The sequence below is a fragment of the Camelus ferus genome, chromosome 19 (assembly GCF_009834535.1).
Source record: "Camelus ferus isolate YT-003-E chromosome 19, BCGSAC_Cfer_1.0, whole genome shotgun sequence".
In the NCBI taxonomy this organism is placed as follows: domain Eukaryota; kingdom Metazoa; phylum Chordata; class Mammalia; order Artiodactyla; family Camelidae; genus Camelus; species Camelus ferus.
Window position 1 is genome coordinate 20,440,048 of NC_045714.1, and position 269,799 is coordinate 20,709,846.

The window sequence follows — 269,799 nt, forward strand, 5'->3', positions numbered from 1 at the left end:
TGTCCTTTTGTCTGAGTTACTTAGAATTTCTCTTTCAGAGACTGCAATCCTGGGTCAGGTTTCAGAACACAAAATTGAATGTCACTGCATAATTCATCGTTTAGCAGTTCTTCAATTAACTAGTCCAACAAGCATTTACTGAACATAAACTTTGGGGTCCAGTCGGGGTGCCAGACAGTGCGCTATGCTGATAAGGGGAGAGTTTTCAAGTTTATTAATGATCTCAATCACCGTAATGTACCATAATGTACGTGTGTGCATGTTCTCCTGTGCACACACACTCACACATGGGCACATGTGCACTCAGATACGGTGACTCATCCTAGGAAATGGCACTTGTGTGAAACTGGAATCTTTACAAAAATGTTTGTTGTCTCTAAGGCATCTTTTTTTCTACTAACAGTGCAAAAATAATTTTTCTACTTATCCAATTAAGAAATTACTCCTTCCTCATGTAGATGCTCCAAAATTCATTACGGGCAGTGAATAAATGTGCTTAAATGGATTATTGCATCTGCCTATACAAAAGTATCTGGCAAGACAGCTACACGTTATTAGAGAAGGTAGATGGGGTCATAAATTACAGCCTATTCTTTCTTCGTTAGGAATAATACAAAGACTACTAAATGGAGTCACCTTTCCTTTCTGTTTAGAGCTTTAAAAAAACCTTGCTCTGAATTCATTTGAGGTTTTGATTTCAAGAGAGAAATATGCTTTTGTTGTTCTTTCTAAAAGATGAGTGGAGAGTCCACTCCATTGCACAATTTTGGAATACATGTAATTTAAAAGCTTAAGAGAGAATGATGGAAATTATTAGCTGGGGCCCAGAATGTGCCAGGAATTTGGACCAGCCTGTACATTATATCCAACCTAACAGCCACTGCAAATCTTTCCTTATCCCCATTAAGTCTTTTTATTTTTTGGACCGTGTGTTCAGTTAATATTGTCATTTAAAAAGGCAGTAGGAGGGTACTGTTTGGGAAAGAAAGATTGTTTTTATATTACATCCACTCAGTTATCAAAAATGGATTGGGGGCCTGTTCTGTGCCGCTCATGGCTCTGGGTGCTGGGGAGATAGTGGAGAACGCTGGGCATGTTTCTACGCTCACAGGCGTGCTGTTCTGGTGGGAGTGGAAGAAATTGCACAAGCAGGCAGGTAACTAAGAGAAATAAGAGAAAACCCCATGGAGACAATACTATAAAGGAAATCAGACAGAGTGATGTGCTAGAGTGACGGGGGTCTCCTTTGGATTGGATTGTCAAGCAAAGACCCCACGGTGACGTGACGTGTGGTCTGAATGACAAGCTGGGCCAGTCACAGGCAAATCTGATGGAAGAGCATTCCAGGCAGAGGGAGCTGCCAGTGCAAAGGCCCTGGGGCAGGAATGGCCTGTTCAAAGAGGAGAAATAAAGGGGACCATAGGAGGACAATGGAAGGAAGGACAGTCAAGGCGGGAGGCAGGGGCCAGGTGAACACCATTTCCTGGCAGCTTCACCTCAACTTGAAAGCTGGGCTCACTGTGTGAAGTGTGGGGCTGCCATGGTGGACACTTTGGGGTCCAGTTGGGCTCTTTGTCCGCCTGCCGCCTTCCCTGCCCCAGAGCCCCAGTTGCTCATTTTCTTGGCTGCTCCTCTCCAATTTTCCTGCTTGGTGCTGTCTCCCCCAGGAGAGCTGCAGGATGAGTTCATTTCCTGGCTTTTCCTCTCTGTGAGGTCTCTGAAAACAAGCACTTAAGTTTTATAAAAAGTAAACATGGGCTTAGAGCAGGCCTCCCAGTAACATCGATGACAAGAGAACATTGGAGCTTTGACCAGCCCCGAGATACCCAAAGTGCCAGTGCTGTGAGTGGCTGGTCTTAACTGTTATCCCAAGGGGCCCCAGCCTCCTCTACCCCGACTCAGCCTCAAGTCCAGGACCAAGACTCTCCGGTGCTGCCTCCCCCATACAGAGGCCGTATCCCGGATCCTCATCCCTCCCATTCTCCAACCATTTGAGTCAGTGACCAGCCCTGATCCCCCAGATCCTCGATTCTTGATCCCTGGTTCATGCCTACACTCCCAGGCAAGCTTGGCTGGCATGTGCGACTCTGCCATCAGGGCTCCTACGTCCACGAGAGTATGTTTGGTCCACATGCTGGGAAGGCTGGGAGTGCTGGGGCGTTCATGACCCCAGGAGCAGCCCCCAGCCAGGGTGGAGAGGCCAGGTGCACAAACACCCCAGCTCTCTCACCACCACCCCCCCAATGGGGTAACTCCGAGGCACGTTCTACACATTCCCTGCTGGGCCTCAGCCCCAGATGCTCACGGAGAAACCCCCCTCACCCACGTGCCCTGAGTGGGACTCCTCTCCCTGTCCCACGTTCCTGCTCCCCTACATGAACATGCCTCCTTTCAAATAAATGACTTGACCTTGACTCCTTGTCTCAGAGTCGGCTTCTGGGAGGACCCAACCTCAGGCCCAGCCTCAGGGTCTGCCTAGCAGCCCCTCCCATTCCTCAGGTGGCAGCCCTGATCCTGTATCAAGGAGCTGCTTCTCCCACACAGGTTACAGCCCTGATCTGACCTTCACGACATCCTGCCTTCCTCTGCCCGTGGGTGCGCAAGTGCCCCAAACTATAGCCCTTGTTGGAATAGGAGGTGTGAGTCCAGCGAGACCAAGACTGAAAGTGCCTGGCCTGACCCAGTGACGGGGAGGGCGGTTCCGCCACCACTGGTTCCCACTGTGCATCCCCATCCCCAAGTTTGCTTCAATCTCTGTCCCTTTTCTAGGCTGATTTAGGCTGGCTCTTCAGGCTTTTCTTCAGCTCTGAGAGCTACCCTGCATGCTTTGGACATGCTGCTTACTTGTTTTCATTAGTTAGAGCTGGTTTCTGTTGCTTGCCACCCCAGGGATCCCAAAGAAAACTGCTAATGAATGAGGTTCAATATCAACAGGCAACTTACGGAGGTTTGAATTAAGTTGGGTATCTCCCAAGACAGACCCCTGATAAGATCTTGGGTGCAGGTGGTTTATCAGAGTGGTGACCACAGGAACTCAGGGTGCCATTTGTAAGTGCCAGTCTCTTAGCTCTAAGCCTGCCTTTCTGCCCTCTGGTGCCAGAGCTGGAACCTGGGACCTCCTTTCTGCATTGCCAGCATCTCCTCAGTAGGGGAAGGACACGCTGGAGGAGGGAGAAGGGCCTTGCTCCTCCTTTGTCCTCATCGCCCAGCAGGGCTACTTCACCCAGGCAGTGGCAGTTCCTTCCTGGAGCAGCGGCTGAATCCCGTTCTCAGTAACCCTGTAAGAATGATCAGTTTTTTAACTTCATCTTTGGGAAGTAAGCCTTTGAAATTAAGTGATGAAAAGCAGTGTTTCCATCTGTCACAAAATCATACTGGACCTTACACCCTTCAGTATCTGTTTCCAACCATAGGCTGTCTTGAGATTTTACTAACTGGGTTTGAGGAGTATTACATCCTAGGACAAAACCGAAAATTGTTTTGACAATGAACTATTATTAATATATTAATATTTTTTAATAATGAAATTGGCTAGAATAGCACATGGTCACATGGGCTATAGCTAGTTTGTAATATTGTTCATGGTATCATCCATGTAATCAGTACCTAAGCATATGCTTTATAGAAACATCACGCTTTCTGTGGTAGAGACCCTGGTCCTCTCCAGCTATGCCATGTGCTGTCCTACGCCTCTCAGTTGCTTCCCATTTAGGTGGGGTCACTGACCAGGACTGGCCAAAACACAGCAGGTCAAATGACATGTGTGCCTCCTTCATGCTGAGCACAGAACAGTGGAGGAGGCTCCACGGGCTCTCTTTTCCTGCCTGCTGACTGTAGCAGCCTCGCGTTGTGATTACAAACCCGAAGACTGACGGCTGAAGCAGCCTGAATCCCTGAGTCACTGCATGGAGGTCTGTGTCCTTGAGGAGTCATCCAGTTCCTCAGCGAAATTTGTGTAAAGGATAACTGAACCTCTGTGTGTTAAACTACTGAGATTTAGGGACTGTTCGTTACTACAGTATAACTTAGTCTAGCCCAGAGACTATAGCCCAGAATAGTGTTTCTAAAAGACCTTTGAGCACGACTTACAATAAGAAATTCATTTTACACGGTGAGCCAATACACACACTCAGACACACACACACATTCCTGAAAAAAGATATCTCAGGAAGCAATATTTATCATTAATATTCATGATCTACTCTATTCTATTCCAAAATGCTGGTTTTGACTCCCTAAATTTATGTTACAACAGCTAATGGTTGTAACTTGAGTTTGAAAAATGCTGCTACAGGTCATAATTTGTGTATGATTTATTTGCTAATCATAAATCTTTCATACATATTTATGAAAGCAAGCTTTCTGGATCTCTCTTCGGCGACTTTTTATTATCTGCTCCCAGAATGGATGGAAGTGTTTTTCTGTAATACATACCACATCCCACGTAATTTCTGGAAGGTAATGTTTTATTGTTGAATCTCCTAATTTACATCATGTATTTTTAAATTTGCTTATAAAATTTTGTCACAGAGAATAACAACGTTAACTTGATTAATCATTATTCACTTATTTTCATTTTTAAAATAAATGACTATAAATAGCTGTCTCTTGCATTAGGAGCATAAAAACCTCACTAGCAAGACATATTTTAGTGTTAATACTGGTGCAAAAAATGAAATAGAGACCAAATATTTTTAAATAGCACTATATATATTTTTATGTACTGTATACTCATATCAAAACTTGCCATTTCTATTAAGAAGCTGATAAGTTACTCTCTAATTTCATAAATTATACCATAACTGTGAAAATATGGACAACTATTTCTTATCTGTGCTGCTATATAAGACACAATGTTTATACAGGGAGGCGCAAAATTACAGAGAGGTGGATGAATGGGAATCGAGGAACATTTCACCTGAATTTCCTCTGGCTTTTTTGTTCAGCCAGAGTCATCTTGATACCCTCTGAATATTCTTTTAGAGATGAATATGGTGTCTGTTTCTTCAATAAATACGCATACACACATTTTAGGTATATGTGTGCATATACAGTTATACAAGCGTATACAAAGATATATACACATATATACACACGTGTATATAGTCTGCATTGGTATACATATTTCTGTGTGTACTTATACACACACAATGTCCTTTGGTTTATTTTCAGACTGTTAATGTAAAATGAAATTTTGATGGCATCCATTTATTTTTTTTTCTTTAAATCTAAACTGGTTTAAAAAGACCTTCATGACATGTAATAAATTTCTTCTAAAAATCATAAATATTACATTGTAAAGCATTTTATAGAGAAGGTCACATGGTGCTAGAGAAGACAGAAATTCATGCCAATGTGGGGGGTAGAATGAAAGAAAAGGAGTTTTCCAGGCTTCTCTCTCAGAGGTGCCGCCTTCAGAGAACGGACCCTCAGGCTCCTGTGCTGCTGGCTTTGAGTAAAGAGACACCAGGCTCCCCATGGGAGGGGAGAAGTGGAGATGGAAGAGGTTGATTGGTTCTTGGGAATCAAATCAAACAAACAAAGTTGTTTCCTGGGAACGGGTGGGCATTTGGGATTGGGGAGGAGGGGCCAATCCTTGGGTAGGAAACTTCTATTTGGAGTTGACAGTGGGGGCGAGGGAAAGTGCCACCTGTGGGTTGCATGGTAAACCCCCTCCTGGACTGCTCAGCTGCCGAGATGGTGACTCAGTGCTCCCCCTACAGAGGTCTCCTCTTGCTTCCGTCAAGCCTCAAGTCACTGGGGGCTGAGCTGGCTTGTCCCTCCTTCAGCAGAAGAGGCTCTGTACAAACAGGGGCCTAGGTGGAGACGGCCCCAGCCCTCTTCAAACACACCCCCTCGCCCTCCACACACCTCTTATGGAACATTGGCCACTTCTTGGACTCATCAAAGAAACCACAGCATGAGGAAGTATGGCATTTCCCACCAGTCACGTATTTTGGAGATCAAAGCCTGAGCAGGTGTGTGGGAAGCTGTCAAAAATACTCACCTTGCCCGTTGCTTCCATCAGTTTAAGAAGCCCCAGAGTGACTTAGGAAGAGGAATATTCTTGTGTTAAAAACGACCAAGCTATACTTTCCCAGCCAGGTTGCCAGTCCAGCCTTGCCTTTTTTCCCTTTTGGGGAGCTATGGGAGGAACCCCAGAAAATTGGGGCTAGGATGAAATCTACACGTACTGAGAGTACACTGGGCACCTCTGGCAGTTTTTACCGTAACTCAGAGCAGTAGCTGGACAAAGGACAGCCAAGCTACTTAGACTTTACATTTGTCACGCTGGTGAGTAGGATGAGCTACGATGTCGGCATTGGTGGTAAGGTTTCCAACGCCCCTGCTTTCTGACTCTCTCTTCCCCGTCTGGTAATTAGGGCTCTCAGAGATGGCATCTTTTGAATCATGCCACCTTCATCTACATCACTGAAAAATCTTGCTAAGTCAAAACGTCTTTCCCCAAAGGATGTACAGCCTCTGTGCTTTACATCAGAGACCCAGATCTCACCCTCTGTCATAATCTTGGATTCTCTCTGTAAGTAACGGATCCTCAGTTGAGACCATGAATAAATGTCCTCGGAGTCACCGTGTGTGCAATTTTAGATGCATTCTCTTCTCTTCTATGAAAGAAAATGGAGGGGAAAGCTGTCCCAGGGCTGTTTGCAGGATGTCACCTACCTGAATGACACAAATAAACAACTTCGAGTCACAAATAGGAAATAGGTGTTGGTAGGAACACTGTATTTGGGGCATAGAATAGAAAAGATTGCTTCCATCGTAATGAAAATCATTGACAGTGAGCAAAGCTTCAGATCAAGAAGTTGGAATCGCTTGTGTTGGGGGGACAGTCATCGCGGGGTGCCTGGCAGGGTGTGGAGCGAGGACCGAGAGGCGGAAACGCGGGCAGGAGGTGCGGCGGCGGTGGCGGCCAGGCGGCGGCGCTAGTTCTTACCCAGGATGCTCTTCAGGCTTCTCTCCACAGCTTCGTCCAGCTCCTCCTCCAGCTCCTCCTTCTTGGACATGGCCAGCTTGGACTGGTAATCCCTCACCACCTGGTCAATGTAAGGCGCGCTCTGCGTGCCGTGTAGCATCAGTGTCCACTCCTTCAGCACCCCCTTCTGGGGCGCGCTCCCCACAAAGCCCAGCTCCAGGGTCCAGGTTCCTCGGGCGTCCTCCCCCCAGGTGTGGGTGGTCATGAAGGGCCACTTGTCGAAGCCCACCTTGGAGTCGTCATCCCTCGGGCGCCGGCTCAGCAGGATGGACTTGGTGCCCATGGGCGACGTCATGTTGATGTTCAGGTCTCCTCTCCTGGTCGCGTTGACCGTGATGACAGCTTGGACGTGCTCCAGGTAGCGGACGAAGTTTTCCTTCCCTTCACATGCGTCGGTTGTGAGTGTCAGCACCAGTTTGCCAGTGGATGGTATTTTCCTGAGGGCAAAGTGATGGGGAGATGTGGTCAGGGGAGGGGCACACCATCCCGGGGCTTCTGAAGACAGCTTAGGGGGCGGGAAAGAGCAGAGGCTTTGGGGTCATTCTTACAGCAGCTGTGTGACCTGAGCCCATCACCTACACTCTCTGAAGCTTCTGGGTCCAAGGGGGATGTAGCAATGCTGTTGACACCATTCCCAGTTCTCCTAAGTCACTTCTGGGTTCACCTGCAGCCGCGGCTCCTGTGGCCGCTGACTGCATCCCACCTCAGGTATCAGCATCTCCCACCTTCTGTCCTGGAGCTCTTCCCTGCACTGTGGGAGCTTCCTCCGCCTGTGTGCAGGCTGGCCCCAAAGCCTCAGCGATATAATCTTGTAGGGAAAACCCTCTACCGATGACTGACAGAAGGTGGTGAGTAAAATATACCCTGGCTTCCCGGTTCCCAGTAGGGACAACTCAACGTCCCCAGTGGGATTGAGCCTAGTTGCCCTTGGTGGCAACGTGCCTGTCAATGCATCATCAATACATTCTTCATTGGATTGCTTCCTCCTCCCTGTTGACATCTCTACCACACTTGTTTTCCATGAGATCATCTCTCAAAAAACGGTCAGCACCCAAGTACCTTCAGGGTCTATTTTTGGGGCAACCCAGACCGAGACAAGAGCGTGTATGCTTTTCTTTTAAAGTACTAAGTACCTTGATAAAGAGAGATTATTGCTAATGTGATTGTTATTACTATCATTAAAACAAAAGCTGAAGTTGGATTGATTAATCCTGATGAAGAACAGACCGCCGAGTGATCAGGGGAATTTGGGAGTCTCGTTAATCGTAGAGCTGGAGCCCCATGGAGGGTCAGCTGTCTTTCCATACACCTGATCTCCTTTCTGGAGATGGCCTCCTTTGAAGGTGAGATGTGTGAAGGTTCTTGCACCAGAAATGTAGTAAAGGAAGCTACATTTGAGGATTACATGGTGTAGAGGAAATACTACAGACTTCAGAAATAAATCTATTTGGGTTAGAATTCTGCTTCTATGCTTACTGGTCAGGAGAGCTTGGGCAAATTATTTAAATCCTTGAAGTCTCATGTCACTGTGGGTGGGTCTGGTGAGAATGAAAAAGGCCACATGGGAAAGCACCGAGCCCAGTGCCTGGAGCACGGTCCCACTTCCCTCCCCTGGCCCTTTGCCCATGTTAGTATCCCCCCCGAACATGGCTTTTATTTTGGAGAATAAATCGGTGCATATTTTTAAACACATATCTTGTAAAGCACATCTACAAAAAGATGCTAGCCATACACCCAGCTCAGAGCCAAGCCTTGGTTCTCTGCTGCCCTTGGAACCAAGGTGACAAACCTGGGAGGCTGGCTGGAGATGCCCAGCAGCTCACTGATGAAGGTGAGGAACTTAAAAATATATACATAAACAGCTTCACGGAATCCTGCTGTGTGTGCTCTGCAGGACTCTGACGCTGAAGGATGCATCCACTGGCCATGGCGATCCAGGGATGGTGGTGGAGGTGGGGTCCCAAGCACGAGGTTCTGGGGAAATCATCCAGTTTGGTGGAGAGCAGGCATTAGGCCAGCTTTGGAGATGTGAGGATGGCGAGCCACTAGCTGGACCTCTCAAAGAAGATGCTACTTACTCAGAACAGGATCAGAACCTTAACAGGTGAGCTGATGAATGCTTAAGGATCGTGCGGGCTTCAGCCTGCATGCAGGCAGAAAGCCATGTGGGGGAGACTAAAGGTCCAGTTGTGGGCAAGGCGTCTGAACTGTCTGAGTTCATTTTCCTTACCTGTACACCGGGAATATGACTTCCTACCTTGAAGAGTGGCTGTGAAGATAAAATATGTACACACATTCATATGCATTGTACATTTACAAATGTCTAGACCGGCGCTCACCAACAGAACTTTCTGCAATGCTGGAAATGTTCTGCATCTGTGCTAATACGGTAGCCACTGGCCAATTGTGGCTCTCGGGCACTTGGAATTGACAAGTATGTGTGAGGAGCTGAACTTTTAATGAATTTAAATTTATTTAATTTTATTAACTAGCCGCATGTGGTTGGTAGCTTCCGTACTGGATAGCAGAGAGCTAATCGTTTGAGTTTGTTCAATCTGAACCTGATCAAGACGCCACCACCACCCAGAACCTCTCTCAGGCTTCTGTTTCGAGCACAGTCTGTTTGTGCCCTGGCTCACAGGCTCTAGGAAAAGCACTTGGGAAAACTGGATCCTGTTATGCAGGTTTTCCAACTACCTTGCAGGAGGCTTCTGGAATGTCCTGAACCTTAGCTGTGAGTGAAATGCCACATTTTATGACTGGGTTTCTACAAAAACAAGCAGGCAGTTCCAGAAAGGAGGCTTTCCTTCTAGAGTTGAGCTTCAGGGGCTTTGGAAGTCCCTGAGACGTACACCTGGAGACAACAGAAGCTGACAGTGATGCCCAGAGCAGGGAGAGAGGCCTTGGCTGAGTCCTGTGTTGCATCTGAGTCCCTTTCGTGTCTTGCAGGACAGCCCGCCTTGAAAAATTCAAGAAGGAAATTCACAAGCCAACGGCCAGAGGCTGTTACCCTGCAGAACAGCCATCCTGGGTAATTTAAAGCATTACCAATCATTTGTCACGTGCTGTAGTCACTGTTGTCATCAGGATTCAAAACACAAGCTAGATTCTAAAAAAGTTTATTTCTGTCCCCATTTGCACCCAGGTCACTGACGGACTAGAGTTCACACAGTGACAGCCTCTTTATAAGTCAATTTGTATTAACTCTGGCAGAGAAGTGACATTGCTTTCCTGGGGAAAATCTGAAAAGATTTCTTTGACTGGCTAAGAATCAGAGATGGGAATGGCCACTGTAGCTGGAAATTGGAAGCTGGCAGTTTCTGTAAATGAACAAGGTCCCTCACTCAAGAAAGAAGTTATCCCAGGGCTGGGATGACCTCTTACAATAGGAGATCTGGATTGGGCTAAACCTGAGAGCCTTCAAGCACACCCTGGCGCAGGGGACTTCCCTGGCTGATGGCCGGGTTCCCTCTACAGCTGTGTGAGCTTTGGCTGCTAAAGGCTCTCAGCTGCCCCTTTCTCTGCAGAATCGCCCTCAGGCCCTGGGAGCTGCCTTATCTGGGAGGTCATATGTTCTGCCCATGCTGGTGCCTGGCTGATACGGGGATGTATAAGGCCAGCGCCCTTGCCTCCAAGTGGGGCAATTTTGTGGTCCTATTGATGCTCCAGAGCCCCGGTAGATCAGGCCACACCCACATGTTACCTGATGCCACATCTGGCTCAGCTGCCTTCTGCCCATCCTGAGCCTCCCACTCCCTTATGGTTCTTCCTGGAAAGCCCCCCCTCAATACATCGCATACACATGAACTCATCCTCAAAAATCTGCTTCCAGGCCACCCCACCCAAGACCGGTGTTATCTGTTCCTAGAGAGCAGATTGGGAAGGAAATAACCATATCCCTCTGCTCTGCCGTGGAGGCCTGTTGGCTGTTCATGGCACATTAACCCTACAAATGTGTCTCTCTTCCACCATGTGGGGTCAGCCACTCCCACTTACTTCTTTTGCTTTCTTTAGAAAGCCGAGTTAAATAAAAAAGCCCCTTGAGAAGCTGCTGTAGGGACAGACCTGGGCTGGGGACAGCCCTGTCACATAGCACATCACAGGGGTGCCCGGGATTCTAGGCCTTGAAGCAGCCCTGACAGCAGAAGGAGGGAGGCGGGCATGTCCCAGGCTGGCTGTGCTTCTCCCAGGAGCCCCGGGGGTCACGGGGCAGGCATTAGCGACAGGGACAAGGAGAGAGAGGATGGCAAGGGTGACATGGGGGAAGTGGAACAAAGGCTGCCCATTGCCAGATCTCAGGGTCTTGCTTGAGAGCTGGGAAGGTGAGGGGAGGCTGAGAGAATGATTGGAATTTCACCATGCACCTGGAGAGGCAGAAGGACAGGCTGGAGCGGGAACGGCTGGTTAGGACTCACAAATTATCCCAGAAGCCTTAGGGGCCAGAAGTCCTTCCAAGGACACCTGGGCCCCTGGGGAGACTGGCTTCTTTTAGCACCTGGAGGAACTGCCTGCTCCCCAAACGCCCCATCTTGACCGGCCAGGTGAGCTGCTCACTGCCCGCATGGGGCCCCTGGGAGGTGGCATCCCACTGGACTCTCCTTGGAATGTTAAGTCACTTTGAAATTGACTTGAAATGGAAAGTCTGGTGTGAAGCCAAGCGGCAGCAAGGTTGGTAGGAAAGAAACACCACCCCTCTCACAGGTGCGCTGGCATCAGGGGCCTGGGAGCAGTCCTCGTGGGTGTTTCTCACCCTCTTCTTGCTGCCTTGTGTGTTCTGACTTTCCTTCCACGACCGTGTGTAGCTTTTATAGGAAGAAAAGGAGTACGATTCATTCTTATTTTAAGGGAACAGGGGACAGGTGCTCAGGAAAAGTCAGTTTATAAGAAGATTGAAATAGGAGATGGTGGTTTGTGAAACCGAAGGCAACTCTGCAGAGACCCTCAGCTAGCCCCAGAGGCCACGTCCTGGAACACATTCACTGCAGAAAATGAGGCACCCACTGGAAGGGATGAGCCACCCTCTGAACTTTCAGAGAATATGTACCAAAGCCTGGTGCCCAAGTCCTATAAGGGCAAACTGGGGGGCCCAGGTGTATCTTACCATCTTCATTTTATTGCATAGTGCGGCAAACGAGGGCTCAGTGGCTTTGTGCCTAGAAATGGGCATTGCTTTCCGGGGGCCTGCGGACTGCTCTGTGGGCTCTCAATCCTCAGCTGTGTGATAAAAGCAAGTCGTTACGAAGCTGTAGTTGTGTTGCTAGAATAGTGACTGGAATAATGAGAGCTGTGCTTCCCCAAGTGCCTGGGACATCTGCTACGTGGCGGTCACTTAAGAACAACAGCGGTCACTGTGATGTTCTCTCTTTCCCACGTCACGTTGTCGGGGGGGGGGGCGTTAACTCACACAGGAGACACTGCGGCTCAGAACTGACCTGTGCACATCCACGCAGCCGAGAACGCCCTCTTCTCTCTCTCCCAGGCTGCTTCTGGCAGTCACACCAGGTTTGAAAACTGATTTCCACATTCATTTAAAATCCAGAGTTTGCCACACCCTTCAAGGAGCTGAGTGAACCAGGGAGGGTGGGGGCGGCCGGCACAGGATAGTGTGCTCTGGGGACATGTGGCCTCTGCCGGCGGGGCCTGAGTTTGCTGCACTCACTGCACTTGGCTGGTCCAGTGCAGATGCTCCCAGCCAGTTCTATTTTCCCTTTTATTTCAGTCAAGCACCCTTCACTGACTCTCCTGATAAAGCCTCTTTAGAAAATTGCTTTTCAAATTGACTGCCTCTCTGGGAAGATTAACACCAAGGAAACTCATAAACCTGACAGTTGCCGCTCAGCGGCTCAGCGGCTGTTTCTGGGCAGCCCCACACATCAGAGAAAGTGCCAGCTGCCAGGGCTGTGGACCCCTCCATCCTCGTCCCTGAGAAGTTCTATTCCAGGTGATAAAAAGCTTCTTCTGCCAGAGGCACAGCCAGCCTGGGCGTTGCACTCAGGACCTCCTGGTCCAGTGCCTGAGTTCCCTGACAAGCATGCCCGCCCCAGACCGCACTCAGCTGCATCTGAGAACAAATCCAGGTGAGGGGTGGATGGAGGAGCAGGGGGCACAGAGGGGCTGCAGAGCCCTTCCTGCAAAGCGGGGCCACCCCCTGGAATTTCTCTGCCTCTTCTGGAGGTCCTACGGCCACTGTTTAGACATCTTGCTTGTGCCCAGGTGATGCCAGCTGAATATTCAGTCATTCCAACAATACCAGTCAAGTGACTGCTAAGTGCAAAGTGTTGTTCTAGGCACTGGGGACACACCAGTGAACAAGACGCATGAGGCCCCTTCCTCGTGGAGCCCGAGGTGAGTTAGTGTTGGAGCAGCTGTCGAGGTTCCTTTCATTAAAATCAGTGCTGCTGATTCTGGATGAGTTCCCGGCCAGTTGTGAGCTGTTGGGAAGGTCTCATCTCAGGGCCTCAGATTCCTTAACTGTAAAATGATGGAGTCAGACAGCCTATTTCCAGTGTTGCCTCTGGCTCCAAATTCAACACGTATATGGATGATGACAGAGTGTTCAGTGTTCTTGGAGCTAGAAAGAAGTGGTCGCTCATCGCGGCCCGTATCCGAGCAGGACCTTGTGGGGCCTTCCCGGGACAGACTCCTCCCCCACATCCTCTGCTGTAGCTCCTCTCCAAAGTACCCAGATAACAGCATCTCATGCATATTTCCTGAGTTTCGGGGTGGGATATAGCTCAGTGGCAGAGCATGTGCTTGGCATGCTTGAAGTCCTGGGTTCAATCTGCAGTGCCTCCACTAAAAAAAAATTCCTGAGTTTTTCAGACACCAAAAACCATGACCAAATGGAAGAAAGGTACTCCTTGATGATCATGAGCATGTGGCCCCAGGCCTTCTGGCACCTGAGGATTCATCACCATCAACCAGTCAGAATTGTGCACAGCTGATCACATACCCCGGGACTCCCCGCCCTCAGCTCACCTTTAAAAAGGCTCAGCTGAAACCCTTTAGGGAGTTTGGCGCTTTTTTTGGGGGGGTCATGAGCCCCTCGTTCTTGTTGGTTGATCCTGCAATAAACCTGTTCCTGCTCCGAACTCTGACATTTCCTCTTGTTTGGCCTCACTGTGCCTTGGGCACTCGCGTTTGGTAACAGGCTCACGTTTCCACGTCGCCCTCCCAGATGCACAGAGTGTGAGGATCTGTGCGGACCTGTTTGTCCAGGGCAGTCTTGGAGAATAAGGTCTGATATCAACATGTGCCTTGACCGACAGGGCCCCAGGGCTCTTCCCCCTAAACACCGCAGCCATGGCAGCTTTTGTTAACTGTGGACGTAGCCGATGCGCAACCAGCTGTCGATCCTGCTCTGGTCACACTGCGCACTGCCCGCGAGAACGTTCTGGCCCCCGCCTGCTGCTGGCCCAGTGTCTGCAAAGGCACGAACGCCGGCTTTCCCTTGGCGAGTCCCTCTTTGCAAGTCTCTCCCTCTTCGCAGTGAGAGAAAGAAGTTCCAGCGCCCAGGGCTTTGCAGACGGAGTTGCCGGCTCTGTGAACCAGGGCCTTTTGCTTTATCTTTCTGAGCCTGTTCTCTCACCCAGTCTCCTGTGATTAAGTCAGACAGTAGAAGAAGGTGCCGGCCCAGGGACTGTCCCGGAGCCGTTGTGAGCAGGTGGCAGCTCTGTGCCCGCCTTCTCCTAGGGCCGCCCGTAGGCAGACAGCTGTCCGGGCTGCCGGCATGTCCTGTGGTCTGGGCGTGGGGCTGAGCAGGGGGTGGAACAAGCCAGGCCCTGGCCAGGCTTCCTCGCCGGCTCCACAGCGACCCGCCCCTTCCCGGGGCTGATGTATGAAACCCGCACTCTCCGTTCTGCCCGCACCGGGTCCAGCCCTCCTGCCACGGTGTCTCTGTCGGCTGCGCCTTAGAGCTGAGCTGTCCAAGACGGGAGCCCACGAGCCGCACGGGGCTCTTTCAACTTAAAGGAGCTGAGCTTAAGTCAAGCAGAAGCTTTGGTTCCCTGGTCACCCTCATTCACACTTTGAGCGCTCCACAGCCACAGGCTATTGTATCGAACTCTCAGATACAGAGCATTCCACCGCTGCAGAAAGTCTCCTGATGCTTCTGAATCACTCTGAGAATTATTGTGAACTCTAGCAAGGGGAACGCAGCTGTCAACCGCCATTGCATGTTGACTGCGGGTAACGTAGGATTCATCACTCAGCTCCCCGTTTGGACGGTGGTTCCCTAGCTTGGCTCTGTCTGCAGACCCTGGCCTGGACGGGGTCACTGGAAGAGCAGGTAGGGAGTGTGGGGAGGGGGACCGCCCCCAGGTGGGTGTTTCAGAGTCCCCAGGGGGAATTGTTATTGAAAGAAGCCCTCCAGACCCGATGTGCGCTGACCCTCACCTCCTCCAGCAGAGAATCACTGAGGCGCACTGAGAGGCCCCTCGCAGGGGGAGTTCTGGGGTCAGAGGGCCTGGATTCAAATCCTAGTTTGGGCGCCGAGTAGCCGGGTGACCTCAGGCTGCCCTTCTCCCCCCTGAGCCTTTTCGCACCTGCAGGGACACCTCCCAGCTCACAGCGGGGCTGCTCTAATGCAGAGCCTGACACACAGCGGGGACCACCGAGCTCAATGTCATGTAATGAAAAGCCCAGGGTTTGGATTCAGATGGGCCTTGTCTCAGGTCCTGACCTGCCCTTTGTGACCTTGAGCACATTTCTTTCTGCGGCTCAGCGTCCTCCCCTGTAAAAAGTCACGATCGCACGTACCTCCTGCGCTGATGAGGATTCAGTACAGAAGGTGTATGTAAAAGGCCTCAGGCCAGGCACATAGTAGGCGCTTCTCCCTGAGACATAACATGGGTAATTTGTCGTTAAAACTGCAAAGTATTGACATCCTGACTGTTGAGGTGAGGCACACCCTCGACACCAAGGGTGGCTGTGACACTGATGTGTATGTAAAGTGTACAACATAGAGCAGGCTCCCCACAAAAGTCAGTCCCTTCCTTCGCTTACACTTACAGCCTCAGGGACCTGGATCAGGTCAGCCAACCTGTTTGGGTCCCTGGGAAGCCTGTCTTCCCAAGCAGAGGGTACCAGGACGAACAGAAATGATGTGTGTGCACGGCAGCTTCCGGAAAACCGGTAGGAACTCTGCAGAGCAGCTATTGTTCTGTATTTTAAAATATTTTATATTTTGTGCAGCTCTGTTTTAAAAGAAGTGATTACATTGGGCTAAAGCTTTGTTTTCCCACATTGTGCCGCTGGGAGCTGCCTTTATGAGATCATGGACTGGTCCGTGGGAAGATACACACGGCTCTGCCGTAGCCACTCGGTACCACTTCCTGGGAGCTCAGCGAGAGGACAGTGAGGACACTGGCCCGTGGGAGGATGCTGTAGGTTGCAAGGATACACAATTTTGAATTCATGCAAGGGTCAGGCAATTACTGTATCCAAAATTCTAGGAGATTATTATTATGTAATTCTAGGGGATTATTATCCACAGGTGTGACACTGGAGTGTTTAAAGGCATGGAGGAGGGGAAAGGCAGGGTTACATGTGCGGTAGCCAGCTTTGTGAGAGCTTGTTGTCCCAGTAAAGCCTCCCAGCAGCCTGGGGAGGAAAGAGATACCAGCTCCACTTCACTGGGGAGGAGAGAATGAAAAGGCTATTGTTTCAGGGTGGTAAAAATTTAGGTGGAAAAAACGGTACGTATTAATTTTCACTAACTTCTCAGAGGAATGTAGCTTCTTTTTTGATTATGAACACAGGCCACATGCCCGAGGAGTATGTGGCACTTCCTCAGAGTTTGTCATCAAATGGCCCAGAGGTTTTCATATCCCATCACAATCACTGAAGGCGTCTTAAAGCAGCATTTCAGTCCTTATCACTGCTCTGAAATTATCGTGGCCATTAGACTTGCCACCATGAGCTTTTTACTTAATGTGTTGCTAAAAGAAGGACACAAATTACTTCATTCTCAAATTTTTAAAACAAATTTTTGTAACTGATTTTCAGCATTCATTGACTTCCTTTGTAGTCCTATATGTTTTATCTTAATGTAGTTAAAAGCATTATCCTGAGATGCAGTCCACAGACTTCACTATCCTGCCCAAAGGGCTCAGGGCACGAACACTGAGAATGACTAAAGCAGAGGTTCAGGGAGGTCGGAAGTATCGTCCAGCCTGGTGAAATCAGGACCTGACTACAGCTCAGGGTGACTGACTGCAAAAGCTGCAGAGAATCCGGGACCAAAGGGAGCGGTAGGGAGGAGGTACCGCGACAGGGTCTGGTTCTGGCCAAGCTCAGGTGATCAATAGAAATAAGGCTGGGTCGGGGTAGTTAAAGAGACAGATTTCATGACTATTTACATGACATACATCACGGTGCAGTCTCTCAGTGGAATACTACCCTGCAGTGAGAATGAACGAGCTGTTACTCCGCCCAACAATGGGACAGATCTCATGAAAATAATGTTGGATAAGAGAAACTGGACATAGAAACACCCACTGCACGTGACTCTAGTTAAAGTCCAAGAAGTGGCAAAGTTAACTTACAGGAACAGGAATGAAGACAATGGTTGTCCACGGCATGTGGGGGTTAACTGGAAGAGGGCACGAGGGGTCTTTTGAGGGTGATGGCATGTTCTGTCAGTCAATCAGGGGTGGTTACTCAGTTGTATACATTTATCAAAATTCAAATAATACGCTTAAGCTCTGTGCATGTCACTGTATGTAATTAAAAATAATAATGATGAGAACTGTTATTTCATCTTACTGATGGACCAGTGAGGAGAGAAATAAAGAGGGTTCCTTATTGTCCAATTTTCTTGCCATGATGGAAGTTGGAAGGGAAGTAGGTACACATGACGGGCCCAGTGGCTCCTGTGTGGGGAACCCTGCACTCAGCTCCCTCCAAAGGGCTCTCCACCTCACCCAGAATCAAACCAGGTCCTTATACCGCCCCACAAGTAGAATGAATACATAGTGTTACAGTCCCAGGACAGAACACTGTTCAGTAATGAGAGTAAATGCACTACAAATACACACTAAACACGGTCAAGTCATCCTGAGTAAAATAACCTAGCTACAAGGGACAATATGACGTACGATTCCATTTATATGAAGCATAAAATAAGCAAAATAATCTATGGACTTAGAGGGATGGGTTTGACTCCTGGGGATATGATGATGGAAAGGGACACGGGGACCTTCTGGGACACTGGTCATGGTGTTTACTGATCTGGGAGCTGGTTACGCTGGTTGATCTGTGCACTTAAAAATGACAGCATAAACCACCGAAACAGAAAAGCGTCACACCTAGAGCAGGGGTTCTGAGGCACCCAGTTGGTCCTATGTAAACGGCGTCCCTGGAGGTGTGTGACACTACAGCTCTGCCTGGAAGCTGGCTGTCCCTGAACCAGTCTAGTGCATCTCGGGATGACACAGAGGGGGAATCTGCTATTGTCCCCAGTGGAGGGGCGCCACCTCTGGGGTACTTTCCACCCGCAGCAGCAGGACTGCTGCCCCCACTTACTCAGGGTCCTGCACGGAGCCTCCCATGCAGTGGAATCTCTCAGGCACGGTTTTCCAGTCTTTAGCCATTTTCACCATGGCGCCTGCATCAAGGACCCCGTAGCCAAAGAGGTGGTTAAACTCCAGGCCGACGCCGTTTCTCCGCCACTGATGCACCTCGTCGTGAAGCTGGTTCCGTTTGGAGGTGAGCACAGTCAGATGCTGAACGTCTCTCCAGGTCAGATCCAGGCTGGGTCCCGGAGGCAGAGAGAGTTTGAGAACAAGGGCAAGTGGGGTGGGAGAGAGGGGGAGAGACCCGATGACTAAGATAGCGCCTAGACCCCTGAAACATCCATGAACCCCCAAGTCAAGGGAAGATTTCCATGCACGATTTAGAATATTGATATACATATGTGTCAATTAAAAAATCTTCCCTTTCTTACTAAGCATATTGCAAATGTGAGCTCTAACACAGACTGAAATGGCTAAAATGAATCAGACTGACAATACGAAGTGCTGGAAAAGATGTGGGGCAGGTGGGCACTTTGCTGATGGGAGTGTGAATTACTGCAAACACATTGGGAAACAGTTTGGCTCTGACTCCTAATGTTGTCCATGTGCTTAAGCTATGGCCCGAAAGTTCCATGTCTAAGCAGGTCTCCAACAAAAAAGGGCATCTATATTCACCAGGCATATGTACTGGGATGTTCAAAGGTGCAAACTGTGAAGCCCCCAAACGCCCATCCACAGTAAAACGACCAACCGAGGGGTATTTATAGGCTGTGGAACATTGTACTTCAATGATCATGGGAAAACTCTAGCTACTTGGAATAATGGGGGTGACTCTCACAATTAGAATGCTGACCTAAAGACACCACAGAGGACAACATACCGGATGACTCCATTTGTGTAAAGTATAAAAACTGGCAAAACGAATCTATGCTGTTAGAAGTCAGGTTAATGGTTAGTCGTGGGGTGGGTGTGCCTGGAAGGGACACAGGGGGCTTCTGGGTGCTGGCAGAGCTCTGTTTCTTGATCTGGGTGTTGGCTACACTGGAGTGTTCCATTTGGGAAATGAGCAGTCAGTTCTTCAAGGGCAGAGACAATAGCTGCAGCTTATTTGCATCCCCAGCGCCCAGGACAGCCCTTGGCACGCTGCTCGTTGAGCGAATAAAGAAGTTTGCTTGCAGATTTGTCTTTGAAAATTGCTGTCTAATGTTATTCAATGCTTGTGTTTTTCAGACTGCAAGTTGTGACCCATTTATGGGCTAGGAAACCAACTGATGTACAGGTTATGTACCTGGGCTGCACAATTAAATCTTCCAGTGCGGACATTTAAAATCCTACTGCCCAGGTCACACCTCAGAATTTAAAATTAAATCAGAATCTCTGGGACTAGGACCCAGGCTTTGGAAATTGTTAACACTTCTCAGGTCATTCCAGTAGACAGCTAAGGTTGCGAACCAGTGGTTTAATGGATGGGATGATCCATGAATGAAATAGAACAGAAAGGGTAATAGCCAGCATGTAACATGAGAAACTGTGTGTGTGTGTCTGTGGTGCGTGTGTGGTGTGTGTGGTGTGTATGTATGTGTGTGGTGTGGGGTGTGTGTGTGTCAGTTGTGTGTGTGTGGGGTGTGGTATGTGTGTGAGTGTGTGTGTGTGCTGAGGTGTGTGTTGGGTTGCATTGCAAAATTTCTCACCGAGACTCATGGTCAAAAAAGTTGGAAAACCCCTGCACTATGTTTCTCCTTAGAGTCCAATGATTCAAAGGACGAGGAACACCATCACTCCTTGATAAAACTGCAACACACTCCACAGTCATTGGTTCAGAGCTTTGAATCAGAGCCAGAAGGTGCTGGTGCTTCATATGCTCTTGATGTGCAGACCTTCAGCTTTGAAAGAGACAGTTTCAAGGGAGGTCACTGCTTATTTGAGAAGTTTAAGAATGTATCATGGACGTGAGTTTGCCTGGACATATGGGCCAGGTGAATGGTGTGAAATTTCCTGAAGTCAATTATGATTAAAAGCTCAGTGTTTTCCTGGAACAGGATTCTGAGTTTATTTAACTTAGAAGTGTCGATGAATGAGGACCTGGTGACCTCCAGGGGATCTGAGGGCTGGCTGGCTCTCATCTTTGCTGGGAGTTCTGTCACAAACATGCTATGCTTCCCAACGCTTGGAGAAGGACCCTGCTAGACATTTCTCCATGGATTTATCCCCATGGGGCAAGAATGTGTCAGAACAAGGATGCTCTCACTTCTGAGAGAAACCAGAGCACAGTCCATATTCCAATGTGACTGAGCTGCTGGCACTGTTTGGACAGCCATTTGCTTATGTCTGAAAAGTAAAATTGGGTCTCTCCTGTTTCCTCCCTTCTGAGCAGTTTCTGAATTGACAGAACGCCATGTAGAACAGGTATCTCACCAGCCTGCTTTGAGCTTCAGTGCTCCCATAGCAGTTTGAGAACTGCAGGTGACACCCAGTACATCATAGAAAATAAATTGACAGAATATCTACACTATAAAAGTCACTGTGTTATAGGACAAGGAACATGACATGTTCTCAAATATTTTATGTAATAGTTGGGAAAATAAGACACCGATATACAGAAAGGTATTGCACAATGAAGAGACTCCATGAGCATCTGTTGAGTGAGTACCACGTCCTGGCTCTACACTAATTCTGGGCTTGTCATAGGAAGGTCTCTGCCCTCTTGGAGCCTACAGCCCAGGGGACAGACAGAAACTCACTATTTAAACAGGGAGGGCTGTCATTCTGGGGGAGTCAGCAGTGGAGCCCCGAGTTATCCCAGCCAGGGGGTCTCACAGACCGTGGTGATCAGAATCGCGTGGGGACTAGTGGTAAATGCAGATTCCTGGCCTCAACACCAGCTGTCCTGAGTCAGCATCCTGGAGGCTGGGGGCCTGAGGATTTGCACTTAAAACAGCCCCTCAGATGATTTTTCTGCACATGGGATGTTTGAGAACATTGGTCTGAGATGGCAGTTCACAACCCTGGCTGCATATGTGAACCAAACACGAAAAAAATGATGATATCAGACAGGATCCAGCGACAGTAATTCCACGGGCTTGTCCAAGCACCTGCGAAAGGCTTGAGCAAACCTGGTCTTGGGGTGGGGGTGCTTCTAATTTCCTGACGGCACCAAGGATGCTCGTTCAAACTGCAGCTCCTGGAGATTCTGAGTCTGTGGACCTGGTGTGGCCCAGGGCATCTATTCTTTACAAGTACTCTAAGGATTCTGATCGTCAGTGAATTTGAGAAACTCTGGTCCAGGGGGTCAGCAAGGATCTCTCAGAAAGTGGTGTTTTAAGCCAAAGTCAAAGGGGTGAGTAGGAATGACTGAATAGAAACACAAGGAAGGGGGAGGGGATTCCTAGGGGAGAGAAGGTCCTGGAAGGAAGGATGTAGAGGCGGGAGAAGGCAAGTGTCATGCGGGTGACAAGCCTACGAGAGCGCAGGAGGGCAGGAGCCCCGTGCGTGTCAGGGATGTGGAGCCGGCAGCTGCGAGGCAGGAGAGGAGGACACATTAGGACACCAGGACTTTGTCTCAGTGACAGACCGTAAGGGCAGAGAGACACATGATCTGATCTCTAAGACCATCACCTGGGAAAATGGAATCGAGGCATTTGGGACTGGAAGGCAGGACCACACTGGTCAGAGGCTGCTGCAGGTGCGACCATGAGGAGCAAAGCTGGGAGCTGCCACAAGGTCATGTGTGAGTAAGCCCCAGGTGAATGATCAGTAGTGGTGACACTTGTGCAGCTGGCAAGGAACTCACTGGTTGGATCCAAGTGCTCATAGGACCCTGTGATGTTCTCGGGTAAACGTTCAGTTGTCAGCACACTGGGCCTAAGCTACTCAGGGTGGACCAGCTGGCTCTCCACTCAGAGAGCCCATCCCCTGAGGTCAAAGCCAAATCCAGGGCAAGACGTGGGGACACACCAAGGCTCCAAAGAGAGAGGTCATGCAGGACAGTGTGGAGAAAACCCTGGGTGGGGGGAGGGTGGGGACCTTGGAACAACAGGTGGGAAGCCCAGGGAGAGACTGGCCTCACGTAGCTGGAAGAGGAATCTTGCATCAGGGAGACCTCGGGAAGGGCTGTTCCCTAAGCCACTTAAAGCTGGTCCTGGCAAGTGAATTTTTTGCCCATGAAGAACTGGTGGCACTGTATCGCCTACAGAACCCTGCACTCGCCAGAACCTGCAGTTGGCTTACTCACTTCCCACTGGTACAAAATACTGACTTTTTTTTTTTTTTTTAAATTTCCCTAATTTGTGAGGATTACCCCTGAAAGACCATTGTCTTTCAGAGTTCTTCTATTTAGGTATCAAATTCTCTGAAGCCCAATTCACATGTTCCTCCTAATAATCAAGACAGCAAAGGGGATTTAAGGAGAGAACAGTTACAAAACTACATTTCCCAGCCTCCCTTGCAGGTGGGGGTGGTCATGTGACAGTTCTGGCTAATGAGAAATAAGTCACTCGGTGACTTTTTGGAAAAACTTTTAAAAAGTGCCAATTCAGCTGATGGATTTCTTTTTTCCCTTTGCTCTTCCCCTTTCCTGGCCTGCAATGTGCACATGATGGCTGGCATTCCAGCAGCACCCAGATCACATGAAGGTCGAGGAGCAGAAATCTAGAAAGAGACAAATTCCCTAATTCGCAGTGGCAACGCCAGTACCCTCACCCCGGGCTCCTTACTTCTGTATTATCTTTCACATAACAGAAAAATAAACCCCTGTCTTGGTTTATCTACTGTTTTTAGATTTCTTGTTTTCAATCTTGATCTAATACGGGCACCCAGTCAGAGGCAAAGAGTCTGATGTTCACACTCTGCACAACAGAACCCTGGTTCAGAGGCTCACAGAGCCATTGCCTTATTCCTGGAGGCCACGCACCCCTGACTGCAGCCCAGCAACGGGCTGGCTGCTCTAGCAGTCCCTGAACAAGGCATTGAAGAGACAGATTCCTGGGCTGTTCATCCCTATGGATTTGTCTTCACTGACTCTTGGCGGAGCCATGGGAATCTATCATTCTCAAACCTCTCCCGGCGCTCAGCTTCACTTGCGACCAGGGAAATGTAAAGGAAAACTTGGGTGCAGTTCGCATGAATACCCACAGGAGCACTGAAGTGCAGAAGGCTTACCAGATGCTGGCAAGGATGTGGAACACCTGTAGCTCTCATACTGCTGGAGGGGGTGTCAGGGACGACACCAGCTCTGGAAAACTACTAGCCCTGTGCATACGTGCACCCCATGACTCAGCTCTTTGAGCCCTCATCACACCAAACAGCAGTGCGTCCACATCTTCACCGAGAGACAGCAGCAGAACGCTCACAGCAGTGTTACTCATAGCAGCCCCAACGTGGAAACAGCCCAAATACCCATTTACACAACGGAGTGGTACTCTGTGAGTGTGAACAACAGCACGGAGGAGTCTCTAAACATAATGTTGGACAAAACAGGGCCTACTGGTAGCAGTCTCGGTGATGGTCTGTTTCTCGATTTGTGTGCTGTTGACCTGGATCTGTTCGCGTTGTAAGAAGCCTTTGAGCTGCACCTAATATTTGTGCATTTTTCTGTGTGTCTGTTACACTTTGATAGCACCCACATGGGAAAATCCAACCCCTGCAAGGGCGGTTTTGGAAACGGTGCTCTAGTCCAATACGTGGGTTGCTTTATTATGGATGGTTCTCCTCGGCTACAAATTTGCCTCCTTATGACATTTACCCTGCAAACCTAGCTCAGCCCTCTAGAACCACCCAGAAACTCAGGGTCATGGAGGGAACTCGAAATATTTGAAGGTGGCAATAATCCCCACCCCCACTAAAGAAATTCTTTGAAATTTCTCGAATATTGGTCACACTGGGAAATGTGAGCAATATTTCCTGTGACTCAAGAAGGCATTTTCAAGCATTTGGCAGAAAAACATTTTATGAAATGAAACAGGAAGGTGGTGACTGGTCAGGACAGAGGAATGGCTTCCCTTTGTCCCCTGGAGCCATGAAAGTGTCATTCTCTCTCTGCCATGGTCCCAATGGGCATACATTTAGGCAGGATAATTTGTTTATTGCATTCACATTGGTTTGGAAAAGCTTTCTCATTGGGCCTCCGGGGGGGAACCAGCTTTCAACTGCTGACACATGTGTCACCAAGGAAGCCCAGTTGCCTTGTCTGAAGACAAAGAGAGATGAGCTGTAGGAATTGTTCTTGGAGCACAATTCCCTTCTGCTCCCTCTGGGCTTTCTCCTGGGGCTATTTCATGCCAACCAGCAGTTCTAACTCATGGCTCCTAGAGCCCCTTTGCCCACAGGTGCAGAAAGACAGAGAAGCCTTGGAGTTTACTTCTCCAGGTGGGGCTCTTAGCAAACGATGGACCAACTAAAGAATCTGGCAGCCCAGCCCCCTTGCCTGGGTATGGAACAAACTCTGAGGCACAATTTACACTCCAGAGCCCCCCACGGGTCAGGACTTCTGAAACAGCATCCCTGCTTGGACTCTCCCCAGCCCTAGCCTGCTTCCTGGGAGCCCTCTCAGTAAATCACTTGCTCCAAACTCTCATCTCAGGGTGTGCTTCCAACTCGGGCAGCTGGTGTTCTGAGGAATTTTAGCGCTGGCTCCCATGATGGGCTTGAACCGCCTGCTGTCACAGATCACCTTTCCCCTCCTTATGGCAAGAGAGAGCATTCAATTCATGACCATCGCTCCAAAGCAAAGGGTGCCTTAGTGGTGACTGCGTTCTCTTCTGTAAGGATATCTGCAAGGGTGCTAAAGAGTGGTGAATACTTGGTACAGAGCCCGTGAATCTGTTTAAAGTCCCAGCAGCCTTGCTCCATTACGTCGATTTATGTAGGTTATCCCTTTGTGTGCATAGAGGCCTAAGCAAGTGACTTTTTGCTTGTCAGAATTCAAGGAGACTTTTCTGCCCTTTTAGATTGAAAGGGGGACCAGAAATCCCTTCTCGTTTTTGGAGCACTCCTGCTCCTGGGTCTCTTTAAGGCGCAGCAGCAAGCAGCAGGCTCCCTCTGTCTGTCTGTTTCCGGCTGGAGTGAGCAAGGCCAGTTCAGACTCCAGGACCCAACAGGCCCTGAGATGAACAGTTTCACCTTCAGAAAATGCACGTCATGTGTAAGTTTTGGCCCCTGTGCTTAATAGGAAGGCTTTGACCAGTGTCCATCTCTCACTTTCCTAAATTTTCCACCTGACTTTTGTTAGAAGAATCGAAGTCTGGGCTCATTCAAAGAAAGGAGTCAATCCCAATTTGAGGCCTTATCCATAAAAGGAGGATAATTATGCCTTTTGTGCTCGAAGGCAGACGGTTGGACTGGATAATCTTTTGAAGTCCTTTCCTATTCTAGGAATCAGCTCTTACCTTCTTTGTGAGTCAGAAAATGCACTGCATATATGGAGAGCCAAGCAGAGTTGCCTGGAGATTGATACTAGAAGTTCTGGTTGCCTAGCAACGGCTGACAGGGATGGGAACTTCCCTTCCCCAGGAGCCTGAATCCAACTTTTTACAAGTTGCTGGTTTTCTATTCTTGGATAACTCCCTACATAGTGGGCATCTGCACTTACACCACATGGGTGGTGCCTGCCGCCACATGCTCACCGCTCAAACACAAGGCCAGCCTCTGGTTTGCACTAAGAGAAGACAGAGGGCCAGGTGGGCAGGGACCTCCACTGATTCTCAAACCCAGGTGTGCCCAGCAGCAGCCACGCTGTGTGGCCTCTCTGCGGGGAGTAGGATCAGAGGGGATGGGGCTCCTCTCACTGGTGGCTGGAAGGCTTCTCAGCAAAGCCCATTTCTTGGTCTACACTGTGTAACTTCACCCACCTTGTCTCAGTGAGTTCACTTTATAAATGAACAAACCTGGGGTGAGAGTGTCCTGTTTGCCACGTGTTCTGAATACTTTGCTGGGTACCCAGCTGAGCAGTGGTTTTCCCTCATTTGGGAATATTATTAGAGTGAAGTAGCCCAGGGACCCACAGAAGATGAAGGGAAGTTTTCATAAAGAAAGCATCTACATGCCCCTGTGTGTGGTTGGGTGCTGGGCTCCTGGGCTCTCCCAGGGATGTAGTTTTGTGGTGTGTGTGTGTGTACCATTTAGAAATGCCCACCAGAGCTCCTCGCCCTGGCCATTCACAGACTCTCACACCCACTTTAGCCGCCATAGACACCTGGTGTTGGGTAAAGAGACACAAGTTAGTCCTCCCTGCAGAGCCGGCCCTTGGTCCCGAGCTGGAAACATACTTAGCCTCTAAAGCCAGCGCGAACACTCCTGCTGCCTCAGGAGCAGCTGCAGATGTCCCGGAATGCCTCAGAGTGCAGTTGCCGTACAGATCTGTGGTTGCCTGGAAGGGAAGAGGTTGAGTAATGAGTGAATAATTCACACTATTTTGAACCCCAAACAACATGAGTAGAGGATTTTCTATCTCTTACTTAAACTCTACTTTGTTCTGAAGAAGATTAAGATGAAGGCAAGGATAAGCTCAGTACTCATGTATCTACTTTGCCATACATTTTATCTGAGCGTCCTAGTAGCCCATGCAAAAAAACCACTCAGTTATATTTACAGTGTCCTCAAGATAAAAGCTAGTCAATTGTTCAGAGAAGCATATCTGCAGCTGTTCTAGAAACAAGAGAGACATTTATTTTCTGGATCCTAAAAGGAAACATAGTTGGAGAGAGACAAGTCAACATCACCACCATAGTCAATGCAATGGTGAGTTTTCTTGCATTAGGATTGGCTCCAAAAACTCAAGGGCCATTTCATCAGCATTTATTTTCCCTCAGGAAAAAGGGTGGCATTCCAAAAGAGGAAAGACTAAACATGCTCAGCTAAAGTTTGCTAGAGGGACAGGCCATGAAGGAGAAAATGTTGTGTTCTCTGCATCTAAAAGTCACAGAGAGATTCTGATACGTGTTCAGCAAGATGACCCTACACGAGTGATCACCTCCACAACTGTTCTTAAGGGGGAAGACTGACCAGCTGAGTTTTAAAAGACTTTCACAAAGAGAAAACTCTCATTTGTGATGTTTGTGAGAACCAGGGTATTCATTAAGCTCATATATAAATCACAGGAGTATTCCTTCCTCCTGTTTGTCTGTAGGCTCCTCCAGGGGACCTGTTATCTGGAGGAACAAAGCATCAGGGAGGTTTCAAGGCATCTCCTGAGGGAGAATGACAACATTCAAGGAGAACTTAAGGCCCTTCCCCAGCTGTAGTAGACCGAGTCCTAGACAGGAGTTGAGGACAAAGTGACACCATTGGGAGACCCTTGGGGCAGGGAGTGGGGCTTTGGGGGGAAGCACTACAAACAGAACATGGTGGGGGGCCCTCACTTGTTCTTTCCTGCTCTGCTCTTCTCCCTTCCTGCCCACAGAGCTCGTGGGATGAGAGAGGGGGCAGGTCCTTCTGCTTGGGAGGAACTGGTAGAGTCTCCGTCCTTCCCAAGGCTGGGGGAGCCAGGGGACTCACGGAGGGAGCCGGGCTAAGGTATGTGTCTCTTGTCGGGGAAGGGCTTCTCCTGCTCACCTGAGGGCCTGGCCAGCTCGTCAGGCCCTGGGACCAAAGTGCTAGCTGATAATGACTGTGTCCTGGTTCCTGCCTCCTCCCAGCTAGGGTGGAGGCAAGGGCTGTCAGGATGGAACTCAGCATGACTGTTGAACCGCCCACTAAATTTCTGGCGTGGAGGTCCGAGGAAAGGCTGCTATGCCAGTGAAATGCCCAGAGAGGAAGAGATTCAAAAACACGCCTTATGTTCTCCAGGTGTGTATTTCTGAGGGGCTTGGAAAATTCACCATTAGACCTAGTTGCCCAGGAAGGAAGAGCTGCTCAGAAAACTGTAATAAATAATCTAAGCCTGTGATTCTGAACCTTTTTGCTTTCTCACTCACGGACCTGTTTTAAAATGTGATGAGCTACACTGCTCTTCCTTTGAGAAAATACACGTAAGCCCAATGTGGGGAGACTCATGGACCCAGGACAGTCCATCCACGGATGCTATTCTTAAATTACTGCAATAAATGGATGGGTTCTTGGCTCAGAATGGTGCTGGTGTGATGCCCCGGTTCTTAACAGCAGTTCTCCTTCTAAGCTCTGTGCTGGGGCTTTTCGGTAAACCGGAGTGCATCACTGTGCGGCAAAACAATGAGCAAGAAAACGTATGGAAAACGAGCGGGCAGAGGTCATCACGTTCTTCCTTATCGTACGTCTCTACCTTGATGACAAAGCATCATCAGCCCGGGAGGGGACAGATCGCCCCTCAGAACCGGCGCCGACCCTCTGAGGGAAGGCGGGCGAGCGCCTCCTCCCGTGACGTCACAGCCTGCGCCTGACGTCACACAGCGTCGGCGTGCATCCCCAGCCTCGCGCGGGGCGGGCGCCGCACTCACCACGCCGGCCTCGGGGTTCTTCTTCCTCCCGTTGCTGAAGGTGGAGGCCAAGGTGGAGGAGCAGCTCTCGTCGTACAGGGCGGTCCGGCCGTCGTTGATGGCCGAGTTGATGGAGATGGTCCACATGCTGGAGGCGTAGCCGTCGCAGTTGCAGTCGTCGTAGCTGCCGCCGTCCCCGGAGGCCCACACGTAGATGCTGCCTTTGCCCCCTCGGCCCTGGGGGTAGGGAGGGGGGAAAGGAGAGACGCCACGGGCTGCAGGGGTCCAGGCCTGGGAGTCGGGACTTGGGCTTCTGCAGCAGCTGAACCACAGGACCAGATTCGTTCTATCTGCCTTTGAAAACCACTGTCCTTCTGGTTAGGCGCTGCAAGAATTTTCCTTTTCCGGGAGGATGCAACATAAAAAGTCACCTGAATTTACAATTTAAGCTGGGGATAGCAAGGCGAGAAAAGCTGGAAGAATCTCCTTATAATTTCCAAATGAACTGCTTTTAAAGGCAGTACATCCTCATGAAAAAAGTCAAAGTATAGGGGGAAAAATGAAAAAACAAAACCCCTAGATGTAATCATTATTATCCTATTATGTATTCTTTTAAGCAAAAGTGCAAGTGTACCTATAAATTTATACTTAGCGATATAAGATACAAAAGTATTTATATGTAGCTTCGATTTTATATATAGTTATATATATTTTACATAAATTTACATATATGTAGATACAGTAAGTATAAAATAACACGTTTACTTACAGATTATGTAAGTATATATGTTGGTGTATATATATATAATATACAATTGGATCATATTAGAATTCTTTTAAACACAATATTATGCATTTTACCTGTGTAAGGGAACACCAAATATAAGAAGAAAGTCTAATACGATCAGGTAAAACACACAACAGAAATAACTGTAAACATAATGATATGTACAATGATTACCACCATATGCTAATTGGCTACAACCCACAAGTTTAGTTATACAGATGCCTACAGTTTGCATGGCTCTTCTGTTCAAACCACGTTTTTAGTGCCTAGGTTTTTCTCCCCCTGTTCTCTGTCTTCTAAAAGTATTCTCTCATCTCCACAATCCAGGAGCGGCTATTGCTTCTGGTTTCCTACCTTCTGACCGCAGGGGAGTAGGCCTGGGGTTACTCTGCTTTCCCCTGGGGCTGGGCTGAGGGGAGGAGGGCAGCCAGTGTGGGAGGTCCAGTCCTGCCCAGGGTGCTGGGTCACCCACCCTCTAGGGCGAGGAGACACAGAAGCCACGCAGAGATAGTGTGTCCCTGTCCACGGTCCTGACTCAGTGCTGTAAGAGCGGTGGTGCCAGAGGGAAGGGGAAGACTGGGTTACCTCCAAGCTGTCTGCCTCCTAACAATGAGAAGTGACACTTTGATTGCTTCTAAACAGAGTCGGAGTTAATTAGCCTGTGACTGAGTCGATACATCAGCAAAGACTGGCTCAGCCACCAGCTGCGAACTGTCCTCAGCCTCTTGGAAAATCTATGCTGGAAAACCACCCAAACAGGCAACTGCTCTCAGACGCCAGGACAGAGAGGGAAACCAGTCATCCTGACAGCCGGTGCAGGGGATCTCACTCTCAAACAGACTCAGATTTGGGCTCAACGTTAAGAAATGGCACCCTAGGAAAGTGAAATGGATGTCAGTCAGGGTAAATGGGGGGCCACCTGTGGAACTTTCCCCTGAACATCCCTCAGGTGGGCTGCCAGTGAGACAAAGCAGCCTTTGCTAAAAGGAAATCAGTGCTCAAAGCGTTCTCGCCTTGGCATAGGGAGATTGACTGTGACTCTAAGTTGTCAGACTTCTCTGTATTCGTGACCCCTTCGCAGTACGGTTTGCAGCCCTGCCCATCAAGGGGAGGGTTCTGTTTCCCTCCACTTGAATCTGGGCTGGCCCCCTCTCTTGCTTTGACCAACAGGATGGGGTGGGAAGCAGTGCTGAGTCAGTTCCAAGCACTGGTCTCAAGAAGCCCTTACACTTCTGCTCTTCCTCAGAACTCTGTTGCATTACTGAAACAAACCCAAGTTAGCCTGCTGGTTGATGACAGGCATAGCCCCTCCAGATTCACTGCCACAGCCAACAGCCATCAGACATGGGAGGCCATCCCAGACTGTTGCTCACCCTCCAACTGACCACAGCTGCATGAGCGAGGCCACCTGAGATTAGCCAAGGATGGCCCAGATTGGCAGAACAACCCAACTGACCTGTATACCAATGAGTGGACTTAAATGGTTGTTATTTTAATTTACTGAGTTTTGGGGAAGTTTGTTACTTGGCTTTGCTTACTGATACACAGGGAGGAACTGTCAGTGTGTTTCTGAAAAGTAAAAAGTAAACATTCGTTTTGTTTTGAACTGAAAGACTTGCCCATGAGAATACTTTGATTGCTAGGAATGTTAAACTTTGTTTTCCTAAGCAAGATGTGTGTGTGTGTGTGTGTGTGTGTGTTTGTGTGTGTGTGTGTTTCTGTGTGTGTGCGTGTGTACATGAGGCAACAATAATTACATCCTAGCTTCCAGTGATTGCATATCAGCACCAAATAGTCCCTGGCTTCTGGAGAAGATGGACCCTTATGGAGTAAACCCTAGTTCTGGGGGCAGATGGGTGGGAAAGGGGCATCTGTAAGAGGACTGAGAGCTGATTTTGGGATGGGTCTGTTATCAGCACATTGCACTTTCCTGTTAAAATGACACCCCAGGATCCAATTCTGTCCCCCAGTTTCACCTGAACAGGAGCTGGGCTGAACCCAAGACAGAACAGCTGTGACCCACATGCAAACAATAACCAGCTGGGGGATACAGTGGAAGAAAGTAGGATGATAATCACAGCAAGCTCTTCTGTGTGCCAGGGACTGCTCTGAGCACTTTATGTATTAACTCCCTGAACCCCCACAGCAGTCCTGTGCAGCAGCACCATTTAGACTAGTCACACAAAAGATAAAATACTTGGGAAGAAACTCAACAAGCAAAAAAAAAAAAAAAAAAAAAAAAAAAAAAAGAGCTAAATACTAAAGACTTTGAAATTCTATGGAGGGACACAGATGAAGATACGAGCCAACAGAAAGACACACCAACAGATCATGTTCTTGGATAGAAAGACAGCATCACAAAGATGTCAATTTCCCCCAAGTTGACTTACAAATTTAACGTGATCCCAATAAATAGATTCAGGCAGACAGGCACTGCCACACTGGGCAGTTCAACAGAGCGAATTTAATCCAGGGAACAAGTAAAGAAGAACCCAAAACTCACATGGGGTGTGGGGGGTCACCCAGAGAGTAGGGGGGAGATGGCCCAGGAGCCTGCGCTGCGGGAGGGTGGGCTGCCTGCTGGGGGTCTCCACCCCTCCCCGGGCCCTGACCCAGTGCTGGTGTCTGCTTGCAGGTGCTGGTGAGGCCAGCCAGATACAGCTTGCCTTTTCCTAAACACTCGTTTATATTACTTTTTTATTTTCCAGTCATCTTGACATCTTAATACAATACTGACATACTTTAAAAAAGTTACTGTATTTTTTATTATGAAAATTATATTCATTGTAGAACAATTAAAATCTAGACTGAAGAAAATACAATATCTATATAATCGTCCATGAATAGAAAAACCACTGGTGCTATTTTGTGGATTCCTGCCAGTTATATAAACATAAATGCAAAGTGTAAGAACAGGTTTAAGAGTGAAATTGGCATCATAAAATATGTCCACTTTTATAACCCTGCTTAAAATGTGTTTCTCATTGACCATTATATTATTAACATTTTCTCACATGATTATTATTCTACACCGTAAGTTTTTATTAGTTCTGTTAAATAGCCATTCCATAATTTATTTACTCTTTTTCTTAGACATATATGGAAGGCTATTTTTAGATTTTAAAGGGCTGAAATGAACATTTTATGTTTATCTTTTATCTCTTTTTATTTCCTCAAGCAGAGTTTTTAAAATAGGAAATTTTGAGTGAAAAGAAATGAATGTTTAAAGATTCTCAGTCCAGAGTGCCATGCTATTGCTCTTTTTAAGGCCTGTTAAATAATTTATATATGTGCCAGTAGTGCACAAGGACTCCACATTCAGCCCATCTGGGTCAAGATTTAGAGTCAAAAAAAAGTTTTGCCAACTTAGTGGGCAAAAATGGTACCTCCTTGTTTTGAGTTCTATGTTTTTTTCACTATCAGTTGACTTTATCTTTTTATACCTTTACTGCTCATTTGTATTCTTGCTTTAAAAATACCTTAGCAAAGCACCAAGCCCCTGACGGTAATGTTCTGTGCCTATTTTTTCTTTCATGATATCCCCTTTTTTTAAAAAAAAAAATTGATTTGTTAGAGCTCTTCCTATATTAAAACCTTAACCAAATTTTTGTCATCTATATGGCATATGTATGTTTACCCACAATGTTTTCTTTTGTATTTTGCATTTGACTTGCAGAAAAATTTTCACTATATTACTTAAATCTATTATTTTTCACATATAGATATTTAAATACTGTATAAAACAATGTATTGATGTACAAATATTGCTTTTCTGCACTCACAGTTCATAGAACAAGTTTATTCAAACTATTCACAAACATCTTTGACATTTGTGTGTTTGTCCTCAGAAGATCACTGTTTATCTCTTGGGTCACAATAATTTTTCTGGTCTCACTGTAGAAGGTGCTGGTGCCAACTGCCAAATATTTCCAGCTGTCCACTGTCTGGGCTCATGATAATGCCCCCTTGTGGCTGGGTGGGGTCTGGTAAGCCATTCTAATCAGAGTTGTGAGTGGGAGTGATGGATACTGGTGCCACTTCTTGGCTCAGCCATTTACTGGTCAGTACCAGATATGTAGAGTTGTTTCTTTCCTTCTACACAGTGACTAAGAATGCTCCAGATGTCAGCCCTAATCCCCTAAGAGATTGTGACAAGCAGACCCCCCTACTGACAATGATGGATGAGCAGCTGATTGAGAAATAAACCTTTGTGCTTTGAAGCCTCTGAGCTTTTGGGGCTGTTTGTTACCACAGCATAATGTAGACTCTCCTGACCAATACAGTTCATTGTGTCCAGTTCCACTTAGTTTATGTCAGACACAATATTAAAAAAAAAAACAAAACTGTTGGGGGAGGGTGTAGCTCAGTGGTTAGAGCGCATGCTTAGCCTTCACAAGGTCCTGGGTTCAATTCCCAGTACCTCCATTTAAATACACAAATACATAAACAAATAAACCTAATTACCTCCCCCCCCCAAATAAATTAAATAAATAAAATATCAAAACAAAACAAGACAAAATAAAAACACTCTGGGTAATCCCTGACAATTTTATTCTAAGCCGTAAGCAGCCATTTGTGCAATATTACAAGAGTTGCTGTTTTCTTTTCCCCCTAGATGTATATTACTTCTGACAACTTAACCACGTACTAAACTTTATTTTTTTAGTGTGAATGAAAACCTTTTAATTTGAAAAAAATGTTAAGCATCACAAAGAGTGAATAGTATAATGAATCCCCACGTATCCCAGCTTTAACAATGACCAGACTGGCAGAAATTTTGAAAGGTTTTATGAGTAACATTTATTACACATTTTTTTTGGGGGGGGTAAATGTTTCCCCTTGGCTTTTATATTTAGAAAATCCCTCTCTGGCACAATATCAGTGATTGAATTATATTTCCGTGTAGCTGTTTTATATTTTCCTTCTTTGCTCACTTCTTTTCTGTACTTGGAGGTTTGGAGGTGGCAATAAAGTCACACGGTGCCTTGAACAAAGGCGATGGGTGAGTGGACCTCTCCTGCCAGCAGGGCTCACTTCCAGGGAGGGGGGGTTGGTCCCAACTTACGTCCCCTTCTAAAAACAGATGCTGGGACCAGGACTTGGGAGCAGATAGTTAACTTGGGGAGAGGCATCTCAGGAAGCACAAGTGAGCGACCAGGGCGGGGGTGTGGGAAAGGGGAGGGAGAAGTACCAACCATACGTGAGCTGGTGAGCAGGTACCCCCTCCCCCAGCCGTCCCTGCCAGCCTCTTGAGACCCCCGTGGAGCTGCCCCCAGGACAGCGCTGGAGGCGCCGAGAGAGGCTGCCCGGTGGTGCGCAGGAGGCCGCAGCTGGGCCAGGGCAGCGTCTGCCTCGCGCCCCCTTCGCGGAGTTCAGCAGGAGACGGGGGTGGGGGCGTCAGATCCCCGGGAAAACCAAAGAGAAGATGGTCCTGTAGCCTCTGATTAAATCCTTCACTCGAGCCTGTGTTTCAGGATACCTGCAATTGCCTCTAATTATGACTTGTCTCGCGTTTATCCACCTTGGAGTTAAGACCCGCGAGCAATCCTGCCTCTTTCTAGCAGGATCCAAACACCATGATTAACCTTTCTGGTGTCATGGGGGTTGTTGAAGGCTTACATCCGCATCAATCCCTTAACCCGGCGGTTGTGTTTCTCACTGGGCATGATGGGTCACCACCGTCAAGAAGGCTTAAAGGTGAGTGACAGTCACCTCAGTTTGCCCGGGGTTGAGGAGTTCCTGGGAAGCAGGCTTTCAGTGCTAAAACCAGGAAAGTCCTGCACAACCAGGGTGGTTGGCCACCCCAACCTAAGGCTGACCAGCACTTATGAAGGATCACCAGAAACCCACCAGCTTTTCCTCACATTTCTCTTTATCAGAAATGGAACAAGGGACTACAGCCGCAACCACCGTCTCAGAGGCTGACCTGAGCCGCAGACCCTGCTCAGTTGGGAACCTTCTTTTGGTTTCAGAGCATCAATCAGGGCTCATGGAGGCATCCCGAGAGCTGCCACTGTGTCAGACCTACTGCTGTGATTAAATTTCAGCAGGGGTCACCAGGGCTCTCCTTCCCCATTGTGATTAATCACTGTCTCCCTGGGCAGCCGTCCACTCCCCTCCTCTCCTTCCTGGATGGTGGCTTTCAAGCCACAGTCTTGCAAGTGACCCCTAGAACATCCCAGCTCAAGGATCTGGGATCTGTGCTCGTGCCCTTTGCACACCACTCCCCTTCCCCGGAAATAAACAATCAATGCTCTGTTTCATCTGTGCCTCAGGATTTTCTGTCACCTTGTCTTTATTTCTAAGATGTTCCCTCCAGTAACAACCCCGAGGTGTGATTAATAAGAGGCTGGGGTGTAGTCATCAGAGCCAGCCAAGGACATGCCAGGGTTCCCCGGGGTGCATTTCCTTAAGATGTAGAAGGAAGTTCATGAATCAACTGTCACTTTCAAGACCCTTTAGTGTTCCCTGAATTCGTCTTCTGGTTGTCAGACAAAGTCAGACGCCACTCCCACCCCGGCTGGGCTTCCTTCTGCATCAGTCTCTTTTGCAAGGGCTACATTCTTTTCTAATCAGCAAACACATCACGGTACTGGTCCTTTATTACCCAGAGTGGGATGACTCCAGGTTCAGATTAGGTCTTGCTCAAACTGCACTCTGGAGATTGTAATAAATGGTAGCCCCATAGTTGTTAGACCTTATGGCTACTTGTGCACTGGGGGTTTCCCAATGTCAGTGCAGGCATCTCTTCATGTACAGGACTTCCCCCAGGAGGCTGCAGGCTGCCCTGCACACTCCCTGCAGGGCTGGAAGTGCTGGGATAATTTATGCCCAGGGGAACGACCTCAACCGATGACTTTTATCCCTTGCTGCTGGGTGGGATAACCTCAGGGTGTGTTCTGCACGGTTTCCCAGTTTCCTGATAGGATTAAGTCCCAGGGGCTCCTGGTGGTAGCTGCCTTGATCACACCTCCTTTATTGGCCCCTTTCTTCACTGTCACACCTCCCCACTCACCCCGGGTGTTCCCTTTACTTCATAAATCAACTACTTGAACTCAACCCTTGTTCAGGGTTTGCTTCTGGGGAGTCCTGAACTAAGAAGTCAGTTATTGGATAGATCATATTTTGGGGTTCTCTGACTGTCACCTATGCCCACATATAATGCTTTAACAGTAAATTCAACATGTAGACTATAAAATTCAAGACCAAAAAATTGAGATAAACAGAGGGGGAAGCAGTTTCCTTCTTCTCTTCCTTCACGCCAGCTCCTGGCTGCCTCCTTTAAATATTTATTGAGCAAACTTAGGAGATGCAAACTCAACTCCCTAAAGAGCCAGGTAGGTGATGTTTATGTCAGAAGCAGATGTCAGACAATTGGGAATGATGGGGTCTGTGGCAAACAGTATGTCCCCCCAAAGTTCTTTCCCTCTTCCTTTTTATCTTTACGATATTGGTCAAACAAAATCTATCTGCAAGATGCTAAAATTCAATGACAAGCATAAGAACTGCCTTAGTGTAATAGGCAATTATCTGACTCCTTTGTTTAGGTGGAGATCACCTTTCAGGGGTTGATTTTCCTTTAGACTAGACCAGACAGTAACTGAAATAACTGGGAGGAAATCTTTGCTTATGTATAATACCCCATCATTCACACAATTCTGTAATACTGTCCTAAAATGTCACCTTGAAACAAGGAAAGAATCATTCCCACAGCTTGGGGAAAAGTCAGATGAAAAGTTGTGTATTTTTCATCATACTCATTTCGCTTTCTAAAATATTTACATGCTGTCATCTGAGGATAAGTCATAACAATTTTTGGCAGACTTGGCGTGCTTTGCAGAGCAATCACACTTCGAAGAGCCTTTTAGTTGTGGCAGGGACACTGCAGAGGGAGGGGGAGAACCGCTCTGACTTGAGAGATGGCGCGGCAGTTCAGGAGTTTGTGGAAAGTGACAGGAGCCCCGTGGGGCTGTGCCGCGTTGAGCCTGTCTGCATTGTAAATGCCGACTGAAGCCAGATGCCATCTACTCTCTGACTCTCTTTCGGCTTTGTGTGTCAAAAACTGCTTCTCAGTGTAAATCCGTGTCTGATGGGGAAGGGGGACATCTGGCAAGTGTTCCCCTGGGTACCTGCTGTCACCTGGTCCTAGGCTTGGTTGTGCAACCTTCTTTCTCCAGCCAAGAAAAGGGGAAGAAAGAGAGGGATGGGGAAGCCAATGAGGGCCAGGATGGAGGTCAGGACTCAGGACCCCAACTCCCAAGTTCAGTTCTCCACTTGTTGATGCTAATCCTTAAAAGCAAATCCTTGCGACAGAAGAAGCAGATCTCCTTCCATGTAACACGGGCTCTCTGGTGCAGGTGGAGATTTGGACAGTCTAGCAGGAAAGCCGGGGACTCTGAGTAAGGACCATTCACTTAGTGCCCTACGTGCTTCCTTCCACGCGGAGCCTGTGACAGCTGCAGGCGGAAAAGAAACCGTGGCTGGGAAGATACAAAGGCCTTGATGGGCCTGGCTGGGTTCCAGCAGAACGCTATTTGCAAAGACAGCTGAGGGCCAGGTTTGGCCTGTGGGCCAAGGTTGATTGGCCCTCGCTCTGAGGCCTTGTACTTTGTTTGACTTTACCGTTTACTATAGTTTTGGGCCCAGATGCTGTAGATTTCTGGTCCAGTGAGATGCTTTAGTCCATTAAGACTAGGAATGTGTGTAAGCAACCAACAATGTGAGGCTCTGAAGTTAGATTTTTCACACCTGAATTTAATCTAATCCAATTAAGCTCATTTCATCAATATTTTTTCATGAATTTTACACTGCTTAGTTCAGAGGCTTAGACTGAATAGGAATACAAAAGAAGATACAGGAACAAAAGCTAAGGAATGATTCTGGAGGCCATGGTTGAAGAGAAGGGAGAAATGGGGGTAGCGGAAAACCTAGTCTGAAAAAATCCCTACACTGTGAAGCACAAACTTAGTTCTGAGCCTCCTGAGCTTCCTGGCAGCCAAAGGGAAGAGCCCTAATGGGTTAATATTTAGGATCAGTTCCCTAAAAGCAGGGACTCAGGTGCACCAGATGAATAGAGGGAGAGTTCTCAGGAGAAACTTGTGAATGAGGGAGTGAAAAAGGACAGACAGGAGAAGAAAACCCGAACAGTGTGGTCTCAGGTAAGGTCTAGCCTTGGCCTGATTCCCTGGGGCCCTGGAGGATAAATTACACTGTTGAGTGGTCCTGCTGGGGGCACGCAGGCTGGTCTTTCCTGCCCGGAATCTGTCAGTCATTGGCTGTGGGCTGCCCCCTGGGGGTGTGTGTGGGTATAACCTCTGGATGAGAAGACTCCCAGCAGCCAGGGCAGTTCTCCAGGGAGGGGGCAACTGTGAGTCATTAGCAGCAAACACTCACAGCAGCTTGAGGGGGGGCACCAGTGGCATCCATTACAGTTACAGGTTTCTATATGACTTGTAATCTGTCAGCCATTAAATTTCATATGTCAATGCCCTGTCTATTTATTGAACAGCTGGTCTGCCATGCATTCAAGTCCTAGGCTATTCCTGAGGATACATGGAGCGGAAAAACAAGTGTTCTCTGTCCTCAGGAAACATACAGAAAAGTAGCCCTTGCTATTATCAAAAAGACCAGAGATAACAAGGGTTGGCGAGGATGTGGAGAAAAGGGAACACTTGTGCACTGTTGGTGGGAATGTAAACTGGTGCAGCCACTATGGAAAACGCTATGGTGTTTCCTCAAAAAGTTAACAGTAAAGCTAGAGAATGATCCAGCAATCCTACTTCTGGGCATTAAAAGGAAGAAAACGGAACACTAACTCGAAATGACATCTGCACCCCCACCCCCAACCCCATCCCATGTTCATTGCTGCTTTGCTCACAATAGCCAAGATATGGAGATGATTTGTGTCCATTGACACATGAATGGATAAAGAAGTGTGGTGCATATACATATACACACGCACACACATGTATATCATGGAATACTGTTCGGCCATAGAAGGAAGGAAATCCTTCCATCTGCGACAACATGGACGGAACTTGAGAGTATTGTGCTAAGTAAAATAAGCCAGACAGAAAAACAAATACCACATGGTATCACTTACACGTGGGAGCTACAAAACCAACCTCACAGAAACAGAGAGTAGAACGGTGGTGACCAGGGCCGACATGGAAAGGAACGGGGCGATGTTGGACAGAGGGTGAAAAGTTGCAGTTAGAGGAGAAGTAAGTTCTGGGGGCCTCATAGGCAGCCTGGTGACTATAATTAAAAAATAAAAAAACAAAACGTCTCAATGCTTGGCAGATTGTAACTCTTCCAAAAAATAAAGTAGCTTTCAGTTGTTCACTCTTAGTTTTTCAATATTTTTCCTTTCTAGGCTGCTGTTAAATATACAGTGTTTCATACATATACCTATTTTAGGGTTATAAATGTCCAGGTAATGGATTTATGCATTTTCCATGCACAGACTGTAAATAGCTTAAACATATATGTTGACAGATGTATTTTACAGTATATCAGTAATAGTGCTAGTTTATATATCCAAATATGGCTACAGCTTGTTCATCTATTTGAAATTTGTCGAAATCCAGGAAGCAAAGTTAAAAAAAAATTTTTTTAATGGATTTCCCCAAATCCATGTTCTAAACCTTATACACTGGTCTCCCCCTCCCTTAGGACCTGAGTTTACTGAGCACACCATTGCTGAAATCTCTGGGTTGTGACTCCCAAGCAAACTGAGAGCAGGAGAGAGCGTCTCGTTAACCTGACGGCAAGTCCAAACCTGACAAAAGACTTAGACAAAACGACTAAGTGCCCCGGATAGGGGGCGCGGTGGCACCAACGGCGAGTAATTCAGAACCTTGCAAGGACACGCAAACACACGACAGTCTGGTGACTCACGTCCCCAGTCTTGCAGCTGAGGCCCAGGAATGGAGCAGGGATGAACTGTCCCACCGTTCCCGTCTGAATTCTTGACTCACAGAATCCACAAGTCTACTGAAACACTATGCCTTATGCCTCAAAGTTTTAGGGCAGTTGGTTAAGGGTCCACAATGACCCAGATGAACACCGATCATTTGCGGGCACCTCCCAGGTGCTTATCCATCTCACTTACACCTCACAATGACCCAGGGAGAAACGCACGGTTATCACCATTTTACAGACAAGAACACTGAGGCGCAGCGAGGTCAGGTCACTAGGGATAGTCTCAGACACTGAGCAGAGGGTTTGGGACTTGAACCCAGGGAGACTCTGACCCTGGAGCCTGGCTGTGTCTTGTCTGGAGTGGACCCTGCCCTGAGATCACAGAGGCCACCTCCTTCCGCTCGCCACCGGCCGCTGACCCGTGCAGTGACCCGGCGGCTCCCTTTGAGGCGCGGCCTTGGTTCCTTCTCCTTGGCGCTGTCCATTCCTGGCTAATCTCAGGGATGGGCGGCCACGAGCACACACGGCTTAGACTCCTGCCCTGGGAGCACCTGGGCTTACAGCCTCCACTGCTGCGCCCTGAATCCACCCGGTTTGTGTGGAGATCCCACTGCTGGGGCCGCTCCCAGCCACGCCTGCGCAGGGTCGGGGTGCTCGCACAGACCCCCTGTGCGACCCTCCTTCCTCCCCTCCTTCTCAGGACCACATTGCCTTCTGAAGGGCCCCTGCCTCACCACACCCCTCAAAGACCCCTCCCCTATATCCTTCACAGGTGGCCCCCTCAGTAAGTCTGCATTGGGAACCCTGTTTTGGGGGTCCATTTTTCGCAGGACCTGAGCTAATGCATAGGGTAACAGCCCCACCTCTGTCCCTGCCCTGCCCCTCGCTCCACTGGTCACCTCCTCTCTGGACACCTCCCACCCCCGGCGCTGCCCCCGGGGCCTGGTGGCGGCAGGAATGACCTTACCTTATTCACGCCGTCGGCCATCGCCTGAAGCGTGAGCTCCCGGGGCCCATCCACCGTCTTCCCGTTGTCGGTGGGGCCCCAGCTGGCGCTGTAGATGTCTATCAGCTGAGGCATGTGGCTGATGGAGGATGCCTCGATGATGTCCGTCATAAAAGGCTGGTCCAACATCCTGATACCTGTGGGCACGCCAGGGCAGGGAAAGCACTGGGTGTGGGTCCCAAGTTCACAGGAGACAAGGTGGGGAAGGGGGCTCTGGTCCTGGTTGTGGTTGGAGGGTCTGCCATCTCGGAGCCCGGGATTTGCAGGGCGATCCTGAGTCCAGCCTCATGCTGTGCAGGTTACACCTTCAGAGGATCAGGAAGGATGCACAGACCACCCACACCTTTCCTTGTGTGATTATTGGAAGAAAATTTTATTCCCCTAGCAAAGGTTACTAGAATTCCTAATAGGGAGATGTTCCTTGATAAGCTTTCTAAGTGGAAGCTTGGCCTCCAGGTACGGGGAGGTTGACTGGGGCCAAGTATCAGAGGAGAAATGAAGCTTCAGTGCTTGACAGCTCAGGGAGGTGATTGATACTAGATATTTAAGGTGAAATTCCAGAGTGCAGAGAGCAGACAGCAGGGACAGAGGGAGGGGCAGGAAAGAGGAACTCTCGCATCGTAGCTGAGAAGGAGCTTTGTGGGGAGGACAGAAATGTTGATGGGGTAATTCTAAAATATATTAGTAATGGGGTGCAGGATACCCCCCTCTTCGTTCTCTCCTATGTTACCTTTGTAAAGTTTGTGCTGCTCTCTGGTGCCTCGTAGGAGTGACTTCTTGCTGGGAACTTGAGAAGGAGCAGAGCCCTTTTCTCTGTGTGATGGTGTGTACAGGGACCCAGGAAGAGGGGGCACTCTGCCCCTTCCTGTGGACACCCACAGTTCACATCACCCTCTGGCTGTTGATAAAGAGCCTTTCCAGGGTTAATTCAGCAGCAGCCAATGGGAAGGGCATTGTCCCTCCATCACTACCCTCGAAACATCACTGTTTGGGGACAGTATTATTCTCTGCTTGACACACTGTTTCGTGGCAAGGAGCTCTTAGTGTCTGTGAAGCTGACCTGTCTTTCCTTCCGTGGGAATTTTGAAACAAAAGACTAGGCTGTATGTAATAAAAGCCTGGCTTCTGACACTTTTTACTTGGTTCCAGTGGTCAAAGGACACTCTTACATAAGCACCACCCTCTAATGTAGTAGGCACGTCACTTTAAAGAAGGAAGATGAGCTTCTTGCAGGGCTTGTGAAACTGACATGAAATTGTCTTTTCTCTTAAGGTTCTCTTTCCTCCTCAGTGTCTCATAGCCCATCCCCTGCGCTTGCATTGCAATTTCCCCCAGGGCCTCCCCTCCTCCTGACCAACCTATGTGTTGGGTAGGTATTTCCCTGGAAGTCTTTGCAGGTCCAGCTCTCTGGGTCCTCGGTTAGCACTGACTGTCAGCCTTCCATTACAATTGTTCATTCGTATGTTTCATTCAGCACCAGGCAGCAAGGTCTTTGCGTACTGAGCACGTGCCTATTTTGTGTATTTCTGTGTCCTTGGGCATCCGCATAGCACTTGGAATTTATCTTAAGCATGATAAATAGTTGATAAATAAGTGCATGGTATTATTAACTTATTTAGCTGATTTTCTTTGTAACAGAAGTTAGATCCAGGCTTTCCATCCTCTGCCCATAAGCCAGGTCACTGTTTTTGCCAACAAGCATCTAATTGTTAGTCAGGATCCTTTCTCCTGGAACACCTTGCAGAATAAGCATAGTCTTTGGGTCGAACTTTCTGGAAGCTAAATTGTATGGTTCATTTTATAAAGGATAGGAAATCTAAAACTCTATGTTTTGCTTTTGGCCCATCTGTATTTTTCGTATTGAAAAGAATCTATTCAACAAAGGTGGCCAACAGCTTACAGATAAACTAGATAACACAGCTTCTTCTTGTTCTTGCAAACTGTGTCCACTTTGTGGGCGGAGAAACATCACAGAGAGGCTGGTACTCACTTGTCTGCAAGGAGAAAACTCGGGTGGTCTTGAATGCATCCAGTGCCCGGACGACCAGCACCGAACAGCCTGCCTCAGCCAGAAAGTGAGAGAAGTTCAACTCCGGCCAAAGCGAGCCTGGACAGTCCCAGGTGCCAAACAATGGCGACGCTGGATTTTGTTCTGCAGCTGGCGCGTGGTGCTTCCAGCTGCGCCCTTTGCTCTCTCCCCTGCAGCCCTTGTCCCTCTGCCTGCTTCCCTCTTCATCCCCTCCCTGGCTCCCTCTGTGCTGCCCAGAGCATCGGAGCTGGTGTGAATTAATCTTCTGACTGTTTTAGCATCAAGGGAGGCAGGGGTGGCTATAGACTGGGAGCAAGACTCTGATTGATATTCAGGGGCCAGGCGCCCGACTCTTTTAATCTCGTTAAGCTCGGGAGGAATGAGGCATGCATTAATTGAATGTGATACAGTATTAATTTTTGCAAGCAATTGTACCATGTGCAGCCAAGACCGAGACTCAGGGTGACCCAAGGGTTTTTAGCGAGAGACTCTTCTCTGTCCCTGGATGCTCTAAGAGCTACAGGGAAGAGAGAGAGAGGAAGAGACAGAGAGAGACAGAGACAGAGAGAGAGAGAGAGAGAAAGAGAGAGAGAAAGAGAACAGATGCAGGCAAGAGAGTGTGAGTGAGAGGCAGAGGGAGAGAGGGAAGCCCAGGGAGCCAGAACTCAGTGACTTCACTTTTGCAAAACGCTCCATTGGCTAATGCGATTTGATGGCGAGGAAAGAGCGCACATCAAGCATTTCTATTGCCTGCCCTCCCCGGCCTGAGCACTGAATTCGTGACCCTTTTAGAGTTGGAGGTTCCCTGGGCTCTGGGGGCTGCCCGGCCCAGGGATTTAAGCTAAGTCCTCTGCCTTTCCTGCTGTTACAAAAGGTGAGCTTGTACGAGACACCAGGAAACGCTCCGTCTGCCCCCACACCCCAGTGTCCCAGTGGCCACCTTTTGTGCTCACGAATATTCCTTGACAGGCTAAGGAGCAAATTCACTGCTGGTCTAGGTCTTAAGGATCTGAAAACATGTTAATCATTGTGCTAACAGGAGATTTTTTTTTTTACTGCTTTATTTAAAAGTCAGATAAAATCTACTTAAATTCATTGAAATATTGTGAGTTTTATTGGCAACTATGTGGAAGCAATTCATTGCTGGTCAAGAAATGTCAGGGTGCTTTGATAACAGTCAATAGTGTGGTTCTCGTTAGCCTGGAGCAGCCTCGGGTGTTCATGCAAAGGGATCCCCTCCCTGTCTTCATGGCTGGGCCCTGGGGCAGCTCCTGCTGGTGGACATTCCCACGGTGCCTTGCTGGGGAGGGAAGGGGGTGATGAGAATGCCCAGGTCTTCTTGGAATGAATTTGATTGGGATAAAGTACAAAGGGGAGATGGTGCTGGTGGAAGAGGCGATACTTCTGCGTCCTGGTGGAAATTCCATCAGCTTTGGGTCCTTATGCCCTGAATCCCTCAACTCCATTCAACCACCAATTCTTTTCTGCAATGGCTAATGTCTACTGCTCATCATGGGTTTATCCACTGACCCTTCCTCTTTATTCCTTCCTTGCTTCCTGTCACTCAGCAGACGAGGTCTGGGCATCCACTGTGTGCCAGACCCTGTCGTAGGTGCAGGGCTGAGAGCAAACAGACTTGGCTCCTGTCTTTGTCTGCCAGGGGAGTGAGATATTGATCAGATAACCATGCACAAGAACATACAATAGCTGACGGTAGTCGGTGCAGGGCAGGAAAGACTCAGCATGCTTTATCAAGTGCAAATGAGGGACTGGCCTGGGTGGTGATGCTGGAGGACGCCACAGGGGACCTGACTGCTGAAGGATGAAGAGGAGGTGGCCAAGTTGAGCGTAGGGGGAGGCATTCTGGCAGAGGGCAGAGCACATTCAAAGGCCCAGTGGTAAAAGGAGAAGGGCTACCCTTCCTGACTTACGCTGGCAAGGAAGTTTCGTCTAGATTAGATTTACACAGAGACTCACCACTTATGTATGGGACCTTAATACACAGTGAGGGTGGCACCAAGTCAGAGGGACAGGACAGACTCTTGAATAGATAGTACTGGGAACACTGGCTTACTATGTGGAGAAAAATAAAACTGGATTTCCAGCTAGCACAACATGTGAAGATGGAATGCAGGTGGACTGAGGGCCTCGTGTGAAAGTGTTGGAGAAGGTACTTGTGCTGACTAACACTGATCAGGGGCTAGTATCTGAGAATACATGCAAATTAACAAGAAAAGACAGGAATCTCCATGGAAAAACGAGCCAAGTTGTGAGCGGAAGAGAAGCCAACAGGCTGATGGGCAGACGCAGCGACGCTCAGTGATTTTCTCCTTGTTTCCATTCAGAGGACTTGTTTTCGAATCTCATCTCCACTTTCTTTTCTTTTTATGGACTGAGATCTGACAGCACCTCAACTTTAGCCCTTTTTTGAAGACAGTGAAGAGAGACCTGGGACTCTGGAGGGACTTGGGACATTGCCCCCGGCGACTCCTAACCTGTGACTGAACACCTCGGCACTGACGGCCGGGGAACGCAATGATCTCATTTTGCCACCAGGTGGCGCTCTAGTCCTCCCTCGCTCAGAAGGCCAGATTCTTTGGCGGGTATGGCTTATTCAGAAGAATGAAAACCAGCCAACTTTGGGAATTGCCAGCCAAAATGAACAAAATGTTCCCCTGAAGTCTGTAAGATCAAATTCTGCTGTTGTTGCGATCCTTGAGTAACTCTCCAGGGCTTCCTCGTGAAGAATTCTTACGCTTCCAGTGGGCACAGTTTGGGGCTGGAGCTCCCCCGCCCTTGAGCACTTAGGACCGTGTGTGTGGTTACAGGGCAGCAAAGCTGGGGTTAAGGGACGGGAATCTTGGTGTGGCTGGGCATGCCTCCCACCGGCTCTGGGCTCAGTTTCTGGATCCTCAGAGCACTGTGTGAGACCTGGGAGCTCTCGGGGTTCACAAACACGGGTCAAGACATGTCTCTGAGGGCAGGCTGCGTCACTCACCTTTGGGATCAGGGGTGAGTCAGAGGCTGTCACACTCTGCCTGGACCCACTGGTCCCATCTGAAGGTCTTTGCCTGGGGTGCGTTCTCTGTCTTGGGGGTTGTGCTCAACCCTTGTGAACGTCAAGCTGGACAGGCCAGTTGCTCGTGGCCCAGGAGACCCCCCACCTCAATGAGGGAATGGGAGTTGGTAGGTAAACTCCCCAGCCTCCTCACCTTGGGGGACAATTCTGAAGGGTGTCCCCATAGTCCCTCAGAGCCCCAGCTGTCCGTGGGAGCCACCAGCTCATCTCCACACCCTTTGCTGGTCCCTCACTTCACCATATTCCTTTCTCTTTCCCTCACTCTGGCTTCCAGGAGTCACTTCCCAAAGAAATGCCTTGTACCCAAATCCCTGCCTCAGCTTTGCTTTTAGGGAATTCAAACCAAGAGAGCAGGAGAATTCGGTACACTTGATGAGCAACTCAGATGTTTTCAAGGTGCATGTGATAAGAGAGAAAAAGATAGAAGAAGCAGAGGGAGAAGAGGACCCCAGTGGACCCCCGAATGCCGTGCGCTAATCCCAAGTCTTCATTTTTGCAGGCAGTAGTTCTAAGACTCCCTTCTTCAAAAAGTTACTCTGGGCATGTAACAACTTCAAAACTCTTTTGAAGACCATCATTGTGAACGAGAAATCCAGGCTTGAAGTTTTCAGTTGCCTCCAGTCTGTGCTGTGAATAGGGAACCCACCTCCTCACACCCGAAGTGTGAGCCTGGCTTGTAAAATATTAACTAGGTGATGTCCTTTCCCCTGAGTTCATGGTGCTTTCTGACATTTGAGTGCCAGTGTTTTGGAGGCACGCAGAGTACAGTGAGCTGAAAGCCGAGGGGCAAATCCTCCCTGGCTGCATTTCAGAACGCCCCAGAGGTAGAGGTGCTGTTCTGTGAAATCCAGCACCCAGCTCAGGGGAGCCTCTTAGCAAACAGTGTCGAAAGAGGTTAATGGTGGGGTGGCACAGGTTGCTCTCGCTTGGTTTAGGTCCTTGAAAATGCAAGTGTCAGCACAGAGTATGTTTATGGTTCCATTAAATCACCAGGAAAAAAAATACCAAGACCGTTGTTAAAAAAAAGAATAACAAGGTTGGGTGACTCAGCCTGAATAAATTAAGAACCAAATTTGATGCAAAACTTGGAATGAGCCAGGAGCCACTCCATCCTCCTGCATCTTGTTGAAAGTTTATGAACCTCTCTCCCTCATTCTTTCTCATTCTCTCCCTCTTTTTTTGGAGGGTGGTTGGTGATGTTGTTTTCCAAATTTCTGGTGACCTGTCACCCTCACTTCTAAAGGCCCCATAAAGAGGAACTTGTTAAATTCCCTCCCATGGAATTTAATACAAACATTCTAGGTAGGATAGACTTCTTTAAAGATGAGATGCATTATGCAGAAACAAAACCAAACAAAACCCCAAAGCCAAAACCCAAAAACATTTTGAAGAGATCTCAGTACATTTACAATAATTTGTGTTTACCTCCTTAGATTCTACTGTCTTTATTTGAAAATGTTGTGGATACAGATACAAAAAGAGTCCAGACAGCACAATTTCAGCTATATAAAGTTTAGAACCTGCGGGTAACCAATATTTGCTGCCAGAAATCGGGGGCAGTGTATAGGGGCAGTGTGTATGGGCAGTGACTGGGGTGGAAGGCTTCGGGGTGTGGTTTCTTGATGGTTACATGGGTGAAACCACTGGTAAGACTTCATTGTTCTCTGTGCTCATGATCTGTGGACCTTAAACAATTTTAAATTTTATTGATATTGCCATATAGGTTAAATTAAAAAAATTTTTCTTTTCATTCGTGCTAAATCTACCAGTCTTGGCTAGCCTGCTCTGCTGGGAATTTTTCCCTGGCTCCGGCCAGGCTGGGGACCAGAGTGTGATGCCTTCTCGGGCCCTTTGGCAGGGACAGCTTACCTGCCACCTTGGAGCTGTAAGCCACTCCAACCCCACAGATGTTGTTGTTGGCGGCGGCAGACACTTCCCCGGCGCATCGGGTCCCGTGGCTGCAGAGAAAAATAAAGCCAAATTAGACACAGGGTCAAACGACTCTGGAGAAGGTGCCTTAAATTCTGTCTGTTGAAGCAATTTCTTTCCAATGGTTGCATTAGCCCAGAGCCAGCCCAGGCCTCTGGATTTTCCATCTGTTTATTGTCTTCCCTCCCCTCACACCTCCCAGCTGCCCTTCCTGCCATTGGCTTCTTTCTACTGGAAAGAAGCTTCTCAGAACATTTTCAGTCTTGAAAGGTGATCTTTAAAATTTGAAGTGTCTTCCTGCAGAAGACAGTTATAGGCTTTCTGTGAAAAGGAAACAATCTAGGGTTGATGCTCGATGAATAGCTGCAATTTTTTTTTTTTTTGAACTGTGGGCTGGTGGTTATTTTCAAGGCTGCTTCTGTCCACCGTCGGGTGATGCTGCCTGTCAGTTACAGGGTAATGGTTATTTACCTTTTTTTGGATTATAGCTTCCTTTGGGGTTGGATTGAAGGTTACAGTTCCCCCACCTCCCTCCAGGGACATAAAAGCCCACACAGGCAACACTTGGCACTCAGTTTCAGGGCGTCTACAGAAGCTTGAGGCTGACCAGATTAAGAACCCTGGGCATCCGTTAGAGAATCTTTCTGAAGGTTGTTGGCCTTAACAGTTCTGAGCAACGCCTTCTCAAGTCTCACGTTCTAGAACGTTCTCTGCAATAGACACATCATTTCATTAACTTTCTCCCTTTTGCTCTCTTCTCTGTTATACCAAAGGAATCCAAACAGTTCTCCCCACCGTGTGTGCTGCCCCTCCCCTTGAGTTGGGCTGGCCTGGTGGAGTGCCTGGACCATGAGATGCAGTGCAAAGATGCCTTCTGCCTGCTGGCGCAGGTGCCCACGGGTGGAGCTGTGTGGAGAGAGCAGCCCAGCCACCCCTATTGCTCCAACACCCCAGGTGAGGCCCCTGGAGGTCTTCCTCCTGCAGACCCGGGCAGATCATCCCGTCAGCAGCACTTGGAGAGAAACATGTGTCCCCGCTTACATGACAGGATTCTGAGCAAGTAAATGTTTGTTTTTTAAGCCAAAGTTTTGGGACCGTTTGTTAAACAGCAATGGGGAACTGAACCAAGCATAAACACTAAGTCAATCAGAGTGCCGTGTTTTGACCCAAACAGCCTTCAAGATGTGGAGGAGGCCAAGGCACACATCACTGGACACTACCAGCTGCAACCCTGAAAGTCCATCTTAATGGTCCGAGAAGTAGCTGAAGGGTTACCGGGGAGGCTGGCCTCATGCCTTCATGGCCTGTGGTGAGGACGGCGGGGGTCAGGGCTGGCTTCCCGCTCACTCTACACCACGGCCGGTACAGCAAGGGGCTGTGGGGAAGAGGCTGATTGGCTGGGGAGCCCGGGAAGTCCTGACTTCAGCAGTGCAGACCAGAGAGTGCTGTTGGTGACATTCTTCGGGGGCAAACACCCACCCTTAAAAAAAAATCACATCCGAGGATTGAACAAAATATTCACATGTATTTTCTTCTCCGTATGAGCAAAAGTAAATCCTGCCTCTTCAGAGGCTGCATATCTCAAGGGCTCCAAATTCCCTTTGGAACAAGGAAGAAACCTGTATGTTGCATACAAGGAAACCTCATAGTTACTGCAGAGGTCGGCCCTGCGGTGGAAGCTCTGTGGAAACCCCACGTGCTGACTGGGTCCACCCCTGTCTGCTTGTCTGTAAGACTTCAGTAAACCTCAGCTGGGACTTTTGTAGAAGGTGCTTAGTTAGGGCTTAACTTGTTGGGAGAAACTATCATGGGCGTGGCTTTCATAGCCCCTGTCTTATTCCTAGTGCTGAAGAAAATGATAAATATAGTTCTGAAAAACACCATGGAAGTCCACACATATGTATATGTATAAAGTGAAATATATATATATATATACACACACACATATACACACACACACACACTTTATAATGATTCCTGTGTACATGTTAAATGTACATATTTAAGTATATAGTTGTACTTATATCTACTTGTATATATAAAACAAGTTGTACTTGTATATTTTATATGCAAAATATATAAAATAAATTATATATATTTATAATGATTTATTTATGTATTTATAGGTATGAACACTTATACATTATATATAATCTACGTTACATATTTAAATATGTAAAATAAAACCATAGTAAAAGTACCGGTATATACTTCATATTATATGCACTTATATATTTTAAAAACAGAACTTGAATGGATCCTGATTAAATTTGGCTGGTCTGCTTGCTGTTTGGGTCGTGCTGAACAAATAAATATTTGAATAAAAGTTTTAAAAATCAATGCCAAGGCTAATTTGACTGAGCACTAATTTCCTTATTATTTAATCATTGGCCCTGTCAAGCTCTCCTTTCCAAGGCCTGAAATGTGCAGTCAGGCCTTGCCTGGAGCAGTCACTGCTCTGACCGACATCTGGGGCCACAGACGTGCTGGGGCAGCGGGAGCCCTGCTCCGCCACCTGCCGTTTATGGGGCAGCTGCTCCTCCCCAGGTGCGGCCCCAGAGCGTCTCCTGCCTCACCCCTTTCCTCCCCTCAGGAGGGGGTGCGTCGGTGCTGCTCCATTTCACAGATATCAAGGTTGAGTCTCAGAGACGCTGGGCCCGAGACCAACGCTCGGTTATAGACCAGCCCACTACCCTCCTGCCCCAAACTGCTCACTGAAATCTGGGGGCCTGAGGTGTGTGAACTGGCTTGAGCAAATTAGAGACACTGAGGGCTTTCATAGCCTTAATTTTGGCCTTGAAGAAGGGTGATGAATGTCATGGGCTCTCCTGAGGAACGTGTGGGAAGAAACACTTCATCATGAAATTCAGCATCACGAGTTATCTGTAAGCGAGTGGAGGCTCCCTGTAGCTGTCCGTGACACCAGGCCCTCTCACACCCCTGGGCCCCTGTCAGCTCCGTTCCCACGGCCTCGCATGCCTCCCCTTCCGTCCTGTTTTCCTGATCATCTCGGGTGAACGTGCTCGCTCCCCTGAATGTCAGGAAAGTCTTTCCAAGTCCATTTTCATCTGGTCCCTTGGCTTCCTCAAGAACATTCGGGAGCTCCCTCTTGTCTCTGGAATAAAACATGGGCCACTTCCGTCAGAAGCAGAAAGAGCTGTGGGGGATGAGGGACAAATGTCGGCGGCTTGTTTGGCCTCCTTCTAACAAAGGTCATTGGAGGCAAGTGACAGGAGTTGGGGTGTCATGTGGCCAGAACAGCCCTAATCCAGAAGTACAGACCGATTCAGTGAGTAACACAACAGGCCTCCGACGGCCACCACCCACGTCTGTCAGAGTTGAATGTTTTCCATACGTCAGACTGTTTTTATTGGGTGGGATCTACTATAGGTTACTCAGTCAGATCTCTATTAATAGAAGACATTTGGTCATTTTTATTCTTTAGTTAATCAAATGAATAGCCTTATGGATACACGGACAATCAATATTTTGCCATATTTGTTCATCTTTTTTTTTGGTGACTGAGTTTAAAGAAAAATATAAATGTTATTTTTTCCTGAAATTGTTTTAGTATATATCTTTAAAAATGATAATATCCTAAATAACAATAATACCATTATCACACTTAATTAACAAGATGGTGGTTGGTTTACAGGGAGAGCAAGAAGAGAAAGCCATGCACAATATCACTAATTATCAGAGAAGTGCAAATCAAAACTACAACAAGGTATCACCTCACACCAGTCAGAATGGCCATCATTCAAAAGTCCACAAACAATAAATGCTGGAGAGGGTGTGGAGGAAAGGGAACCCTCCTACACTGCTGGTGGGAATGCAGTTCGCTGCAGCCACTATGGAGGACAGTATGGAGGTTCCTTAAAAAACTAAAAGTAGAGTTATCACATGATCCAGCAATCCCATTCCTGGACATATATCCAGAGGGAACTCTAATTCATAAAGACACATGCTCCCCAATGTTTATAGCAGCACTATTTACAATATCCAAGACATGGAGACAACCTAAATGCCCATCAACAGATGACTGGATAAAGAAACTGTGGTATATTTATACAATGGAATACTACTCAGCCATAAAAAGAATAAATTAATGCCATTTGAGCTACATGGATGGAACTGGAGATCATCATTCTAAGCGAAGTAAGCCAGAAAGAGAAAGAAAATGCCACATGATATCACTCATGTGGATCTAAAAAAAAAGAAAAAAGAGGCCACTAATAACCTCATCTACAAAACAGAAGCAGGTTTCCAAACATGGTAAACAATTTCATGGTTATCTTGGAAAGGGGGTGGGAAGGGATGAATTTGGGAGTTGGAGATTTGCAAATGCTAGCCACTATATATAAAAATAGATAAAAAAACAAATTTCTTCTGTATAGCACAAAGAACTATATTCAATATCTTGCTATAGCATTTAATGAAAAAGAATGTGAAAACAAATTTATGTGTGTATATGTATGACTGGGACATTGTGCTGTACACTAGAAATTGACACATTGTAACTGACTATACTTTAATTAAAAAAAGAAATAGAGAAAAGAAGAGAAAGCCATTGCTGTGGTGAGAAGGATGAAAACTAAGGCAGTGACAGTGTGTAGAGAAAATGGGAAGTTGATTCAAAGGACAGTTAGGGAAGGGAGTGTACTATTCAGCAAGACCTGGTGTATGCTGAGCATTTCTATTGTGTTTTTTTTAAGACAACTCCCATTTACCTGGGAAGGTAAACGAAATCTCTTTTGATCACGTACCTCCTTTCATCCTATTATACTCCTTATGGTTTTCAATTCTAAAGCATATGCCTTGAGGAAAATGAACCCTTGAGGGAACAGGACAGGGAGAATAAAGAACATTTACTTATTTGTCACGGAGACTTTGGTCACAGGAGCACATTAAAAAGCAGAGCAAGTATGCAGTAACGTTATGGTCTCCAGGCCAATCCCCGCCTTCCTGAGCAAAGCCAAGCATGTAGTTCTGTGCATGACCAGTCAGGGTATGTAGGATATCCTCGTGACCAAAGGTGTCTGCAACTACAAGGGCACACCCGTGTGTTTTACACTGGCATAGGTCTTTTTTAAAGAAATAAATCTTTATAGATACAATCGAGGCCCTCCCTGAGCGCATTCCCCTCTTTGGTTCCTCAGAGGTGACCAATATACTAAGTCTGATGATTGAAATGCCTGTGCATGCTTTTATGTGAATGCCTTACAGTCAGATATGCATACTCATGGAGACCACTGTTTGCATGTTTTCAAACTCTGTACAAGTGTTTCGTAGCATATGAGCTATTTAAATTTGCCTTTTAAACTCACATTTCTGAGACTTTTTCACAAATTCTGGTGCATTCATTTTCCGTGCTCTGCTGTATTTCGTTTACAAACATGCCGCAATTTACTTATTCATACGCCTAGTGATAGGCGCTTAGGTTGCTTGTAATTTGCTTGCTATTACAAATAATTTGAAAAGAAATGTTTTTGTGCATTATTTCCTTGCACACGTGCAGCAGTTTCTCTGGGTTATGTCTGTCTGGGTGAAAACAGGCTGCATGGAATATGCATACTACCTCCAGCAGAGTGGGAGAGCTCCTGTTGCTTGACATCCTTGCCAACATCTAGGATCGTCAAACGTTACCATTTTTGCTAACCCAGCTGCTGTGAAATGGTATCTCGTTGTTTTATTTTGCATCTTCCTCATTACTAGGAAGATTGAATATATTTTCATATGTGGATTATCTCACGTTTTCTCTTAATCATCTGTGCATACACTTTTATTTTCTTGTGAGTTATCTGTTTTTCACTGGTTTGTGGCTGTTCTTTCTATATTGTGGATACTAATTCATTTTTTTTCCATAATACTTATTGCACATATCTGCTCCTGGCCAGTGGCTTGTTTTCTGCTTGGTTTGTTGTGACTTTTTGGACGAAAGTAACTTTAGGGTGGCCAGGTGTATCAATCTTTTCCTCTTCTTTGCCATTTAGTATCTTGTTTTTTAAAAAAATCCACCTCTATTCCAGGATCATAAATATGTTCTCTTACACTTTGATTCTCAAAGGTTTCTATCCATTTGGGTTTTAATTCCCCTGGAATTTATTTATGCTCAGTATGCAAGGTGGATGCCTATTTCCCCCTACAAACAGCTAACATCATTTATTGACTGTCATCACACCATCCTTTCCTTACTGTTTTTATTGCCATCTTGGTCATATATTAAGCCTCTCTCTATCTAAGGGTGTGTTTCTGGGATCTCTATTCTGTTTCTCTGATCTTTTTTCTCTCTCTATGCTAACCTTGCTCTCAAAATTACTACAGTTTTATTGTGTTTCGATGGCTCCACCTTGCTGTTGTTAATGCTCCTTCTCTTCTTTTTATTTATTTTTTTCATATTCATTATCCTCTTCCTTTTCCTTCCTTGTTTTCCTATTGTATACTTGGCCCTTTGCTTTTCCATATCAACTTTAGGGCCATTTTGTATAGTTTCATAGAAAACTTCCATTGAGACTTTCATTGAAATTTCATTGAATCAGTAGGTTAACTTGACATCTTTATATTATTCCATTTTCCTATCCATGAACTTAGTATATCACTCCATTCATTCAGGACATCTTCTATGTCTTTTCTAAGTTTTATAATTTTCTCATTAATGTTCTCATTTATCTTTTCTTAGATTTATACTTATTTCATTGACTATGAGGCATGGCATAGTGTCAAATAAGAGATGACAGGCAGCATCTTTATTCTGTCCCAGCATTAAAGAGAATGCTATCAAAGTTTCAGCATTAAAAATAATGTTTGCTGATCAGATAGGCCAAGATGGCAGAGTAGAAGGATACTCTTAGCTCACCCTCTCCCACAAATACACCAAAATTCACATCCATGGACCCACCCAGCCAACCAGAGCACCTGCTGAACTCTGACAGGAAATCGCCCTCTTCAAAAGGCAGACACCACAAATCTGGTAGGAGAAAAGAAAAAAAGAAAGAAGAAAAAGCAAAACAGTGTGGGACTGTTCCCACGGGGAGGGAGCAGCAAAGGAGGAATAGCATTTGTTCACTGGGTCTCCCCCTTTCCAGTGGAGAAGTCAGTGGGACGGAGGGGGAACTTCCGAGGCTCAGATCTGTATGGAGCAGCCCTTGACTGACAGAACTAAATTAAATGGGCACGGAGGGTCTCCACAACCCCCAGCCCTAGAGGCAAAGAGGCAGGTGGGGGATGGGACAGGCTGCCTGAGCTGGGTGAAGGACTGGGACAGCTGCACTGAGGCATCCCTGGGGGACTGCAGGGTACTGCACACCATGGATGAGTGGGTACACAGGGCAAAACAACCTGGGCCCTCCATAAAACAACACAGCTGATGTGCCCTGGGGGGAAGGGTGCCATATCTCCTATCTCTGAAAACCCGTGGAAGGTTTTCAGGAGAAGAGAGGCAGGGCTCAGCCACAGCCACCATATCCCCTGGCGCTTAGGACCCAGGCAGGGTGTGGGGTCAAAACCTGAATCCATACTTAAGGGCTTAGCAGCCTCAAAGGCCAGATGGAGACTTGTTTACACCCTGAGGCAGATAGGATCATACTGCCCTGGTACCTCTGAGAACTTGTGCCATCAAGACAAACAAGGAGCTGAGTTTTGGCACAGAGCAGGGCAGGGCTATTCTGCTGTCTCCCCCAGACTGGCTACCAAGTGCTGACCCGAGGCAGAATGGGCAGCTGCACCGAGCAGGGCAGTGACTGGTGCTGGGAGAGGGCAGGTGGGCACCTGCCTTCCTAGCAGGACCATGACACCTGACCACAGTGCTAAGAAGGGTTGCAACCTGCCTGCCTACCTTGCACGAACACAGCATCTGACCACAGCATTGGGAGGGGGTGTGACCTGCCGTTGGCCTTGCTGTTGGGAGGGGGTGTGACCTGCCTGCCCACCTGACTGTAGTGTTGGGAGGGGGCATCAGGAGCAGCACAGATCAAGGGCGCCAATGGAGGGCCTCTGGAAGCATGAGCTGAGTTAGTGAAGCAAGGTGAAGACAGAAAGACCTCTCGATAAAATCATTAAGAGTGCACAGTCTCCACGAGAACACACCCCCCTTTTTCTTTTATCTTTTTTTAATCTGTTCTATTTTCTATTACCTTTTTAATTTTTACTGTTTAAACAATTGTATATATCTCCAGTTTTAATCCTTTTTGAATTTTTCTTTTAAAATATTTTTATTATTATTTTTTAAAATCCACCTCATTTCATTTTTATTTCTCTTGGTTTTGATCTCCTGTTACTGATTATATACACAGGTTTCAATTTTTTTTTATTCTTTTCTCCTTTTTTTAAGGTTTTTAAAAGACATCTCAACTCGATTGTTATTCTGCTTCAACTTGTTCTGTTATTGATTATACACTGTTTTTAAGCCTTTTTCCCCCTCCCTTTCTTAAAAATTCTCTTTTCTTTGAAGTTTTATTCCTGCAAAGGCTTTAGATAGATAAATAAATAAACTCTTTAAGAACCACAATAGGTAACTGACACTCCATAAGCCACAGTGCCAGAGAGATATGAGCAAGATGAAGAAGAAGAGGAACCACTCCCAATTAAAAGAACAAGAGAAATCCCCTGAAAGAATGATCAATGAAACAGACATTGATGGCCTACTAGATCAAGATTTCAAAAAAGGACTGATCAAAGTACTGAAGGAACTAAAAGAAACAGTGTTTAGAGATGTAAAATATGTCAAAAATGAAATTGAAGCTGTAAATAAAAGCCAAGTAAAATTGGAAAACTCATTTGCTGAGATGAAAGCTGATCTAAAGGCTGTACAAAGCAGGCTAGATAATGCAGAAGAACAAATAAGTGACCTAGAAGACAGGACAACAGAAAGAACCCAATCAGAACAGCTGAGAGAAGAACAAATAAAAACTAATGAAAACAATATAAGGGACCTATGGGATAATATAAGACATACCAATCTACATATAATAGGGGTTCCAGAAGGGGAAGAAAGAACAAAGTGGATTGAAAAGGTATTTGAAGAAATCATGACTGAAAACTTCCCAAACCTAAAGAAGGAATCAGATATCCAAGTACAGGAAGTTCAGAGGGTCCCAAACAAGAAGAATCCAAACAGACTCACACCAAGACATATTATAGTCAAGATGGCCAGAGTCGAGGATAAAAAAATGATCCTAAAGGCAGCAAGAGAAAAACAAAGAGTGAGTTACAAGGGAACCCCCATAAGGCTCTCAGCTGATTTCTCTACACAAACGCTACATGCCAGAAGGGAGTGGCAAGATATATTCAAAGTCCTGAATGAAAAAAAGATGCAGCCTAGGATACTTTATCCAGCAAAGTTATCCTTTAGAATAGAAGGAGAGATAAAGAACGTCACAAACAAGCAAAAACTAGAAGAGTTTAGCAACACTAAACCCATGCTAAAAGAAATATTGAAAGTTCTACTCTAAATAGAAAAGAAGCTGGATGCTACAAAAATGAGAAACTCATAACTAGAAAGGTGATAAATACAAATAGAGTAAACATGAATTACAAATAGAGTAAACATGAAATTGTAAAAGAAGACATCTAAATCATTAAGAGTGGGAGAGGGAAGCAAGAAAATACAGAGTTTTTTTTTTCCTTTTGAAAATTTTTTGTTCTCAGTAGGATGGGTTTGAGCTTATATTACTATCTGTTTAATACAAATAGTTATAGTAATGGGTTAATAGACTTACAAAAAAGGGTAACCACAACCAAAAACTTACAAGTGAGTCACAAAAACTAAATAAATTCCAAGATAATACAAAGAAAAATATCAAACCACTAAAGGAAGAAGAAAGGAACAAAGAGGAAATACCAAATCAACTGCAAAAATAAGTTCAAAATGGCAATAAACACACACCTATCATTAATTACTGTAAATGTTAGTGGACCAAATGCTCCAATAAAAAGACATAGAGTGGCAGACTGGATAATAAAACAAGAACCTTCAATATGCTGCATACAAGAGACCCACTTTAGGGAGAAGGACACATATAGATTGAGAATGAAAAGGTGGAAAAGGATATTCCATGCAAATGGAAAGCCAAAAAAGCAGGTGTAACAATACTGATTTCAGACAAAATAGACTTTAAAACAAAGGCCATAAAGAAAGATAAAGAATGACATTTTATAATGATTAAAGGAGTAATACAAGATGAGGATATTACATTCATTAATATATATGCACCCAATATAGGAGCACCTAAGTACATAAAACAATTACGAACAGAGATAAAGGGGGAAATTGATGGGAATACAATCATTTTAGGAGATTTTAACACCATGTTAACATCACCAGACAGATCTTCCAGACAGAATAAGACAACAGAGAAACTAAATGATACAATAGTAAAATTAGATTTTGTAGATATTTTCAGAGCATTACACACCCCAAAAATAGGATATACATTCTTTTCAAGTGCTCATGGAACATTTTCTAGGATTGATCATGTACGTGGGCACAAAAGAAGCCTCAACAATTTTAAGAAGATAGAAATTATCTCAAGCATCTTTACTTACCACATTGTCATGAAACTAGAAGTCAACTACAGAAAATCAAAGGAGAAAAAAAAAGAGAAAGCATCAAAAAACCAATGGGTCAATGATGAAATCAAAGTTGAAATAAAAAAACACCTTGAGACAAATGAAAATGAAAACATGACCACACATAATTTATGGTAGGCAGCAAAGGCAGTGCTAAGAGGGAAGTTGATAGTGATACAGGCCTTCCTCAAAAAAGAACAATAATCTCAAATAAACAATCTAACCTACCAGCTAAAAGAATTAGAAAAAGAAGAGCAAAATAACCCAAAGTCAGCAGAAGGAAGGAAATAATAAACATCAGGGAGGAAATAAATAAAATAGAGATTAAAAAAACAATAGAAGAAATCAGTCAAACCAAAAAATGATTTTTTAAAAAAGTAAATAAAATCGACAAACCTCTGGCCAAACTCACAAAGAAGAAAAAAGAGAGAGCACAAATAAGCAAAATAAGAAAGGAAAATGCAGAAATTACAACAAATAACATAGAAATACAGAATATCACATGAGAATATTATGAACAACTATATGGAAGCAAAACAGATAACCTAGAGGAGATGGACAAGTTTCTGGAAACATACAATCTACCAAGACTGAATCAAGAAGAAACTGACCACTTGAACAAACCGATCACTAGAAATGAAATTGAATTACTAGTAAAAAACCTCCCTACAAATGAAAGTCCAGGACCAGATGGCTTCACTGGGGAATTCTACCAAACATACAAAGAAGAACTCATACCAGTCCTTCTCAAACTCTTCCAGAAGACTGAAAAGGAGGGGGTACTCCCAAACTCATTCTATGAAGCCACCGTCACCTTGATACTAAAATTAGGCAAAGACACCACCAAAAAAGAGAATTACAGACCAATATCACTGATGAACATAGATACAAATATCCTTACCAAAATATTAGCAAATAGAATCCAACAGCACATAAAAAAGATTATACATCATGATAAAGTGGGGTTCATCCCAGGAACACAAGGGTGGTTCAACATATGCAAATCAACAAGAGAAAGGACAAAAACCACATGATCACCTCAATAGATGCAGAAAAAGCTTTTGATAAAATTCAACACCCATTTATGATAAAAACTGTCACCAAAGTGGGTATAGAGGGATCATATCTCAACATAATAAAAGCTATAGATGACAAACCTACAGCCAGCATAGTACTCAATGGTGAAAAACTCAAAAGCTTCCAACTAAAATCTGGGACAAGACAAGATGACCTGCTATCACCACTCCTATTCAACATAGTCTCGGAAGTCCTAGCTACAGCAATCAGGCAAGAGATAGAAATAAAAGGGATCCAAATTGGAAAAGAAGAAGTAAAATTGTCACTATATGCACATGACATGATACTATATATAGAAAACCCTAAAAGCTCCACACAAAAACCACTAGAAATAATCGAAGAATTCAGCAAGGTAGCAGGTTACAAAGTTAACATTCAAAAATCAGTTGCATTTCTTTATGCTAATGATAAATCAACAGAAAAAGAAAGTAAAGAAACAATCCCCTTAAAAATAGCACCCAAAGGAATAAAATACCTAGGAATAAATCTAACCAAAGGAGGTGAAAGACTTATACATGGAAAACTATAAAACACTGATTAAGGAAATTAAAGAAAACTTAAAAAAATGGAAAGATATCCTATGCTCCTGGATCAGAAGAATCAATATTGTTAAAATGATCATACTTTCCAAAGCAATCTACAGATTCAATGCAATCCTTATCAAATTACCCAGGACATATTTCACAGAACTAGAACAAATCATAATAAAATTTATATGGAACCACAAAAGACCTAGAATTGCCAAAGCATTACTGAAGAAAAAGAAATAGGCTGGAGGAAAACTCTCCCAGACTTCAGACATTACTACAGAGCTACAGTCATCAAGACAGCATGGTATTGGTACAAAAACAGACATATGGACCAATGGAACAGAATAGAGAGCCCAGAAATGAACCCACAAACTTTTGGTCAACTAATCTTTGACAAAGGAGGCAAGAATATACACTGGAATAAAGACAGTCTCTTCAGCAAATGGTGTTGGGAAAACTGGACAGCAGCATGTCAATCAGTGAAGCTAGAACACTTCCTTACACCATACACAAAAACAAACTCAAAATTGATCGAAGACTTAAACATAAGACAAGATACAATAAACCTCCTAGAAGAAAATACAGGCAAAACATTATCTCACATATCTCAAAACTGTTCTCCTAGGCCAGTCTACCCAAGCAATAGAAATAAAAGCGAAGAATAAACAAATGGGACCAAATTAATCTTAGAAGCTTCTGCACAGCAAAGGAAAACATAAGCAAAACAAAATGACAACCTACGGAATGGGAGAAAATTTTTGCAAAAGATGAAACCAACAAAGGCTTAATGTCCAGAATATATAAACAGTTCATACGACTTAGTAAGAAAGAAACAAACAACCCAATCCAAAAATGGGCAGAAGACCTAAACAAGCAACTCTCCAAGGAAGAAATACAAATGATCAATAGGCACATGAAAAAATGCTCCATATCACTAATTATCAGAGAAATGCAAATCAAAACTACAATGAGATATTACATCACACCTGTCAATGGCCATCATTCAAAAGTCCACAAATGACAAATGCTGGAGAAGCTGTGGAGAAAAGGAAACCCTCCTACACTGTTGGTGGAAATGCAGTTTGGTGCAGCCACTATGGAAAACAGTATGGAGATTCCTCGAAAGACTAGGAATAGATTTACCACATGACCCAGGAATCCCACTCCTGGGCGTATATCCAGAAGGAACCCTACTTCAAAAAGACACCTTCACCCCACTGTTCATAGCAGCACTATTTACAATAGCCAAGACATGGAAACAACCTAAATGTCCATCGACAGATGGCTAGATAGAGACTCGGTGGTATATTTATACAATGGGATACTATAAAGCCATAAAAATGACAACATAATGCCATTTGCAGCAATGTGGATGTCCCTGGAGAATGTCATTCTAAGTGAAGTAAGCCAGAAAGAGAAAGAAAAATACCATATGAGGTAACTCATATGTGGAATCTAAAAAAAAAAAAAGAGAACATAAATACAAAACAGAAACAGACTCATAGACATAGATACAAACTTGTGGTTGCCAAGGGGGAGGGGGTGGGAAGGGACAGTCTGGGAGTTCGAAATTTGTAGATACTGACAGGCATATGTAGAATAGATAAATAATGTTATACTGTATCGCACAGGGAAATACATACAAGATCTTGTGGTAGCTCACAATGAAAAAGAATGTGACAATGAGTATATGTATGTTAATGTATAACTGAAAAATTGTGCTCTACACTGTAAATTGACACAACATTTCAAAATAACTATAACTCAATACAAAAAATGTAAAAAAATTAATGTTTGCTGACAGTATTCTCTTCAATTCAGTAGTTACCTCTTCAGCGGCATCCAGGTTAGATTTTATCCCATGTATTGAGATTTCAATCTAGAGGCTACATTTTAAAAAACTTGTAACTGGTTCCCTTTCATATTTGTGTTGATTTTTGCTTGTGTTCCTCACATCATTAATTTTTCTTTTTAAATGGATGTCATCCATGAATTATTGCTCTGGGCAAACTGAACATAACCTATTTTAAAGTCTTTTTCAAGACTCTCCATGAAGTTAATTTCACCTGGTATAAATTTATACCCTGAGTTTTTCATTTTATGGGGTGTATTTTTACTTTCCAGATAATTTGAAATTTTGGATTGTAGGCTATTTTTGACCTGGAGATTCCCCCCCCACCTTCTTTCTCTCTCTCTTCCTTTTAGGCTCCTTTCCTGGCCATTGGTTCTATGGTTGTTTCAATCGACATCTTCGTTCTATATCCCACATCCAGGCCTTATATTGGTGTTTTAGGGCTCTGGATTCACAGAGATATTGGGGATAAGGCGGATTCACTCAGCAAGCCGGTGGACAACTTGGCCAGGTTCATGGGCATGAGGTTGTCTTTGTCCTCTAGTCTCTAAACTACCTAGGTGTACAGATTCTTAGATAACCACATTTCCATAGCGACCAGCTACAGTCTTTTCAGCCATGTCTTTGGAGAGAGATGCTTCAATGTTAGATATATTGGAGCTGAAATGTAGAGATTAGCTAGCTAATCTGGCATCAATCATGTTTGCTGGCTAATGTCTAGTGTGCTCCACAGGGTAAGGCTTTGGGCGTCTCAAGAGCCCAAAGGTTTAGACAGGTGAGAATGTGTAGCTGCTTCTGGGGAAAACCCCACCAGGGTCTGCTGGCAAGCATTCAGTGCTTTCTGGAGAAGTGAAGAGGCTCTCCATCTTCCTGAAGCTAGATGCAGGCTATTCAATTTTCCTGATAGATCAAACTTGTCTCATGCATACAAGCTATCTTTGGATATAACTCCTCTTTCAATCAGCAATGCAGAAACACAGGCACCAGAAAGTTCAAGCTTGAGCTATTATCTAGTTTCTGTCAAAATCTCAGATGAGAGAATGGATGTCTGAGAATGAATAGTGGGACCATCCATTTACTCTTTTGGCATAAATTTTCTGTCTAGTTGGAGGACCTTCAATTTAGATGCTGTAGAAACTGCTTCACTGAATTTCACAATTACATTTGCTGCCATTTAGAAAGTGCCTACCATGTGCTGTGCTCAGTACCAAGGGCTCTGTGTACATATCTCTAATCCCTCATGCAAGCCTTCAACGTGGACTTTTAGTCCCATCTTACAGATGGGGAAAACTGATTCAGGGAGCATTTATTCCATACCAAGCAGTTAACATACAACTGCATTTGTCCATTATAATCTACTGAATTTTTCTGTCTTAAGGAAAAAAATCATTGCCACCTGTGGACCATAAAATCCCCTATATGGTATGCACAACATTAGTTTCCAAAGTAGAAATGATTATACCAACATACGGAAGTTTCTTTTGCAATCTATAGAATTCTCCCCAAAACCTCCAAATCTGTGTTAAGTCTACTTATTTTAGCTGAAGGGGAAAATTTAAATGATGAAAACTTGTATAGTCCAGGCAGAAGACTAGAAATTTAAAAAAAACCCACTTTGTGATATTTCTCCAATGGCTCAGAAGAGCTTACAGAATTAAACTTTGTTGGAGCTCACCACGCTCTGTCTGGACAGAGAGAGGGTTAATTGCAAACAGCAACCTTTGAGCTAATATCGGCTTATGAGGCAGTCTCAAAGCTCACAGGAAAGAAAAACTTAGATTAGGTCTTTGAAGGCAGTTTGAATTTTATTATCCAGGACATGATTTCAGAATTATTCCATAAAGACAGAGGGAAAGATGTTCGTCTATTTCTAAACCATTAAGTGTCACCAGGGTGAAGTATCGGCTTCCATCACTGTGCTAATAGCCAACCAGAGAGGACATTTTTCTCCCATGTTCTGCATTGGCTTGTCGCATTGGGTTCTTCAAAATGAAATATGACTTAATTAAAGAAAAGTTCATCACTGAAAATCTTACTTGAAAGTTTAACTAATGCGATCAATCAGACGAGCTCACAGAGAGATAGATATTTCTTGGTATCCATCTATCCTTCCTTCCCTTCATCTTGGTTGCTTGAATAATAAATGTCTTCTCTCTTCCTGAATTTATGGTAAAATTTTTGTGGCCAGGACTTACATTGAATCCAGAATCTCTTACTGTTTAGGGTGTAATAGACAAGAGTGTGCTGGCCCCAGTGATGCTCCATGAATATTGCTGATGGCGGCGATGACATTTCAGTGGTGCATGCCTGTCACAGAAATGCTATGCAAGAGAGATTTTTATGGACAGCAGCACCGGAACGGAATAAGGCTCTGCAATGCATCACCAAACATTGATCTAAAACCGAGACAGGCTGGAAGATTATTGACAGCATGGGCTGCAAACCTTGGGAGAAGCAGGCAGCTCTAAAATGGACCAATGTCAAGACCACTCAACATCTTGGTGTGGCTGAGATGTATGCCACACACCCATCAGCCAGCCAATCAATACTTATTGAATGTCAGCAAGAAAAAAAATGTGACGTTCGATCCTGATGCCTCACAGCAAGTCAGTTATATCTGTTCTGCAATATATATAATTGATGCTCATTAAATGTGTTTTATTTTTTACCTTTTTGCAATTCGGGTTATTGTTACTGTTGCGACTGCTGCTGCTGCTGTTGTTATTATTATTATTTCACTTGGCCATCTGTATTTCTCTGATTGCAAGCTAGGAGGAAATGATACTCCTATTGCAAATTTCTCTACTGTGTTTCAAATACATCCCCGGAGCACAGATAATGCATGTAATTATGAAATGGCTCACAGTAGGATAAACACACTTGCTCTGCTTCAAAAGGAATCATCCTACAGAATCAAATTAAGCACAGAGCAAGGAATTCTAATATACACATCCCCTAAAATCAGCCCTACATTTGTATGAAGTTTGCCTTCATAAAGAGTCCTTGGCTAAGACTTTTGAGTGTGATCTTAAAGAAATGCACAGTTGACGGAAAACAATTTTTGCAATAAGCACAGAGGGGAGATACGGTGGTTTAAAGCCTGAGGACAGCCCAGGAGACACATGCTGCTATTAAACTCAGTTTACCATCCAAGGGGAATGTTTTCCTTGCTCCTTCGTGTGAGTGCCCCGGGTGGTGCATCTGATTTTCTACTCCCCACAGCCGTGCAAAGGCCGTGATGGAGAGCCGCTGCCTTTGCTGTGCAGCAGCTCCTTCTGAGTTCTCACACCATGTGGCAGGCAGGGTGGCTGGCCCAGCAGCAGCTGCTCAGCCTCTGCCAGCCCTTCATTGGAGTTTTGATACTGAAACAAGCTTATCCAAGAGCCCCAAGACTTCTGAGCAAAGATGGGGTGTTGGATTTGGTGCCCATGTCCGGAAGAGAATAAGGGAAGAAAGTGCATCATGCCTCGAGCTGCACAGCTGGTCAGAGGCTTGTGCTGTGTAGGCAGTAAACCCTGCTCCAGCCAAAGGCAAGTGCGTGCTCAAGGCTTCTGGAGCCTCTGGGTAGCAGCATTCCTTGAGTGCCGGGGAGAATGGCCCTCATCTATGCCCCATGCCCAGTTTCCAACCCAACCGCAAGATCTCTCCTCTTTCCCCCTAGCAATCTGTCCAAACCCCTCATGCTCACCTCCTCCGTGCAGCCTTCTTGGATTGCAACCCTCCTGCATAAGCCTCTAACTTCCAGCTCAGTTATCCACGCTACCTCTTGAGCATGTCTGTATCTCCTGCCTTCCCTTCTTTGCCTAAATTGTACCTTCACCCCAGAATACATTCACCCTCCCTCCCTCCCAACTCTGTATTTGCCTTCATTTCAAATCCTGGACCAAAAGCCACCTCTTCAAGGAAGCCGTGCCGAGGATAATTTTGCATTTCTCCATGTTCCAAAGCATCTTTACTAGGAGGCCATGCTTGTGGCTCCCCCTCACTGGTGTCAAATCCTGTCTCTGACACTTAGGAGCTGTGTGACCTTGAGCACGTTACTTAACCTTTCTGTGCCTTAGGTTCCAAAATGGGATAATAATGTTTATACCTATTTCAGAGAGTTATGATGAGAATTAATACGTGCAAAGCATTTAGAACAGTGCCTTAAACATAGTAACTGCTTAATAGGTGTTAGCGTTCCTTGTTGTGTTATTTTGGTCCTGGCTCCGTTCAGCACTTAGGTGATTTGAGGTCACCTCCTCATGGGATATTGCAAACTCCTCAGAAGCTTACCTATCAAAACTGTTAGTCCCATTTTACAAAACTGTAAAGTCCCATTTCTTTATCACCTCTTTTTATGCCCTGTGCTTTTACAAATTACTTCTTGTTCTAGAAAATATCAGACATAAACAAAGGTAGACTGAAATCTCATGTAACCAACACCCAGCTTTAACAACGACTAACTCATGATCAATTTTATTTCCTCTAAACCCTCCACTGCTCTCCTCCCTCCTTCCACAAGCCCTTAGTTATACTGAAGGAAATACTAGTATAATATTTCATCCAAGAGGGAACTTTTAATAAACATATCCTGCACTCATGTGAAGGATGCTACATTCAAATGCTCCTCGTGCCAAATGGGAATCATCTCCAGGACAGACCCCACTTTTCAGACCACAGATCCTCCTGGTGCTGAGGACCTGAACTTTGACCCCGCTTCCTCCCATAATCATTTACAATAGTAGTTAAGTTTTGAGAGGCCATGGTTTAAACTGTGGTACCATCCAGTCTGTGTAATAACAAGCTGTGGTGGGTAAGGATCTCTGAAAATGACTTGCTAATTGGGAAAATCCCCACTTCATTATCGGTCAGAGTGGACACTGTGTCTTGAGTCACTGGTTCCCGAAGAGGCAAAAATCATACTTGCCTGACTCACTGTGACTGTGTCTCAGCCAATTGGACACTTGGGAATTCTGCCAGTGGCAATGAAGAATTTTATTGCACTAAGCATTAATTAGTCCTAGAGGATTTTAGCCTGTTTAAAATTCAACTTTCAAGAACAAGTTTGCCAATGAAAATATTTAAGATAGAGGACATCCCAGTTTTTGCTCTTGTTTTACTTTATAGAATATTCCTATAGCCCATCATGTAGGAAGACCTACTAGGGGAGGTTGTGTTTGGGTTCAGAAAATGGGGTAGCAGGGGAATCATTCTGTTGGTTATATTGTTGTGCTGGATCAATCCATCAAAGATGAATTTAGTACCCAGTAGCTGCAGAGAGAAGGCAGGAGCTGGCACACTTGTTGCTACTGCCCTTCCTGATATTATGTGGACAGCCAGTCACCAACCGTGTTGATGCCAGGCACGAGGTCCTTCTCAACACAGGGTTCCAGGCGGCTGTTAACAAAGTCCCACCCTGGCTCAGTGACTTCTAATTGGTGACTTCACATCCCTGTGTCTGAAAATGGTTTATTAGCTAAGGGGATGCTAGGACCTAGGGTTGTAAGTCACAGTGGGGAAGAGACATGTCAAGTCAAAATTTCTCACACCTAAACAAGGCGAATGTGTAAAAAATATATCTTTACCCCCGGAACACACACTTCCAAACCCTGCATGATGATTTGAAAGCTGCAGATGAAGCTGATGGAGACTGAACTGAGCTATTGGATATTAGCCATGCACTTTTAATAATGTTACAGGTTTGAATTGTGTTTTCATCTTTCTTCTTTCCTGCATTTTCTGTAACTGCCACGCCCTGTGTGCTCAGTCTGTGTCCCAGACATTCTCTGGTCTATTTGCTAATTGTAGGAACAGAGTCTAAGCTATTTGGTTCACTGGTCACTTGTCCCTGGCCACTTATTATCATGCCTTCTGTCCTTTATAATAAAAATGATACTTATAAAAGAATGGTGCAATTTTGTGGGGAGGGTATAGCTCAGTGGTAGAGTGTGTGCTTAGCATGAAAGAGGTCCTGGGTTCAATCCTTAGTACCTCCATTAAAAAAGGAAGTAAATGAATAAATAAACTTAAGTACCTCCCCCCTTCAAAAATAAAAAAATAAAAGAATGGTGCAATTTGGATTTAGAAACATTTATGGAGCTTGGTTTTAAGTGCTGGCTTTGATATTTTCTGATTGTTTGACCAGGGGAGTCAGGGAACATTTCTGAACCTGTTCCTTTATCACTAGACAGAGAATGACAGCATTTTTCTAATCTACCACCAGTCTGTCAGGAGAAGTAGAAGAAATGAGTAAAGTGCTGTACACATAATGTATTTTTATGCCGGTAACTGAAATTCATACATTCTCATCGACTTCACCCAAGACCATCAATAATTGGGAAGTACCAGGTTTAAAATTTAGTCGATTTTGATTGAGCAAGCCACACATGTTAATTTCTTGACATTTCTTGCATGCAATCAACCATTTAGGCAAGAATTTTACTTGGAGAAAAAAGAGACTGGATTTACATGTTTAGTAGAAAAACGGGCTGAAGAAAAGTCACATTTTTGGCTGAACCATTGGGTAGTTTTGCATGGTAAGATGCCAAGTAATACTTGAAAACATATAGTCAATAATACTGTATTGTGTAATCGAAAGTTGCTGGGAGAGCGGATCTCAAAAGTTCTCATCACAAGCAAAAAAATTTCTTTAATGTGACTGTGTGGTGTTGGATGTTAACCAGACTAAATAGTGGTGATCGTTTTGCAATGTATACAAATAGTGAATCATTGTGCTACATACGAGATGCAGCTAATCATACGTCAATTAAATAAAACACTTCAAACCTCAGCCAGTTACACTTACTGTTTTGTTGAAAGGGACTACATGAGCTGGCAACAGGGTACAGCAAAAACACTTTTCCAAAACAGACAGACACAGACTCATGGGGCAAAAAAGTTCTCTGCAACAGCTTCAGTGGATCAAATCAGATCCGCCTGTTTAAAAGCACCTTGCGGCAGGTTGAGAAATACTTTCTTATTATTCCTCTTTTCTTGTAGCTTTAATAAGTTGGCAAATAATCCCTAGTTCAACACAACAAAACAGTGAAAGATAATTCCAGAGGAGCATCGCCATATTAAAAAAATTTCAAGAATTTAGGGAATGCAGCCATGGAAAAGAAAAAAAAATCACAATATAATTTAGTGTAGCATTGAGATTACTTTACTGGTGAGAGTCAAGTCTTCAAAAGAAAACAGGGCAGAAATAAAACCCCAAACCTGAAGTCAAAGACACCCCAGGAGGCCCAGTTTACCTGTTAAACCAGTCATCTGTGTAGCGAGGGTAAGGGTAGGGGTCGTTGCTGCTGAAATCGTAGCTTGCTTCTGCGTTCTGAAAAACACAAGGCATGAGGTTAGGTCCAGAAAGCCAGAGGCACAGGCTGAGAGGATGCCCCGACACACGACTGTCTCAGGCGGACGATCACCCTGTGCAGGGCTGCGCTCGTATCCTCTCCGGACCAGCCCGTGCAAATGGTGACAGAGCAGAAGTGGGTCCCTGGAGTGCTCTCTCCTCCTGTTACCTCCTTCCCAGACTTCCTCATCCCATCCTGTTCCAGGCCCCCAGAGGACTGGCAAATTTGAGTCCTGCGCTCCCTAGGACTGTTTCCATTTTAAGTTGAGTTACTCCAAGTGGGGAAGTGGGGTTCACCCAGAACCCAGGACTCATGTTAAGCTTTCTTGGACTGATGGCTGGAACGTTCTAGCTCTCATGTCACAAATGAGGCAGACTCTTTTCTTGCTTTATGCAGAAGGCTCACTCCCAGATCCCTGCTCCCGGCTGACAGAGACTTGTCACTTTTACATTTATGTCTGTTAAACCCTTCCCCAAGCCCCTAACACTGGCCATAACACCAACCTCAGTTATTCACTCAACAAACATCATTAAGTCTAATATATGCCAGAGACTTTTCTAAGCATGGGAATACAATGGTGACATTTCTGTTCTTATGTAACTTACAGCCTAGTTGGGGGCACAGATGTCAATCAAACAAATAAATGTACAATTGCAAACTAGGAGTCCTCTTAATATAGGGTACAATGAGACGTTTAAATTCTATGCAGTCCAACACCTCCTTTTTCCCCACAGTCCTTCCCCACAGAAATCAATTACATATTCACTTAAATTGTCTTTAAGTGATTTCATGTTTTAATTTTTTTTCCATTAAGGTCTTCAGTTGGTCTGCCTTTTATTTTGCCCCATGAAGGGTGATGACCCCCCTACTATTTGGTGGCTAATCTCTTCATTCCCCACCTCCTCTGTTTGCCCAGGGACGTTGAGCTCTGTGAAGCTCCACTCTCCTCATCCCATCTCCTCTCCTTCGCTTTTGAGGTCTGCAACCAAGATCCCAGATGGTTTCCTGGTCCACAGCATACACTTGGCTGGGAGACATCAGGTGAGACGCAGATTCCAGTTCAAGCATTTCTCAATTCCACGGGTCCTGAGATATTTTCAGGAATTGTGCTCTTTTATGAGGTAAACCACTTTAGTTTGTAAACCTTATGTATCAGTGACATACTATCTTAAGGGCAAACTGACTAATTCTGTGAGTTTGTGTTTCCCTTTGTTGGATGGCAAAGAACCACTAGCTATCAGCAGTTGTGATGATCAGAATTGTAATATTAATTGATTTAAATAAACGTGCTTGGGGCAGAAGTTACCTTGAAATTCATTTACATTTTTAAAAATTTAAAGCTTTCTAGCTATATTGATACACAAAAAAACTCCACACTTTTACTGTCTACACCTTGATGAGTTTGGGCCTATGCACACACTCACGATGCCATCACCACGACCAAGGTACTACACATATCCATCACCTCCAAAAATTCCCTTGTGTTCTTTTGTGTCCATGTTCTTTTTTTTTTTTTTTTTTTGGTAAGAATTTTTAACATGAAGGTTTAATATGAGCTCTGTCATTTTAACATATTTTACACTGTGTAATAGCACAGTTGTTGACTGTTGCACAGCAGAGCTCTAGAACAAATTATCTGTGTAATGGAAACTTCAAATCCACTGAAAAACAGTTCCTCATTTCCCCCTTCCTCTATTCAAAATTCGGACCAGTCATTGTGCCTTGGGCACTGATCATAGTCCTCTTGTGTTCTAGAATCATCTAGGTCTTCCTTCAGCACCTGGTCTGTAGAGAGGATGTCTTCCTGTCTCCACTGGGCCAAAATTATTGGCAAGTACCCAGTCCTGCTCCTCCTTCATTTAGATCCCAAACTACTTTCATTCATCTGGAAAAGTTTAATTCTTTATCCGGTTTTACAATCCCTGTCTCTGGGGGAACTTCGCTAACTTGATATATTTTTTTCTTGACTTTCTTGAGCTATTTAGATAGCAGTTCTTTAGAGGGATAGTATTTTTAAAATAATTTTTGTTGAAGTACATATGATTTACAGTGTTGTGTAGATTTCTGGTATACAGCATAGTGAATCAGTTATACATATATATGCATATTCTTTTTCATTATAGGTTATTAGAAGCTATTGGAATTAGTTCCCTGTGCTGTACAGTAAGACCTTATTGTTTATCTATTTTATGTATAGTAGTTTGCACCTGCTAATCCCAAACTTATAATTTATCCCTCCTCCTGAACCTTTCCTCTTTGGTAACCATAAAGTTGTTTTCTATGTCTGTGAGTCTGTTTCTGATTTGTAAATAAGTTCATTTGTATCATTTTTTAGATTCCACATGTAAGCAATATCATATGATATTTGTCTTTGTCTGACTTATTTCATTTAGTATGATCTCTAGGTCCATCCATGTTGCTGCAAATGATATTATTCCATTTTTTTAAAGTGGCTGAATAGTATTCTATTGTATAAATATACCACAGCTTCTTTATCTAGTCATTTGCTGAGGGACACTTAGGTTGTTTCCATGTCTTGGCTATTGTAAATAGTGCTGCTATGAACACTGGGGTGCACATATCTTTTTGAATTAGAGTTTTCTCCAGATATATACTCGGGAGTGGGATTTCTGGGTCATGTGGTAAGTCTATTTTTAGTTTTTTAAGGAATCTCCATACTGTTTTCCATAGTGGCTGCACCAAATTACATTCCCCCCAACTCTGTAGGAGGCTGATTCCCTCTTAATTCTGTGCTAGCCCTTTGAAGCTTGAGGGCAGTTCTGGAGACAGGAGGATGGGGGCAAAGCCTGAACTGGCCAAGGCTGTATTTCTCCCATCAGCGCAGGCTGGCAAATAGAAATCAAATTCCACTAGAGAAGAATAAAATCAGAATTTTCTGCACCTTTGTGTTTGCTGCTTGAGCAACTGACCCATTTCACGAGCTTTCCACCATGGCTCACCTTTCTTCGCTCACAATTATCACCTGTGGTCTGGGTTGAGTTCTTTTATCTCTAATTCCTGGTTCTGGAGAAAATGACTTGCCGTGAACTGGGTGGGGGCGAGAGGGAGGAGCTGAAGAGTTCTGACAGCAGAACTTGTAGCTGAGAATCCACGGAGCTCTGAGACCACTTTTCTAACAAGAAGATAGGTCATGTGTTGTCTGTGGTCAGATTCAACTCTGAAAGTTGAAATGGATGAGGACTGAGGAGCTCTATTGTGTTGTTTTTACAATTAATTTGATGGCTAATGCTTAATTCCTTGTGTAACAGTCTACATGGAGTGTTAAGGAAGGCAAACAGTTATTCTTGTTTGGCTGTATGTTTTCTGCCTAAAAAATCAAATAGTTAAAACAAGAAAGAAGAGTGTGCAATTTGTTTGCGAGGGTTCTGTTTATACTTTTATAGCACAAACGAAATCACTTATTGATTTAGATTACAATATTGTCATCCATAAAAGAAATTGTGTACAGGAATAAATTAAACTGGACTTGGATTATTCTGGAATCTTCTAAAATATCCATTAACATGGACATTTGGGAGTAAGTGGAATCTCTGTAAATTTAATGCTCTGGTCATTCTAGGCTACGCCAGAGGCTTGTTTTGGTTTGAATTCTATAACCTCTTCCTAAAATGCATTGGTTCGTTTTCTTCTTTTAGAAAATACTAGCTGTTTAGTGAACATAATTTAATCATCGATGATTCAGGATCAGGATGATTCAGAGTTATTATTAAGAACTTGAATTATCATTGTACTGTCGTGGAGAAAGTAAGATCGGATTGCATCTAAACTGACCTCAGGGCGTCCCTGGAAGTTATTTCTGGAAGAAACTTCTGATCATGGCTCATCTTCTCTTCAAAAGTTGAGTGCAGGGGAAAAATTCCTCTAGTAGTTAATATTTCTAAGGCTTAATTTCTGAATACTTGAATGCATAGCCAGAAAGCAAAGCCAGATGAGCTCTTAGCAAAGAATTTTCATAATTACAGGTTTGGCCCTTGTTTGCACTGTTCACCTTCCCATCAGATGGGCTGCCTGCACGCGAAGCTAAGTAAGGACAACGGACTTGCTTATTTTCACCAAATCTTCTGACTCTGTTATATCTGAGGCGTTGCCTTTGTGCAGCCACGAATGGTACACGTCAGATGCAGGGGTGGTCTCACCGTGAAAGCTGGTGGTGGACCCAGCGGTGACCATGCCCGTCGCTTTAACCTTCTCAGGGAAGCTTCTGATACCCTTGAGACTGAACCCAGCTCTGGTCCTGCCACTCTTACCCCCAAATCTGGAGCGTCCTGCCTCTGGGACCAGTGGACTTTCCTTGCTGGGTTGCGCAAGACAGATGTGTCTGCAGGCGACAGCTTGGAGCAGGGGAAGGAAGAGAAGCATTCAAGTCAGATTGACCTGGTTTGGAACCCAGGCTGTTTGGTCTTGGCAATTTCTGTGTTTTCTAGAAACTGAGGTTTTCCTCATCTTTAAAATGCAGATGATAAAAGGGTAACTGCTTGGCTGCTCCGAGGGTAAAATGAGGGAAATACTGTAAGCTGGCAAACCCACCACAGACGTTCTCTCTCCTCTTACTTCTCCTTTTGGGTCCTTCCATTTCTTTGATCATCTATGGCAAGGGTCACAGAGTATGGCCCATGGGCCAAATCCGGCCCACCACCTGTTTTTGTAAATAAAGTTTTATTGGAACACAGTCATGTCTGTATGGTTACAGATTGCCTACGGCTGCTTTCACACACCAACAGCAGACAAGTAGTTGTGGCAGAAGCCCACAGATCTTAAAATATTTGTTACCTTTTCTAGAAAGAGTTTGTCAACCCTTGACTGGCATCCAGGGCATCCCCGGCTGCCCTCCGACAGCCTGAGGCTTAAGCTCCAGCATCTCTCCCAGTCCTGTCTTTCCCAGGAGCCCCCTTGCCCTGAGACACTCTGTCCATGGCTCATTCCCTCTAGATGAGATGTAGTTGCTGAAAAGGAATCTGATATAAAGTAGCTTCCCTCACTACGTTGTTGAGAGTTTGAAGTTACCTATTCTGGGTCTCCCATCAATCAAAAGCGGGTTATCAGGTTTTACTTTGGCAGAAACTGGGGCTGGGCAGTTGACAGCATCCTCCTGGGATGGCAAGGCAGCCCCAGCATTTTCCCCACCACCCCGTGCCCATCATGGGTTGAAGGCTGCTTCCATGGGCACCAACCCTCAGGTTCTTCTGACTTTCCATCCACAGGTGTCCCATCCACCCACGGTCAGAGCATCACCTTGGCAGAGAGTGGCGGGTGTTTGTAGTCAACAGCCCTCCAGCACGTGAAGCTAATTGCCCAGGTGAGATGGGTACATAGAGTGTCTGCTACACAAGGGCTCACCTATCTTTCATTTTTAAATGTGGTGCTGCTTGGGCATTCTGACAATACCAAGCTCTCATAATAGGCCAGTATAATATAATAATATATAATATAAGGTCTGTGGCGTGATTGAGTTTTTTAGAGCACCGAGGAGCAAACTCTGTGGTCTGACTACAAAATTAGGCAAGTGGTATCTTCAGTAAGGGCTGCCGCGTACAGTTGTGCTGGTCACGCCTTCATACCGGTGCACACCCCAGGGAGCAATTAGAGGCTGTTCTGGACTCGCCAAGCCGTGTGCCATGGGGTGGGGCTTTAAAAAATAATTGGTCAGCCCAGAGGAGCCACCCTTTTCTCATTTGTCTGCCCAGAGGGGGAACATGTTCTAATTTGTTTGCCTGGAGGGAGGTGCTGTTTTGCAACTCACCCACCAGTAGGGGGCACTTTTTTCAATTTCACACAAACGCATGTATGTAAGTACTAGCTTGTCTATGAGCCATGGCAAGAAATAATCTCTCTAGTTATAGTCATGTATAAGCTCAGACCACAGAGACATTGTACCAGAGAGACGAGATGTCCCCTGTGAGACGTCAAGTAATACCAGACTTAAATAATATCTCAAACTATGTGGGTTTGTGACTATGAGTACAGCATGATTTATGATTAGTTGCCAATGTAATTCCACAGCTATAGGAACTCAGAACAAGAAAGTACATCACATTCATTCCTTTACTGTAGCTTGCTACTTTCCCTAAAGGCATTGAACCAAATAACCCAGCTAGGAGCTGTGTCGCAGCATTAGCTGAAGTCGCCCTGTGCTCGTGAGCTAATGAAGAGAACTAAGCTTCCCCAGGCAGACCCTCAGACTGCAGCCACGTTGCCCCAGAACAAAGCTCACCCGCACGGAAAACGGGCAGCAGAACGGCCCTGTCCACGAGAGCCTAAAGAGCTTTGCTTTGGGCCCACTTGCTTCTAATATGGTCGTGCCTGAGTTTTCCCAACTAGTCCTGCTCTGATTTTCCTCAAATAATTCTCCCACATGCCCTGGTTTAACGACAATGTTCAGCTCACTTTTGACTGAAACCAACATTAAAGGGATTTATGTCTATATTAAGTCCGGCTGTAAAACTTAATGAAATCTAACATTTCAAGAGCACTCAAAAAAAAAAAAAAAAAAAGATACATAGTCAGAAAATTGCTTGAAACCTTTCTTCTGTACTCCTAAGATTTCCAGAGTCGTGTATTGTTTTTTCCCCAGTGACAGGGTGTTCTCTGGGTGTGGATTTGACACTTCCTACCATTATTTCTTTCTTGCTCCTGGAAATTCCAGCAACTTCTCTAGTCACAGGAGCCCTCTCGGGATAAGAGGAATGTCATAGCCAGGCCAGGCAAGTATCACCACGCCCAAGCTCCGTGCTGGACTCCTGTGCTTTTCCGTTTCCAAGGCGCGGCTCCTCCCTATGGCCCTCATGTCACTCTTAGCAGCAGACCTGAGGGAGGTTCTAAGCACTAAACATAAGAGGAATTAATAACATTAACTCCTAATGGCTAACACAGTGCCCTAAATTAATAGAGTGCCTTTCAGGTTTTCAAAGGAGTTTAAGTTCTCTTATTTAATGTTCTCGCAAACCATGTTGGGTTAGGAGAGCAGATGTATTGTAGGCAGAAGTGGGGCTGCTCTTGTTGCTAAGACACGGTCAAGGCAGCCCCTCTGGGTGGCTTCCTCACAGTTCTCTCTGCCTGCTCACGTCTTCTTGGCGTGTCTTACTATTCAGAAGGCCACAGCAGCCCGTATTAGGCTAGATTGAAGCCAGTGCCCATGTGGGAGTTTTAATAGCTGCCCTGAAAGCGTGAATTCCTGGGGTTACTCACTGTAATCAATCTCCAAGAGCTGGCCCTAAGACAGGGTCCGTAACACGTCTGGAAAAAAATGTGCATCTTTTTTTTCCCCCACTAACTGCCAACTCAAATTTAGCATTTCCTTCAATTATGAATGTAGACAAGTCACAATATTAGTAGCAGTTCCTGTGAGCTTGTCCCCAGTATGCACTTTCCTACAACGTTGTAATTGTCACAGATACGCTGAAATATCTTTTCTACTCACTCCTACCTGCCACTAGATTTTGTTATTTTGGTATCGCACATATAAAGCAGGCTAAATAGTACATATTCACAAATGTGTATTTTCAATCTTTTGATAACTGTTTCAATGTAATTGCTTTTCCTTGGTTATCCTCTGTGTTTTGTTTTATGCATTGAAAATAGTACTCTGAAAATAAGGAGACAGAGGCACTTGTGTACCCAGGTGGCTGGCGTGCAAACTGGTGCAATCTCTTTGAGGAGAAATTTGGCGATGTCTATCCAGAATGAAAGAGGCTCCGACTTTTTGATCATGTGATCCCACTGTAAGAATCTATCTTAAATATATACTCGTATGTATATGAAAGATTTGTGTTTAAATGTATTCATGGCAGCATGATTGTAAAAGTGAAAGGCTGGAAATGGCTCGTGTCCCATACAGGGGATGATTTAAATACATGGTGGTGTAGCTGGATGATGCAAAGCTGTGGTCCCTGACAAAGAACGAGGTACGCCGCTTGCAGTGAGTATTTCTTCCCAAGACATATTTAGTGAAAAAGGCAATGTGTAGAGCACAGTGCACGGTGAGCTCCCACCTGCATAGAATAGAAGGCTAGACTCGATGGTAAATGCATAGAGTATTTCCGGAAAGCCACACAGAGCCTTTTTATAGTGCTTTGTGTCTAGGGAGGGGTATAGGGTCTGGGGTGGAAAGAAGACAGATCTCATTGCATTACCTTCTGTTTTGTGTGTTTTTGCCGTAATAATAAGTAACACATACTGAGTGCTTATTTTGTGCAAGGGACCCTTTTAGATGCTTTCTCGGCATGAGCTCCTCCTTGGCTGCCTTATGTGGCAGTCCTCTTATTCTCATTCTCATTCTATGAGCAAGGAGACCGAGGCACAGAGAGATTGACTAATTCACCCAAAGTCAACAGCTGAAAAGGGGGCAGAGCGGGGGCTTAGACCCGGCAGTCTAATTCCAGTCTTGTCTCTCTGCCTTCCTTAGAATCATAGCCATCACATGTTGCATGCATTGTTTAAAAGAAAAACACCTGGCAAATAAAAAAGAATAATTTAGTGAATTTATTCCCTAAAATGTCACTGGGTCATTCTGTCCAAGTCCAAGTACATAAACTGAGATAAAAATTTACCCCGTACCCTGGGACACACCTCATTAAAGAACTGGGAAGCACTTGTCTTCCTTTGTATGATGCATTCATTTCAGAACGGCATGGTTTTACTTGGCGAATTTTCTTATCCAAGCCTTAAATCAGCAAACGCGCCCCCAAAGAGACAGCGAATCCCCCTGCTGCCAGCAGCAAGCTTCAACCTGCCCTATTTTTCTCGGTTGATTGTGTTGTCCGTCTTAGAAGTAGACGCGAGGCAAATAACATTGATGACGGGATTCCCCAGAAATGGAAAGCTGGAAATACTTCCTTTTTTCCTTTTTTTTCTTTTTTCCCCCAGAGCCTTGTCAACACCTTTTGGTGGCCCTAGGGTTTGTGGGTACAACTGGATCATTGCTGGCTGGGAGTGGTGTCCCCTGAGGTGCCTTCAGTCACATGGCTTTGCAGAACCTGACTGTGACTCCTTTCAAAGCACCCCTCCGATCCTTCTTATTATGCCTGACGACACGTCTCCATTAAGTGCGTCCGTGTCTTCAATACCTCCTATTTCTCGCTAATCCGTCTTCTTATCTGACAGGGGCAAGCACTGGCAGGCAGCAACATCCAGCTTGAGCTGCTGGCATTGTATTTATTTTGACAGGCACTTCTATTTCTGTCGAGGGATAGTAGTTGCTTTTCTATTTGAAACAGCGATGTATAGTTTCCCTTTAAAATGCATCTATTTATGTTAAAAAAGGGAGTCAATTTAAGGAAACATGCTAGGTAAATTACAGCACCGATAGCAAAAATCGTGAAACTGTATTAGGACTGGTGGATGTTTGGGAAACACTAGAATAAAGCAATGGTCACATTTATGGTTTTGAATTCTCCTGTTATCAGCAGAGTCACCCTTAACAGTGGCCTGAGAATTGAGTGTCTTATTCTAGGGATTTGAAGGCATAATGGAAAAAAACCTTTCTGTCCTCAAATCTCAGTCCTGTCACATGTCATTTCAACATTATGAATTCAATCCTTTACATTCCGTAGACTAGTGGCCTTCAAAGGTCTTCAGTCATTCATGCCTTCAGCTGATCATTTATTTTTTCATGGAACACATCTTCATTGAGTACCAGCTATTTGCCAGGCAGGTTCCCCTTCGAGAGGAAGTTGGGGTACCTTGCCTTTAGCCCTCATGGGCTAGTACGTTAGCTATGCACTGACACCCCAGGTTCCAATGACATTATCAGCTAACAGTGGTCCTCACCTCAGGCTGCACAATAGAATAGCTGGGGGGCTTTTAGAACTATGAATAATTGAGCAACACCTAGATTCTGATTTGCTGATCTGGGGCAGGGCTTGGACATCAGCAGTTTTTTTTTTTTTTCAGGGGGTAGGTAATGAGGTTTATTTATTTATTTGGTTTTATGATGAAGGTACTGGGGATTGAACCCAGGACCTTGTGCATGCTAGACATGCACTCTACCACTGAGCTATACCCTCCCCATCATTTTTTTTTCAGTTTTTTTTTTTTTAAGTAAGAAAACTCTTCAGGTGATTCTGAGTAGTCAGTCAAGAACCACTGAGCTGACACCTTTGTTCATCGCTCAAGTTCCGGCCCCTTTGCTTCGTAAAGTGCGGCCCAGTAGTACTGACGTCAATGGAGAGCTTGTTAGCATTGCAGGATTTCTGGCTGCACCCCAGACTGGCAGAATCTGAACCTGCATTTCAGCGGGATATGGGGAATTCATTTGTGCACATTGATTCTTTTACTTGTAAAATGAGTGCCTAGGGCCATATTTGCCTTTGGTCCATTCACTCCCCCTGACACACCCATGGTCTCTTTGCTATCATCTTCTACCTTCCCTCCTCCCTCTTCTCCCTAAACTACAATAGAAAGAAATTGAATTTGGTAATCCATCACGTTTTAGCATGGGTAAGTTCAGTATGTTGCCCTTCCCAATTTTATTTGCTTTAACAGAAGAGAATGGACATTGGAAAAAGCTAAAGTACTCAATCTCTAATAGGAGAGATTGAAAGGTAGCATTTTGGAAGCATCAAGAACTCCTGGGCATCTCCCAGACTGAAGGTCTTTCTACAGAGAAAGTCAGTCCTGAGAACAGAATTGTCACAACGGATTCCTTTGTGTCTGACGGGGAGGTCTGATGAACCGAAGAAAACAAAAGAAAGCAAGATAAAATGAGTGGCTATTATGCACAATATTGGATTCTTTGTGCTTCTGGCAGGTGAGGGCTCTTGGTGGGGGGGGGGTTGATTCTGCAAGAAAGAAAAGTTCAGAGTGAAGGGTCTCCTGCCGTTAAATGAATTTTGATGAGTATTAGAGTTTGAATTATTTTTGCCTCCTGCTGCTTAAAAAATTTTCCGTTAAAACTTTAAAAATACATCCAGTTACAGACAAACTAAATGCCAAGCTGCTTTAACAAACAGTAGGAGTTAAAGAATTAAAAAAGTGTTTATATTTCCATGCATGCCTGTTTTTATATCCCGCCTCTACTCCTGAAAGGAAATGATACGTTTCCTGATTTCTAACAAATGTTACAGACAAACTAAAGTGAACAGTACAGCAAGATCTAATTTGGATGTCGTGAAAATGAGAGTGTACAGAGGTAGCCACAAGGGTGCTGAGATGCTGTGCTCAGTCACTGCTTGGCCTCACAGTCTGAATCTGAGCACAGATGCAGCTGGAAGGCAGTCCAAGCTGCTGACCGACTTCACTCAGGCGGGCGCCCTGGAACACTCCAGTCCTCCCAGCTTTGGGCCGGCCCTGTTTGGCTCCTCCACAGCCTTTCCCGCGAGGTCGCTCTGTGTCCCCACAACGACAAAGCTGATCTTGAGCGCGTTATGCAAAGGCAGCTCTCAGCAGTGCTGGGAGACTTCGTCGGTTCAGGGAGAGGGGGACACAGAAGCAACGGCTAATTTCAGGTGGAAGGAAAAGAAAAGATGCGGGATTAAGAAGGGCAGCCGAATTTAGCCTTGATGATGTCATGAGTTCCCTAACCCTAACCCTAACAAGAGGGTAAGGAGCGCGATCACACAGGGTGACCGCAGGGGAACACTCCAGGCCCTGGGACAGAAGTAGACCAGCCAACAGATGGGCAGATGGTAGCTGCTCTTACGGACCTTCCCTGGGTGGGAGATGGAAGGGGTCAGGAGCGACTGGCTCAAAGTCAGTTCAAGCCTGATTCTCAGAGTTCCAGGCAGACTGAATGTGCTGTCAAGGACTGGCGACAGCAATCTCGTAAATCAGCACGACAAGCGCGAACACGGTTCTGGAAAAGGAATCAGAAGACAGTGCAGCAGCCGGGGTCTAAATTCGCGCTGTCAAGGGGACGAGGCACAAGTCAGTTTGCGTTTCCCTCTCCTTTGACTGGGGCTTTACATTGCTGCAGGGATGATCAAGTCTCCTCTGCCTCCTCTGTGAGTGTCCCGCTTGCCTTTGAAGGGCCGCTGAGGTCAAGGCCATGACCTTTGAGTACCCCCCCGTGCGACTGATTACACATCTTCAGCACCACCTGCCTCTCCTTTTCCAGCCCTAAAAATAGCAAAGATGAGTTCACTGACAGCTGAGTCACCTCTTCGAAGGAGGTGTTCTGTCCAAATATCATTTACTGGAGACTTTGTCTTAAACACATTTACACAATATTGTTCCTTCTGTCAAAAGCACAGCGATGTGAATAGTAACTATGTCACACAGAAGTCTAGTGCTATTTCACACACACATACAGACGTTTTATGTATAAATGACGTGTGTGAATAATTCGCCACCAGTTGAATGCAGCTGAGCCTCACAACAGCTTTGAGAATTGAGTTGTAACCTCCGTTTTACAGAGAAGGAAACCCAGGCTCAGCGAGCTTGTGTCCTATAAAGGCTCACGGCTTTCTGCTAGAAGGGGTTGGGTTAATATCAGAAATGAGACCTTCCGACTCGGGTTCATTCACCTCCCTCTGCAGTGTGTGGCATCTACAGCCCTTTCCCATGATAAAAAGTGAAAAAGTAAAAAATTTCGAGACTGAGCACCCTTAGAACCAAAGAGGAGCATTAAGACCTAAGATCTATTAAATGGCAGAGAGATGGGGGCGGGGAACTCAAGGCTTTGCATTGTTACCCACTTCCGAATCCGTAATTATCAAACTCAAAAGCTTGTCAGCAATCTTCTCACTTGTATCTTTTTGCTTTGAACAGTGAATCTCTGCTTTGGTGATTCCTTTTAGGACAACCTTGTTAAAAGGAGGAGGTGGAAACAGAGTGTTATGACCTTGAGAGATAAGCAAAACGGGAGGCTGGTCACACTGGAAATATCTTGGTGTTTATAGCCGAAAAAAAAAAAAAAAAAACAAACCCCGAAGTGGATCAGTTCCCTTCCATGAAGAAGGTTTTAAATCCCACCTTTGAATGAGACTGACTTTATGCTCCCAGCTCATGTGGAAGGTGACACAGAAAGGGCTGCCCCCCAGCTGTTCTGGAGGAAGAGTCAATGTACTTCTGGTCCCTTGCACAGCTATTCATCATTTCAATTGGTTTTGAAGCCAAAAAACTTTGACAGCATTTGCGGTGAGAATCCAACTTCATAATTCATCAACTATGGAAAAGTAATCACAGCCTTCATTCGGAGGCCGTGCACAGACCTTATTAAGTTGCTACAAGGAGATGGAGCAGCAGAGTCCACATTAATCACACAATCACTTTGTGCGCGGGGGTTGCAGCCGTTGAATTATGGGCACTGGTCCCTCAGGAAGGAAAATACTCTGTTCTAGACCTTTTGGGGGTGACATGCCCTTGACTCCTGGCGTTCCTGGCCACCCCTGCCACTGTGGTCATTCCAGGCATTTCTAAGAACCACGAGAACGCGCATCTGGCCCCCTCGCCTTCCCATTCCACGGCCTTCTCCCCCCAACTCCAATTACTCTCCTTTCGATTCCATCTGGCATCTTCCTTCACCATAACCCAGGACAGAGATTCTTGAAATCACAAAAGCCCCATTTCCTTCTCCACCCCCCACACCTGTTTGCCCCTATCTTTCCTGGAATCTCCAGGACAGCTCATCGGGGCCCATAAACCCCTCACCCCTTCTGCTTTCTCCTTGCTACTTCTCCACCCCATTTTGCACACTTCCTATCAACACCGGATTGCATCCCCCAGTTTTCCGGGTTTAGTTCTCTCTCCTCTTCAGCCCCGGGGCATGGTCAGCCTACTACCAGTTTCTCTCTAGTTCAGGGGTCACCAACCTTTTTCTGGAAGGGCCAGATGTAAATGTTTTGCACCTGGTGGGGCATAAGGTCTCTGTCCCAAGGACTCACCTCTGCCATTGAAATGGAAGAGCAACCCTCTGTGACATGTAATAAGGTGGACATGACTGTGTCCCCCCAAAACATTTACAAACAACAGAAGCAAAAATGTGGTGAGTGGACTGTGGTTTGCGGAACTCAGCTTGTTGTGAGCTGTAGCGTGTCTCCCCAAAAGGTATGTTGAAATCATACCTCAGGTGTGGAAGACCTCACCTTCCCACCCACCACGTAAATGTGACTTTATTTGGAAATAGGGTCTTTGCAGATGTAAACATGTTAAATGAGGTCTTGCTAGATTAGGGTGGTCCCTAAATCCAGCGACTGGTGTCCTGATGAGAAGGTCATGTGAAGAGACTGAGAGACACAGAGACACGCGTGGAGGAGAATGCCAGGCAGAGACAGACGCAGAGATTGGAGTGACGGGTCTAGAAGCCAAGGGTTGTGGGAGAAGTTAGGAGAGAGGCCTGGAACAGATTCAATCAGAGTCTCCAGAAGGACCAGCCCTGCTGCTACCTTGATTTTGGACTTCGAGCCTCCAGAACTGCGAGAGAACAAGTTTCTGTCGTTTTTAAGCCTCCCAGTTTGTGGTGATTCGTTACAGGAGCCCCAGGAGTGAACACATCGCTCAGCGTTCTCTTTTCCACTCTCCGCCTTGCCACTCCATCGGTGCCTGTCCTCCAGGCCACTTCATCTGTCTGGCATCCTCTCCTCCCTAAACCTGGCCCCCTCGAGTCAGCCCAGACACAACCTCATTTAGGGAGACCCCTCCCCACGTGCCGCTCTGCTGTTGGGAGATGTCCCTCCATGATGCCTGCCTCACTCTTCCATCCCCTCCAGTTCACTGCAGGTGGTTCAAGGATGGGGATTGTGTCTTTCGATGCCACTGTGCACGTAGCAGACTCTCAGTGCACGTTGAGGGAACGAATGAACGAATACAAGAACTGTCTAAATTATTTTGTTGACTCCAGTACCATTTGACGTTAAGGGACTAATCAGGTGGCCTGTGCTCATTTTCCGTGCATTAACACAATTATTAAAATAAGATTGTTTATTTCTGGAATTGGGCAGAACAGCACAAGTATGCTCCCAAGGGTTTCTGAACCTTTAAATAGTCACCTTTTCATTACTTGCACTTTTGTACATTAAATATTGATATCCCCAGACCTCTTTTTATATGCACCAGCATCACACTACTTTATTTATACAACATTTAGCTGTTGTGATGTTGTCAGCAGCATTATTTGCATATTTTAATTGCATTTTGCCCATATTATTTTAGAAAAACAAGTGGAAAATGGAAAAATAAAATAAGCTGGCACTAGAGATAAAAAGAGGCCTCATAAAGTTAATTCAACTGAAGCAAGATAGAAATCATTAGGTTTGCTGCAAATAGCAAGCCTTTAGCCTCAGTTGAATAGTTATAGGCTTTCGCTCAGCTGTGTTCAATTGCTGTGGGAAAACATTTTAAAATATTTATCTTTTTAAAGACAAATCATCAAAAATATATGTTTAAGAGTTGAGATATAATAGGGATTGTATACTTATGATGATTTAGTTTTTTTTTTTTTGGCTGTCTGGGAATGTAATCACATAAATTCACATTTAACGTTCAACTTTGGGGACTGCATGTATTTAAAAAATTTCAAGTGGAAAAATGATCAGATGTCCACTTAAATTTATTTAATTCAGTTAAAAATCCCAATACCCATTTGCGTGAAAATCTTAACAAAACTTTTCAGATACAAAAGTTGATGGGAAAAAGAAAGGAGATGAAGTGTCTTGGTTTAGCTTGACTGAGGATCTAAAACAATAATGGGCGAGTGATTTTCTGAACTCATTGGATTGAAGGCATCAGAGTTCACACCCCGAGTTCCTTATCCCAGCCAAATGCAGCCGGAATGGACTTTCACCCCAGACCCATGCTGTGTGAAAACAGTACTCCCGTAGAAGGGCTTTCTCACCTCAGGGGCAACGGAACTATTTCCAGGCTCCTTGCACTCTGAGGACAGTTATATTTTCTAGAGATTAAAGACGAATTGCATTAGCATGTAACACAGCAATCCCAAGATAAAGGACATCTCAATTTCACACAAAAACCTGTGTGTGAATGAATATGGCGATAATTTATAATTGCCCAAACTGGAATCATCCAAATGCCCCCAAAGTGGAAAATGGATAAACAAATGGTGGTACATCCACACGAAGGAATACTACGCAGCGGTAAAAAGGAATGACCGTTGGTATACACAACTACATGGATAGATCACAAATGCATGAAAAAAGCCAGACCCAAAAACTTTTACTTTTTTTTTTTTTTAAATGGTAAGATTCCATGTATATGACATTCTCTAGAGAAGGCAAAACTATAGGGACAGAAAATAGGGACAGTTGTCAGGGACTGAGGATGGGGGCTGTGGTGGGATTGACCATAAAGGGGAAGAATAAGGGGATTTTTTTGGGGGTGATGAGGGTGTTCTCTCTCTTGATTGTGGTGATGGTTGCATGATTTTATGCACTTGTCAAAATTCACAGAATGGTGCACCAAAAAGAACAATTTTTACTTTCTGTAAATAAAAAAGAATTAAAAAAAAAATTGGCTTCTTGACTAGAGTGATTTTATGTGCTAACAAGTGATGTGTTCTTATCCTGGTGGAGTAAATGATTTCTAGCCATAGCTTTGGAATGTGCCACTTTTACTCTCAAATCTTTTTTTTTTTTTTTCCTATCCTAAAGAAATTTTTCTAACACAGCTGAGTACCGGGTGGGTCATGAATTCTCTCTGACCTGGTCAGTAAGATGCTGAAGCACCACCCTTGGTGTTTCTCTGTTTATGCATTTCATCACAGGACAGGCTCAGGATCCTTCGCGGTCAGATACTTTCAGGTTCAGAAAGAGTTTAACTCCATTTAAGGAGGAAAAATACTTTGGGATACAGCTAAAATGTGCCTGTTGGCAAGTGTCCTGTTTCCTGAAGTGCAAGTGGAGGAGACGGGGGTTCTTTGGGATGCTGAGGCAGGCGGGTGCTCCCTGTTTCTGAGAACACAGCACACACTTTGGAGAATGAGCGGCATCCTTTTCTCAGTCTAGCCCGGCTCTCACTGCTCCGTCCCCACCAGCAGCTCGTTACTCAGCGTTTAGGTTGAGGCTTGGCTGGCGAGGGAGGGTCCCTTCAATTCATCTTCATCTCTGGTTAATTACTGTAATTGACGTAACAGTGTTTCTATCCTTAAATCTATTAACCAGCAAATGTTCAAGTTATAGCTCTCAACTCTCATTAATCTCATAGTTTAAGAGTTTTTTTTTTTTTTAAATTGTGTGTTTTATCTCCTCATTATGGAAATTTCAAGTCAACAGTGAAAACAGGGATAGGCTGGCCTCTGCGTCATCTCTGTTTTCCAAGGGCACTGGAGGGTCCTGGAGTATTGCGATATTCTCTCCACTTTATTTTCCCTCTTTTTGAGATCAAAACAAGAAGTGATACTCACGGGAGGACTGTAAATTAATTCAATCTTTTCAGAGAATAATTTGATAAGCTTTATTAAAATCAAAATTGCATGTACTCCTTGACCCAGAAATTTCACTTCTAGGAATTTATTCTACAGTGATATTCACACAAGAGTGCAGAGATCTATGCTCGAGGAAATACATTCATTCCATAGTTTATAGTAGCAAAGCATTGGAAGAGAGTCAAAAAGTCAGTTCTTAGGGGCGTGATTAAATAAAGTATGGTGTATCCATTCTACGGGAGAAAAGCTGGTACCTAAAAGCGGATTGCACAATAGGATCTACTGAATGATTCCAGTTTTGGGGAAAAAAATCTGGAAGGATCCACAAAACAGCTGCATCACCAAAACTGAGAAGTGAGTGGACTTCGTAGAGAAGGGGCAGGAGGAAGGAGAAAAGAGAAGCTGTAGTTTTTATTTTATCAACATTTCTGTCATGTCTGAATTTTTTTTTTATGATGAACAAGTCTTTTTCTATATTAAAATGCAAATATGGAAAAAAAGCAAGAGTGATTCGGTTCTTTTTTAAAATTAAAACAATTGTATGCATTTTTAAAGGTTACTTTCCATTTCCAGTTGTTATAAAATATTGGCTGTGTTCCCCGTGTTGTACAACACATCCCTGAGCCTGTCTCACACCCAGGAATTTGTACTTCCTGCTCTTCTGACCTTTATATGGCCCCTCCCCCTTTCCCTCTTTCAACTGGTAATGGCTAGTTTGTCCTCTATATCTGTGAGTCTGCCTCTTTCTTGTTTTATTCACTACTTTGTTGTATTTTTTTAGATCCCACATGTAAGTGAGATCATACAGCATTTGTTTTTCTGTCTGACGTATTTCACTTAACACAATCCCCTCCAAGTCCATCCATACTGCAGAAAATGGCAAAATTTCATTTTTTTTAAAAAAAGCTGAGAAGTATTCTATTGTATATAGAGTGATGAAGTTCTAAGAATTTAGTAATCATTAAACAATATCCCTTTCAGCCCATACAGTGATCAGAGTGTTTCCAGGTGTCTTGCCACCTATTATCTTCTTCTCTCCTTGAGATGACCCAGAGAGGAGGGTGGGCATCGATCATCTCCTGGGAGGGCAGTGAGCAAGCTTGTCTCCCAGGAAACGGGCAGCTTCCCACTCTCGTCCACAGGGGATTTTTGGTAGGAACTGTTTTCTACATTGGCTGTTTTGCTGATAGATTATTTTTTAAAATTGTATTTTTCTTTAAAAAAATTGAGGTATATTTTATCAATAGCAAAATATGTGATGCTAAGTGTGTAGCCCTATGAGCTTTGGCAACATAAACCCCCGCGTAACCATCATGGGAGTCAGGCTATGGAGCAGGTTTATCTCCTTAGGAAGTTCTCTCATGCCTCCTAGATTCATCTCCACCCACCTCGGTCAGTCCCTCTTGAGATTTCTACCACTGAAACTTAATTCTCCTGTTTTAGAGCTTGAGGTAAATGGAACCAGAAAGTACGTAATTTTTGTATTTGCCTTCTTTAGCTAACATGATATTTTTGAGATTTACCTCCTTTGCTGTTTGCATAGTAGCTCGTTCCTTTGCTTGTGGAACAGCATTCCCTTATATGAACATGACACAATTTTCTCCCTTCACGTGTTAATGGGCATTGACATTATTTCCAGTTTTGGCAAATATGAATAAAGCTGCTATGAACGTTCTTGTATGTCTTTTAATGAACATATGTTTTCATTTTCTCTTGGGTAAATCCTTAGGGGTGGGATTGCTAAGTGTGTATTTAATTTTGTAAGACACCTTCAAGCCTTCTTCCAAAGGGAGTGACCCATTTGATGTTCCCTCTAGCAATGTGTGAGGTTGTAGGTAGAGTTTGCCCTGAAAACACCTACCTTTAGGTGCATCTGTGAATATTTTTTAAAATAGAGTAAAAGCTAAAGGAACCTTTCAGCCACCATAAACACTGTACTGAGCTCTCACCCTTTTTGGTCCCTGCCCCTCCCCAGATTACAGACCCACAGATAACTGAGTCCTGGTCCCTGGCCCAGGAGGTGACTCTAGAAGATGAGTCTCTCTCTGGTTTTTAGCTGGTGGTCCCTGGAGCCGCAACACCTAAGAAGTCTCCAGAACTGAGCGTACTTCTGCATCCTCTCCATGTACCAAAGTCTTTGCTTCTCTGGGTTCGTGCAGTAGATACTCACTGCTGCTCACCCAAAAGACCGACCTCTTTCCTCCTCCATCCTTTCCCTACATCACCTGTGTGTGCTGCAGCCTCACAGCTGTGGGAACCCATGACCCCGGCTATTCGTTCCGACACCCTTTGCCACAAGCACATCCCAGTCTAGCATTTCTTGGGCGCGATGCACTCACCATGGGCCATGCACAGGGGATTGGGGTGGACTGTATCCACTTTTAATAATTGTCCTATTTGCACAGCAAGTGAGGTTTTCCATTATGGTGGTAACATATAGTTACCCTTAAAAACAATCTATTAAGTTAAAATAGTGAGCCAATTAAGTAAAGGTGGTTAAATAAATAAGAACACAGAGGGTCATGTTTAGAAAACCTCAGCTCTGGTCCAATTCCTCACTAGCTATTAAAGACACTGAGTAATGTGGTTAATCATCATAATCAAAAGGGATTTGCTAAGCACCCACTGTCATTCAGGATATAATGAGCCCCGAAGTGGATATGGGTCTCTGCTTGCGACAGAACATCAGTGATGCTGTTACTAAATATATTCCTGTCAAAATCTTTGTAATTTCTAACTCTCCACGGTGTGTGAAAAACCCGAGCATCCAATTAATTTCCAGATCAACGCTGCATGCTTGCTGATTAAGGATCATAAATGCTATTCAGAGCTCTCTGTGGGCTGGTCCAGGTTCCTGCTGATGGCAGAGCAAGGCGTTAAGATTGCTATTGAATCCTCTTCCGTGTTTCCAAGACAAGGCTCCTTCAAGCCTGAGTTTACAAGGTACCTAGAGAGGCCTGCACTATTTGATAGCATTTTTGTTTACTATTTAGAGATATCTGTTTATGGCTATCACCTTATTTTAAATGTTCCAGAGCTTTTTTTTTTTTTTTTAAGAGGAAGAGGGAAGTAATATTGAGGGAAGTAATATTTAGTGAGTGTCTCCTAAATTCAGGGTATGTTACATCTTCTTCTGCTCTCTCTCTCTTTCTTTTTAAAAACACAACATCTTTTTTGCAAATAATTTCTCCTACAAAAGTCCCCCTATAGGGTCTCCCTGCTTCCATTCCTTCTCACCCCCAATCCATCTCCACAGCAGACAGATCTTTGAAATATACCAAATCCACGCGTATCATTTTATGTTATACTCTCCCCCACCCTCAAAACTCAAAAGAAAAAGTTTCATTTTCCTTTCAGATGAAGTCGAAAATCCTCATGTCTCACAAAGTTCACATTTCCAGGTCTTTTTCTGCTTCTCCAGTGTTACTCAGCCTGTTTTCTCCCTGGATTGATTCCTGCCTTCCCCTCTTCCCCCCTCAACACACACACCATCTTTCTTCAGATCCTTGAAAGGGCTGAGCATATTTCTGCCTCAGGACCTTTGCACAAACTGTTCCCTCTGCTGCCAGATACTGGGCTAACTCCTCCATATCCTTAAAGATCAGCCAAGTGTCTCTTCTCCAAGGAAATCTTCACTCCCACCCAGCAAACCAGATCAAGTTCCAGAACTCTTCCATTATAACAAACCACCACAGTTGTCAACAAACAATTATTTCTGTAGTTATTTGTTTGGAATCTATTTGGAGAGCTCTCTAGACAATAAAGTCTTTGAGGGTAGTGACCATGTCCACTCTATTCATCAATGTGTCCAACCTGGCCCCAGTGATTCTTGCCTCCTGGAATTCAGGACCTTGCATAGAGTCTCCCACAGTGAACAAGACTGACCCATATAACCAAGAGGATATTGCAAGATGGCAGTGGGTGACACTTGAGGCTAGATCATGAGAGGCATTGTGGCTTCCATCTTGGATTGCCTGCTCTGGAGGAAGTCAGCTGCTCTGTCATGAGGATACTCAAACAATTCACAATGACCCACATGGGTCAGGGGAGCTAAGGCCTCCTGCAACAGCTACCCACCATGTTATCCATCTTGGAAGCAGAACCTCCAGCTTCAGTCAAATCTTCAGATGACTGCAGCCCTAGCTAGCATCTGACTGCAACCTCAAGAGAGACCCCAGGAATACTATTCAGCCATAAAAACTGACAACATAACGCCATTTGCAGCAACATAGATGCTCCTGGAGAATGTCATTCTAAGTGAAGTAAGCCAGAAAGAGAAAGAAAAATACCATATGAGATCGCTCATATGTGGAATCTAATAATAATTAAAAGAAACATAAATACAAAACAGAAAAAGACTCATAGACATAGAATACAAACTTGTGGTTTCCAAGGGGGTGGAGAGTGGGAAGGGACAGACTGGGATTTCAAAATGTAGAATAGATAAACAAGATTGTACTGTGTAGCACAGGGAAATAAATACAAGATCTTATGGTAGCTCACAGAGAAAAAAATGTGACAATGAATATATGTATGTTCACGTATAACTGAAAAATTGTGCTCTACACTGGAATTTGACACAACATTGTAAAATGATTATAACTTAATTAAAAAAAAAAAGAGAGAGACCCTGAAGCAGAACAATCCAGGCAAAACTGTTCCAGAATTCCTGACTCGCAGACACTGTATATCCAAGTTTTGGGGGTAATTTTTTATGCAGCAAATATTATATTAGGTAACTAACATACCATAGATCTTGTGATAGTACAGCACTCAATAAACAGTTGTTGAATGAATAAATGAAAACGTATTTCTACCTTTCTTTTACACTTGAGGAGTGCACAAACCCAGAGAATTTGATTAAACTTGCCTCAGATCACAGTAACTAAATAGTAAGGGCAGAACTGGGCCCAGACCAACCTGCTGTGGAGACCTCCTTAGTGACATTCTGTTGTACTGACTTGTCTTCCTTGAAGAGAGAAATAGTCACATCTGGCTGACCAAAGGGGTTTTTATTCAACCTTGTACTGATTGCACGGTGGACAGGGTTGCACACAGTGGACAGGTCTTCAAAGTGGGATGCCCGCGCCCAGGGACGTGCAAGATGATGCAATGGGGCGTGGGGAGAAAATATTATAACTTCTTTTTTTCCGCTTTTGACTAAAAAATTAGATATTTATTTTTAGCTGTGGTTAAAAAGGCATAACATAAAATGAATCGTCTTCACCCTTACCAAATGTACGGTTTAATAGGTTAAGCACATTCACATTGCTGTGCAGCCAATCTCCAGAACTTTTTCATCTTCCGAGGTGGAGATGCTCTGCCTAGCAAACGGTAACGCCCCGCCCCCCAAACCCCTCCGCTGCTGGCAACCCCCATTATACTTTCTGTCTTTACGAATGTGACTCTTCTAGGTGCCTCATGTAGGTGGAATCATCTTATTTCACTTTGCGTAATGTTGTTGCAAGCAGTAGGCTGAATGATACTCCGCTGCATGTGCGCTCCACATCTTGTCTCTCCATTCCTTTTTTGATGGGCAGTTGTGTTGCTTCCACCTTTCGGCTCTTGCAACTAATGCTGCTATGAACGTGAGTGCACATTACAACTTTTAAAATATTTATTTTTTATTTTATCCTTTAAAATTGTCCTTCTTGAATATGTTTTAAAATGTACATAGTCCATCATTATGGTGTAGTACATACATACAGTGTGTGAATAAATAACTATGCATCTATCTGGAGAGCCTGCTGTACATTTTTATAGATGGAGATGTGTGATTAAAATGTTTGGAGACACGTGATTTTCTAATCAGCAGATGCCGCTGGGTAACTGGTTCATGACCTCTTGTTTTAGCATTTTAGTGCATATTGACTCAACTTTCCTCAGTCAGATTTCCATCTCTTTACCACTGGAGCCCAATCTGCCATGACTGCGGCAGCCCAGAGGAAGAGGGGATCACTCTCCCTTCATCCTGGTAGCAGCCTTCGATCAGTGACTGATGGGAGCTGGTGTATTAACCTCCCTAACCTAATTCTAAAGCGTAACCCAGGGTTTCCCAGGAGACCTGAGCTCCGTGCTAGTAACTAACTTGATACATGCCCTGTCCTGACTCCATTCCCTGCCCTTGCTTCCTGGGACCATCTCTCAAATAAACTATCCAAGCCTCAGGGTTGGCTTCTGGAGGAATCCAAACTAAGACAATGAATGAATGCAAAACCCTATGAAATCACTCAGCCACAGTGGTTAATGTCGAGAGCATTATGCATGGAAAAGGAGCTTAACTTTTACTTTATGGCTGTCATTCTCAGAAGCTCAAGTAGATTCAAACTACTTGACAATTTCATTTCCCCAGAAAACCAATTCAGCTTTTGTTTCTTAATCGGTGATTTTATTGGAAGGGAGGAGTGTTTCACAAGATTTTAGAGTTGCAGCAGACAAGAGTCCAATTTTCTCAGCTAACAAATGAGGATGCTATGCCCCCAACTCTGAAAGCATCTTACCAGATGCCCACAGCTAGAAAGCGGTACAGCCGTGATTGGACCTGCGTTGCAACTCTCTGGACTCTTGCTTCTAAAGAAGCCATTTTACTACATCTTGATTCATAGCTGGTTACATCAGGGGATTTCAGCAGACTCTTTCTTTTACAGAGTCAAACAGTGAAAGTTTTAGGCTTTGCGGGTCTGATGGTCTCTGTCACACCACTCCACTTGGCCATTGTACCGTGAAAGCAGTCACAGACAACTAGTCAACAAATGGACATGGCTGGGTTCCGACAAAAGTTTACTTACAAAAAGAGGCGGCTGGCCTGTGGATCATAATTTGTCAACCCCTAGATGAGACTATAGAGGAGACAGAGGTTCTTTTTGTTTCAATGTTTAAGAGAAAGGTTTTAATTTTTCAGGCTCTCCTTACAGCTCTTTAGTATTTGTGGAATAATTTATTCTTAAAAATCTTGTAAGTGTGCCTTCCTTAGACCCAAAGACTAGCTGACTTGGTCCTAAGATGTACTGTTGCCTTGTGTCTCCAGCCCCTTATTTCTGTCTTGTTAATCCTGCAAATTAGGCCTGCCAGGAACTGGGCCACTGTGTTCTAGTTACTACTTAGAGCACACATACACAGCCCCCACACAGACAAGACCTCCCTCCCCAGAATATCGAAATAAGAGTGTATTTTTTTCACAGTGTCAATATTAATTACTCATAATTTAGTGCTCAAAATTATTTTCTATATTAATTTCAACACAATGGAATGAGCATAATTTGGAATGATAAGATTCATTTGCATTTAAATTGACATTTAAAGCATTCCCTGCGAAGAACAAATAGCTTCTGTGATTATAATTATAAGCTTTGTTTCCAGGGCAGGTTTGTTTTCCTTTGGAAGGATTTGTATGTATGGTGCATTGGATTTAATATTAATAATGAGGACATGTAATGCCGCATGTTTCTTGAGAGTCCTGTAAGTAGAGTGCTGGTATTTTGGGAATTCCCTTCTTCTGGTAGAACAGTGGATGAGCAGAGATTATTAGCTAAGAACATGTCCATGTACAACTTTTTTAGTTTTCAATTTAAAAACCTTTTAGATACCTAACAGAGTATTAAAAAAAAAAACCCGATTAATTTTTTAGCTTGAAAACGCATGCTTGGAGAAATCGAGTGGCTAGTGTTAATTGTGTGCAACCAGTGAGTGAATTAAAAGCATCAAGGCAACCATGGCTGTTGACTTCTCTAGCTCCTCTTTGGAGGAGCACAAGTCAGCCTGGATAGAAGGGTTTCCTGTTCCTTGGGTTGTGGCTATGAAGAAGTAGACCAGTTCTCCCCAGAAGCCAGCAAGTGTTGACAAGTGTGTTCATTTCCTGCAGAGAAGATTCTCACGGCAGCACTGACCAGAAACTCTTTCACAGTGTTTATGGAGGTTTTCATACATAAATTTCTACTAGTAGCAGAACAAAAGGGGGAACATAACAAAGCCAGGGTGAGGGGTTTATAAGAGGAGAAAGCATGACCAGAAGAAATTAGGGGGGTGGAGACTAAAGAAAAAGAAAAAGAAAGCCTTGCTTCGTCAGCGCGATCTCCAACCCACATTGGTCAAGACCACTGCGCTTTGCTGAGGATGAAGGGGTGAGCGACGTGGATAAGACCTCCATCCTCCGGAGATGACACTCCAAAGAGAAGGCACCAAAACCCAAACCCAAATATTTAATTGCAGATTGTTTTAAGAGCTAGAAAAAGACTAAACCAGGAGTGGCCCGAGGTTGAAACAGACTCAACTGTGGGGAGAGCCAGCGTTTTAAGTCTTGAATTGGGACAAATCCTGTGGAGCTTGCTACATAGTGAGAGAGCAGGAGATCGGTTGAAAGGGGGCCTGAGCCAGGACACGTGGAGCCCCACAGGGAAGAAGGGGTGTGACTCCAGGTAGACCCTGGATGGGTTTAATTGGGGAAGTGAGACGGTCTCCTGTCCTTTTCACCTCTGCAGTGACTCTCTGGTTATTCTGGGGACAAGCATTTCAGGGGACTAAAGTGGCAGCAGGAAGCTGGGGCTTTCATGGGTCCAGGAAGGAGGTGATTTTGGTTTGTTTCAGGATGCCAGTGGTGGAAACAGAGAAGCGGATTGTTGCCGAGTGGACCTAGGACTAGGAGATCCGGAGGCAGAGAGGAGAGGGGGAGGCAGGAGTCAGGGACACTCTCAGGTACAGGACGTTAGTCACTGCATCCATGGTGGTGCCATTTGTACAGTTGCGGGTGTCTGGAGGGGGGCCAGGCTGAACAAAGCTGCGTGACACATGGTGGACTTCATGTTTCACTCCTCGCTGGCTGTGTGAACTAGAGCATATCACTACCCTCTCTGACTTCTGGCTTCCTATCTCTGAGAAGTGGATAAGAAAGTGCCCATTTCATTGGTTTAACATGCAGACTGAATGCAATAATCCATACAAAACACGAGGCCAGGCACACAGTACATTGTAGCAAATACTGGGTAGAGTATTTGAACCACTGTGGTTCAGAAGAAGCTGCTGGAAACCAAAGGGACCAAACAACAGGGACCAAAATATCAGGACCAAGGCAGGGAGAAGAGGTGGGAGGGCAAAGATCTTACACTCTGATAACCCACAATCAACTCTCCGTGTGAAGGAAGATGGGTTTGTGAGCTAAGATCAAACAAGCAACAGTGAAAACTCCCAAACCAAAGGATCAGGTGGGACAGGGTAACTTCAGTTGCTTGGGAGTGATAGGTTTTGAAGTGTTAATGAGCTTTGGCTATGGTCTCATTCACAGAGAACACATTTGCTGTTTGAGAGGTGCCTGGTAAGACTCCCAGCAAGGCACTGACTGTGTCAAATGACCCAGTGCTGATCTGGCCACCACACTGGCACCCACACAGGGGCTGGCTCCTTCCTGCTGAGTCTTCTGGAACATTCCTTACAAACCCAAGAGAGGACATTGTGTGTACTTTTGTGGGGGGTGTGGTGGAGAAGAGAGGAGAGGGAACCCCGGATCAGTACCAGAAGGGACTCTATCTATGCCTTTAGCATTCTGAGGAGTTCAACTTGCACTTTTTGATAGATCAACAAAGACCCACTGTTCACATCCGTCATATGGAGGATCGTCATATTCCCTTGACTCTGAAGCAGGGGGGACGAGCATCCCTGTTTTACAGATGGGGAAACTGAGGACCATAAAGATCAGACAATGCATTTTTGCTCACAGTAACTCAGTGGGAGTCCTCAAGCTGGGGCTCCCTGAATAGCTTAGATGTACACTAAACCTCTTATTTAAAAAATTGGCAACGTTTGAGCTATAAAACATAAGCCTTCTATTTCCATAGCTTAATGAAAACATCTCCCACACACAGTAATACATCTTATTCTTCTGCCTAGCAGAGCGCTGGCTGTGGAGAGGCTGTGTGCGCGACATTCAAAGTGCAGACCTCCCCATCAGCCCGGGGACGTCGGTAAGCATTGCTGCTCAGAGCCAAGCCCCGGCTTCCTGCACTTGGCTTCAGGTTTTAATTATCGGTTAGTAATTAAGGGTTCGTTCTTCGTGAGAAATAATTTCCCGTAGGTTGGGAGCCAGCAGGGTTACCATGGTTGAGAAGCTAATCTTACTTCTCTCTGCCTTGGCCACGCAGGATGGAAAATTCTGCTTTGCCCGAAGCTCCCGACGGCTCCGATGGAAGAAGGTCAGGATTCCCGGAGCAGACTCTGGGAGAAGACTTGTGGGCCAGTGATTGAGGAAAGATGTGCTCCCAGGGGAAAACAGCGGCGCGAGGGACGCGGGACCGAACGCGGGAGGAAGCCAAGCCAGGGTGTGATTTCCGGCGAGTCCTGCAGGGGGCACTGGAGGGTTAGTGACGCCAGAGTTTCCCAGCCTGAGCGAGACGAGGCTTTCGTGCTCCCGCAAAAAATTCATGGGAGCCTAGAGGGGACGGAGGCTCCTAGACTCATCAGGTCTCCAGGCATGTGGGGCAGAGCAGGATCTAGTCCTCCAGAAAGGGCAACGCGTGCTGGGAGTTGGAGGAAAAACCCGACTGACGCCAGGGTAGGGGCCATAAGGAAGTCGGTTCAAAGGGGTCAGAGGGGCCCACGCTGCTCCCGAGGGCTCCCTTTGGTGGCTGAATGCAGGGGTTGTAGTGGCAGAGGGTGGGTTGGGAGGACTTGGCCGGGAGGCTCGCGCTCAGAGGGGCCAAGGGGCTTGAAGCTCCTGCAGAAGGACCCACAGGTGCTTCTCCCCGGGGCAGGCTTAACCTGATGCCTGCCTCCACCCTGGCGTGTGAACGCATTGTGAGGTGGGCGGGTGCAGCCAGCCTCTGAACCGGGGGACGCTGGGGACCCGAGCGCAGGACCAGCTCTGCTCGAACCTGCTGTGTGGCCTCTGGTTCTTTACATTCCCTCAGGCCTTGATTTCCTCCTGTGCGGCGAGAAGGGGCCGGACACAAGCACCTCTCGAATCCCTTTAGTTGTTACAGCAAAGCCCATCCCTCCATGGACCCTGGGTGGGTAATCCTCCCCCAAGTGGTATAAAGGATGTTAACTTGGAGGAATTAAAAAGAAACGGAAACACTGGTGAGTGCCCTCACATCCCCCTAGATGAAGGCCATGGCAGCTTTGAGGGAGCACATGACGGAGAAGTGGACCACCGGTGAGGGCACTGGGTGTCCCAGGGGATGGATTTTGGCCACCTGAATGCACCTTAAAGGCCACATACATTGCTCACCATACTCTGATTTCCTGGGCTTCCGCATGGACTGTTGGTGGCCTGGAAGCTGGTTTACCCGGGTCCCCACTGAGCCTGCAGTGCTGGGCTAGTGGCCCCAGAGTAATGCCCCACCCTAACCGCTTGGGAGATTTGTGGGTGCTGTTCTCCTCCAGGTGGAGGGAAAACATCATTTTCAAAGAGGATGTCTTTGTGTCTTCTTGTGTCTTCTTGCTGCTGTTAACAAGTTACTACAAATGTAGACCTGGTTAAACAACGCCAGTGTATTCTAGCTTATTACAGTTCTGTGGCTGGAAGTTTGACACCTGTATCACTGGGCTAGAATCAGCGTGTTAGCAGGGTGCAGTTTCTTCTGGGGGCTTTACAAAAGAATCCTTTTCTTTGCTAATCCAGGTTACTGTCAGAATTCAGTTCCCTGTTTCCTTGCTGGCTGTGAGTGGAGGGCCATGCCCAGCTTCCAGGCCGCCGTATGCCTTGGCTTGAGTCCCCCTTCCTCTGTTTTTAAATCTAGCCATGATGGGCTGAGTCCTTCTCGTCTCTTTCTCTCAGGAGAGGGTTCTTCTCTTCTGTCCCTTCTTCCAATTTCCCATCTCTTTCTGACCAACTCTCCTGCTTTCCTCTTGTCTTTTTTAGGACATTTGGCCCAGCTGGAGAATCTCTCAATTTTAAGTAAGCCTTAAGTCCATCTTGCCATGGAACCTAACATATTCACAGATTTCAGGATATTTTGGGAGCCATTATTCTGCTGACCACATGGCCATTCCATCATCACACCTTCCACTCTAGCCTTGGTGTAGATGGAACCCTTCTCTTTAATCACATCTTTCTCAACTTCATTTGTTCAATTATTCATTCAACCAACAAATAGTCATTGGTCACTTGTTTTATTGCAAGTCATGTGCTAAGCGTTGAGGATGTGGAAAGCAACAAGGCACGGGCCCTCTCCTCACTCAGGAGACCGCAATGATGCAGTGCCCGGGGACTTGCGGTGTTGGTACCCACCCAGGTTCCCTTCTCTGGGCCAGCACATCCAGACCCCAACTCTGGGAGTGTTGGCTGCTAAAAGGCCAAAGCTGTCTTCTTCTCTGGATAATTGCCCTTGGGTACATGGGAGTCACCACAGAGGTTTCACAGGCTCCAGGGACTTCTGGAAGTCAGTGACAGAACTGACACGGGGCACACACCACCGGTTCTCTTCCTCCGGGAGGGTCTTACCCTGTGATGTGACTCATGTGCTAGATCATGGGGATCAGGCTGAAGCCAGACCACTTCTTCTGCTGTACTGCTTCCCTCCCTCCCCTTCTGAGAACGTTCGTCCAGTGAAATCACTTTCCTAGGCATCCTCATCCCAGTCGCTTTCAGGGGATCTAACGTCAGGTCATTAGTAATAAGAACAATAATCCCCCGCACCAGATTTCTCCATCTCTCTCTGACACTCTGTGTATATGTGTATGTTTATATACATACACATATATACATACTTTCTTTTTGTAACAGTGAGGAAACACAAATGGCATGCTTTCCATAGGTCTAAGCACCAACGGCTAACCAGAATGTAGTTATAAGGTGACCTTCAGGGCTAATGTGACTCTCAAACAGGCAGTAGGGTAGATGGGTTGCCTTTCACAATATCTGGGACCTGGCTTAGAGCTGAGTTAAAAAGCAAAGCAAAGGAGACTGTTCCTCATCAACTCTTGGTTATGCTTTGCAGTAACAGGAAAGTGGAGGGAAAACATGAACGATTAGACCAACACACGAGTTGCCCTTCTAAGTTCATTTTCAGAATGCTCTCTGTGAGTCCATTGTGTGTCCTGGAGGCAGGAAGGGAGGAAGAGGTTAAGAGCATGGACTTTGGGGTCTGACTATGGTGTTGGTACCTGGTTTGGGGTTTGCTCTTTCCCTCTGCTGAGTTCTAGCCTCCTGGCCTGCAGAAAGTTGCTTAACTTGCAACATGTGCCCTTGGACGAAGGGTGTCCTCTGTGCCAGGGGCAGTTCTAAGGCCCTGTGTACACTACTTATCACAACCACCAATAAGATCAGTATTATTGTTAACCCATTGTACAGATGGGGCACAGAGAGATGAACTTGCTCAGGGTCACAGTTAGCTGTAGTTGGGGTGGGAGATGAACTCAGGGAGTCTAGTCCACAGTAAAAGGCCCACACTAAATTTCCTGCTCCTCAGTTGTAGCAGAATCAAGAGTTCTGTATTAGTTTTCAAATGCTGTTGAGCAAATTTCCATAAACTTAGTGACTTAAAATGATACAGATTTATTATCTCAGAGTTTCTGGTCATCGGTTACCTGAATCCTTTGTTCAGAGTATTATCTAGTTAAAATCAAGCTGTTAGTGGGGGCTGTAATCTCATCTAGGGCTGGGGGTCCTCTTTTGAGTTCATTGGTTGTTGGCAGAATTCAGTTCCTTGTGGTTGTAAGACTGAGGCCCACCATTCCCTAACACGTGCATTCTCTACAACATCGCAAATCCAACAAGTGAAAGTCTCTCTTCCTTCTTCCTTTTCTGACCTGTAGATCATCTTTTTAAAGGGGCTAATCTGATTGGGTCAGGCCCATCCAGGATCCTCTCCTCTTCAATTAACTAAAGTCAACTGAATAAGAACCTTAATTACATAAAGTCAACTGATTAGGAACCTTAATTACAGGTGACTGTCCCTTTAATTTGCCAGATAGTGCAGTCTAATCATGGGAGTGAGATCCTATCATATTCACAGGTCCTGCCCACACTTGAGGGAAGGGGATTGGGCAGGATGCTTACACTGAGGGTTGGGACTCTCGGGGGCATTTTAGAATTCTACCTTCCACAAAGGCTTTAGCTTCAAGGAAAAATGACTGTGATATCTTAAAGGGAAGAATGGGGTCTCACTGAAATGAAAGATGTGGTCCTCATGATTCTTTGACACAACTTCAAAAGTGTATCATACATTACAGAAATCCATGGCTCAGGGTCCAATCTTCTTTAATTGAGGCCTGGGCATTGTTTCTTGGTTTGCTGCTTTGAAAAACTGGGACTGGAGGATAGGCCAGACCTCTGGTCTCATCTGACCCACAGTTGCCCTGGCAATGACCACATGTAGGCCAGGGTCTGCTGGAAATATCATGTGGGCTCCATGCCTTGTTTACAAGACTTGGGCAGTTGTGGCAGACCACCCACTCTGCTGTGGCCTAACCTCATTCTTTCCTTCTGGATGGGGCATATGGGTTCAGGAATCCTGGCAGGCCCACCTCAGGCAGCCAGGACTGTGGCTTTATGGAAGTACAGTTGGGAAACAGGCACATGAAGAAAGGGAGAGAGTGAGTAAAAATGGATGTCACCCCATAACTGCAGTAAAAAGTTATTGACACATTAATTATTTGTAAGGTCTGCTCTAAGCAAGGCTTGGTCTCCTAAGAGTGTTTGGTTTTCTGACGTGAAAACTCAAAGTAGGAAACCCAGGCAACCGTTCATATCCTGGGAATTCAGTGAACATATACTGATAGTGAGGAAGAGAGAAAGAAGGAAACAAAGGCAGTGGGGAAAGTTTTTTTAACATTTGCATAAATGACTTTCTTGTGGCTTATCATATTGCTATACTTTTCCTGAATAGGTATGTTTTTAAATAGCAGAATAAAATCCTAATAGTTTCATTAACATCCTTCCATCCATGCACCCATCCAAGCATCCCTCCATCTGCAATCCAGTCATCTATTTATAGAAGAATTTCTATTAATGATCTCCTTGGGGAATGAAGCCTTCAGCTGAGTCTCTTAGGAACGAAGGAATTGGAAGACATTATCTTGGTCTTTAAGTCACTTACATTTAGTTGGAGAGATGAGACTCTGTCACAGGCCTTTTGGGAATTTAAGGATAAGAAAGTGATTTTAATGGGTTACTTTTAGTGTAGGCTTCTTGGTAGAAGCAAATCTCCAGATGAAAAACCAATGACAATCCAACGATCCTTTGTTCAGTATCATACAGATCAAGCTTCTAGATGAGTTCCTATGCTGTATCGTCCAAGAAAACATTCTTTAAATGCATTTAAGCATCTCCCCGTCCCTGGCTTTTAGGCCAGCTTGCTTGTTCATGCTGCTGTGTTCCACAGTGGGTGGTGTTTACTTCCCGGGCAGCACTGAGCCTGTTATGAAGTAATTACATGTTTATCTGTGGGCCTCCCCCATTAAACTCTGAACTCCCCAAGAGCAGAGATTTTTCACATCTGATAATCCAGGCCCCTAGCCCAGCATCTTGCACACAGTAGAAACTCAGTACGGTTTTCTTAACTACTGACTAGTTTCAGTGGAACAAAAACTAGTCAATCGAGCAATGTGGAAAAGTCAATTAACTAGAGTGTTTCGCCTTTACTTTCCCCTGTAGTTCTAAGTCTAGGTCCAAACGAGTAGCTTCATCTCAGTTAATCAAGATTCTGTTTTCTCCCATTTCTGTGTCAAAGTACATCCCTGTAGAAATGGACAGATCCCTCTAGTACGTGGATTGAGTCAGATCACAGTCATTTGACTGACAGTCTGTCCAAATGATTGAAAAAAAGGTCTTATCCCCAGTACTCAGTCAGCCTCACGGTGATCAAGTGCTCACTGTGACCTGGCCAGCATTAATGAGTACATCAGAAAAAGCCAGCTCCTCCTTTCAACAAGACACAAAGGCTGTTTAAACCTCAATTTCATATGCAATATTAATGTGCTTATTTAAATATTAATCAGCCTAAAAGCCTGGAGCGATGCATGCAATCAATACTTCATAGCATTGCTGAGTCACTCAGGGCTGAGGCCTGGCCCGTCTCCAGCAGGCACCCTTTCATCATGGCGGCCACCTGCCACGTGGGCCGCTGGGTGCACACGGCTGCTGAGCTCAAAGGCACTGGCTTCAGGCTCTGCACTGACAGCCCTCAGAGCACTCCAAAGGCCCCTCTTCAAAGCCAGCCACCAGTCAGGAACCCATCAAGAGAATGGAAAAGTGCGGGCCCTTGGGGGTAGGCTTTTTCTTTTGCAAGAACTTCTGTTGGTGAAAGAACAACCCTGGAGCACAAATAATGTTCCAAATTTTGAACTGAACCAAAGAGCATAATTCATCTTCTCCCATCTGGGAGCTTAATTTCATCCCCACCAACCTGAGGAGTTCTAGACATTACAGGAAAGAAACAGCTCTTGGTTACCTGTAGGTGGACTTTCCACACTAAGAGTCATATTCCCTTCAGGCCTTCAGCCATGGGGACCGCATTTAGTTCCACGGCCCTTGCGTTCTTTCTTCTCCTCACCAGTGACATTCATTGCGGGGAACGGAGTCGGGGCATACACCTGTGCAGTAGCTGAGAACTAAGACTCACAGGATTCTGAAAGCTAGAGTTTCCCATCATCACTGAGAGAAGCTCATCATAGGATTTCACTCCTGATTTCATTTGCAAAAGTATAAATGATTAATTAATATTCAATGCAATTTAACAAATGCTTCTGAAATGCCTGCTCAGCACTGTGCTAAATGTTACGGAGGACACAAAGGTTTTAAAGGACGCCTTCCCTACAAAGAGCTTGTCATCTCTTTGTGATCAAGTTCTACATTTTAGAGGAATAAATTAACGAAGGCTTGAACGAATGATTGAGAAAGGGCCAGAATGAATGACAAGGTCAATCATCCACACCTGGGAACGTTTTCAGAGCGCTACATCTTATGAGGCTGATTCCTACAGATTTTGTTTCAGCAGGTCTGGGGTGGGGCCAGAGAAATCTATATTCTCCGTTGATGGGGTTGGGCACCAATTACTCTGAGAGGACCCAGAAGAGGGTCCAGGGTGGATATTGTAACAGTTGCTGTATAAAAACAGTCATACTATCTCAGCGGCACGTAACAATAAGCGTTTACATCACTTACGAGTCTGCAGTTCTGCTGGGAGTTAGATGACCCAGACCGCGTGCAGGTGGGCAGCTCTGCGGATCTTGGCTGGGCTTCCTTGCTTCTGGGCGTTGGCTGGGGTTCAGCCGATCTTGGCGGGGCTCGGCTGGGCATCTCTGCTTCTTGCTGAAATTCCGTAGGTCAGCTTGGGTGGCTGTGCTTCAGGCTTTGGCAGCTGGGGTAGCACTTCTCCCCAAGTCTCTCATCCTCCTCCTGGGTCCAGCGCCCTCGCCCAGGCATGCTCTTCTAACAGTGATGGTAGGAGCGTTGGAGGGCATGCGGGATCCCGCAAGGCCTCTTAAGGCTTCCAAGCTGGCACGCTGACACTTCTGTTCTATTGCTTTAAAAAAGTCACAAGGCCAGACCCAAAGTCAAAGGGTGGGAAACACACTTCACCCTTTAGAAGGGCTTCTGCAAAGCCTCGTCCGCAGCAGAAGCTCGAGTCTCGAGAAGGATGAGGAGTTGGAGTCCATGCAATCTTCTGCACTTGCTGCATTCCAGAATTTGTGGAAAAACTTCAGGAGGAGCACATGAATCTGCACAGACTCTCAGCACAGGCTCTTGGAGCTGCTCAGAGGGTGGCCCACAGTTTCAAAGCTGAATGGTGGAGGCCCGCTTGTGGGGAGTGACCAGCACTCCCTGCATCAGGGCAGAAGCCTGGACCCCCCTTAAGCCTCAGAAGAGGTCATCTCTCTACCCACGAGTATCCTCTGAGTTCAGAGATCTATGGCAGAGGAGAGCAGACCGGACATTTTCTGGGCCCCCTTCGTCCCTCCATCCCTGGCCATGAGCCACGGGTCCTCTCTCTCTCTGTTTCTTCTGTTTCCTTGGAGGCTCTTTTTCAAATCAATCTTTTATTTTTCACATAAATCTTTGAGTTTACTTTGATTACCTCCACCTTTCACCCTCTGCTTTCCTAACCTCTTACACTTAAACTAGAGGTGCCCTTTTTCCTCTTTTAATAATGCCAAGCTCATGGGGAGTGCATGGAGAAATTGCACCACTTTCTGGAGGGACATCCCTGCTTCTCCACTGGGACAGGTTGCTTCCCTGCCCAGCTTTAATCTCAACTCCTTTGACAAGGAGCATCTGTTCTCTGCCAGGTGCTATATACACGCTATCTCAGTGATACCTCCCCACACACCCAATGTTCTTTTTGCCCATTTCATGAACAAGGAGATTAAGTTCAAGGAGGTTTCATAGGTTAAAGGTCGTGCAGCTATGAGCTAGGGAGACGGAGCCACACTCAGGTGTCACTCAGTTTCTGCACCGTCAGGGCCCCGTGAGCGTGCCGGCCGCTTTCGAACTGTCAGCACTGCTCTTCTGCCTGGGCCCCCCTGTCTGCTGACCCTGTCCTGTGTGTGTGACGGCCAGGCCAGAAGAGCCGCCTGGCGCTTGCTGTGATTTCCTCCCAAGTCAACAGCTTGCACTCTGAGGGCCTCCACCTGACTCACACTTGCATGTTTTTGGAGAAGTCTCCTCCTATTCTGCTGGCCTGGAAGGACCCCTGGGCTTGGACCAGTACTGTGAACACGGGCCCACTGGGTGGGGGGCACATAGCACAATGACAACAGCCTCCCTGCCTGCTCACCCCGCACCTGTCAGTCATGTCCCACACCTGTGTCCTGACTGACCTCAGGCTCCTCTGGAGAACGCCTATGTCTAGTTCCTCCCTCTCCTCTGGGGCTGACCCACAGCCGTCCCAGTGCATGGCCATCTGATTGAACTGGAGCAAATGTCTAGACCCTTTACCTGGAGGGGATGGGGTTAAGGAACTCTGATCTGACTTGGTGTATAATAGTGTCTTGGCCAAGACTCATTTCATGTTACTACCACTGGGACGAAGAAAGGAGAATTTATTTATTTGGAATAGTGAGCATCTTACAGTGAGATTGGATCCCTCAGATTAAATTCAATCATAGAACAATCGATGGCCAGAGAACAATCAAAGTGGCCATTGTTATCTTTGCTCTGAACACTCAACAGATTCAGTGTAGATTTGTTGCATTAAATGAACACTAATGAGTTACATTTATATATTGATTTGCCATTTTCAGAGGATTTAAATTCTCAGTTTCAATAGAAAGAACCTGGATGACCAGCCTGCTTTGAGTCTTCTCTTTCAATATACAGAATAAACAAGCTTTGAAGATAATTCTGCTTTGGGAAACATTTTGCTTGGTTTGATCATAAAGAAATTTTTGTCACATTTGTCTAAGAACTTCCGATAGGGTTTTCACTTCTCAGTGAGCACAGTTCTGTTCACTTTAACTTTTAAAAAATTTCCAAGTCATCCTCTCTGTGGCAGGTGTTGCCAAGATCTGGTCCTTACGCCCCTGCTTGTCTTCCCCATGTCCCTGGTGAGCTCCAGCTGCCTCTACCTGAGGCTCCTCTTTGCTGAGGGCTTTCCCCCAGACTGTGGGAAAGTGGGAGGTGCTGGGGTGTTAACATCCCCTGGGACCAGCCCTCCACCAGCTGTACAAGTACCCCAGCTTCCCTGTATCTCATCCTGGGGTAACTCTGATGCACATCTTCTATACCATCGCCCAGACGCCTCAGTGGAATTAAGTTCCAGCCACTCACCATGGCGACTTTCTTGAAATCTACCACTAACTGGCTGCCCTCCCTTCCCTGTCTCCTTCTCCCTTCCTCTAACTTCATTTCCTAACATCACCTCCCCAGTAAACTGCTATCCCTCAAACCCTCGTCTTGGGGTCTGCTTCTGGGGGAACCCATACACGGACCTCCCCAAAGGACATTTCAGTAGAAGGGCACCAGGCTAGCTCATCACATCCAAGCTATTAAGTCACCTAACAAGGTGGGAAGCTGCCTGTCAATCCTTTCCTCAAACAATTTTCGAGTTTATCACCATCCACTGATTTCATTGCCCTTCTGGGCAGGTCTACTCCACTTGCCACCCTCATTCTATTAATTATAGTGTAAAATATTTTAACTAAAAATAAAGAAGACACATTTGGTTAGAAGCTTCAGAGTTGTCACCCTCAACTCTACATGGAATGAGGGAGACACTGTGACTGGTGAAAACTAGCTGGTTTAGGTCCTCTGCTGAGGAATTAAGGTCGAGATATTTGGATGTTCAGATTTGTCACCTATACAGAAACACAGGACATTTCCACAACTATATATAATTAGATAGGATCTCTTTATAAGGTTCCAAGGGTTTTGATAAATGCTGAAGCCTGGGACCTTCCTCTGCATGGAAGTTTATGAAAAAGTGCAGTTTTGTACAGAACACACATTTTCTGTTCAGTTCTTTAATGTCACCTAGTTTAAGTCATCTCCTCAACATTCCCACCAAATGGCCACCAACTCCTCATAAATATTTTCAGAGAAGGAGAGCTTATTATTTCCTGAGAAAGCTAATTCTTTTTACTTATTCCTCAATAATTAGACAGTTCTTCCTTTAACTGAACTAAAATCTTTCTCCTGCAGTTGTCACCCATTGGTGGGAATCTTCCTGGTTGAAATTTTTATTGAACAAGTTGAATCCCTCATCCATCATAGAGAACATGAAATATTTGAAAACAGATTTAATGTGCTTCTTAAGTTATGTTTCCCCCAGTTCTTTCTGCTCTCCTTAGCAGGTTGTGGTTGGAGTCCTTCCACCACCCTGGTCACTGTGTCACTCTCCCTCTGAGAGTGAGACACTCATTGGAAGCAACCAAGTTGCCCGACAATTGGGGATTGGAAAGTTTAAATAAATTACAGCATAAGGCAATGCTATATAGCCCTTATAATCATTATTTGAAGGTTATTTAATATCATAAAAATGTTTATGACATATTATGTGGAAGAGGGGATACTGTGTATGCAATGAGAGCCCAATTTTATTAAAAATACACACATAGAAATAAAGTTCAATATATGTCAAAATACAAAGAATGGTGATATGGCTAGTTTTTAATCTGTTTTATGCTTTTCCACATTTTCTATAGAGAACATGTATTTATTTTTTAATTAGAAAAAATGTTTTTTTGGAAGGAAACAACGGGGAAAAAAGGGAAAAAAGAACACGACACTCAAAGAACTCATAGAGTCTTCAGGTATGTTCTGATACATGCAGATTTGAAGGGAGCTGCTAATCTACAGACCCATCCAGTAAATAGAAACTGAGCACATCTCTGCTTTGTCTCCTGCGTCCCAGTCCACCAAACACATGGAAAATCTCCACTCTCTTTTTGCAGTGTGAACACTCATCGTTTCTGGGAAGAATGGCCCAGAATGTTGATCCCCAAACACTTCTGCTTGTTAACCTCTATTTAAGTCCATATTCTCTGAAACAGGAGTCTTTTCAGCAAAATTAAAATAACATTAAAAATACTTACATCTGGAAGTTACAGGAGAAATACAGCTTAGTAAGAATTTGGGTAATTTTAAGTGACTGCACCCATGTTTGAAGAGTATACTCCCTGGGGTTAAAATTAAGCAATCACTTATGTCTACAGGGTTTGCAGATTTTATCAGGAAGTCAGCAAGTGACTTGCTGGGTCGAAAGTCAGAACACGTGGTTCTTGCCCAGCAGCTTTGACTGTGATTCCTTGTTAATATTTCTCATTTGTCAGGGGATACTAAGCACTGCACTCAGGGTCGTGGTCGGGGGGCGTCGGTGCTCATATGCACAAAGTAAAGCTCGTGTGCATATGCAGTGCTCATACGCACAGACATGAAGCTACAGATGCAGGGTGAGTTGCTGCCCTTTTTGGCTTCTGGCCATTGGTTTTGTCCAGCAAGAACCCAAAAGGCTCATTTCCCCGCTCCATTCAATATCCTTAGCTGGAGTTGATTTTAAAACTTGCTAAAGCTCTCTCTCCCTGACCCCTGCATCTTTTTTCTCGGCACTTTGTTCTTTCAGGCCTCAAGTTTCCTTCTTTTCTCCTTGTGAAGCCGTTTACCATTGGCTGCCACCAGGCCCCACCCCTTGTCCGTCTGTCTGTCTGTCTGTCTTTGGCCTGAGCTGTGACTCTGATAAGACGGGCAGTCTGGGGTGTGTGCGTGTGCAGGCACGCCCGTGTGCATGGCCTATGTGCATCCAAGCACATGTGTGCATGTGTGTTCCCACTAAGGGGCACAAGAACACTTAAGACACATGTGTGTGCCCCCACAGCACAGCTCGTACTTACATAGTTGGAGGCCAGGTCTGGGTGGAGATAGTCAATCCCTGTGAAAAGACAACAGCACAGGAATGAACGGTTAATCCCTGCCACTGTGTCCCCAGGAAAGCTGCTCAAAAAGGCGCCCTCCTTATGAGAGGAGGTGAGCGTCTGTCCGCAGCCTGGTGTTTGCATCCCCAGGGGAGGGTGCTGCGCTGCCCTGCCCATGTGGAAAGCCAGCTGCCACCAGAGGCAGCAGAGGAGTAAAGCCAATTAGAGTTTGGGGCCCCAGGATGACACTTCTGACATAGACGCCAGGTTAGTGGCCCCAAGACGGCCAGCGCATCAGAGCAGTGATCTAAAGAGATTTGTGGAAATCCTGACATTTCTAAAGCATCAACTGGCATTTCTTCTGAAATGAAACCAGCCCTGGGGAGGAAAAGCGATTATTATTTAACAAGGCCCAGACAGCAGTGGATTAGGGGAGCGTTCCCTGGCATGGAACTAACAAGAGGAACACGGCTCGGCGAGAAGAGCCATTAGGCAAAGGGCAGATGGTTTCCCTCGAGGTGTTCCGGTGCGGGCTGATGCTCGTCCCTGAAGAAGCCTTTCCAGGGAACCAGAGCCCGAGAGCTTCCCAGCAGGAGCCCCGCGCTTTCTGGCTGTGGCCTGTCTTGTTGCCCAAGCATCGTTAAAACAGAATTATGGTCCACGAGCACCGCTGGGTTCCATCAGCACGTGGACCTCAGAAAGCACTGGATGGAACTTCAAAAGGCAAGTTGAAAAGCTCTCATCCAGGTCTGCAGAGCCATCTAATCGCGGCCGCAGTGACATCAGAGCATCCAGCCCTCTGAGAAATCAGCTGCATTCCTGCCCTTCTTAGTGTAATGGTTATGCGTGTACGTTTTGGAGTCAAAGATCTGACTGCCAACTGGCTGTTCGACTTCAGGCATGGTGCTTGGCCTCTTTGTGTTTGCTTTCTTCTCAAACTGGTGAGGGCAGGAACAGCGTGGTCTGCTTATTCCGGTGGCATTAATGATTCTATTGAGTTGTAATATTTAAAAGCCAGAAGGGTCATTAAGTCCTTCTTAGGTGTCATCTTCACTGTGTGCACACTAAGGCCAGACCACATTAGGGCTTTGTCTTGCAAAAAAGAACTTGTTTCAGGATGTATATTTCTAGAAAGAAATTTTCTTTTTTGTTTCTGGTTACAGACGTAATTTCTGACCTAGGAGTCACCATTTTGCTAATATTTTGGCATCCGAAGCAACTGCTGTCATCAGGCCACTTTCTATGGCTTGGGAGAGTATAGCCAGTCACCTCCCACCCACTACCCTCCTCCTTCCCCTCCCACCTCCTTCCTAGAACTGCAGGAGGACAGGGGTCAGGAGACTTAAAGGCTAATATTTTTAAAGTTGCAGACCCTTATTCTGGGCCCTTGATTCAGAGATGGTCAATGTAGGCTGTGAGGTGGAGCTGGGATGAGCACAGGCCATGAGACCAACAGATCTAGTTCCGTTCCGGGCTCAGACACTATAATATTTGTGTGGCTTTGGCCAAGTGACATAATTCTCTGAGCCTCAACTTCCTCATCTTTGAAATGGGAATATTATGTACCTCGCAAAGCAGTTTTCAAGGTTGGAGCCAATTCACTGAAATGTTTCCCTTGTAGTAAATAAGTGACATTTCTTATCATCATTAGTACCATCATCCACCACATCACTGGACTTACGTGGGTAGCTCAGAAGAGCAGAAGCATTTGAAAAATCGACTTGGTTTTAGAATGTTGTGTTGAAATTGACTTGTATATATTTGTTGAAGTTGGTTAAATTTTGTGAACTCATTGTTAGGCAAAACATTTTGTAACATATAGGTAAGTTTAAAAGAAAAGACATGTGCACACACGGAATACATTTTTTTCTAACAGGGAGTCAATCTTTGAAACATGGCTTCGTGTTCTGATAGTGCAAGTGATTCAGGAGAGGAATTTTCTAAGAGATAGAAAAGGCTCTTCTCTGTGAAGGGAAAAATATTGAAGCAAAGAGATAATCGGAGACCAGAAGGAAATTAGAATTAAAACAAGATAAATTCAGCCTAATTAAAATAAAGGATCTTTAATTAGATTAAGGGGAAGACTGTTAGAATAGACAGACTTTGGTCTGAGGAAGGAAAGATCATTGCTAGGTAGACTAAGATGACAGATATGATTCAGAAAAAAAATAATAATGAACTAAAGCATGAATATAATAACCTGGTAATTAAATAGTGTTTCAATATTTTTGTATATTTGATTATATTTTGAGGCAGAATGTACTGAATGTCTTCTTAATCAGCTTATTTATCTTTTAATTCTTGTATCGCTAATGTACTCATTCTTATTTTCACTCATTGGTTTATTTTCAGCAATGTGTAGGTCCTGGAAAAATAGACAGTTTAGACACAGAACATGAGCTGTACCACCAGCTAAGGCTCACCATCTTCAGGGGGCACTGACTCATTACCAGCCCATCATAGTGCAATGTGGTGCCCCAATGACAAATTCTTGGTTATATTTTTGTCGCAAACCATTAGTGTCCTGTCATTGGTTTGAAAGTCTAATCTACAATAGTTCAAATTCTCAGGGATCTCTGGCAGTTCTGGAGACCTCAAAGAATTAGCAAGGGGCTCCATGTCCGTATTCCTAGTCACAGTGTTGAGTCTGAGATGTGTAACATCTCTGGACCCTGGTCCTAAGCCCAGTTCCTTCCATTGTCCCAAGAGAGCTCGCCCTTGCACCTCCCTCTACTGACATAGGTCGATGGGGAGTAGCCTCAACAGATGGATTGTATTTTTGAAAGATGGTGGATCAGTATTTCCCATCCCATATGGTCGTCTACAATGTGACAATGTGACAATGTGAGTCTCCCATTGGTGGTCCATCTGTTCTCTCCGCTTTCATGCGAGTGGGCTGGGGCTGCGTCTGCCAACAGGACAGTAGAGGAACATCAGAGATGCCCTGTCACACGGGGAAAGGCTGTGCGTCTGGGCCGGCCCTTGTGTGGGAGGCTGCTCTTCGCCCAGCTGTGCCGTTCAGCAGTGAGCTTGGAGGACGGCTTAGCGGCCCTTCTTCCCTTCAGTTATCATACTGAGTAAGTATGTGTTGATTTCAAGATAGCCACGGATCCTTCGTTTCTCTCCGCACCAGGATGCAGGACCTACCTCTCCTCTCCTGGAGTCTGGTTCTGAGACTGTTTACCCAGTAGAAGTGGCAAAGCAATGCTTGCCCATTCCGAGTCCAGCCTTTAAGAGGACTGGCAGTTTCTGCTTCTTGTCTCTTCGGATGCCTACGAGCGTCCTTGGGAGCCCCGAGCCATCTGTAGGAAATCCAGCTGCTTTGCTGGGGAGACCGTGTGGAGAGGAGGAGCCCTGGGACTCCTGGAGTGAGAGGGAGGCTGAGCCACTCCAGCACACAATCGAGACTCCAGATAACACCAGACCAGCTGCCTTCTGACCCCAACTGCATGCTGCATGAGAGACTCCAGAGAGACCACCAGCAGAATTGTCCAGCTGAGCCTGTCAACCCACAGAATTGTGAGAGACAGCACCATGGTGGTTATTTTAAGCTGCTCAGTTTTGGGGTGGTTTGTTCTGCAGTTAATGACCAGAACAATGGAGAAGATAGGAGCTTTAATTGAGGGGCAGAGAGTTCACTTGTTCTGGATCCCGAAGGCCACAAACCAGCAGAAGTAACGCCAAGTGGGAAATTCTCCTGAGCCTTTGTAAGGGGCTTGGCCTCTCAGGCCAGGAAGTGTGGGACAGGGTCAGGCGTCGTCTTCTCCTTGGCTCTCTGTTGTCTTTTTGGGAAGGAGATAACCGTGTTTATTTATTTATTCATTTTTTTAATGGAAATACTGGGGATTGAAACCAGAACCTCATGCATGCTAGGCATGTGCTGTACCACTGAGCAATACCCTCCCCGACTACCCTTTCTTGGCTCTCTTTGGAAGGGACGATGAGGAGTCAGTCAAGGGGGGCTGTGATTAAAAAATCCTGAAATGGGCATCCCAGGGGGCTGTGGGAGGTTTTATACGAGCAACGCGCCTATCCGTGGCACTGGCGTGCCAATTTTAGCCTGCTTCTCTGATTCCCCAGATGCTATGTGATGAAACAGTGATTAGAACAGATCTTCGGCACAGTTCCCCCAAAGCTCTATGCGTCTTTCTTCCGGGTGAGCTGGCCTCAGCCTCCGTGGCTTTTAAGCCAAAGCGTCAGGAAGGAAGAAACGGGAATGCTCCTGACATTGGCACACACACAACCCAATGTGTGAGGACCCCTTCCTTCTTGTGAAAGCCCTCGACCACTGGAGACAGCTTTTACATCCACTTCAAAACATCCCACACGCTGCCTAAGCACGCTGCCTTTCCTTGTTTTCTCATCAATTCTTCTTCAAAGGCTTGCTTTAGGGAACATAGTGTTCTTTGAGGATCTTGAGGAGGGAAAGGCTTCATTGTTTCATCTCTGTATAGACTTTATATGTAATTGGACCAATACTGCACAGTGGAGACTTTGCAGAGGACCCAGACACTAACGACGGATGAGACTACATCCCCAGCGAGGTGACTGCAGGGCAGATTCTCCAGGATCTTGGCAGAGCCAAAGGCATGCGTAGTTAGAAAAACAGCAGTTCCTCAAACACATTGGTTTTCATATCACAAACTAAAAAATAAATCTCTGCTAAATCTTTGTCGGGAAGGAATGTGTGATAGAATAACATTATAGGGGCGTGTATGATAAATGTTATCAGTCCTGCTTTACAACTACTCATTCTGAAAGAAGCAATGAAATCAAAATTCTCCCAACCCCGATCCTGTTACTGAAAAGCTATTTCATGGATCTAGAGCCACACTGTCTAATGGAACTTTCTGTGATGTCAGAAACGGAGTGGAATTAAATTGCCGCCAGCCCCGTGTGGTTAGTGAGACCTTGAAATGAAGCCCATGTGATTGAGAAATTGACTTGTTAATTGTAATTAGCTTTCACTAATTAAATCTTAAATGTCAATAGCCATGTATGGCTAGTGGCCACTACATTGGACAGTGTGGATCTAGAGAAATAGATGGTAAATATAAACAGGTTTAGAAGGTGTCTTAGGGTTATGTATAAGCAGTGGCCCAACAAGAAATTACATTTCAGTGATGGTCAACTTTCTTTTGTTCATTTAAAAAAATTTTAAACTTATCAATTCAGTAAATATTTGTGGAGGGCATCCTCAAACTTGAGGACCACTGATTTGGAGGAATATAGGGATGCTGCTACCATACAGATGGTAGCCCTCCAGCATCTGGCCATTCTGCCTCTGATTAGCATCTCCAAAACAATGAATCTTCTATGTTCCAAAGGTACACAAGGACTCAATGTTCCAGATGATGTAAGGGCCTTGAGATACTCACCATCGTCCATAATTCCAATGGTGACACCTTTCCCTGTGTAGCCCAGCTCCCAGGCTTCTGCCACATTCAAGTCAAGGCCAGGAGTACCGTCAGCTTGCCCGGTATTGATCTGATTCAGGAATTCCAAAGCAGAGAATCTTATTAGTTTGGTGTATGCAGTAAAGCAACTGTGTAAATGTTTGCTTGACGTACTCTGCAGCCACCCAGCATTCGAGGGCCAGCTCAAAGACTACATGTTCCATGAGACAGTGCTTTTGGCATCTGCCTCTCCATTTTTTGATAGACAAATTGATGTTTTCTGTTTTACAGAAATATGTACAGTTTCAACCTCCCCATCTCTTATGATGCTAGATCACTAGCTTTAAACTCCCCAGTTTAGAATTAAGTACTCACTCTTGTAGCTCTTTATTTATACCTCACTTTTAGAATTTAGTGCATATTGTCTTAGCTTATTCTTATTTGAATGTAATTTCTTCACTAGATAACAAGATCCTTTGCAAGACGAAGCATGTCCTATTTACCTTTCATTTCAGTACCACCACACCAAATCTTGCTTAAAAATATTTGTTAAACTGATTTAAAGATGGCTGGCCCACCGTTAGTGCATGTTCTAATGCAAGAAATTTAAAAAAAAAAAAAAACTTCCCCCCAAGAAAATCAAAAAAGAAAGGAAAACAAAGAAAAATTCCGTGCAAATATGTTTACAACTTTCTCATTTTTGACCTGTGCAGACTTTCTCAAAGATAAATCATAAAAAAAAAAAAAAAAGATGTGGGAGCTTGTACTGGATAGATGCCCATAGAGGTGAGTCGTCTATTATGGTGCTGCTAGAACCGTGTGTGAATGTCATTAGTGCTCTTTATAAAAATGACTGCTCTTCTTGTAGGCACACGTGAAGATCACACCTCTCCACCTCCTTGAAAGTTAGAACCACGTGACTTGTTTTGGCCAATGGAATGTGAGCTCACATGTGTGATTTGCATTTTCCCCTCATGGAGGTGCTCATGAGAGCAGGGCCTGGGATGGAGCTGAGATGGAGCTTGGGTCTCTGGTGGCTTATGTAGTGTGGGATGTATGATATGAGTGAGAAACAAGCTTTGATTTTGTTAATCCACTGTGATTTGGGGAGTGTTTGTTATTGCAAGAAACCTAGCCGATCCCGACTCACAGACATATGCTCATTCAGTTACCCAGATTGGATCTGGAGAATTCCATGCCCCAAAGCATAAAGTGCAGTCAAGCTCTGAAGCCCCAAGAAGGCAGCCGTGATGCTTTCTTACAATGCAGCAGCCCATGGGGCTGTAATTTAATTCTCTCTCTTGCTCATCACCTTTTAATCTTAAATAAAGTAAAGCTTCACTCCCATTTATAATTAGTCACTCCTTCTCCCTCCATATGCCCTGCAGTTTGAGTTGGTTTGGAGGCATTGAATGTCTTTAAAACAGAATCCAACACCCAAATGGAACATGAAGGACTATTGGTGAGTCAGCAAATATTCACTTCACCAGATAGACTGGGTCTCCATGCCTTGAATCCTGCATCAGTTAAGTGCCATGGAATTGATTTCCTGCCATTGTTAGGAAGCACTCAATGGATATTACTTTCGTTACTTTAGTCTCTGAGCTCTCTTGCTTGCCCATTGTGAAGTCACCTGATTCTTTCTTTTTTGCCTGTGGTTTCACTGTGTCTTCCCATTATTCTGCCTGTTGAGACCCCTAGGCTATTCCTCCCAGAACTTTAACTTGACTTACATATTTTTGCAAGTCTTCACTCACACACTGGTCTGGGAGAATCTGACCAGCTCTTGGTAGTTGCTTTGGCCCTGGGAGGTCATGGCTGTTTAGCAGTTCCAGAAAATAAGCAGATTAGAGAACAAGATGCATGGAGGGTGATGGAAAATCAATACCTATCGGAGGGGACAGAGAGGTTCTCTGAGTTGGGGGCTGGCTAACATCCCACAGAATAATGAGAAAATAGAAATGCATCTTTTATCTGAAGTCCCAAGATGAGAAACATCAGGAATAATACCAAGATGCTTACCAGATACCATTGCTTTGTAAACAGAGGGTCATTCATGTTGATGTCGATCTCATTGATGTCTCTATACCCTCGCTTTTTCCGGTAGAATCCTTCCTGCTGCAAGGCCATCTTCACCTGGAAAGACAATGCTGGCATATTACCTGAATATCAATTGAGCTCCCATCTTCTGGAATTCATTTCCATGAATTCAAATTCCATTTGTATATAAGGTGTATTTTTCTCAGCGGAAGCCAAGTTTATCTCATGCACATTCTTACTTTATGATTATGTTCCAGGATCATTTACTTCTGCTTTCACTGAACAAAGAGACCTTGAAACTCAAGGCAAGTCTCTTGAAAATAAATGGAGAAAAGTGTTCTCAAGGGAGACAAGATAGTAGGGGGCATTAAGTGAAATAAAACAATGAAACACTTCTGTTAAGGAAGGGAGAGTGATGTGGACTCAGGAGGAGAGTGGAAATGACATAGACTGTTTTTCTAGAGTGCATCCCAGAATGCACATCCACATTGAGAGTCCTGTGCTATCACATTTGAGAATCAGCCAAAAAAACCAAATACACACACACACACACCAAAACAAACAAACAAACAAACAAACAAAAAACAAAGAAAACCTGCCTGGCAAGCCAGAAAGTCCACAGCAAAGCTCTAGGAGGTAAGTGAGGGACCTTCAGAGATAAACTGATGCTATCCTTGCAATGATGACACTACATTTTGGACAGTCAGGCACAACCCCAAGTCCTTGGATGGAAATGAAACTTAGGAGCTGAATTAGTTCAAGGAGGCTCCTGGCAACAGCTGGGCTCTGCCCCAAACAGGCCCCATGACAGTGCACTCGTTGGAAACCTCTTCTGCACAGTTTCCTGGCAGTGCAAGGACAAGAAGAGTCATCTCAGACTCCGTCTTTTCCACTAACGTGGAGGAATGGCTACGACAATGCCACTCCAAACTCAATTAGAACAAGTGCATTCTAATGAAAAGACTGTTTAAATTCGTTTTCATAAAATTAATTTTTAATTCCACAAATTAGGTTTTAATGGAAACCAGTGATACTCTGGAAAGCTGTGCTCCCTGGATGGCGTCCCTCCATGCAAACTCAGAAGCCCCAAGTGTGACTGGGGGTTCTGAGGTTTTGCGTTTTGTGGTACTAAAAACCAGGAATTCTAAGACTGCAGAGGGTTTTCTGAATCACACCTGAAGATCACAGTTACAATTCCATGAGAGCTGAACAGCTTTAAAACATATATTGTTACTTGTTACACACAAAAATCTAGAGAACAGTGTTTTTTCTCCCCATAATTATACCATATACTATTGTCAATTGCTTTCAGTTTTTTTGGGGTTCTTGTCCAATCCTAATTTGCATTTAAATCTAATTTTTACATACGTTTATCATATTATAGGTAAATTGTACATTCTTTCTTCATTAAGTATCCAGCTATGGAAATTTTAATATGTTGCTACATAGCTCTTATTTTAATTCTTAATGGCTACCTAAATATTCCATAGAGTAATATGCCATAATTTACCCAGTGAGCTCTCTCTCACTGGTCATCTGGATTGCTTTCTATTATAAATGAAGTTCCTATGAGCAGAGAGATGAGGTTATAAACTACTTTTAAAGACCTCTGGGGAAGATTTCAGTGTTGCAATTCTATATGCGATTAAGCCCTTGATGTCAGAGTAAGAATCTTCTGGCGTCTATAATCCTCCCTCACATTATAACTAAAAGGCCACTTTTATTCTCTCTTCTTCCTCTTCTGGGCTGTAACTCTTCACAGACGATTCCTTTCATTACCACTTAGATGTGGTACCAATGACATGCATACAACTTAACCATACCTTCTCGTCTTCTCAGAGAAATATAATGTTTTCTTCCGTGTTTACTTTTAGAATGCAACCCCAAGTTGGTCCATTGATGTAAACATTTACACAAATAAAAAATATAAGAAAACAGGTGTGTTTGTTACGGGGTCTTATTTTATTAAAAATGAACAGATGGATATTCTACAATTCAGTTTCAAATTTTAGACCTTAATTTGACACATGTGCACAGCACAAATTTTACCTGAACAGCTCCACCCATGTCCTTCCCTCTTCTAGTGTCTCTCCTCAATTAAGAATTTTTCACTCGACAAACGTCTTTGTGCATCTATAGTGTGCTGGTTACAAAGGATACTAAGATGAAGCAGACACTATCATTGCATATTTGTATACAATTTTACAGGTTATGTTAACAAGGTCCTTTCACTACATTGATCTTCTCAACAGAACTGTGGGTGGGTACGGTTGAGAAAACAAAGCTTCAGAGACCATTGTCCAACAACAAAAAACACGGCAAAGTCACCCAGGTTGATCAATTCTAAATGCCATGAACTTTCCACTGAAACACATAGCCTTTCCCTAGAGCATGGAACACAGTCAACCTTCCAGTATCTGGGACAGCTTCACTGTGCTTATACCTCTCTAAGGATCAAGGCTGGAATCACTTCCCTGCTGGGCTGATAATTAAACAGCTGCTAATTAGCACCAATTGCTCTGGGCGAGGGAGGGGCCAAGAGAAAGTGGGGGGCAATCTAGGAATCCTGCCTCCAAAGGGTGTGCAGAACATGGCTGGAAGTGAGCACGAGGGAAAATCCATAGAACACAAAGCTGACGTGTTGCTGAGAATACTGGTTTATGAATCTATGATGCCACTGATTACATCACATTATTTTCTGTATTACTAAAAACTATTTTATTTATCACCTTTGTGGGTTGACTTGTGTTCCCCTAAAAGGTCTGTTGAAGTCCTAACCTCCAGTACCTCCGAATGTGACCCTATTTGGGAACAGGGTGGTTGCAGGTGTGATGAGTTTAGGTGAGGGCATCCTGGAATGGACCGTTATCCAATATGGCTGGTGTCCTCAAAAGAAGAGGACAGAGAGACGCAGTAGGAGAACTCTCCAGGAAGACACACACACACACACACACACACGCACACGGAGTGAAGCCACCTGAAGAGAGGGGAGGCAGAGGTTGGAGTTATGCTACTACAAGCCAAGCCAAGGCATCCCTGGGGCTATCAGAAGCCAGGTAAGGCAAGGAAAGAGCCACTGCTAGAGACCTCAGGGGGAGCACAGCCCCACCAACACCTTTCTTGTAGACTTCTGGCCAGAACCGTGAGAGCCGTGTTAAGCCACACAGTTTGTACTATAACCACTAAGAATTAAAGTATGTCACAAAGCTTCCTTCTCATTTGTAAGCTTGATTTTGTACTTAAAGCACTCTTGCAGTTTCATTTGGATAAAGATTTCTTTTTACCATCTGTCACATTTGCAAACAAACAAAAGGAAAATGTTAGTAAAATAAATTGGTTAAGACATTCCTAAACTCCTTCATATGTGGCATCTAACTCAGAGTTGTCTGTGTCCGTGTTTTCCCACATGACATCATTCATTGTGCCATCAAGTGCATTGGTGATCAGCATTTCTTGAAAGAACTCTCTAGTGTCGTCTCCAGGATTTTCCTTTAAGCTGTCCACACCTAGCCCATGTGTTTTGATGCAACCAGCACAGGTAACAGAAATTCTGTCACTCTTGTCATCAATTGGAAGATGCGTGCAAAAAGCATGCATTTTTGTGCTCAGTAGAACTAATTATCAGAGAAACGCAAATCAAAACTACAATGAGGTGTTACCTCACACCAGTCAGAATGGCCATCATTTAAAAGTCCACAAATGACAAATGCTGGAGAGGATGTGGAGAAAAGGGAACCCTCCTGCATTGTTGGTGGGAATGCAGTTTGGTGTAGCCATTGTGGAAAACAGTGTGGAGATTCCTCAAAAGACTAAAAATAGACTTACCATATGACCCAGTAATCCCACTCCTGGACATATATCCAGAAGGAACTCCAATTCAAAAAGTCACCTGCACCCCAATGTTCATAGCAGCACTATTTACAATAGCCAAGACATGGAAACAACCTAAATGTCCATCGACAGATGATTGGATACAGAAGATGGGGTATATTTATGCAATGGAATACTATTCAGCCATAAGAATGACAACATAATGCCATTTGCAGCAACGTGAATGTCCCTGGAGAATGTCATTCTGAGTGAAGTAAGCCAGAAAGAGAAAGAAAAATACCATATGATATCACTCATATGTGGAATCTAAAAAAAAAAAAAAGATGAACTTAAATATAAAACAGAAACAGACTCACAGACATAGAATACAAACTTGTGGTTGCCGGGGGGAGGCGGGTGGGAAGGGACAGACTGGGAGTTCGAGATTTGTAGATACTGACAGGTATATATAGAATAGATAAACAAGTTTATACTGTAGAGCACAGGGAAATATATTCAAGATCTTGTAGTAGCTCATGGTGAAAAGAATATGAAAATGAATATATGTATATTCATGTATGAGTGAAAAATTGTGCTGTACACCAGAAATTGACACAATATTGTAAACTGAGTATAACTCAATAAAAAACAAAACAAAACAAAAAACCAAAAAAAGCATGCATTTTTGGAATGGATGGTAAATGATAGTTTTTTTGCTTTTTTAGACTTTCTGATAGAAAACTTTCAAGAAGTTAATAAAGTGGAACTTCTCTCAGTTTGCCTCACCCCAGGGCTGGAGGCCCAGAGAGACAGTCATCTGTGGAAGCAATGAAGTTTCATGGGAGGAGATCTGGGTCAGGATCAGGAGCTCTGTAACACTCCTGACGCACCTGCCCCAACTGACCCTGTGTCTTTGAGCATCACAGTGGCTTTTCTGAGCCTCAATCTCCTTATCTCTAAAATGGGAACAATAACTACTTCTGAGGGTTTTTTTTAATATATATATTTCAAATTCTTTTCCATTATATGTTATTACAAGAAATTGAATATAGTTCCCTCTGCTATACAGTCGGTCCTTGTTGTTCATCTATTTTGTATATAGTGGACGTATCTTTTCATCCCAAACTTGAGGGTTGTTTTGAGAAATGATTCACGTCAACTTCTGTGACATGCCCAGAACAGGGCCTGGCGCATGGCAGGTCAGTTCCCACAGATGCCAGTTGCTCTGGTCAGTCCTCTAGTCACCTGTCCTCCACTGGATATGCATCGAATTACCTGGGAGCTTTAATAATCCCCACACCCAGGCCACATCTGAATGCAGTCAGACCCTCCTTCTTCTCTCTTGGCTGCATCCATCCTGACACATCACAGGCAGAGAACTGAAATCAAGGTGAACTATGGATGAGAGCGAGGGACAAAGGGCAACTTCATTAAGCAGCTTCAAGAGGCTCTCTCCGGAAGAGGACAAACCCAAAGCCATAGGAAAATATATTCTATTTACTCACTAAAGATTCATCTCTTCTTACTCATCTAGGGCTAGTTGGTGGGAGACGGTTGGGGGATGGCAGGCTGGGGAGTGGGCAGGGGGAGGAGAATCAAGAATAGAAACTTTTCCAAAGAACATGGCTCTTTTTAAAAAATTAAAACCCTCTTAATTTGTGCAGCAAATTACCTAGCCTTTATTACGGGCCGAGGACTTTTCTTCTCCTAATAGGTTAAAACAAACCAAAAATAGCTGTTCCAGAAACATCATGCCCCCCATCCAGTAGCCAGAACATCCGTGGGTGGGCTTGAAGATAAGTCCACATGGGACGCAGGATTAAGGCTGGAGTCGTACGGCCCTCTGGTCCCTGGCCCAATCATCCTCCCCAGTGTTACTCTCTGCCCTTTCTGGTGCCTACAGAGTCAGGAGGCCAACTGCAAGGGAATCTGTCTTCCTCTCATGAGATGCCAGAGGCATGCTGGGGGGCTGTCCTTTGGAGCTTTGAGACTCTGGGGAGAACTGAAATGGATTGGATTAGGCTTCATCTCATGGAAAGGATGCTACAGCTTGACTTCTATTTAGTATAAAATCAGGAAGAGGAGGCTGTGTGGCATGGTGGACGAGCATTCGTTTGGTCTTTGGGATGGGCAGGCATGAGTTACAGGCCCTGATGTACCTACTATTCACGGCTGTGAGAGCTCAAGCAAGCTACCCAAGCTATTTAAGGCTCAGTTTGCCCACCTGTAAAATGGGGATGAAATCTAATACCAATTCGCACTTTTTGAGGGCTGACCATGGGCCGGGCAGTGCATTCTTTATGTACGTCATCTCAGTTATTTTTCACAACAACCTCAGTGGAGGTTAGGAATAAAGACATGAAGAAGTAAGTGGCTGGAAAAGTTACACAGGTAGCCGAGGGTGGAACCATGATTCACATCTGTCCCCCTGAAAAGCTCACAAAATGCTCTAATCCCCAGTACACCAGAAAGTGACTGTATTTGTGTTTGGAGATAGTGTCTTTAAAGAGGTAATAAAATTTAAAAAAGGTCATTAAGGTGAGCCTTGATCTAGAGTGACCGGTGTCCTTTATAAGAAGAGGAAATTTGGACACACAAGGAAAGACATGAGGGCGTGAGGTGAAGATAGCCATCTTCAAGGCAAAGAGAAAGGCCTGGAGTAAGTCATTCCCTCACGGCTTTCAGAAGAAACCAACCCTGCCAATAGCTGGATCTTGGACTTCTAGACTCCAGAACTGTGAGACATGGACGTATGTTGTGTAAGCTCCCCACTCGTTGGTGCTGGGTCCCACGTCACCCCAGCAATCTGGTTCTGCAGTCTGCACGCAGCTGCACCAGGTGGCTTCTTTGCTTCCACCTCATATCTGGGTTGTGGTGAGGATCAAATGAGACAGTGCAGAGACACCTGGCCCATAGGAGAAACTCACTAAATGCCAGCAATTGCTACTGTAATTATTGCCAGTGTTGTCATATTTTAGGCCTCATGGAAAGATAGTGGGATGGAGCCTTCCCTCTTTGTATCCCCTCTTAAGCCAGGTTTACCTTTCTCCAAACCAGTCTGGAGTGCCTTTGATTCACTCTTCTTGCTCTCAGCTATTTGAAGACAAATAAAATTCAACATGGCAAGAGAAACCAGCTGGAGTCCATCCCATGTGTTCCTGACTGCAGAAGGCCCATCTCTTTGACTTCACCTTTCCAAGGCAGTGTGTTATCTCAGTGCTTGAACTGAGCAGCTGAACACAGCTCATCAAACAAGAAACCCAGAGAGGCCATCAATGGCTGGTGGGGGGAGGGGGCAGGATGGGATGTGGGAGATTATGGAGGAAAGAGGCCACTGCTAAACTCAGACATACTAGTTCATGTGCTTTCTACCAGCCGTTGGCCTTGGCTGTCAAGATGGAGAGATGAGAGTTTTGGGGAGGGAAGTCTTGACCCAGGAACACCTATTGCTGGGATGGAGGGAGCAGACAGAGAGTCTGGCTGCTTAATTTCCTCCTTGAGCAGGCAGGTACGACTTTTTGGAAAGTCCAATTATAGGCAAATCACAGGGCTTAACTTTTCAAAGAACAGGGAGTTAAGCCACAATTATGGCTGAATGCACTGTATTGATCATCCTTATTTAGAGAGGTTTGCCCATCTTGCAAGAATGATGACGATCAATTGAGAGAGGATATGGCTGCATGCCTCTGGCCACAGTTCCAGTCACTGTGTCTCAGTGACAAGATATTAACAAATTGCTATCTATCATCTAAAGCTGTGTATACAAGATACACTATGAGATAAGTCAATGTAATTAGGGAGGGATCGAAAGATGTTTCTAGCAGAGTGAAGCACAAAGGCCCCTGACGGGAATGCCTTTGGAAGGGAAAATTCCAGCTGTACTGTGTGTGTATCGTGGTGATCTCAATCTTCCTCTTGCTCGGTATTAGAAGACGGTAGGTACTACGCCAGATGTTCAGGCAGGGATGGTTAGACTTGGGTACGCTTGAGAGGGCAATTTTCCAGGGATGCCAGGCACCTCTAAGTGCTGTCCTTGCCCACAATGATATGGTCCTTTCAATAATGTTCTCCTGAGAAATGAGTGTGGAGAAAAAGCAAAGCAAGGCTAAGTTGCTTCAATATATTGGTAGCTTTGGCCACACACATTGTGTGTTGCTTCAGAGCCTGCCTGGCCACGTGGACAGCTCTGATTCCCATTGCAGGTGGGCAGAAGGACCTCAGTCTAACACAGTAAGGCTTCTGGGAGGACAAATGGGAGGAGCAGGAGGACAAGGGGGAGAAGGGGAGGAGTGAGGTGAAGGTTCTGTCCTGTCCACGCCAGCTGTGGCCTTCCAAGTGTCCTCACACATGACCAACCCACCCAGTTCTCCACCTTCCTGGTAAGGCACTGGTGGATAGAGGTGAAGAGATGCCAGCAGGGCCCACAGAGAAGGTGCTGCTGGTACCCAGCTGGGAGTGAATGGCTGCAGCAGAGCATAGGAATACTAGCTCCCAAAAGCCTCATCCCCTGCAAAGCCTCCGTGGTGATGCTGCGAGTGGACCAGACAGAGGATACTGGGTAGGATGTACTCAGGATGCCTAATCCTCATCCAGTGCTGGGCTGAGGGTTTAATAATGTGCTTCTGGAAAGAATGGGTGACTCTGTCTGCATATGCAAGGCAAGTCTCATTAGTTACACTGTCCCCTGCCAGTAAGCCTCTTAGGCAGAGCTACAGTGTGAAGGGCTTGGTCCTGTGGGTTAGCTACCTTCACTTTGCTTACATGATCGCAGGGAATTGATGGTACCCCAGCCCAGCTACTGCCCCACAAATGTGTGTGTGGGAAAGGGGATGGGTAGGGAGTGTGGGTGATTTGGTCCAAAGTCGTGGCTCTACCTAAGTGCTAAAGACCATGTCCCAAACACACTGTGGTGCAGTGAGCAAGCACTAGACTTAGAACCAGAAAGAACGAGGTTCAGTTCTGGTGTGGTGGCTTGCTTCTTACTTGTGTGTGTTCTGAGGTCAGTCCCTCCAGGTCTCTGAGTCATGATTTCTTCATCTAGGGCGGGCATGTTTTTATAAGTAAAGTTCGTCGAATGTAGCTGTGCCCATTTGTTTACATCTTGCCTCCAGCTGCTTTCATGCTGAGATGGCAGAGTTGAGCAGTTGCAACCAAGACCACATGGCCCACAAAGCCTAAAGGATGTGCTCTCTGGCCCTTTACAGAAAGTTTGTGGACCCTGGATGTATAGCATGGAAATGGTGGAATTCTTGACCATACAAGCTAATGGTGAAGATTATACAAAATAGTCTTTCTTTGTTGGGCAATGTAAGATCTACGATAAATGTTATGATTAGAGAGAATAGTAAGTCTATGGACTCTTAGGGTGGAAGCAGGGGCACACTTTTGAGTAGTGGTGCAGATGCTGTGATTTGAGGGGCACAAAGAAAGCTTCCAGTGACCCAAATCAGCTCCCCTGAGCACAGGCACACTGACTGAATTCCAGCCACGAAGAGTTAAGCTTTAATTTTAAGCCTTCATTATCCTACGTTGATTATGTCTCTACTTGAAAAGATTTGGAAAACAAGCCCTCTGGGAATGGTAACACATCCAGGTGCTATCACTTACCAACACTTGTGCATGAACTCATTAATTAGACGGCTTTTCTCAACGATGCTGGTTGAGATTTGTGCAAGGGAGAAACGGGAGTTGAGGGTAGAGGTAATTTTGAAATTCTTGGGCAGAAATTGCAAGCCAGAGAAAAGTGCTTACTGAAAGCAACAACAAAGGATCCAGGCCTGGAACCTGGTGCCCCTTGATGGATGAAGAAGAGGAGATGAGAGGGCATGGTGAAAACCCTCTCAGAGTTGTTTGCTTCTCTAGAACATTCCTTATGTCTGGCATGTGTTCAGGATGGAAGGATACGCTTACTGTTGATTTGGTATTGTGTCTTCATACATTTTCAGTGGGGGAACAAACCAAAAAGCTCTCTGCTGGAGGATACAAATGGATTCTTGAAAATTCACAACCTCCTCTTGTCAAACTCACACACCCTGAAGGTTTGATTTTTGGATTAGGACAATACACTAAAGAGTTAAGGAAGAGAGAAGATTCACTTCCTCAGTTGGTTCTTCCTAAAGGGCATCTGTTTTTCATCCTCCTCAAAGGTTAGCCTCTTTGTCAACAGTAATGCCTTGTTAATTCTTTCCTCCTATTGGCATTTCATTAGTTGCCAGCGGCACACCTCCAGGTTGACAGGGTGGAAAAGAAAATGTATGTTGAAATTCCAACTGCCATACGTCTGACATACTTGGTTACTATGCGTCCCCCGCACCAGGCAGCGTGAGAGTAATCCTACGTCAAGCCAGGCATCCCACGAATGACAAAACACCAACAAGGAATAAAGGTCAGAGTGACTGATTCTTAACACACTTCTACTTACGCACCGAGCACCCAGGGATGGGGCGTTAATGAGCCCCAGCACGGTGATGCAGAACAAATGAAGAAAGTAATGAATCGACTTTGCAGTCGTGCTCCTGGAAGGTACAGAAACAACCATGTGCTTAGAGCTGCCCTCTGAGAGGGCAGGAGAGAACAGCTTTTCATTCTGCAGTGTCTTGGTTTTCTGTGGCTGCTGTAATGCATTACCGAAACTCGGTGGCTTAAACCAACATTGATTTATTCCCTTACAGTTCTGGAGACCAGAGTCTAAAGTCAAGACTCCAGCAGGGCTGTATTCCCTCTAGAGGCTCCATGCTCTTGCCTTTTTTGCCTTCTACAGGCTGAATGCATTCCATGGTTCATGGTCCCCTTCCTCCAGCTTCTAAGGAAGCAACAGCAGATCAAATCCTTCTTACGTGGTATCACTCTGATGCCCTCTTCTGCCTTCATCTGATAAGGGTAGCTGGGCCTCTGTGTAACTGGAGATAACCTCCCTATCTTGAAGTCAGCTGATTGGAAACTAAGTAGTCATCGCCATGTACCGCAATATATTCTTGGGCTCTAAAGTTTACAGTGTGGGCATCTTTGGGGACCATTATCCTCCTACCATGCAGGAAGGGAGCAGATATTCATGTAGTGGAAGTGAGGCTGAGTGTTGACTAATTCTACTGAAGATATCTATACAGGGGTGAAGGAAGTTTGATGGAGATACAGAGCACCCAGGATGCTCCAGGAAAAGAAGAAAAGCAGGTATGTTATTGGATGAACCACAATTGACAAAGTGCTGATGAAGGGGTCCTTATCTAGTAGTGAAAAGATGATAGAGGGGAAACTGGACTGTTTCTACCAACAGCTGATGCCTGATACTAATTCAGGAGGAATGGCCAGTCCGTGGATAAGGATCTTCACCCCAAAGTATACTAACAGGTTCAACTGATTGGCTTATTTCAATAAAAAAAAATTTGACAGCACAAATAGGAAAATTGCTTTCACTCTGCCAAATGTCTACATTCTAGACTCTTCTCTGTAGTCACAAGCACCTTTTCTTTCCATAGTATGCAACGAGGCTTTAGTCTGGACTTCACAGAGCTAGAGTATCGCCACCCCATCTGCCCAGCCTACGTTCCCACCACACTCCCTCCCCCGTGACCCAGCCAGGCTGGTCTCCTTAAAAGTCCTCACGTGTCCTCATGTGCTGCAAGCCCAGGGCATATTCACTCACATCTCAATGTTCCTGTGTCAGAATATTGACACACAAAACTTTTTGTCCATACCCTCCCCATGCTTTAGTATCTGATACATTTCCTGATAACAGCCAACATTTTTGGTAACTCCTTTGCAAACAAATCATTTAAACCACACAGTCGGGACTCAAATAGTCCTTTCACACCAGACCATTGGATGTTTCCTGCACTTTGGGTATGATATTCGCCATTAAACTGTAATTCTTTGGGGAAAGCAAAACCAATTGTAAAGAGATAATGTGAGTTGCAGGTGACTTCCAATCTACCTCCCTTTGACTGTCTGAGGGAACCCCTGGCTTTTTTTTTTTCTGAGTGGAGATAACCACACCTCGGTTTCCCTGAGTGTCAATGGTAATATAGTGTCCGTGGGTAGTTTCTTGAATGTCTTCTATGTTAAAGAAACTCTGGTTTATCTGTTACCACTGAGACAGTCTAAGGCAGACCTTCCTTATCATTTCCAAGGTGATAAGCAAATTTCACCTGACACCTAGGATGCAGACACCGTCCTCTGAAATGTACAGCACTACCTGTCATTAACTCTGTTCCCCTCAGCCTTCAGCCTTCAGCCACCTCTCTGCAGACAGGGCTGGAGATTGGTGGGGAATCTTTCCTATGATGCTGCTAAGTGCCAACTGGGTGAGCTGTGTTACCAATTGGCAGATAATAAAGTGTGAACAATGGTGTGTACTTTTTGATCTAAGACCAGAGTTGGGGGGCACCTGAACTTAACCAGCTTTGTGCTCAGAAAGCCACAGATGCCTTTGTTGCCTTTCCTGATCCATTTCTACATGGTCTGCCATTTGCCTGATGTTTGCACAACACCTGGTAAGCAAAGAGCTTTCAAAAAAGGTAGGAAAGAAAATCAATACTTCTGCTCATTTAGACAGCCTCTCACCATTCAGTGACATTCACACAGTGCTGGGGAGGAAAGCAGGAGATCAATGCATTTTCGGGACCTGGAGAAGGCATTCAGTCAATTTATCTAAGCAGTCAAGGGCATTCAACTAATTGCTAGTCTGGATTCAAGCAACTAGGTTTTGTTAACTGTGGCTTGAAGAAACGATACCGTCCACCTGTGTTTCTCTCTTATGCATTTCCTGACCAATGAGAAGCAACCCCTGTAATCCTGCTATAAGTCAATAATTATAAAAATCTCAACAATAATGTTATATACGAAATACAATTATTAGATGTTTAGTCATTTCAGCAGTCTTATAACATGGTATTATTAACGTGGCAGCTTTAAAACATGTCTGTAAATTCTTCAATGGTCCTCTCATCACCAGGTAGAAACTGTGTCCCTCCCAGTGTTCTGAGTGGGTTTGTGACTGGAGGGACCAGTAGAGTGTGGTAGAAGAGATGTTTTCTGACTTCCAATAGTGGGTCGCCACCTGGTTCTTCTCATCTAGGGAAGCCAGTTTCATGTAAGGAAGTGCGACCACCCTGAGGCCGCCATGCTGGAAGATTGTGTGTGGGTCCTGGGTCAACATCCTGGGCTGTAGCCGTGTGAGTGGCCCATCCAACTGCAACCATGTGAGACCCCAAGTGGGAACTGCTGAGCCCTTTCCAAATTCTTGACCCACAAAATAGTGAGCCAAGTAAAATTGTGACTGTTTCATATCTCTAGGTTTGGGGATAATTTATTACACAACAATATAACTGGAACTATTTTACAAGTGAGGAAACGGAGCATCACAAAACTTCAAGAACTTGCCCAAAGTCACATAATTTCAAAGTTGCCTTTTTTTTTTTGTGTGTGCCTGGTTTTTCTAGTTTGAAACCAATGCCCTTGGCTGTATACCAGAATGCCTTTCTAATAGGGGGAACCCCAACGTGACTGAGGATGTGCGAATGAAAAGTGGAATCTCGCTCTTCTATATACTTCTTGGAAGATGCAGTTGATGATGAAGATCTTCATCCCAGGCCCACAAGTGTGTGAATGAAAAGTCCTGGTCACATGATTCTACGTCTCTCAGGGCAGAAACTGCGGATGCTCCCTCCCAGGTGTCCTGTTCCCTCCCAGGTGTCGTGCTCCCTCCCAGGTGCAGTGCTCCCTCCAAGGTGCAGTGCTCCTTCCCAGGTGTCGCACTCCACCCCTCACTGGCCCCTCTCTATTGGCCCTTACCAGCTGGACCTTGACATGTACCCCCAGGAGTCGCTTCATTTGATGTTTGTCACCACACCGAGAGCAGTACTGCTACCTGTGTCTTGTGGGTGCAGAAATCGGGGCTTCAAAAATTTGAGTGATTTCCTCAAGTTATTTGGTAAATGTTACCCCACAGTATTCTGACTCTTATTGTGCTGTGCTCCTTCCCATTGTCCTCAAATACCAAACATCAAAAAAATGAATTACAGTTCAGGGCTCCTGTGTTGCATGGCACTTTCTAATTCTGATGACTCTGGTGAGAAATATGGTTTCCACTTCAAGCAGTGCCTGGTGTCATAAGGTGAAGCTGTTTCCTACCTAAAAACCTTCTCTGGAAAATGAAAGAGTGCCCTTACACCACTCTCTCACAAATTCTCCACCTTGAGAGTTCAGGCAGAGACGATTTCAGGCACAGATGGCCGGAGCTGGTAAGTAGTGCTGACGAGCTGTGCTCCCTCGGGCGGGTGACTTGACCTTGTCCGTTTCATCAGGTGTAAGTGAGAGAGTGAACCGGGTGAACGTGAACGTGCTGTGAACATGCTATGGACTCACAACTACCTGGATTTGAAGCCATAAATATACGAAGTGAGTTATAATGAAGGCACATATGTTGACAGTAATAACACGAGATTCTGTGAATCACTTGCATGTGTTCAGTGCATAAACTATTCTACTTATTTACTTTTCTTTTTAAATTATTATTTTGAAATAATACAAAAATTTGGAAGGTGTAATAGAATTCCCACATATTCTTCACTTAGATTTTCCAAATACTAACATTTATCACATTTGGCTTAACATTCTTTTTCTATCTCCAAATACACACACACACACACACACACACACACACACACACACACACACACTTTTTTTTCTGAACCTTTTGAGGGTGAATTGTAAATAGTATGCCCCCTTAAGTTTAAATGTCAGTGTGTTTCCTAAAAACAATTACATTCCCTGACAAAACCACATTTCAATTGTGAAAATCAAGAAATTATTATTGATATTTGACTATTATTTAATCTCCACACCTTATTCAAGTTTCATCAGTTATCCCACTAATGTTCTTTATGGCAAAAGAAAAAATGATTCAGATCTAATCCAGGATGACTTACATATTTTTCAAAAGGGAATATATTGCCAACTTTCCATCTCTAGAGAAACCGAAACCAAAGGTAATACGAAATGGTGTCCTCTTCGAGGAAGGCTAAACAAACCCACCCACTGTACACACAGTAAAATAAAGGCAGAGTTCACAGAACCAGGAGTGTGAAAGCAGAAAACTGTTAACCTTTTAGCAGGTCACTAACGGTGAACGCTGCACACAGCTGTGTTTCTCTGTGTTCTCAGAATCCCTTAGAGCAGTGGTTCTTAAATTTAGAAGCAGCATCAGAAGCCTCTGAAAGCTTGTTAAAACACAAATTGCTGGTTCCCACCCCCAGAGTTTCTTATTCTGTAGGTCTGGAGTGGGGCCTGAGAATCTGTATTTCTATCAAGTTCCCAAGTAACGCTGGTGGGCTGACCACAATTTGAGAGCTGTTGCTCTGAAGAAATCCATATCAGATGATGCCCTCACCGAGGAATTTCGCAAGATGGCTTAATCAATGACCATCTACTTATCAAATCCAATGCTGTATTCACAATTCCATTCTATTCTGTGATAGAAGTGGACACGGGAATTTCTCTAGTTGGAGGCCTCCCATTTCTACCAAGACAGTGGAATGACGCTGATTCCCACTCAGAGCACAGAGAAAATACAATTTATGTGTGAGCTCCACTGAATGTGAACCCTTCTGGTTAGATGTTATTTATGTTAATTACACACACACACACACACACACACACACACACACACAATGTAGGTTGATCTCTGTAAATTCCCTGAAATGATGAAAGACATGGCTGTAATCTGAAAACATTAAGCAAAGCTGGAAACTGAGATAGCGTCCAAATTTTTTTTTTTGTTGTTGTGTCATTTGAATTCAAGTGTTAAGGGAGAGGACCATGTTTTAGACAGTGTGAGTCTTATTCACCTCTCAATCACTACATTTCAATTCTAGTGCTTTATAGCTGAGCAACTTTGGGAATGTTTCTTAGCCTCTCTTAATGTTAGTTTCCTCATATTTAAAAAAGGAATAATATATAAAATTCACATGATAGATTAAATTATTGTATAGCAGGAAGTCATCCTCTCCCCTTCAACCTCCAGGGGAGGAGTATGCTTCCCTCCCCATTAATTTTGGGTTTGGTCATGTAACTTGCTTCAGCTAATAGATTGTGAGTTTAAGTATGAGGGTTATAGAAAGCCTAGGCCTTAAGGAAGTCATGTGTTTCTGTTTTTTCCTTTGGGAATTTTTGACTTCTGTCAGATAACCCACTGGTCATTAAATGATAACTGGAACAAACTTGAACCCAGACCTTGGCTTAGAGCCTTGCCTAGCTGAGCCTACCCTAATCAGCTGAATCATAGCCAAATGATTTATGCATTGTTGAGAACTGAGTGTCTGTTGTAGATCCCTGAAATTTTGTTTGTTATGCAGAATTAGCTGACTGATACAAAAACTTTATAAGACTGTTATGAATATTAAATAAGATAACAAATGCAAAGGACTCAGAGCAGTGTTGAGCACATAATAAATGTTCTGTAGGTGTGAGCTATGATTATACATTATTACACCTATGCCTGGACCATTGGGAAAGTGTTGATAACAGGAGAAATGGAATCCTCCCCTGACCACTAGAATCAAAGTCCTTTCTTATATGCCCTGGAATCCAAGACCTGGGTGCTAGTTCACATAGTTGATCTTGATCCAATAACTTTACTCCTCCAAGTCTCACTGACAATTAAGTAGTTTTGGACACTTCTGCTAACCTCAGAGGGTTTTTTTCTCCTTTTCAATTCATATCAGATGATGAGCATAAAGCACTTTGAAATTTTTACCTTCTCTTCAAGAATTAAAGTTATCCTGAGCAGATCACAGTAGAAAGATCACTCAGTGCCCCAGGATCCATTTGCCTGGTGCTCACACAAGGACTGTGTACACAGGGGTTTTCACAAATACTAGAGATTATGCCAGGAAGGGATTGAAGCTTACACTGAATTTTCAATCTGGTCATAAAGTTAAGTTTGAGATTCTTTAATTGTGCGTTGTTTTCATAAATGATTCCTTACTTGTCAGCAGACTCAGTTTCTCAACAGAAGATCTGGATTTAAGGGATTGTTCATGGGTTAGTCTCTCCTTGGCTGTGACTTGGGGAAGTCATTTAACTTCTGGGTAAAATGAAGGTGATGCTCATAAAAGCATAAACTGTACAAGGATATTTGAGAATCCAGTCATGCCAATGCTACTGCTGATGTGTGCTGATGTGAGATGTATATATATTTTAAATCCCTTTTTGGATGAAGTGTAAATCAACACAGCCCATGCTGGCTGCATGTTCAAAGTCCATCTGACTTTAAAGTCAGTATGCTCTTTGAGCCAGGAATCCCACTCCCAGAGCTACACAGGATCTCTGGGTGCCTACCTGTTACCCATTCTTGATTCTGTTCTGTTTCTGGCTTCTTACTGCAGGGATTAAAATAGCCAGACGTCTGTTAACGCAGCTTCCCTGTGACTAGGGAAAGGCATGTGATCTTTTCTGGCCAATGAGCTATAATGGGGGCATCTGGGAAGGCCTTTTCCCTCCATGAATAAAGGAAGAGCCTGTTCTCACTTTCCCAGCCATCCTACTTCCTGTCTTTGGAGGCTGGTGGACAAAGATGTGCTCTCTGGACCTGCAGCAACCATCTTGCAACCACAGGGAAGGTTGAGAGAATTGCAGAGACACCAACCCGGAGCCTGGATTGTTAGTTGCTGGCCCAGCCTTGTAAATCTAGGCTTTCTGTTACATGGGATAATTAGAGCTTTTATTATTTAAGCTATTATTAGTTCTGTTACTGGCAGCAAAAGAACTCTTAACTGATGTACCATCCTACAGCTCTCTCTGTCTCTGTTTCACACACGCCTGCACACATACACCATACACTCCATATACATAGAAGGAAACATCTAGAGCTGCGTGGTACAATCGATAGCCGCTGCCTCATGTGGCTAGTAAGCGCTTGAAATGTGGTCAGTCTGAACTGAGATATGCTGGAAGTGCAAAGGGCACACTGGATTTTGAACTCCTAGTACAAGAGAAGAACGTAAAATGTATCATTGTAATTTTATATTTGATTGCATGTTGAAATGATAATACTTGGGATATACTAGATTATATAAATGTAATTATTAATTTCACTTTTACTTTTAAAAGTGGCTATTTAATATCTTATATTTATTTATGGCTCATGTTATATTCTATTGGACAGCATTGTTCTAGAAGGATAGTTACCAACTTAACGATAATGGTCACCTCTCGGGCGTGGAAGCGAAAGGGAACTTGATTTCAAGGGTTTTTTTTTTTTTCTATATATATTTCTTGAGTTTTCTATAATGAGCACATTTTTGTAGGTTACATCTGTGAGCTTTAGGACAAGATGAAAACGAATTAACCCTTGCAGTCATGCCTTGTCAATTGTGACATTATGCCCACAAGAGTCATAAGGATACAGCTTTTAAACCTGATAATCACCTCTTTTGGAATATTATATGCACTTTAATATAGGCACCAGGCATTTAAAATCTTTACAACTTTAAATATTAGGCAACGCATACAGAGAAACACTCAGACAGTGTCTATAGTAATGAGACAGAATATATCTGATTTTTATTAGGGAATTATATATATAAAATGAGCTTGGTTTTGAATAGTTGGGGTCATTTTTATGAGCTCGACATCATAAAGTTTAAAAGGTGACATAAAGAAGTTAAGGTGCTTTGGGTTAGCTCATATATAACTAGCAATATTGGTGATAACTCCCTTTTCCCTGGTAGAAATCATCCTGGCTCATGCCTTTTTGTAATGCCTTGGGAAGTTTATTTTTCTCCAAAAACTGCCGAGTCATTGAATTTCAGATTTTACATTGATTTATTCCTTTTGAGAGTTTGCCAAATACAAAGATAAATTGCTCGGCCCAAGTGATTAAGGAAGAATAATGGTTTGTTTCTAGTCAACACTGTGTTTAGTCTTTTAATTATGATTATTTTTAATTAAAAATTCAGCTCACGATTCTCAACCCACTCCTGGAGCTAGAGAAGAAAACACAGCCAGGATCCTGGAATCCAGTGGAGGACGATTCGCCGGCCGGCTGTGGGGAGGAAGGGGAACCGGCGGGGTGTCCTAGCTCTGCTGCTTGCTGGGTTCCGGCAAAGTTTTGATACTTCACGTTAAGTGTGTGTGTGGTGGAGGCTGCGAGTGCTTTTATGATTTTCCATAATTCAAGGAGAAATCCAGGTAGTTTTGCTTGTTTAGTCATTTTGCTCACAGGTCAGCCCTAGGCTGGCTGTGCGATGCTTCCCTTTGGACCTCTTCTCTCAGGCCAGGAAAACAGATAATGTCAAAAATCGTTTCCGGCTTTGAACTTGCCTTATCCTACACTTCTCTTCCTTTCCCTTCTGCATCATGGTCTTTCTCCAAATTCCAGATGTTCATTGTAATCAGTAAAACACGTGCATTGTCTGACATTTAAAGCCACAGTGAATTATCTGCAAAACAGATGTCCCTACTACTAAGATATTTACATTATGTATATTAAACTATATATGTACTATATATTAAATTATGTATATTATATATTAAATTATAGATTCATATTTAAATTATATATAAAAGTGCATGTAAAAAATATTGTATATTTATTTTATTTTAAGCATTTTACATTTCATTATATTTTAATATATATTTTTAATTAAATATTCAACAATATAAATTTATATATACATAAATATAAATAAATATAAAATTTTAACTTAAATGATATTTTATATATTTTATATCATGTGTAGATGCATATATTATATATAATTTATACTGTATTTAAATATACATATGTATATACATAAATCCACATACATGGGGAGGAAATTTTATCTTGGAATATATACCCATAAAATCTCAGACTCCAACAATTTCTCTGGGAGAAATCAGAAAAAAAAACTGTCTAATTATGTTTCCAAATATGTAATAAAACTTAAGTTGAAAAATGCTTTATAACTGCTGTTGAGAGATTGAATTTTAGAGAATGGATGGTGAGCTTAAGTTGCCTTTAACCTGCTTTGTTTTTCCATTTCCCCAACATCTCTGAAGAGGAGCTCCTGGAAAGACGAAGCAAAAATCCTTTGCTAGTATTCACTCTACTATCACCCAGAATTTCATAACAATTGTTTTGGGCGTATAGTCAGACTCAGGACTCAACAAACACAGCTGATTAACAAATCTCTTCTCAACATGGGCATAGTGAGCGCATATAAAATCATGATTTACTTGGATTTATTGAGGCGGCAGTAAATAAATTTGGAAGCACTGAATTGTATTAGAAAAACATGACTGAGCATTTAAAGCTCTTTCTCAGCGAAATAAATGGTATGTTTGCTGACAATCTCTTTCCCATGCATTAATATGGGAAAAGTGATTTACCAAAAAATGGTAATAGAAACCAGCAAATACCTTAATTTGTGTTATTATCCCAGCCAATATCAAATTCAGGGAAGCAGAAATGGCACTGGTGGAGACCAGCGGCAGCAGCTGCTCCCTGACTCCATGGAGCGTGGTCTACTTGAGGGATGCCACGTTGCCATAGCAGCAGCTATGCCAGTGAGCTGCCTGCAGCCTCAGACAGACGGCTCTGCCCCAGGGAAGGGGCGCAGAGCATGGGCCCTTCCTTGGGTGTTGGGCCGGGTGGAGGTGGGGGCATGTGATACAGCTTTTCCTTAAATCTTTGGAGCACACAGGCATATATTCAAGTTTGTCCCTGCCTCCAAGGAGCTTACAGTTAGACTGAGATGCCCTAACAAAAGGCCTATTAACATATGGTGTAAGGGCTTCCTGTGTCCAGAGAAAGGGCAATTGGCGAAGGCTGTAGCAGTCAAGGAAGGAGGTGGAATTTAAATTAGATTCTGAGGAATAAATGAAATTGAAGTGGGCTACCCTGATGCCATTGTAGTGGTGGATTTTTAAGTGACCCCATTTACACTGCGTTATTCCAAAATCTTAAAAGTTTGGTGTTGGATCTAGAACTCATCCAGTCTGACTTTATGTACAGCTGAGGAAACAAAAGAAGGAGAGGAACGAGACTGCAGTGGAACAGGGCTGGAAGGAACCCAAAAGGAGGGCACTTAGGGGCTGGGTCAGGCAGCTTCACATCCCAGCTCTTCTCTCCTGGCTGACAGGTGCCTCTGCCAGAAGTCCTCTCCACATATGTCCAGCCCTGCTCTGAGGAGTTGTCTTGGGTGGATATAATCACTGGTCCTAGAGTCTCAGAAACAGGGCTTCCAGCCTGCACCACTCTGCCCAGGCAGCAAGTCTGACATTTGTAAGACAGTAATAGGGTTAAGTGCTTGATGAGCCTGGACAACAAATTATTCTTGCGATCATAAACCATGTTCCATATCTGACTGCTTTTTTGTTTAACTAGAATAGTTTTAGATTTACAGAGAAGTTGAAAGTGCAGAGAGTGCCCACATACTTCAGTCAGTTTCCCTGTTACTAACATCTAACATTAGTGTGGTACCTTTCTCACAACTAAATATTGTTACTAACTTAAGCCCATACTTTATTCTGATTTTCTTAGATTTTTATCTAATGACTGTTTTCTGTCCCATTATCCCAATCAGCATTCCACATTCCATTTTTTCTTCATGACGCCTTATTTTTTCTTGGCTGTGACAATTTTCAGACTTTTCTCACTTTTGATACTTTGACAGTTTTGAAGGGTACTGCTTCTCAGAGAAATTTGAACTTACATGCTGACTGAGGATATGATTGTCACCTGGCCATTTGTTTTTCTAAATGCATCTCATTGTTTACATGACCTCTAATCTTGCAGTGCATTGCATTGGGGTCCTTGATTTTTCACCCTTGAGTGTATTTCCACACCTCTTGGCTTGACACATCTAAGTTTTGTCAGCCAACAGTAAGTACAGAAAAGTAACAATGGATCACAACTGAGCCTAGGCATTTAGAGGACCTCTGTAATTTCACTTGCCCTCCTCTGCTTTTGTCATTGCCACAAGAATAACGTGCTTGGGCTAACCCACTGCTGGTGGGAAACGAGCCACCCTCATCTGAGCCTGGCTTAGATCAACTCACCCCACCCAACTTACAGATGAATGAACAACATTCAAAGATGGCCATTTTTAGCCTCTGAGCTTTGAGGAGATTTTTTGTTATGCAGCAATAGTTAACTGATACATGCCCTGAGATTGAATACACTTAAGATATAAAAAAAACTTTTTAAAAAGTTAGTTTTTAAAGAAATTTTTCTTCAAGAACGTATAATCAAGAGGACCACATGCTTCATTGGGTTATTTTAATGTCTGTCAGGAAAGGACAGTTCTCTCACTGAAAATCTGAGCTGCCTCACCTCTAAGCCCAAAGGACAAAGTCTTCAGCTATTGAAAAACTGAGATTTGGATAAAATCTAAACTGAACTGTTTAAGGATGTGCTCGTCTATTCCTTCAACAGTTATTTTATTTGGTGCCTAGCATATGCTGGGACTTCAGCAAGGTGCTGATCATATAGGGTGAACAAAAGGAGACCTGGCCATGGCCTTGAGGGAGCTGACTTCATGGGAGGGCTGTGAGTAAGAATGCAATTACAAGGGGGGTGTGTTTTTCAAAGGAAAGCTATTGTGCATGCATTTGTGGGGGATCTGACCTGTTTGCAGTCTCAGGAAAAGCTCCCTGGAGGAAGGCTGACCTGAATTCTGAAGCAACGAGGAGCTGACTGGGCGGAAGAGGGGAGCATTCTGTACAGAGAACACACGTTCTGCAGCAGCTTCATGGAGCTGCACAAAGAAAGCTGGACTTCTGGACAAGAAGGGGCCTGTGGGGCGGGAGGGGGCTGGCTCCTGACTGCCCACTGTGTGAGAACACTTCCCACCGTGAGTGAGATGTCCCCACTTCCCACTGTGCATGCTGAAGTGGAGAAGACTCCTCTCCCCGCATCCTGGCACATGCTGGTTTGGGAGTTTCCTGTGGGGGCTGCTGGTAGCTGAGAGTTCAGTGGTGGGAGTTGTCTGGCCAGTGGAATCTGGCAGCAGAAGAGAGACCAGGACCAAGAGGAGGAGGTGTCCAGGGATGTCCTACACAAATGGTTCTTCCTGCAGAGCCTTGGCTGCTTACCTCTGAATCAACCTGGTTCCCAGCCTTCTAACTGATTCTATGAAAGACATTCTTCTAACAAATTACTTTTCTGCTTCAGGTACCCAGATTCTATTCTGTTGCTAAAGCTAAGAACTCTGACAAGGACCAGATCATGCCAGGTGTTGCAGGTCATACTGAGAAACGTGACCTTCATCTTAAGAGAACCGGAGGTTCATAGAGGTATTTAAGGCAGGAGAGGGGACTGTCAGGTTGGAGCCAGGAGTTATAGCCTCATGTCTCCAACTGACACGAGGAACCAAGACAAGGAGCAGAGTGCAAACATCTTATCTGGGAGGTGATCCAAGTGTGCTTCACTAGGGATGGAGGACAGCCATAAAGAGTGTGTCATGAAGCCAGTTGCCACTGTGGGCTACTGGGGGTCCATCTGACTGGGGAGCTGTGGAAACAGAGCTGTCCTGCTTGAGAGAGGATGGAACTGGGGTACTTATCCACCAACTCCCATGAGCCATTGGTTGACCGATGCTCCAGGAAAGAGGGTATTCACTGCCAAGAACTTCCTGTCTGCCCTGAACAAGGGCCCAATGGGCTCCAGGGATCAGAGAACCTACTCAGGTGAAGCTTGCAGGTATTGGCAGGTGGAAGTCTCAGGATCTCTGCACTCAAAAAGGTCAGTGCTGAAGGGATACTGGGTGCTGGGTGCAGGGAGGAGACACGAGAATATTCTCACCTGGGAAAAGCACTGTCTGGTCCTTATATCTTGCAATCTGTACAATGCTATCCTAGGCTGGAGGCTGGATTCAAAAAAACTACAGTGGGTGTCCTGTGCTCTCCCTGCCCCATGAAAAGCTGACCGTCTTATGAAAGGTATGACAAAGCCCCAGCCACTTTCTATTTAGTCCCTATTTATAATTCATTTCTGCTTCAGAGGAAAGTTCAACATCCAGAGGAGAGCTGGGTTTTGTGGTCCAGTGGACTAAAGTTGGATCCTGGCTACCTTAATAGCCTTGAAATCTGGGGCCTGTTACATAACCTCCTGCTCCTGGAAGGACCTAATTCTGGAAGAGAGGACTTTGAATGGACTGCATGAGTTTGCAAGGGCTGCCATAACAAAGCATTGCAGCCTGGGTGACTTAAACAGCAGGAAATTATTTTCTCACAGTTCTGGAGGATGCAGGGCCAAGGTCAAGGTGTTGGCCAAGGTTGGTTTCTTCTGAAGCTTCCGTCCTTGTCTTGAAAATGGCTTTTTTCTCCTTCTGTCTTCACATGGACTTCCCTTTGTGTGTGTCTGTGTCCCGGTATTCTCCTCTTGTGAGGACACCAGTCATATCCAGTGAAGGCCCATATGACCTCACTGAACTTGGCCACCTCGTCAAAGGCCCTATCTCCAAATACAGTCTCATCCTGATGTGTTGGGGATTAGGGCTTCAACAGACAAATTTTGAGGAGACACAGTAACACCAGCTAAAGAGCCTGCTTATCAAGATTCCCTTCAAAGTTCTCACCTCAATGTGCTCACCAACCTAAAGTAAACAATGGTAGAGTCATAAATGGTGCCCAGTTCCAACAAGTTCTTTGCCTTGCAAGAATGGCCTCAAAATCATCCAGCTCAGCCCCCAAAACCATCCTCTATCAAGGCAGTGTTCTTCCTTACTGCAGTACATCTAACAACTAAATGTAGCTTTGCTTGAGTAACAGGTTTCTCTGGGGGTCTCTGGGGAGTCGACAGGATCAAATATAATGATAAATGGAGACTCTACCATGATACCTGGCACTTAGAGATGCTCAGTAAATGTTAGGTTTTATTTTTTTTTCTCTCCTAGTCCAATCTCAAGAGAAAGGATTTTCAAAGCTTGGAAAAATAATTTATTCTTTTTGTCATGCCCAATTGACAAGATAATCTCACTTCAAAAACTTTGTCCACCTGTTTTGTTTCAGTAAATCTATGCCTAATACAAATCAGCAGTTTCCAAATTATTTTCAACTCTTTCTCTTAATCTTCAGAATGTTGGAATCAATTAGAGCTTAGTCAAAGGTTTTAATGTGGGTAATACAATTCTGTTGAGCATGGTAGTTCCTGGGAATTTTGTAGACTCTGGCAGTTGAATGTAAATTCTGGAACAACTACTGTTATGTAAATTACAGGAAAATAGAGAATAATTTCTCCCTGTAAGATCAGAACATAGCACTCTACACTGAAAGTAAAACCTACTGCTACCTGATTTTGTTCACGCTTTATACGTCTTTATATGTCTGCCTTTATCCAAAGCAGAAAGTGACTGGAAGGAAAGGGTTATGTTTTATTAGCTCTGTAGATTAGTCCCCTTGGAATCCAAGATGGATTTTTTTGCACATAGTAAGACTTCAGTATGAATTGATCGAACAGGCTAGAATTTAGTCTTTAGTGATGAGGAGAGTCAGGAAAGAGGAGGGCATTTGCGGGCATCTCGCTGGGTGAGATGCTTAACGTACTTCTTTTCATTCAGTCCTCACACAGTCCTGTGCAGTCCGAGCTGCGCTTCTCTTTTAATAGATGAGGAAACCGAAGCCTGGAAAGGACAACTTGGCCAAGGTCACAGATGAGGTAAAAATGACAGGGACAGAATGAAGTCCAGATCCACTATTGCGTCCTAGTGGAAAGGGATGAAAATAAATTTTGCTTTCCTGTTGAGTGAGTAGGGTAGGTAACGTTGAAAGCCAACCATGTGTTGAAGGCAGCAGAGGCATGATTAGTTTGCATAAAACCACCACCACCAACAACAATAAACCAAACAAACTGTCAATTCAAGAGGAGAAAAAAATAAAAATAACCAAAAAGCTTGTTGTCATAAGAGTTTGCTCATTTTAATGGTGTTTTGCTTCTTGTGTGCTTCCTTTGGTTTCAGTCCCAGCCTTTATATATTTATGTTATTCCTTATTTTCTGGTTAGTTCTCCAAGGATGGCTAAGGCAGAAAGACTCTAGGCTCACCTACGTGCCTTCTGCATTCTCTGCAAATGGAGAGCTGCCTCTGTAAGCTCCAGTGACTGTCTACCTGAAGGTGTTTCTTGCTAGTACCCTGCCTCGAGGAGCCAAATGAGCTGGAGAATTAGCTCTATGGGGAGCACCCCTGACCAGTGCCTGCCAGGAATTTGGTGTATAAATATCCCATCTCCCTCTCGCCGGGTAGGGTAACTCTAGGGTGTGTTCTGCACAGTCTCCCAGAGGTCCCCACAGGCTGAGCCCCTGTGCCCATGGTGGGAATTTGCTTGACAGCACACACTTTATTGGAGTCGGTCCCTTCCCTGTCTCACTTCCCCATCTCCTCCTGGTGCTTCTTGAGGATTTTCCTCTGGGTACAAAACCCCTTTAAATAAAGTGGCCTGGGGACATAAGAACTCAGCCCTCTTCTGCCTCAGTAGGTGGTAACCACAGTTTTGAAAAGAAGATGTTGAGGACAGAGGGGAGGAGCCTCCCGGAGGTGTGTGATGGGGGAGGAATCTACATTTCAGGATATGTCCTGTGCACCTGATGCTATTTTGAGGAATAGTGGGTGAGAACTAAGTTTTTACTGGGTATAGACCACTCTCACCAGGAGAGCTCTCCTTGGATGGGCACTACAGTCAGATTTCTGAGATGTGGGGAGTGGTGATGCAGGGAGGAGGCTGAATAAAGATGAGGGATGAGGATCTGGAGAGAGAAGACCACTCTTAGAGCTTTACCACCGTGGTCCTTAGACTTGTGGCATCAGCTTCACTTGGTAGCTTGTCTTAGTCTCTGGCTCCTCCTCCTGAATCAGAATGTGCATTTTAGCAAGATCCCAGGTTCCTGTGCATGAAATTTGAGAAGCACTGCCTTACGAATCTAAAAAACTACGAGGAAGATAGGATACCGTAAGTTTTCACTTGGTTTTCCCTCATTACGTCTACATGTTCACCTGCCTGCCTACCTGAGCTTGGTCTTTTCTTTTCTAAACTATTTTCCAGACTGTCCAGCTCTGATAGGATTTTCTTCCCTCGGTAAAAATAGTCTTGCCTATCCTAAACACCAAGCCAGACTAGGATATCAGTGATTCCAAGTGTTTTCCAATGTCATTATCACTAATATATTATCAAGTTTGTCGTGATTCCGGACAAAAAAGTGACCCATGTGAGTTTTAAGTTGCTTCATCTATAAAAGGGAGGATTTGGACTTAAAGACATCTAATATCCATTCTGTACCATGACTGCATGATTCTAAGTCCCCTCATTTCAGTTTGATAGATACAGAGAAAAATGTTTCCAAGAATACTTTCAGGGTAGATTGTCAGAGTAATGGTCCCAATTTATTCATATCTCTCTCTGTAAGCACACCTTTGAGTATTTCCTGCCCACCCTGACCGTGGGCCTGGCTATGTGACTTGCTTTGGCCAATGGGTTATAGCAAATACGCCACAAACACAGGCTTGAAATGTGCTTGTACACTGGGGCTGGCCCTGTCTTGCTGTACTTGGAACACTGTGACCACCAACATGTGAAAAACTCAGCTAGCCGCTTGGAGATGCAGACCCCAGCCACCCCCACCTCCACAGCCAACAGCCAGCGCTAAACGCCGGACATGCGAGTGAGGCCATCAGAGAACAGTCAGCTCCCAGGCGCACCACCATTGGATGGCCCCCACGTGAGTAACCCTAGACGAGGCAGGCAGAGCTGCCCAGTTGAACTTATCCTGAGTTGCCGACGCAGAGAATCAGGAGCTAACAGAACCTTGTAAGCAACTACACCTTGATGGCTGGTTACACAGCAAATGCTAATTTGATACAACTTCTTTGTCTTTAATTCTCCATCCTGACTTCTTTACAAGGGCTTGGTAGTTATTTACAATGGGGCATGCAGGAACCCATGCATAAACATGTCATTTTTATCATCAGAAATTGGTGCTCCCCCTTTAGTGACCCTTTAATAGCTTGCTAATGATTGATTCTTGGTTGATCATAACCTACTTGATGGAAAAAGAAAATGTGTTTTTCTGCCAAAGTGAGCAGCATGCTCCTTCCCCAAACACTGGTGCCAGAAATAATGAGACGGGGGCTCTTCTGTCTTATTGGCCTCCCTCCTTTGCTCACAGCTGCACTGGATGATCCTGCACCAGGATCCTTTTTACTGTGTGTGTGCTCTTCCCAGGGGCTTCTCGTCTAAAGTAGCAGCTGTATTTCTCTCTGTCTCTCTGAAGAAATGACAATAGAAGTAAATTGTGGCCCTGTAGTTTATTCAAAGCTCTGAAAGCAGAGGCGGGCTTCAGAGAAACCCAGCAGAACTCTGACATTCGTGGGCGTCCCCAGCAGACGGCGGTTGTTCAGTGGAATGCCCCGTGGAGATGAAGGACCACCAGCCCCAAGTGGTTTGGGGCCAGAATGTTTAGAAAATGACAGACATATTCATTGTTTCCTGACTTAAATCAAGACAAAACAAACCAAAACAACTCCCACGCTGCAATCATAGCCACTTGACATTACCCAGCTCATATACAATGCAGAATGCATTTTGCCTTTGAAGCAGGGGCTGGTAATGTTGTTTTCCATCTATATGGGACCTGGGCAAATGACAAATGCGATGACAAACGAGTCAACCTCAATATGTTTTGGATCTCAAATGCCTATTCATCAGGAGCCAGGCACATCCCTCGTCTCGCGCAGAGGGCGGGCATGCAGCCATGTCCCCGCAGAAACTCTGAATGGCAAATAACAAGTCTGGAGTGCAACTCTGAGAATTGTGTTTTTACTTTTTCCACATTGTGGATGGAGATTGAACTGGAAGTGTTCTTTCCTCCTCTTTCTTGGTATTTGGAACTGCGTTCCTGCCGGTAACTCATTGAAAGCAAGTAAATCAGCACGTATCCTGGATGGCAGGTCTTAAAATGCACCCTAAGTTGCATCCAAAGCCCAGGATGGACACTGGAGATGTCTGGCACATCAGAACAAGTTCGGATGACACATCACGCATGCTTTAAGAGACTGTCTGTAAAACAGAATCAGGCAAACATTTTTTCCTCCCCCGATTTATACCCTTCATCTCTGTTGCAGGCTGTCCTCCAGCTATTTAGTTATTGGTCCTCTTTCCAATCACACCTTGATTGTCCTTCCTGCACCTAGATCTTTTTTTTTAAATTCACTCTTTGTTATTTCCCAATATTTCATGTGTTGTTTATATGTTCTTTTTTTTTTTAAACCTCATGTCTCTTTTATTTAGGAGTAATATTTTATTATTATTTCTATTTTGAGTTACTTCTTATTTCCCTTCTTTCAAAAATTGGCTGACAGTTGAATGCACGAATGAATACAGAACAGTGAATGGAGACGTCTCGAGAGGACATTGGAGGGAGGGGGCTGTTATGTTGTGGAGAGGAACAGATGGCAGCTGCTAGTGAAAGAAAAACACCTCTAATAAATGCATATTTAGTTGCCCATCTTCCCAATCCAAGTTTGCCAAGAGGGGCACTAATGGGCCAGCCAGAATCAGCCTGGCACCACAACAGGAAATTGCAAGAAGTGATGCTCACTCTAGTGAGAAAAGTCAAAGAGAGACGGGTCGACTGGAACAGAAGCTGCTTCTGGGGAACCCAAGTGAATACTGGACCTCGAAGTACAGAACCCACAAGCATGTTCCAGGGAGGAAAGTTTAACAGGGGCAAAAATTATAAAGTATAAATATTAACATTTCTCCTTTTTCATGCTCACCTCCTTTTTCTGGGGATAGTTGAGTCGGCTTCTAAGCTGTTTGTTATTACCGTGATTTTGGAAGCTGAGAGAAATGCAAGGCATGTAGAGAGGTTAAGTGATCCACCTAAGAGCTGACTGGAGAAGGAGTTTGATGATAGAGAACAAAAATCTTTTGAGCATGATGTTCAGGGTGCTGGGAGATGTCAGAGCCAGGAGAGAGGGTGTCACACCCTTGACAAGTTGGAGAAAAGCAGAGAGGAGAGAAAAACAGAATGTGGGAAATACTCCCATTAGCATTCTTTGCGAGAGGTCGGGAAAGACTAGAATGAATTTAAATTACTTTGGCTGCTGGACTGGGGAATGCAGTACTGGCCAAGACTGGAGTATGTGGAGCCTGAGAGTTCCTTATGTAACAGAAAATCTCCTGGGTTCAACTCTGAGAACCTAGCTGTCACATCATAATATCACACATCACAACTACAACGTCGCACATCATAATAGCCGAAATACGGAGACTTGGAGAGAGGGGGCCATTGTTCCCTTAATGGTCAACACCATTTGATACTGTTTTATGACTCTAACTCTCCTGTGAGGATACAGGTTTTCCATCATCCTGAGTTCTGGGAAAGGATGCTAAGTTGCTGTCACTCTAGATTCCTCTGGAATCAGACCCTGACATAGGATTCAAGAGCAAGTCACTTATTTGGAAGTGGTCAGAAAGCTCTTGTAGGGAAGTAAGGGAGGGAGATGGGGAAGGGAAGGAACCACCTGAGCTTGTGTTTTCCAGTCTGACATCCAAGGGAAATTGTACAGCACCTCGCTGAAGTAGTATTTTACCAATATATGCACTTACATGGCGACTGAGACACACAGAGGCTGATACGTATATCCACCCATACAGACATACCAACACACATGTTTATGTGTGTAGATGCATACGCACACATGCCCTACAACTTCAAAATTCTTGAATGACTTGGGTAAATTACTCTGCACTTCTGATGTTTTTTTCTTACATCATCAGCCTAACTTTGGGTCAGTAACAACTGAGATGGAAGCAAGAGTGGAAATGTGTGATGGCAGCAAAAAGAGGGCCAGGGACTATGGGGATGGAAGTTAATTGTTTTTTTTCATTTGAGAGCATGGTACCTTTTTTCCTTTTTTAAATTTTTTTTAAACTTTTTTTATTGAGTTGTCATTTTACAATGTTGTGTCAAGTTGCAGTGCACAATTTTTCAGTTATATGTGAACTTTTTTTTCTTTTTCACTTTTATTAGGTAGAATTATTACAGTTCCTCTGCAAATTACATTATATTCCATGTAACTGATGGTAGTTAATATTTATTGAGCAGAGCAGCTTGCCTGTGCATGGCGCTGGGGGTTTTTGGTGCACTAACCCTATGAGGTCAGGGCTGCAGGGATTCCCATCTGATAGTGGAGGAGTGAACCATAAGGAGGATGGGATTTAGGAGTGGAGCCCAGGCAGCCTGACTTCAGAGGTTGAGCCCCTGACCCCTGCCCTGCACCTGCGCCTGGGGGCAGGGGGAGGCCCAGAGACACAGCCGTGCTGACAGCAGGAATGATGGAGCTGTTGATAGAAGAGGAGGGCAAAGGCCTGCCCTGTGGTTAATCCTGATGCTGGGAAATGGACATGACCTTCGTGTCCAGGGAACCCCTGGCTACCTTGCTGCTGTGGCCCTCCTCCATACATACTTGGATTCCCACTGGAGTGGTGGACTTGGCGTGGGTGAACCCGCAGGACAACGAGGCAGTAGGGGAATAGGAGGCCCGACAAGAAGTCTTGATGTCGATTTCTGTTCACCAGCTCCAGCTTTGCTGTAACGTTTGGCTTTTCTTTTTCTTATTTATTTGCCAAATAGCTCTCCTGGGCCTGTTGTGGGAGGGAGGATGGGCATGTTCATGTTCATGGCTGTGAGCACCGCCCTGATTCTCTAGCCTGTTTGGCGTCCAGGGAGCTGTGTCTGGCTCTGTCCTCATTCTGGTGTGTGGGAGGGCGTGGGGAGGGTTGCAGACACAGGGGAAGGGTAAGGAAAAAGGCAGCTGGCATTGCCTAGGGTCTTGCAGGCCCTCTGCTTTGGCCTTAGGGATGTGTTAGGAGTGCACCCTGATGCTGAGGAGGGAAGGGCTTGCTGCTCCACAAGGGATCTGTCCAGTAGAGGCTCCCTCAGCTTAGAAAAGGATCCAAAAAAAAAAAAAAAAGAAAGGGTCAGCTACCAGCTGAGTTCACGGTTCACGTCAAGAAATAACTTTGCTAAGACCAACATTTCTTGTGTTTTTCTGGATTCTGAAAAAGCTAATTTCCAGTTTATTTCCCTTCCTCCACTTCCCTATTTATCTCCTTTCCCCAACCACTTCCCCTGACCCCAACCAACACATTCACAGACGCACACCACCACCACCCACCCATCCCACAATTTGAGAGTTAGGTAGTTATATAAAATTCATGTTAGGAACTACCCCTTGGAGGACCCTCAGGTATCAGGCTGACATTCCAGACTCGGGGGGGGGGGGGTCAGTTTCCATAGAGAACGCCCTGCTGACTTTTCAGGAAAGCCCCCATAGAGGGGTCCCATTGCTTATTTCCCTGGCTTGGTTCAGAAAGGATTTGAGAAGCTTTTTCAGCATTTAATACATCTTGTTGTAAGGAAGTCTTTCCTTATGTCTACTCTAAATCTCAGTGACTGCAATTTAACAAATCAGCACATCCCCAGAGAACAAATTTGCTAACACAAAAGAACATCAGACACAACCAACATGAAAGGAGCCACATTTAGATTAATAAACACTAAAGAAATGTCTGATAATGTTGGTGGCAAAGGCAACACGGAAATTTAATTCTTCAGACCAATGACCAGCAGAGACTGGAGAATTAGAAAGGATTTTTTTTTTAAAAAGCTATAGAATAAATCAATATCCTCTACTAGAGATATTGTTTTAAAAATCATTCAAAAGCAAAACCCAGCATCTTTGAATCTCTGAGTTCATTTGGTTTCCTGTACAGTAAGAATAAAAAAAAAAAAAAAAAAAAAAAAACCAAAAACAAGCCCACCTGTGCAGACCAGCCAGAAACCATCCTGCACCACCTCACTTTGGGTCACTGCACCTAAATCTATCCCTTCCGCAACTCAGTCACTACCGAGGCAGTAACTGAAAGTTGATCAGAGCGTACCTCGGGTAATATCCTTTTAGTCTACAACTGCCAAACCAACACAGTTTCTACACGGATGGTAAACACTGCCTGACCTGAAGTATTTCACTGCCTGTAGATTTGGAAAATTGCCCAGTTGTGCTCCAGGTTTGAATTTCAATGTCCCCGCATTGTTCTCAAACATCACTCGGGTTTTCCCTTGGTACTGAAAAGTTGGTGCCAGATGAAACACAAAATAAAAACCTATATAGAAAGGAAATTAAAGCAGATTTGAAGTCCTGGAAATTGCTAAGTGGGAGGTCCATTTATCTAGAGACAGGCTATTTTAAGACAGAGTTTAAATGTTTGTTTGGCAACGTATGTTAATGCTCAGAGCAATGCAGCCTCTTTGGGGTCGGGGTGGGTCTATTTCCCACTGGAGAAAAGGACTCAATCTTTGGTAAAAACAAAAGTGAATCATTAGTCTCTATCTTGGCTGAAAAATGGACTTTTCAGTTTACCTTGTGCATGCGAGCTATTCATTTATAACCGGGTACACATGATTTTTGTCTCATTTATCTATTAGGAAATGTTCTGTTAATGGGTTTGGGTCTGGGTTTCTCAATGGACGCACGGAACAAACAGGAACCCTTTCATCTTCCAGTCACTTGGCATCAGCGTTGATGTCACCATTAGCCGTATTTGACTTGCAGAGAGAAAGCTGATAAATTTTAGCCCATTGTTGAACGAATCAACCAGCAGTGACCCAGAAAGCAGCTATGAAGACCTCTCCCCTCTCCAGGATGAAAACAGGCTGGGGGTGAGGTTGAGGAGGACGGACAACGACTCCTGTTTGCTTGGCTTGTCAGCCTCTCTGGTTTCCCCACAAAGAAGCCACTGGAAGGTCCAACACCACGTGCTTCCCCCTGGCCTTAATGCCACCAGTAGCCTCCTTGGAGGCAACATTATGAAGGACTTTTGGGGTCCCCCCTGGTGATGGTGTCAGGAGCAGCAGGGGTGGTAAAGGCAAAGTGGGCCCCTGAAGAGACGTTTTATAAAGTCTGAGGAAGAGCTCACGAGAGCCCTTGGAGCTGTGCTGCCAACCACGGGCCATGTCACCTGTGGCTCTGGGGCACTCGAGATACGGTGGCCTGGACTGAGGTGGCTGCGAGTGTAAAATACATGCTTAGGGAAACTAAGGCTAAAAATAAGAATGTCGATCCCTCATGAACATAGCTGACAGTGTTGAGTGCACGTTGAAATGATTGCGCTTTGCATACACTGCGTTAAATAGACTCCAGTATTAAAATGACACCTTCGTGGTTTTGTCTTCCTTTTTAAACTGTGCCTGCTAGAAAGTTTCAGCTGGCCCGTGAGGCCCTCTTTACATTTCTAAGGGATAGGGTTTGTCATGATCGGCGAATTCAGGGAGGAAGACACTTGGAGTGGAGCCAATGACCCAAATTCTCCTTTGAGGAAATAAAGTTAGTACTTATGGGAAGAGTCGGAAAGGAGGGGGAAGACGACTTGAGTCTGGGACATAGAAACAAATCTTTCAGGGTTAGAGCTCTGGACAGAGTTGTACCTGCTCCATTCCCCAGTTTAAAGGCAATTCTTCAGGGCAGATTGGTGGTCACAGCTAAAATATTATTGGAAACACTCCACACTAGCCCACTGCTTGTTATAATTGTACACTGCCTCACAATCTTGAAGAGGAACTGTGCATAGATCAGTGGAAAATTTCCCAGTCAGGGCTGAGGTCAGGCGATTTTTGTTGTCCTGGTAATGCTCAGGCTTCCTGCTCATTTGGGGTTAATCACTTGAATACTCTGTGTTTCACTTTCCCATTTACTAAAAGGGCTAATATTTGTCCTGCTTTCTTCATAAGGTTGATACCTGGATCAAAGGAGTTCCTGGGTTTGGAAGTATTTTGGAAATATTAAATGGTTCTTATTGAGTGATGGCCCAGGAAGAGAGAGGATTTACTTCTTGAGAAATGACAGGAAATCAGAGGCCCCTTGCTTCCCTGCCTCTGAGGTTGTTGTCACTCTGTGACTGCTCCCACCGTGATTTCAGAATTTGGGCCTGGCTGGAGGACTGGGCCAGATTGGAGAGCTGATGTCTGAGTTTCAGAGTTCATAAAATCTAATCTCTAAAATGGAAAAAGGAGACTGTCTTTCAATACCATCTGCTTTGATGAAATGACGTGTTTGCAGCCAAAATAGATAATTCTTGATAAAAAATGTTGCAGAGTAAAGAGGTCAGGTTATACTACCCAAATGAAATACCTTTTATTTATTTAGCTGGGTCCCTCTGTGTAGTTAGCCTTGGGTACATTCTGAATAAAGAACAGGAGGAAATGCTATCCCCGCAGATCTTTTGAGCAAGCTGGTTTTAAGGGTATTTGGAGTATATGCCAATCACAGAAGCAGGGAGAGAGAGAATTATTCTCTAGGGATATCGCTAAGCCTATAAACTCAGGTTTGGAGCTATTGTTTTGTGTCTTGTAAAATTCAGAACCTCCTATTTCACCCCAGTCCAGATTCCTTGCAGGGTTGTCTATGGGAGTTGTGCTTCCTGAAAAGAGACTCTACTAGAGTCAGAAAATGTGGGTTCTTGTCCCAGGCCTGATCTATTCATTATAATCCACATGACGAAGGCACATCCATCATTGTCAACGTGCACTTTAATGGCCCAAGAAACATCCTAAAAGCCAAGAACTTCTTCTCATTCCTCTAGAATCAAATGATAAATCATCCACTTTTCGATTCAGTCATCTACTTTCTGGGTCACCTTGGAAGACCAGCAGCTTACAACATGCGTTTAGTGGTGCTGACACCACCTGGTCCTTCATTGCTCCTGTTGGGACAGCAATCAGGTTATTTACATTTAAGCTCTTTAAGAACCATATACACATGAAATGTTCCTGTATTATTTATCAGGAAATAAATTATTCCATGTAAGAGAGTTTTCTGGGAATGGAAGCTTACTTATCATTAAAGGGAGTAAAATAAATGTAGTTATTTTTCAGGGGAAATCTTTCCAAAATCTATTAGAATACAGAATAGAAATTAACTCTTTTTCTTAAAGGTAGATTATTTTCATGAAGTTGCTTAATTCATTCACAGTGGTGAAATCAGAGTTTTGCAGGGGATATTTGCCCTGCAGTTACTGGCCTCAAACTACTCTGATTGTTGAATCTTTCTGATGGGCTTTTGATTTTTATCTTCTTTACTCTTGGGGAAGACTTCCTTCATTTATTCCACAAACATTTTCTGATGAGCCACTTGGGGCAGGGGCTATCTGACCAGCTGGGTACATTGAGACAAATGAGGCTAGACTCTGACTTCGAGGAAATTATTATGAGGTGAGGGTACAGACCAATTTTGAGAGTTATGTTTCTGTAGAAGAAAATACAGTTTGAATAATCCCACCTGTGTGGATTGGCAACATTTTTTTTGGCATTTCAGAGGTCAAAGAAAGATGAACAAGGCAAGTTCTCAACTAGTGTTAATGATTATCATATTATTATTTCATTAGGTCTTTCAAATGAGTGAGGATATCAGATAATATTATTTCTACACGAAGGAAACATTATCATGCTTGTTTATTATCAATATTTTCCATCTTATGATAGCAACCGAACTTGCAGACATAGTGCCCAGGGGGAAAAAGTCAAACTTTTGCATTTTTCAGCCTATCAAGGGCAGCAAATGCCACAGAATGTCTTTAATCAAGCAGACAGCATGGTGGATGGAATGACTCCTGGATGGAAATGAGGAGACCTGCTTATAAATGTCGGTGCTACTGTTAACTCTCTGGGACTCAGTAAGGATGAGATGATTGCATTTGGATCCACAAAGCCTCTTCCAGCTATATAATGATCATCATTACAGCTTTAATTTCATTCTTGCTACTGTAGTCCTGTTACTTTATGATCGTGTAAGAAGAGACTCTCCCTTCATTGACTTGCTTCTCTTCTGGTAATGAGTTAAGCCGCAGAGGTGGCTAAGCTCTTTGTGATCTGTCTCTGGCCAATCTCTTCAATTTTATGGTAGATTGAACAAAACTGGCCACAGCACTTCACTTCTTTCTGTACACTTCCCTCACTCTCTCTGCAATATGATTTTTTGGGCTCTTTTCATCAAGAGGTAGAGCTTAATTCCCTTCTCCTTGAATGTGGGCTGGCCTTTTGATTTGCTTTGATATTTATTCTGCAACAGAATTTGGCAGAAGTGATGGTGGGCTGGTTCTGAGGTCTCAAGAGGCAGGCCTCTGCTTTCCATGGGGCCCTGTAAGTCAGGAAGCAGGGTTAGCCTACGGGAAGATGAGACACCACAGGAGCAGAATTGAGCCAGCTTAAATGTCCCAACCAATGTCCCAGATGTGTTAGGGATCCTGGCTAAGACCAGCAAAGTTCCATATATAACCACAGGTATCCACATATGTATGAGGGAGTCACCTAGCTGAGCTCAGACTGAACTATTGATATGCAGGGAGAATAGTCAGCTAAATAAATCAGTGCCATTTTTAAGCCATTATGTTTAGGAATAGTTTGTTGTGCAGCAATAGCTACCTAATACATAACAGAGAACTCCCTACATCCCAGCCATGCCTGCATTCTTTCTATTCCTCAAACACATTGAATTTGTTTTATCCATAGGACCTTTGCATTTCTGCCCAGATGCTCCTCCCTCAGATCTTTGCATGTTTGGCTTTCCTTTTGTGATCAAGATATCAGCTTAAGAGAAGCAAGATTGCAGAGTAGAAGGATGCTTGTAGCTTACCCTCTCCCACAAATACACCAAAACTCACATCTGCAGACCTACTCAGCCAACCAAAGCACCTGCTGAACTCCGATAGAACATTGCCCTCTTCAAAAGACAAAGATGCCAAAAATCTGCTAGGAGAAAAGGAAAAAAGAAAGAAGAAAAAGCAAAATTGTGGGACTGGTCCTGCAGGGAGGTAACAGCAGAGGAGGACTGGCACTCATTTGCTGGGTCTCCCCTCTCCAACGGAAAGGCCAGTGGGACAGAGGGGGAGCCTCTGAGGCTCAGATCTACCACAAGCATCCCTTGACCGACAGAACTGAGTTAAATGGGCACAAAGGGTCCCCGTGACACCCAGCCCAAGATGCGAGCTGGCATCTGGGGCCAGGACAGGCTGCTTGAGCTGGGCGGAGGACTGGGGCTGTTGCACTGAAGCAGCCCCAGGGGACTGCAGGGTGCTGCATGCTGTGGCTGGGAGGGGATATGGAGCAGAACAACCTCAGTCCCCCATAAATTGTGAAAAAAGCAAAGCAACAAGGCTGGTGTGCCCTGGGGGGAGGGGTGCTGTAGCCTTTGTCTCCTCAGACCTGTGCTGCCATTACTGGCACTTCTTGCAAGAAGAGAGGCCAGACGCAGCCACAGCCGCCATCTCCTCCTGTGCTCAGCACCCGGGTGGGGGTGGGGCTGAGACCTGAATCCGCACCTGGGGGCTCCGCAACCTCCTAGGCAGGACTGAGACTTGTTTACAGCCCGAAGCAAATAGGGTCTTTCTGCCCTGGCACCTCAGAGAACTCACACAGCCAAGACAAACAAGGAGCTGATATTTGGCATGGAACAGGGATGGGGTGTTCCATGGTCTTCCCTGAGCCAGCCTTTGGAGGGCTGACCTAAGGCAGAGCGGGCAGCTGCACAGAGCAGCGGAGTGACCAGCGCCGGGAGAGGATAGGTGGCCATCTGCCTTCCTGGCAGGAACACAGCACCTGACCATGGTTTTGGGAGGGGGCGTGATCCACCCACCTGCCTCGCCAGAGCACAGCATCTGACTGTGGCATCGGGGGGGGGGGGGGGAGTGACCCGCCTGCCCATCGGGTAAGATCTCAGCACCTGACCCAGTGTTGGGAGGGGGTGCGATCTGCTAGCTGACAGCCACTGGGAGCAGCACAGACGAGGGCGCCAATATAGGACCTCTGGAAACAGCAAGCTGAGTTTGCAAAACAGGGCGAAGACACAAAGACCTCTCAATAAAATCATTAAGAGCCCAGCGTCTCCAGGAGAACTAGATAACTGATACTCCTTAAGCCACAGTGCCAGAGAGATATGAACAATATGAAGAAGCAGAGGAACCACTCCCAATTAAAAGATCAAGAGAAATCCCCTGAAAGCACAATCAAGGAATTAGGCACTGATAGCCTACTAGATCAAGATTTCAAAAAAGGACTGATCAAAGTACTGAAGGAACTAAAAGAAATAGTGTTTAGAGATATAAAATATGTCAAAAATGAAATAGAAGCTGTAAAGAAGAACCAAGTAGAATTGGTAAACTCATTTGCTGAGATGAGAGCTGACCTAAAGGCTGTACAAAGCAGGCTAGATAATGCAGAGGAACGAGTAAGTGACCTAGAAGACAGAACAACAGAAAGCACCCAATTAGAACAGCTGAGAGAAAAACAAATAAAAAACAATGAAACCAATATAAGGGACCTATGGGATAATATAAAGCGTGCTAATCTATGCATAATAGGGGTTCCAGAAGGGGAAGAAAGAACAAAGGGGATTGAAAAGGTATTTGAAGAAATCATGACTGAAAACTTCCCAAACCTAAAGAAGGAATCAGATATCCAAGTACAGGAGGCTCAGAGGGTCCCAAACAAGAAGAACCCAAACAGACCCACACCAAGATATATCATAATCAAGATGGCCAGAGTCAAGAATAAAGAAATGATCCTAAAGGCAGCAAGAGAAAATCAAAGAATGAGTTACAAGGGAACCCCCATAAGGCTCTCAGCTGATTTCTCTACACAAACACTACAGGCCAGAAGGGAGTGGCAAGATATATTCAAAGTCCTGAATGAAAAAAAGATGCAGCCTAGGATACTCTATCCAGCAACACTATCTTTAGAATAGAAGGAGATAAAGAACTTCACAGACAAGCAAAAACTAAAAGAGTTTAGCAACACTAAACCCATGTTAAAAGAAATATTGACAGGTCTACTCTAAATAGAAAAGAAGCAGGATGCTACAAAAATGAGGAACTCATAACTGGAAGGGAGATAACTGCCATGAATTACAAAAAGAATAAACACAAAATTGTAAAAGAAGACATCTAAATCATTAAGAGTGGGAGAGGGAAGCAAAGAAAGCCACTGTGGAAATTAGTATGGAGATTCCTCAAAAGACTAGGAATATACTTACCATAGGACCCAGGAATCCCACTCCTGGGCATATATCCAGAAGGAACCTTACTTCAAAATGACACCTGCACCCCAATGTTCATAGCAGCACTGTTTACAATAGCCAAGACATGGAAACAGCCTAAATGTCCATCAACAGCAGACTGGATAAAGAAGAAGTGGTATATTTATACAATGGAATACTATTCAGCCATAAAAACCAACATAATGCCATTTGCAGCAACATGGATGTTCCTGGAGAATGTCATTCTAAGTGAAGTAAGCCAGAAAGAGAAAGAAAAATACCATATGAGATCGCTCATACGAGGAATCTTAAAAACAAACAAACAAACAAAAAACATAAATACAAAACAGAAACAGACTCACAGACAGAATACAAACTTGTGGTTGCCAAGGTGGCACTGGGTGGGAAGGGACAGACTGGGATTTTAAAATACAGAATAGATAAACACTATTATACTGTATAGCACAGGGAAATATATACAAGAACTTGTGGTAGCTCATAGTGAAAAAAAAATGTGAACTGAAAAATTGTGCTCTACCCTAGAATTTGACACAACATTGTAAAATGACTATTACTCAATAAAAAAAGCAAAAAAAAAAAAAAAAAAAAAAAAAAAAAAGGATATCAGCTTAAATGGAACCTCTTTGGAGAGGCTTTCCCTGACCTTACTTTATAATTGTACCACCTGATTATCTTCTATCATACCACCCTGCTTTACTCTACACAGTATTTACCATTTCTTTATATTTTCTTTTTCATTTATTGCTCTTTTAGTTATTATTTATCTTACCTAATTAGAATGTAAACTCCAAGAAATCATGGAATTTGTTGTATCCCCAAGGCCTAGAATACTGCTGGCAAATGGTAGGGCACTCAATAAAACATTGGTGAGGGAAGAGAAGGCAGGCTATAGCTTTCTGCAATTCAGCAGAAGCAACATATAAAATCTGGGTAGTTACCCACCTGTACTAATGGAGTTCAGATAGTTCCTGCTCTGGCCTAGCCATCTCTCAGGCTCTCCCGACACCACCAACAACATCCTCTGGCCACACAGGGCTGTGTGTCACACGCCCTCATGGATCATTACCTCCCACTGTGCCTTCACTTCAGAATGGCCTTTGACACACTGCCATTCATCCCTCAAGGTTCTTGGCTCAATTTTCAATTCCTTCCTTTATTCACCTCTGGTCACCAAGGAGAATTAATTACTCCTTTATCTACATTTTTAGAGCTCATAACAAATGTTCCTATGATAGTTTTCTCCATTAGCCTGAAAATTCACTGAAGTTATAAACTATTACTTATTCAACTTGCATTCTCTGTGCTTGCCAAGAAGACTATCCAAAAATATGTATTTGCCAAACTGAACAAGATACAGTCTATGAAATAACACTGCATGGTTTAAGGAATTATAATTTTACAGTCTAACATGGTTGACATTTGTTTCTAGGGTTGACCCAGCTGGATAAAAATATTTAAAACAGTAACGTTTCACATCAGCTTTAGTATAATGAATGAGTGAATCACATTTGGAATATTTTCCCTCCCAAATTACCTACCTAAGTGAGTGATACATAATGTTTGGATTTCGAAGTTTTTTTCTAAGTATCAATATAGTTCCAAGAGAGACTTTCCTCTAAGACTTACAGCAGAGTATAATTATTCTGACAGCCATTTCAGATAAAGTAACAAGACTGAAAGGGTTTACATGCCATTCATCACATATTGCTCTGAACTCTACATAGGACATAAGCATTCTGGAGTCATTGAAAGTTCTGTTAGTGAACCCAATGGTCTACTCAGGCCATGTATAAGTGGAGTGCTAATGAGAAACAGTAGTGGGGTAGGAAGACACTGTTCCCATGCAATACACATTTGAACTTAGAGAAAAGCAGTTTTACTTTCGAAATGCTCTATATACACACTAAGTCATCACTTGCCTGGGACCATCTGTTTCAGGATTCAAATGGTTCTGTTTGGGAAGCTTCCACTTTTTATAATCAGTCAGTATGCAGGCTCACCCACCAAAGGGCTTATTTTAAATAATTAATTTAGTTTGGCATACTTTACTCATTTAGTGTCAATGCCAAGTTGAAAAAAAATTGTCTGCTTAACGTGAATAATTTAACTACAAACCGAGAAAGAACTGTGCAACTGAAGTTCACATAAACTTTACTCAAATGTCATTGCCAGTACTCTTTACCTAAAGGGAGATAAGACTGTATTGTCCATCTTTGTGTCCATACAATTATGTTTTAGAAAGCCCTATGGAAATAGTGCATCCTAATAAATCCAGTGCTTAGTACTAAAACACTATTCATGCAAATTCTGCCCTCATTTTGGAAGTAACACTTTTGCAAAAAAAGTCTGGCTAAGAAAACACTGTGGCACTGATAGTGGGAATACCTAACAGTAATAAAATGCATCATGTTCAACTTAATGACAATAGTAATAATCTTTTTAGTGTTTGTGTATATGGCATCTTGCTAAACTTGCAAAGTTTTGGTTAATTACCCATTCAGTGAATAAATATTTTTTGCTCATTTATTTAACAATGATTTAATAGGTGCCTACTATTATAGATACTGTGTCAAGTACTAGAAATGCAAAGAATAAATAAGGTAAATAAGGCAGTTTCTGTGTTTGTTTTAAGCTTTGTTGTCCTGAATGCATATATTATAGTCTGTGTGCTACATATTTTTCCTAATTAAGCTCTCATAATGACTCCTTGAGGAATCTAGTAACATATCCAGTGAGAAAAAGAACAAAGCTGGAGATAATCACACTCCCTGATTCCAGACTGTACATGTACAATAATCAAAATAGCATAGTACTTGTACAAAAACAGACACACAGATCAAGGGAACAGAATAGGGAGCCCAGAAATAAGCCCATGCACCTATGGTCAATTACTCTATGAAAAAGGAAGGAAGAATATACAATGGAAAAAAAGACAGTCTCTTCAATAAGTGGTGCTGGGAAAACTGGACAGCTACACGTAAAAGAATGAAATTAGAACATTTCCCCACATCTCATACAAAAATAAATTCAAAATGGATTAAAGACCTAAATCTAAGACTGGAAACCATAAAACTCCTAGAAGAAAACATAGGCAGAACACTCTTTGACATAAATTGTAGCAATATTTTTTTGGATCCGTCTCCTAAAGCAAAGGAAACAAAAACAAAAATAAACAAATGAAATCTAACTAAACTTAAAAGTTTTTGCCCAGCAAAAGAAACCATCAATGAAACAAAAAGACAACCTACTGAATGGGGAAAATATTTGCAAGGGACATGACCAATAAGGGGTTAGTATTCAAAATATATAAATAGCACAAACAACTCAATATCAAAAAACCAAACAGTCTGACTAAAAAATGGGCAGAAGACCTGAATAGATATTTTCCAAAAAATATATGGATGGCCAGCAGGCACATGAAAAGATACTCAACACTGTTAATGATCAGAGAAATGCAAGTCAAAACCACAACGAGATCTCACCTCACATCTGCTAGAATGGCTATCATCAAAAAGTCTACAAATAAGAAATGTTAGTGAGGATGTGGAGAAAAGGGAACCCTAGTAGACTGCCGGTGGCAATGTAAATTGGTGCAGCCACTAAGGGAAATAGTGGAGGTTCCTCAAAAACAAACAAACAAACAAACAGAAACTACCATATGACCCAGCAATTCCACTCCTGGGTACTATACAGAAAAAACAAAAACATTAATTTGAAGAGATACATGCATCCCAATGTTCATACAGCACTGTTTACAATGGCCAAGATATGGAAGCAACTTAAGTGCCCATAACAGATGAATGAATAAAGAAGATGTGGTATATTTATACAAGGGACTACTACTCAGCCATAAAAAGAATAAACTTTAGCCATTTGCAACAGCATGTATGCACCTGGAGGGTATTACGCTTGGTGAAATACGTCAGACAGTGAACAACAAATACTGTGTGATTTCACTTATATGTAGAATCTAAAAAATAAAACAAATGAATGAATGTAACATAAAAGAAATAGACTCACAGATACAGAGAACAAACCAGTGGTTACCAGTGGGGTGAGGCAAGGAGGGGGCAAGATAGTGGAAGGGGGTTGAGGTACAAACTGCTATGTAAAAGAAATAAGCTATAAGGATATATTGTTACAGCACAGGAAATACAGCCAATATGTTATAACTCTAAATGGAGTATAATCTATAAAAATATTGAATCATATGCTGTACCCCTGAAAGTAATGTAATATTGTAAATCAACTATACTCCAGTTTCTTAAAAAAAGACAAGAAAACAGTAACTAGTTTAAAACAAATGGTTGAAAAGTGGCAGATTAGGACTTAAAACAAGAAGTAAAGAAAGGCCTGGGGAGGAAGGATGAAATACAAGAAACAGGAGTGACAACAGGAACAAACAATCTGTGGAAAACGTTGGTACATTTAAACATCCTTGCGTTGAAAACACTTGACAGAAACCGACATGGGTCGGACGGGAATTGTGCAGTTGATTTTGGATCATGAAACTCTAGGATCAAAGACAATTTTGTATCAGATCGCTGTGTAGACATGAGCAGGGAACCCCTATTGGTACCCAAAAAGAAAGTTCTTGGTTTCCTCAAAGCCTCAGGTTGCCTGAAGTTCTGGGTTAAGCATGGAGGGTCTATGGAGAGATGTCAGACAAATGTGTAAATTGTTTGCTGGTCTACCTTCTACACCTGGCAATTTCTAGGTTCATACACCTGACTTAGTGTGAAGGTCAAGGCTGCAGCACCAAGTAAGAGAATGCAAGAGGAGAAACCTGTCTGCATGTTTCATTTTTAATCTCTTGGATCCTGGTTGTTGGCAAATGTAGGGGATGTTTCAGTTTGAGGATTCGTAACAGCTTCACCACAAGCATTTTTTATTTTATTTTTTGCCAGCACCAGAGAAATGCACCAAATAAGCATCATCTTTCAAACTCCTTTAACTGAAATTAAAATCATCAAGACACTCCACTGTGAGCATATTGCGACTTGCTAACAAGCACTAGGAGGACAACAGAGCCAAATACATATTGTTCATAACCTTGGTATTTTATAAGGTCATAGGCAGAACTGGGCTATAAAACGAAGTGAAAGGGCCACTTTTGCCTTGCAATATTTTAGGTTTTCTGACAGTGTTTATCCTGAATCTGTCCAAATAAAAGGTGACCTCAAATATAAAGTGGTGCCCCATTTTCCCAAGAAGAATATCCAAAAAAAAAAAAAAAGTTTTAAGGACAATGTGACTGTAAAAGCTTTTTGGAATATAAATGAATCAGTCAAATGTCTCCTTATGGTAATTAAGTTATTTATTTACTCACATTTAAAATGACAGCTCTGGAGTATTGATTTAAAACCATTACTTTTTCTCTCTCACAGTTTGTGACACTATTTAATCCATACTCTTTGCAGGTGCCTCGGACATCAGGTCAGGACCCCTCCTCCTCCAGCTGCTTTTTGAGTTATCACACAGTCTCTGGGCAGGGCTTCTAACATTTTCACTTCCATTGCGAGTATCTGAGATACAGCACTTTTGAATCCGCATTTGAGGCCAGCGCTGGAATTTTTATCCTAAGTCCTCAATTCCTATTTGTATAACATCAAACAGCTTTCCTCTTTTCATTTATCCTGTAGGTCACAGTCTCCACTCAGTGTCTTGCTTTTTAAATTGATTTTAAAAGGCTTGTTTACAAGTCATTTTGGTAAAAATTCCAACTCACATTAGGACAAATGCAATATTTTATGAATTATTTTGAACATTATTGAAAAATTTTCTATTTTCATTGTTAATCAATGAGAATAAGAAATGAGAAGAATAAGAATATTCTTATTTTGTAACCATTGAAACAGAAATAAAAGCTCAACTTTCTCCTGATTGCCCCTGAACTTCTTAAGTGTCCAAAGAGAGGTCTGGACACAGACATCAAAATCTCACTCTCCAAAACTCCTGAGGAAATCACCAGAAGGGATGTAAAAAGAGAACCCTACACATGGGCTGTAAACGAGGGACTGTTCCAGGAGCTGCCAGGCATTTCTTGTAGATTGAGTGTGGATGGGCGGGGCAGGGACCTGCTGGGAGGACTCGGGCCGGCCAGGCACCAGGAGATGCATTTTAATCACATCAGTGCTGCTCGGGAGGGAGGGAGCAGGCGCCCACAGCAGCGCAGACTCAGAGCCAGACGGGCTCAGATGGCTCTGCTGGGAGGACAGGGTTGTGGACCTGTGATGAGGGCAGCTGCCACCACAGGAGCCATGGACACCCCCCTAGGGCTAAGTCCTGGCGGCTCTGCCAAGAGGGCAGGGGGCCGGCTGGGGCACCTTCCTCTGGGTCTCTGAACAGGTGGGGCCAAGCCAGAGTGAATCTCAGCTTTTCACTCCTTCCTTCTCTGGGCTGGAAGTATGTGGAAGGCAGTCTATCTGTGAGCCAGCTGATGTGAGCAAGCAAGGGTAGACACACCTGCTGCCCCAGACCCCAAGCATTCATTCCAAAGACAGAGCTGACGCTGCCCATCAAAATAGATCCATGGCAAAGGATAGGAGAAAGAGTGAGGTATTTCTAATTCCCAACCAGGGTCATGGAAGGAGAGCTGACGGTCCCCAAAAGGAACTGCTTTGGTATCAGTAAAGATTGCACAAAGAGCAGAACAGGATTATTAAATTCAACACTGCTATGCCAGCAGAAGAGCAGACAATGTAGAAAATTGGATTAGTGAGGGAGAAGGTAAATTTGAAAAGTTCTCCCAGAACTCAGAGGAAATGATGAAGATATAAAAATGATGGAAGGAAAGAGAAGTGGAAGCTGGATCAGGGACATCTGGGATTGCAAAGACGTCAATCCTTCACATAAGCATTTGGAAATTTAATGCAATTCCAATCAAAAGTTCCAAGGGGATTTTTTTTTTTGAAATTGAATAAAATTACAAAACTTCTTCTGGAAGAATAATTTTTAGCTGAGAGCTAAAAGTGGTTGTTAACAGCATTTGTAATGGAGGAAGCTTGGTGGGTATGAAAACATATTATATGGCTAAAATAATTAAAACAGAGAGGTTCATGCAAAAAAAGTTAGGTTTGATGAAACAAAGCATAAACTCCAGAAACTGGCCCTTATGTCTGGCACGTGATAAACATGACATTTCAGATTGGAGGGGCAAGGATGGACCGGTTACTAAACTATACTGTGAGCACTGCTGAGCTGTTGGGGAGTATTCTATAACCAACACCCAGATCAATCCTGTTGGGTTAAAAGGATTGCATGTGGAAATATAACTTAAGACACCTAGAAAAATATCTGACTTCAGGATAAAGAAGTCCATTCTGGCAAAAAAGTAAAGGAGGAGATCAGCAAGTATATTTTACTTAAACATTTTTTATGTACTTCATTTATAGTTTTTTTTTTGATGTATATCTTTTCCAATTTATTTAATTTTAAAATTTTTATACAATTTACAGTTTACTTTCCATTTACAGTTATTAGAAAATATTGGCTATATTCCCCATGTTTTACAATACATCCTTGAGCAAATCTTACACCCAATAGTTTATACATTCCACAGCGCCACCCATAAATTCCTCCCCCTCAGCCCTCCCTGCACCCTCCGCCCCGGGGCTGTGCTGGTAACCACGAGTTTGTTCTCTATATCTGTGAGTCTGCTTCTTTTATGTTATATTCACTAGTTTGTCATATTTTCTAGATTCCACATATAAGTGATATCATGCAGTATTTACCTTTCTCTGACTTATTTCACTTAGCATAATGTCCTCTGAGTCCATCTATGTTGCCACAAATGGCAAAATTTGATTCTTTTTTATGGCTGAATGGTATTCCTGTGTGTGTATGTGTGTGTGTGTGTGTGTGTGTGTGTGTGTGTGTGTGTGTGTATACCACAGCTCCTTTATCCATTTATCTGTTGATGAACCCTTAGGTTGTAAATTTCAAAGTAAATTAAAATATCAAAAAGTTAAACTTTCTATGCATAACAAATCTGAAATATGATTAAGATGTCAATAATCTCTTAAATATTATAGATTAAATATTTGTAGTCCATGTGTTAGACATCAGGCCAATCTCTACATCATGGAGAACACAGTTGCATAGGAGATAACAGAGATAGAGACATGGACGAGAAAATGACGGGCAGTGAACAAACTCCAGGGAGGTGGGTGCTGATGAAACAGTCTTGTCTCCTCCCAGGGAGTTTGTCTGTGGGAAATGCTGCAGCACTGTGGGCTTTGGAGAATGTAGTTCCTCTTCTCTAGACTCTACTTGAAAAAAAATTACTGAAAAACATTTTCCAGCTAGTCTAGGGATAAATAGCAATTAAAAACTAAGAAGGAGGGTATAAAAATACTGGCCCTAAATGTAAACATGATAAGTTAACATTAACATAGCAACCTTCACAGTAACAAAATTTCCAGAGCCCAGTTTCTCAATCTCAACACTATTGGCGTTTTGGAACCAGATAGTTCTCTGCCGTACGCTCAGTCCTGTGCACCATAGAATACTAAACAACATCTCTGGTCTCTAGCCACTGGATGCCAGGAGCAACTGGGACAATCTTAACTGTCTCCAGGCATTGCCGATTGTCCCCTGGAGGCCTACATCACCCCTCTTCTCCCTGGTTAGAATCGTTGCTCTAAAGCTAAATTACAAAATGTACGTGATGAGGTGGAGAGTGGGCTCTAGCTAAGTCTAACCCCCCTCCAATATCAGCTGAAATTGGAAAGTAGCCAAGTGAGAGGAAGTAACAGCATGTTGAAATTTAGCATCTGCCTCGGGAGTGGTTTAATAAATCTTGCTTGATAGTTGACATTTTATAATTAGAGAAAAAAGTGTTCATGATATTTTAATTTTTACAGTAACCATGAGGGGAATAAAAATGGATTATAGATTTCAGAGCACAAAAGGAAGGAAAAGAACAATACAAATAAAATCCAAAAAGTAAAAGTCAGAAAAGAGGAACTAGCCTAAAGTCATAAGGACAAATGTATTTGTTTTGATAATAAATAAAAATGCCTTAGAGTGGCTTACTGAAAGAAAAATACTTTTAGTTGAGATTAAAACCCCCCGATCCAGTTATATGTTATTTAAAAGAATTACCTTAAAAAGTAATTGACCCAGGAAGGCAAAAAAAAAAAAAAAAAAAAAAAAAAAAAGAGAGAGAGAGAGAGAAATAAGCAAAGACAAATCAGGTTCATATAGTACTATGAGCAAGGGTGGTGATATTAATATTGGACAAAGTAGAGTTGAGGGCAAAAAGCATCAAATGAACAACTTTTTATGATAAGAAGTTATGTTCACAATGAGGATATAATAATTGTGACTCTGAACCAAATATTATGTCAAAACACATAACCTACCCTTGCCATTTGCCATGTGCTATTGACTAAATGTCTCCCCTCCCCAAATTCATATGCTGAAATCCTAACCCTCAGTGTGGTGTGATGTTATCTGGAGGCCCGTCCTTTGGGAGGTACTTAAGTCGTGAGGGTGGAGCCTTCAGGAGTGGGATTCATACCCACAGGTTCCTCACCCCTTCTGCCCTGGAGGGCACAGAAGACGGCCACCCATGAGTGAGGAAGTGGGCCCCCAAAAGACTCTGGATCTGCTGACACCAAGAATGCCAGCCCCCAGAACTCTGAGAAATAAATGTCCATTGTTTAAGGCAGCCAGTCTATGGTATTTTTGTTAAAGCAGCCTGAGTTGACTAAAGCACCATGAAAAGGGCAGGCTCCAGGAGCCACTAGTCCTGGAAAGAGAGACCCTGGGAATAGACTTGAGCCTGGCCTGCAGGCTGAAGCACACAGCTGACCTCTCGGGCTTTCCGCCAGCCAGTGCTGCTCAGAGATGGAGGCACTGAGCCTGGCTCCCTCTCTGACAAATCTGTTCCCAACTGGCCTGATGATGCTCCCATGTTGAATAATCTCTCCATCCTCTCTGCCTGAAAAAGTCAACCGCAGCAGCTGGCCACTCACCGGTGTCATCCTCTTGAGTTCTACCCTCTTCTTAAGTCTCAGTGGAGTCACCAAACTAGTCTCCCAAATCCCATATCTTCTTACTTCCTTCTCCAATGTAAATCAAAGGTCATTGCCATCACTTCCAAGACCCCAAGTCTACCTGACACTCTGTCTCCTGTCACCCTCTGCTCTCTTTACCCTTGCCAGGCTGGCCTCTTCCTATTTATCTAATGTAACAGATCCTTTTTTGACTTTGAGCTTGGCTGTCTCCATTGTGTACAATGCCCAGCATATACTTTGCAACACCCTGCTTTCTAAATTCTCTACTCAAAAGTCAACTCTTAATTAATGTTGCTTATGCCATTGTAATTAAATTCCAATGTCTTGAAAACATTGATCCTCTAAAACACCCTTAAAATAAATATATAGATGCAAAAGGGCCACTTGGACTGTCATTCAAGCTTAGGTTGCTCTCTAGATATGTTTCTCCCTGATCTGCAAAAAAGTATGCTATTTTCTCTTCATGTAGTGTCTTTGGGTCAATGAATGGAGCTTTTTAAAATACATTTTAACTTATTGTTAGGAGCTTTCACCAATGGGCCTGCTGCTTGCTTTTTAAAGTAGAAGTGAATTCACTAAAACTTTTAGAGTTGAGGTGACTTTGCCATCAAGAAATCCTTCCTACACTTTCTTCTGATTAGAAAAATTATGATAATTAATTTAAAAATATGCAACAGAAAATCTGCCAGAAATACAATGAGCCCCATTTTCCAAGCAATGATTTGAGCTCAGTAGTTCTTTTCCCCTCCCTACAGAAATTCTATTCAAACAACCAAAGGAATGTAAATGTGAGAGAAAATACTCAACAGAGCTGAAAACCCGGGAGGACAGACTTGACAGGCCAGGTTGGAAGAGTTTCTAGAAGACAGGAAACAGATGGCGTCAAGGTGAGTACAGGTGAAGGGTGACGGGGGCGCATATGGTTTGGCTGCATCCAAGGTAAGGATTCAACAAAATGTCATGTGTAGGTTCTTTGAATTTCTTCTCTATCTTAAAAAAATCAGTATTTATTTATTTTTTAAAACACTTTTAGATAAAAGGGAACCAATGATCTAGGTTTCATGATTTATGTGGGTGACTAGCTCTCTCCCGTTCTGGGATGTTGGGGGTTTTTGGTGTGAGATGTCTAGCAGACTCTGCTGATGTCCTGCTCGTTTGCCGCTGGCGTTTACTCTTGCCACACCGTGTCTCTGGCCCTGGGGGACTTGGCTAGCTTTGTTTAGGCAGCCTTGCTGCTTCACACTGACAGTTACATCTCTGCCCGGCAGCCATCAGGGGCTGGCTCAGTGACTTGGACAGACACCGGATCCTGGGGCTCGGAGCCCTGCACCCTGAGAAGCTGCACAGCTTTTGCCCCAAGGAGACATCATCCTTAGAACAAGCACGTCACAGATCTCCTGCTATCATTTTACCTCACTAAGGGAGGGGCAGGGGTGCAGGTCACACTGGTTATGAATATAGATACATTTTAATTTATGAAAATAAGGCAGGTAACAGGAAAACCATGGACTTATATCTGTAGAAGCAGCAGCCTGAAAGAAGAAACCACCTGAGCATCAAGAACAAATGCCAGCCTTGAACTTGGTGGGGCTTTCAGGGCTCCGGAGCCAGATGGCCAGGGTTGGCATCCAGGCTCTGCCCCATTCTCCTTGCGTGCGAAATGTTGGTGATAATAACCTCAAGGGTTGTTTGGGATTAATTGAGTTAACATATGTAAAGCATTTCAAACAATGTCTGGAGCACACTGAACTCTCAATAAATGTTACCTGGATATAAGTGTGGACCTCACTGAAACAACGGAAAAAGCAGGGGAGAGTATCCCAGTTCTGAATTCACGACCTGAGGGAAATTTGTGGGATACCTCTATCAATACGGCAGGAACAATTTGCTACGAGAAGAGAATGAACAGGAAAGAGAGAACCTTTTAAGAAATTCAAAACAATTGCTACCCCAAATTCAATTTAGGTATAAAATGGACATTGCTAAAAGCCAAGTTAATGAATAAGAAGATGAATTCAAGGAATTATCTCAGAGAACAGAGCAGAGGGAGAAAGAAAGGAAGAAAGAAAGAAAGCAAGTGTAGAATATTTTACATCTATATAATATCACTTTGAGAAAGAGAAAACAGGGGTGATGGAGGTAAGTGAGCAAAATTTTTTGATCTACAGAGATTTTGTTTCAGATTGGTAACCCTCACTGAATGACGGAATAGATTATTGGGAAGAAATCATATCTTGAGAAATTTTCTAAAGTTCTAGGATAAAGGTAAACTTCTATAAACTCTTAGACAAGGCAAAAAAATTGCAAAAAAGGGAGACTTAAACTGGAGTTCTTAGGTACTGGAGTTTTTTTTATTAGAAATATTAAATGCTAGGAGAAAACAGAATAAAGTTCACAGAGTTCAAAGGAAAATGGATTGTGGGTCCTGGATTCAATTTGAAGCTGTCTAACCTTTGTGTGTGAGGGTGGAAGAAATAACGTAAAGTTGATTATTCCAGCACAAGACTGGAAAGGGAAAGAAAGGAGATATTGGAAAAGTATACTATACAGAAGACTTAAAATGAGGGGCATAAGATACACGTAAATCAGTGATCACAATGGATATGAATGATTCAGATACCTAACAAAAGACAAGGATCATCCAAATGAATAAACCAAAGCAAACGCGAGTTACAGACTATCCCCAAGAGACACACCCGTAAGAGCAATGTTGAAAATAGATGGTGGAAGTGCCGCCAAACAAATGCAAAACCACCACCACCTCACAAACAGGGCTGGCAAAGTTAATATTGGGAGAAACGGAAACTATGTAAAAAGTATTAAAAGGGAATAAAGAGAGTATTTCATATTGTTAAAAGGAGCCCCCACCAGGGGGCTACAACAGTCACAGATCTTGACTCTTCCATTATAACTTTGGGATACACAAATCAACAACTCCTAGCAATAAAAGGAGAAATCACCTGGACATCAGTTATAGTGGAGACTTTAAATACTTCTTTCAAAAGCTGGCAGACTAGGAAGAGCAAAAATCATAAGGATATAGAGGACTCAGTAGCTCAATGAACACAGCAGATTTTATTATATTGTTATATTTTATTTTATTATGCAGAAAACTGCAGTGGTCTAGGAGTTACTGCACATTTTCTTCAAACACTCAAAAATAATCATAGGCTATTGAGGAGGGAATAATCATGGAAGATCACATTTCAAAGCCTGTGAGATGAATTCAACTCTTGAACCAAAGGAAAACATTTTACGAAAGTATATTTATAAATAAAAGATATATAGCTTTTACTGTAAATAAAATAACAGTATTAACTCAAAAAACCAAAAACAATAGTTTCAAAGGAGATAGGGGAAAGGTACTATTAAGATAAAAACAGAAACAAAATCCACGCCTCTAAGAGTAGTATTGATGAATAAATCCAGGTTTTGGTTCTCTGAAAAGGCTAAGGTAATAGGCAACCTTTTAAAAGTATAATTTTAAAAAATAGAGAAAAAGAGAAACTAGAAATACAGCAGAGTAGAAATGAAGCATATAAGTGTAGATACTGAAGGTATTTTTAAATGATAATAAAATACTGTACATAAGTTTACAGCAACAAATTTGATAATTGAGATGAGTAAGTACCTTCAAGGGATATATAAATTACCAAAATGGGCTCAGGAGGTGGTAGAAAACCTGAATAGGAAATATGCACTTAAAAAGAAGTTGAAAGTTGTCAAAGATACACTTCTAAAGAAGGACCAGAATAGCCCAGTTTTAAAGTGAGTTACATTGCTCTTCAAGGAGCATGTTGTTCTTTTGGTATCTGAACTGCTAAGAAGCATCAGAAAACAAAAAGTTTCTTGTTCGTTTTATGGACTTAATTCTTAAGAAAAAGATTGTCAAAAAAGGAAACTACAGACAAATATCTTTTAAAAGTATAGATTTAAAAAATTCTTAGTAAAATATCAATAAATTAAACCCAGAATATAATAAAGATCATGTCTCATGACAAAGTAAAATTTAATCTAGTAATTTGGGGCGCTTTTATATTAGGGAATCTATCAATGTACTTCATTAAATTAATATTTAATGGAGAAACAAACAATACAATCACGTAGCTATATCAAGTATATTTGATAAGTTGTCATTTCTGATAAATACTTTTTATAAATTAGAAAAATAAAAAATGTTTTGAAACATAATAAATAGTATTTGTTAGGAACCAAAAGACATAGAAACAAAACAGGGGCATTCACATTAAAATCATGAACCACACAGGGATGCCCCACACTGATAACTTTTTGTTCATTTTTCTGGAGGTTGTAACCAAAATGTCAAGAAAAATATATGTGGTATAAATATTATAAAAGATATGTCAAATGATCATTATTTATATGTCATCTGAGTTTTTCCTAGAAAATTCAAGAGGATTGTATACAGGCTGTCGTAATTAATAAGATTCAGCAAGCTGGAGAAAATCAACATTTAAGAATTTCATAGCTCCCCTATGCACTGGCAATAGTCTTTTAGAAGAAAAGTATTCATAATAACAATCCAAATGATAAAAGCCCTAGGAACAAATCTATAGGAAATATGTAAAAACTAAGTCAATAAAACTATGAAATTTTACTGAAGGACCCACAAGAAGATGTAAATAAACTGGGAGACATACCGTGATCTCAAAGGGGAAGACGCGATACCTTCAGGGTGTCGATTTCGCCTTCTCCTCATTATCTATGAGCTTAATGGAGACTCAGTTCAAATATCTGATCATAAAACTTTGTATATAACAAAGTCAAATTATTAGGGCTGGATAAATAAAACAAGTGGTGTTGAGTCAATTAGCTATCTGAAAAAGAAATCCCCATATCACATCATCCTTGAAAATAATTTCCAAATAGATTAGCCTTGTTAAAGTACATTGCTAATCAATGTGTCAGATACTTTCATGATTTTATCCTGTATAAATACAGGAAAATATAAAAGTAGTTTTTCTTATTCTCTTTTTGAAGGATTGCATTGGGAAGATCTTTCTAAAACCTTTCTCTTTTTTTTCTAAAAAAAAAGAAAAAAACACTTAAAGAAAAAAGTACTATATACTAAAATAAATTTAAGATGAATTAGCATTAAAATTGAAAGAGTGAAAGGAAATGCAAGCAAATGTTGATTTGATTTTGAAATAAATGTTGAAACTCTAACCCCCAAAGTGATAGTATTGGGAGGTGAGGTCTTTGGGAGGTAATTCGGTTTAGATTAGGTCATGAGGATGGAGCCCCAGTGATAAGATTAGTGCCAGGAAAAGGGCTCTCACCAAGAACCCAACCTGCTGGCACCTTGATCTACATTGATTTATAGATACAGATATTGACAAATGGATGTGTTTGCTTTTTTAAACAGTAAGTGTTTTTTAATTGTTACTATTGTCAGTTTTCTTTCTAAATTAATAAACTGTATTTTTTAGAGCAGCTTTAGGTTCACAAGTGGAGTGGAGAGTGCAGAGGGTTCCCTTATGCCCCCTGCCCCGCGCGTGCACAGTCTCCCCGCTACTGACATCCAGCATCACCTGGAGTACTTGTTATTCTCAGTGTGTTCACTTTTAAGAGAGGGTCGTATTGACCCCCCAATATGCATCTGTTACCTCTTGTGGGTGTTTTGTATGCAAAACTAATTAGGTCCATTTTAAATATATAAACCAAGGCTTCAAAAAGACCAACTCTACCACACATTTTGCTCTTCAACCTAAATATGAATTAATCTAATGAGCTTACAAGATCAAACAAGGTTGAGAGATGACAGCACTGCATAAATTTATCTTCAAAATGATGAGGGGTTTTATCACTGTTTACTCAGCATCATCTGGGACCCTGCTGCTGTTCCTCTGTTGAGTGAAATGAAACGTCTCCTTCTGGGCACAAGGTGATTTGTAGCAACATCTGCATCCTTATTTCCTCCTGTGATCCGATAGCACAGCCCAGGACCCAGCCTTTTCATTTCCTGTAGCCGTTTAGGATAGCTCGCCGCAGCCTTTCAGAATTGCTAACTATGATTTGATTTAGAGTAAAGCCAGGTGTGTTCTTTTGCTAGGGCGGCTGTGACAAAGTACCACAGATTGGATGGCTTAATAAAAGAAATGTATTTTCTCACTGTTCTGGAGCCAGAGGTCTGAGGGCAAGGTGTCAGCCAGGTTGGATTCTTCTGTGGTCTCTCCCCTTGGCTGGTAGACAGCTGTCTTCTCTCTGTGTCTTCTACATATGCCTCACCTCTGTGTGTGTCTGCATTCTCATCGCCTCTATTTATAAGGACCCTAGTCATATTGCACTAGGGCCCATCCCAATGACCTCGTTTTAACTTAGTTAGGTCTTTAAAGACCCTGTCTCTAAATAGAGACATACTGGGGGTTCGGACTTCCATGTTAGAGTTTTGGCAGGACACGATCTAGCCTGTAACACAGGCATTGCTGCCTGGATGGTGGAGCCGGGGAGTGGAGAATCCTCTGCTGCCTCTCTTGGGCTCTCCTGTCTCTCTTCTGTACTCTCGATTTGTCGCCCTGGTGTTGCTCTCTGTCAGCGCCACCCTCCAACCGGGCCAGACCATTTTGCAAAGCCCTTGTCATTCCTCTTTCTGAAAGGCTTTCCTGGATTTCTGCTGCCTTTGGGAGCACTCTCATTTGCCTTGGGGTAACAGGGTGCCTGCTAAAGCAGAGGTTAGATGGAAGCCGCATTAAAGGACATCCTTGTCATGGTGCTGATGTCATCTTCCACAAGAAGGGCTCGCCTAAGAGCAGAGCTGCCCCATGGAGGCTGGGAGGAGGGAAGAGCATGTACCTGACCCAGAGTGCAGAGCTGGCCTGTGGGTACAGCAAGATCACTTTGCTTAAGGAAGGCAGGGCATCATAGGAGAGAAGGAAAGACCCTCCAAGGGGAAACACTAGGTGGCCAGGAATGGGAATTCTAACTAAAAGAGCTGTGGGTTTGGTGCCTGGCTAGACCAGAAGAGTGCCACCTATGGCTTCTAATGGCACTGCAGTCTCTGAGGGTCCACTGTTCTTGGAGAATTGAGGACCTCTTTCCAGTAAGGTGTGGGGATCCCTAAGCCACTAGTTAAAAAACATACACCCACATTTGCTCCTATGCTCAAGGAGCAAATCACACTGATCACAAAGGAATAATCGTTTTCCTCCTTGGCCTTTCTACTTCAGGAGCATTTATATCACCCTCCTTTCCCTCCACCCTGCACCCCCTCAGCGCCCTCTACTTTAAAAACATTCTGAACATGAAGATCCTTGAAATGCCTCCATGCCCTTTGCTTTTTTGCTGTGGTTTACTCTCCAACTCATCACCTTCTCTCTGCAGCCCTCCCTGACAGCCCTGTGCATCAATTGCTATTTGATTTGTTGACCTTGCCCATTGGACTGTGTGATGATTTTACTTTTATATGTCAGCTTGGCTGCACTATGGTGCCCAGATATTTGATAAAATACCAGTCTAGATGTTACTGTGAAGGTATATTTTATATGTGACTATAATTTAAATCAGTAGCCTTTGAATAAGGAGGTGACTCTACATAATGTGAGTGGGCCTCATCCAATCAGTTGAAGGCTTTAAGAGCAGACTGAACTCCCCTGAGGAAGAGGGAATTCTGCTGGCAGGATGCCTTCAGACTCAAGACTGCACCATTAACTCTTGTTGGAATTTCCAGGCTGCCACCCTGTCCTGCAGATTTAGGACTTTGGAGTCCCCAAAATCACACCAACCAATTCCTTAAAATAAATCTCTCTCCATACATACATCCTGTTAGTTCTGCTTCTCTGGAGAACTCTGTTACGGACTGTGAAATGACCTCCTCTGTCAGAGTAGGGACAAAGGGTGAAGGTGTTGGGAAGTGAGACCAGGACCGGTCTGCAATCCAGGAAGCAAAGCAGGTGGGCTTAAAAACATTGCAAATGCTGATTGACTTCTTGACAAAACCAGGATTTATATGTAAATATCCACCAAAATGGGGCTGAAGGAAGTAGTCAGAGCATTTCAGCCATCACTACATTTTTCTCCCTTCAAATGCATCATAGTAATTTTGCCTTTTTTTTTTTTTTTAAGCCTAAACTCCCAAACAGGATTTAGTACATTTCTTATGAAGCATCTAACACATTCTAGGTGTTAAAGAAAAGGCTAATTTCCTTTAAAGAAAGATTCCGCGCAGGAAGCTTGCTCCTTCAGTCGCATGGAGGCTGCACCTAATTTCCCTGTTTATCCTCAACGTTCTTCCTCCTGCCTTTGAAACTCTTTCATGTAACATTAGCATTTGGTTAACCTTTTATTCAAGAGACATCTGGGTTTTGTTATGCACTGTTATGCTAATTCTGACTTGTTTTTATTTCAGATAATTTCCCCGAGTAGCCACATGTGCCAGGTAGTAAGGTCTTCTTTTATGGCTAATTTTTGGCAGTGGGGCTCCAGGAAAAGCCGATCCCTCATTATGCAAAGCTTGCTCACTGTGGGGAAAACAGGACAATAGAGTGGAGATTTTATTTGGAAGCAAGTCTTGGCCATCTTCGCCTTCGATATATGCATTTTCTGCAGGCTTTGAAAATTATTTTTTTTTCTCAATTAAAATTCATATAAAATACAGTTCAACTGAAAAGACTAACAATAAATCTGCGGTTACTATTATATGGGACTATTTGCAGCAGTTTCTGTGGATTCTGGTAGTAAGATTTTTCTTTTTTTCAAGTGTCCTCTGAGGCCACAGTGCTGAGCCACGAGTGAGTCTGTGATGTGCTAGGTCCTGGATGATGTAGACTATGGCCTACTTTATGGTCTGGAGGAAGGAAAATTCCACTGCTAATTCTTTAGCTTTAATGATGGGTCATGTTTGCAGGATAGACCAGATCCAGGAGTTGTACCATGTTTCAGAATTTCCTCAAGGCCTCAGTCTGAAGGTTACTACTCTCATGAGGCCTCTCTGTCCACTGTTGTCTGAAGGAGGAACTGAAAATACAGTCTTATCAAGAATTCAAGGCTATTGAGAGACTCACGACCTGTGTGAGCCTGCTCTCTCGCATGAGGCAATGACAGGGAAAATGCAGCAGATATAATTCCTGGTAGGAACAGCCAAATGTCCATGGTGGCAATTAGGAAATGGCTTAGGAACAACTAAGAAATGCTTTCATAATTAGGATGAAAGGCATTGCCAATAACAGCATGCTGAACCTTACAGCTAGCCAAACATAAGGGGCAGTTTCAGGAGATTAGGTGAGACCTGTTAGCTAAGACGTAGTCAGAGGCCAACATTGGTACCACCGAAGACCTGGGTGTTATCCTCACTCTGACTTGTTAGTTCCACAAACCTCAGTCTCTCTGTCTAGTGGGAACAATATTCCCAAAGTGGGGACAATGATACCTTCTGGCCCATCTCACACAGTGTTGGGGGAATGAAGAGCTTTGTAAATACTCAGCTCCGTTGAGATGGTGATGGTGGGGGGATGGCCAATGAGGCAGGGCTACCTAGATGCTACATGGATGTGTGCCAGAGATCAGCCAGGACCACCAGTGGAGCCCTACACCTTGGAGATGGGAGACGGGGGTTCCAGCCATGGCACCAGCAGTGGCAACTGCGTCATCTCAGGAAAGTCACAAAATTTCTGAAGTTCATTGTGTTCATCTATGCCTATAAAGAGAAACTTGAGTAAAAGCGAAGTAGATTAGTGATTTCTCTGCCTGCTGATCCTCGTCTAGGTGTGGCTGCTAATTCGATTGAGATGGGAGTAAACAACTTGAAGGGCTTGCACCTCAAGTCTAATTGTTCTCTACATCGTTCCTTGGCATGATGAGATAGCTATTGACTTAGTTCTTCAGCACAAGAAACTGAAGCCTTAAGTACCTGTCAAAAAAAGCTCACCCTTGAAATCATATGGCAGGCATCCCCCAGCTTGACAGAGAAGTAGACAGTAGACCTGGTCTAACACATAGCCACTGAATGTGAGGAAGTCCAGGATCAGCGTCCCTCCTTGTGGTCCAGAGTTATTGTGCTCATTGAACTGGCCAGTTTCTGCTGGAGGTTCCAAGGCTGTTTCTGTGTGTAGCCATCATGATGGAAGTGGGGTGGCAAAGTAAGATTCAAATGAGATCTCACTTTATCATCCAAATACTAGACATTACTCCACACCCCCATGAAACCTCCTTGAGGATTCACTCATCCTAAGCTCCACTATCTGTGAATATTTTTCCCATCATAGGTCTGTCTACAGAGCTTAGTCTTCAATTATTCTCTAGTCTCTTTATCTATGTACCTCTATCATCTATCCATCCATCCATCCATCCATTTAACTGTTGTAGCACCTTGTCCTTTCCTGTTTGACTGCAGCATCTTGAAGGAAGGGATCAGGTTCCTATCCAGTTGCTCAGTGGGGCAGGACTTATAGATGATGCTATTAGCAAATGGATGATCAGTTAACTGGGCTAATGGGGTCTAAGTTTCTACAGTTAGGTCTGACTCCCTAAAGGGACTCCCAGTTCTAACCATCCTTCAGGTAAGGCCATGTGCAGGGAGGACAAATCTTCCCTAAGAACAAGGAGAAATCAGTAACCTGAGATCTGAATAGTCATCCAATCATGGCAGCTTATCTTCAAGACTCACTCAGGCTCATTCTCCCCAGTCTGTGTGATAAATAGGAAAAAGACAAAAGGTCTTACTTCATTAAAAAAAAAAAGGAGCCTGGCATAACACTTTTTTCACAGCATGTATGCACTTTCAAAGAAACTATTTCCACTAATGAGTCTCCTTTGCTTGTCCATTAGTTATTAGGCACTTCTTAGCAAAAAAGAAAGCTTTCCTTTAATTAATGTGGCTGTTCTTTAGGCCTCCTTTGGAGATTTTCTTTTTATCTTGAGCTACATGAAAAAGATGAGGATGAGGCATTACACTGGCATGAGCTTGCCTGTATTTGGCACAACAATGGTGCGCTTCCCTCTCATTTTCCTTGAGTAAGCTTGCCATAAGCTAAAGATTATATTTGGGTCAAAAGCAAGCACAGCCAATAAAAGAAACGGATGTTCCATATTTAAAGTTACATAGGAATTGGCACAAATAGTACAGGGAAAGCCACTCCCGACCGCCTCCCTCTCCTTCAAATCCTTGGATATTACAGGATGATAGGTAGATCGATAGATCTTTTAAAACCCTTAACTACATTGGAAAACAAGACAGAGTCCCCTTGGTAGACTATATACCATGAGAAATTTCTGAAAGACAAAGTCACAGTAATAGAGAATATTATTAAGCAGGAGAGTACTGTTATGGGCGGTGTACATGGCCCTTGAAAGCTCAAAGTCTGCAAATTGATATAAGATTAGGGTGGTATCCAAGGGCAGTTGTCAAGTGGTTTATTGGGGCATCATAGTAACAATAACCAGGTCGGATAACAGAGCGTTCCCCCGCAATTCCCAGAGAAAGCCTTTGTTCACATGCAGAAGCAGTACACGTGGGAGTGAAGTGAGAGAGGCAGGGCAGTGTCCAGGGGTTCAGAGACATACTCATTCCTACAAGAAAAATATCCTTAAATACCTAAATATCCTGCTTGCTGCAGTTGCTTGGCTAACAGATACTGCATGCATGGAGATTCACAGCCACCAACAGGGAGCAGCCAATATAAAGATGAATATGTGATAAGAGGCTGTTCGAAGATAACAAGACATTCCAGCTCTAAGGGGGCAGATTAATTAGAATAAAGAAAAACCATTGCATATGGTCACTTACATGCCTAGACTGACCACCCTGATTGGGTAGAAAAACTGGGTGAGAGGTCTTTTGAGACATTCTCAGCATCATCTCGGGAATGCTGGTATCACAGCAAAGGTTGGAACTAGTTTTGAAAAGCACCCAAATTTGGGATCCTGTCCTTACTGAGGGTTGCCCCCAAGAGGACAGAAGCACCTGACTTCAAAGTTCATTGGCTATCCTTCTGGCCTCCACTCTTAATCAGGGACAGGAGAAGTGTTCAAATAAGGAGGGAGTTTCAGGAGGGTTGAAACTAGGTGAGGGGCCCTTGCAGGTACTGGAGAATTCTAATTTCATTTCAGTTAGGAGGATAAAGAGGATCCTCCAATATCTGCCTAATAGACGGGTAGTCAACATGGGTGGTAAATCAACTGAGAAGGAGCATTACACACCCAGTTTGACCCAAATAGAGAGACTTGATGGTGAACTTTACCAGATCCACTTTGCATTCAACTAAAATATTTTTTAAAAAGATATAGAGGAAGTCTCCAGGGAAAAGAGGGAGAAGGCAAAGATGACAGAGTATCAGATTTGACTCCAAGTTGTATTTATATCACTTGCTTGCTGTTGATCAAGTTAAAGTGCACTGCGTAGAGGAGAATAAACCAGTGAGGTTACTGGAAAGCAAACCAGAATAATTGATTTTTGCAGGAGACATAGGGTCCTCAAACTATTGACGTGGGAGCTTATCATTTGCTACACTTTACTTGCAAATATACTTATTTGAACAGCTAGAAAGCCTGATGAGATATGGGGAATGGAAATTAATCACTTGGGCAATATTTTGATCTTAAACACCTGGCACTAGGTATACCTCATTATCACTTCCTGAAGGGAGAAATAAAAGGAGAATCTTCCATTTATTAAGATATATCTAACAGATGCTGGAGTATTTTCCTAGCCAAAGAATTCTGGAGCAAAGCCACCTACTTATTAAATATGTCCCATGATATTGAGGTATAGTCCCCTATGACTTTAATAACTCGTTATTCTGTTCCATTGCATGCTGTGCTAGGGAGCAGCAGATGTGGCACCGAACCTGTTGGTCTACAGTAATAGGTGACCACTGATACTTGGAAAATTGGAGATCAAATGTCTCTACAGTTGGGAAGTGAGTCCATCCCAAAGTGGGATAAAATTAAATGGGGACAAGGCATAATTCATAATGGCAGCAGTGAACTTCCTCTGGGTGACTCTGAGGATAAGAGGAAGACTCTGCCACACCTTCTGAAGCATGAAGAACCCATGTCCAGTATCTATGTAGCATCATTTTGGGATGAAGCCTAACCTTCAGTCCAGGGTCAAAGCACAGCTCTGACCCATCAATTCCGTTTCTGTTGGCAGTCCTAAAGGAGCAACTGCTCATGTGCACAAAGGGACATGCAGTGTCATTTATGTAGTGAAAAGTTTGAAACAACTTAAATTAATAAAGAAGGAAATCCTGTCATATGTTACAACATGGATGAACAGATGAGCTGTGAGGACATTATGCTAAGTAAAATAAACCAGTTACAGAAGGAAAATACTGCATGACTCCACTTATATGAAATTTCTAAAGAAGCCAAACTCATAGAAGCAGAAAGTATAATGATGGTTGTCAGGGACTTGGTGAAGGGAGAAGTGGAAAGTTGCTGTTCAATGAGTAAAGAGTTTAAGTCATGCAAGATGAAAAAGTTCTAGAGATGTGCTTATAGCTAACAACACTGTGCTGAATGCTAAAGAATTTGTTGATATGGGGGACTTCATGGAATGGGTTATTTATCACATAACAACAACAACAAAAAACTGATTTAGCTGAACTGGGAAGCTGGAATGTAAGTATACATCAAAGGAGAAGCCGATGAGATGTGAGCTGACTTAAACTGTGGCATCCCAGAAAAACTCAAAAATCAAGGCACCAGCCACATCGAAGGTGAGGAAAGGGGTAGAGAACTGGTATGAAGAGCAGTTAAGGTTACTGTTTGGGAACCTGAACCAGAAGTCTCTGTGTGTGGGGACAACAAACACACAAAGGGCTGGGGATAGCTATTATATTAAAAGTGGAGATTAATTAAAATGGTCTCACCACTGTACTATATGATTAGATCCCAAAGTGCAAGCAGCCAGACTTTTCTCTCCAGGCTGGATGGGGGTGCATTCCTCTTTAGAAAACTGACATGCTCATTGGATAAGACCTGTTGTTATTTGGGGGTTCCCCTAAAAGGGCTGTTTCTTCATTCAGTCAAATCGAGGTTCAAATCAATTTTTAAAAATGAATGGACAGCTAAGGATAATCAGGCATTTGAGAAAATACTCTAAAATAAAAGTGCAATCAAATAAATACTAACTAAAACCATAAAATAGTGAATTCAGAGGGAAGAAAAAAATGCAAGAAGTAGAACAAAAGTTTAAATGAACTAAGAGGAACACCCTGCAGAAGACAGAATTTACATCAATGAAACATGAGCATGATGCTATATAAAGGAACAAGAAAAAGAAAGATTTCTCCAAATCTCCTCCAAAAAGTAGAACAAGGAGACACAAAAAACATGGACAGCAAACAAGGAAAAATAAGAAAACTTGAAGATCAATCCTATAATTTGGCCAACAGCTAATTGTTAGGTCTCTGGAAAAGAGAGTACAGGGAAAGAAGTTATCAAAATAATAATACACGAAAATGTCCCAGAAGTGAAGGGCACATAGCTCTAGACTGAAGGGGCTCACCAAGAGTCAGCCACAATGAGTGGAGAAGAACCTCCACTAGAGAATATAACAGTGAAAGTTTAGAACACAGGAATAAGAAGACCATATGAGAGAGAAAGAGAGAGAGAGAGAGAAAGAGAGAGGGAGAGAGAGGGCGAGGGCGAGAAATAAAAGGGCAGGAATCAGAATAATCATCAGGTCTTTCAATGGCACTATTGTAAGCAAAGATAATGGAGCAACGTTTCCAAAATTTGAAGAGGTGTTTATTTCCAACTTAATTTATAACCAGCCAAACTATCAACTAAGTTGAAGGTAGAATAAAAGTCTTAAAAATATCATGTCCTATGGGGGACAGTCTCTGTCAGAATAACGGAGTAAACTGAGGAAAAGAAATGTAACAGATTTAATGCAATCCCTATCAAATTACCCAGGACATTTTTCACAGAACTAGAACAAACAATACTAAAATTTATATGGAATCACAAAAGATCCACAATTGCCATGGCAATATTGAAGAAAAAGAATGAAGCTGGAGGAACAACCCTCCCAGACTTCAGACAATACTACAGAGCAGCAGTCATCAAAACAATGTGGTATCAGCATAAAAACAGACATATGGATTAATGGAAGAGAATAGAGAGCCCAGAAATAAACCCAGAGACCTATGATCAATTAATCTTTGACAAAGGAGGCAAGAATATACAATGGAGAAAATATAGTCTCTCCAGCAAGTGGTGTTGGGAAAACTGGACAGCAGCATGTAAATCAATGAAGCTAGAACACTCCCTCAGACCATACACAAAAATAAACTCAAAATGGATCAAAGACTTAAATACAAGAGAAGACATGATAAATCTCCTGGAAGAAAACATAGGCAAAACACTCTCTGAAGTAAATCTTAGGAATATTCTCCAAGGCAGTCTACACAGACAATAGAAAAAAGAGCAAAAATAAACAAATGGGACCTGATAAAACTTACAAGCTTTTGCATAGCAAAGGAAACCATAAGCAAAACAAAAAGACAACCTATGGAATGGGAGAAAATATTTGCAAAAGATGTGACTGACAAAGGCTTAATTTCCAGAATATATAAACAGCTCATACAACTTAATAACAATAAAACAAGCAACCCAATCTAAAAATGGGCAGAAGACCTAAACAAGCAATTCTCCAATAAAGAGGTACAAATGGCCAATAGGTACATGAAAAAATGCTCAATATCACTAATTATCAGAGAAATGCAAATCAAAACTACAATGAGGTATCAACACCTCACACCAGTCAGAATGGCCATCATTAAAAAGTCCACAAATGATAAATGCTGGAGAGGCTGTGGAGAAAAGGAAGTCCTCCTGCGCTGCTAGTGGGAAGGCAGTTTGGTGCAGCCATTATGGAAAACAATATGGATATTCCTCAAAAGTCTAAAAATAGACTTATCATATGATCCAGCAATCCCACTTCTGGGTATATGTCGAGAGGGAACTCTAATTTGAAAAGATACATGCACCCCAATGTTCATAGCAGCACTATATACAATAGCCAAGACGTGGAGGCAACCTTAATGTCCATCAGCAGATGACTGGATAAAGAAACCATGGTATATTTATACAACAGAATACTACTCAGTCATAAAAAAGAAAAATGCCATTTGCAGCAATACGGATGGACCTGGAGATTGTCATTCTAAGTGAAGTAAGTCAGAAAGAGAAAGAAAAATACTGTATGATATCACTCATATGTGGAATCTAAAAAAAAAAAAAAAAAAAAAAAGCCAAACGAACTCATTTACAAAACAGAAACAGACTCACAGACATAGAAAACAAACTTACGGTTACCGGGGCGGGGGGAAGGAGGAAGGAAGGGATAAATTGGGAGTTCGAGATTTGCAGATACTCACTACTATATATAAAATAGATAAACAACAAGTTTACACTGTATAGCACAGGAAACTATATTCAATATCTTGTAGTAACTTGTGGTGAAAAAGAATATGAAAACAAGTATATGTATGTTCATGTACAACCGAAGCATTGTGCTGTACATGAGAAATTGACACAACATTGTAAACTGATTTTATGTCAACAAAGTTATATATATATATATTTAAAAGACAAAAGCCAGTAGACTACATTTGAAATGAAAAAGCCAGCACATTTCAGCATACATATATTATTTTAAAATGTGCAGTTCACCCGAGGAGCAGTTAAAGTATTGATGGATAATGCCTCTGAGAGGCTAGGACTTGGAAGAGGTGGGGCAAAAGATTGCCATCTTTAATGTTAAACCTTGAATTTAATTTTAAAAATGGTATTATTTTGGCAAGATTGCAGTGAAAATAAAATCACCTACTCAACTAAACGTGATGTGTTCATGACGTATGTGTAACATTGTTAAAGGACAACAATGAATAAAATTTCACTGTAATTTTCAGAAATCGGTATCAGTCACTTTGTAATTATACACTACAGAATAAAATATTACTAATCACGGCTATCCTCTTTTGATCACCGACCTTAGCATTATCTCATTTAATGCTCCCATCAACCCTTGGGATAGGTGCTATTAATATTAATCACATTTCATAGATGAGGTTACGAGAAGATAAATAACTTATGTAAATTTGTGCACTTGGAAAATTAAATGGTGGACATGAGATTAAAATCTGAATGTATCAAAGCTCATAAACAAGTTTACACTCCAAACTAGGAGGTTTACAGGAACTCAGAGAGTAGCGAGAGCTCAGGATTCATCCTCTTTTTCCAGACCAAGCATCCTAGCAGACGGCAAGTTCCCTCGTACTTCAGAGAAAATTGAAATCCAATGTAATTTGCTACTTGATAAGGCACGGTTTGCATTTTAAAAAATAATTTTGAGGTTCTTTTAAATTCACTTCCTACACGTTTTTTATCAGGTTATTTTTAGATTTTTTGGCATGAAACTTAAAATGCTGCCCTGAATCTCTGTGAACAATAACAACACCTCACAGTTCTCAGAAACCTTTTGTCAATCATCTTATATGATTGCCACAGTAACACCATGAAATGAGCAGAGTCAATGTCACTCATCATGTCACAGATGGGGGACTGAGGACCATAAAAGCGAAGTGGTTTTCTGTAACCCACACCGACCATGAAAGACAGGAGCTGTGATTAGAATTCACTGCTCCTGATTCTTCCTTCAACACTCTTCCCACCATGCGTGTAGCTTCTCGTGTGGCCTCTCATGTGGTACCTACTGACATCTCTGCCCTGAAAGGGCCATTTTGCTTTTGTCTCACACCAAAGTTCATGCTTTGGAGAAACCCACCTCTTTCAGATCTTATTCAAATTCATTAATTTCTTACACTTGAATAAACCTGAACAAGGACTGGACTCTTTTATGAGGAAAATCATTTTCCTTTGGCTTCCCAATCTTGATATGGTACTTAAAATACACACAAGATAAAATTTGGTAGCAACCCCTAATGCTTATACCTCCAATACACACATGAAACTAACACAAGTTTGCAAGTTAAATATAGACAGCATCACAAATATAATAATATCTGAAGCAATAACCCTGACTAAAAGGCCTTGCAGATATGCTATAGGCGACCAGGGTGTAGCGTCTCAGTGATCAGCCTGTCTGTCCATTACAGCATGCTCCTCTCCTGACTCAGTTCTCCACCTCTCATCCCCATCTCAATGGTGGGAAAATTGATAATCCATTGCTGCACAATAAACTACTCTAAAAGTTAGTGCCTTGAATCAACTATTTTTATTTGGCTCAAGATTTCGTGGGTCAGAAATTCAGAAGAGACATGGCTGGGTGGTTTGTCTCCAGGAAGCAGCCGGTGGAGTGGCTACTGGGGCTGAAAGATCTACTTCTAAGATGGTGTCTTCATTCACGTGTTTGGTATCTGGGTGCACTTTGGCATTTCTCTCTCTCGTCGTGGCATATTGGCCTCTCCAACAGGCCTGACCTTCTAATAGCAAGGTGTTCTCAGGGTAGTCACATTTTCTACGTTGGGTTCCAAGAGTTAAGAGTGGAAGCTACTGGTCAGCTAAGGGATATACCAAGAATTGGCACAGCATCACTCCCACCACATTCTACTGCACAAAAAGTCACAAGCCTGGTCAGATTCAAGGGACGGAGAAATAGACTCTACTTATCGATAGAGGAGGGGCCGGGTCACATTGCAGAAGAGCACACATGACACGGGAGATGTTGTTCCAGACATCTTAGCAAAATTCAAGTTCCCCAGTTTGACACAAATGCCCCATCCTTTCTCATTAGGCAGAGACTGCATAGCAGTAACTACTAACAATACACTTATAGACGTGAGTGCTGAGCTTATAGAAAATTCTCAGTCCCAAGGAATCACCCATAAGATTAGAATGTGCTTTTATTCATATTTTTATTATTGAATAAAAAACACACTGTATAAGGGCCTTCTGCTATTCCTCATAGCCAGTTTGTCTCTCTTTCCCGAGCACACGGGAGTGCGAGACTTCTCAGCTTCTTCACATTGAGTCATGCATTGTATCTTTCTGGCCAATGGATGAGAAGAAGTGATGTGTGTTATTTTCAAAATAAGGCATTTAAGAGTGAGTTGAGCTTATCATGTTTCCTTTTCCCCTTTTCTTCTAGTGCCTTGGAAGCCATGTCAGGATGGTGGCATCTCAAGATGGTGGAATATTCAACAGCAGTTGAAAGATTACTGAAAGATTGTGTTAATAAAGCCCCCACAGACCCATGCTGGTCATGTAGCATGAGTGAACAGTACACATTTGTATATCAAACCAATGGGACTTGGGAGTTAATTTATTATTGCAACATAATCTAGCTTATCTTAATTGATATTTTTATTATTCACAAAATTCTTGTAGAAAATGTAAGGACCCTCAGTGTAATACTGTGTGAAGAATACTGTTTTAATTCACAAGAAGGGTTTTCATGGAGTAGAGGCAGGCACAGAGATTAAGCAGAAAATTAAGTGGGAGATAATGCAAAAGAAGTAGATGATACTGTCACCTTTTCTGCTCTGGCAAAAGTTATAATGTATTTGTGAAACTAATGTGTACTTTCAAAAATGAAGTCACTCTTACAACCTTGAAATCTTAGGCATTATTTGTAGAAATTGTGATTCCATGACAGAGATGAAAATTAAGGTAATTTATTTCAGACATTTGGACTGCCATTGCTATTTAATGATACTGATGGTAAGATAGAGGTAATTAGTGAAGGTTAAGTGACTTGCCCATGTCACGTGAATAAATGGTAGAGAAATTTTCTTGAGTGCTCTGAGAGAAGCCAAATAATATATTTTAGCCATGGAGAATATGAATGGAGGATTCCTCACCTGAATTAGTCTTTTTCTGAGATGACTTACTCATTAAAAAGGAATCACCTTATTAAGTTTCAGAAAAACTTGATTTGGTTCACACTTAAGTGCCACCTGGTACTCTCATGATTAGTGTTGATGATTACTCATTGATTTTGGTTCTTTGATTAAAATTTTTCATGATTAAACATCAACCAGTTGCAGATGTGTGGACAAATTATCAACTGAATTCAAATTACCTCTAAAGACCAGACTGAAAACTGGTTGGTCTGGTGATTTTGGTCATGTGAATGGCTGAATTAGACTGCTCCATGGCAGAAAAACCTGATTGCTCAGACAGCAGTGTACACAAACAAATCAACTAGATTCAGAGTGACGGAGTTAAGCTATATAAACCCAGTCTTCAAATAGCCTCCCTGGCGAGACACTGTTCTTCATTTAACCTGAATGATGTTTTTGGGGTTTTGGGTACTTTATAATTTCCTGTCAATTTGGGGTCAGTGTGAGATACTCCTTAGAATCTATATTAATAGATTTATATCATCCTTGACAAAGGGTTTGGAGCTTTGTCATTTTTTTTTTTTTTTGCTCTATTCAACATTTTTATTAAGAACTGGTACAGGATATTGATATTGATCAAAATCAGTGATGACAGGAAGTTAAGAAGGAGATGGAATCAGGATCCAACAAAATCTTGACAGGTCATAATAAACTCTAGCAAGATAGTAAGTTCAAAAATTAAACCCAAGTCCTTGCTTTAGGACCAATCTCCCAATCTTCCAAGGATGGATTGTTTTGCAGCATATTTAGGAAGAAACTAGAATTTTTGACTAGTTTTAGGGTCATCATTAATCAACAATAAGATCTATGACCTCCAGAGCAAGCTAGAGTGACCCTATGGTGTGTTCATAGAAGAATGACTTTCAAGACCTGAAAAGTGAGACTCTGGTGCTACTCAAATCACCAGAATGTAGCTGGATCATGCGTTTGGTCCTCAGACAGTGTTCAGAGAGGTGTGATGAGGACGGCAGTTAAAATAAGCACCACATTCAACTAAAATACCTGAAAGAACCAGGAAAGTTTACTCTGAAGAAGGTCTAGGTGGCATGATAACTATCTTCAAATGTGTGAAGGGTTCTCACGTGGCAGATAGAATCATTTGGCCCTGGAAAGCAGAAACTGGATAGTGTTCCAAGATTTTAAGGCGGTAGCTTTGGGGTTGCCTTAAGGTAGCCCTTTTATATGGACCACCTTTGCAAACTGTGAAGCCAGGGGCTAGTCATAGAGGTGTCTTGCCAGGTGCTGAGTCATCCTGTTTTGGGCAGTTGAAGAGGAGGGATTGCAAAATGGTGTCCCATGGACAAATTTGTTCTGTAGACGTATTTTCTTCAGTTTTCTAAGGTGTTAAGAATTTTTGTTTGATTTAGTCACTAACATTTTTAAGGAGCACAAAGATTTTGTCCAAAGGTTGGTATTTTCTTGGAAAATTGTGATACCTGGCAACCATGTCATTTGAGGAGGAATTTCTGCTTCCTCCTTTTGACAAGGTTGTCTTCTCTGGTTCTCCAGAGTCCCTACCACTCCCTCTTGCATTCCCCACCTCGAGGCAGAAGAAAATGTTGTCATTTGTCCTCTTGCTTGAATTACAGTGTTGCTTACACCCGACCCACCTCAGCTGGTAACTTATTTGCCTGGCGTCTCTGAGAGTTCTGTTTGTGATCCTGGTCTGACACACTGATTGGGTGGAGAACAGGACTTAATTAGAAATCACTGTTTTTCCGAATTTTTTTTATTAGTTGAAATAACTCCTCTTTTTCACACCCACCTTGCCAAATGAAATCCCAACTTATAAAACGGTATAGAGAACCTATTATCTCTGAAGTGGATGAAAACCCTCTACCTTATCACCTAGCGTTTCCCTTGAGGCAAGAAGTGGAATTTTACGGCTCTGATGAACTGACTCAAACAAGACACAATGTGAAATTCTATTGTAAAAGATGGAGATGCTAGCATAAATGGTAGTTCTTCCACTTTATTGATTTAAAGAAAATCCCCATTGCTCAGATGAAAATAGAGATATTTAAAGGAAGGATCACAAAATAGTGGAAAATGTGGATTTTAGTTCTGGTTTTCACGTTAGCCAGTTGGAGGGACTTCAGGCTTGCTTCTGGAATCTCAGATATCAAGGCCTCCTAAGGGACATTTTGGAGACTAACTTGTCTACACTCCTCACTGTATAGATAAGGAAACTGAAGACTGGGAGATAAATTGGTTTGTTCAGGGAAACATGGCTAATTGGTGTCATAACTGGTGTTAGGACCCAAGAATGACCTCAAGCCACACTCCCTCCTTTGTGCTCCTGTTCTCCCCAGTAGGCAATAACTTGAGTGTGTTCCACACAATAGATCTGAATCACTCTGGTTTTCTTCTCCTGTTCTCTGGGAGGGCTTTCGCCTGTCATTTCTCAGAGGTGTCCTTACAAACTAACATCAATCAAGCAATTCTTTACATAGGGTGGGCTGCTCTGCCTTCTCAAGGGGAATGGAAAATGGAAAGTTGCTTTGTCTTCCCTGTTTTCTCTCAGGCAGTTAGTTCTTTATTGCTAAATGGGACATGCTTGCCACAGAGAAGATGGAAAACACAGCATTTTCAGTACAGATAATGGGAAACCAATTAAATAAACTCCAGCAACTGGATTGTTATTCAGACATGAATCTTTTTTGTCCAGATGCCTTTTACTCCTTTCTAGACCTGGCTTCCGTTGTATCCTCTCCTCAACCCACAAGGGTTTGAAACTACTGGAAATGGTAAGAATTCAATTCCACTCATTTTCAAAATTCCCTTGGCTTGGATTTAAGAGCACAAAGCTTGTTTATAGATGAAGATGTGATCACAAACATGTCAATGGACATCATAAAAGGAAAATGACTAAGCCAATTTAAAAATACCCGAAGAGAGTTCTGGAGTATTTTTTTTTTTTTTTTAATCTTTCTGAGGCTTATCCAACCCAAACATAACTTTGTCTCATAAAACAGTAGGAAATCAGTAGCCGGAGAGACATATCTATTTTAACCATTTGTTTATGTGCTCGTTAAGGAACATTGATAGCCTCCTTCAGCTAAGCATTGAATGAGATTCATTTTGGAGCAGTGGTTTAAGGAGTGAGAAATTACTTTCTAGATATATTTTAAAGCTTAACAGGAAATTATTTGAGGAATTCTATCTTTCTGAAATCCAAGAAAATGTGATCAAGGCTGAATCAATACAGCTTGGATTTTTATATTTCTTAATTGGAGATTAAGGTTCTTTCCTTTGGGTTTACAGTCAAACTTGATCCTTCTCACAGCTTTCATAGTTCCTTAAAATTAAAAAGAAGTGCCCAACTCAGATTCTCCTCTTGCCATGAAGAACAGAGGCTGTTTCCTGGTGACTTTGCCTAGCAGCTCACAGAACTGGGTCTTGACTCTGAGATATTGTCTAGTTGGGCCTGAGGTTTTAGGAGCTTGGTTCTTAATCCATTCTGAATCAAATATGACTCCATGCTCTAAAACACACCACCCAGCCCAGATCCAGCAGTTTCTGGTTAAGATAAAATTCATGCCACCATTTTTATTTCATAAGCTCATGTGTGCACCATGAATTTCAATACTACTTTAGAAAAAACAGGTTAGAGAGGGAAAAACTGAAAAATGATATTCTATTGATATCTCTAAGTGATTCTTGTAAGAAATAATCACAGGGATGGTCAAGTTACTCTGGTAAAATGTGAGTGAGATAGGACACATTGACTAGATTAGTCTTTGCCTGACTTCTGATCCTCTTCCTATAATATTTGTCACTTCTCTGTCTCCTTTGCTGGTTCCTCATCATTTTACAGACTTCTAAATTTTAGAATGCCCTAGGGTTTAGTCCCACACAGCTTGTCTTCTCTATCTGGACTCATTTCTTAGATAATTTCGACTAGTCTCATGGCACTGAATGCTACCAATAAGTGAGTGACCCACAATTTGTCTTCAACTCCAACCTCTATCCTAAACTTTAAAATCTACTTGCTTATTTTACTTCTCCACTTGTATACTCAATGCAACCCTCAAATGTTAACATGCTCAAACTAATTTCTTTATTCCCTACCCACTTCCAATCTACCTGCTTTCCCTCCCATCTGCGCATCTACATAAATGTTACCTCCACGCACTAGTGACTCAGGTCAACAACTTTGGAGTTAACTTTGCCTTCTCTCCTTCTCTCTCATTCCTTATCTAATCCATCAGCAAATGAATCAATAAATTTGAAGACTCTATCTTCACAAAATATCCCTAAATCAGACTTGTTTCTCATCACCTCCACCAACTTCCACCCTGGTCTAAGCCACCACCCTTTCTCTTCTGAAATGTTGCAGTTACCTTCCACTGATCTTCCTGATTTCCAGTGTGCAGCCCCCCTGCCCTGTCCATAGTCTATAACTTACCCTAAAGCAGAGAAATCTCATCCTGTTCAGAGTCAATCCAAAGCCCTTACCCTGACCTATAATGTCCTCTGTGGTCTTGCTTCCTTGCTGATCACATTTCTTTTCTTTCCCTGTTCTCTTCTGCTGACATCTTCCTAGCCTTACTGGCATTCTTGCTGTTCATAGAACACATCAAGTGTGCCCTGGACACAAGGCCTTCACCTTTGCCGGCTCCTTTGCTGAGGAGAATGGCCTTTCTCCAGATAGCCACATGAATACCTTCCTTACCTCTTTCAGGTGTATATTTAAATGTCACCTTACCAGGGTAGCCAACCCTGGATGCTTTTTATAAAATAGTAGCACATCTCCCCTGGCATTCCCTTTTCCTCACAATTTGCTCTGTTCATCTTCATAACACATTCACAATTAGTCATGTAATTGCTTTATTCATCTGGATTTTGTCCGCTCCTTCCTCCCCACCACTATATAAACTTCATGGGAGGAGTACTTTGCTTTGTTCCCTGTTGTGTCCCAGTGCTTAGAACGGTGCTCAGCATGTAGGTGAGCTCAGTAAATACTTGCTGGATGAATAAATGGTTCGCTAGCAAGCAACTAAATAATGGAGTTGTATTGTGAGTTTAATAAGCAAACACAAAATGCTCATTTTTAGAAGGTATAATAGAGACATTTTATATATATAAAGACATTTCTTTTTGTATCTTGGGAAGGCTGGGGAAGAAGTGAGGTAAGGCAAGTCAGGAGAAATTTGCCTTAAAAACACTGAGGATTTTGCCAGAAAGTCCTTAAAGTTTGCCAGCTCACCATCTGAACTATGAAGATGACACAGAAGCACTTTCTTCTATCTGTGTTGCTTTTCTCTGCACTGAGGCTTGTTAGAATTCTATTAAAGGAAGTTAAAACTCCTTAGAGATCTCTGGGCTTGCTGGAATGCTGTCTTCCAGAGAGTACCTCCTTATCTTTCCTGGTATGCATTGGCAGTGTGATCAGAAGCAATCATTTAAAATGGGCTCACAACATCTAGGAAAAAAAAACCTGGCTTACTCCTTAGCAGCTTTCTCTGTACTTTTCTGAATCCATAGTAAACACTTCCCGCCTGTTCCTCACAAATAGTTAATTATAGGACTAGTGGTAGCTCTTTGAAGTAGGAAGCCAGGCACATCTGCAGCACACAGAGGAGATACAGAAAGTCTTCCCTGCTGCATAATAAAACCAGCAGATTAGAGCAGATCAGCTTTTCTCACAGGTTGGAGCATCACTGAAGACATCTCTCCCCTGCTTCTTCCCCTGACACATTTCTCCTTCTCCAGATGCTGTCAAGTCACTCTCAAAAACGTATGCCCCATGAAGACTTACACCTGCTGAGCCCACCTTTTAATGAGGTATCTAGAAAATGAATTTGGTCACCAGCTGGGAAGCCAAGTCAGAATCAACTCCATGTGGGTTTCTCAGCTTTGGGCTGTGAGCCTATGGATTCACGTTTCCTTCTGAGCCAAATGCAATCCCAGCAGGAGGCAGTGAGGGGAACCTGGGCTGCCTAGAGAAAGCTGCTGTCCCAGGAGGCATGCCAACTCCTCCAGAAAGGTCCAGGCTCAGGGCAGCATTTTGACTCCCCTGGTGTACAGACCCTGGTGTTACTTACGTGGTTATGTTATATATCACACGGCGAAAGGGACTTTGTTGATGTAATCAAGGAACTAATCCATTAAGATCAAGAGAGGGAGAATATGCTGGCTATCTGGGTGAGCCCAATAGAGTCACAGGAGCCCTTACGCAGAGGAGGAAGCAGAGGGATGTGAAGCAGGAGAAGGATTTGATGTGTGTTGTTGGCTTGGAGACAGAGGGAGCCACATGAGATGATACTAACACCACATTCCTAGAAGCATCTTTTATACATGCAACTCCCCATCTCAGAGTCTGTTTCCAGGAAATCCAAGCTAAGATACCATCTTTGTTTACTTTTTTTTAGAGAAATCACCCTTAAGGATAGAGTTCTGAAGTGTGTAAAGTGTAAACTATGCATGATCAAAATTAACTTTGAATATTTCTTAGGAAAGTTAGAAATCGATAAATACTATGTCTCAATACACCACAAGAATGTGGAATTTCCTTCCGCAAGGAATCTGGTCCCATCTCATTGTTCACACAGCAGACGAACAAGTTGGCTTGTGCTTAGGAAATATTTTGCATCAAAAGTATTACCTTTAAATGCTAGAGTCTCTCACCCAGGGAGGCGAAAGTCTCCCACTGTGAGTCAGGAGGGAAAGAGGCTAGCTGCATTCCCATGTATTCACGACCACTGCAGGGCACTCTGGCTGAGCCGAATGGTGGGCAGAAAGGCCCACCCTTTTATTACTTCCTCCTCCTTTTTTACATTTCCATTTATAGCTGAGTTTGTTGAATTCGTGTAAGTTACATAAACTAATGATGTAACTTCATTTTTCCCCACTACTCTATTTTTGATTTAGGAAATCCAATTATTAATGAGTGAGAATTTTTTTTTAAAGAATCACAAATTTATAAGCAGTATCAACCCTCATTTAGCTTTTTATTTAAATCAGAACTGGTATTGAGAGGAGACCTGAGTTTCATTATTTTTTTCCCCATTAGTGATGGTTGTGTGACCCCAGAGAAGTCACTTACCCTCTCTGAGTCTATTTTTCTCTCAATGGTTAAATTATATTTTAAAGCTTCAAGGAAAAGAGCTGAATCAGTGCTTCCTTTGTTCTACCATTCACTTTGCGCAAGGAGCAGGGAAAATTAATTTATGAAATCTAAGTCAGTGCAGCGTGAGGACCCCTTACAAACTATGGGATGTTCAGAAGTCACAAGCTGCCCTGAACTGCTATTTCCGCGCCTGTAAACGGGGAGTCGTACAGCACTTAGCTTGCAGGAGACGTCTGAGGTTCAGTGACATGGTTTAGCAGGGGTTGGACGGTAGGATTCGCAGCAGTGGTTGTTGATCTCAACCCCATATCCTCGCAGCCTTCCTCTGAGTTCACCTGCCACTGCTGACAGCTTCTTGCATCAAGCATCTCAATTTCTGCCTCTCTGCTTAAAGACTTTCTCCAGAAACCCAAGGCTTCTTCAGCCTGTGCACGAGGCAGTCCAGAAGTACCGGGGATTTAACACCCTGGGTCAGCTCAGAAATGAGAGACAGAGCAACCACCTTCCTCATAGGAGAGCTCTGAATCGCATTCTACAGAAACGCTCTCAGAGCGTCCCCAGTGGACTGAGCCGCAGGTGTCTACAACGCGAACCTGCTAAAAGTCTCACCCTCTATTTGCTTTTCGCACCTCCCTCACTCATTTTACTCTTTCTCTTGTGCATCTGAGCATCAGTATCCCAAATAAATGACCCTCTTCCAAGTCCCTGTCTCAGGGTTTGCCTTTTGCAGGAGGCCAAACTAAGATAGCAGCATTCAACACACACACTATTTTTTATAATCGTTATCAAATTAAACCCGGAGGAAGCCCTGGAGCTATTCCCTCTAGTCTCTTCTGACTCAGTGGTCTGGCTCCTGCAGAAATGTCAGGAACATGATCTTGAAGGGCTGTGTCTTTTGCTTTCTCCTCACTAATGTGCGGAGGTCATTAGCTGGCTGGCTGGGCATAGAGAGGTAAAAGCCCCAATGCTTTCCTAGTGGATTTTGCTGCACAGGTGTTCGCTTGCATTGTTCATATTTTTGTAAAGCAACATTTCCCTTGAAGCTGAGACACACATTCTAAAAGTGTGTGTTTGCAGCTCCTGGATTTTTGAGGAGCGGAAGTAAGGTGGAGAAGGGCAGGGAGGGAAAGCCAGAGGAAAGGAGGAGGACATGGAATCTGCTTAACTTTGCTGCACACTCCTTTTGGAGTTACTTGCCCCTTCAGGGTGGGCATTATGGTTCCATTTTTTATGATAGAAAATTGAGCTATTAACACAATAGGAAAGGTCGACGTCACTGAAGGAGTCACATGGTTCAGATGATATCAGTACAACTGTTGGGAGGTGGGTAAAGGGTGCGGTGCTGGGCCAGGGCCAAGGCTGTTACAACAGCAAAGAGAGCATCTCCCTTAGATAACAGTGCCAGCTTCTGCAACAGACCCTTTAAGAATGCTTGGCACGGGCTGGCAGGCAGCTTAGATCTTACTGCAAAAGCAAAGATCAAGCAACTTCTCAGGGCTGTATTTCTGCTCTAGGGAATGTGGGATCCCCTGGGTTGAGGAGTTAAGGGAAAATTGCCTATAGTCTCTCGGTGATCTGCTGGGGAGTCTGTTTCATCAGCATTCCTAATTAAAGCCCACATTAAACCCAGTCACATGTTCATGTGAAAAGCCCCACAAGAATGATTCTAGATTCCTTCAGCTCAAAAGGAGTCTCGGGTGTAAATTCCAAACATCTGACCCTCTTTACATCTGCTTCCCCCCAAGTCCTGGGGAAGAGGTTATGAAGCCTCCAGTGTACAGAGAGCAAACTGCCTGGACTATTAATTTCCCTCCTGGTGAACTGCATGAGAGAAATCAGAATCTCCCAACTGAATGAGTACAGGGAGGGCAGAAGAGGTTGGGGGAGAGAGGATTCATTGAGGACCAAAATTCCTATTCTGAAAAAACAGGGAGAGGGGACATTAGAAAAGGAGCTGCTTCATGGCCAAGATGGTAAATTTGGTTGCAGAAAAGTTGAATTTAGGCTCCTGGAGGGAGAGAGAGTTGGAAATAAGAGCTGGAGTCCAAGGGCAGGGTAAAGATTGGAGGCAAAAGTGGGGGTCACGAGCACCAAGAAGACGTGGGTATGGTGGTGTAAATTAGATCAGCGTGAGAAGGTACAGGTGAGGAGAGGGGCTGAGAAGGTCCTGGGGCTCCAGTCATGCACAGAGCAGCCTGCCGCCTGTGGCGAGCTGAGCACTTGCTGGCCCACTCACCTTCCCATTCTCAGTATGGGGCATGGCAGTCTCCTTGGAGCATGGGGATTCACCAGTTGAAACCTTCCATAAAATGACTCATTAAACTGCTTGATGTCTTCCCATCCATCACAGGCTAAAACATATTCCCAGGCAAACAGAGGTCCTCACACAATAATGCAGGAGAAGACAGTCAGAAAAGGGGGGTGTCCCTGTTTACTTCCCCGACTCCAGCCTAGAAAGGGTTTAATTATTATGCCTAAGACAGAGGAGCAGGGTCCCCAGTACCACCTGCAAAGGATCCATTTGGCCTACTGCATTACCATCGAGTTCCTTTACTTCAAAATTCCCTGCCTGTTCCCTTGTGCCCTCCCTCAATAGGCTCTGTTGTGGCAGCAGAGGTTAGAAGGCAGGCTTCCAGGAAAACTCACCCTGGGGTCTCTCTCCAGCTGCTGCTTGTGGGGTAGGCTGCGTCTTCTCTTGGCCTTTGCCAACCCATTGTGATAAAAGTGGTAGCGGCCTTCTGCGAAGGGGAGCTGTGGAGAGTCAAACAGACACAGGCATGGTTAGCATCTGGGGTTGCCCCAGAACAGGGACACCAGAGCTGGGGTGCATGCTGGGGCTCCCTGGGGTGGGGAGGTGTGTGAGAAAACCACTGGCAGCCTCCTGTCAGGCCTGGACCTCTGTTTTCCTCTTCACTGTACTCCTTCCCATTTCCCTGCTTTTTCAAGGTATTGCCTGTTCACCTCCCCTCCCCCCAGACCATCTATGCTTTCTTCCATTACTTTAGTTTCTGCCCATTTTTTGATCTTCTCTTCTCCATGGAACCTTCCCTTTATATTCATACCCACACTAAGTTCTCCATTTTCTTCTCTTAGATATCACAAGAAAACTACAGACCACTACACATTATAAACCCTAAAATACTCTTCAAATTCCTAGTATACTGAATCCAGCTACATCTAAAAAGGATTATGCCCTGTGGCCAAGTGAGATTTATCCCAATAATGCAGATTGTTATTAACAGCTGAAAATCAATTAATATGATACATGTCTATATCAATAAAGAATATACAATATCTCAATAAATGCAGAAAAAGCATTTGAGAAAATCCAACACTCTTTTATGATTAAAAAACACCAAAAAACTTAGATTGAAAGGGAATTTATTCAATCTGATAAATGTATCTGAAAACCCATAGCTAATGTCATATATAATGGTGAGAGGCTGAATGGTTTCCCCTTAAGATCACAGCAAGAGTAAGATGTCTGCTCTTGTCACATACAATCAAGGGTGGACTGGAGGCTTTAGCCAGGACAGCTGGGCCAGAAAAAGAATTGAAGGCATCTAGATTGAAAAGAAAGGAAAAAACTATCTTCCTTTGCAGAAAATGTTATCTTGTATGTAGAAATTCCTGAGAAATCCATGAACTATTAGAATTAACAAATGAGTTCAATATGATTACAGATTAACATATAAAAGTTAATTATATTTCTATATGTTAGCAATGATTAATCCAAGAATAGATTTAGGAAAATAATTCCATTTATGATAACATCATAGAAACAAAACACTTGAGAATAAATTGAATGAAAGCAGCATATGAGTTATAGTCAGTTTACAATGCTGTGTCAAATTCCAGTGTAGAGCACAATTTTTCAATTATACATGAACATACATATAATCACAAATATTTTTCACTGTAAAATGACTATAACTCAATAAAAAAATGGTAAAAAAAAGAAGTATATGACTTGTATGCTGAAAAGTATAAGACATCACTGAAAGAAATTAAACAAAATCTGAAAGATGAAAAGAAATCTATGCTTGTGGATTTTTAAGACGGCAACACGCCCCATTTTTTTGCTGATCCTAAAATTCCCAACAAAATGCAAAGGACCCAGAATAGCCAGAAATTTTTTTAAAAAGAAGAACAAAGTTGGAGAACTCACATTTTCCCATTTCAAAACTTACTACGAAGGTGCAATAATCAAGACAGTGTGGCACTAGCATAAGGATCAACATAGAGTTCAATAAAATAAAATGAAGAGTCTGGAAATAATTTATAGTAGTCAATTTATAGTTAATTGATTTTAACATGAGTGCAAGAAAATTCAGTAAGAAAGAAAAGCCTTTTCAATAAATTGTGCATGAACAACTGATATCCATATGAAAGAGAACAAATCTGGGTCTGTATCTCATACCATGCGCAAAATTTAACTCAAAATGATTTATAGCCCTAAATGTAAGAGGTAAAATTGTACAACTCTTAGAATAAAACACAGCTGTTAATAAAATGACTTTAGGATAGGCAGTGATTTCTTAGGTACGACACCAAAAGCACAAAGGACAAAAGAAAAAAATACACAAATTAGACATTATTCAATTTAGGGATGTTTGTGTTACAAAAGAAATCATCAAGAAAATGAAAAGACAACCCACAGCATGGGATAAAATATTTTCAAACCATATCTTTGTTATGGGACTTATACCAGAATGTACAAAGGACATTTCAATAATAAAATCAAATAACTCAATTAAAAATGGGCAGAAATATGAACAGTTATTTTTCCAAAGAAGATATATGTATAGCAAATAGCACATGAAAAGATGTTCAGCACCTTCGTCATTAGGAAAATACAAATCAAGACCACAACGGGCTATCCCTGCATACCCAGTGATAACAACAAAAACAAAAACAAATCAGCAAGCATTGGTGAGGATGTGCAGAGGAATCTGAACATTTGCACATTGCTTGTGGGACAGATAACCAGTCTGGGAAACACTTTGGCAGTTACTTAAAATGATAAATACAGACTTTCCATATGATCCAGCTATTCCACTCATAGGTATATGATCAAGAGAAATGAAAAACATATGTCTACATAAAAACTTGTACTCAAATTTTATAGCAGCGTTATCCATGACACCCCAAAACAACCCAAACTCCCATCAACTGATGAATGGAAAAACAAAATGAAAAATGTGGTACATATACACACAGTGGACTATTACTTGGAAATGAAAAGGAGTGAAGGACTGATACATGCTGCAACATGAATGAACCTTGAAAACTTAGTGCGAAGTGAAAAAAACAGACCAAAAAAGCCTACATATTGTTGTCACTTCCTTTATATAAAATGTCCAGAACAGCAAAATCTATAGAAACAGAAAGTAGATTAGTGGTTGCCTGGGGCTGGGAGGAGGCAGAAGTGGAGGGTACTTGGTAACGGTTCAAGGTTTTTTTGGGGTGATGGAAATGTTCTAAAATTAGATCACGGTAATGATTGCACAACTTTTAAAGTATATTAATAATTATTGTATTGTACATTTTGAAAAGGTACATTGTATGGTTTGTGAATTATAGCTCAACAAAGCTATTATTTTAAAGATGCTGTGATGGACAGACTTGTAAATGTCACTATATGCATAGATAAGAATTTTCCTGTAGGATATACCTTAGGAATTGGATCACTCAGTTACAGATAATGAACATTAGCTTTTTGATAAATAGTACCAAAAAGGTTTCCTATAAAATTGTATAAGAACTACCAAAAAGTAAGTTGAACAAAAATACCCATTTTCCTGTACTTTCAACATCTCTGGATTGACATTTATTGATTGATGTTTCAATTTTTGCCTATTTGATAAAGTAGGCCATCTTATTTGGATTTCTTTAAATACTTTGAAAGTTTGAGCCTCTTTTCCTGTGTTTATTGAAAATTTTAATTTTTTCACTTTGAACTGCCCGTTTGTGTCTTTTATGAATTTTTCTAATCCTTGTTATAAGCCAGGCACTGTATTTGATGCTAGAAAAACAAAGATAAATACAACAGCATCTCAGCCTGCAGATAGCTGAGAATCCACCCGGGAAGGCAGATTTGAACACAGCAGCATATTAAGGGTACTCAGTTGTGGAGTGGTTTAAGAGCCTGAGTTCTGGACTCATATCACCTTGGTTTAAATTTTGAACCTTTTCCTTAATTGCTGTGTGATATTTAGAAAGTTATTTAACCCTTCTAGGCCTCTGTTAATTCACTTATAAAATGGAAATGTCCCCTTTTCACATTGTTGTCATGGGAATTAAATGAGGTAGCCCATGGGAAGTGCTTGGAATACTGCCTGCACTCAGTAAACATGAACAAATGGTTTTGTTGTTAGGATGTAATGTGTTATGAGTTATGGACAAGGGGCCATTGGGATCCAAAGGAGAGACTATTTCAGTCAGAGTAATACCTCGGGAAGGTTTCATGAAATTTCTGGAGGAAGGAAAGAATATTCAGACAAAGGCAATATTTTAAATCTTAATTAAAATGCATATATTTCTAATGTTTTAATTTTGAAGGATGTGGTTATTTTTAAAACATAGGCACTGGTTTCTTGACACGTTTTCCCACCGATTGAAAAGTAATGTCTATGATCCCGACTCTTGAATCTGGAGAACATGACTGCCTTGATGAGAAGAACATGGTGGCAGTGATGCAGTGTGACTTCTGCTGGGCCTGCAGCTTCTGCCTTGTTCACCAGAACACTTGCTCTTAAAGTTCTGACCTACCATTTAGGAAGTTCAACTACTCCCAGGCTGCCATGCAATGAGGAAGCCCAGGCCACATTGAGGGGTATGTGCAGTGCTCTGGTTGACAATCCTGGCTGAGTCCAGGCTTCAAGTCATCCCATTTCAGGTGCTAAATGTATAAATGAAGAAACTTCAGATGATTCCAGACTCCAGTCATTCTAGTCATCCTTCAGACACAGAGCCTTCCCAACTGAGTTCCCATGTGGACCGTAGCAAGCCATCCCCACTGTGCCCGGTCTGATCTCCGATCCCAAGTCCATGAGCCTAATAAAAGGGTTTCTGCTTTATACTCACAAATTTTAGGTCAGTTTATTACTCAGCAATGGATAACAGGAACAAAGAGCTAGCTGGAAAAAAATGTTTTATTCCTTCATTTTTTCAGGGCTGTGCAAACTTGAAACTACAATAATATTAGCTCTGTCAGTTGGTGACACTGGCCTGGAGCAGCTCAGATAAGGGCCCTCAAGGGACGTTTCTGGCACAGAAGGGGGGGGGGCCTGGGGCCAGAGAAGCAAATACTGGATGAATTTCAAGGGCACAACAAGTTTGGCTAGGGGTCTGGTGTACAAATGAAAATCTCTTAAAACTCTGCAGCTTTTGTGATTTAGTGCCTGTTCATTAAAAACCACATTCTTTAGGGCAAGTTAAACATAAATACTTCATGTGCATTTTCTAGTGTTTCTCAAGTTTTCTCTACTTAACCCTGCTGATGTACTCAGGGTAATGTTAAGATTTGATCCAAAAAGTGGGGATGAGAAGGAAAAAAATGTAAGTGTGCTGATCTTTGCTCTCCAAAGACTTGTGCCTCTGACTGCTGTCGGTGGTATGAACTTAGAAGTTTACTTCCTATTCTGGAGGGCATGAAGAATCTGAGAATTTTTAACACAAGAAAGGAAATTTGGGGTTATCAAGCACCAGTGAGCTTTGGAAGGACATTATTCTGGCTCTGTTTTACTGATTTTTTTTTTTTAAATTAAATTTGAATAGAGGCAAATGGAAAATTCTTTCTTACAGTGGAATTCCAATTAACAGAAGTAGAAGTGATGAATGGAAATTGAATATCACCATTCAGGAAACACCATAAATAATTGTGACTGGCAAGCATCATCAAAGGATGCGAAAGTTCGTGGGTGAAATGTAATGATAAACAAAGAGAAGTGATATCTTTACAGTGGACGAGCCTGGTAGAGACCTCCTCAACCAAGTGATCTAAGTTAACCTCCCCAGGGACGAAACATATCAAAATCAAGTGCCTCAAGATACAAAGCCCTGAGAAGGAGACTTACATAATTTTCTTGCCAAAAATCTGTATTCAATCTGGAGGAAACATTGGACAAACCCACAACTGGCTAGTACTCTTTAAAATCATCCAGCTCATAAAAGACAAAGAAGGATTACAGATATTTTCCAAACTAGGGGAAACTAAGGATGCAAGACAACGAAATGTAAGTTAAATCTTGGATTGGCTCCTGAATGAGAAAAAGGGACATTAGTGGGACAACTGGAAGAATGCGAACAACGTCTGTAGATTCACTGTGTTGTATCAGCGTCTCCCCTGGCTTTGGTGATTGTGCATGGTTTCTGTCAGATGTTAACTTTGGGGAGGCTGGATAAAAAGTATATGGGAACTTTGCTGTCATTTTTTAAAAAGTCATCTTTTTTATTGTAGTGAAATATATATATATATTTAATATAAACTCTTCATTTTAAACAGATTTAAGTACACAGTTTAGGGACATTAAGTACATTCACATTGTTATGCAACCGTCACCATATCTAGCACTCTTTCCGTCTTGCAAAACTAAACCTTACGTGCATTAAATGATAACTTCCTATTCTCACCTCCTCCTAGCCCCTGGCTGCCACCCTTCTGCTTTCTGCCTCTATGGATTTTACTACTCTACGAATCTCATACAGTGGAGTCATACAATACTTGTCTTTTTGTGACTGGCTTATTTTACTCAGCTGAATATCTTCAAGATTCTCCCATGTGTAGCACAGTCAGAATTCCCTTCTCTCTTCAGGCTGAATAATAATATTCCATTGTATGCATGTATCATATTTTGTTTATCTGTTCACCTGTTGATGGACACTGGGTTGCTTTCACCTTTTGGCTATTGTGAGTAATGTTTCTATGAACATGGGTGTGCCTGTGTGCTATTTTTCAACACATTTTTAAGTCTAAAATTATTCCCAAATTGAGAGTTTAAAAAAGTGTGAAGATATTTTAAAAATTAAATTTGAATATCCTTTAGAGGATCATATGTTTACAAATTTCAAACCAGAGGTCCCACCACTTCCTATTGTCATATACTGAGGTCACTTCCCGTGGTTATATTACACCCCTGGCTTGGTCTAATTGCTTGTTATAGAAAGAAACAAGCCCAGGGAGGGGTAGGACTTGCCCAGTTGAGAGGGACCTCTCAACGGAAACCCCCGACCCCCTGACTGTGAGTCTAGCGCCCTTCCCACCATCCTGCTCCACAGCAGTCTCGCTCAATGTCCCATGCCCCTTGGTAACCACAGCTATGAGTCCAAGAGACTGCAGGCTGGAATTCAAAGATGAGTCTGGCTCAAGGACAGCCAGGCTGGTGAGTGACATCCCCGCTGCTGTGTCCTTGGGACCCAGGACCTGGGATTCTTCGACGAGGGGGCACCATCTTGGCTCTGAAGCAAATGAAGTTAATCGGTCTCACGGAGCTGAAATTGGAAACTCTGGCAATACTAACAGGTAAATGGACTGATCACAAACTTAACAGAAGATTAACCTGAAGGCATTGGTTGCTTTTCTGCCCTTTTTGACTCTTGTCTTTGGAGTGTAGACCCCAAATCCGCTGCCCTCTGAGCCTCTGAGAAGGGCTATCTGAGGAGATCATAGTGAAAGCATGAGACCACCATGGGCAGGGAAAGATAGATGCTGTGTGACTTACAGCAGTGCACGGTATTTGCTGCCTACACAGACCTCAGTGTGGTAATGCATGTGCGTCCCTCCACTTCTTAAGTAGAATACTGACCTTCCACGTAGAAGAGACTTATTGAAAGCAATCTTAGGTCCTCAATCCCTCACCTGTGTCCCAGTAAGAAACCTCTCATGTATTTCAGCACTTAGTGTATTATCGTGTTTTCTTCATTTAAACACACACACATCCTTCTTTCACACCATCACCTTTGTCTCTTAAGGCAAACTATGCATGGTTCCAGAAGGAAGGAGAAAAAAGGCCTGAGAGAAGAATTCACAGCAAATTGTCAGCTTGAAGGTTCAGGCTGGGTGACAGTATAATAACGTTGCTAACTCAGACTTGCAGTTTTTAGAAATTCTCATTATGCCGCAAAATTTAATGGATCCCAGCAACGCTTCTCATTGCCTCTCTTCCTTCTCTCTTGCCTCCTTTTCCCACTGATAAGCATGGCTCCAAGCTAAAGTCCTCTCTGAATCTACACATTCACTTTCCTCAACAACAGGGAGCCCCAGGGAATTGGCAGCTGATGGTGAACAGATAAAAAGGTGTGTTAAATCCTCTTGGAGCCCACTGCCTGCTTCCCTCTGGGCCAGAGTTCTTTCCCCTTAGGTGACCCCTGGGTGCTCCAGAAGGTCTGTGGATGTGGCTTCCACATGAAATTTTGTGCTCCTATGCATTTACTTGTTTCAGGAATTCCCACTGCTTCTTACAGATTCTCAGATGGGTCCAGAACCCCCAAATTGTTAGGACTCTCTGGTTTAGACCCATCACTTTTCCTTTGGCAGCTCTGTCCATTGTGCTGACTTTCATGATGCTCAGTCAGACTCATTTGGGAGAACATTGGACTTCATCCTATGTATAAAGAATTTTTATAGTTTTATTTTCAAGAGGAGCTGCTGTCAGGAGGTTTAAGGAATAAAAACTGGGACACAAAACAATACATCAAGGATTGAAAACTGGTTCAGCTGATGCCTGCTTGTCAATTTTATTTGGGTGTTCTGAATTTTATAGTGGGAGCTAGGCTCTTCACTTTACTGACATTCCGCAGACCATTCTTAATTTCCCCAGAATGCATGCAATCTCTTATGGGTAGGGGACTGCACTTTGCAATAAGGATGAGACAGAAAGGGAAATGGGGTGGTCTGTCCTACTGATTGATACTTACAGGCCAATGAGGAAACAGGAAAACCACATTGTGCAATTACAGAACATATAATATTACAGAAACAAAGAAGGATACAAATAGGGAGATCATGAATTAGACAGAGGAAGGTAGGGAAAGGAGAGAAGGACAGAGGAAGGGTAGCCTGAGGACTTTCTGGGGAGAGGCAGGGTCAGTTGGTATGACTTAGATAGCATTAAAAGGCCTCTCCTTGCCTCAAAAGTTTCCTGCTCAGCCCCATCATAAATTTCGTGTGTGTGTGTGTGTGTGTGTGTGTATGTGTATTGAATACTTACATGAGAGTCCAGTTACCTCTGGAAGGGGTAACATCTTAAGCCATGGCTAACTAAATGCCTCCCTGAGATTTGCTGATGGGATAGGATGGAGGCTTCTAGGGCCAGAAAGGAAGAGAGGAGAATTAAGAGAAGCAGGAGAGGGGGTACCAAAGGCATAGTCCTGCCTGTATTCCAACCATGCTTCAGCCTGAACAATCTCTTGTTTACAGGTTATCAGTGCTCACCTGTACTGACTTGCATCTTTCCTCCAACTAGAGTTCTTCCTCCTTAAATCCTGGACCTAGGATCACACATCTTAGCTATTTGAATAGTCTCACTTCTTCCTGTCTTGCTTTGGAAAAAGAGATGGGCAAAAAGTGGATCTGGAGAATAACAGATAAAGACCACCTCCTCTCCTGCATGAGACTCTTCCTTTGTCTTCTGCCTCCACAGGACCAATATTAATTGCCCCTGTTGTCAGGCTCTCAGGTGATTCATAAAGACACTCAGAGGACATGATTAGCAGCTGAACATTGGAGAGACAGGCAAACCCATGGAGGGAGTCTGCTCTGATGGCAGAGGGCCCCCTGCAGGGGTCCTCATTAGTGATCTCTAGCATTGGAGAAAGCCTCTCAAGTCACTTGAGTTTCAATCATGTATCATCATGATAATGTGAGTTACAAACCACCAAAAATCTTGGTAGCTTCAAGCAGCAACTATTTATTTAGCTCACAATTTCCTGGGTCAACGATTTAAACTTGCTGAGTGGTTGTTCAGGTTTTGATGGGGCTACCTCACGCATTTGTAGTCAGCTGCAGTTTGTCTCGTTGGCTCCACTTCTGAGAGTGCAGTGGCCGTTAGCTGGGGCACCTCAGCTCTCCTCCAGATGGCCTCTCGTCCTCCGGCAGCCTCACTCAGGCTTGTTTTCATGGATGTGGCAGGATTCCAGAAGTACAGCCAACAGTACAAGAGACTAAGTGGAAATGTGCAAGGACTCTTGAGTCCCTGGTGTGGCACTGGCCTGACAGCTCTTCTGCTATAGTCTTTTGGCCGAAGCATGTCAGAGGCTAGCCCGGAGTCAGAGTAGGAAGGATGGCAAAGTTCCAGGAAAAAAACAAGAGGGTCAGTAATTGGGCCGTCAATAAAATCAAACTACCACACGCAGTCAGAGCATACCAGGAGGCCCGCCCTGAAGATACACCACAGATGAGCTATAAGCATGTGTAAAGGTGCTGGCTGCTGCTTTGGAACTTTCCAATTGTCATTTCCCCACCAGCAGGCAGGACATCAATGCCAGCATTTTCAGACCTGCTAGATGGTGTAACTGACGTGCCATCTTTAGTGTAAGGCTGCAAACCAGGGTATTGCCAGTTCCTAGCAGAAAACAGCTCAAAGGAGAGATCCATTTGTAAATTAACATTGCCACAATATGCCAGGCTCTTCAAAAAATCAGACCATGTATTGATCATAGCCGTTCTACAGATGTGGGTTCTACTATCTCCGTTTTAAGCACAGAGGTTCAGAGAAGTTCATTTCAATATAGACCCAGCTGGCTTTGAAGCCCATATCTTTCTCCTATTTTTCACTCTCTCTAAAATTTCTTTTCCACATGGAATTTGTCTCCTTCCAGGTCAATCAAGCAATGAACCCTGTACGTTACTGACATTTACCCAGGGACTATTATTGGTTTCCCTGGATTATGTGCAAAGCAAGCTGATCTCAGCAAAAATTCTGAAGCTTACATACAGACAGGTCTGAATGTCAACTTTAGAGCAAAGGAAGGGAGAAGCACATCTTTAGCATGATTTTATTTCTTAATTACCAACAACAAAGTGTTTAACCTGATACTTAGATTAAATATTCCCATCACGAAGTAGAAAACGTTTTTTTCTGAGCAGACCTGTGTATCAGCTATGAAGCCACAGCTGTCATTCCAGGGCATGGATGAGGATAGTCTGATTGACAGCCCAGCATGGTGAGGGGACACTCAGGTCCACTTTGGATGACACCTCCTCCATTGCATGGGTGGGAACCAATCGGCTTCCACAGTGTGGCCAGGATGTGCCATTTATCCAGACATTTTCTGTAGAATGTCCTGCATCACTAGCCCACTCTTAAACCTGGGACCCTGAACCTCTCTTGGTCTATACTTCTCAGATGAGACCTTTAAGTTTTCATTTTTATGCTATTAATTTACTATCAAAGGCTGGTAGTGAGTAATTACTCTATGGGCTCTGATCATCTGTCTTGCCTTATTCTCATTGTCAGCCAGCCAACTGAATATTCCTAGCAGAGTCACTCCGACCCATAGCCAAGTGAACCAATGCACACTTTGTAGTAAGGAAATACTCCCTTTTTATGGGAAGATTCATACACAAGGCTGGCTTTGTACATAGTAATAGAATAATCTTAAACAAAAAAAATATGAGCTACTGACACGTTGCCTAAATCATCATCTTCAAAATAATCCTGGTATGCTAAAAAGAATGCTTTCTCTGGAGACAGACCTGGGAACAAGTAAACAGCAAGCTCCATGAGGACAATGTTTGTTTTGCTCACAAGTATCTGGTATGAAGTAAATACTTCATAAATATTGTTGAATGAATAAAAAAACCCAGGTAGGTCTAGATTCTGGCAGGAGTTGCTAAGTAGCTGTGTGCTTCCGTGTGGATAACTAAATCTCTCTGGGTATGGCATATTTGGGTATTCATAAAACGTTTAATGCTTTGTGGTCAAGCAGGCACTATAAGTATGTGAATCAGGTATCAGGCAATAGGGAGTGGTGGGGGCTTGTGGTAAACTGGTGGATCTCTCCCTTTCCTTAGGACAAACAGATGGAAAGCACAGTGCTAGCTGAATAAAAAATTTGTGAGCCAATAAGTGATGCAAGTGGTTGTATCTTCTAGTTCTGAACAGCCTAGGACTCTAATAAGTGCTTGGCAGAAGCCATATCTTAAGAAGGTTTGAACTCAAAGAAACTCACAACTGGGAGCTGTAAACTGGGAGTAGAAGAAATACCCTCAGATATTAGAGGGGAAAAAACCCAGTTGATTGCAGACATGGCTAGACTATCTGTTATTTTTGTCTGTAGTTAGGTCCAAGCTCTTTGGAGCAGCTGTGGAAGACAAGAGAGATTAAGCGCTATCTGACATCAGCTCTGGGGTTGAGGTTATCTCTAAATGATAAAAGAGAAGAATAGGTGAAAAGTGAATGCCCAAATTGTGAAATTATGTGCTGGTTCTTCACAAGAAAATTGTTCTTCAAAACCTGGAATAACCCAGAAGAAGGCTGTACTTAGTTAAGTCAATATCAAATGTGATTTGTTAATGGGACGTTATTGGTATCATGTTAAATTTCACATAGGTAACAAGGTTGGAAGAAAGGATTCATGTTTTGACCTTTATTTATTTACATATGTATTTATTATATCCAACTTCATATATCTGACAATAGTGCTACCAAGGATGAGTTAAATATTGAACCATTGACGTCAATCTCATTGGGACAAAGTCACAAAAGCACAATAAATGTTGTGAAGGAAGATGGGGGGTTTAGAAGAAAGAAAGCTTATTGCATTTTCAACAGTGAATGGTTGTAAAAATGATGCTGTATTTTTCCTTGTGGCCACAGAAAGATCTTTACAACACATTGTTTTTGAAAAACAAAACAAAACAAAACAAAAAAAACCAGCCTGTGCAAGTAAGGTTCCCACTTAGAAGGATGTTCAGCTAATATTCACCTAAATGCTCATACAAGCATCACAATCAGAAAACTAATGTTGATACAATGTTATTTAAAACTTTATAGATGTTATCTATATTTTGCCAATTGTCTTAATCCATGGAATAAGTAATTGATAAGCTGTACTCCATTAAAATTAAAAACTTCTATTCTATGAAAGACAATACCATGGGAATTCAGAAAACAAGTGACAGACTTGGAAAAAATATTTGCAAAAGACACATAAAGGACTGCTATTCAACATATACAAAGAACTCTTAAATTCAGCAATCAGAAAACAAAGAACCCAGTTAAAAATGGACCAAAGACCATAACAGAGGCCTTGCCAATGAAGACATACAAGTGGCAAATGAGCACAGATACTTCACATCACATGTCATGAGGCATTGCAATTTAAAACAACAGTAACATATCACTACACATCTATTAGAATGACCAAAATCTGGAACACTGTTAACGCTGAATGCTGGTGAGAAGGTGGAGCAACAGGAACTCTCATACATTGCTGGTGAGACTGCAAAATTGTACAGCCACTCTGGAAGACAGTTTGGCAGTTTCTTAGAAAGCTAAAAATACTTTTACCATATAATCCAGCAATTGCGCTTCTTAGTATTTACCCAGATGGGTTGAAAATGCATGTCCACACAAAATACTGCATGTAAATACTTGTAGCAGTGTTAGTAATAACTGAAAGCAACCAAGATGTCTTCCAGTAGGTGCATGGGTAAATAAACTGTGGTACAGCTAGATAATGGAATATTATTCAGTGCTAAAAAGAAATGACCTAAATGTCCATTGACAGATGAATGGATAAAGAAAATGTGGTATAAACACACACACACACACACACACACACCCCACAATAGACTATTACTCAGCCAAAAAAAGATTGAAATAATGTCATTTGCAGCAACATGGATGGACATAAAGATTATTATATTTAGTGAAATAAGTCACAAAGAAAAAGTCAAATATCAAATGATATCACTTATATGTGGAATCTAAAAAAGAAAGGTACACATTTTATTTACAAACCAGAAATAGACTCACAGACATAGAAAACAAACTGTGGTTACCCAGGGGGAAAGAATAGAGGGAAGGATAGATTAGAATTTTGGGATTAATAGATGCACATTAGTATATACAGAATAGATAAACAACAAGGACCTACTGTATAGCACAGTATTCAGTTTCTTGCAATGAGCTGTAAAGGAAAAGAATCTGAATATATATATATGTATATGTACATGCATAACTGAATTGCTTTGCTGCTGTACACCTGAAACTAAAATTGTAAATCAGCTACATTTCAGTAAAAAATAAGAATTAAAAAAATAGAAATAAACTATCAAACCATGAAAAAACATACTGTTAAAGTGAAGGAAGTCAGTCTGAAAAGTCTACATGCTGTATGATTCCAACTACCTGATATCCTTAAAAAGGCAAAACTGTGCAGACAAAAATAAATAAATAAATAAATAAATAAATATCAGCATTTGCCAGGGAAGGAAGGAGGACGGAGGGAGAGAGGAATAGGCAGAGCACAGAGGATTTGGGAGGAAGTCAAAATATTTTGTATGATTTTATAATGATGGATATATGTCATTATACTTATGTCCAAATCTACAAAATTGATACCAAGAGTGAACCCTAAGGTAAACTATGAATTTTGGGATGATTACGATACATCAGTGTAAGTTCATCCGTGGTAGAAGTGTACCATTCCGGTCAGTGATGTTGATAAAAGGGGAGTATGTGTGTTGGGGCTGGGGGTTATATGAGAAATATTTATACCGTCCTCTCAATTTTGTTGTAAACTTAAAATTGCTTTAAAAATAGTATTAAAAACATATATAGCACATTTCAATGGGTTCCAATGGCCTTTAATTACCCAAACAGAGAGCAACATGTGGGGAATGGAATATAAAGTATGTGGTTTTTATTTTTAAATTTTCACTTATTACTTTTATTTATTTTGATCATTCTTCTTTTAATTTGGAGGGAGTATAGTTGGGCAGTGAATAAAATGGGGATGAGAAGCTGGGCATTTTGAATAAATCCAATGATTCTAAAACTATAAAAAGATATGATAATTGGAACTATTCAATAAGAAGTCATTCCATTCTTAGCAGAGTGTCATATGGATGCACAGAAAATGATATGCTATCTCATAAAAATCAATCAACGAGAAACAGACCAAGACAATTTCATACAGAAGGCAAACAAGCCACATTATTTAGATGAATAAAGTAAATATGATTTCACTAGAGGAGTGGAAGTCTTGACAGCTCCTTTGAACAGATGCCACTCATGCAGCAGAGAAGCCTAATTGTTTCTATGTGCCTTCAGCTCCTCTGCAACAGGAGGAGTCCTGTGCAGTGAGGACATGATTTCTTAGAGTAACCAGATGTGACAGAGAATATTATTCAGCCTGAACTTACCGGGGCATATTATAAGGTTAGCCTGGTCTGAGAAGGTCCTTTGTGTACAGAACCAGAAACCAGTTGCTCAACAGAGTTTTCCACATCCCAGCTCATACAACAGGTACTTGTAAGAGCTAGGTGGAGAGAGCAGATCAGGTGAAGTCTTATAAACTGGGCTAGCCAACTATAATATGCTTTTCTTTGCATGTAAATCTGAACATGTCACCTTTCTGTCTGTAGAACCAATCCCTTTCAATGTGCTTTTTCTCTGCAGGGCTCAATAAAGACTTGTCAATAAAATATGACTGTGTGGGTGGATGTTCCTTTGGAACTAGTTATTTGTAAGCAGGGAATTACCTATGTGAAGGGAAGTTAGAGGGGAGAGTGGGAAGTCATTGACTTGGCACTCAGGACACTTGGCTCTAGGCCCACCTTGCCCCTTTCTGAGTTTCTCCTAAGCATTTGTTCTCCATGGACAACACTCAGCTCTCCTCTGTGACTCTAGGAGCCACTCTTCCCTGTGACCAGGAACACGAAAATGTGAAACAGCTTGGGTTGTCCGCAACCCATGGATGTGGACCCCTATTGTAGAAATGAGCCACTAATCGACAGTGGATTCAAACTGTAATTTACTCCCAAGAACTACACAACTGATTCATATCAAGTCTAAAATGACAACCAGGCAATAAGACAGATGAAGAGTAGGTGAATCTCAGCCTTATTCACAAATAGTTCTTTCCTAGCCTAAGGCAAAATTTCCACGTATTATCTTAGAAGTGAAAATTTAAGAACATGCATTATTCTTTTGCAATATCAGCGAATAAGCTACTTATCAGGAGAGCTGGGATAACACTACTGTCCTGGCTTTTCTTTTTGGCTTCTAAGTTAGGGGGCTTGTTTCAGATTTATGTATTTGTGTGCCAGGGGATGAAGTAGGATGCATTTAATCATTGTATTCTTAGCTGGAATAAATTTGATGGATAAAAGTGGCTGCTTCTACCAGCCATCCATTGTGGCTTCAAAGACAACAATTAAGCTATCAGCATCCCTGATATCATCAGACAGTGGCCATGGGATCCAAGACATGTAACCTGATTCTCTCCTAGGATCATCAGTTAAAAAGGATGGTGCTATCTGCTTCCAGGACATGAATAGTTCCCTAGGACAAAGGAACAGGCTGGGGGATCAAGGCCCCTCCACTTCACTCTTAGCTCAGCTTGTTATCCTAGGGTTTCCTGTATATAGCAACTCTATCATACTTTCCAAGTATCCTTCCATGCCCCCTATACCTGCCCACAAAATCCAAACATAGTGTGGGTGGCCCCTCATGAACTGACCTCAGTCTACTTTTCTGGCTCCATCTCCCTGTCTCTCTTAGCATCTAGTCGGGTAAAACTAATTGTAATCCTTCTAAAACCCCAGTGCACTTTGTTGCGTATGTTCTGCCATCCTCTATAAACCCTTTTACTTCAACTTGTTGAATTATGAGCCTCAATGCAGATTCACCTCAACTTGACATTGTCTGCCTTGTGAAGACTTCCCTGCTGTTGACAGTCATTGCCTCACACGCCCTGTATCATAAATCTATCGTGAAGCATATTGCCAGCACTCCAGTTGCTTAAAAAGAGCACTCCTATTTGTCTGTGATTTCTCTGTTTTTATCTACTTATGCCTTCTATGTGGCTGATGATGTTTTGATGCCCTTCCTGGATTCCCTTTACCTACCCTGGAGGTCACCTGTAGACAGTACCTATAGGGGCCAAAGCCTTCATGTTTCCCTCTTCCTGAGGTGTTCTGATTGTGGAAGCATGCTTGATTGGCTTAGGGCAGGTAGAAGTCCAAGAGATTTGATGCCCCTGAGGTGTAACCCTCAACAAAGGAAGAATGAGAGCTGGTGGCTAAATTTCTTGGGTCCCTCATTCTTTGATGGGATAACTCAGAGATGTAACTCCCACAGGATCCAATAGTAGAATGTGGCAGTAATGGTCCTTATTTTGTTTATGTCTCTCTGCATCATTTCCTTTCATTAGTTCCCTTCTACACTGACTCTGATCTTGGCCACATGGCTTGTTTTGGTCAATGGGATTTAGTAAATGTGATAAAATCAAAGACTTAAAAAGTGTTTGCACATTGGGGCTTGAGCTCTCCTCAATATTTGAAATCTTTCTTAGACCAAAGGGATTGAATACCTGTTTCTTATTTGTTCCCTAGTCCATGTCTCAGTGTCTGATATCATACTTGCTTACTGAACGTATTAAGCACATTTGTTAAATGAACTGAATATTCCTCTGCTTCTATACTTTCCCTTGCGTAACTGTGGCTCCTATTACTTTCTTTGCCCATTTAAAAAAAAAACTCCCATAACTTTTCTTTGGTATTTTCCTCTTTTCTAAGTTAATGGCCAGGATGGTTTGTTTCAGGCTTCAGTTGCTGGGTCCAAATTTGGGTTCATGCTAAGCCTCATTGAAGACACAATTCTCCAAGGCTCCCTTCAGCCTAATTCTGCAACCTCACCCCATGATGCTGCTCCTGGACTTCGAGAGATCAACAATGACTTGTTTCCCAACCTTTCCCCCACATCTTAGGCTCTGTAAGGTCTTTCTTCGTCTCCCATTCTTGGTTGACACTCCCTAGAAACGCAGTCAACAGGAACTGACTAGAATTGATCCTTGTATCTGAACTACCTTCCTGTGTTTGAATGTCCATCATTTTGAAGAGAATTGATAGCCTCCAGATGAAAGAGATATTTCTCCCCATTCACCAAAGTAGAGAACAAGCTAACAGCAAGGAAAGTAGAATTTGTGGATCTCCTTATTCTCCTCTGTCACTGGCTTCTTAAATTCTCATTAAGTCACAAAATTTTAGGCTATTAATGGTAATTAATTAATTGAAGTCATTAAATACAGGTACAAATTAGTATATTCTTATAATCTTTCCTGACATGCTTGGCTTTTCCTGATTGCAGCATCTCATGACACATCTGCCTGTCATTTACTGAGCATCTGATGATAATGCTAAGCCTTTAAAATTTTTCTGAACTTTTATTTTGATATTTAGTGGATGCTTGCTAAATGTACAGCACTGTGTTAGTCACTAAGAGGCGAAGTCAAAGAAAAATAAAATTTATATTCTGTTTTTTACCAAGTGTAAATCCACTTGGTTGTTGTTGGTGTGGAATTTCTGAATCTATGAACAGTTTTGTTTGGGAAAATGGAATTCATAAAAATTTGGGCAGGGGGTTAAAATTGTGAAAAGCAGACCAGGAGGACCTGAAATAAACTGGTGTGGTCAGGCCAAGTTGGTTTTTGTGGCTAATCACACATAGAAATCTCACTTAATCTGGTTCTGTCTCTCATCCAGTGTGAAAGGCTGGTGCAATGGTTCTGATGATACATTGTCTGAGCCACAGCCAGGGAGCAGCAGGGTTCAAATGCTTGTTACAAATAGTTAGGAACATAAACATCATGTTTGATCTCCTTTTCTTCATGCATAAAATTAAGGGTTAAAACTAGTGCCTTTCCAAGATCCCTTTTTGGTCTGACAGGCTATAATTCCATAATTGCAGCTGTTATTAGTCAAAATTTAAATTACTGTGGATAAACCAGGTAGCGTGATCAGCCAGGTATGTCACAATATTTTGGTAGGGTACCAGTCTCCAAGTGGTCAGACAAGTGTTTAGAAACCATTATTCATAAAAATCATTAAAGCCACACAAATTTAAGTTACCATAATAATACATTTCTTCTGTCTTCCCTTCACCACTCCACTTCTTGAAGGAATTGTCTACACTTGATACCTCTACTTCATCATGCTGACTGCACCCTTCACAATTTGGCTTCCTTCCTGCAGCAGACACTCTCACTTTGCTGCTCAAATCCCTTTGGGTCTTAGCATTTAGTGCATGCAAGCCTCTGGATCTATTGGTCTGAGAGTTTTCTGTGGCAGCCCAATTCTGCTCTGGTTGAACATTGTGCCAGGTCAAAATGCTGGAGAGTCCATGCTACCCAGGAGTAATGATCAATCATGAATTAATGTTTATTGCAATTGGCATATAAATACCCAAGCTCCGTCACCCCTTAGGCAGGATAACTCTGAGACATGTGTTCTAAACCAGCTCCCAGAGTTTCCTACTGGGATTGAGCCCCAGTTACTCATAGTTACAACTTGTTCTATCATGCATCCTTAATTCTTGCCTTCCCTTCCCTGTCTCAATTCCCCTTACCAGCATTTCCTAGAATCACTCCTTGAATAAACAATTTGCATTTAATCCTTGTTCCAGGGACTGCTCCTGGGGACCCAAAATGGTTTACTTCTCCTCTTCACATGCACTAAGGTGGCTCCTCCAATGTTAACAGTGACCTCGCCTCTAAAACCAGTGGCCATTGTCACCCCATTCCTTCTTCCTTAATCCTCTTCTCCATTCCTTTCACAGCTCTTCATTCTTTCGGTTATCCTTCTATACCTCGAACAGTCCAATTCTGTCTCCTTTCTCCCTCCTTGCCCAAAGTTCTCCAAGATTTTAAGCTAGAACCTCTTCTCTTCACTTTCTCTCAAAACTCTTACTTGGCAATGCTGTTTAGCATGTGGATGGATGCTTGTGCATTTGACTTTCAGCTCCTGGACCTCCTTCACCTCTTTTTGTCTTTGGTAACTCACCTCCATGGACCTTACCATTGTCTGGAAGTGCTTGGAGTGCTGAGCTTCAACACCCCGCTCACTAACTACAGCTTTCCCCCTTTCAGCTCTCTCACTGCTAATTCCAATTTACCTGCTCTTCTCCTTTATGACCATTCTATTTTTAAAAAACTCCATTTCTCTCTCTCCTCATTTCCACCACCTCCATTTGAGTGCTATTTAAGAAAATGACTCAGTTGCTGCTACTATAAATCCATTCCTTCCCACTTGGCCCCTCAGGACTGTCCAGAAGTCCTTATTTGTCCTTTGTTGGCATTCTCTCCCACTCCCATGAGCAGAGTACAAAGTCTTATCTCTTTTGAAGCCCCACCCCAGCACCAGTTCCCTCACTCTAAACGCTGACCTTGCCTCCTACTCCTTTGAAGTAACTGTGACTCCTAAGTAGATATTCTCCCGATATCCTCCTCTGTGACCTAAAAACTGAACTTCGTCTGCCCATTCTTCTCTCTTTTATCTCAGAGAGAGGAGAGTTCCTTTTTCATGTGCAGGCTAATCCCTTCACTTTTCAATAACACCCAGCTAACCAAGAGTTGAAGGAAAATGAACAATTTGGGATTGAAGAAATTCTGATAAAAAGTCTTGTGATGAAATCAGAAGCAATTTAAATATAGAACTAATAGAAGCAATACTGTGAATTATGGTTATAAGCAGAAGGTTAAATATTTATATGCAACATGATGCAAAAATAAGTATGTACCGAACAAATATTGGAATGTGGAAATAGGGGAGGTAAGAGGCTGTGTTAGATTGCTTATTTCCTCAATTTGCAGAGCACAGAGTCTGCGATTCACTAAAGCTTTTAAAAATTAATTATTATTTAAATTTGTAATTAAATAATTAAACATATATTATCTATCTACCATTTATATATAAAATAATCACAAACTCCTAAATTTTGTACAAATAATTTTTTTCTTAATTTTAAGGCGATCTCCTAGGAAATAATGTCTCTTTTGTGTGAGCAACTTATCTGGAGTTTAACAATTTCCTCTATTTTCTTCCAATTTCCTTTCTTTCTGTTCAATCTATAATAATTAAATTAAATAATTAAAATTTTGAAGTGTGTTTAATATGATCCCAGTTCTACAAATCAAATTATCTCCTTTCTCTCTCTATGTAGTCTTGCAGAAAGATCTACAATAAAATTTAGACCTAATGCTGGTAATGTTTAGTTTTGAATTATGTGATTTGAGGTAATAAAAAATAATAGTACAAAAGAGTATTTTTTTTGTACTCCTGGGTATTTAAAAAAATAAGAATATGTAATATTGACCAAACAATAAAGTTATTAATTTTTTTCATGTGATTAGGGATTCTTAACTTACCTCAAGTAATTTAACTTGATTATTCCCATTCAAGGCATTCACAAGTGCTGCAGTATTTAAGAATATTGTCCTCACATTGAGATGTTTGCCATTCCCCAAATCAAATAATTTACATATTTTGTTTATTTATTCATTTAAATTCCAAGAAGAAAGATGTTCAACTGTCTAAGAAACTGTCTAATCTAAACATAAATCAGATCATTCATTCAACAATGCTTAGTTCAGTCAGGTATTCTGTTTACATAGAAAGCAAGACTGACAATGTTGTTAACTTCTGTTTATATTGAAACTTTGAAACAGTGAAACTGAAGTATACCAGGTCAAAACTATTTTCTCTAAAGCTGTTACAATACTTTGCAAATATATTAAACTGAAGTCATTGTCTTCATGTTCTCAGTATCCCCAAATAGTTTCCTATTTGTCTCACATTTCTTTGAAATCTTTCTAGCTTGACACAAAGTGAGCATTAAGTGAATCTACTTAGAAAGAACTATGAGAAGAATTAGTTGTTTAGGGGAATCATTGCCAAATTTAAAGTTACAATTGAAGGGCCACCCTAGGATTCTAGTTTTCTTCCTGTTCTTGACAACTTTTTAACAGGGAAACTATCAACATGCTGTAATATATCAATGTGCTTTAAATATATTTCACTCCATGTCAGAAAATCAGGAGTTTGTGTCAATGTTTCACTTTCAACCTAAGAGTTTATTATTTTCAATTATTTTTATCAGAGAATGTCAGTATATCACAACATTATCCAAAAAGTCATGGTCAAATGAGCTTTAGGGGCAAAACCAATTTGTTGAGAGAGTTTATTGCTTTTCCTTTATACCTCACATATAAGCCATTTATTAATATGCAACAGTTACATTTAGGATACAAGTGTTAACTTAGATGTAATTTTGTGATTCCCTAACCATTAGTGAATTTTAGCCACTTAATTGTCTTTAGCTATAACAAACACATCTTAGTAGAGGATGTCAAGCTCTAACTCCCATTTTTCAACTGCCCTGCGATTATATGAATCTCAAATAATATATTCCAGAAATTTAGTACAAAGTTTCTTTTTGGTAATCTAAGCTCAAATGTAAAATAAAACCACTGCTGTAGTGGAGGGAAAACATTTGAACTTCAGGTTTCATGTTTTATTTTTAAAGCTTGGCTTCTTTGAGCAGTTACAGCTGAATATATGATTATTGCAAACTTAATTATCAGCATAACTCTCTGATGTGCTGAAACATTATTATCTACAGCTAATCAGAACTTTTGAAATAGAAATTGATTTTTAGATGTTCATCCGTTTAAGAAAAAGAGATGTAGTTTTTCCCCTTCTTTTGTATTTTGATCAAGTTTTAACTGCAGGCTTCATTTTCCCTGCTCAAAGAACTTATCTATTCTACTCTGATAGTTCCTAAGTTGGGAATTTTAGGGAAACACAAGAGTCTGCCAGTCAGTGATTTGCTGTTTGTTAACTACTTCTATTTCTTTCCTAAGCTGCTATCTATAAATAAATGGATACAATAGGTGTAGTTTCTTAAAGGCTAATTCTTCAATTACCTTCTCTCTGAGCTGATGGCTAAATTATCATCTTGAGACTCAAGTGTCTTTATCAGTTAAGAAGCACATAATGAGTACCTACTATGAGTAGGGCATATTGGTTGCCAGTGGAAGGGACAAGATGTTGAATGGATAGTATATTCTTGCTGGAGAAGACAAACAACAAAGACCTGAAGTTGGTTGACATTATGAGATAAAAATCTAAGAACTCCAATAAGTCTTTAAGAGATTATTGTTGTGATTTGGCTTGGTTTGGTTATAAGGTTTGGAGAGTCACTTCCACAACTTAAGAAGAGGAATATTTATTGAGAGTATATTGGCTTGGGTAATGCTGGTTGTTCTAAATATAAACCCCCTAATCTCAGTGCCTTAATATAATAGCAATTCAGTTTCTGATTCATGTAAGTTCTTTTAAATGAGGAATCAGGGACCTGAGCTTCTTTCATCTCGTGACTCTGCCATCTTTGGCATTTGTTCCCTAAGCTACTGTTCTCAATCACATGAAGCCTCAGAAGAGAAAAGAGTGTGGAAAATCAACGTATTGGGAGTTTTTATGTATCAAGCATGAAAGAAGTATACATCACTTCTGCTCACAGTACGTTGGCAGGAATTGTCATGATCACACCTGCCTGCAAGGTGGGCTGGGAAACGTGGTCTTTCTGTGGCTCCTGTAGAAGAGGTTATTAGTTTGGTAATCAGCGTTAAGCCTCTATCACAGAGTTCTTTTGCTGGGAAGTTGAGCTGGAAGTTATTAGAAACTCAGATGAAATGTTTGCCTCTCTTAGTGGCCTGGAGGGGTTCTCTCATGGCAACTAGACTCCATTCTCCATTTTATAGCAACTAGTGAGTCAAATTTCCTAAGGCAGCTGTTATGATTGGTTGAGATAGTTACCGGTCTATAATAAATTGAACTTGCTGAATTATTTGGGCCAAGCTGTCTCATGGACCATGGCTAATTCATGGATGTGTTGCCATTGGGTTGAGTGTCTATTCCTCACTCTGTCAGCTGTCACTCCTGAGAAAGTACAGCCTATAATCGTTTTCTTGAGTTAAATAAATGTGGCTAGGTAATCACCTATTATTATTACTACTACTGATTAAAGTTTTTTATCTTGTGCAGTCAGGACTTTGTCCAGAACCTTATATGCACTATATTATTGACTTTTTTCAACATTCACATTTCATCAACCATTTCAAATAAAATCTCATCATCTCTACCTTTCAACATTACTGTTTCTGGTTTCTTTCAGCCACAAGAGGGACATTAGGCATGATGAGGGCTGTGACAGATGTGACAGATGCCAAGGGAAAGGAACAGATTTTATGCAATGGAAGTTTCAAAGAGATAGAGAATATTCTGGTCTAGGTCCACTAGAGGAGGCTTTTAGGACGAGCTTCGACTTGACCTAAGGCATAATGTATTAATTTGGGGTCCAAATGGAATTCATGGCAGCTATGCTGGGGAAATAAGGTTCTGGGCTCTTCTCTGTTAGCAGGAGGAGGGCTTCTCAGATTGCAATCCTTTTGGAAATACTTAGCATCAAGTCTATTTCCTGTTATTTCTGTCCCCGGTGCCCCCCTGCCAAACAATGCTAAGAGGACAGGGGAACAAAGCTAGAGAATTCTTCTGACTGACAATTGATTGTGTGCAGAAATGAGACTAAAATTATATAATCTGGATTCAATATAGTTGGGACATTTAGACATCATTAAAAGGGTGAGAGTAAATTTTCAAAATGTATATATCTGACAAAAGATTCCCATCAATAATAGGTAAAGAACTCCTACAAACCAAAAATTAAGACAGATAACTCAAAAGAAAAAAAATTTCATGGCTAAAGATCTGAACAAATACTGTATAAAAAGATATCCAAATCACCAATAAGCATATAAAGAGGCATTTGGCTTCAACTGATCGTCAGGGAAATGTAAAGTAAAAATCACAATGAGACACCACTACATATCCATCAAAATAGCTAACAGGAAAATGGTATAAAATATCAAATGTTGGTGAGAATGTGGAGCAATCAGAATCTTCCTTCACACACTGCTGGCTGGAATGCAAACTGGCATAACTACTTTGGAAAACTCTTTGTCAGTTTGTGAGGCCTAAAGCAGAATACCCAACTAAAGTGGACCAGACTCCTTATTCATGAAAACTAAGAAATAACAAATTTGTGTGGTTTTAGATCACTAAGTTTGTAGTGGTTTTTTACACAGCAATGGAAAACTGATACTCGTAGGCATATTTCCAACAGAAAGGAATAAACGTGTTCATCAGAATACATAGACAATAGCACCTGCAGAAGCAACATTTACAAAATCCTAAAACTAAAAACAACCCAAGTGAGCAAAAGGGGGACTTAGGAAACTGTGATAATGTTTTATCTCTTGATTTAGTGCTGGTTCCATATGTGTGCCCAGGTCATGAAAATTTATCAAGCTGTGCTCTTTCTTAAATTATGTTATACTTCCATAAAATTAAATGACCAGAAGTTTATTCTTTCATTACATAACAACACAATTATTATTAGATTAAAATTAAAAAAATTACATGTATAAAAGTGGTCACATGATTTTACTTGTATAATCATACTAACCTCAGTCCTACATGGATAAAAAATAAAACATATCATAGTAAAACAAAAACTTTTAATTGTCAGCTGTTTGGATTTTTATCTTAACTCTCCCTTGATTTTTGGCCAATCCTTAACACATTACGCTAACAAAAAAAATTTCATTTTCTTTTTCAAAGGATTTAAAATTAGTAGTGTATTAGAATTTTAAGGCAATCTTTAGAATAATGCCTTTGTCATTATTGTAAACTTACTCATTCTTCTGGAAATATGCATCTTCTCTTTGGGCCAGGTCATGATAAAACAGAAAACTTTAGTCTCAATACACCTTTCTGAGGGTAAAGTTTTAAGTATTTTTATTGTATTTTAGAGCAGACATACAATTGTTTGCTCATGGTCTAGTAAGAGTTAAGCAAAGCAACCCACAAATATTTATTGAGTACCTTTTATTTAGGCCACTGTGTTAAATATAGAGGCTATAAAAAGTATATACAGTATATATATCCTCTTGGAAGATTTACAATCTATCTGAAGACATACATATTCATATGCATTAGTTAATGACATAGGTTCATATGTCAATATCAATGTGTCAGACATTCTTTAAAAAAGTAAAAAGTAAGAAAGAATGGGAAAAATATCCAAATTTCAAAATGGTTCCCAAAAGGCAGAGTTTTGGCAGTCAGGGAAGACTTCCTGGAGGCAGCATGCTAGAAAAACAAAATTATTTTCCATAAAGTAAATTTAAATCTGAGTTTTTTTTCCCCCTCACTTTCCAGATATGAGTAGTAACTTTCAACCTCCTGGAGCTTTAAGTTTTCATCTGAGAATTAGAGCTGATGCCAGTAATTTCTGCCTCACAGATTTGTGAAGTTAGATGAGATAACATAGTAAGTATGAGTTCCTTGAGATTTTAAGGTAAGTATATTGAGATTTCAGTTTATTTACAATGAGATTGTCTCTATACCTTCTTGCTCAAATTCCATCACCAAAACTGTAAATCCTTTCTTAAGTGTTCACCTCTATCCAAAAGGAAAAAATAAGTAAGCTTCTTGGAGAATTAATACATTATGCTATTATCAGTCTCAGCTATACCTAGATCTGGTTATGTTTCTAAGGTCAAATCCTAAGGGCACAGTTTCAAAAGGAGAATTAAGGAGGAGTTAGCAATGTCTGTCTACACTATGGAAAGGTACAAGGTAGGGAAAGAGAGTAACAGGTAATTCTGCATCAACTGCAGCCCTTTTACAGAGTTGATTTGTTTTTTAAGGAGCTCTTTTAAAGAACCCGATGTCATGTCCCCTTTCAGCATACCCCAAAGGCCAACATACCCTGCAGAGCCCTTAGCTTGGGGTGGTATGTACTATGGGGGTAAATACCGTAAGTTTATCTCTGAAAGATTTGGGTTTAAATTCTTGGCTGTTTTCATCTTGGGCCTTTATCTGAGCCAATTTCCTTATCAGAACCATAAGCTCAACAATAATAGTAGCTTTCTCAGAATTGTTGAGAGTATTAAATAAGAGTACATGTAGACTCCATCACATAAAGGTGCCCTATAATGTTAGTAACAATCACTACTATATTTACGGCGCCTGGATCCTGGATATTACCAAGTTTGGGGTGGAGGTGGGTGGGAGGAAAGGAGGGTCTGCTTGTTGTTTTGCGTTGGAGGCACTCAGGAAACAGTCCCCAGGCCCTGGGCCAGAGCGGCAGCGGGCTGCTCCCTCAGCTGGCGTCTCCTCTCCCCTGCTCCACCCACGCTTACCCGGAGCAACAAGTTCCTTCTGCAAGACCCGCCCGCGCGCCACTGGCAGACCCGGCGCCTCTTCCCAGACCTCTGTCAAACCCGTCGTCAAACTTTGGGGTCGAAATCGCGGTTACCAACGCCCTACGGAGGCGGGAGAACACCAGCATGTGAAGGAGGCTTCGTGGCGGCTAGGGGGAAGGCGGGAGGCGTGGGAAGTCGGGACAGAAGGGACTGATTCCCAGTTCGCGCTGCCCTTGAGAGGAAAAAGCAGCAACCGAAAGCACCAACTGCACAACTCAAGCTTCTCTCCTGGGACCAGGGGGGTAGAAATGGGGCCCGGAATCCCACAGACCTCCCTAAATCCTCCAGGTTCCAATCGCCCCGGTTTTTCCTTGCACCCTCACTCCACCCCACCCCTCGCTAGGTCCCCTAAGGACACTTGAGATCCTTGGCAAGATATTTCGCTGCAAGAGCAAGTAGGGCAGCCACGGCCCCCACCTGGAGCTGTCCGCTCCCTTGCCCTCCCAGACTGGGTACCCTGGAGTCTCCGAAGGAGTCGCGAGGCATCCTAGGCTGGGAACCTCATCCAGCTGCCCAAACGGTTGAACTCTGACAACTTCTATGGGGATCCCCGCCTTCTTGTGGGAAAGCCAAGCCGGCCGCCCACATACCAGGAGAGACACCCGACTTCTCCGTGGGAAACTCCCCTCCAAATCTACCTCTTCGGCGTCTACAGCTGCGAGTTGAGAACTGGAGAGCTAACTGAATACGCTTCGGGGTGGGCAGTCGTGGGCGGGGGCGAGGGCGGGAAATTCAGCCCAAATTTTTGAAAGAAAAACCAGTTCTGTCTCCAACTCTCCTGAAACCAGGCAGCTGTTGTCTCTGGAGAAGAGCAGGGATCGAAGTCAGGGAGGGAAGTCCTCCAGGCGCGGGGCTCCAAAAGCACGGGGGTGGGATCTCAGTGTCCAAGCTCCCAGCTCTGTCCGTCGGAAACTACTCTTTCTCTGGGAGATGGGGGAGGGGGATGCATCCCAGACGAGCCTGCCAACGCCAAGCCCAGATGTTCGGCACTTCATACCTCCACCCCCAGGCAGCCTTGAGAACTTGGTAGCTCGGACAGCAGCCCGGGCGCACAGCATTGTTTGAAAGGTGTTATTCTGTTTTCGCCAAGTCAAAGAGCAATAAATTGTTTTTATGACCTTATGAGTACAATTTGAAGGGCATTTTAATTACATAACCCGTGAAAGATCACCGGAGGCAATGTCGTGTTAAAGAGCCCTTGGCAGAATATCTGCATCGCACGAGAAAGAGAGAAAACTTGCAAATCTGCAATGATATTGCGCAGGGCTGCCCCCGTTTTGAAACAACATGCGAAATGCAAGGGAGATCTTACCTTTCGGACTCCAAAGCCGTGCTCTGCTGCAACTTGGCGAGCTTCTTCCTCTCCCCCTTTATGCAACTCCACAAGAAAATGATTCGTGAAGACCCTTCTCTCGGCAGATGCAAAAACCATGACACAGAAGAGGAGCCCGGCGGCCGCCTTCCACTGGTAGACACAGCCACCTTTCATCTTTCTTTGAGAGTGAAAAGTGGTGTTAGGAGGCGCGCAGGCTGGCGGAGCAGTGGTCCCGCAGGAAAGGTGCAAAAAATATATATATATAGTTTTTAAATTGCTTGTTTAAAAAATCTTTGTGTAGAGAAAGACACTGGTTATGGGTTGGAAAGCAGCAAATCAGTGTGTGTTCTCTAGCATTTGGCTGGCAGGGAAGCCGTGTAGTCAGGCAGCCCGTCTAGCTCGCAGAGGTGCTAATGTGGGGAGCTGTGTGTATCTCAGAGAAAGAGCGAGTGTATCTGTGCTGGATGCTAAATCTGCATCTTCAGCTCCTCCTCAGCTCCAATTCCACTGGGGCCGGAGGAAAGCACAAGCCTGGGTGACGTGCGCCCTCCAGCAGCCAATGAGGGCCGGGGAAGCGGCGGGCCCCGCCCTGGGCCGCCCCGGGCCCGCCCCTGCCCGCCCCCGGCATGGCCGGTCCGCCTCCGCCGGCTGGGGGCGCCGCGCGGAGAACCCCCTCCCCCGCCCCTTTCAGCACCCCGGAGAGCTCCTCCATCTCTCCTCCCGGGCCCGCACGCTCCCAGGAAAATACCCCCAGCTGTAATCTGGTGGCGGCGCCGGAGTGATGTCATTGTTTGTGGAAATCTGTAGGGCTCTGGAAAGGGAATTACGATGTGTGCCGCTCTCTGAGGCCCCGAGGGGAGCTGGGGCACGGGCCTCTCCCTATTCCTCTTCCCTGCTTATTTTCTACTGCAAAACAACTCTCTCTCTTTTTCTCTCTCTCTCTCTCTCTCTCACACACACACAGACACACACACACAGACACACACACACACACACGAATCAAGCGCTCAAGGCATACTTGCTTCTCCTTCTCTCAATAAAAAAGCAAATATTAATCCTCCTCCCGCCACTTTGGGCAAATCCCAGGGGAGGGTTGCTTCCCTTCCTGGCGCGGGGCTGGGGTGGGTGGGAAAAGTAGCCTTCCTGGGGTGACTCGTGGGGGCGAGAGTGCAGGAACGAGCTGTTTTTAGATTTTTTTATGTAGGCTCCAGGCAGGTCTGGAACTAAACAGCTGGGAAGCCTGGCAGGAGATAAGGCTCGCCCCCACCAGTAAGTGTGACTAGATGGGACTCCTCAAGGAGTCTGGGCTGCTCTGCGGAGACTGCCTTCAAGAAAGCCGCGGCTGGGGTTGACATGCCTGGAGGTGCATTCTCAGACTTGAGTACTTTCGTTTGGTTGCACAAGGACAGCGAGGGAGGGTGCTGCCTTTTGGGAAGGCGCAGCCAGAGATCCCAGGCGCTGGGCCAAGACTCCAGTTGAGCGTCCTTGACTAGGGCGAATTCAGGCCAAGTGGCAGGGGGTCAACTAAATTATCCAGTTAAGAAAAGTGCACTCACGTTCTACAAACAACTTATCTACATGACTTCTTCATGCCTTAGTGAGAGGAAGCAGGGAGGTGATGTCTGCAAGAAAATGAGAGCGGTTGTTTTAAAGGAACGCAAATAGCGTTGAGTTAAAAGAATATGTACACTGATCTAGATTGTGTGGCTCCAAAGTTCAAATCCTGCCTTACTTGGATAAGAAGTAGGAGATTTTTTTCCCCCTAGAGTCTTAAGTGTATGCAACTGAACGTACCCAAGTCTGAGAAGGAGGTAGGGAGAGAAAGAGAGAGAGAGACTATAATATTGACACATTACACATACACACATATGTATTTCATAGTCCCCCCTTTTCATTTTAGCATTAAGTTAGGTTCTACACAAGAAAAACACTAATGGTAGAAATAAATATGCACAATGCCATGGGACACACTGTCCTTGAAACAGATCTCATTGTTGACAAAATTGGCTCTCCCCAAACACATTCAAGTATTGCCAAATAAAAATGTAGGTATTATTGAAGACTTTGATTAAAGCATAAGACATCTGTGTGCAGTTATTATTATTATTTGCAGTAGTGTGCTTGAATTCCTGTAAGAAAATTTAAGTGAGGTGCTAACGAGGTGATAGGACACAAGATAAAGATGAAAAGGACCAGAGTAGAGACAAGGTTTCTAGGAAAATATTAATAAAAAGGAAGAGAGCTACTCTAGTTCCTCAGTTCTTTACTGGTCAGAGGCTCATTTTTGCCAAGATTAAAAAAAAAAAATCACCTTATCTTACTCCACAGCTTACCTCTCATCGTCTATCTGTTTGATTTTTAACATAAAGTTCTCTTACTCAGGGATCTTCAGCTCTTCCTTTCTCTCTCTTCCTTATATTTTGTCTATATTTTGAGTCAAAGTACTAGGCTGGCATGAAGAAATACCAAGTCGTTCTTCCTGCCATGTATTGTCACTTGAGAAAAATGGCACCAAATGTGAAAATTACATTAGATGGATTCACAATCATGCAAAACATTTCAAAAGCAGCAACAGAGATAAAAATCTAAGTCTTTAGAAAAATAGATCTGAAGAGCATCAAATAAGTCAATTTAGATGATTATGGGTGTTGGGAAATAGTGCTGCTAATGTAGCTAACTCTTTCTGAAAATGAACATGAAATTACCATCTATTCAGAGGTATTTATTAATTTTTTCTGAAACCACAGAGCAATACTTCATTTCCTAAATAAATTCCAAAGATGAAATGCTAGTAAATGTTGAATCTTATGTATCTGCATTTTAAATAATTAAAACCATGTAAAATTAGGTACAAGCTAAATAAAGCCTGGATGGCTGATTAAAATAAGCCATTTTTAGTGGTTTACATAGAATACAGCTCATCATAATATTGTCAGAACAGCATAGCAAATGAAAATAGATTTTTTTTTGTGATGCAAATGCTAAATTCTAACGCTTAACAATGCAGTAAGCAAGTGGAGGAAATGTATTGACATTTTTTGAAATACAAATACACATCCAAGTGCACCTATGAGTTTTAGAGAACTATTTCTAGCTCATTTTTGGATTGCCATTAGCAACTTTGGTGTAAGAAGGTGAACAGAAGAGAGAAAGGCAGACAGATATTTCAAGGACTGAAATGCAATCCAGTTGAAAAGAACTCTTTTGTAGGCTCTGCTGTCACTAGCTGTGCCACTTGGACCAAACCAATGCATTTCTCAAAGCCTCTCTGTCTCCTTATCTGTAAAAGGAGACAGTTGAATTACATACTTTCCATGTCCAAAAGTCCACAATTTCAAAGAGATGCTGAAGTATGGACTATGATGTACAAAGCATCGTCTGTAGCTTAAGGAATGCTGAGTACAGTCATGCTTTTTTAAAATAACAGTATGGTGGTCAATAGACCGATTTATTTTTATGTAACCTCTCTCAAAGAGTCTTGTGTTTACTAATTTTATGGATTTGAAGAAAGAACAACTGGTACAAACTGGCTGACAGTATCAAACATGAAAACCATCAGTATCGAGATTCTTACTATTTAAGGTACTGTTATATGTATATGCAGAGAAAACTTGGGTATTTGGTTCTGGTTCAGGTATGACACATACTCCCCACAGGCTCCTTGAAGACATGGTCCTGAAGAGACCAGAATATTCTCATTTTATGGCTTCATAACTATAAACCAACAGACCTAAATGTACACAGACTAAGAGAACCCAAGCCACCCAAGGTATGATTGGGAGTCTTCCTATGCAGATGTATTTCTGGGGAGAATTTTGGGATCTTTTGGTCAAGGGAAACCCATCATTGCAGAGGAGAGAGAAAGCTAGAAGCAGCCCCAGAAGAGGTTGTTGGATCTTTGAATATTCTTTGGGCCATTGGGGAAAAGATCTTACGTTTCCATTCATTTCTGTTCAGTTGGATGGGGGTGTAATCAACTTGGGTGGGATGAAGGGGAATAAGATATGAACAACAGAAGGTACAGTTTAAAGTACAACCTTGTTAGAAATCAGGTTGGGCTTTTCCATTTCTGTTGCATTCACTTTGAGCACTTTAAATGCAGTAATAATTTCACTGGGTACACAACTCTCTACTATCATAGTATATTACTAAACTTTTCAAGTAGATTCCTTTAATGACACTGCTCCATGTTCAGCCTTTCTAAAGTACTGTATCATCTTACAGCTTTCTGTCAGATTTTGAAATCAACATTGACCAAGTTTTTATAGTTTTCTCCAGACAATTCTTATTTTCCAAGATCTCACTTCATTTTCCTGTGGTGTTTATTTACTTTCTTATATTTGCTGTAATTTAAAATTCAGGAAATTTTAATTAGTGCCTTGGTGTATACTCACTCCCTTTAATTCAGTGGGATTAAAATGTCTTACCTCTCATTCCTGTAACTTTTACCGACTTATTCCTTTTTCTTAAATGACCTATCTCTGCTTTTCCTTCAGTTACAAAATCTCAGCTGACTTCTGTTATCTAAGCTGTCTTAAATTAATACCGTGGGGAGAACTCATGAAGCTTTATCAAGTGTTTTATTATCATCAAGGCATTAAATCTAGAGTACTTTGAGTTGTATTCATTTTTTAACTTCATCAACAAGCCATCAGATTTATTCGAACTAATCGACTCTTCATAAACAGAAGCTACTCATTGCTTTTTTATTTTTCAGGACAGTCAACATTTATTTTTATGCTAATTTAGGTTCTATTATTTTGCTAGGATTTGAAGAAGCTACACAAGAGGACCCAGGGCCCTTTTCATCTTCTTTTGAAAATTGAGAACACATTGCTATTCACTATCTTTAGATCCCTCTTTAGGTCTACAGGACTACAGAATAGTGTGTGCTCACTTGGAAAATTAATTAGTTATTTCTCAGGTCTTATTGGAACATTGCTTATTGTCTGTAGAAAGTGATTAACTATTCATGAATTCTCTACCTTGTGTTATTTCCTTTTCTGTTTCACAGTCTTAAAAAAACACAGCAAATCTTCCTCAATTCATTTTTTGAATGATTATGGAAATTATCTTTAACAGGGAGATTTTTTTTGATCTCCTCAAACTACCTATAACATAGAAATAATTCAGAGAGAACAAAGTGCATGGCTTGTTAGCAAATATAAACTAGAATTTAAAAAGATAAAAATTTTATGTGTAAAACAAAGTTAAAACATTAAAATACATGTACAAATTTTTTTTTTTTAAGGCTAATTCTGCCATTGCAAGAAACATGATTCTAGGAAAGTCTTTACTTAGACCTAAATTCTTTTGGTAATTACATACTCTTTTGTATCGGTTTGGATGACCTCACCCAAGTAGGGAAATTGATATATAATGTTATTTAACATGCTGGAAGAACAGTTATAAATTTATGGCTGTGATTTCAGTTAGCCTATTTTCTATTTCTTCTGAAAATACTTTATCATTTCATGGTTTTAGAAACATGGCACATGGTTTATTTTTAGAAAACTTCATCATACAATATCCATTTTTTCTTCTTATGATATTAAAGAGAGTGAACCAAAAAGTACATCTTAGAAACAAATTTCTGGAACTAGCTACTGAAAACAATACTTAGTGGCTTTTATAGAATTATTTTCTCTTTTAAAATTCTACAATCAGGATATTATAATTCACATAAGACATAATCACAGTATTCTTAATTTCTAGTAATATAGCCCATGATGTATTAACTTATACTAGTGGCACCCAGGTCATAACCATGCTTTGTGTGGATTACAGTGTTAAAAATAGTCATCATCCTTTAAAAATGGATCATTTCCTAATTTCTAAAGAGGGTGTGGATAAATGGAACCCTCCTACACTGTTGATGGGAATGCAGTTTGGTGTAGCCATTATGGAAAACAGTATGGAGAATCCTCAAATAACTAAAAATAGACTTACCATATGATCCAGCAATCCCACTCCTGGGCATATATCTGGAGGGAACTCTAATTCAAAAAGACACATGAACCTCAATGTTCATAGCAGCACTATTTACAATAGCCAAGACATGGAAACAACTTAAATGTCCATCAACAGATGACTGGATAAAGAAGCTGTGGTATACTTACACAATAGAATACTACTCAGCCATAAAAAATAATAAAATAATGCCATTTGCAGCAACATGGATGGACCTGGAGATTGTCATTCTAAGTTAAATAAGCCAGAAAGAGAAAGAAAAATACCATATAATATCATTCATATGTGGACTCTAAAAAAAGGAAAAAGAAGACACTAATGAACTTATCTACAAGACAGAAACAGACTCATAGATATAATAAACAATCTTATGGTTACCCAGGGGGAAAGGGGTGGGAAGGATAGATTGCGAATTCGAGATTTGCAAATATTAACCAGTATATATGAAATAGATAAACAACACATTTCTTCTGTATAGCACAAGGAACTATATTTAATGTCTTGTAGTAACCTATAATAAAAAAGAATCTGAAAATGAATATATGTATGTATATGTACAACTGAAACCAGAAATTAACACATTGTAAAGTGACTATATTTCTATTTAAAAAATGGATCATTTCCCTCATAAAAAATTCCAAAAAGTGGCTTCTTTTAGAATAATCAAAGATTTCGCAATGTGATCACAATTAGCTAGAGTTAGTAGCTACCATTTCCCCATCTCCCAAACATAATAGGGACTGAGATGTCCAGTTTGCTGGAGTCCTCACCCAGCCACCTGACTCATATATTTTATATCCCTGACCTGGCTCATAAAGCCATCTGAGTTTGTGACTTCTGGTTTAAACAACCTATGAGATCTCAATTACTTTTGCTAGAGGGATATTTATAATGTCTTTAATAGGACATATTCAAATAACATGGAAATATGAGTGTATCCACTAAAACAATTAGCATCTTGGATGAAAGAAAACCTAACAAACTAGACTCAGATTTCCAGAATACAGACTTTCAGGGAAATGGAAGCAGTCTTGGCCAAAGGCACTCTTTATCCACAGTGGATAAAACAGAGCAGACAAATTGGCATTTCCTCCCTTCTCAGATACTGAAAACCTTTGCAGATGTCTAATATGTTTAGTTTTTTAAATATTCTACATTCGGCTATAGGATAGTCCTTAGCCAAATGCCAGGGGAAGACAGAATCAGAGTCGCCAATATGAGAAGAGTGAGATGTTGAAGTTAAGTCCAAATTACTAGCCTATAAATACTGGAAAGAGGGTAGAGAGGTTTTGTGGCAGGATTGTGAGGCTATAAGTGAAAATTCCTTTGTTCAATGCTGGTTCTGTGTCATTTTAGTCACGTGACCTGAGGTAGCTCGCTTCATCGTCTGAGCTTTGATGAAAAATTGGGGGTAGTATTTGCTTACGTTGATTTGTCAAGATTCTGTTTAGGTTTAATTTTCAATAATATTATAGAAATATTATAGCACTTATTTCTCTCATGTATCTCATATCTGTTAAGGTCTACTGGCTGCATGAGCTTTGCTATGGTACCTGAAACATGGCAGTGAAGTTATGCAAATTATAGCAGTCCACAATAATGCTGTGTAACAAACCACTCTAAACTCAGTAACTTACAGCAGGTGTTTTATTCTTATGCTCAGTTGCTTGTGGTTTGGCTGATCTAGGCTATGCTTGGCTGAGTGGTTTTACTTAAAGCTGCAGGTTGGCTCAGCCTGGCTCCAGCCTGTGAGTTTAGCTTAGATCTTCTCCACATATATTTTTTCCTGAAGCCCAGGATGAAATGGCAATGATTACCTTATGACTTATCACTGGAGGTCAAAGCCTAAGCCATGCCATGGAATAATACTCATGACCGTCATTGTATCATGCCAACAAATATTCAATTGGCCAAAGCAGGTCATATGGCCAAGCTTAACTCTGTTCTTAGTGGGAGAGTGAGAGAAGAAGATATTTACTGAACAGTAATCCAAACTATAACACAAAGTAAGGACCAGAATCCATAGACATTTTAATTGAAAAACATATTGTCTCAAGACAATTAAAATGATTGAAAGAGAATTTACGTGATTAACTCAGGGGTCATTTTAAAGGGTTAATTTTTATTTTTAAAAATTTTTAATTTTTTTTGAGGGGGAGGTAATTAGGTTTACTTATTTATTTATTTTTGGAGGAGGTGCTGAGGATTGAACCCAGGACCTTGTGTATGCTAAGCATGTGCTCTACCACTTGAGCTATACCTTCCCCCTTAAGGGTTGATTTTTGAATTAATATCTATTATACATTTGGGATATATTGTTCTAAAGTGTTGGGAAATAACATTTTAACAATTTAATTTCTGTGTAGAAGAATGAATCTCTCTCCTCTTAGAGGCCTCAAGAATCAGAGTGGGTGTCCTTTTGGACATTTCTTCAGAATAGCCAAGCGAGGCATTGCTAGGGTCCAAATCTGCCTTAAAATTCCATGTTCATTTTGAGGATAATAGAAGTAAGTTTGATCTTGCCTCAAAATAGATCAGTTCAGACTGAACCATGATACAAAATATGAAGCCCAGAGTTGAGAAAAGTTAATGGAATCTAGTTATGTGACCTTAGACTTTTGAACACATTCCAGATTGTATTAATCAGAATAATTTCTCTTCTTCTCCCTTTTTCTCCTGTTCCTCCTTCTTCCTTCCTCTGGTTACAGGTGATAAAACTACAACACTAGATCATTTAAACAATGAAGGAAATTTCTTGTTTTGCATCCTTGAAGAGTCCACAGGTAGATGCAGATTCAGGTATGGCTTAATCCGGAACTTCCTCCATTTTCATGTTAGGGTCTGTTATCCTTTGTTGGCTTAACCTCAGAGGAAAGGGAGCTTTTTCTCCAGTGATTTTTTAATAGAATATTGGAATAGAAGTTCATTAACTTGACATATTGTATGTGACCAATTCTTCCCCAATTGCAGGGTCTAGAGGATGAGACTCAGCTACTAACAAGGCTTATGTGTTGTGCCTTCTTCTGGAGCTTACACATGACATGAACTACATATACTAAGAACAGAGACATTTTTATTAGACAAAGGAAAACAAGGGGATTTTCCCCCAGAAAAAGGGGTAAGGACATTAGATAGATTAAAAATAACATATGTTTACTACAATTCCTATTCAGCAAAGGTGGACAATGAATGAGGGGCAATTTATAAAGCAGAGCTACACTGAAACATGTTGACTACAACAAAGCTAAGATGTAAATTGTCTGCTGCTATACGATACATTCTCTGAATGCTGAGCAGGGAGAAAGATATTTAATGCATTGGTTATTTATCTGTGGATGTTAAGAAAGATCACTCTATTTTCATGGGCCCAACAGGCAATGATAGCTCGTAGTCTCACAAACTCGTATCTGGTAACTTGCTGGTGACGGGTTGATTCAGCTGGTTAAAGCACAGGGGTAGCAAAGTCAAATCATGGGTTCAGTCTTCATGAGGGGAGGTCAGTCAGTCATTTTACCATGTAGCAGTGTGTAAATTCCAGGATTCAAATGGTGATAAAATAAATCTATGAAAAGATACACATCTATGCTAGAATGAATCTTCATATTTCTCCCACTGGCAGGGAATGGAAGGCTCTTGTTCTCAGTTCCACATGAGATGGCAAAATCATCTCAGCTTTCAGCCTTGCCCACAGTGCTTTATGTATAATTACACTGTTACTTCAAGGTGCCCTTATTATTTCTCCTCTCATCTTTCCCAGGAGACATGTACCGGGAGGAGCTGGCAAGTTCCCTTGGCAAGAACAGACGAATAAGTAAGAGGCATGAGCTTGCGTCTTTTGGCTGAGGTGATTTGTCAGAAACCACAGCACTGTGGCTGTGTTCAGATTTCAAGGGTTATGTTCAGCCTTAATAAAGGGGAATTTTAAAAGCTAAATCACTGAATTGAGGAAAATATTTTGGTAGAACATGAAGTCAATCATTCACATATGGCTGAATATGTAAGTCTGAAGGCATTTCAGACATATGCTAGAGTGTTAGACAATGGTGAGTTACCTACCCTTGTTTGTCTAACTTATTAAGTGAGTGGTATTGAGTGAGGAATTGCATGAAGAATAACGGGTTTTGATACTCAAGAGAGACAAAAATGTTTGAGCAAGAGACTGCTGAGGTCAACTACTTGTTATAAGTACCAGGTGGTGAATATGGATAAATTGGGTTCTATAATACAATCTGAGTTTACAATTTCTTTGTAATTTTCAACATTGCTATGCTTTATTATGCAGACCTCAGTATGACTATTATATCTGTCTGATAATTTCTGTTTTCCCCTTCACATCTCCTCTCTACCTTTCTCCAATGTGTGCTCAGCTTGGGAGGTTGACTTTTATGGATCTCATCAGTGAGATTCATTGTTTTATGGCACCTCACTGGATTCAGCCAATGCGAAGAACTGTTTAAAAGAACTGGATGGTGGGACAGGAGAATCAACTCAAGGACTTTATTTTCCAGGCTCCCTCCCTTTTGGTTCAACATATATTGACTTCATTCCTTTTCTAAATGCTGCAGCTTTCTTGGGGAACCTCTCCATACAACCCCCCTCTCCAGATTCCACTAACCACTCCCTTCCCCTGTCTCTTCAGGCTAAAGGGATAGGTTCTTGTAGGTTGTAGGTTGCTAGGCCCATGGGCTTGACTATGCTTCACTGAATTTGCTTGATCCCCCCATGCATTTGTTAGCAGTCCCTTAGTAAACTCTCTTCAATTATCCTATCTTTTTCTTGCTGGCACCTTGACTGACATATTACCTATATAAAATATGACACATGTTTTACATATTTTCAGGAGCTAGAACACATTTGCATTAAACTTATTACATATTTAAACACAGCAGTTATGATAAATATAATCAAAACAAATCTCAGCCTTCTGGGAGGCCAGCTGGATAAAAACAGTAGCCAAAGTAAAAACAAACAAACAAACAAACAAGAACAAAATGTGACATATATTTGGGGCAACTGAAGTAATATTAAGGAAAACTCTGTTAGGAGGCACAGAGGCACAGATAAAATGGGAAAATCAGGATTTGAGGGAAAAGTTCCCAAGACCTAGGACCAGAATTCAAAATTGTGAACAACCAGGAAATCCTAACATTGAGGGCTAGAAAACGAGAGGGAGGGAGAGAGAGAGAGAGAGAGAGAGAGAGAGAGAGAGAGAGAGAGAGAGAGAGAGAGAGAGAGAGAGAGAGAGAGAGAGAGAGAGAGAGAGAGAGAGAGAGAGGCTCAGTAGAGATAAAGTTTGCAGAACCCTGCTGGGTGACAGCACTGAGAACCAGCTAAAGCAGCCATGTGGTGGCTCTGTCCATGGTGCTGGTTGAGTCCGTGCTGCTGCGTATTTCCCTCCTCCCTCTGAGGACCAGGTGAGCTAAAAGAATTCTTAATGCTTAACTGATGTGCCTTCAGGCTTTCCTGGAAATTACTTTGTACTAAAGGCATCCTCCAGAAGAGCAAACTGTACTGGCTAAAAGAAGGAGGGGCCAATATCATCTGTCTCCCAGTTGCTGCACATCTGTACATGATTGATACTAGCATTACTGCTGCCGTCCATTGATCTAAGCATGTTACCATGCTAAAACAATTTACCATGAAGATAGGAGCAAATGCGAGACCTCTGAGAAGCAGTTTCAAAATAAGAGGCCATGGTGAAGATAACTCTTAAGACGACAGGTTGGAAGTACTCCAAATGTCTGCATGTGTACATAGATACATTTCTATTATTTCTAGTATTCACAAATAATTTTTCACTATTTCTTCCATTATTTTTCCTGGGCTGAAAAATGATTACTCTATGTAATGTGTCCAAAAATGATTTAAAAAATTAAAGGATAGGATTAAGAATAAATTAGCTCATAAAACAAATGCTACTTTTGTGGTTTTGGGAGAAATCAAAATTTAAATCTAAGGTTTTACCTTATTAAATCATTGTTACTTCTAACAACACTAACCAAGAGAATGATATAGGTCTTTTTTTAAGTCTGTTTAGTCTGATCATTATAAAAGAAACAAAAATTGCAATTTCTCAGGAAAATGTCAAATGAATAGATAATGAGAAAGATTTCCCCATCTGGCAGTCTTGAGAAGTTTTGCAGCCCTGATAGTAAAGATCTTAAGTTTAAAATGTAGCATTTAATATTAATGGAAGCACTGTAGGAACTTTTTAGATTAAAATGAACTGGTGTGAAGATGGGAAAAGAACCTGGAACAAATTGCAAAAATGAGAAAATTAATCTGATGAGGTTACCAAACAGAAGCAGGAAGCATCTTCCCAGTTTTGGATCACTGCTCTCCAAAAGTACAGAATGCACTTAGAATCACAGTTCTAACCAGCATCACTTGGAAATGCAAGCATTTGAAAGCCACCTTGTGTTCAACCTCATACCTTTCATCCTCTGATTTGGGAAAAGTCTCTGGTGTGGTGACAGAAACCTTAAAGGATCTCAGGACATAGTTTCCCAGCTGTATCAGAATGATGATGGACAAGCTGTGTAACCTTGTGGAACTTTCTTTTCTCCCCAAATAATATATGAACTACCTTGTTCACAAGGTTATCTTGGGTTTTAAATAAGCAAACATGAAAGTAAAGAGACAAACATAGATAAAAAGTAACCCAGAGACCAGCATTGAAATTTCCAAACTTCGGGACCTGAATAGAACTGTCCCAGGCCCCAGCTGGACGGCCTGGGGAAATCCTAATTCTCCTAAAGTTATCTGAAAGTTCCTGAAGACTGCTTCTTCAGCCTTCACTGCTAGACTCATGGTACCCACAGACAGCTGTTCACAACATTTTATTAACACAGATATGGAGCTCAAGCCCTCCTTGAATTTCTTCTGACAAACATACATATCCAAATGCACAAAGGCACTCAAGAGCCCTTTGTGGACTTATTTGGCACCTGCTATAGAAAGCACATAAGTTACAGAAAGTAAAATTCCTTTCCTGTTGTACTGACCACTAATATGTGGATCATACAACAGAGCCATGGGAGCTTCCTCAAATGGCACAAAAATAAACAGCTAAAATTCATTGGCATTACTCAAAGTTGCATGAATACTAACTGGTAGAGTCCAGTGAAATGCAACAGGGAGAAAACACTGAGAGCTGTGTTCCATCTCTGTCATGACTTATTCATGTCAGCAGAGGATAAGTCAAACAAACCTGTGGCGTGCCCATCCTTGGACAGTTAGCAGATGCTTTAAAACTAAAATATGTTCAGAGCACATGGCCCAGTCTTTGGACTTAATATGCAAGTTGTTTTTAGTTAACAGCTTCTCCTTCTCTTAGGAATTTGGCTTATTAGAAGTTTCTCTGCTCATGAACAAAATAAAGTGCAAAGTATTTAATAAATTTCTTGTTGAAACTGGTGGTCTGTCTTTAGGGGTTCCTAGGGTCTTTGGGGAGGGTCTACTTTGATGATTTTGGTCATAATTTTTGGATAATAGTGTTATGGGTGATGCAAAAACAAGGATGGCCGCCTTTCCTTCTTGCTCTGCTTCAGCCCAGATCATTGGTACTTTTACCCTTTTAACAAAATGAGAGGCTATGCTTTCGCTGTCAGAACAAAACTCCTTCTCACCAGAGTCTAATGTACAGACAATAAAGCAAAGACCTTAATTATGCGACAGCATGAAGAACAATATACTAACAAGAATGTCTTGAAATGGATTTGTGAGTGGGCATATAATATTCTGGCCCAAATTACAGACTGGGTGTGTGTGACTTTGACGGAGGAGGACTTCAAGTGTTTAGATTCCCAGGCATACCGAAATGAATTCCCAGAACCAGAATGTTATGGCAGTGTGCTTGGCAGCTTTAAGCAAATGCGTGGAGTTACTCATCTTACTATTACACAGCCCTGGCAGAGTGAGGGAGGGGGGATGTCCCACTACGTTTGCAGGATGTGCTTGGATTTCAAATTCTCCTGGAAGCTGTAACACATCCACTCGCGGCAGGGCTGCAGGACGCCGGCTTGGCTGTCCTCCCCGATCTTCCAGCTTTCCTTTCTGAACCCTTTCTTCCTCAACACCTCCCATAGTTGTGTAAAGTAGAATTTTTATAATAACTTTCTTGTTCCATAGCACTCAGAGTGGTTATGCTTTCTGGATTCTGCCCTTGTATTTGATTACTGTCAGGCATCACTCTTAGGCCATATCAGCTTAATCCCCTCCAGAATCATTTGAACTGAAATGTTAACCTTTCAACTTATTATGCAAGTTCCTTATTAAAAGATCCATGTAAAAACCTGGTCAGCATTTTAAAGTGAAATTGGTATACGGACACCTATCATGTCATTCATTCACAAGGTTTCACATGATAAAAGTATCATTATTTGTTGCCAGTTTAGGCTTCATTTCTTTTGAAGCATTGGTATACTTTTTTGGGACATTCATTGATTTTTGCATTGTCTTGTAGTAGGTTCAGAGACATATATGATACCTCATTACAGGAACTATCTTAGCTCCCAATGTATTTGGTTATCCTCTCTTTCATGCATTTAATTAATTCTATTTTACTAATCTTAGAGTATACATGTCCTTTGTTTTAACTTGTGTCAAGTAGGAAATGGTTGAGATGGAACAAAGGACTGATGAGATCTATTTATTCAGTGCCTACCCAGTGTCATCTGGACTTGACATGTTCTGCGTCATGCCCTCTGTATTGTTTTTTTCTTCCATTTCATCTATGAGGAAACTGAGATTCAGCTAGGCTAGAGGATGCTAAATGGACAGTGACAGAACTGGGACTTTAATGCAAATGTGTTTGATCCATTCTGTCTCCGTGGTGTCAAGGTATCTTACTGGCTGAAACAGTCAGATACAAACACATGAGACAGAGAAATAAGAAATAAGCATCTCTGTCCTTAGAATGAAGACCTTGCCATGGGTCCCTTGTCTGGCAGAGAAGTTTGTATGTACAAGTGAAACATAAAGCAAACATGTTTTGAAAAGGAAGTTGGTGATGAAGATAATGAAATTGATAGTAATGGTGAAAATGATGGTGGTAACGAAGTTGATGGAGATGATGGTCATGATGAGGAAGATGATGTATCACTTCAGTTGCAAAGAAAATTGTGATTATTTTCAGTCACTCTAGTCCCTCATTATGTATATATTTTCAAGAGATGCAGGATATGGGAAATTATACGCCATAACTTACAGATTTATTGCTGGATGGAATATATTCCCTGACTTCAATAATCCTGAAAAATAGCTAAAATGATTAACTGCTCACTATGTATCAGCCACTGTTCTAGGCAATTTACACATGTTAACTCACTTCATACTTAAAATAGATATTTTTCTTATTCCCATTTTACATATGCTAAAACGAAGGCACAAAGGGGTTAGGTTAGTCCCCTGACCAAGACTGCATAGCTACCATGTGGTGGGGCTAGAATTCTAACCCGGGGTACCTGGCCCCCAAGTCCATGAGGTTGTGCCTCATTCTCTCTCCATGGACCAGGAAAAAGAATAGATTTGGATTCAAATTTGGATTTCATAACTTCCTAGCTATGTGACTTTGAGCTTAATCTCTTTTTTTAATTTATTTTTAATTTTTAAAATTTTAAAACATTTTTTATTGAGTTATAGTCATTTTACAATGTTGTGTCAGATTTCAGTGTAGAGCACAAGTTTTCAGTTATACATGAACATACATATATTCACTGTCACATTTTTTTTCACTGTGAGCTACCACAAGATCTTGTATATATTTCCCTGTGCTATATAGTATAAATTGTTTATCTATGTTTTTCGCATATGCCTGTCAGTATCTAAAAATTTTGAAATCCCAGTCTGTCCCTTCCCACTCCCCTCCCCCTTGGCAATCACCAGTTTGTATTCTGTCTATGAGTCTGTTTCTGTTTTGTATTTAAGTTCTTTTTTTTTTTTTTAGATTCCACATATGAGTGATCTCATGTGGTATTTTTCTTTCTCTTTCTGGCTTACTTCACTTAGAATGACATTCTCCAGGGATGTCCATGTTGCTGCAAATGGCATTATGTTGTCGTTTTTTATGGCTGAAGAGTATTCCATTGTATAAATATACCACATCTTCTTTATCCAGTCATCCGTTGATGGGCATTTAAGCTGTTTCCACGTCTTGGCTATTGTGAATAGTGCTGCTATGAACAGTGGGATGAAGGTGTCTTTTTGAAGTAGGGTTTATTCTGGATACAGGCCCAGGAGTGGGATTCCTGGGTCACATGGTAAGTCTATTCCTAGTCTTTTGAGGAATCTACATACTGTTTTCCACAGTGGCTGCACCAACCTGCATTCCCACCAGCAGTGTAGGAGGGTTCCCTTTTCTCCACAGCCTCTCCAGCATTTGTCATTTGTGGACTTTTGAATGATGGCCATTCTGACTGGTGTGAGGTGATACCTCATTGTAGTTTTGATTTGCATTTCTCTGATAATTAGTGATACTGAGCATTTTTTCATATGCCTATTGATCATTTGTATTTCTTCCTTGGAAAATTGCTTGTTTATGTCTTCTGCCCATTTTTGGATTGGGTTGTTTGTTTTTCTCTTATTAAGTTGTATGAGCTGCTTATATATTCTGGAGATCAAGCCTTTGTCATTTGCATTTGCAAAAATTTTCTCCCATTCCTTAAGTTGTCATTTTGTTTTACTTATGGTTTCCTTTGCTGTGCAGAAGCTTGTAAGTTTCATCAGGTCCCATTTGTTTATTCTTGCTTTTATTTCTATTGCTTGGGTAGACTGTTCTAGGAGAACATTTTTGATATGTATGTCAGATAATGTTTTGCCTATATTTTCTTCTAGGAGGTTTATTGTATGTTGTCTTATGTTTAAGTCTTTGATCCATTTTGAGTTTATTTTTGTGTATGGTGTAAGGGAGTGTTCTAGCTTCATTGATTTATATGCTGCTGTCCAGTTTTCCCAATACTATTTGCTGAAGAGACTGTCTTTATTCCATTGTATATTCTTGCCTCCTTCATCAAAGATTAGTTGACCAAAAGATTGTGGGTTCATTTCTGGGCTCTCTATTCTGTTCCATTGGAATTCACAGAACTAGAAAAAAATCATAATAAAATTTATATGGTACAAAAAATGACCTAGAATTGCCAAAGCATTACTGAAGAAAAAGAAAGAGGTTGGAGAAATAACTCTGCCAGACTTCAGACAATACTATAGAGCTACAGTAACCAAAACAACATGGTATTGGTACAAAAACAGACATATGACCTTAATCTCTTTAAATCTCAGTTTCTCTAAGGTTTTTTTTTAAGTGGCAAGAGATAAGTTTTTTTAAATCACCCATTTACATACTTGTTGAGCACCTATGAGCATAGAACTAAGGTAGGTGCCATGGGCAGAAAAATTAAACCACCATTCAATAGTTTTGCTCACAAATACAAGCACAAAGATGCTCAAAATACTTGCTTAATTAGCATACATTTCTGCAGCTGGTCCTGAAACATCCCAGCTTCCCATAACAAGACAACAAAGGCTCTTATTGAAGAAACCCTTCTCTTTGGCTCTTCAGTTTCTCCCTGCAACTCACTGCTTTCTTGTCTTAGATAATTTTCTTTATTGTAGTCCTTTGGCAATGTTAAATCCTTTGAAAAACCTACCTTGTATATTCACCTTTACAAATCACTAATGCACCCCAGGATCCTCACTATGAGTGACCCTCCCTGTGAGACCTGGACACTGTGAATTTTCAGAGGTCTATTGGGGTGACTGATGTGTGGCAGGGCAGGAAGGATGGATGTCATTTCACATCCCTATATTAATACCATTGGGAAAACAGCATCCTGGCCGTGACATGACAGCAAGTGCTACTGTGGAAGATAGGTTCCTGGAAGATAGGAGAGGCTGTGTGTTGGCTCTGAGCAGGGGGAAGTTAGCAGTTCCAAGAGACAGATTGTCGCTGTTCTTTTTTTCCCTCTTCCTTGAGTTTGATGGCAATAAGGCATATGGCATGGATCATCCAGCCTGATCAGTCTCAGGTTGTTAAATAATCTCCAGGATGTAAGAAGGCAACGCTCACATGTCCAGTGAAGAGAAGCCGCAGAACAAAGAAGGTAATTATTTCTGGTGACTAAATTCTGCCCCAATCCGTGTAATCATCAAGACTTTTCAGATCAAATGAAAGAGAAAGGCTTAAATGGATCTGCCATCCGAGGCCCTCTGGGTTCCTGCACTGTTGGCAAGAGTTGAGCAGCAGACAGGAGACCTGGTTGCTTCCAGACTGAGCACTCGTGAGCCATGGCTTAAGTCAAGATCAGGTGCTTTTTCTTTAGACAAGGGATCAATGTTTTCAATATAATGTTTTCCAAGCATCTACTTTTCCAGCTGTGGAACACCATCCCACCTTGGGTAAGCGTTCTCAGAACAGAGTCTGAAAAATCTAGGAAAGGCTGCTGAAACTCTTTCTCTCTCAAGGTTTCCTACTGCTCACTCACCTCCACCTGGCCTTTACAGTTTAGGGTGGGGGTGTGCTCTGGGCTGGAATGGCACTCTCATTGGATGCTGCTGGAGGAAGAAGGAAAAACCTGGCCACACCCCTAGAGGATGCCACCTGTGCAAGAGCTGGGGTTGATTGGCCGGTGGGAAAGCAAGTAGTACTCTTTATTTGAGCAGAGAGTTGGGACTTGGGAGAAGAGAAAGAGAGTGCTGGTTGCTTGGTGTGTATACTGTGTGTGTGTGTGTGTTGGGGGAAGCAGAACTAAGGCTTTTTACACTTTGTACTTGCTCATCAGATGATTGTAGAATTGATTGAAACCCCTGAATTTTTCTCGTTAGAGTATAAGGGGAACTAATAAGAAAGATAAGGGACATATGGCTTACTTTATATTACACGCTTGCTTCTGTAAACCATTGCTTTGTCCTGAACTAATTTCTCACTTTTCTGAGATATGTCAGTGAAGTGCTTGTGTGCGTGTGTGTGCGTGTGCGCGTGCGCACACATGCTATTCTCCCTGAACCCTCAAGTGTCTGAGAATACTGATTAAATTTGCAATAGTAGTTTTTGCTAAATGTAAGTTTTACTTTTTGATGATAAGTTTGAAGATGTTGCTCCATCTACTTGCTAGAGTTTTATGCAAGATTTTTTTATGATCCAAAAACTTGTGCTCATGTTTACTGAATTATTTTTGAAACAGCTCTGAAAAATCAGCTGGTTGTGTAACTGAGGGAAGACATCAATACTATGGCTGAGCAAACTGTTTCAGCACAATAAAACATGTTTTAGCAGCCTAAGACATTTTTCATATTTTAATATTCTTCCCATTTTTGTTCTCTTAAAAAATGACTTGAAATTATACTGTCTGTGAGGATATATTTTTCTGATCTGATATACCTATAACTGAACAGACCATTAGAATAAAACAAATAGCACATGGCTTTTAAGCCCTGAGTGGAAACGCCTGAGATTTAATCTACCTACTGATTTTTGCAATTACAGCAACCGAAGGTGTCTGAACTAAAGTATTCAACTAAGTTATTTTGAAGAATGCATTATTTCAGTATTGTTTCTGTTCCTATTGGCTGCAGAAATAACTGTTAGTTCAATTATGTATCTGTGCACTTGCAAATTACTATGGAATTGGTTAATTGATATAACTTATGTTGTTGAAAAAATATTTTCTTGATTTTGGGATATGGGGAAATAATGTAATTGTACATGACCCATTATTTATCTCTTTTTAAAAAGTAAGTAACATATTTGATCCTCAGATTCAAAAAATGAGAGAATCACTTTATTATATCCCATCTCTAAGGAATCAGTTTAAATGGCATTGTTCTGCTTTCCTTGGCCATTATATCCTGTCTGGTGCCTAAATGTCTCTAACTGCACAGTGAAATTTATATAATTCACTACTTTCTAGTTGCATATAGTGCCATGAATGATATAACTAGTATTTCTTATGTGACTTTTAAAGTGCAACTGTTCACACACACAGTGCCACTACACCACGACTTTCCCAGAGCCGACACAATTGTTTCATGTGTAAAAGTATCTTAAATATTTAGATGGAAATATAGCTCTTAATAAAATAAGGAAATATCGATAAACTTGTGGATGTTTTAGAACAGACTCTTAGAAGCATACCAAGAGAGGATTCATGTGTAAGTGGTTTATTAAGGATGTGCTCCTGGAACCCTTGGCTGAAGGAGTAAGGGCAGTAGGACAAGGAAGGGGGAAGCAGGTGTAACAGTTGTGTGATTTCAGGCAAAATCTCCACCTGGTCTGCAGGGGAGCTCTGGAGTATAAATTACATCTCAGCGTTTGTCTCAACTGGAGGCAAAGGAGCTGTTTCCTTTGGATACGCTCTTGAATTTGCCAGTCTCTACCCAGTCCCACATTGCTCATTCTTGCTACCTGCCTCCCCCCTTAGTTACCTGCACTTGCTATTCTTGCAAGGCTTAAGCTGATGAGATAAGAGACAGGTAATTTTGAGAAACTTGCACTTTGGTTACTGCTGTTGATGAATTTAAAATGATGAATAACTTAACAAACAAAAGAGATTGGAGAAATCTTTGTTGTCAGTTCTTGGACATTCCCCTAATCCTACATTATTCAAAGGCTAGGTCCTTTATGAACTGCTTTGTCTATGGAACGTGTGTGTGTGTTTTTTTCCTGCCACTCCTTTGGGCTACATATTTTGTAAGCATTTCATTGCTAACTACCACCCTCTTTGAGAGACAGAGTGGGATCACCCTAGAAGCATAGAAAATACTTTGTGTGGAAACAAATCTGAAATTGAACAGTTAAATTAAGTTTTTGCCTAATCTGTAACGTGTTTTTCACCTGCCACTCCTCTGATCAGCACATACAAAGAATTTACTTTTGTATAGAACTGTTTTTATGAACACACACGCATCAGAGTTTGGTGTGCCCTTGCTCACTACGGGCAGAGTCCGTACAGTTTTCTCTGTGATGCAACAAGAAGAGATGGGGATTGAATACCTAGAGATCTACTGCTTTGCCTTTAGATCTGTGACGACCATCATTTTGTCACTAAGTCTCCTAAGTTTTCAGTTTCTTATTTAGTCAGATGAGTAGTGCGGGAAGTTGGGAAAGATGCTTAGTTAAGTTCCTCCTGGATTTTAAAACCATATGTTTGCCCAGCTCTTCCAAGATCACTTGACTGCTTAGCACTTAAACTATGCATTTTCCTCTGTTTTAACTGTGAGAGGCCCAATCCCCTGGAGGAGGTGTTGTCTAGTTCTAGCTTGTAGTGGCTTTGATAATAACTGTCAAGGATGGGGGAAAAAAGGCTAGAAATTCTTTCCCATGACTATACCATTTTTAGGTACCTTCCTGTGGTATAGCTTCTTCAAGATTCTACTTTCTTGAGGTTCTATCATGTGAATAAAGATTAAAACACATCTTAAATATGTGCATCATTCTCTAAAATATCAGCTTTATCCTAAGGCTCGTCCTAGTACAGGCCTGGGTCCTATATGTTTTGCTGTGAGACATCAACCCACAGTGCCATGCCAAATTCAGTTCATCAATCTCACCCCACAAGAATATAACCGGGGGAAAAAAAAGAATAACTCAATGCAAAAATAATGAATCTGAAAGTAATTTTTTTTTAAAAAAAGAAGGAAAATAAAATCAATTTGGTGTTGTTTAATTTTTGATGATTTACAGTGGGAGTTCTAATGCCCAGCAGGTACCATTTGACATTTTCATCTCCAGTGCTGTGAAGAGATTAGCACTTACTGGTATTGATTTAAACTAGGATTTATACCAAAGCTGTCATTTTTATGGAAAGCACAATAAAAAAGATTAGAGAAATTGCCAAGCGGCCTGGGCCTAATCAATTGTAGAATGCTTTTGTTGGGAATTTGCAGTTTTACCAGGCAGAAAGTTAACGTGCAGGGTAAGCAACAGGAAATGAAATTCACATCAGGACTTACAAATTGTGGCCAGGCCAAACTCAAACCACGCCGTGCAATGAGACAGAGGCTGTAATTCAGCATTACTCTGCTAATTTCCCATGGAGTCTGAAAAAATATGTAAAACACAGCATTTTAAAGCCTACTACAGTGGAGCAGACCCCTGCTGAAGGACTGGGGGAAATGGTTATGATGGATTTGAAGATAGAAGATTTAAAGCTGCATTTGGAGAGAATTGCTTACAGCTGAAGTCAAGATAAATCAACAAGAGGATATAGCTTTTCTTGCAACGTACATTTAAATAAATGTAAATTACTTTGTTTAAAAAAGAGTATATAGCTTTTATTTGGTATTGATTGAGAAGGAGGAGTTAGTCTAGGATTGGCTGGAGGTCAGGAAGGGTGGCACCAGTGAACTTAAAGTTCACTACTGAAACTGAACTCAAAACCCAGGAAAGGCAGAGAGAAAATCAATGTGGGGGAGGCACTGATTGCTAAATTCTGAATCTGAGCTCATCTAGCAATTGGTAGTGTGACATGCGAACACCGACACAAAAGTATCAGAAGGATGTGAATGGAGATTTTTGACATTGCAGCAAAGAGATACCCACATGACCTCAGGCAATCTGCTTTACTTGAAAAATTACCCAGAAAGAAAATTCTATTTATTGCATTAAATTCATCATAAATTTAACACATACTTGATGGCAGTAATTGTGCAGAGGGCTCAAGATAAATTAAAACATGGGAACGTTGCACATAAGTGGCTCACAATGTACAGGACAGAATGACAAATGTGATCATAGTTTTATGGCTCAGAAGAGGAGGTAGTTAAGTATTTCTGGGAAGAGAAAAGGGAGGGGATCAAGAACAGCTTCTCAGAGGAGCTCATAAATCAGAGTTTTGCAAAATAAATGGAAAGACAAGGGAAGGAGGAACATTCCAGAACAGCAGGTGCAGGGTTACAGGATTATGACTTCTGGCAGGATCGTGTAGGACAGGAGTTGGGAAAGGGGTCCAGAGTTTGACTTTATTGTAGGGGCAGCACAGGAAAATTTGGCTGTTTTTAGGTGTGTGTATGTGTGCTGTATACATGCGCCAGGTAGGGAGAGTAACCCGATCAGAACTGCATTTTAGAAAGACTGTCTGCTGTCATACTAGTCTGCACTACGTGGACCCATGTGTATGATCTTCTGCGTGGTCCCTCTGCTTCCTCCTGGCCTCTAGAGTCTGGTTTGCTAAAAATGCCACCCCTTTGCTTAAACCTGTCAGTGGTTCCTCCTGGCACTCACAGAGAGACTCTAATATTAAGCCTGTGACAGCCGCTCCAACCACATCTCCTAGTACTCAGCAGAGATTCTCTGCTTCCTTACTGGCCCTCAAGCATGTCTGTCTCAAGGTCTTTGCATATATCTTTGTTTCTTCCTGGAATGCTTCCCTCCACCCCATGAGGAATCTCCATGCTCACTCTCTCAGTTGATCCCGCTGCTCAGATGTCACCTCTTCAGAGCTACTCTGTGTGCTCAGTGTGATCTTCAGTGGATGGATGGATGAGTAAATGGAGGGGGGAATATTAGAGGCAAAGTGTCCTTCAAGAAGTTTGTAAATCTGAGAAGAGGTAATATAAGCATATGGGGATTAAGGATAATGAGTGTGCTTGGTGAGTACATGGATAAGGCAGAGACGGATGTGGGGAGACTGGAGGATTAGAAGATGCGGCGTATCCCTCCCAGGTTCTGGGCTAGAAAGCTGGAAGAAGGAAACTTTTGTTGTTGTTTTTGGAGGGAAGCAGGAATGATCAGATAATAAATAAATAGATAAAGAGTATTATCTAATTGTTACAGGGCACATATGTGCCAGTCACTGTGCCTTACGTATATTATCTCACTTAATTCTCTATGGTAGGTAGATATTCTTCTCATTATCATTTTCTTTTTTTAGCTAAAGAATCTGAGGCTCAGAGAGGTTGGCCACTTGCCCAAGACCTCACGGTGAAAGGTGGAGCCCAGACCTGAGAGCAGGTCTATCTGACGCAATTTGCATAAACTTAGGTTACTTTGGCTACTGCCATTAGTTTTAATTGTGAAAGTCAAATGCAATACTGTGTGAAAGATTAGAGGGCATATAAATTGGATGGATCGCTTTGTATTCTGAAGAGCATTACAAATGCATTGCTCCCACTGTTATCTTGGAATTTTTTAAAGCAAGAAGTTCATTTATTGTTTAACTCGAATCATTTAGCATTAGACTTCATCCATTCCCCTTTACTTGAAACCCATAAAAATGCTAATACTAACTCCCCTGAATAGTGCTAGCCAGGCTGCTACATAAGTTGAGTGCTCTGCGCACTGCACAGCTACAGAGAGTGGCCGTGATGTGAACGTTCCCCCAGAGCGGGGCAATATGGCAGCTCTGAACTTCTTGTGACACGTGATCTAAAACTGTCATTCACTAAACTTAACACACCTTAGTGAAATAAGGCAAGTGGAATATTTTCAGAGAGAAAGAGGAAATCAGTAAAAGAATAAAAGTCCTTGCCAACAATGGGGAAAAGTTTCAACTCCTTTATAGAGGATGTGGTGGAAATATCTCTGAAAGACATGGAGACCAGGGCAGGTCCTTAGCATATTGTAAGTTTGGGCAGCTGGACACAGGTGAGGAAACAAAGAAAGAAAAGCCAAGGCTATTTTCATAAATATTTTATTCACAGCAAGAATACTGACCTTTTCTCCAAGCTAAGCCCTTTATAAACATACAAATGGGCAGTCATTTTCTCTGAAATTACCTATCAAATTAATGGGTAGTTGAAAACATTGCTTAGGATATTTTTCTTCTCAGCAAAGAACATCAGTCTTGCCAGTGGGCTAAATTTTGCGGTTTTTTTCCCTCCCTCCCTCCCCTCCTCCTTTCCTCTCTTCTCTCTCCCTCCTCCTTTCCTTTCCTTTTAATTTGTATACATTTCCCCCTTTAAATCTCTTTTATTATGAAATAGAATACATGTACAGAAAAATGCATAAAACGGAAACTCACATTTTAGCAAATTACTGCAAACACTCAAACAGCAGTTGCACAGGCCAAGAAACAGAACACTGCCGCTACTTCAGCAGGGCAGTCTTTCCCCCTTCCATCCCCCTCTCTCCCGCCTAGAAGTAGCCATTCTTCTGACATTTATAGTAATCACTCTTTCACTTTCCTTTATAGTTTTACCACCTAAGAATACATCTCAAAAGTATAATTTTTTGGCTTTTTGGACTTTATGTCAATAAAATCATACTGGAGATTTCCATTTGGTCTTACTTTTTTTTGGCTGAATGATGTATCTTGAAGATCCAACCATGTTGTTGCACGTAGCTTCAGTTCATTCATTTTCATTTCTTTATAGCAAGTGTCAGCAAATTTTCTTTGTAATGACAAGAAACTAAACAGTTTAGTCTTTTTGGGCCGCATATGGTTGCTCTGTCATGTATTTGCTATGCAAAAAGCAGGCCACAGGTAGACCTGGCTCATGGGCCATAGTTAGCTGAACCTTGCTGTATCAAGTCCACCAGATAATTAAACACTTGATTTTAACAATGAAGCCCATTGTAATTGCTCTCATTTTTTGTACATTACAAATAATAATATTATTATCATTATTACTGTCCTATATAGTCAGTCAGCACTTAGATTGGCTACATATTTATTTCTTTGCTTTTCATATATTCCAGCTTATTCTTATTTATTGTTTCTCCTGATTCTCATTTATTGCACCTTTTCTCTTTGGGTGCCTGTCTATCTTTGACTGTGTAATGAACATTGAGTTTGAAATGTTATTTGTAGAAATACTTTGCAGCATGGGATGACTTATTATTTTTTTTCTCCAAAGATTTTTCATTGACTCTTTTAGGCACCTAGGGGCATCAGCAACCTGGGGTGATCTTAGTTCAATGTTAAGATTTATAATTTTCTGGACTCTATGTAAAAGGCTGGTTTATTTTCATTTCACTCTTGCTCTTGGAATCTTAGACCAAAATGGGGGATGATTTACTGTGTCAGACCCAGAACTCCAGCATGTATGGCTTGGTGAGATTTTTCAAAAGTGCAATTCAGATTGTCAGCCCTGTTGTTAGGACTGGCAATTGTCCATGGGATGGAGGTAGCCTGCAGTGTTAGATTCCCTTCCTCTCCTGGATCTTGGTCCAGAAATTCCTTACTTTCGTTAGATTTGGTGCTTTTATGTATTTTTTCCTTCTCATCTAGTTTAGGTACTACTGTTGTCATGCATTACCAGAAACAGAAATCTTCCTAACTTACATTATTCATTTTAAAAAAGGACAAATTTTAAATTAGTTTTTCACATGAGAAGAAAATTTTTAAAAAAAATTTAGAAAGTAATTCTGACACAAAACAAACTACAGTATTCCATAATCTTTTTTTTGTTTTTAACATTTTTTATTGATTTATAATCATTTTACAATGTTGTGTCAAATTCCAGTGTTCAGCACAATTTTTCAGTCATTCATGGACCTTTAATCATTGTCTATTCCCACTGTCAGTTCTAGAAAATTTTCAGCCTGTAAATTATTTATTAACTTTTCCATCAAATCTAAGTCAATTCTGGTAGGACTTTTTAAAATTAATCTTTTAGTGTAAATACAAAAGAGATTATGCTAAATCCCTATATTCTGATTACTCTATTTGCAGATTTTTTTTCCTTAGTACTGTTTATGAATTCAAGGAAAGAATCTGATTCAATAAGTGATTCATCTCACACTAATGAATACAAACATCACTTCACCTTGTTCTGATTTATTTCCCAACAGAATTAAATTACAAAGTGAACTCAAAGCTTCAGGTGAATAAAAACCACTATGAATCCTAAACATGTGTTGTCACTGCTTTTAACAGTTTCAGGGTGTGTCATGAAAAGTACAAAAAGACTTCTTAAGATTTGAAAAGAAAATTGATATGACAAATCAACTAAAATTTGATTCCCAATGGAAATATAAAACAAGGTGTGGGTTGCAGATTTCCGAGGCACCTGTCCTTTATGAGGCCAGATGAAAAGCACAGGGCTTGTCAGATCATTAGCATTGAATTTTATGTTTAGATAGACATAATGACAACCATACGTAATAATTTGTGCCAGGTAAAAAAATACTACAAATGAAATAATAAACAGAACCATGCTCCTTTACAAAATACAAAAAAAAAAAAAAAAAAAAAAAATTCATGGAGACTGGGGTGGAAAGGGCACAATAAGCCTGAGTTTTGTTCTTCCTCGTCATGTGCTCTGAATTCACCTTTCCCTCTATTTCACCCTGGGGATCAATGATCTTCAGTATATAATGGAAAAAGCTAGAGAATGGAGGTTTCCACCTTGCTTTGGGCCTTTAATGCATCCAGACTGAACCAATGTTGCAGCTTAAAGCACCAATTTGCTGGTAATGGAGTCCTTACAGCTTTCATCGTGCGTGTTATGCAGCCAAATCAAGGACCGAGTGACTGTGGGAGCTTTAAGACTTCAACTGTTAAACAGAAATAAAGCTGTGGAGCACTCTTCCTGGGCAGCCAACTAGGTAGCAACTGTGGCTAATAAAGATTAGATGGAAAGTCAGAAGATGTTCCCATTTTGGAAGGCTTCTCAGTATGTCTGTGGACAAACTGTCTCACTATTCAGCATCCTGGACAAATGCTTACTCAGGGCTCCTTAACACTCTGCACCCAGGACTATACTGGATGCTAGAGATCACGACCCAGGGCCTGGCATTCAGAAGCTCACTATTTGGTAGTGAAGCACAATGCAGACTTTGGAGACTGCTGTCCTGCATTCGATTCTGTGTTCTGCCTCTCCCTCGCCAGAAAACCTTACACAAGTTATCGTCTCTGAGCCTCAGTTTCCTCATCTATAAAGTGGGGACACTGAGGACTATCTTACAGGACTGCTTTCAGAATCACAGACCCGAGCAAGCATTGGGCAAACACACCTGCTGCTGCTGCTGGAGTTGCAGTAGTTGTTAACATTAGTAGTATCTGTATTAGTATTTAGACGTTTGCTCCAGAAATGCAATTATCAAACTAGACAATAAGTGACAAGTGCCCAGTAAGGAATGTGGAAGAAAGATGTTACTTGAGAACCAGGCCATCTGTACTCATACAGCTTAAAGCCCATGTCAACAGGATTTTAATCGCCCACTAACTTTATCAACATGCCATCACAATTTCAGGTAAGTCTCACCTGAGAGTTGCAAGTAACTTGAGTGATCATTCCAGAAACTTCCTGAAAGACCCATCCACTCTTCAAAGAAGGAGCCAGATGACATCTTATACCCTAAGTCTTTGAACCTCACAAATTTAACCCTCACCACAAATTCCCTGCCCTGCTGTGTCCACGTCCTAAACTATTATGGCATAATCCTTACCCATTCCCATCCAAGCCCATGACCACTTCCATGGAAGGGTTCACTTTAAACAAGATTTCAAAATCTCATATGTACCACTACTTTGCCTTGCCCCCTCTGAAATGCTACTAAGACCTGCGAAGTAATACTCTCACTTACTGCAAGAGAGTAAACTCAGGTTTGTCTTATCGGTAAGTTACAACTAACACTGTACCTTATTCCCAGGAATTGCTCGATAATGATTGGGTAAACATCTGAAATAATCGAACACATAAATGTTATCTTCATGCTGCAACTTCCCCAGATGAATTTAAAGTATGACTCAAGTCATTTTAAATATTAACACAATTAATGTTATAAGAGTTAATTTTATTGAGTATCATTGTGAGTTAGGCATTACGCAAAGTTCCCATTAAAGGGTAATTTTTTAAATGGGTAATATCGTGACACTTACACAGATAAAAATGAGGACCTGTCAAAGATTTAGTTAACTCATAGCTCATCCATCTGGGTTATCTCCACCTTCCATTGTCTTTGAGCCATTTCACAACTCTGTAACTTGTAGCAAACTGATAGTAATACAAATGATTCTTGTCCATGAAGTGCAAATTCAGTCCAGTGGGATGCAATTGATTAATGCCTTGTGGAAATTAATCGGTTTTGCATCTAGTTGTAAATTTATTTTAGCATTTCTTGTTTATATCTATAAATGTGTGGTGCTTTGGATTCTCCTTTGAATTGGTTGTAACATCTTTCCAAACTGTTTTACAAAGTGGTTGGACTATTTCACATTCCCGCCATCAGTGTAGGGGAGTCCCAGTTCCTCCATATACTTACCAACACTTGTAGTGGTCAGTCTTTTTGATTTTAGTTATTCTAATAGGCATCTCATTGTGGTATTAATTTGCACTTTTATAATGATTAATGATGTTGAGCATCTTTTGAATGTATTTATATGCCATCTGTATATTTTCTTTAGTGAAGTGTCTGTTCAAATCTTTTCCTATATTCATTGGGCTGTTTTCTTATTATTGAATTTAAAAAGTTCTTTAATAGATTCTAGATACAAGTCCTTCATCAGTCATATGCACTGCAAATGTTTTCTTTTCTCCTGGTTTGTAGTCTCTCTTTTTATCTTTTCAACAGTGTCTTTCAAAGAGCAGAAATGCTTAATTTTGATTAAGTTCAGTTTATCAATTTATTCTTATGTGGATCATACTTTTGTTGTCATATATAAGGAATCTTTGCCTAAACCAAGCTGCAAGTATTTTCTCCTATGTTTAATTTTTTTAGAGTTTTGGGTTTTCCATAGAAGTCTAGAGTACATTTGATGTTAATTTTTGTATATTGTACCAGGTATGAATCAAAGAAATGAATATCCAATTATTCAGCCCCCACTTAGTGAAAAGACTATCTTTTCTTCACTGAGTTTCAGTTTTACAGGGTAGAAAGGGTTTTGGAAATGGATGATGGTAATGGTTGCACAATGTTATAAATGTATTTAATACAACTGAATTGTACACTAAAAATGGTTAAGATGGTAAATCTTATGTTATGTATGTTGTACCATAATAAAAAATTGGAAAAAAACAATTCACTAAAGAAAGGACAGAATTTTCACTGCATTGGGCTGTAATAATTGGGTATCTAATAGCTATAGCTCTAAGTTATCTATTTTTCTTTGAGTGAGATTTGGTACTTTGTATCTTTCAAATAACTTTTCCATTTAAACTGTTTTATAGCTTAATGGCATAAGTTTTTAAAAGATAAAATGATACTACTTTGTATTTTTATTGTCTGTAGAATCTGTAGTGATGTTGCCTCGCTCATTCTCGATGCTGGTAACTTGTGTCTTCACTCTTTTTTTTTTCTCCAATCATTCAGGCTACATGCTAATCAATTTTACTGATCATCTCAATTAGCCAACTTTTGGTATAACTGATTTTCTGTATTATTTTCCTGTTTTGTTGCATTCATTTCTACTCTGATCTTTATTATTTCCTTTCTTTTGCTTACGTTGGGTATCATTTGCTCTTATTAAAATTAGTTTCTTAAAGAAGAAGCTGAAATCACTGATTTGAGACATTCTTTCCAATTTAGACATTAAGCATTATAAATTTCTCCCTAAGAATTGTTTTAGCAACAACCTACATTTTGATATGTTGTGTTTTTATTTTTATTCAATTCAAATACTTTCCAATTTCTCTTTTGAGTTCTTCCTTGACTCATTAGTTATTTAGAATTGTGTTATTTCATGAATGTTGGTGGAACTTGTGACTTACTTCTAACTAATAGAATATTGAACAGGTGCTGGGATGTCACTCCCATTTCGTTTCTTTGTTTAATTTTGCATAGTTTCTATTGCTATGTATTCAAATTTATTACTCTTTTCTTCTGCAAAGTTTAATCTGCTACTAATTATATTCAGTGAAATTTTAATCTTGGACATTGTAGTTTTTATCTCTAGAAGTTGGATTGGGATTTATTTATTTATTTATTTTTTATTATTAATTTTTTTTACTTTTTTTATTGAGTGATAGTCATTTTACAATGTTGTGTCAAATTCTAGTGTAGAGCACAATTTTTCAGTTATACACGAACATATATATATTCATTGTCACATTTTTTTTCTGCTATGAGCTACCACAAAATCTTGTATATATTTCCCTGTACTATACAGTATAATCTTGTTTATCTATTCTACATTTTAAAATCCCAGTCTGTCCCTTCCCACCCCTTGCCCCCTTGGTAATCACAAGTTTGTATTCTATGTCTATGAGTCTGTTTCTGCTTTGTATTTATTTATTTTTTTAGATTCCTCATATGAGCGATCTCATATGGTATTTGTCTTTCTCTTTTGGGCTTACTTCACTTAGAATGACATTCTCCAGGAACATCTGTGTTGCTGCAAATGGCGTTACGTTGTCAGTTTTTATGGCTGAATAGTATTCCATTGTATAAATATACCACAGCTTCTTTATCCAGTCAGCTGTTGATGGACATTTAGGCTGTTTCCACGTCTTGGCTATTGTAAACAGTGCTGCTATGAACATTGGGGTGCAGGTGTCATTTTGAAGTAGAGTTCCTTCTGTATATATGCCCAAGAGCAGGATTCCTGGGTCTTATGGTAAGTATATTCCTAGTCTTTTGAGGAATCTCCATACTGTTTTCCACAGTGGCTTTCCTTGCTTCCCTCTCCCACTCTTAATGATTTAGATGTCTTCTTTTACAATTCTGTGTTTATTCTTTTTGTAATTCATGGCAGTTATCTCCTTTCCAATTATGAGTTTCTTATTTTTGTAGCATCCTGCTTCTTTTCTATTTAGAGTAGACCTGTCAATATTTCTGTTAGCATGGGTTTAGTGTTGCTAAACTCTTTTATTTTTTGCTTGTCTGTGAAGTTCTTTATCTCTCCTTCTATTCTAAAGGATAGCCTTGCTGGATAGAGTATCCTAGACTGCATCTTTTTTTCATTCAGGACTTTGAATATATCTTGCCACTCCCTTCTGGCCTGTAGTGTTTGTGTAGAGAAATCAGCTGAGAGCCTTATGGGGGTTCCCTTGTAACTCACTCTTTGTTTTTCTCTTGCTGCCTTTAGGATCATTTCTTTATCCTTGACTCTGGCCATCTTGATTAGGATATGTCTTGGTGTGGGTCTGTTTGGGACCCTCTGAGCCTCCTGTACTTGGATATCTGATTCCTTCTTTAGGTTTGGGAAATTTTCAGTCATGATTTCTTGCAAATACCTTTTCAATCCCCTTTGTTCTTTCTTCCCCTTCCGAACCCCTATTATGCATAGATTGCATGCTTTAAATTATCCCATAGATCCCTTATATTGTTTTCATTGTTTTTTATTTGTTTTTCTCTCAGCTGTTCTGATTGGGTGCTTTGTGTTGTCCTGTCTTCTAGGTCACTTACTCGTTCCTCTGCATTATCTAGCCTGCTTTGCACAGCCTTTAGGTCAGCTCTCATCTCAGCAAATGAGTTTACTAATTCTACTTGGTTCTTCCTTATAGCTTCTATTTCATTTTTGACATATTTTATATCTCTAAACACTATTTCTTTTAGTTCCTTCAGTACTTTGATCACTCCTTTTTTGAAATCTTGATCTAGTAGGCCATCAGTGCCTATTTCCTTGATCGTGCTTTCAGGGGATTTCTCTTGATCTTTTAATTGGGAGTGGTTCCTCTACTTCTTCATATTGCTCATATCTCTCTAGCACTGTGGCCGGTGGGCGGGTGGGTCACTCCCCCTCCCTATGCCGCAGTCAGATGCTTCTCTCGGGTGAGGCAGGTGGGCGGATCACACCCCCTCCAAGCACCGTGGTCAGGTGCTGCGTTCCTGCCAGGAAGGTCGGTGGCCACTTGCCCTCTCCTGGCACTGGTCGCTCTGCTGCTCTGTGCAGCTGCCTGCTCCACCTCTGGTTGGCGCTCTGCAGGCTGGCTCGGGGAAGACTGTGGAACAGCCCCGCCCCTGCTTTGTGCCAAATCTCAGCTCCTTGTTTGTCTTGGTGGTGTGAATTCTCTTAGATGCCAGGGCAGAAAGATTCTATCTGCCTTGGGCTGTAAACAAGTATCAGTTCTGCCTAGGAGGTTGCGGAGCCCCTGGGTGTGGATTCAGGTCTTGGCCCCGCCCCCACCCGGGCACTGTGCACAGGAGGAGATGGCAGCTGTGGCTGCACCCCGCCTCTCTTCTCCTGAGAATTCCAGTAATGGTGCCATGGGTCTGAGGAGACAAAGGCTATGGGGCCCCTCCCCCCATGGCACACCAGCCTTGTTGCTTTGCTTTTTTTGCAATTTTTGGGGGACTGAGGTTGTTCTGCTCCATATCCCCTCCCAGCCACAATGTGCAGCACCCAGCAGTCCCCCAGGGCTGCCTCAGTGCAACAGCCCCAGTCCTCCACCTGGCTCGGGCAACCTGTCCTGGCCCCAGCTGCCGGCTCGCATATTGGGCTGGGTGTTGCGGGGACCCTTTGTGCCCATTTAACTCAGTTCTGTCGGTCAAGGGGTGCTCGGGGCAGATCTGAGCCTCAGAGGCTCCCCCTCTGTCCTGCTGGCCTTTCTGTTGGAGAGGGGAGACCCAACGAACGAGTGCCAGTCCTCCTCTGCTGCTCCCTCCCTGCAGGACCAGTCCCATACTTTTGCTTTTTCTTCTTTCTTTTTTCCTTTTCTCCTACCAGATTTTTGGCATCTTTGTCTTTCAAAGAAAGCAATGTTCTGTTGGAGTTCGGCAGGTGCTCTGGTTGGCTGAGTAGGTCCGTTGATGTGAGTTTTGGTGTATTTGTGGGAGAGGGTGAGCTACAAGCATCCTTTTGCTCTGCCATCTTGCTTCATCTTCTCGGATTGGGATTTAAAGAAAAAATCTTCCATGTGTCTATTTAACTTTTGAACATGTGGAATACAATTATAATAATTTTGAGATGTGCTGCTTAAAAGAAAGATCAGTAAATAATCAAAAGCAAATGTGTTGTGCTTATTGACTCAAGAAGGGAATCTGTGTATACTTGAAATACTTTGTAGCCTTTTTGTTTCCTATGCTAACCTTGACAATTTTTCCTTATAATCAAAATCTATACCGAATGCACTGGTAGACATATCAGTGCTTTGGATATTTTATGATGCTTTGATATTATCTCCAAATTTTTAAATTCATCTTCCTGAGAAGGGATATTTCTCTTCTTGCTCCCATGAAAGAAAGGAAGACATGGCAACATCAGAATTCTTAAAGGGAATGGATGGTAACTGAAAAAAACCAAAACAAAACAAGCCCTCTCTAATTTAATCAGTTCTTAATTATCTAAGATTCAGTGGAGAGAAAGTACTATAATACACATGTGTATGAGAAAGTATACAACACAACACATACACACATGCGTGTCTGCATAATGATCACCAGGAATGTGCATCTTCAGATTCCAAGCAGCGGAGTTTCCTGTCTTACTCCTCACCGCTTTCATTTCAGATGCACAAAGATAACCCTTACATCTTTATCAAAATGTATGTAACCTCTCTAAGGAAGAGTTAGTAGCTCAATGTAACCGGCTGTCAGGGATGAGAAATGTTACCATGGGAAGCTGATATTGCTAGGTTTGAGATCCGACTGAGTGCATTTAAGTGGTACTGTCTATGATCTGGGTCTGGTCTCTCCCATCACTTTCCTTCTCCTCTCCCAGCAGACCCCAGGCAGAATTTCTTCTCACATAGTTCCTCGAAAACTGTACAATTCCCTCAGCCCAATAGATAAGCCATCCTGCTTTAAAAGTGGAGAAGGAGGAAACATTTATCTTTCTCTCCTTAGCTCATTCTGATTTTAATAGAGACTTCTGTTGCCGTGGCTGCCCCTGAGATGGGGGTCCATCTAGACTAACCAGAAGGAGGGTGAATCTCTTTCATGAGCTCCAAAGTTATTTTTAAGCCTGTGCGGGTCCTGCAGCACTTTGATAGCTCTGTGTGGAGTCTCTAGTCTCTGAGGCAATGCCAAAGACAGATGCTATCATGGAGGTGATTGACAGGAACCTCTTTCCACCATTAATATGACAAACAAGCTAGCCTCTCCTGCCTGTCTGCATTTGCCTGTGACTGGCATCTGCTAACCGACTTTATTTTTTTACTTTTTAGAACAAGAAGACCTGCTACCTCAAGTCATATTATGCAAGCCTGTGCATTTAAAGAGGCTTAGCCAAATAAATAAATAAACAAGAAAAAATTTTAAAGGAGCTGCATACAGCATAGAAACAAAGCAAGATTTGTAAACAATCAGAGGGAAGGGATATGTCAGAGAAAATCTTATCTCCCCTCCCACATTTGGATCTTTGGGAAGCAAGGGCCGCTGTGCTCCACTGCTGTTTTTAACACAATTCAAGTCTTTGATGCTGAGAACTCAGTGACCCTATGTGCTACCTTATTTTTCACTCCCGAAATGGCTTTAGAGATTTCATGGTTCCTGTGGTGGGAAGCTTAGAGGATTCCCGAGACATCCTGTGGCTATGCTTGGCCACGTCACCAGCCCAGAATGTAATTTTGCATCTATGTAACCAAGTTTGGCAAAAACAATGATGGTTTTTATTCATTTCCCTCACAAGTGCCCCATTGTCCTGACCTGACTTCTTACCATTTCCTTCAAGGGAAATCTTTACTGCTTACAGATGGAGGATGTCCTGTAGTTTCCCCCATGAACAGACCCTTCGGTTACAGTCTTCCCTCACCAGGAGGTTGGGCAGGAGCATGAAACAGCCATCAGAGTGCAGCGTGATGCTTCCTTTGGAAGACTCCCAATGCTGCAGGTCCTCGAGTGTCCCTCACACCTGGTCTGGGACACAAGGGATGGGAGACCTGATGGTGGCTGATGCATCAACCTTGAGGGGACTCAAACGACTCTATAACCAGAATTCACTTTTTACAGCCTGCTTTATTTTATTTAAAACAATGTGTAGTTAGAAAGATCTCTGTAGCAGGTGAGAAACTAAAGAAATAGGCCCAAATACATATGAAAAAAAGATAAAAAAAGATGAATAATTTATAGTAGTATTAGGACTCTAGGACAGATATGTGGAATAACAATTAAATTTAACTCATCTTTCCTACCTAATACCAAAATGAATTCTAAAATAATCAAAGGTTTCAGTGTGAAAACTGAAACTCTCCATAACCAGAAGAAAGCACTTTTAAAAAATAATCTTGATGTGGGAAAGACTTTCAAAGCATGACCCAAAAGCTAGCAGCTATAAATATTAACCATAAAATTTTAAAAAATCCTATACGCAAACAAAGTAAAAAGACAAATGACAAATAAAAATGAATTGCACTTCATATTCAGAGTTAATTACCTAAACATATAAAGATTCATGCAAACTGATTATGCAAAACATCAAAACCACAACAAAGAAATGGCAATGGATACAAAAGGATATTTCAGGAAAAAGAAATACAAATGACTTGAATAACAAGCCCATGAATAATAGAATTTCAAATTAAAACTACAATTAGAATATAATTTTTAATGTTATAATCAAGGCATTTTATAACTTTGTGATAGCAAGAGTGTTAGCATATAGAAAGCTTTAAACCTTGCTCCTGGGGGGACATCGAATGGCCCACCCACTCTGGGGAGTAATATCTATAAAATTATAAACGTACACTGGTAGGCCAGCATCTTCTGTGTATTTACTGTAGACATATCCTCAAATATGTGTACAGAATTTTTGTGTGTCCAAGTGTGTTAGTTTTCTGTGGCTGCCATAACAAATTACCAGAAACTTGGTGGCTTAAAACAAGAGAAATTTATTTTCTCATATTTCTGGAAGCCAGAAGTCAGAAATTAACATGACTGGGCTGAAACCAGGGTGTTAGCAGGGCTACACTTCATCTGGAGGCTCTAGGGGAGAATCCATTCCTTGGCTTTTCCAGCTTCTGGTGGCCGCTGGCATTCCTTGACTTATTGCCACTTTAATCATTAATTTCAGCATCTAGGCTTCCTAAGCATTTCTGTCCACAAAATTCTCATTTTTACCACGGATGAGATACAATGATATGAAGCTAAGGTCAAGATAAACATTTGGGGGCCACCAGGTATTTGAAGAGAAGACAATAAGACATTAATTTTCTGACAAAAGTTTGAAACCTGGGTCAGAATTCTCCTGTTAAAAGGGACTTCATTTTGTAGGGGAGCTCCAGCAAGACATAAAATGCAGGTGTCTAGACCAGGAGGTCAAGGACCATGGGGCCAGGCATTCCTCCCTAGGATTTGCCCTCAAGTTAGGACATTTCTATGGCTTGCTTCATCAGGACTGTGGTCTCTTCAGCAGGCCATTGTGGGCTGTTGAGAGACAGACTTTGCAGCAGGGCCCTCTCTACTGGGCAGAGAAAAGCCACCTCTGTAGTTGGAGGTGGTCCTGTTGCAGAAAAACGTGTTAGAGCTCAGTGTTACAGCTCAGTGTTACAGCTCAGTCGTGACAGCAACCTTGATCCTGGTGAGAGACCAAGCAGCACTCAGAAGAGTTGGAGAACTCAGGTTTATTACGCCAGCAGGCCGAGAGGAGTTAACACTCCAAGCTCTAGACTCCGTCTGCAGGTTTACACAGGCTTTTCTAGGCTGCCCGTTTACACTTTGCAACATCATATGCAAATAAGGTATAACAAAAGTTGACTAATTAGGAACAAGCTTTGTAGAAATGGACAAATCAGGAGGGAGAGAAATAACCAATCAGCAGTGAGGGAAATAACCAATCAGAACTGAGCTCAATGCAAATGAAGTACTACAAGTGGACCAATCAGAAGTTAGCTCCAGGAACCAATAGAATTTTTAGGGGTAAGTTCCCACTTTTCTAGAAGTAAGCCGTTTCAGAGGCAAGAAAGTGAGATAGAGCCTCTGGGCCAGGGAAGCGGATGGTGCTGGCAGGAGAGTAGTGGCCCTGCCTAGGGGTCCTGCCGGTCTTTTTTATGGGGCTTCCCACCTCAGTCCCCTAATCAGAAGAAGCTGAGGTGGGAAGGCTCAAGGTCGAGATGATGCCATGGCTCCCAGGGATGCTTGTGGTTCCTGGCTCCAGCTGTTTGTGTCTTCTGAGTTCCTTGCTTCAGTCCCTCTGGGCCCAAGTGAGTTCCTTAGACTTTTTCACTTATTTTTTATTTAAGCTAGTTTGAATTTTTCCTTCTTGCAACCATAAGAAACCTGACTGGAACATGAGTTCATTTTTCAACACTCCTTTCCAAAATGAAATATATGTATATCACATATCACATAATGTGAAATCAATGCTTGTAACACCTAGGAGGGATCAATAACATTGTTACGCACATGCAGACTTGCGATTGCAGCGATCTAACTTGCCGAAGACAAGCGGGGATGTGTGAGGCAGTGCAAAGATGCCCCTTTAGACCCACGTGCACCTGTGTTTTCATTGTGATGTCATCATTGACAGCAAGTCAATGATGACAACGACTTTGGGCAAATAATTTAAGCTTTCTGAGACTATTTTTTTTCCATTTGTATGTGGAGGAAATACCACATGCTGTTTTGCATGGAGGATTAGAGATAATATGTGTGTGGTGCTGAGCAATGGCACCTAGTTGGCCCTTGATAAATAGCGACTGATCGTTGTGACAGTGAGTGCACCAGCAATGAACTAGCAACCAACTGTAATGGCAAGTGTTGGAGTGAAATGAAAACCACATTCATATGAACAAACTAATCTGAAATCAACAATGTAAAATTGCCAATGACCGCATATGTAAGAAGGGTTGGAGTACACATGGAGATGTAAGCAGACTCTAGTTCCATGAGGAGACTGCCTAACAAAGGATGAGGATATCAAGGAATTAACCGACAAAATGTACTTTGTGTCACATGGAAAAGCAATGAATTACCTCACTTGGAATCATGTATTGTGAAAGCTGACAGAGAATAGCAGAATTCCTACACGTTGGATAGGAGAGACACTAGTGACAGTTTTCACAGTCACTGCAGTAACTGTCACATGAAACTGCAAAACAGATGGGTTAACCTCCAAGTACACTTTGGGGATTAGCAGATCTCCTGAAAGTCAAAATCCCAGGTTTGTGAGTTATTTCATCTAAGGCTCTAAGCCCATGTGATTCCAAATCACAAAAGATACTTGTTCCCCTTGAAAAAGTTGAAGCCCTTTGCTCTAGATTTTAAAGTGCATGATATCCACCTGGGATGAAACTCCTCTTAAAATGCAGATCCGGACACAACAGGTCTGGGGCAGGGACTGAAATGCTGCGTGTCTAACGTGCTCCCAGGTGATGCAGAAGCTGCTGGTCCATCAACCACAACTTTGAGAAGTGAGGTTCTAAGAGACAGAAGAAGTCACTGGTGAAAACAATTTTTACCCATTCCTCTAGTTTTTCCACTTTCAAAGGGCAGTGTTTACATAAAAGGAGGGGAGAATGGAATAGATCCTAGAACAACGTAGGCCTTCTTGCAGAAGCCTGGGCATCGGAGAAGATCTTTGGGCTTGAAACATACAGGCATCTGTCTCACTTTCTTTTGGTGTCCAAACTGACAGTCCGTTGCTTGCTCTCTGTCCTTCCACAACTATGACTGTGCCGTAGGTGGGAAACGGGGGGATATGATTTCTGGGTGAAGACAGGAGGCAGGCTATGAAATTATGTCACACTAGGGTCTGGAATCCTTTCGACTGTGACAGTTCATTGTCACTTAGCAGAAATTGCTGGTTATGAACTGTTAACAAATTTGCAGTTAGCTCATCTACCAACATGATTTCTGAAATGGAAAAAGCCATTGAATAATGCTGCTAGGATTATGCACATAATGCCTTTCTGATTATACATGCTTACACATCTGTTTTGGTTTTTCTCTCTCTCTGGCACCATTTTTACTAATTTTTATCAAACCACGTGCCACACCTCACTGCCTTCTTATAGTCTCACACTGTGCTAAGTAGTTAGAGCAAGGCATTTTTCAGATTCTGGGTAGAAATTTTAGTCTAAAGCTTCTGAGGCAGCACCATCTGAAGCAGGGTTACCTAGAGCCAGAATGCCTGGCACCTTTCCTTAATTCCTCACCGATTTCATCTGCAGTCCAATTACCAAGTTGCCCAAGTTTGTTTCTGTTTCCAGAAAGGCATTACATATTGTCTACTTGATTCATCCTAGTTGGGATATAATGCAGATTAATTAAGAACAAATCCACAGAGGAGGGGAGCGATCACTTGATCTGAAGTCAGGAAATCTTGCAACTCACGGGACAAGTCATGACCTTGTGTCCAGTTTGGTCATCTTTCTGGGCTCCAGATTCTAAACTGAAGACAACCATTACTTTCTGGTATTTAATTATTAAGATCATAGGTTGTCCTCTTTCCCCCCTTAGAAACAGCTTCCTGCTCCTCCTTTGGAGAAATAAAAGAAAAATCAAAGAAAAGTAAAGGGTTTATTCTGTGACAGGAGGCGGTGGAGTGTCTTTTATCCAGTGGAAGCTTTTTCCTCTGTCGATGGAAACAACTCTTAGCAGCCACATGAAAACACTTGTGCTTGATCCTGGAAACAAAAAGAAAACATTACACCACTCAAAACAGACACCATCCCTGTGCTTTGACAATTAAGTGGTTCTGCTGGTAAAGGGTTTTGTTTTTCCCAAGTGCATTTCAAACTGTCATTGAGGTAGGCAGGTCATGTTACCTGTGAGCTCTTTGCTGAATTGTGCTGTCTGCTTTGTTGGTAGAACCTGCACTCGTTCTTAGCATTTTAAGAAAATGATCTTGATGATTTTTTCACATACAGCTTGGATTTCTTGAAAGCCATTGTTTCAGAAGTGCAAGAGACAATCAGGAATAGTATGAGAGTTACCAGGCACTACTGATAATCATAATCATGCCACTTTGTGTAGAAGGGTAGGGCTTTTATGTTTGCAAGATGCTTTCATGTGCATTAGGTCACACATTCTGCTGATGCTCGTGGACATTGCCTGCTTTTTAGGATGGGCTTTTCCCATCCCTTCTGCTGGTGGAGTCTGGGCCTTAGCATTTGGAGTCATCCCAGCACCAATTACACTCTAAGGGCCAAACAGTGAGTCAGAACCCTGCTTATCTCCCCCATTTCTTTCCTATTGCTTACCATTAGTGCTAAAAGAATACTTGAACGTTCATTTGTTCATTCACTTAGTGATCATTGGGTATCTGATATCTGCAGTTTGCTCGATTGTAGAGAAACAGAAATAAACATGACATGGTTCCTGCTCTCAGGGAGCTCAGTGTAACGGCAACATCAGATAGAAAAGTCAAGACCCCAGACACACTGGGGTGAGAGCTGTGCTGGAAGGTGGCATCGACCAGGCCCCTCAAACAGTTTGCCCTGAAGTGGTCAACAAATGCTTCCAGAGGGTAAATCATCAGGCATGAATGTTGTTGGCCAGGAGAATGGGTGGTGGTTGGGAAGAAGGGTGTTTTCCAGGGAGGAATGAAAAGTAAAAATTTGGTGCCCATAACAGCATGGCCCATGAGCACCTGCAACCAGCGATGCCGTCTGTATTCCACTAAGATCCAAGATCCAGTTATTGTACAGCTCTTTATTATGGAAATTAACAAGTATAGACAAAAGTAGAGGGGATGGTATAATGAGGTCCTACGGGCCCACCACCAGATTTCAGTAGTTTTGTGTTATTAAAGGAAAATGAAATTCACATATCTGCTTTTGGCTTTATGGCTTCAGGAGACCACGCAGTGGAACAAAAGAAAGGACCCAGAAGCAGGTCTGTGCCCACACAGAAACTTGACAACTGGCAGAGGAGGCAGTGAAGGTGTGCAGAGAAAGAATGAAATATTCAATAAGCAGTGATCTGATAATTAACTGTATGAAAAAATTAATTTGGGTTCTTCCTCCACAATGTGAGTAAATACAAATTCCAGGCTGGATTAAAGACAAAAAAGCAAATCATTAAATTTTTTTGAAGAAACTATAAAAGAGTATCTTTATAGTCTTGGGCTAGGGGAGGATATCTGAGTTAAAAATCACAAACCTTAAAAAAAAGTGCTAAATTCAGCTATCCTGGGACAAAACACTTCTGTTCATTGTAGGCCAAAATGAAAACTAAAGACAAGCCACAGTCTGGGGAAAAATAGCAATGTATTAGATTGACATATAATTAATATACATGATCAAGATTCAATTTCAGGATATAAAAAGAGCTGTTACAAAGATGAACAATCCAATAGAAAAATCAGTTAATTACATGAGCAGTCAATTTTTGGAAGAGGAAACATGAGTGGTCAATGAACATATGAAAATACATTCAACCTCACTAGTAATGAGGAAATTCAAAACTATAATGTTTTGGGAGGGTTATATAGGAGGATTCACTGATATTTTTAATATTTTATATCCTAAGCTGGACAGTGGGTCCATGGTGTTTGTTATATTATGCTTTATTGTGTATTTGAAGCTTCATATATATGCATGTATGTATATTTTATATATTGTATAAAATATTTATGTATAAAGACTGCACAATACACATATGTATTATGGATATGTTGCATTTCATTAAGTAAATTAGCACAAAACTCTTTGCAGTGCTTAATTATCTAGCATGAGCACCTTAAGATTTGTATTGCATGAAAACAATGCAATTGAATTTGCTTCTTCCCCAGAAACCAAAATTGACATAATCTGATAGTCAGCCTGGTATAGAGGAAAAGACCTGGGGCGCACTGCCGTCACCAGACGGGTGATCCTGAGGCCAGACGTTAAACCTCTCCAGACCTCAGTTCCCTCACCTGTACCTTGAAGCAATCTACAGAAAGTCCCCCAGCCCTGCCCCTTGCTTTACGATGTCCTCTCAGGGCAGCATTTCTGAGTGTACCGGAAAGAATCTACAAGATGCTGATCAGGATTCCATGAGAAAAGAGCTCTGTTATCAGACAAGTTGGAAACCATTTGTCATTGTGATGTGCCATCCTTTTGTGAGTGTGGATGGCAGTGTGGAGGTGGGGAGGGAACACAAACGCTTCCTTGTGGGAGGGAGAAGCCGGGGGTGAGGACTGAAGCACCGCGGGCATGTTCCCCTGTGCTGTCCCACTTCTGGCTCCGGGGGCGTGGGAGTCATTTATTTGACAGGCGTTGATTCAGTCCCTTTGTGCAGCCAAAGATAATGAGAGACAGGAGAAGGGACAGGGAGACCTTCTGTTCTATGCTTCCCTGGTCCGTTCTTTGGAAGTACACTTAGGTCGAGGCCATATATTGCTTTGGCCTGTGAGAAAACAAAACCAGCTGGCTGCACCTGCTTCCTGCTCAGAGCTTCCCAGATGTAATTGAAATCAGGAGAGGCTCACACACAGCATGGGTGCCTTCCTTTGTGAGGCTGGTAAACAGCTTCAGCTTGGGTTTTTATTTTCTGCCAAAAGCAACTGTGCAATGAATAGGTGTGTGTTCCTGGGCACTTCATTCAACCCACCCTGGGTTCCTTGTTCTTATCTTTAAAAAAAAGAAGGTTTGATAAGTTTATTTCTGAAGCTTTTTTCCTATTCATTCATTACCTAAGACTTTAATTAACGTGGCCTTTCAAAGGCTCTTAGGACTTGGTCGAAGACATCAGTGTAGAAGTATTCAGCAAGGAAATGGTTCAGTAAAACATTCATTCACCTAATAATTATTGAGGACCTACTGTGTGGAATGCTGTTTTCAATGCTGGGGAGACGGCAGGAAACAAAAATAGACAAAGTACCTTTGCTTGTATAGGTTAAATTTTAGTAGGAGATAAAAAAATAATCCCCCCCCACAACTATCTATATCAGGTAGCGTTAAGTGTTAAGAAGAGTAAGAAAAGTGTGTGGGCAGAATGGCAGCAAGGGTTATTTTGTGTAAGAACTTCGGGGAAGACCTCCTACGAAGGTACCATTTGAGCAGAAACTTAAGTGAAGGGAAGGTGAACCACTCTTGGTGGAAAGAGTGTTCTAAGTAGAGTTAATGACATGCGCAAAGGCCCTGTAGTGGGAGTGCATCTGGTGTGTACAAGAAACAGCATGGCAGTGAGAGGAGAGTGGCTGGAAATGAAATGAATTTTTATCAGAAGTAAATTTTATCAGAATGGGATGGTAGGTCAAAAGAGAGAACTGAGAAGAGAATTGACATGGTTTGAATAAAGTTATGGAGAAAAAGCCCCTCTGGCTTTTGAGAGCAGAAGAGTCTGTGGTGGGTAGGAGCAGAGGGAGGGAAGCAGGGACCCAGCTGGACACTGCACAGTGGTCCAGGAGAGAGAAGACCTGAGCAGGCATTGGGGTGAGATTCTGAAAAAATCCCAGAGAAGGATTCCAGTGGCTCAGCTACAGTAAGAGCAACGGGATTCTGTGACCAGCGGCAGCTCCTTGAAACACAAGGCTGGGACGGGAGAGGTGGTCCTGAGGAAGGGGTAGGTGCAAACAGTGGATGTGCACTATACCATTGTAGACATAAAAACAAAGCCAAAAACACCATGGGGACGGACAGTAGAAGAGAAGACATGAAAGTTAAGAGTTATACTCAAAATGATTTCCTCACATAATCATAATTTTTTCAAAGAACATAGGGTTGCAATACATTGATTTTTCCTGTGACATAATAAATAAATTGATGTGCATTGATTACTTCTTATGTCCTAGGTGCTGAGTGAGGGAGGAGAGGTCACTGATGTGAAGACAGAGGGAGTTAATAGTATCAAGCTGCTTTCCGTTCTTCCTTGAGTCTTGAATGTTGCCATTTTTTGACTTCAAAATGTTCATCTGATTCATGGTTTCCTTTATTTCTTTTTTGAAAAATTTTTAATTTTTTAAATTAATTAATTAATTTTTATTGAAGTATAGCTGATTTACAGTGTTGTGATAGTTTCGGGTGTACATCATAGTGATTCAGTTACATATATATATGTATATGTATATATATATATATATATATATATATATATATATATAGACATATGTTCTTTTTCATTATAGGTTATTATAAGATATTGAATTTAGTTCCCTGTGTTACACAGTAAGACCTTATTGTTTATCTATTTTGTATGTAGTAGTTTGTATCTGCTAATCCCAAACTCCTAATTTATCCCTCCCCTTCTTCCTCTTTGGTAACCATAAGTGTGTTTTCTATGTCTGTTTCTGTTTTGCAAATAAGTTCACTTGTATCATTTTTTTAGATTCCACATGTAAGTGATATCACACGATATTTGTCTCTCTCTGACTTACTTCACTTAGTATGATCATGTCTAGGTCCATCCATGTTGCTGCAAATGGCTTCCTTTATTCCTTTTTTCACAGCTACCACCCTCTGTTTAGAAATTCCTTCTTCTCTCCATTCAGAAAATAGAAATCCTACAGGACCCAGTCCACAATGAGGTCGACTGACATAGCAAAAGAGGGAGATATTCCTGGGTCTGACCCACACATGAGGATGCTTTGGGGCTGGGGGCAGCAGGCAGAGTTTGGATTGTGGAAGGTGTGGAAACCAGGCAGAAGCCTTAGACTTGGTGTGGCAGTATTGTGGTACTGAGGCTGGGCGTTGGTGAAGTAAA

At 42.6% G+C, this 269,799-nt stretch overlaps 1 protein-coding gene across 1 annotated transcript; it reads right to left on the reverse strand.

The window, feature by feature from the left end:
- Positions 1–6,730: 6,730 nt before the first annotated feature.
- PCSK2 (proprotein convertase subtilisin/kexin type 2) lies at positions 6,731–224,979 on the reverse strand. The gene is made up of 12 exons (XM_032461792.1): positions 224,508–224,979; positions 196,508–196,612; positions 117,033–117,146; positions 114,993–115,101; positions 109,594–109,631; positions 69,909–69,985; positions 48,589–48,677; positions 41,573–41,748; positions 28,917–29,132; positions 26,772–26,872; positions 18,521–18,748; positions 6,731–7,434 (listed from the first exon to the last, which is right to left on the reverse strand). Exons 1-12 carry the CDS (start codon positions 224,682–224,684, stop codon positions 6,948–6,950), a joined length of 1,917 nt encoding a protein of 638 aa, XP_032317683.1. The 5' UTR covers positions 224,685–224,979; the 3' UTR covers positions 6,731–6,947.
- Positions 224,980–269,799: the final 44,820 nt, after the last annotated feature.

What these genes read in the sequence shown, in the direction of transcription:
- PCSK2 (XM_032461792.1), bottom strand. Translation starts at nt 224,684, where the DNA reads ATGAAAGGTGGCTGTGTCTACCAGTGGAAGGCGGCCGCCGGGCTCCTC. An exon ending in CAGACCTGGCCTCCAACTAT is followed by an intron (nt 69,986 to 109,593) that starts GTAAGTACGAGC and finishes TGTGTTTTTCAG; the next exon opens with AACGCAGAAGCAAGCTACGA. An exon ending in TGGCCGACGGCGTGAATAAG is followed by an intron (nt 29,133 to 41,572) that starts GTAAGGTCATTC and finishes CCCTACCCCCAG; the next exon opens with GGCCGAGGGGGCAAAGGCAG.